General features: G+C 38.4%; 7 protein-coding genes across 11 annotated transcripts; 5 read left to right on the forward strand and 2 right to left on the reverse strand.

Moving 5' to 3' along the window:
- Positions 1-9,349: 9,349 nt before the first annotated feature.
- On the forward strand, positions 9,350-33,258 carry LOC105496094 (glycine-N-acyltransferase). Of its 2 annotated transcripts, none has more exons than XM_011766166.3 (6): positions 9,350-9,512; positions 17,661-17,756; positions 26,881-26,988; positions 29,432-29,558; positions 31,552-31,723; positions 32,145-33,258. In XM_011766166.3, the coding sequence occupies exons 2-6, from the start codon at positions 17,676-17,678 to the stop codon at positions 32,545-32,547; spliced, it is 891 nt and encodes a 296-aa protein (XP_011764468.1). In that variant the 5' UTR covers positions 9,350-9,512; positions 17,661-17,675; the 3' UTR covers positions 32,548-33,258. The 2 variants fall into 2 exon arrangements, with proteins under 2 accessions (XP_011764468.1, XP_011764469.1); XM_011766167.3 differs by lacking the exon at positions 9,350-9,512 and adding an exon at positions 11,229-11,376.
- Positions 33,259-41,720: 8,462 nt separating this feature from the next.
- Positions 41,721-92,530, reverse strand: LOC105496093 (ciliary neurotrophic factor). 2 transcript variants are annotated; one of them, XR_011610551.1, is made up of 4 exons: positions 90,727-92,530; positions 89,369-89,561; positions 82,392-83,874; positions 41,721-42,657 (listed from the first exon to the last, which is right to left on the reverse strand). XR_011610551.1 is itself a non-coding variant. In XM_011766162.2 (2 exons), the coding sequence occupies exons 1-2, from the start codon at positions 90,838-90,840 to the stop codon at positions 89,073-89,075; spliced, it is 603 nt and encodes a 200-aa protein (XP_011764464.1). In that variant the 5' UTR covers positions 90,841-92,530; the 3' UTR covers positions 84,950-89,072. The 2 variants fall into 2 exon arrangements, 1 of the variants encoding a protein (XP_011764464.1); XM_011766162.2 differs by lacking the exons at positions 41,721-42,657; positions 82,392-83,874 and having other exon boundaries at positions 84,950-89,561.
- Positions 92,531-92,650: 120 nt separating this feature from the next.
- Positions 92,651-135,140, reverse strand: LOC105496091 (ZFP91 zinc finger protein, atypical E3 ubiquitin ligase). 2 transcript variants are annotated; one of them, XM_011766160.2, is made up of 11 exons: positions 134,571-135,140; positions 129,321-129,349; positions 104,330-104,539; positions 104,037-104,073; positions 103,318-103,419; positions 102,642-102,776; positions 102,003-102,053; positions 101,496-101,574; positions 99,622-99,736; positions 96,783-96,882; positions 92,651-96,420 (listed from the first exon to the last, which is right to left on the reverse strand). In XM_011766160.2, the coding sequence occupies exons 1-11, from the start codon at positions 134,918-134,920 to the stop codon at positions 95,910-95,912; spliced, it is 1,719 nt and encodes a 572-aa protein (XP_011764462.1). In that variant the 5' UTR covers positions 134,921-135,140; the 3' UTR covers positions 92,651-95,909. The 2 variants fall into 2 exon arrangements, with proteins under 2 accessions (XP_011764462.1, XP_011764461.1); XM_011766159.2 differs by having other exon boundaries at positions 103,318-103,422.
- Positions 135,141-138,326: 3,186 nt separating this feature from the next.
- Positions 138,327-183,668, forward strand: LOC105496092 (leupaxin). The gene is made up of 9 exons (XM_011766161.2): positions 138,327-138,475; positions 143,486-143,643; positions 149,918-149,964; positions 159,521-159,620; positions 163,179-163,346; positions 164,259-164,432; positions 164,537-164,618; positions 182,776-182,924; positions 183,254-183,668. The coding sequence occupies exons 1-9, from the start codon at positions 138,463-138,465 to the stop codon at positions 183,521-183,523; spliced, it is 1,161 nt and encodes a 386-aa protein (XP_011764463.2). The 5' UTR covers positions 138,327-138,462; the 3' UTR covers positions 183,524-183,668.
- Positions 183,669-196,667: 12,999 nt separating this feature from the next.
- LOC105496509 (olfactory receptor 5B12) lies at positions 196,668-247,307 on the forward strand. 2 transcript variants are annotated; one of them, XM_071074569.1, is made up of 3 exons: positions 196,668-196,719; positions 199,420-199,482; positions 246,061-247,307. In XM_071074569.1, exon 3 carries the CDS (start codon positions 246,080-246,082, stop codon positions 247,064-247,066), a length of 987 nt encoding a protein of 328 aa, XP_070930670.1. In that variant the 5' UTR covers positions 196,668-196,719; positions 199,420-199,482; positions 246,061-246,079; the 3' UTR covers positions 247,067-247,307. The 2 variants fall into 2 exon arrangements, with proteins under 2 accessions (XP_070930670.1, XP_011765314.2); XM_011767012.3 differs by lacking the exons at positions 196,668-196,719; positions 199,420-199,482 and adding an exon at positions 243,375-243,458.
- Positions 199,901-204,800, forward strand: LOC105496084 (olfactory receptor family 5 subfamily B member 21). Its single transcript, XM_011766149.3, has one exon. The coding sequence runs from the start codon at positions 203,492-203,494 to the stop codon at positions 204,422-204,424; it is 933 nt and encodes a 310-aa protein (XP_011764451.2). The 5' UTR covers positions 199,901-203,491; the 3' UTR covers positions 204,425-204,800.
- A 6,719-nt stretch (positions 247,308-254,026) lies between the features above and the next one.
- LOC105496085 (olfactory receptor family 5 subfamily B member 2) lies at positions 254,027-268,625 on the forward strand. The gene is made up of 2 exons (XM_011766150.2): positions 254,027-260,864; positions 264,211-268,625. The coding sequence occupies exon 2, from the start codon at positions 264,238-264,240 to the stop codon at positions 265,165-265,167; it is 930 nt and encodes a 309-aa protein (XP_011764452.2). The 5' UTR covers positions 254,027-260,864; positions 264,211-264,237; the 3' UTR covers positions 265,168-268,625.
- Positions 268,626-270,860: the final 2,235 nt, after the last annotated feature.

Raw genomic sequence — 270,860 nt, forward strand, 5'->3', positions numbered from 1 at the left:
TTACTTTAAAACAAAAAGGGGGAGATGGGCGAGATTCCCCAAAGCATCAAATTCTGAAAGCCATTTTTACTTTAAATTTTCTCAACCATTGGCGCCAATTACAGCAGTCTGCAGCGGTGAAACATTTTCAACAGCCTTTAGAAAAGCCGCAAAACAGTAATCTGTGGGTGTATTATCCTTCATTACAAGGGAAATATTTAAAAGGAAAAGTTTTACAATGGGGCCGAGGCTATGCTCTTGTCCATACAGGTGCCGGAGATGAGTAGTTTCCACCTCCACGATTGAAACAGTGCCATGGCGAAGAGGAGCTGATCTGAAGAGTTCCTGAACGAATTCCAGGAGCTAAATCTGAGTGCTCAGAGAACATTCACCTTCGGAACTCGACGTGCGGAGCCCCGGACATGGGGACAACTGAAAAAGTTAACTCAAGAAGCTGAAGGGGTTGTTCAACAAGCTGGGCAGCTCAAAACCCCACTGACTTTATTCCTGGCTATGCTGGCCATAGTAAATTGTCAGGTAACAGCTGGAGAATTTACATACTGGGCTTATATTCCTTTTCCACCCTTATATCAAGGTGGGGCCTGGGGAGACAGAGAAGTCCCAGTATTTACTAATGATACTGCTTGGATGCCATAGCATTTTTAAAACCAGGATCCTGAATTAGACACTGGCACAGTAAATAGTTCATATCAATTTGGGGTTGAAGGGTTACCTATATGTCTTGGGGGTAGTCCACATTGTCTGCATCTTTCTCATGAGGCATGGATGTCGCATGCACATTCAGCAGACATGGCCATGTGCCCCAGCTAGAAGGGAAGTGGGACAGGAAGCTGCCATTTACCAGTCCTTCCCATGTGCATCTGCAGCCATTGGGGTTGGGGTAGAACGCTCCCAATATTGTAAAAGATAGATGCCATTAAAGTCCTGAAAAAAAGAGAAAGAAAATGCCTAGAAAAGACTAGGTTGCACTGAGGCCAACATTCCTGAACCCTGAGAGTGACAGGTTGGGGTGGGGGCAGTTTCTCCTGCCCTCAGAAAAAGTCTGATGACAAGAAAGCTCAGAAAACAAAGTGAAAGAGATTTTTGGGTTTGCATTTTTTTCACCCTTCTGATGTGTTCCTGTACTGGCCACAAAAATGTTGCAGGATTTTTGCTCATTTGTTCAGCTAAAATCAAGTTCCTGTCTCATGACTAGGAAAAATTAGGCATGTGGACACATTGAAAGGTGAGGAGGGTAGAATTTATTAAGTGAAAGGAAAGCTCTCAGCAAAGAGAGGGGTCCTGTATGCAGGTTTCCACCTCACAAATTGAATACCAGGCTACCACACACCAGCTGGAGCCAGGTTCCTCCTCTGCATAAGGTGTGAATTTCTGATGGCTCCAACCCATTCCCCCACTGCATGTGGACCTCCTGTCCTTTGTGGGAATGTTCAGGCAAGACCCTGTGCAGGTTCCCTTATCTGCACAAAAACATCTTGTGTAAATACTTCTGGGGCAGGTTGGAGATTCTCTGTGCAACCCTCCTTATCTGCCTAGGCATTTGTCTGCCTCCTGCCTCTATCACTATCCTGTAGATCACGCAGTTTCTTTAAAACTGCTCTTTTGAATTCTTGGTCAAAGAGTTCACAAATCACTGTTTTTCTTAGAGTCAGTCACTGGATTTTTGCTCTGCCCTTTTGGGAAAGTCATGATTCCTTGTTTGCTGTCATTTATTGTGGCTGTAAGTCTATGTCTTTGCATTGAATGATTAGTAATTTGTTAGTTTTTCTCTGTCTAGTTTGGTTTGGTTTTTATTGAATATATTTGTTTAGAGAATCTCCACTACTAGGTCTCTGCCTCCTTTTCAACTCTACATAGTGCCTTAAGTCCAGGTTTACCTCAGCCTTAAAATTAATAACTGGCCCAAGCACTGCCTGTCCCAAATAGAAGACCTTCCAAAGGGATTATCTGGCAGTATGGGAAGGCTGGCTAGGCCTTCGCTCTCAGGAGACTTGTGGAAAAAAGCTCCTACAGCCACTCTGATTTGGCACCTCCTTTGGCTGAGTTACAGGTCAGAGTTTCCAGGGCCAGACAACCCCTGTTCATCTCTGCCTGTCCTCATGGATATTTCTCCCTTAAGGAAGTTATGGTGCCACTTGTTGGTTAAAACCAAGGACATGTCTGCTGCCAGGGAATCCAAGAAGGACATGTCTGCTGCCAGGGAATCCAAGAAGCTGGTTTACCATCTCAGTTTTAATCTTTCCAGTGTTGAAACCATGAGTTGGTAGGAGATTTTCTGCATGCCTGGCAGAATGGTGGGGACGGGCATTGTAGATGTGCAAGTCTGATTCTCCTAGCATCTTCTCAAAGTTTTTCTACTTCTCTGTTGCCCCAGGAATGGTCTCATCCTCATACTTGAGCTCTAGGTTGTTGCTAGTGTAGTTCCTGGTGCTGTATATTTGTGTGTGCGTGTGTGTGTAGGGTAGAGAAGTCAGCTTGCCTCTACATTGCAATTTTGGAACTAGGAGTTTTCAGAAGTTCTCCATTTTCTTATTAATCTTCTGTCTGGATGTTCTATTTATTATTGATAGTGGGATATTGAAATCCCCCATTATTATTGTTTAGCTATTTATTTCTCCCTTTAGTTCTGTCAGTGTTTACTTCACATATTTGGGTGTTATGACATTGGGTACCCATGGGGTTGGGGACACAGGCATCCTATTCTGCTATCTTGCTAACTCTGACCGTTACTAAGATTTTCCTTTTATCTCTGGTTTTTAGAAATAATTAAACATGCCAATTAAAGCATATTTCTAGGTTTATGTTTATTCTGATGAAGATTTATTGATATCTTGGGATCTGTATGTTGATATTAATTAAATAATTTCACGTGTTGCTAGGGGTCTATTATTATTTTATTTAGAATTCTCGAATATTAGAACAGGAATTAAACTATCAGACATTTGTAAATTTCCTTGACCTAAACTACTACCTTTAGCTCTATGGCGCTTCATTACTGTCTTTCACAAAGTCACATAGTATCAACCTATTAGTCGCCAGAAACCAATTTATCTAGAAATATCTTTAACCATACTTAATTCCCATGACATAAACTGATGTAAGATAACTAGTCCAATATACTCAGCCCCAACATCAACAGGTATGAGATGGATTTTCTTGTTAACCATTTATTTAGCCCTGACATCACCTGAAACCAGGTGGAAAATGCATTAGAAAAAGACTGCCCTTGAGCTTTGATGGAAGTGGCCTTATCAGGGTAATTTTTTCTGTAAGTATGGCTGTTAAACTGCAATTAAATAATCCCTAAATACATGTTTCTCAACTAAAATGACATTATCCTCAATGAAAAATAATTGGAAAGTTACATCAACTAGAAATCTTAATATAAGGTTCTCCACAGAATCTCTGAAAGAGGATAGTTCATAGAAATTTATGTAGACCCAAGATTTCCAACAACAGAAAGACACCTTCATTGAAACTGACAGATTTCACCCAGAACCAGATGATCCCAGTTGTGCAGAACCACTGATTGTCACACTCTCCTTTGTATACTTTGTTGTTGCTTTTTTTTAAATTTTTGAGTTTTTTAAACTTTTTACTGATTTGAAGTCATACAATTTTCATTTTTTGTACAATGTTACACATACTAATATTAATAACTTCAATATGACCAGAGTATAATTTAGACATTCCAAACTATTGCAAATACAGCCAATTTAGAAAATTATTCAATAGGACAACAATGGGAAAAAACAATTAATGGCCATACTTGCCATTAATGTTTCTAAAATAAATTTTGATTAAGAATATTCTAATCAAAAATTGCCCTAATATAACTAGAGATAAACATCTAGGGTATTTTGCTACAACTCTATTTATGCAAATTACATGACTTGACCTCATCATATGAATCACTTCAACCTCAATAGAAATTTTTCCTTTTATCAGTTTTTCATGATATTTTCTTTTAGAGATACTGTAAGTCAAATAATGAAGAAACTCACACATATGAACCATTAATAACTTTTAACAAAATAAACAGAAGTGAAACATATTAAGCATACAAAAACCCTGAGAATGAAATAATGGCTGTTATGGACTGAATATTTGTTTTTCTTAAAATTTATATGTTGTAATCCTAAACCCCAATAAGTTGGTATAAGGAGGTGGGACTTCTAGGAGGTAATTAGGTCATGAAGGTGGAGTCCTTGTGAATGGAATTAGTGGACTTATTAAAGAGACCCCAGAGGTCTCTCTCTCTCATTCTTTCTGCCAAGGGAGAACACATCAAGAGGATGGCAGTCTATGAACCAGGAAGCAAGCCCTTACCAGACACTCAATATTTTGGCCTTTTGATTTTCAGCTTTTCAGTTTCCAGAACTATGAGAAACAAAAGTTTGCTGTCTAAGCCACCCAGTTTATAGTATTTTTGTGATAGCAGCCTGAACAGACTATGACAATAGTATATTACACTAATCTTACCAACAATGTACCTTTTGTAACCAATATAAGTACATGAAATGTCCTTGTGCTAGAAAATGAGATACAAATATTCCTGGGATATAACAGAGTGTTTGTCATATCAAAACCCAGAGAACATGATCTTGCAGCTCCACTGAAGTTGATTAGTCTCTTGTGAAGCATCTGAGATCTTCTTTACGATCATGGGACTCTGGCTCTTCTGTGCCAATCATGGATAATGACTACTTGTCCTCTGAGCATCTCAGACCATTCTGAGTGTTTGGCTGTTCAATATCCTTAATAGATTTTTTTTCTCCTTACAAAGAACCGGAAGTGAAAAACCTTTAGGTATGCAGTATACCTAGCAGAACGGATTCATGATAAAGAATGATCCTACACATAGAAAGCGTCCATGTAGGATGGTCATGCAATTTTATCCTTTAATTTAGTTCACAAAATAAATAACTAAGACCATAACCCATCTTACCCATCAGAATAATCAGTGTAAATTATATAGTCCAACCAGTTATGAGTAATTGAACAATATTTTCTAATCGTTGCTAACCCTTCATGTCATACCTGGATTAATGGCACAAGTAAGATGGAAGAATGCATATCTCAATTAAGAAAATACAGCCTTAATACTGTTTCCTCCTAGGATTTAAAAGCTGGAAAAAGCATTGTTTTCACCCTAATGATAAGACAAGGCTAGACAAACTACAAAAACCACACATATTCTGAAACTCTTTAGGGATATGAAGGTACAGGGTAACCAAGTTTCTAAATTAAAAAAAAAAAAGGCAGGAATTTCTGAGGTAAGAAAGGATACATGTACTTTCTCAACTGTGGTAGAGTACAAGAAGAAGGTGGCTTCCATGCAATTTAATTTTAAAAATTAGTTAAAATTTTATTCAATTGCTGAAAGCCAAATCTTAGCTACCATGACAATACAGAACTTCTGGGAGCCTCAGACACAAGAGCAATTCCACCTACTCATGTGTTTTTGCATGGACCTTCCCCCAGGTGCCAACGTTAAATATTAGAGACAAGCAGAAAACCAGAAAGTGCCTCCCTTGGTTCTGGAGGGGATGTCATGAGGAAAAGACATGAAGTCCAACTCCTGCCTGGATTCTCTTCTCCTATAAAGTAAAACCCTTAATCTGCTGGTGAATGGGCCACAAACCCTGCCACTTTCAAGGCACAAGTAAACACCCAGTATTGTTAGAGATGGGTAAAATAAATAAAGGTTTTCTACCTCTATAGGGGCAGGAAATTGTCCTCAGCTCAGGATCCTATTCTAACATTAGTAAGTGTATGCTACCGCTGGGGGTATGGTAGTGTCTTAGACCATTTGCATTGCTATTAAGGAGTGCTGGAGGCTGGATAATTTAGGAATAAAAGATATTTGTTTGTCTCATGGTTATGCAGGCTGTACAAGAAGTATGGTGCGAGCACCTTTTTTCTGGTGAGGGCATCAGTCTACTTCCACACATGGCATAAGATGAAAGGGAACTGGTGTGTGCAGAGATCACATGGGAGTGAGGAAGCAAGAGAGAGATGGGGGAGGTGCCAGGCTCTTTTCAACAATCAGTTCTGTGGGAACTAATAGAGTGAGAACTCACCTGTTACCCCAAAAATGGCACCAAGCCATTCATGAAGGATCAGCTCCACGATCAAACACCTCCCACCAGGCCCCACCTCCAACACTGGGGATCAGATTTCAATGTGAGATTTGGAGGGAACAAACAAAGCGTATCTAGTCCATAGTATTCCTCTTCTGGCCTCCCAAGTCAAATGTCCTTTTCACATTGCAAAATATAATCATTCCATCCCAATAGTTTCCAAAAGTCCTAACTTGTTCCAGAACCAACTCTAAAGTCTAAAGATCTAAAGTCTTATCTGAGATTCAAAGCAAGCTATTTCCATTTGTAAACTTTTGAAACAAAAAACAAATTATTTAGTTCAAGAGGCAATGGTTATACAAGCATTGTGTAAATGGGTAAATAACACACTATTATGTGATATCTGCCATAGAGACAAGGCTGAGATTGGTTTTCATGAGGATGAGAAATAGGGATGCTTAGAAAGACCCACCTCAAGCATATAGGGCCTGTTTAACCAGGACAAGAGAGAATTTTCCCTTCTTTCACACCACCAGCCTGAAAAGCACTAAGTAATATGCTTCTCTTTTAGGTACTAAGTTGTAGTCACTTCCTTCAATAAGTCTTCAAAAAATAATGTGTTTTGGGATTGTTGTTATTTTCACAGTTTAGAATTCTTTCTCTCCAGTGTAAGAGGGGTACAACTTTTGAACATTTTGAAGTAAGTCTGGTGGGGTTTTCTCATCTCTTGAAACTTCCACGTTGATTATCGGCCCATACAACAGAAGTTCTTTTTTTACACTCCAAAATCAGCTCCTGAGAAGATGGAGGTGATTTGCTTCAATTCCTTTGATCAGTTATCAAGTTATGTGTTAGTATTTGGCTATGTGGCTATATGTTTATTTTTTTATTTTTACAGACAGGGTCTTGCTATGTTGCCCAGCCTGGTCTCAAACTCCCAGGCTCAAGCAATCCTTCTGCCTACTATATTGAGTAGCTGGGACTAACAGGCATGTCCCACCGTACCATGCCTGGTTCATTTGACTATATTTTAATATAGTGTTATCAGGTATAATTTCTGAGTGACAGATGTTCCAGATGGAGGCAAACTTTATCCGACACTGTGGTGCAAGTATGTGTGCACTAATATATAGAATAAACCAGTCTGAAAAGTCCAAAATTGATTTTTGGCATGTAATGAATTAAGGGAGTTATTAAGAGTCTTTTTGCAAGGGGCAGTGGGGCAGTGTACATATATTTCTGCAATAGAAATTTTTCTCTCCATTGTGTCGTGAGTCTTATGAAAACTGACTTGACCTAGAACCTTAGGGAAAAAATATTTACTAAGTATTTCATGCACACATGTGTATATGCATAATGCACTGCATTAGATAATTCTTTATTAAATAAAGCATTTCTATGTGCTTACCATGTATTGGGAAGTTGTCTAAGCAATTATAACTATACATATCTAAATTAAGAAAAGACAGTCTTAGTTCTGATTCTACTTAGGATTTATAAAGCTGGAAAAAGCATTGCTCCCACACTAGTGATGAGAAAAATCTGAATAAACTACAAAATCATTCATGTTCTGAAATTCATTAGGGATCTGAGGGCATGGATAATCAAGTATCCTGAATTCCAATTAAGTATAGGCCCTGCTTAGGTAAGAAAGGACACAGGAGGACGACTTAATTTTTCTTCAAGACCCTATGAAGATTCCTAAGGGGAATTATTTAATTACCTTTATTGATATAGAAATGGAGGCAAGAAAAGGTGAAATCATTTGATCAAGGTCACACAATAGGTAAATCATACAGTCAAGATGTCAGCCTGTTAGTTTGGAGCAGTCATCCTTGCTGCAAGCCACTCTGCTATGCTACCTCTGTCATCATTGCTAGCACTTCAATTCAGACCCCGGAGGAAAACCACTTAGAATACTAAGACCGATGCTGGAGCTCCCGAACTTTTTCCCTTGTATCTGATCCCAAAGTGTGTGAGGTTTATGTCTGTTATCACATATAACATAGTAAGAATAAGAACCCCAGAGTCAAAGAAAAGCAAGAAAAATCCTTGGTTACCTAGTACAACACACTTTTTACAGCTAGGGCAACAGCCCAGGGAGGTTAAGAGACTCTGGTCAAAGATTTGAGGGTGAGAGACACCATTGAATCCTAGTCTATTGCCTGACTGTGTGAGTGTAGGAGCTAAAGGAGACAGAATAGGAGGGGTCTGGTTTCTGGGCTTGGGATAAAGGAGTGTTTTGTTGCAGTTAGATATATCCTTTGTGAGACATGAACCCTACTGGAGTCAAGAGATCCACTGGGTTCATAAATGATAGAACTATCTCAGTGGCCTTGAAGACTATAATGACTTCAACCCCAGGAGAAAAGATGGAGAATTAATGTTCTAAGAGTTGCAGGGCTCCTAGACAGTACAGAGAAAAATACGTGCAAACTTGCTCTGTGCTGATCCATTGAGTGAAGAAACACACACGATTTTCGTCCCTCTATCTCAACCTTGCCTCTTGTGTCCCTGCTCCTCTGATTAGCGTGTATGTTCCTCCCTTTACAATAAAGATATTGACTAACCTGGGAATGAGGTGATGAGAACAAGGACCTGGAGAGTGTCAAACTCCCCATGTTGGCTGTTTTACACAGTGGAGTTGATACTCAAATTATCTTTGCTATGAACCCTCCCTTGTTTCCTGAGCAAGTGGAAAGTATAGTAGTGAGGACTTCAGAGTGAAAAAGCTCTGGGCTTAACATCTAACCAGTTCAACCATGCTGAGCTCAATGTCCTTCTCTGTAAGACTAAGAAGTGTCTACATTGAATCATTGTCAGAATGTTTTGCTGCAGCTTCAAAATGGGCATAGGAGGGGACACAGCTTGTCTTTCAAAACGAAGATTCTAAAAGCTTTCGTCACTTCATGCAAGTAATTTGCTCTTTTATTGCATTCTGCAAATCAGACCTCATTCATATCTTTCCCACTGCCTTGCTTCTATTACAGACACTTGAATGAGAAAGAGGTGAGGATAGTGCCTACATAATCTGACCCTCCTTCCAGTATCTGGCCTGTTGGTTTCACACAGCTTTGGTTTTCATAGTAATTCCATGACCTGTGAGGACAAAAAGCATTGTATGTTTTAAAAAGAGAAGCTCAGGGGCGTACAGCCAGCTTCTCAACCATGCAGAGCCAATTCCTTCAACATGGGCCTTTGAGGTGCAGGGCTGAATTCCACTAGAATTGACACTAGATTTTTTTTGCCAGCCTAGTACAAGGTCCACATTACAAACCAAAGCTCGGAAATTTCTGGAGGAGGTATATCAAAACTTACTCTGCCAGACTCTGCTGAACCGACTGCATCAGGGAGAAATTTCATCTCCCAGAAGGGTGCGTGTGGCTCATCATTTCTTCCTGGAAACATCTGCAGAGACTTGCTTTTCAGGTAAGGACTCATTACAAAGTATCAGGTACATAGGATGAACAAGTCTAGAGAGCTAATGTACAGCACGAGAACTATAGTTAATAGAATTGCATTGTATATGGGATTCAGGCTACATGAGTGGAGTTATAGCTGCTCTTGCCACAAAAACAACAACAAAAAATAAGTAACTATGTGAGGTAATAGATATATCGATTTGCTTCACAATGGTAACATTTTCACTACCTATATGCTCTCATAACATCATATTACATACCTTAAATATCCACAATAAAATTTATTTTTAATGTAATTATTGCTTTGTGACACCTCTTTCACTGAAATGAGTCAAATTAAAGTGCGCATATTGTGCTATGTTCAGAATACGCAGGCAACTATGCTCAAGGAAAAGGAGTAACTTCCATTTAAGAAACACATATCTGACACCTATTTTGTATACGGCAGTTTGATAGCTACCATGAAAATCCTTAGAAGTTTGTGCTCTGAACTACTAAATGAATAAAGATTTGAGAGCTTCTTGGAAGCAGGTGGATGAATAGAATACTGAGTGTGTGGAGACACTGGAAACATTACTGTATTTAATCCTGGTCACATTATAAGGGAGGCAGTGTTTTCCTTACACTACTGATAAGAAGGTTGCTGCCCTGAAAGTGAGAGAGGAAATAAGTAGATCAATAAGACAAGAATACAGACAAGATTTATTGTTTATTTAAATTATACAGAAAACAAATTTTACTTTAAAGATTTAATCTACAATCATACTACCACCATTTACTTATTTATTCCTATTTGCCTTTGTTCTCTCTTAAATTTGAACTTTATGTGTTGTATGTGAACTGTTTTGTGTCCTACATTTTCTCATTTTATTTGAACACTCTCCCATGTGTCTAGAAGTATTATATATTATGTCTGTATGCATTATGTTAATGCCTTAGGGTTGCATCACTCTGTTGGATCATATTTTATGCTATCTTCCCCTATTGAGGCAGATAGAGATTTTGTTCAGGACTTGCTTATGTTTGTGTGACTTTATAAAATTCTGTTTAGAGTTTCTGTTTTGTTTTGTATTTAGAAACACTCTGTTACCCAGACTGGAGTGCAGTGGTATGAACATAACTCATTGTAACACTGAAATTGCTGTGGGCTCAACTGAGTCCAGGGTTGGATTCCGCTGGAACTGACATCAGAATTTTTTGCCAACTTAGTACAAAGTCTGCATTACAAGCTACAACTCAGAAATTTCTGGAAGAGTTGTACCAAAACTCACCCTGTGAGACTGCGGTCAGATTATGTAGGCAATACTCTCTTACTCTCCTTCCCATTCAAGTACCTGCAGTAAAAGCAAGGTAGTGGGAAAGATCTGAATGAGGTATGATTTGCAGAACACATTTTTTTTCCTACTTACACAAAACAGCAAATTACTTCCATGAAGTGATGAAAGCTGTTAGAATCTTCCCACCTTAGCCTCCTGAGTAGCTAAGGGCTACAGGTGTGTGCCACCATACCCAACTAATTTTTATTTTTGTAGAGATTGTGGTCTTGCTGTGTTCACCAAGCTGGTCTCAAACTTTTGCCCTCAATTAATCCTCCCTCCTTGGCCTCTGAAAGTGCTAGGATTACAGGTATAAGCCACCATGCTCAGTCTAGAGTTGTTTTCTTCTTTTTAAATTGTTTTCTTTGGATGAATTTCCACTTCTGTAATAACTGGACCAGGATCAAAGGTTCTGGAGTTTACAACCAGGGATGCTACTCATTGCCCAGTGCTGCCAGCTGCAGTGATTGTGTCAGATTTCCTGGAAGAACCTCAGCCTCAGTAGCTTTCAGTTTACCCCAACCAAGCATGAGAGCCACACTTGGTTGGTAGTTTGTAAGTATATCCTTAGAGGGCGGTTCCAAACTTCACTCTTCAGAAAATACTGTAATATCACACCCCACAGACTTGACATTAAACTCTATGTTAACTCTACTTTATAACTTCCTTATGAGTTGCCTCTAGAGAAAAGACAAGATTAGCCTTTAGGAATGTTATACTTTTATCATCCTAAGACCCTTAGATATGAGATACGGTCTGGAGTTTTCTTTAAGATATAATGTAGTACAAAATAGTTGGAAACTTTTCTCATGTCCAGGATATATTATGCATTTAATACGTATATGTTTATTGAATGAATATATTAATGTCTCTATACTTTTGGAAAGTGGAGTGATTAGACAGACAAATTAATACAAGCATTTCATGTTTCAATCATTTGTTACTTATGTATTGAAGGCCTACTATGTGCCAAATACTGTGATAAGAATTATTGATAAGAGAATAAGTAATATGAGCTTCCTGCCTCAGAAGAATTCAACATCTAGAAAAGAAAATGAAATTTGACTTTAAAACATCACATTGAACAGCATAAATATATACGATATTTGTCAATTGAAAGAAGACAACTTTAACCCAAATAACAAGTTATATAATTGAAATATGCATAAACACTTATGAGAGTACAGAAAAGGGAGTGACTTATTCAGCCAGACATAAGAGACAGTGAAAAGAGCACTAAGGATAATAGGCTGTACAGGTAAACTTGAAGGGGTAAGTGGAAGCTTAATGTAGAAGGCAGAGCTGAAGTAGGAAATTTCAAACTGAGAATAAATGTAGAACGACCAGAGGAGCTAAGCAGACACTGTGTTGAAGAAATGCACTGTGGTCCTATGTGGTGGACAGTAGCAACAGAAAAGGCTAGAAGGGTAGACTAGAGTCAGACAATAAAGGGAGAATCCATGGGCTAAGGTATTAAGGTCGTTTCTTTTTATATATGCTCAGATTGGTAATTAGCCAGACTCCAGGGACTTTTCTTTTCTTTCTTTTCTTTTCTTCTCTCTTTCCTTCCTTCCTTCCTTTTTCTTTCTTGTTTTCTCTTTCTTTCCTTTTTTTTTTCTTTCTTGCTCTTTGTCTCTCTCATCTGTTTACTCTCTCAATGAAGCTCCACATTGGCCTCCTTAAGCTCCAAAACCTCAGTAAGCTCAATCAGTGAGAGTCCTTGTGCTCTGATTAGATTCCATCTCCTAAACTTCAACCTGAAAACTGCCATCAGGTAATAAGCTGGTGCAATTCTAGCAATCACCTTTTCTGTTTTCCTTTTCTCAGAGATCATAGTTCTTTCTGCATGTCCTGATGTTCAACATATGAAAATTGTTATTGTTTTAGGTGGACAGGTAAATTCAAGTTCTGTTGTCCTCTCTTGGCTGGAAGCAATGTTACTGGTAGTGAATTCTTATAGGTCTGCAGCAACCTCAATTCTCTCCTTAGAAGAAAGAATTCAACTGAGGCGCATAAGGTGGAAGGAGAGACTAAGGCAAGTTTTAGAGCCAGAGTGAACGTTTTTTAAAAAGCTTTAGCCGGGCGCGGTGGCTCACGTCTGTAATCCCAGCACTTTGTGAGGCCGAGGTGGGCAGATAGCAAGGTCAGGGGTTCCAGACCAGCCTGACAAACATGGTGAAACCCCATCTCTACTAAAAATACAAAAATTAGCTGGGTGTGGTGTTGCGTGCCTGTAATCCCAGCTACTCAGGAGTCTGAGGCAGGAAAATTGCTTGAACCTGGGAGGTGGAGGTTGCAGTGAGCCAAGATTGCACCACTGCACTCCAGTATGCGTGACAGAGTGAGACTCCATCTCAAAAAAAAAAAAAAAAAAAAAGAAGAAGAAGAAAAAAAAAAGCTTTAGAGCAAGAAGGAAAAGAACTAAAGTGCACTTGGAAGAGGGCAAAGTGGGTGACCTGAGAGATCAGGTGAGTAGTTTGAACTTTTGCCTTGGGGTTTTATATGTTGGTATATTTCTGGGCTCTTATGTCCATTCTCCCCTGATTCTTCCCATGTGGTGGGTTGTCCACATGTGCAGTGGCCTGCTAGCACTTGCGAGGTGAGCATGTGCAGTGTGTTTACTGGAATTGTATGCGTCCTCACTTAAGGTGTTCTTCTCGTACCAATCAAATGTCCCTAGAAGGTCACATACAAATTAAACTTCACCATTTTATCCCTGAATGCACTTGCTTGAGTCCACTCGCCCAACTCCTGAGATCTTATCAGGAAGCTGCTGATCACCAGTTTTAGGTTCTCTATTGAGAGACTACCTTTGGCTGGCACTAGCTGTAACCAATTATTATTTTAGAAAGTCAATTAACAACCACCTGATCATCATCTGATGGTTGCCTGACATTTCTTGGGGTGAGTGGAGCCCTCATGACTTGGATACATTATGCTGCTAACATACTTTGGTGCTGCATGACTTGGATATGTTCACCAGTGGTAAGACACCTCTACACCTCGCCTTCTTCTGAATGAGACATTTAACCCCTGTACGTAATTGTCTTCTCCCTTTTCACTCTCCTGCTTACCAACCAATCCCAGGAACAATTCCTGTCAGCCACAAGTGGCTCTGCTCCCCGTGATTGATCTCTTGGTTCACCCTGATAGGTGGCTCGTGGGAGTGGGAAGGACCTTTGGGCCTGCACTTAGTAGAAGGAACTAATGGACCTCCTGAACAGGAGGTTTGTGGGAGTGATAGGGCTAAAGCCTAAAAGTGCAATGCCTGGGATTTCCTCTGCTTTTTCAACTAAAAATGACTCTTTCACAAGAAGCTGCACCCTCTATCTCCTGTTTTCTCTGTGTGATCTGAAATTATCTTGCACACCTACCAAACTGTCTGGCTTGAAGACAAGTCTGCCTCTTCTTTTACTTCACATGCCACATGACTTCTTAAACACACACTTCCTGTTATTCATGCACCCATGGCTCTTACTGCATTTGTGCAGCAGTAAAGGTATGAGCTCTCTTGCAGATCTCCCCTGAAATTTATACGTTTTTATCCTACGAGCTCAGATGACCTCCAACCCGCTCCCTATCTGTTGGCACATTGCCACACAAAAAAAGACACTAATTGAAACCCCAGCTCTGCCAGTGCCTTATGACTTAACATATGCTTTTTGTTCCTGTTACAACCCAGAGCTAAGTTTTTCTGGTGTTTTGAAACAGTTTGCCCTCCTGCATAGGGCTGACACTTTAAGGATCTCACCTATTTCCTTTTTTTTTTTTTTTTAAGTCAGCGCCTCTTTAGGGGAGGGGAAATTCTTCCTTTATCATTTGCAAGTTCTTGCCCTAAGTCCCAAGTCCTCCAGAGGTTCTTCCTTTATGTTGAGGGCAACTAAATATTGCCCTCTCAAATCCAAGGGTTGCTGTTTCTGTAAGCCTATGAAGGCTTTTCATGAGTGTTCTTCTTGCTTCCTCCTACTTCCTCCTGTAGTCTCCATTTCTCTAATCACTCCTACTCCCTTCTCAATATGCATCAAGACCTTCAAGGTCATATTTAAAGGGAGGGAAGTCCAGCCCTCTTATGGCAGTTAACTGAAAAGCAGGCTTCTCTTCTACTTAAGGAACATACAAAATGAGAATCTGAGAAAAGAGATAATCATTTTTATTTTTTGCTTGAATGCTTTGAGCAAGAATCACTATAAAGTCATGGAGACAAGGATATAGGCCAGCCCAGCAGGTGCAAGAGACCCATAGGACAGAGATGAAGGTTGGTCCCAGGCTAACAGATTACTATTAGAACAGAGATAAAGATAAGGTTAGAGGTACAGGGTAACACCAGTTTATTCCGGAACCCCAAGGATGAACAGGAGGCCTACTGTTCACTCCAGTATCTCCTGTGTTCTCAAGTGGGCAATCGTAATGAGATAGGACAAAGGGTAAGGGTACATGGTAAGACCAGTTAATCTGGAACCTTAAGGATGATGGGGATGCCCCTTTCAGGATGACAGGAAAGTAAGAAGGGACACATTCTTTTCCTTTTTCTTTTTCTCCTCTGTTTTCTCTTCATAGATGGGTAATCATATCTCCATAAAACAGGTTATGACACACAGATATATACCCCCAAACTAGGAAAAGTCTGAGTCCCCAAAACCTTAAAACAAAACAAAACAAAAAAAACTAGTTTTTCTTTGTAATACTTGGCCTAAAAATGAAATGAGAGAAAATTACAAAAGTCGATCTTGGAACCCAGTGCCCTTATGCAGGAAATTCTCAAATTAGCCTTCTCAGTCTTTTATAACCAAGAATAGAATAAGGAGGACAGGGCTAAGAAAAAGAAGAAATGCAGGGACCAGAGGCAAGGATATTGTCCTCTCAATATTCAAGATTCACCCTTCTACAGGGGACCCCTAGGCTGCCCATCAGTGAGACATGACAGAATCGAAATCCTGCCCCTGTCCCTCTTGAACCTGGCTGGATACTACTGCCCTGACGGCTAGCAAGAGGCCAAATCCACAGAACAACCACTGCTACCGCTCTGTCAGCAGGAAGCAGTTACAGAAGACTGACTTTTGTCTATTTTTCCCAAAGAATTGGGGTCTTGAACTCATGGTGGGGGAAATGTTACACAAGGTAGCTAGTCAGGCATACATAGGGCAGGAGAAAGCTCCACACCCCACACCCAGATATGTCAGGCAACCATCAGGTGATGGTCCAGTGGTTGTTAACTGTCTCTCTAAAATAAAAATTGGTCACAGCAAGTGCCAGCCAAAGTCAGTCTCCATATACATAGAAAAAACCTGAAAATGGTGATCAGCAGCTTCCTGACAAGACCTCAGGAGTTGGGCAAGTGGGCTTAAGCATGTGCATTCAGAGGCAAAATGGCAGAGTTTTACTATGATATGACCTTCTAGGGACATTCAACTGCTAAGGGAGAATGTCTCAAGTTAGTATGCATACAACTCCATGCTCACACTACACATGCTCACCTTTCACATGCTAGCAGGCCGCTGCACATGTGCATAGCCCACCCCCATGGGAAGAATCAGGGGAGAATGGACACAAGACTCCAGAAGTATGCCTACATATAAAACCCAGTCAAAAGGTCCAACTGCACACTTGATCTCTCAGGTCATCCACTTGGCCCCTTCGAAATGCACTTTAATTATTTTCCTTCCTGCTCTCATGCATTTTAATAAACATTTACTCCTGCTCCAAAACTTGCCTTGGTCTCTCTTTCTGCCTTCTGCCCCTCGGTCAAATTCTTTCTGTTGAGGAGACAAGAATTGAGGTTGCTGCAGACCTATACAGATGCACCACCAGTAACAGCAGCAGTCTTTTCACTGATGTTCTAAAATCATGAGGTTACCTAATTATAGAATCTCGCACCAGACCAGTTTTAATGCAACACCCTCTCATAGCCCTACCTTCACTTAGAATTTACTTTGCTCTCTTCCAAATATCGCAGTTCTAAAACAGAACACAGTGACACAGCATCTTTCTTCATTTTTCAGGTAGTTGTGATGTTCTGGAATATCTAGGTAATCCCAATTTGACGCAGCTAGTCAAATATGTAAAAATGCTATTTTTATATTACCTAGTAATTTCTACAAAATGTACCACAGATCCTAGTTGAAGGCTTAGAGATGGAATTAGCTTCAAAGTGTGAGGCTTGGTGAGAGTACAAGTTTTGAATATGACCCAGTAATAATTTTTGAAAGGTTCATTGTTTATATTTAGACCATGTCAGAATGCCCTTTATTAAAATGCCCATATAAAAACATCATGCAATATATAGGACTTTGGTTGAAGTGGAGAGAAAGAAGAAAAGGAAGAGGAGGAAAAGAGGAGTGGTGGTAGTAATCGAATAAATAACAAATGTTCAGTGCTTACTGTAAGACCGACACTCTACTAAGCACATTGCAGGTATTCATTCCTTTAATCCTCACAAAAATTCTGATATAGTGCTATTATCCCATCTACCTTTGAGGAAACCAAAGTACAGAGAGACTAAATAACTTTCCCAAGTTTACACAACACATTCTCAGAGGAGTCAGGAGAATCACTGACAGCAACTACAATTCAAAAGATATTATGTGTATTTAAAAATGTGCTTTTTAACCTAAAATGAAACTAACGGCTAGAATTCATCAAAGGGTAAGAAAAAAGACCTGAATAACTCAGAGAAAGATCCTTGAGTTTTCCACCAGTCTCATCTTCTCTTGGATTTGCTGAGGACCGCAGTTAAAAGGCACTAAAGGAAAACCTGGTCATTAATACAGAACTTGCTACTCTTGTTTCAGAATCTCCTCTAGCTCTTCTCACTCCTGTATGTTTCTTGGTTGTCTTTCTAGGCTAAGGTATTCTCCATGATGTTACCATTACAAGGTGCCCAGATGCTGCAGATGCTGGAGAAATCCTTGAGGAAGAGCCTCCCAGCATCCTTAAAGGTGATAATGGAAAATTCTGAGTAAAGAAGACAAACTTGCTGTGAAACAGGAGGGAAAGGGATTGACATTTATGATGCACCTATTTTGAGCCAGGCACATTTCATGTTTTCTCTCATTTAGTTTGCCTTACCTCTCTATAAGATGTTTACTATCATGTCCATGTTGCTGATAAGAAAATGAAGACTCAGTTAATTCATTTTCTCAGTATACCACAAATACTGAGTTGCAATGCTATGATATGAACATAGTTATGCCTTAGTCTAAACACTACCTTTTGCTCTGTGCTGACTCAAAAAATTACTTCCTTGCTCCTTTCCAAGAAGCATTTTATAATAACACTTGAAATTTGCCCAGAGTTCTACAAAGTTGGCTGAGGCTGCATATTAATGTTTAACTTGTTTATTACAAAAGGACACTTGCCAGTGAGAGGTTAACCAGAATGAGTCTTCTTTGAAATTAATAACAGATCAATTTATATTTTAATGTATTTCCCAATTGCTCTGAATTTAAGGCATGTCGAGTTACTTTAGGGCTAGCTCCCAGTATCTCTCTTAACTGGTATTAATAATTAGAGGTCTCAGAATTAAATAAAACACATATATATATGTTATATATATATGCTTTACATATATATCTTATATGTTTTATATTATGTTTTACATATATATATTTTTTATATATATGTAAATGCCTACATCCAGAACTATGCAAGAGCAGTTCCAATGACAAAGTCAGATTCTTGTCTGTATATATATATATATTTAGCAACCAAATGGATATGGCTCACTCCAATGGAACTCCAGTACAATTGTTCATGTGTATGTGTGTGTGTATCTCTTTAGTGGACAATTATTTTTACATTTGTATTGTTTTGGAAGACATTCCTATATAGTGCATACATTTCAGATAAATACATTCAAATTACCCATTCCCTAAATGATTTGCTATTCCCTTCTTTCAGTATAAAGGAGAAAATATTAGCATTCTTTTATTTGTGATTATATAGTTTTATTTTCATTCATTAGAGATGAATTAATGAGACAACAAGCTTTATTCTTTATTAACAACACAATATGGCTTCAAGTAAACTAATCCAAATCTAAAGTTACCCACCTTTCAGCTCCTATTAACATTAATCAAAATTACCTAATATTTAAGTGCCTTCACACAACGATCTTTACGATCCAAACAACTCCCAGAGAGACAGAACATTTTTCTTGGAAGGCATATTAGTTAGACACTGTATGTATACTTACTTGAGGTATTTTTATGATTAGTGGCTACTTTTAAAAATTCTCTAGGCTAAACATTTTTTTCAATACTCTGTGATGTAGAATTTTCCGCCTTAAATTTCTCCTTATTCCTTGTGTTAAGTGGATCCTAAACATTTTGAGAAAACTCTAGATGTTTCCCAGTGATTCCTTCTTGGAGCCCCTCTGTGGTGAGATAAGGAAACCCTCAGAGGAAATAGCATTCTTCCTCTTTGGTTGCATACTAAAAGACATACACTTTCCCCTAATGGAACTCTAAAATTTTTTATACCCCTTGCTTTTGATGGGGGTGTATAACCTAGAATTCACTATTACTCAACAATTAATTGAGGCCTAGTTAAGAAAATGTCCATCCATTCTTCTGAGTGTTAGATATAAAATGCATAAAGATGTCCACTACAACTGATTCAACTGATAACAGCTGCCTCACTATGTTCTGTTCACTAGTGTGAAAGGAAAATATCTTGGGCCACCAAAATCACAAAAGAAAACTCAAGCTGGAAACTGCTTAGGGCAAACTTGCCTCCCATTCTATTTATTCAAAGTTGCTAAGATAGATGCATATCTGATTGCCTCTCTGGAAAGGCTAATCAGAAACTCAAAAGAATGAACTGTTTGTGCCTCATATATCTGTGACCTGAAAGCTTTCTCCCTGCTTCAAGTCTTCCTGCCATTGCTTCAAAATGTCCCTTGTTTCAATATGTCTCACCTTTCCAAACTGAACCAATGTACTTCTTACATGTATTGATTGAGGTCTCATATCTCCCTAAAATATATAAAACCAAGTTGTGCCCTGACCTCCTTGGGCACATGTCATCAGGACTTCCTGAGGCTGTGTCAGGGGCACATCCTCAACCTTGGCAAAATAAACTTTCCAAATTAACTGAGACCTGTCACTGGTTTTCGGGGTTCAGATTTTGGTAACCATGGGGAAGATTCTGAGTGGAGATGCCCTGACCTTTGACAAATCTCCTATCGGTCCTTGGTACCAGTATGGCTACCTTTATGGCTCAAACTAATAGGCCAATTTGCTGAGGTCTGCAAGCACCCCCTCCAGAGAATCCCTTATCTCCCCTGATCTGGTAAAATTATAAAGTTTATTTATTCCTAATTAGATGGGGAGGAAGGTCTCTTTGAAGAGGAACCTCTACTTTACTTTTTACACAACTAAAGTTAGCATTTAACAACTACCTAGTGTTAATTTCTGCTTACACTTACAGTGCTCAGAAATCATATAATTTGTGTGATCATTGTTAGTTTTGCTTAACATTTTTGTTCTTTGTATTTTTCTTGGTCAAATCGAAAGGAGAACCCTAAATTATGAGGAATAAGACCTCTGATGTGGGAGGAAAATGGCTAGCAAAAGAAAAAAAAAAGATTTTGAATTTTAACTATTAAAGCAGCTTTATTTACATTATAAGGCCACCTTTTTGCCAGCCAGACTAAACTGAAAGAGCAATGGCTATACTTCTGAAAAAGCAGCATTTTGTCTTAACTGAAATATTGTAAGAAGATTTTTTTAAAAAAATTAAGGAGCTCAATTGTTAAAAGTCAGCTTAATTAAAAAGCTAACATCCAAGATGTATGTGTGTATGTGTTCACGTGTGCATGTTTGTATTTGGAAGGCCTTCATGCTTTTATTTTTTGTTTATTTTTCTCTCCTAAGACCTTGTCTATTTTTGTCCAAAAGTTTTTTTTTTTTCTTCTCAGTTGACTGAATTCTGTTTTCACCTGATTTTTTTTTTTTTCTTCTCCGTTGACTGAATTCTGTTTTCACCTGATTTTTTTAAACTAAAATAGTTATTGCAACAAAGGCTACTTGGGTATTTAAGAAAAAAAATGAAGTTTAATTTTATTTTTAATTTAGCTAAAAGAAAAATAAAAACAACTTCTTCTAGCATCACCAGACTTTTTCTCTCTGAACCTTATGATGAAAATTTTACTATTTGATTTTCACCTGAGTTGTTTCCTTTAATGTGCAAATTTAAGGCTGTTTATCTGACAGCTTCCTAGGATTTTGAAACAGGTTGCCAAGAATCTGAAATTCCAAAAAAAAAAAAGGGGGGGGGGTGGGGGTCTTTATAAATCTATAAAATGTACTTCTATCAGCATGTCTAATTCATCTTTATATGTATTTATGTGTTGTGTACAAAATATTTCACTACTGAAAATATATAAAAGAGCTCTAATTAATCAACTTAAAGAAAAAATAAAAGTGCTTAAATTAGATACTAAAAGAGAAAAGACTAGTCAAATGCTTTTTCAAGTTTATGTAACTTAAATAAAAATCTTTAATAAATAAGCTAGCTTTAAAATTTTTGGTAAAGTAATAGTAGAAATGTCTTAAGAATTCCCAGCATAAATTTTGTTTACATTTATTAATCAAGCAAATTTCATACTTATCCCTGCCAAATACTGTAAGGTGTCAATGTTTGGCATAGAGGTTACATAACTATGAACCCAGACTCAAACAGGATTATCATTGCTTGCATAATTTTTAATAAATAAGACATTGATATGGGTTTAATGAAAATAGCTGCATCTTTAATTTAGTAAGATTACCATAACTTCTAATCCTGTGGGTTTAGGCAGTCTGGTCCACAGTCAATAAGGAGGTTTGTTTGGGGAAAAGACTGTTATTCTCTTTGTTTCAAAGCTAAACTATAAACCAAGTTTCTCCCAAAGTTAATTAGGCCTACGTCCAGGAATGAATGAGGACAGCTTGGAGGTTAAAAGCAAGATGGAGTCAATTAGGTCAAATCTGTTTTCACTGTCTCAGTTATGATTTTGCAATGGTAGTTTTATAATTTTAAATCATGAATATCACAGTTTTCATAAATAATCCAGGAAAATAATTAAAATAATTGGGGTAATGTAATGGGATAAATATTTGTAAGCAAACTGTCATAATTTAGCATATGAAATTATATTAAATTAAATAATAGACATTTCCTTAGTTGGGCATCTTCCCATAAAAGTATATTGTAGGAAAATATTCTTGCTAAAATCAAACAAAAAAAAGTGCCTTTTTTTTTTAAAGAGGTGAACAAGTTTTTTCCAATTCAAAGGTTATTTAAAGTTTATATATAAAACAAGGTAAAAGGGACTAGGACTAAAAAAAGATATAAAAAAGCTATTTTTAAAAGAAGGTTTTTTTTAGGTAAAAAAAAAGCTTAAAGAGAGATAATTTTATGTAAGACAGAATCTTGTGTGGTAAATTTAATCCTAAAATAAAATAAGTAGTTGTTTAAAAAGGAGGGATGTTCAGGACAAACCAGAAAGTCCAAGCATGTCATGAACAATCGGTGTAAGTCACAATAAGAGGATTTATGTATTTAAAAAGTTTATATAATCAGGCCAGGCGTGGTGGCTCAAGCCTGTAATCCCAGCACTTTGGGAGGCCAAGACAGGCGGATCACGAGGTCAGGAGATCGAGACCATCCTGGCTAACACGGTGAAACCCCGTCTCTACTAAACAATAAAAAAAACTAGCCGGGCGAGGCGGCGGGCGCCTGTAGTCCCAGCTACTCGGGAGGCTGAGGCAGGAGAATGGTGTGAACCCGGGAGGCGGAGCTTGCAGTGAGCTGAGATCCGGCCACTGCACTCCAGGCTGGGCAACAGAGAGAGACTCCGTCTCAAAAAAAAAAAAAATAGTTTATATAATCAAGTTGTCATATTATTAAGTTTTCATTTGCTTAGAAAAAAAGTGAGATAAAATTTTTTAAATTAAGATTATTACATCCACGTATCTCCCTGTATATGCTTTTAAAGTCCTTGTAACATTGAATCACAGAATTTTAACTCCTGTGTCTATTAAGAATACCAAGTCCTGCTAAATTTTAAACACTGATAGCGATTAAAGCATCATCTTCAGGCCCTGTAGAAAATGCCAATAAAAATAAACTGCATTCCTGAGACACTGGGCAATAAATTAAAGCTATTCAACTCCTCAAGGCCCAGGGACTATTGTGGAGGAGTTGGGCATGTAAGAGTGTAATGGCTGATTTTGAAAGACAAAATAAGTTTATATATAAGTTTAGTTTCTGTATAAATTAATCATTAATGTCAAAGGAACATTGATGAAAAACCATATGGACCCCTGTGTCAGATTAACAAGGTTTTCTTGAAGCATTAACTGACTCCTTAATAAAGGTTATAAGAGGTTCAAGGAAGTTACATTTTATAATCCAGATTAAATTTTATAGACTGTTTACAGATTTTGAAAAACAAATGTAATTGGCTTCATGCTGTTTTCATTAGGGCGTCTTATTAAGAAAATTAAATTTCTTCTCTCAAAACATGAAGGTTTTCACTGTTTTTTGAAGTCTTTGACTTTCACTTTGGTTAAATAAATGACTTTACAATGACCTGTAATCCTATTTTGTAATTTCAAGTGTTTTAAACTTATATTTGACAAACTTTCCAAAATTGAATTATAAATTATGTCTTTTTCTGACCTAATTCTTTAAGATAGTAGGTTCCCCTAAGTCCAAAAATGACACAATTTGGCTTATTTGGTATAAAAATTATACAGAAGGCATTGCCAAATATGAAATGGTGTTTGGTTTTCTTTGGGTTGTATTTGTACAAATATGTTATTGGTATGTGTTCCAAAATTATGGGAAACTCCTGTAATTATAATATAATTTAGTATACATTATCAGTAACAATCATATTGTGTGCCACAGGGGTAACAAATTTTCTCGTCAGTTGTGTCTTTTGACTATGTCTTTTTTTATCCATGGAAAACTGTTGTCTTGTTTTGGTGCTCTTTAGAAGGTAGTTTTATAATCAGCTATAAAACTCCAACAGGGGCTCTTAAATGCAGGTTTCTGATAACTTTGGAGATTGCAACATCAGAATAGAGAAAAAACTTTCAGGACTCATAGAGAGATAAAATGTTAATGAGTATCAAACAAAATAGGAATTAACTACATGGACTGAACCAATCTTTTTAACATTTTATTTAAAATGTTTGCTGATCCTTTGTTTATCAGAGTCTTAAAACTTTTCTTTTGAGCTATTGACAGCTTTTAACAATTTAGTATACTTCTATGAACAAACTTTGGAGCATATTTGTTTCTCGCTACCAGATTTCTCCAGAATTTGGAAATTGTGAGTATTCTTAACTTATGGCAATACATTTATTTGCATAAGTGCAATAAATCTGTTTTCATTTCTAACAGGAAACAATTGGAGAAATTGGTTATTTTATGAAGGCTTTAACTGCTTTCCTTTAAAAAATCAAACTTGACTTACAGAGTTAATAAAGCCCTTGAGAAAAAAATGGCCTTATATTTTGTGTACGCAGTCCCTATACAGGGTTTCTGAGTGTGGTAAGTAAAGAATGTCACTTTCTGACAGGCACAGAAGCCCTAGGTTTAATGTGGAACCTCAAGAGGAGAGGAAATTCATTCAACTCATAGGTATTTGATGGCACAAATTCACGACTAGACTTTGCTTTAAAAAAGTCTGGTCTGAGATTCCTCCTATGGAACAAAGTTTCATCAAAGCCAATTTAAAAACCTATATAAAAATAATTATTCTTGCTGCACTGTACACAAATAATTAGGCCAATTATAATAAAGCAAACTAGTCCTACCATAATTTGTTTTTAGTAAAAATGGGAAACTGGAGACAGAAAAAAATCTATATTTCAAAACTATAGTACACCTGTTGTTAGATTCTAGTTTTGCCTAATGTTATTTTTCAATTTTTATTATTTTCTACAATTTGAAATGAATTCTATTTTTCTTGGCTACAAGTCTTCAAAATAATGTTTTAAATTTATTTTTCTTCTTTTTTTTTTTCATTTCTACTAATTTGAAGTCACTGAAAACTAAGCTGTGCTTTCTTAAAACCCTGCAAACTGAAGCCAAACAACTTAAACTTCAGAAAAAAATAACAGCAACCTATTTACATATATAAGCCACTTTCAAAGATGCCTATTAATGTATGAATTTTAGAGTAATGTGGCCTATATCTATTTTTCCAGAATTGTTCTTTTGTTTGTTGTTGTTTTTTCTCCCTTTCACTGCTATTTTCTCTTCACAGGACATGAGACTTCACAATCTGCTAAAAATGAGCTTTTGGGACCTACCCATCTAGAAATAAACTGTCCTAGCCATAAGACATTAAATGAAACCTGAGACCAGAGGCTCATTTTATTGTAAAATGCTTTCTCCAAAAGACTTTACAAAAAAAGGGTGGGGGGATATGAAAGGAAAATATCTTGGGCCCCCCAACCCCTAAAGAAAACCCAACCTGGAACTGCTTAGGGCAAACTTGTCTCCCATTCTATTCAAAGTTACTAAGATAGATGCATATCTAATTGCCTCCTTTGGAAAGGCTAATCAGGAACTCAAAAGAATGCAACATTTGTGTCTCACCTATCTGTGACCTGAAAGCTTCTTCCTTGTTTCAAGTATTCGTGTCCTTGCTTCAAGATGTCCCACTTTTCCAAACTGAACCAGTGTATTTCTTATATATAATGATGGAGGTATCATACCTCCCTAAAATGTATAAAACCAAGCTGTGCCCCAGTCACCTTGGGCATGTGTCATCAGGACTTCCCAAGGCTGTTTCACGGGTGTGTACTCAATCTTGGCAAAATAAACTTTCTAAATTAACTGAGACTTGTCTTAGATTGTCTGGGTTCACACTAGGATTGGGGTTCAGTAGGACTACAAAGGAGTTTTAATAAATTAGGCCACAACAATAAGAAAAAAATAACAGTTTCACATATTTTCATATTTTGCAATGGATAATATTGTAGTGTAAATACATTTTAACAGGCCCCAGGTACAAATGTGTAAAAATGTAACCATTATATTTTGCCAAAACTGTACTAAATTTCTATATTAAGCCTCCACCCATAGCTGAAAACAGAATTAATTCAGATAAACTCAGACTTAGTCAATTTAGAAATGTTTTCGCCTTCATTCTCTAGTCTGACATCAGTATTTCATGTGGGATAGGGGGCAGCAGGAGGGAAATATACTGGTATAGTTCTATCATCTATCCTTGATGGAAAGCATTCAAGTGCACAGCACCTTTTTGGTGTATTTCCATGCTGGTATCAGCTGAAGCTTCATGTTCACAATGGTCATGAGATCTATGCTGACATCCACTACTGCATACCACAACCCCAAAATCATAAGGACACTTACTGTCTGTGGGGTTTACTCTCACTCATTCTCACATCCTACCCTCTCTTGCACCCCTCTCTCTCATTAGGTTGTCCAACAGGGCAGGGGTGGGGATCTAAGACTGGATCTAGGCTAGGGTTCCCCAAGCTTATTCTCTTGAGCAATAGGCTATAGTCTCTGCTGACTGATGAGAATTCAGTTAAGCTCTCCAGAGAGTTATATGGAAACAATGCTAAAGAGTTTTAAACATGTATATAGCCTTTAAACCAGCAATTACTCTTCTGGATATTTTAAGAAAATGTTAGGTATGCATGCAAAGATTCCTGTGAAAGAACATTCTATAAAGAATTATTTATTTAAGTGAAAAGTTGAAAACAGTATGTTTCTGAATAGAGAAATAGGTACGCAATATGTTCAGTGATGAAAAATAGCAAATATCAGTAATTTTATTATTGAACAAAAATATGTTTAATCTAAAGGCTCTGGTGGACAAGTGTCCTGATTTTAATACAGTGGTTGTCTGCCCTCTGTGTGTACAGATTAAAAAATAGCACACAGAGACTGTTTGACCTAGATTCTCCATTTGGCTACTTTGTATCATAAAATGTCATGATTTTATAGAAATAATTATTGTCCTAATCAAGCAAGAAACTTTGCTGTCTTTTTCTAATAAACCAACCCTCTCAATTTCTTGGGATCCCACAGGTTTATGGAACCGTCTTTCACATAAACCATGGAAATCCGTTCAATCTGAAGGCTGTGGTGGACAAGTGGCCTGATTTTAATACAGTGGTTGTCTGCCCTCAGGAGCAGGTAAGGTTTCATGTATGAATATTCTTCTACATTTATATTAGCTGTGTGCCTATTACATTCTTAGCAATATGGTAAAGGCAGGGCATACAGAAGTAAATCATAGTGATAGTCAACAAGTCCCCATCCTCAAGAAGCTCAGAGTCTGGAAGACAAGATAGATCAACAGATAAATTAAAATTCAGTGTGAACTATACAAAAACAGAAGATAAACAGGATACAGAAATAGGCCAAGTAAAACCTGATTAAATTATGGAAGTCAAAGATGGGGCTACCAGATAAGTTCAACAGACTTCTTGGTGGAGATGTCATCTGAACTGGATTTTGTAGGAAAAATATGTTTTTTGTCAGGATTACAAGGAAAAGTGGACATTCTAACCAGAGAAAACAGCAAGGGCACAGACATGAAGTTGTAAAAAAGGGCAGTGAGTTAGAGTGACTATTGTATTAGTCCGTTCTCATGCTACTAATAAAGGCATATCAGAGACAGGGTAATTTATAAAGGAAAGAGATTTAATTGACTCACGGTACAGCATGTCTGGGAAGGCCTCAGGAAACTTACAGTCCTGACAGAAGGGGAAGCAAACACGACCTTCTTCACATGGTGGCAGGAGAAAGAATGACAGCTGAGAAAATGGTGAAGCCCTTTATAAAACCATCAGATCTCATGAAAACTTACTATCACAAAGACAGGATGGGGGAAACCACCCCCATGATTCAATTATCTCCATCTGGTCCCTCCAATTACATGTGGGGATTATAAGAACTATAATTAAAGTTGAGGTTTGGGTGGGGACACAGCCAAACCCTATCAACTATAAAAAGCAAAACTATAATGCTAGAACTTCTATACACATTTGAGGAAACACTTAAAAATTATTGAAACTAAACAATTAACACATTTCAAGATAAAAATGCATAAGCTTATTTCAAAACATCAGAAAACACAAATATACTTTTAATATTAATAAAGTTATTTAAAAATCACTTTGTTGTGGGAACACTTAAAATCTACTTTCTTAGCAATTTTAAAGAATACAATACATTGTTATTAACTAGAGTTACCGAGTTGTACAATATATCTCTTGAACTTATTCCTCCTATTATAACTGAAATTTCATTATCTTTTGACTAACAATTTCCCAATTCCTCTACTTTCCCCCACCTTACCTGCTGATAACTACCATTCTACTCTCTACTTCTATGAGTTCAACTTTTTTACATTCTACATACAAAGGAGATCATGAGGTACCTGCCTTTCTGTGTTTGGCTTATTTCACTTAGTATAATGTTCTCCAGGTTCAACATATGTGAAGCAATACATATGCTAATTACCCTGACTTAGCCATTTCAAAATGTATACATATTTCAACACAACATATTGTTCATAAATATATACTTTTATTTGCCAATCAAAATTTAAAAATAAATAGTATATGAAATGAATAAATTTATGGTATGAAAACTAAACCAAAATAAAATTATTTGATATTTTAAATGTAGTCTTAAGCAACAAAATGTGTCAGTGGTATCACTGGTGACTTGTGAGTATGTTTTTTGTGCAACATTTTCCAACTTTTAAAAAAGTTTTTTAATTCCATACTAGTTGTGGTAATATTTTCATCCGCCTTCTTCCTGTAAATAATTGTATCTGTCATTCACTAATTTGAGGAGCTCTTTCTGAGTAAGTGGATTGTTTGTTTCTCTGGAACTGCAATTGGTTTAACCGTTATATTTTTCAAAGAAGGCATTTCGAATTGGTTTTTAATCTTCTTTGGTATCAATATCAAGATTCATACTGCCATCGTCATAGTTTGTGTATTCTGCAAGTATTTGAACTGTAGTAAAATTTATTCTTTCAACATAAGCTTTCCCTTGTCAATTGCCTCTCTCTTCTTCCTGTTGAGGATGATGGTGGTAAGAGGAATGTTTTCTAAATGATTATGTCTTTTATTTGAAATTTTAACGTGTTATATGGATAATGAATAGTATTGTTCTGGAATTTTCCAATATAAACTGAATAGTTGAATCTTTGATCTTTATCTCATTATTTAAATAATTCAGAAATAATTATATGCATATAAACCCATAGTTAGATAAAGGAAATAAGTTCTAATGTTTGACATAGGGTGACTATAGTTAACAGCAATGTATTGTATATTTCAAAGTAGATTGAAGGAGGACTTGAAATGTTCTCAACACATGGAAATAATAAATATTCTGGGTGATGAAAACTGTGACTTGATCATTAAACATTCTATTCACATAACAGAATATTACACATACCCCGTAAATTTTTACAAATATTATGTATCAATAAAAAAGAAATAATTGTGATGCACCAAAATTACCAATATTTTATTACTTAGAAATATCACAGTATAAAATTATATGTAATCATAAAATATAAGAATGTGTTTTATTTCCTTTTTCCTAATGATAACAGGATATGACAGATGACCTTGATCACTATACCAATACTTACCAAATCTACTCCAAAGACCTCCAAAACTGTCAGGAATTCCTTGGATCACCAGAACTCATCAATTGGAAACAGCATTTACAGATTCAAAGTAAGTAAGAGGAATGGGATGTGTGCTGACTCACTTATGTGTCCTGAGCAAGTTTTCATGTGACTTATACCTCCTTCCTCCAAGCTCCAGACTCCCAGCCTGCTGTCAATTTTGTTACTGTGTGGTAACTATACCTGTAAATGGTGGTGAACAGTGTGGGAAACCCTAAAATTTGCAAAGAATGGGCTTCATAAAGGGAACCACAGTATAATTCCTTGGTACCAAGGATTTATGACATATTTTGCAGCTGTATCCAGACCTTTTAGGGTGATTGGATGCTGAAGAAGAGCCTTCCCTCTGGCCTTCTATTCTGGTAATAAGAATGACAGCTTATTTGGCCATAGAATACTTCCCAGGTCACCAAGAACAACTGTCATGGTTCCAGCTATGCTCTCTGGACATTCCCTAGGATGGCATTTGACTGTTACTTGCAGTGTAATCTTACTAAGTGATTTAACCCCTCTGAGATTATGTTCGTCATATATAAAAATGAGGATAATAATGTTACCTAACACACAAGGCACTGAAAAGATTCAATGAAGGTGACTAGGAAATGCTTAGCACAATACTTGGACATGTTAGTAACGTTTACTGCATGGCAAAACTAATAATTCTGTGAATCAACCATTGGGCTGAACTTTGCAAGGCAGTTCTTCCACTGGTCTCATCTGGGTTTACTTGTGTAGCTGTAGTCGATGGGTGGACCATGGCTGATTGCTCTTACGTGGCCTCACTCACATGCCTGAATGAGAGTTCTGTTGTCAGTTCATGACAGCTGGTGACTGTGGTGATAGCATGATGGCAGCATGTATCTTTAGCAGACTGGCCCAGGCCTATCTTAATGGTATTGGTCTTAATGTAATTGGTCTTAACCAGGAGCAAAAACAAAGGGAAAGCCCCAATGGGGCAGGCACTTTTAAGCCTCTCCTTGCATTAAATTTGCTCTTTCTATCGATGAAAGTCAGTCAATGTGGCCAAGGTAAGTTGCAGTGGAGGAGGGGACTATCCTGGGGAATAGATACCAGGAGATATGGGCAAATCGTGGGTCATTGCCTCATATTATTACACTAGGAATGTAGCTTAGTAGATGTTACCTACCATTTTTTAAATTTATCTAGTAGGATTATCAAAACTACACAATTACACAGCCCAAAAAATGTGGTTCCAGTGCAGATACTGCTGTTAATAACACAATCGTAATTGAATCCATCCCTAAGCATGTTTTCACTTAGGTAAAACAGAAAAAATTACACAAATCCTTACTGTTTGAAATGCTTGTTCCCTGGTGCTGTAAAGAAATAGCACTTGAACATAAATTTAATTTCCTCAGCAAGGTCATTTTTACTTTCTGCAGAAAGGGTACACTCACCAGCAATTTTGCCATGAGAGTACACTGAACAAAGGAGACAGGGTTATTTATAATCTGACATGTCCACCCTACTGCTGTGTCTGGTTTCCATTGGCTGGAATGGGACCTCACATTCTGCATTTGTCCCAATTGGCTAGCAACTTAAAACCTTTTAAAAGAGGTAAAGGTAGAGGAGAATGAAGGAAGCAGAAAGTAACCTGTGGAATGCTGAGAAAGGTAAAAACATCTCCAAATAAGGAAGAGGAACAGGCTATGACCTAATGCTTGCTTGGACCAGTATAAGCATGCCAGGGTAAATATTTAGGCTAAACTGTGGGAGCTAAGAACACAAAGTACATTGATTTCTTTATTATCTTCTGGCAGATATCTAAGAATGCTAGCACAGGTCTTTGAATAAAGTTTGCTTCTAAGAGAAGTTACTATTTATTCTTAGATGGGGAGGGAAGTCTTTTTGAAGAGGAATCTTCACTTTTTACATTACTATGTGACATGGGTCATAGTGGTAGCACCAAGCCCAGAACCAAGATTTTATGATACTAAATCCCAGACACTTCTTACTCCACTGCAGAACTTCACTCTAGAATATACCTAAGCCATTACATCTCTGTTTATCCTACCATCTAGGTTCACAGCCTAGCCTGAATGAGACTATACAAAATCTTGCAGCCATTAAGTCCTTCAAAGTCAAACACACACAATGCATTCTCTATATGGCATCCGAAACAGCCAAGGAGCTGGCTCCTTTCCTGCTGGAATCAAAGACATTATCTCCGAGTGGTGGCAAACCCAAGGCCATGTGAGTTTGATAAAATCCACTGTATACCACTCACAGCTCTCAAGCAACCTCCCAACTTCTCTCCCTGCATTCACTCTGGCCTTCCTACAATCAATGTTGTACAAAGAAATCAGAATTATATTTTTAAAAAATTTAACTCAGAACATGTTTCTCCCCTGCTTAAAAGACTCCACCATCTCCCTTCTCATCTAGAATAAATCAGGTCTCTGGCTACCACTTGGACCTTTATTGCCCTTCCTGCTTTCTTTCTCCAACAACTCTGACCTTCACTCTGTTCCTCTTTCATCACAAGCTCATCTATATTCCAGGACTTCACATTTGTTATTTCTTCTGTCTACTCTGTCTCTCAAGACAATAGAGGTCACAGCAAATACAAACCTTTATACTAATGGATTTTGTTTTCTTCTTGGACCCTCCATAGCAACCAAGAGATGTTTAAACTCTCATCCATGGATGTTAACTATGCTCACTTGGTGAATAAATTCTGGTATTTTGGTGGTAATGAGAGGAGCCAGAGATTCATTGAGCGCTGCATTCAGACCTTTCCCACCAGCTGTCTCTTGGGGCCTGAGGGAACCCCTGTGTGCTGGAATCTAATGGACCACACTGGAGAGATGAGAATGGCAGGCACCTTGCCTGAATACCGGTTCCAGGGTCTTGTGACTTATGTCATCTATCACCACGCCCAGAATTTGGCCAAACTTGGCTTTCCTGTCTATTCTCATGTAGACTACAGCAATGAAGCTATGCAAAAAATGAGTTACCAACTGCAACATGTTCCCATTCCCAGAAGCTGGAACCAGTGGAACTGTGTGCCTCTGTGATGCCAATCCTGAACATAAGACAGTGTTGGGCAGGTCTGGGCATGTAATTGGAGGAGTGGATGGTGGATAAAAAGAAAGAATAAATTGTAATCAGCAGTAAAGGAGTGGGCACTGTTTGGGCTCTGGGGAAGCAGTGTGATGTTCAACAGGATTGCCATGGTCCCTGCATTCACAGGTTTCTCAGTGGGAAGGAGGCCCAGGTCCTCTTACATTTAACCTATGCAATTTAGCTCCCCACATTTCCAGGACCTCTATGACACTTCATCAGATGCATATTGCTCCAAATTATTTCTCCTGGAATCCCTGGTTCCTCGGTTGCAAGACCCTTGCCAGTTTTTCTGGGAGCTAGGAAAAGGTGAATAGTATTTTCTGAGCACTGTGATTTATTTCTTTCCCTTTCTAAAGTCTTTCCCTTGTGATCAACAAGTGGACTCTCCTTAATAGGTCTTTAGAGATTATCCTCTCCTGTTATTGCTACTTTATAGGTACATTAAATATACTAGACACAAATATATATGGGATATTAGGCTAAATACAGTATACATGATATAGCAGGGAATGTTACTAGAAGAAATACCAACTGATGATATCCTATCCTCTCCCAGCTCCTATTATAGGAAAAAAGATCCAATGTTATTTCTAAGGATGAGCTTCCGAAACCCACCACAACTCTTAAATAATAAAGAAAGTTTTGTGTTTGATTGTATACAATTTTTTTATTGTGTTTGTTCAAGCTAAGTGGTTCATCATGGTAAGAGCATGAAAGGAATGAGTGTATGAAAAGGGGAAGGTGGGAGCACCTTTACCCAGGGATGTGATTGTTTATTGAGGAGAGATAGGAGTTGAAGGGAGAGAAGACAGCATGAATACCTGCTTGTCCAATTAACCTCAGCACATTACTAATCTTAGTTTGTTCCTGCTGTAACAAAATACCTGAGACTGGGTAATTTATAAATAACAGTGTCTGAAATTATGTATTTAAAATAATCATAAAATAATTACAAATTTATTTATCACAGTTCTGGAGGCAGGAAGTCTAAAAGCATGGTGTCAGCAGATTTGGTGTCTCGTGAGAATCCAGTCCCTGCTTCCAAAGTGGCATATTATTGCTGTGTTCTTTGTAGGGGATGAACACTGTGTCCTCACATGGCAGAAAGACAGAAGAGCCAAAAGGAGCCTAGCTAATTTCCTCCAGTCCTTTTTCCTTCAGTCACAAATCGCATCCATAAGGGTGGAAGTCCTTGTGGCCTAATTACTTCTTAAAGACTCTATCTCTTAATACTGTTGCATTGAGGATTAAGTTTCAACATGAATTTTGGAGGAAACACAAACATTCCGATTATAGCATTACTTCAGAATGCCTGAACTCTATAAAGTTTAGATAATTGTCTCATACAAGAGTCTGTTGAGGGGGAACAGGAGAGATAATCTTTCAGGTTGCAACAGGTTAGGACATTTTTCTTTTTCTTTTTCTTTTTCTTTTTGAGACACAGTTTTGTGCTGTCACCCAGGCTGCAGTGCAGTGGCATGATCTTGGCTCACTGCAGCTTCTATCTCTCAGGTTCCAGCGATTCTCCTGTTTCAGCCTCCCAGGTAGCTGGGATTACAGGCATGTGCTACTGCACCCAAGCTATTTTTTGTATTTTTAGTAGAGATGAGATTTAACCATGTTGGTCAGTCTGGTCTAGAACTCCTGTGAAAGGGGAACAATAAAAGTTAATCTCCTACAGACTGTGTTTGCTCCAGGCTTTCAGCATTGTGCTTGCACTGAATACAAGCAAGCAGCTCCAGCTTCTCAGGGCTGCACTCTGGCCACTTGAGCCAGGCAGTCACCTACCTGCTCTTACATTGCATACCTGTGTCTAAGTACTTATTTCATCCATCGGTTGGCCAGGGTATGCAGGACAGACCCAGCAAGTGGTGCCTCATGTGAGGAACACTGCAATGGACACAATGGAACCCTAAAAAATGTAAGTGAAGTGACTGTGCAGTAAGTAATTGGTGCCCCCTGGGGATTTCCAAGTTCAAGGGGATTTTCAAGCTAGGGTTCTATCATGGGACAACAGTTATCAGCTCAACAGCAACAGCATATAAAAATATTGAAACAGCTGCTTAAAGCTACTGGAACCTCGGTCTTGGAGGCTCAATTAAGGGACCTAATTCAAACTGTTGTTTTCCATAACCCATGGTTCCCAGAAGAAGGCACACTAGACAGAGCTCTGAGAACAAGTGGGAAGAAATCTTAAATGACATCATGCACAAGGGCAATGGGTCCCAGTAACATCTTTAACCACTCTACATAGAAAAGCCTAAAAAGGGAAGGGAGGAAGAAACATCATCTACCTTACCACCTCCTCCTCCTCCCTCAGCCCTGCCATTACCAGGTAAAGGTGCCACAGAGGAGACAAAGATTTTCCCTGAGCCCCCTCCCCCAATGAATTGGAAAAAAGACAAGGAATACACTACAATTATAGGACCGTGTCTTAGACAAGTGGAATTAGAAGGGGAGCTCTTGGCCTGCCCAGTAATACAAGATCGATGAGGCAATCACGTACATGAACCGATTACTTTCAACACTTACAAAGAAATAAGAAAAAGCATTAGAGAAAATGGAGCTGTTAGCCCATTTACAAAAAGATTAATTTAGGCCATAGCAGATAACTTCCATATGACCTCATGGCACTGGTCAGTGCTAGCTAAAACAACTTTAGAGGCAAGTTAACACCTTCTCTGGAGGGCAGAATATGATGAGTTGTACAAAAAACAAGCCAACCAGAATCAATTGGCCGGGCAAAACATAACAGCTGTTATGTTCCAGGGGAGGGGTCCCTATGTCAATGTACAACAACAATTAAATTTTATCCCCCAAGCCTATGCACAAGTGTCCTTATGCACCTGCAGGGCTTGTGACCAAATTCCTGAAGGTGAAGTTCAACAGGGATCTTTTGTAAATGTTCAACAAGGGCCTCAGGAGTCATTTGCTGAATTTATCAATTGGTTAACACAGGCAATTAAGAGACAAATTAGTCATTTCCAGGCTGCTGGTATCTTATTGTTGCAGTTGGCTTATGAAAATACTAACGTAGACTGCCAGCAGGCAATCAGAAGAAAGGCAGCCTATACGAGCGTGTCCGTTGGTGGGGACTGAAACACACAAAGCCAGAATATTGGCTATGGCATTAAAGCCTCCTAAAGTGAAAAAGGAGAAAAGCCCAAATTGTTTTCTATGTGGAGAGCCAGGTCATATGAAGTGGGAATGCCCCAATAGTAAACACCAAAGTAACTCTGGAAAAGAATTCCCTTTATATGCCCGATATAAAAAGGGGGAAAAATTGGGCAAATCAATGCAAGTCCAATTTTGATAAAAATGTCAACCCCCTAAGTAATCACGCAGGAAACTTCATGAGGGGTCGGCCCCAGGCCCCATTCCAAACTGGAGCAATGCCAGTGGCTTTCCTTGGTCATATGGAAAGCCCACAGTCCTCCCTCTCAGAGCAGCTTCCTCTGGAAGCACAGGACTGGACTTACTCTGCCCCAACAAATTACTGCTAAAAGAAGGAGAAGACCCTAGAAAGGTTGCAACAGGGATCTGGGGCCCACTGCCTCCCGGAACAGTGGGACTGGTCCTAGGGCAATCAAGCCTATCCAGTAAGAGAATCAATGTGTTCAGTGGGATAATTGATAGTGATTATCAAGATGAGATATTAGTTATGATGGAATGTAAGTTTCTGCATATTCTTCCCCCTGGATCAAAGAGAGCTCAGTTACTGCTTTTACCATACTGGATCCCCAATGCCCAGGGAAAGGAAAGGGGACAAGGAGGTTTTGGAAGCACAGGAGCCACAGGAGTATATTGGAACCAATTAATCACTAATCAGAGACCCATGATTACCTCAAAAATTGAAAATAAAAATTTTAGTGGCCTGTTGGACACAGGGGCAGACATTTCAATCATTAGTGATCAAAACTGGCCAGAACCTTGACATTGGGTCACTCTGAAACGAAAAATTATCAGCATCAGGGAAGCACACACGCAGCCAAGCCAAGTGTGCACGCCTAACATTTCGTGATTCAGAGGAAAGAAAAACAGTTATACAACCTGTAATTATGCCCATTCCTGTTAATCTTTGGGGATGGGACCTATTAGCCCAAGGGGGGATCACCCTGCATACCCCTTTCTAATAATAGCCACTGTTGTAATTCCTCCCCTACCCCTGACATGGCACTCTCAAGATCCAATTTGGGTAGAACAGTGGCCTTTAAAGGGAGATAAATTACAAAGAGCCCATGAATTAGTTGAAGAACAGTTAAAAGCCGGCCATACAGAACCATCAAATATCCCCTGGAATTCTCCGATTTTCGTCATTCCCCAAAAGTCTGGTAACTGGAGACTTTTGCATGACTTACGTGCTATGAATGCTAATTTGCAACCTATGGGGCCCCCTCAACAGGGGTTCCCTTCTCCTGCAGTGATTCCTTGAGGTTGGCCTATAGTCATTATTAACTTAAAAGGCTGCTTTTATACGATTCCCATTGCAGAACAGGACAGAGAAAAATTTGTGTTCACAATACCAGTTATCAATAATGAAAGGCCAGCTCGCCAATTTCATTGGAAAGTCCTTCCTCAAGGAATGCTGAACAGTCCTACCATGTGTCAGTATCAGGTAAATCAGTCTTTGCTCCCCAGTAGAAAAGAATTTCCTAATTGCAAGATCATCCATTATGTGAATAACATCTTACTGGCAGCCCCAACGGAGCCAATACTTTTGAGTTCATATTCCTCTGTCAAAAGGAATACACAGTTAAAAGGTTTAATCATAGCACCTGAAAAGGTACGGAAGTCCTCCACTTGGAAATATCTTAGATACATACTAACTTCCTGGTCAGTAAGATCTCAAAAGGTTTAATTGAATACTAACAACTTACACATCTTAAATGGCTATCAAAAATTACTGTATGATATTAACTGGCTTTGCCCCACCTTGGGCATAACTACTGATAAATTACAGAACGTGTTCTCTATCCTAAAGGGCAATGCAGCTCTGGACTCCCCCAGGTATTTAACCCCCACTGCAAAAAGGGAAATTGAGGAAATAGAGCAAGCTATTTCTCAGAGGCAACTAGATCGCATAGACCCACTATATTCAGTCCAATTATTTGTATTTCCTACTCAACATTCCCCAACAGGATTAATAGGACAGATAGCCCAAGGGCTGCACTTCCTAGAATGGGTTTTTTGCTCACATATTGGGAATAAAACACCATCCCCCTATGTCGAGCTAATTGGTAGTTATCTATATAGGCTGAAAACAATGCAATCAATTGCAAAGTTATGATCCTTTTATCATGAGAATTCCTTTGAGTAAAAAACAATTTGAAAAAGGCCTTCCCTTTATCTCTAGACCTAAAGATAGCACTCTCTGATTATGCAGGCCATATATGCCCTTCCTGCTGACAAACTACTTTAGTTCTTATCTCATACTCCTGCAGTTATGCCTATAAAGGTAGTTCACTCCACCATATCTAACACTTTAACGCTTTTCACTGATGGCTTTGGTAAAAAATGGAAAAGCAGCTATCTGGTGGGAACTGCGTAACTCCCTCACTTGATCTGAATTTACTAGTACTCAGAGAGCTGAGGTTGGAGCCCTAATATTGGCCCTGGAAACCTTTTCTGTTCAGCCCATCAATATTGTTAGTGACTCTGCTTACTCTGTTTATTTGTTGTGAAACCTTGAAACAGCTCTCATTAAGTCCACTCTTGAGCCCACCCTGTGTACCCTTTTCCTTCAACTTCTGCAATTGCTTGATCATTGAACACATCCTGTTTTTATCACACACATTCAGGCCCACAACTCACTGCCAGAACCACTGGCTCATGAAGAAAATGACCCTGCAGGACCCGCAACCCTGGAAGATGTGGCTTTCTCAGGTGACACAGGCCCCAGACATCACCTAGGGGATGCTAAAGAAGACAACTCAGGAGGCCAAGTGAATCCTGCTCCAGACGCAGAGGCCATTCACTCGAGATAATTTGTTCCTTGCTATGCTTTCTGTTGTACATCGCAACTCTTGTAGGTATTAACCTTTTTCATTCTCTCACTTTGCCTGCTACCTGTACCTGCTACACTCTGTTTGGCCCATCTTCTAGATCTGCCTTTTTTTCCACCCTGTTACTTGGGCAGACATCCCCTTCCAAGCCTCTAATAACGTGACTGATTGGCTGGCAGGGATTGACATACCCCAGGTGGGGTCCCTCAGTAATGGCACACATTGGACTGAGGTGCCAAGTCTCCTTGATTGGAAAAAGAATAATACTGATTATATTCATGTTTGCCTTATGTTATTTACTGATTCTAGGATGCAAAGCTGGAACACGAGCTATAACTGCTGTACCAGTCAAACCTGTCACTGCACACATCTGTACTCTTCAATCAACATAACCTGATACAAAAAACAGAAAAGGGGCTGGGCATGGTGGCTCATGCCTGTAATCCCAGCACTCTGGGAGGCTGAGGCAGGCAAATCACGAGGTCAGAAGTTCAAGACCAGCCCAACCAACATGATGAAACCCCATATCTACTAAAAAAAAAATACAAAAAATTAGCTGGGCATAGTGGTGGGTGCCTGTAGTCCCAGCTACTCGGGAGGCTGAGGCAGGAGAATGGCATGAACCCAGGAGGCGGAGCTTGCAGTGAGCCGAGATTGCGCCACTGCACTCCAGCCTGGGCAACAGAGCGAGACTCTGTCTCAAAAAAAAAAAAAAAAAAAGCAATAGAAGAAAGATAATTCTTTATTATAAATCTATACATACCTACATCTATGTCTTTATTTATATCATCATAAAGATATAGATGTAGGTATGTATAGATTCATAATAAAGAATTGGCTCATGTAACTATGGAAGTTGAAAAGTCCCAAGATCTGCAGTTAGCAAGCTGGAAACAGGAAAGCCAAACAAGGAAAGCCAATGGTGTAAGTTCCAATCCAAGGTCCTGGGAAGACTGATGCCCCAGCTCAAGCTGTGAGGCAGGAGAAGTTTCCCTCCTATTTAGCCCTTTTTGCTCTACTCAGGTGTTCAGTTGACTGAATGAGGTCCACCCACATTCGGGAGAGCATTCCACTTTACTCAGTCTGCTGATTAAAATGTCAATCTCATCCAGAAGCACCTTCACAGACACATCCAGAATGTTTCACTGAACATCTAGGCATCCTGTGATCCAGTCAAGCTGACATATAAAATTAACTATCTCTGCTACTGATGGGCATTTTGGATGTTTCCAGGTGTTCAACTCCACTTTATCTGCCCTTTATGCTTGCTCATTCCTCGTGCCTTTATTCAAGCTAGTCCCCTGCTCCAAATATCTTTTGTTTACTCTGCAGTATCTTACCCTTTCCCACTGTTCAAGGTTTATCTAAGAGCTGTCTCTTAAAAAAAAAAACAAAAAAAACAAAAAAAAAACTTCTTAGATTTAGATGTCCCCAGCTGGACATTGAAAGCACCAGTTCCTGAATAGAAACATCCACTTCCCTCTGATCTCCTCCAGTGAAGAGCATTCCATTGATGCATGTCTTTTATGATCATGGCCTCTTTAGGTAAGACTTAGAAGGGACAACAGCTATACAATAGTCAGAAGAATTTGAGGTGTAGATTACCAGTAGGTTAAATATTTATTTACTTATTTATTTTTGAGACGGAGTCTTGCTCTGTCATCCAGGTTGGAGTGCAGTCGTGCGATCTCAGCTCACTGCAACCTCTGCCTCCTGGGTTCAAGCAAGTCTCCCACTTCAGTCTCCTGAGTAGCTAGGACTACAAGCGAGCACCAACACGGCCAATTTTTGTATTTTTAGTAGAGATGGCGTTCACCATGTTGGCCAGGCTGGTCTCGAACTCCTGACTTCAAGTGATCCAACCACCTTGGCCTCCCAAAGTGTTGGGATTGCAGGCATGAGCCACTGCTCCCAGCCGCCAGTAGATTAAATATTCTGCCTACGGAGGTGAAAACTGTTGTTCTTGAAGGGAACTTTAACTTTTAGTTTCTAAAATTACCCAGCTTGACGTCTTCTGAGAGTTTACATTAAAGAGACTGGCATCATGAGGGTATATGAAGATGTAACTACAAAGGAAAATGTATGAAAAAAAGAGTTTTTCAACATCCTTGGTTTATGTTGTGACTTTTGACAAAGTTGTCACTCCCATGAAAATGCTTTCTGTGTGGTTCTCTAGAAGGGAAAATAAAATAAAAAGGTCCCCTGGTTAGGAGAGAGTCATTTTTTTAAGAAATGAGCAAAGCTCCTTTTTGAGTTTCTTTACCCTCTAAGTGGTAAGAGATCCCCATCTGTTGTGCTCTCTATTCTGGAATGTCTGAGTGACATGCACAGAGAAACATTCCTAGAGTGACTGTTGGTAAGAATGAATGACTATGTTTGGCTTTTACATAATACATAAAGTGTACAGGTTTGTTTTTATTTGCTTAGACTGTCTCCTGGTACGTTACGTCCACCATTTTTGCAGCTAAGTTTGCTGTCTCTCTTCAATTCCTGCTTACACCAGCCACATATATGCATCTTCCTTAGGGTTGTCTGCTCAATAAATGGAGTTAATTTAATTTTAAGGAAGTGGCAGGAAAGTGACAAACTCAATCATTGACCAGAATCCCTGTGAAGGGCACTTAGGCCATATGGTCTGAGAGCCATAGTGATGTTCATACTCCCCTGGCAACCCAGAGAGCCTAGGTCTTGGAACCCAGTACAAGAAATTATTTAAAGAGAAAAAAGTCTCCACTTAGAAAAAATTTAGGGCAGCACTAATTTGTAACAGGAAAGAGCTATAAAATAACATCTAAGATTAGAGAATGGCTAAGAACACTATAGTGTCTTCTGTAAATGAAGCTTGCACGTTGTTTTATATATCTTCAGATGCATTGTGAAGTGATTGTGGCATGGGTTTCAGAAAGAAGAGGAACACAGAATCTGTGCATATCTTTTAACTTCAGTAACATGAAATAAGCAGTTAAAAACGGTTTGTTTCCCTGGGTAGTAGCCCAGTTCTAAGCCAGGGACTTTGGGATCCTCATAGAATGATGGCCCCAGGACTTGCCTGCTTACCCAGTGGTAGATGGATTCTGCCTGGATCCGGAAAACCCAGATTAAGTGACTTCAAATCTCAGAGATTTACAGCCACGATTTATTTTTCTTGCTCACCGGTCTGTGGGTTCACTCTGTTTCAGGCTGTGAGCTGAGTCTATATCTATTCCACAGTCTCCTCATTCTGACATGTATCCACATTCATTACATAGTGGATGGTGGAAGCACAGGAGTAGTAGATAGCCTCTGCTTAGAGCTGGCATACTGTCACTTCTGCCCATATTTCCATTGGCCAAAACAAATACCCAATATGAATGAGGTTAGGAAGTGGGAGTATTCCTGCTCAAGTGGAAGGCACAGAGAAGTCACATGGCAGAGAGCATGAATATTTAATTTCATTACAGGGAAATGAGAAAATGGGTAATAAAATCCCAATCTACCAAGCAACTTGAGATCTTGAAAGAACAAATAAATAAACCTATGAACGTACCACTTAAAGTTTTTATCCAAGAAAATCAAGGTGTTTAGTACTCTCCAGACTGAGCTCATCTGCCCCAATTTCCTCCTGTCCTTACAAGTAGCTACAACCTCAAAGACACACTTACCATCTCAGAGGAAGCATCTGTTGGCTCACAGTTCCATTGGTTCCAGGTGCGGGGTATATGCACATAGTTCATGCACAACACTGTCTTTATCATGATTTGGTTAATTTTTTCCAAATGGAGGTATAGGAGCAGGTTGAAATTTTTTATATTATGAGTGTGTGTATAAAAGACATAGGTCATTAGTCCCTTCCCCCCGTACTTGGCTCCAGTGCCTGCCATTCTTGATTCTCCTGTTTGATCCATCAAGACCCAGGACACAAGCTTCCCCACTGGGCCCAGCAGACAAATGTTAGAAAAGTTCTGGATACAGCGGTGGATGAATTTCAGGCTTCTTTCCATCCCACCAAATTTCCAACTCTGATTCACCAATTCAGCATGGCCGATGTCCAGGGAAGATTCTTTAAACATTTCTTGGTTGCTACAGGGAACAAGGAAAAGGCAAAGTGAATCAAATGGCACTGAGTTGTTTTCAATGAGAAGTTAACTCTATGTTATTTGATCTTTAAAAACAAAACAAACAACAACAACAACAAACCCTGAAAAGATCTTGTGATTCACAATGATGCTGGCAGTCATTATGCTAAGTGAAATAAGCCAGGCACAGAAAGACAAATAAATACTGCATCATCTCTCTTATATGTGGAATCTTAAAAAGTCAAACTGACAGAAGTAGAGAGTAGAATGGTGGTTACTGTTGGTTGGGGAGCAGCTTTGGGAGGGACTGGGGAGATGCTGGCTAAAGGATACAATGTTTAATTACGCAGGAGGAATAAACTTAGGAGATTTATTGTACAACATAGTCACTAGAGTTAATAACAATTATGTACTTGAAATTTGCTAAGAGAGTAGATTTTAAGTGCTCTCAACACTTAAAATTAGATTTTAAAATAAGATTAAAAGTAAATTGTAAGTGTTCTCGACACAAAAAAAATGATAAGTATGGGAGGCAATGCGTATGTTAATTAGCTGGATGTAGCCATTACATAGTGTACACATATTTCAAAACATAATCTTATTACAATAAATGTATATAATTCTTGTTGATTAAACAAATTTAAAAATAAAAATCAATCTTAAAATTCGAAAAAAAACACTTTGGGAGGCCGAGGCGGGCGGATCACAAGGTCAGAAGATCGAGACCACGGTGAAACCCCGTCTCTACTAAAAATACAAAAAATTAGCCGGGCGCGGTTGTGGGCGCCTGTAGTCCCAGCTACTCGGGAGGCTGAGGCAGGAGAATGGCGTGAACCCGGGAGGCGGAGCTTGCAGTGAGCTGAGATCGCGCCACTGCACTCCAGCCTGGGCGACAGAGCGAGACTCCGTCTCAAAAAAAAAAAAAAAAAAAAAAAAAAAAATTCGAAAAAAAAAACCCTCTGAGGTAGGTAGGACAGAAATTTTGTACCAATTTTTATAAATAAGGAAGTCAAGAATATAGCTTTCATCTATTAAAGAGCATAGTTGGAACTTTGGAGTCCATCTTTTAGAGCTCAAAATGGGCCTTGAGATCACCCAAGCCAATGGATTCATTTTTCATGGGGAAGCTGAAGTCCACAGAAGTCAAATGACTTGGAAATCCTTTCACAAGTTAGCTTGAAGCACAGGCGAAACTAGCGCACCCTTCTCCATACCCTATACTAGTTCTCTGCCCTTTGTCCTCTGATTTTCATAAATACACTGAGATTTTCCAGTTAAACCAAATACGGTCAAGGGGGTCTCATAAATAGAGCTGTCATTATATATCTTAAACATAAGATCCAAAATATATTTTATAATGAATGAGAATGTGACCCCAAGTTTTAGTAGAAGAAAAGGTTCAGTGCATACAAAGGACCTTGCTGAAATGCTTGCTGTATGTAATTTTTAAAGCCTGGAGCTAACCTGATGTATGAAAAGGGGTTTGAGTAATGAGACAGTACAGAAGAATCTCAGCATGTCCGATTAGAAGCATGAGCTTACAGGCCGGCTGACTTGAATTTACATCCAAAGCTCTATCCTTTACCCACTGAGTAACGTTTGCCAGATTAATTCCTAGATCTGAGCTTCTATTTTTGACTCAATAAAGTTAATGGGTATGAAATGCTTTGGAATGTGTAGCGTTTTGGACAAATAATAAGTAGGGCACACAAAAGGATAAAAGCACTTTCAATTATATAAACCAAAAACAGTCCCTGGAGTGACAGACACCAGTGAAACTTACCTACAAATAAATAAAATGGGGCTTAAAATCTAGCGCCCTAGAAGCAGATGAACATGACTTCAACTCTAGCCCTACTTTGTGCTTGCTTTGTAACCTCACGCAAGTTCCTCTTGCTCTCTGAGGCCCATTCTGCTCACCTGAGTAATCCTCAGGTTTGTGAGGATAGACAAAGATTATCTGCTTAATCAAAATTTAGTCATGTTCCTGAACATTCTCCTAGGCCCATCTGTGTGCTTCCTCATAAAATCCAGTTTTATTAAACAACCTTGCTAAGTCAGTTTAGCAAGAATCCACCACCCTCAATATTTCATCCTCCACCATCCCCCAGGTGATGTCTCATCAGCTCGGCCTGTCTTCAGCAAAAATTCTGTTAGTTCAATTTAGCCAAAATTCCGTTTACTCCTGATATTTCTTCCGAGTCATTTTCCATCCACTGACTTCCACCCTGCTCCTCGGCTGTAAAAATTTCTACTTGCCCATGCTGTATTCAGTTAACCCCAATCTCTCTTCCCTATGGCAGTCTCATTGCAGTGGTCCCTATACCATTGCAATAGTCCTGAGTGAAGTCTTCCTTACTAAGCTTTGCAAGTATCATTGAATATTTTTTCTTTGACAGGATGAAAAGAGACAATGTATGCACAGCACAGGAACAGAGTGTGTGTTCAGTAAATAATTATGTTCCCTATGATTAACCAGTTGGATGGGGATCTTCTCATATGATAAACTGAACGAGCAGGCAAATGGAATTATCTTTACAGCAACTCTCTTGACTGCCAGCTCCACTAGGACACATCTGATGTTTAAATTGCAGAATGTGTGTGTGTATGTGTGTGTGTATGTGCACATGCACATTTGAAGTAGCTTTTATGTCACTCACATGTCACTGCGTTTAGCAACATGTGATGCCATTTTCTTTTCATCAAGCAGAGAAGGAAGCAGTTTCTTCACTGTTTCCAGACATAAAAGTGAGTCATTCTGATCATGAGACAGTGAGAGACTTGGCAGCTGCCACATTCTTAATTACTTCATTTAAGCTGGACTGAGTAGCTATAAGGGAAACAAAAGAGAATGAGTACTCCCAGAGAGAACTCAGGGGAAGTCTGTAGGTAGAATGTACACATTCCACAAATATTTGCTGAGTACAATGTTAGGCACTATGATCAATGCACAGGAGGAATATGAGTGGTCAACAAACATATGCAAACTTATGTATGATCATCAATCTTATGAGAAATTGTTAATTTCTATTAAATGAGATTTTAAAAGAAAGAAAGAATTATAGAGCCTGCTCTCTGACACTGGCCCTTGAACTAAGCAGGCAGTTTTACTTCTCCCTGCTCAGAGGAAGGTAATACCTAAGACCTTTGGCCTCGATCTTGTCCAAAGACTCCCCCACTGATGCCCACAAGTTTATAAATTTGTATAAACCTCTTTGCCCCTATCATTGATTGACTAGAATAAATACCATACACAAGCCAGCCTAGTGCCAAATTTTATGCCCCCACCTTGGTTCCCAAAGGTTGTGCCCACACTAGGCCTATCTCTTTCCCACAAATGGCACCCAGCATTCCTTCAACTTGAGTCTGTGAATGTTGTTTCCAGTTAATGATACCTCTGGTAAATCCTCTGCATTCTTGGAATAGATGTGGTATGTGTTGGTGCAGTGATCAAGGGCATCTGTCATCTCCTGGATGGCTCCAAAAAAGAAAAAGAATGGACTTTGAAACACTAGATAACCTATGCAGATAGAAAAGTTGTTCATCCCAACTCTGACACAAATATCACCAAAAAATGAGCTCATGTCCCAGTTAGAGAACAGTCACTCCTACCTGCTCTTGTGACCAGATGAGAACTGTGTTGAAATTAGGCACCTGTCTACTCGTACCTGAAGCTTGAATGCATTCCTCTGCTTTATATGGAAAACAGTACCACAAACCTGTAGCAGCCCAAAGAATAGGAAGAGTCAAGACCCTGGGAAAAGCAACAAAGCATTCTTCAATAAATTTACAGACGCTTAGGGCTGCCAGTGTTGGAGTCTGTATATAGCATATTCACCAACTGATGTCTGCTTGAAGAGCTTGAGTTACAGGGAATTTGTACTTTCAAAGGCAACCGGATATGCCCTTGTTCAGTTCTAACAACTTTTAAAAACATTTGTCATTTTTAACTGGTATTCTGTCTCTTTCATTTTTCTTTTTAATCACAGTCTGGGACCATGGAGAATCATCATTCATTTTCACCCTATGGAACTTGACGTGGTTGAAAGCCACTGCCTTAGTAATAATTATGATTCTTTAAGGAAGCACATCTTATATGCCAGCCACTGTCCTAGGCACTTTACTTGCATTATTTAATTCTTTTTTTAAAAATATACTTTAAGTTCTGGGGTACCTGTACAGAACGTGCAGGTTTGTTACACAGGTAAACATGTGCCATGGTGGTTTGCTGTACCCATCAAAAAGTCATCTACATTAGGTATTTCTCCTAATGCTATCCTTCCCCTAGCCTCCCACTCCCCGACAGGCCCCAGTGTGTGATGTTCCCCTCCCTGTTTCCATGCATTCTCATTGTTCAGCTCCCACTTATGAGTGAGAACATGCAGTGTTTGGTTTTCTGTTCCTGTGTTAGTTTGCTGAGAATGATGGCATCCAGCTTCATCCATGTCCCTGCTTATCCTTGTTTATAGCTGCATAGTATTCCATGATGTATATGTGCCTCATTTTCTGTATCCAGTCTATCATTGATGAGCATTTGTGTTGGTTCCAAGTCTTTGCTATTGTGAATAGTGCTGCAAAGGGATGGCTGGGTCAAATGGTATTTCTGGTTCTAGATCCTTGAGGAATCACCACATTGTCTTCCACAATGGTTGAACTAATTCACACTCCCACCAACCGTGTAGAAGCATTCATATTTCTCCACATCCTCTCCAGCATCTGTTGTTTACTGACGCTTTTTAATGATCACCATTCTAACTGACAGGAAATGGTATCTCATTGTGGTTTTGATTTGCATTTCTCTAATGACCAGTGATGAAAAGCTTGTTTTCGTATGTTTTTTGGCCACATAAATGTCTTCTTGTGAGAAGGGTCTGTTCATAACCTTTACCCAATTTTGATGGGGTTGTTTTTTTTCTTGTAAATTTGTTTAGGTTCCTTGTAGATTCTGGATATTAGCCCTTTGTCAGATAGATAGATTGCAAAAAAATTTCTCCCATTCTGTAGGTTGCCTCTTTACTCTGATGATAGTTTCTTTTGCTGTGCAGAAGCTCTTTAATTAGATCCCATTTGACAATTCTGGCTTTTGCTGCCATTGCTTTTGGGGTTTTAGTCATAAAGTCTTTGCCCATGACTATGTCCTGAATAGCATTGCCTAGGTTTTCTTCTAGGGTTTTTTTTTTTTTTCTTTTTTTTATGGCTTTAGGCCTTATGTTTAAGTCTTTAATCCATCTTGAGTTAATTTTTGCATAAGGTGTGAGGAAGGGGTCCAGTTTCAATTTTCTATATATTGCTAGCCAGTTTTCCCAACACCATTTATTAAGTAGGGAATCTTTTCCCCATTCCTTGTTTTTGTCAGGTTTGTCAAAGAGCAGATGGTTGTAGATGTGACATTATCTCTGAGGACTCTGTTCTGTTCCATTGGTCTATATATTTGTTTTGGTGCCAGTGCCATGCTGCTTTGGTTACTGTAGCCTTGTAGTGTAGTTTAAAGTAAGGTGGCATTATGCCTCCAGCTTTGTTCTTTTTGCTTAGGATTGTCTTGGCTATACGAGCTCTTTTTTGGTTTCATGTGAAATATAAAGTAGTTTTTTCCAATTCTGTGAAGAAAGTCAATGGTAGCTTGATGGGGATAGCACTGAATCTATAAATTACTTTGGGCAGTATGGCCATTTTCACGATATTGATCTTTCCTATCCATGCGCATGGAATGCTTTTCCATTTGTTTGTGTCCTCTCTTATTTTGTTGAGCAGTGGCTTGTAGTTCTCTTTGAAGAGGCCCCTCACACATCCCTTGTAAGTTGTACTCCTAGGTATTTTATTCTCTTTGTAGCAACTGTGAATGGGAGTTCACTCGTGATTTGGCTCTGTTTGTCTATTATTGGTGTATAGGCATGCTTGCGATTTTCATATATTGATTTTGTATCCTGAGACTTTGCTGACATTGCTTATCAGCTTAAGGAGATTTTGGGCTGAGATGATGGGTTTTCTAAATATACAATCGTGTCATCTGCAAACAGAGAGAATTTGACTTCCTCTCTTCCTATTTGAATACGCTTTATTTCTTTCGCTTATCTGATTGCCCTGGCCAGAACTTCCAATACTATGTTGAGTAGGAGTGGTGAGAGAGGGCATCATCGTCTAGTGCCGGTTTTCAAAGGGAATGCTTCCAGCTTTTTCCCATTCAGTATGATACTGGCTGTGGGTTTGTCATAAATAGCTCTTATTATTTTGACATACATTCCATCAAGACCTAGTTTATTGAGAGTTTTTAGCATGAAGGGGTGTTGAATTTTATCAAAGGTCTTTCCTGCATCTGTTGAGATAATCATGTGATTTTTGTCATTGGTTTGGTTTGTGTGCTGGATTACGTTTATTGATTTGCATATGTTGAACCAGCCTTGCATCCCAGGGAAGAAGCTGACTTGGTGGATAAGCTTTTTGATGTGCTGCTGAATTCGGTTTGCCAGTATTTTACTGAGGATTTTTGCACTGAGGTTCATCAGGGATATTGGCCTGAAATTTTCTGTTTTTGTTGCGTCTCTGCCAGGTTTTGGTATCAGGATGATGCTGGTCTCATAAAATGAGTTAGGGAGGAGTACCTCTTTTTGTATTGTTTGGAATAGTTTCAGAAGGAAAGGTACCAGCTCCTCTTTGTACATCTGGTAAAATTCAGCTGTGAATCCATCTGGTTTTGGGCTTTTGGGGGTAGGTAGGCTATTAATTACTGCCTCAATTTCAGTCTGCTTGGTCCAGAGCTGAGTTCAAGTCCTGAATATCCTTGTTAATTTTCTGTCTCATTGATCTGTCTAATATATACAGTGGGGTGTTAAAGTCTCACAACATTATTGTGTGGGAGTCTAAGTCTCTTAGTAGGTCTCTAAGAACTTGCTTTATGAATCTGGGTGCTCCTGCATTGGGTGCATATATATTTAGGACAGTTAGCTCTTCTTGTTGCATTGATCCTTTTACCATTATGTAATGTCCTTCTTTGTCCTTTTTAATCTTTGTTGGTTTAAAGTCTCTTTTATACAGACTAGAATTGAAACCCCTGCTTTTTTCCTTTTCTCTCTCTTTTTTTTTTCTTTCCATTTGCTTAGTAAACTTTCCTCCATCCCTTTATTTTGAGCTAATGTATATTTTTGCATGTGACCACTATTCTGTGTAGTGACTGTTCTGTGTAGTGACTGCACTGTGCTGGTGGTCCACATCAGACCTCCTTGACCTTTTACTCTGCAGAGCCTGGAGGCAGCAAAAGCAAAGACTGCAAAAGGGCAAAGATGGCAGCCTGCCCCACTCTCTGGGGGCTCTGTCTCAGGGAGCTATAGAGCCCTTGCTGTCCCCAAAACCCTGGTAGAGGTGGCTGAAGTCCATGGTTGGGAGGTCCTGCTCAGTAAGGAGAAATGGGATCAGGGAACTGTGTAAAACAGTCTGGCTGCTTTTCCACAGCGCAGCTGCACTGTGCTAGAGATCTGCTCCAGTCCCTAGTCTCCTCAGACTCCCCAAAGCCCAAAGGCAGCAGCTGCAAAGGCTGCAAAACAGCAAAGATGGCAGGCTGTTTCTCCCTCTGGGAGCTCCATCTCAGGGAGGTGAAGAGCCCTCGCTGGCCCAAAAACCCTGGTGGAGATGGCTGGAGTCCCTGGTTGGGAGGTCCTGCCCAGTGAGGGGAAACAGGTGACCCATGTAAAGAGCAGTCTGACTGCTTTTCCAAAGGATAGCTAGGCAGTGCTGGGAATCTGCTCCAGTCTGCTCCAGTCTCTAGTTACCTTGGACTCCCCAGAGCCTGATAGCAGCAGCAGTGATGGCTGCAAGACAGCAAAGATAGTGGCCTTCCCCACTCTCTGGGAGCTCTGTTTCATGGTGTGGAACTGCTACTGGCTGAGAACACCACTGGGGGTTGGCTGAAGTCCCTGGTCAGGAGGACTCACACAGTGAGGAGAAACAGGATCCGAGACCCATGCAAACCATAGTCTGGCCACTTCTCCATAGGGCAGCCATGGTGTGCTGGCCTCAGTCACCTCAGACTCTTTAGAGCCCAAAGGCAGCAGCAGCCAAGTCCAGGAAACAGCAAACACAGCAGCCTGTCCCTCCCTCTGTCTCAAATTGAAAATAAAAAGAAATATGGGATTATGTAATGTGACCAAATGAATGAATTATTGACATTTCTAAGAGAGAAGAAGAAGTCAACAACCTGGAAAGCATATTTGAGCAAAAAAAATTAAGAAGATTTCTCTATTCTTGGTAGAAGTAGACATTCACATACAAGAAATCCAGAGACCAACTGTGAGATACTATACAAAATCAACATCATCAAGGCATATAGTCCCTAGACCGTCCAAGGTTAATGCTAAAGAAAAAAAAAAATCTTAAAGGCTGCTAGAGAAAAAGGTCAAATCACATACAAAGGGAACCCCATCAGGCTCACAGTGAACTTCTCAGCAGAAACCTCACAAGTCAGGAGAGATTGGGGGTATATTTTCAGCATTCTTAAAGAAATTTCAACCAAGAATTTCATATCCTGCCAAACTAAGCCGCATAAACTAAGGAAAAATAAAAATTTTCCAGCTAAGCAAGCATTAAGGGAATTAGTTACCACTAGACCAGCCTTACAAGAGATCCTTAAGAAGGTTGTAAACATGAAAATGAAAAAACAATACCTGCTACCACAGAACCACACTTAAATACATAGCCCAGAGACCCTATAAAGCAACCATAGAATCAAAACTGCAAAGCAACCAGCTAACAACTTCACAATGTGAACAAAACTTCATGTATCAAAATTAATATTAAATATCAATGGTCTAAACTCTCCACTTTAAAAAGCACACTATTGCCAGTTGAATAAAAACAAAAACCAAGATTCATCCATCTTCTGCCTTGAAGAGACACATCTCACACATAATGACACCCACAGGCTCAAAGTAAAGGATCGGAGAAAGATCTGTCACACACATGGAAAACAAAAAAGAGCAGGGTTCACTATTTTTATACCAGATAAAACAGACTTTAAACCAGCAACAGTAAAAAAAAAAAAAAAAAAAGAAAAAGAAAAAGGACAAAGAAGATCATTACATTGTGATCAAGAGTTCAATTCTACAAGAAAACTTAACTTTTCTAAATACATATGTACCTGACAGCAGAGAACCCAGATTCATAAAACTACTACTTCTTGACCCACAGAAACACTTATACAGACATACAATAATAATGGGGGACTTTAACATCCCATTGACAGCATTAGACAGATCATTGAGGCAGAAAACTAACAAAAAATCTGGACTTAAATTCAGGACTTGACCAATTGGAACTAATAGACATCTACAGAACAGTCCATTCAATTGTAAAATATACATTCCTATATACATTCCTCTCATCTGAACACGGAATATATTCCAAGATCAACCACATGCTCAGCCATCATGCATGGCTTAATAAATTTTTTTAAAAAGCTCAAAGCATACCAACTACACTCTCAGACTACAGTGGGATAAAAATAGAAACTGATACCAAGAAGATCTCCCAAAACCACACAATTACAGGGAAATTAAACAGCTTGTTCCAGAATGATTTTTGGGTAAACAATAAAATTAAGGCAGAAATTACAGCAGAAACTGGGTATCCACCCAAACAAAAAGAGACTGTCATATCAAAAAGCCACTTGCAGTATGTTTATAGCAGCAGTATTCACAATAGCAAAGTCATGGAATCAACCTAGGTGCCCATCAGTGGTGGATTGGATAAATAAAATGTGGCACATATTCACCATGGAATACTCTGCAGCCACAAAAAGAAAAAAAGCATGCATGCCCTTTGCAGCAAAATGGATAGAGCTTCAGGCCACTTTCCTGAGTGAATTAATGTAAAAACAGAAAATCAAATAGCACGTTTCCGCTTATAAATGGGAGCTAAACAATGGGTATACACGGACATAAAGATGGAAACAATAGGCACTGGGGACTCCAAAATGGGGGAGGGAAGGGAGTAAGGGCTGAAAAACCACCTGTTGGGTCTGATGTTCACTATTTGGGTGATGGGTTCAATGGAAGCCCAAACTTCAGCAATATACAGTATATCTATGTAACAAAGCTGTACATGTACCCCCTGATTATATAAAAAAAAAAAAATGTCAGGAGTGGTGGCATTTACCTGTAGTCCTAGCTACTTGGGAGGCAGGCAGGAGGATCACTTGAGCCCAGAAGCTGCAGTGAGCTATGACCATTCCACTGCACTCCAGCTAGGTGACAGAGCAAGATCCTGTGCCTAAAAACACAGAAAAGAATAGATGGATAGTCAGATAGATAGATAGATAGAGAGATAGATAGATAGATAGATAGATAATGATAGGTAAATGATAGATGATAGATAATAGATGATAGATGATAGATAGATAATGATAGGTAAATGATAGATGATAGATAATAGATAGATAGATAGATAGATGATAGATATATAGACAGATAATGATAGGTAAATGATAGATGATAGATATAGATAGATGATAGACAGATAATGATAGGTAAATGATAGATGATAGATAGATGATAGATAGAAGATAGATAATAGATAGATAATAGATAGATAGATAGATAGATTCATTGGTTGAATTTGATTCCCTTCTTTACTGGTAAAATCTTTGGTAATTCCTGATTTCCTTTTTATCTTTGAGTTTGGAAATTCCTATTCATACTTAACAAAATGACTGTTGCATGGACCTGGTATTCTGAGGGATGGAATAGAATATGTTCCAAATTGTGGCAATTATTTGCCGTTGATGTGTGAGTCCCTCCCCTCATCCAAGGGTCAGTAGTCCTTGTTACTTCTTCAACTGTCTAATAGTTCAACTGGCAGTCATCCCACTTGCAAAATGCTTAGCTAAAATCAAAATGCAGTCAAGGGTCAACCCGCCAAGTTATGCACAAACTAGCTCTGATAAATAACAGCCCTGAGTGAAATTTGTTCCAACTTGTACATCTGTTGATTCTAAGCTGGTCCTGCTCTTCTTGCTTTCAAACACACCATTCACTCGTGTATTACAAGTAGTGATGGGTTTAATGGAAGCCCAAACCTCAGCAATACACAATATGTCTATGTAACAAAGCTGCACATGTACCCCCTGATTATATAAAAAGAAAAAAAAAGTCAGGAGTGGTGGCATTTGCCTGTGGTCCTAGCTACTTGGGAGGCAGGCAGGAGGACACTTGAGCCCAGAAGCTGCAGTGAGCTGTGATCGTTCCACTGCACTGCAGCTGGGTGACAGAGCGAGATTCTGTGCCTAAAAACACAGAAAAAAAATAGATAGATAGATATGAGAGAGAGAGAGAGAGAGAGAGAGAGAGAGAGAGAGAGATTCATTACTTGAATTTGATTCCCTAATTTACTCTTTCCTGGTAAAATCATCTTTGGTGATTCCTGATTTCCTTTTTATCTTTGAGTTTGGAAATTCCTATTCATACTTAACAAAATGACTGTTGCATGGCCCTGGTATTCTGAGGGATGGAATAGAATATGTTCCAAATTGTGGCAATTATTTGCCGTTGATGTGTGAGTCCCTCCCCTCATCCAAGGGTCAGTAGTCCTTGTTACTTCGTCAACTGCCTGATAGTTCAACTGGCAGTCATCCCACTTGCAAAATGCTTAGCAAAAATCAAAATGGAATCAAGGGTCAACCCACCAAGTTATGCATAAACTAGCTCTGATAAATAACAGCCCTGAGTGAAATTGGTTCCAACTTGTACATCTGTTGATTCTAAGCTAGTCCTGCTCTTCTTGCCTTTCAAACATACCTTTCACTCGTGTATTACAGGTGGTGATTTTCTGCAGTTTTATTTATTCACATACCTGATTCTTTTCACCTCCCAGTTTATAAAAATTTCTCAATATATCTCGACCACTAATAAAATTCTTTTTTTTTTTTTTCGTTTCCCTGGATCTTATTGGTGTTAATTTAGTCATGTAATAAGGCAATAGGCAAGTGATAGCACACGGGCTATGCTCTATCTGCCATCTTGAGCCAGTTCTCTAACTTGCATTTTTGCAGTTTGTATACCTACTTTTAGGAACGCATGTATTTCTATCTGCATTTTAAAACTTGGACCTAAAATCTGTGACTTGTTAACTATCACCCACTGAGTAGTGGAGGCACACTCAGAAACACTCTTGAACCCAAGTCTTATGTTTTTACCACATCACCCAGATTTCCAGACTTAAGACATATTAACTATATTCTTTAGTTATACAACCCATAGGAGTTTTAAGGCACTTTCACATGCATTGTGTTATCGTTTTCTCACTAAAGCCCTTGATCTAGCATTATTATTTGCTATAGACAGGAAACCCGGAAATTAAAAAAAGATGACTGGTCTATTTTAGGTAAACTCAGAAAACAGGGATTTCAAGTCTCTGGATGGCATAAGCATCAATGTCAGGGCATCCTAGGAATTTTTCTTCCACCTACCACAAACAGTAAGGTAATTGGCATGCTGAAAGGATCCCTAAATTAACTCACCAAAGACTGCAAAGTCTTGTTTTTCATAAAATATTTTATCTTCATCTTTAAGGGCACTGGATTGCTCCTTATAAAGAACTTCCTCTTATCTTTATCATCTATGAGTTTCACAAGATGAGCAACTTGGCTGAGAGACAAGTTCAAAGAAGAATAAAAGATAACAAAGACGTGAGAAGAGTTGAGAGGGAAGTAAAGAATGAATGCTTTGGATGAATGCCCTGAACCTTCTCTAAAGCCACTTAATTAACCATAGATCAACAAATTCCTCACCAATTATAGAAGAAAGATTAGGATAATCAGAAAATCCATTACATATTTTTCCATTTTAGTGGCAATAATCATGATAAGTAACAATGATCATTTACTGTAACTAGACACTATGTACTATAATGGATACAAATTATCTCAGTCATTTTGACTATTCAATGTAGTAGGTTGTACTATTTTTCTCATTCCATTTAGGAAAATCTTAAGTCACAGACATCCTAGTCTCTAATACGATTTCTTTTTCAAGAAAAGTAACCAAAACATTTTGAAGAAGTGATTGATTTCGTGTTTCCTGCAAGGAGATATAAAGTAAATTTGAGTCATTTTATGTGTCAGAAAGCCAGAAAGCTTTCAAAAAATAACAAGGTTGGGTCCAAAGAACTTAGTGCCCAACTAAATAGAGGGTTCTATCGGACGAAGTTGCAGCAATAGAAAGTTATGATTGTAGTTGAAATATATTCAATCCATGAGGAGCCCTGAGTCTGTAGTGACACCCAGACAGATCTTCAGAGGAATAAAATAATCTCAAAAAAGACAATGTGGCATTATTGACTCACTTATTGGGTAATTGAAAAAACCTAAAAATTACTTCTAAGCCTAACAGCTTGAAGTTTCCTTTGTTATTGAAAACTTTATTTTAAAAAAAAACTACAAACAGAAAAATTACAACAATACATTAAACACGTTTATACTTTTCACCTAGAATCACCAATTATAGTCTGCCACATTTCCTTTGTGCATACCTATATAGCAATTAAATTCTTTTGTAGGTTGCAGAAACTATGATTATTTGCCACAAATATTTCAGTATGTATCATCAAAGTGCAAGGACACTGTCTGACATAACCACAATACAACAGATTCAGAAATTTTTAACATTGCTAAACTTCCAGTAACTAATAGAGATCATGTTCAAATTTTCTCAGTAATAGCAATAATATCTCTCAGTATTTATTGTCTAATTTAGTATCCAATCAAGAACCTCAAATTCCTTTTAGCTGTCATTTTGAGGTTCATTTTTCCTAGAAAGTTCTTCAAACTTTCTTATTTTTATATTTACAATTTTTATGTGTACATATCAGTTGGATTATAGAATGCCCTTCAATTTGGTAATAGTCATTTAATTGGGTGAAATGATATCTCAGTGTGGCTTTAATTTGCATTTGTATTATGATTGGCGATGTTAAGCATTTTTTTACATGTCTATTGGCCATTTGTCTTCTTTTAAGAAATGCCTAGCCAGATCTTCCAGTTTATTTTTTCTGTGTGTGTCTGTGTAGGTGCGCGTGTGCGCACGTGTGTGTGTTTGCTATTGTCAAAGGAATAGTTTGGAAATATTTTCTCCCACTCTGTGGGTTGTTTCTTCATGTTGTTCATTGTTTCCTTTGCTATATAGTAGCTTTTACCTTGATATAATTACAATTCTATTTATTTACTTTTGCTTTTGTCGCCTATGCTTTTGAGGTCCTACTCAAGAAATCTTTGCCCACACCAATGTCCTAAAGTATCTCCCCAATGTTTTCTTCTAGTAGTTGCATAGTTTCAGATCTTACATTTAAGTATTTAATCCATTTTCATTTGAATTTTGTAAATGGTGAGGGATAGGAGTCTTGTTTCACTCTTCCGCTATGGTTATTCAGTTGTCCCAGCACCACTTATTGAAGAGGCTGTCATCTTCTCAATGTATCTTCTTGGTGCCTTTGTTAAAAATAAGTTGACTGTAAATGCATGGATATATTTCTGGGTTTTTTATTCTGCTTCATTGGCCTTTGTGTCTGTTTTTATGCCAATATCATGCTGTTTTGCTTACTGTGGACTTGTAGTATATTTTGAAGTCAGAGAGTGTGATGTCTCCAGCTTTGATCTTTTTGCTTTGGATTGCTTTGGTCACTCAGAACCTTTTGCAGTTCCATACAAATTTTAAGTTTTTTTTTTTTAATTTTTGTGAAAAATGTCATTGGTATTTTGATGGGAATTGCATTGAATCTATAGATCACTTTGGGTAGTATGGACATTTTAACAATATTTTTTTGAGGAGATATCTTTCCATTTTTTCATGTCATCTTCAATTATTTTGATCAGTGTTTTATGTAAGTTTATCTTGTAGAGATCTTTCACTTCTGTGGTTAAATTTATTCCTAGGTGGGTTTTTATTTTTGGAGCTATTGTAAATGGAATTACTTTCCTGATGTTGTTTTCATATTGTTTTCTGTCAGTGTATGGAAATGCAACTGATTTTTAATGTTGATTTTGTATATTGCAACTCTACTGAATTTATCAGTTCTAACAGTTTTTTTGTGGAGCCTTTACGTTTTTCTAAATATAAGATCATGTAGTCTGCAAACAAAGACAATTTGATTTCTCCCTTTTCAATTAGGATGCTCATTATTTCCTTCTCCTAATTGCTCTAAGATTTCCAGTACTATGTTAAATAAAAGTGGTGAAAGTGGGTATCTCTGTCTCATTCCTGATATTAAAGTCTTTAACTTTTCTCCATTCAGTAGGATGCTAGCTGTGGGTTTGTCATTTATAAACTTTGTTGCTTTAAGATATGTTCCTTTTATATCCAGTTGTTGAGTTTTAAATCATAATATTAAATTTCATTAAATTCTTTTTCACCATCTTTGAAAGTGATCATATGGTTTTTCATTTTAAATCTGTTGATAGGCTGTATTGATTGATTTGCATATGTTAAACCATCCTTGCATCCTTGGGATGAATCCCATTTAGTCATGATGAGAGATCTTTTCAATGTGTTGTTGAATTTGCTTTGCTACCATTTTATTGAGGATCTTTGCATCTATGTTCATCAGGGATATTGGCCTGCGCTTTCTTTTCGATTGTATCTTATCTGGTTTCAGTATCATGGAAATACTGTCCCCATAAAATGAATTTGTTGTTAACCTTTGAGAATTGATACATGCCTTGGGGTTGTGTTATTTGGGTGAAGTAGGCTTGGTGATCTGTGATCTTCTTGTACCCGAATATGCATATTTTCTCTAGTCTTGGAAAGTTCTCTGTTATTGTTTCTTTGAATAAACTTTCTACCTCAATCTCTTTCTCTATTCCCTCCTTAAGTACAACGACTGTTATATTTTCCCTTTAGAGACTGGATGTCACTCTGCTACTTTTTAGCATTTGATGGAAATAAGAGAAGCCTAAGATTTATCAAGCTCTATATTAAATCTCCAGCTTCTGTGCTGAGACATGATGGAAATCACATGATCTGGATCCCAATGGATCAGACTAGAGTTGTGACCAGTATTGTACCTGAGTATCACGGACAGCATCTTATCTTCTATATCTTCTACTCCCAGATCCAGGCTCTCAACAAACAGAACTTCCCCATGTATACTCACATAGACCAAGATAATCCAGTTATGCAGAAAGTGTTCCCAAGTCTACACCAGGTTGTCATGTCTTATAGGTGGTACCAGTGGAATTCTGTGCTCCTTAGAAGTTGCTCCAAGGAAAGACAATGTCAAACAAGGGCCTGCAAGTGCAACTTAATGGGTGAGTGTGTAGTCCTGTTCAGTCACTGAGATTTGAGGAATTATTTGATACTGCAGCATAGACTAGACCATTGTGACTGATACACTCATATTGTTAGCAGGAAAGCAGATTTATTTTAGGGTTCAGGCAAGATTATCTGTAGGTTTACTATAATCTTTTTTTTAAAAAAAAAAAACTGGTACTTTTATGTGAGTCCATTTCTTAACTCTGCCTTTGTGTTGAGTAAGGTGGAGTAATATCTACATCCAATCAGTTACCTAACCCAAGGTATAAAAAAAAAATTAGTTGGATCTATTATTCATTCACATATTCTATGACAATTTATTGAGCACCAACTCAATATATGCCAGGCACTGGGGAATCAGTAGTGAAAAAGAAGACAAAAATTCTTATGCTCTTAGAGCTTATATTCTAGTGAGGGAATGAGACATTAAAAAGTAAGTAAGTCATAAAGTATATCTGCTTCTCATAAGTGCTGAGAAGAAAAATAAGACAAAGAGAGCTAAAAGGTATAATGAGGAGAGGCTTTACCATTTAAAATAAGATTATTGGAAGTCCTCACTGAAAAGATGACATTAGAGGCAAATCCTTAAGGAGACCATCATGTGGCACCAGTCTGGATGGAACCCCAACTCTACGACTTACTAGCAAGTTACTTATTGCCTCTCAGCCTCAGTTTCATCAATTCTAAAATAAGAATAGGACCTGCATCAACAGGTAGTTTTAAAGATTAAACTGTATAATATCTTAAATGTCTAGCACAGTATTTGACATCGAATGGGCTGGTTGAAGTATAATAATAATTATTGTGTAGCAATAATTGGTTGAATATTACTCAACAACTTGAAGCTCTGTCAGGTGAAAATAAAAGGTAGAATTGTTCACTATGGCTCCAAAACTGAGAATGAAACATGAGATCACCAGGGAGATTCATTTCTACTAAGCAGAAAGCAAATCTTTCTATCAGTCAGAGAAGATCGAGGGCAGACTGGGTTGCCTTTGAAGGTGGTAAGTTCCCTGTAACTAAACCTGTTCAAGCAGATACTACTTAGTGAACATGCTGTATGCAGACCCCAATCCTGCCATCCCTGAGAGCCTATGAATTTATGTCAAGATTTATCCACACCCATACAATGATCTGGTGCCCTCTCCTAGTGTTCTGACTTTCCCTATTCATGCTGCTATAGGTTTACTGTACAATCTTCCACATAAACAAGAGGAACCCTTCCAGCTCCAGGTGTTGGTGGACAGGTGGCTCAAATTTAACACAATTGTCATCTGGCCACACGAATGGGTAGAAGTGACTGTTCTCTTTTGGGACCTGAGTTCATTCCCCAGTGATATTTACACCAAAACTGAGAGGAACAGGTTTTCTGTCCGTTTAGATTCTCCAGTGTTTAAAGTCCATCACTTTTTTTTTTTTTCTTCTTTTTTTTACCAACCCCTCCAGGAGATGACAGATGACTTTGATCATGACACCAACACTTACCTGAGTAAGAATCCAGAGGATTTACAAAAGATTTTTGGCTTGCCAGGGCTCATCAACCAGAAACAGCATTTTCAGATTCAAGGTGAGGTCACATTTAGGACCATTCGTGGAAAGGAGATGGATCCACCAGGAGCACGTTCCTTGGTAACCAAGGGAGAGGAGTGACATTCTGCTTCTAGTCTGGCTTATGAATAATTCCTCTGCTAGAACACTCTGCTATCTCTCTTAGTCTGCATAAGTTCTGTTCATCCTTCAAGTTTTAGCTGGAAGTTATCTTTCTGAGAAAGACCCCTTCAGTCCCCTAGAGGCAGCCTGGGGAGAGTACAGACTTGGCCCAAATGCCATCCCACATGGGCAGCCCCTGGGCACTGCCAAAGAACTACACTCCTCACAGCATTTCTCACTTGCAGGGAGATGTGTACATCTGCATCTGCACCGCCCTCTGCCGGTCAGTGATGCTGACACAGCGAGGAGTTCCAGGCTTCCAGAATAAAATCAACTGCTCGCCCCTAAGGAAGACTTGTATTTTATTGGCTTTTAAAACAGGCAGAAAGTATGATCACGGGTAAAAATTTAGTCAAAAACCTGCACTATAAACCAAGAAGTTCGAATATCATGTCCTCTGTATCAGTCCATTCTCACACTGCTATAAAGACACTACGTGAGACTAGGTAATTGATGAAGAAAAGAGATTCAATTGACTCACACTTCTGCTCAGGAAACTTAAACACTCATGGCGGAAGGCAAAGGGGAAGCAAGACACATCTTACATGGTGTCAGGAGAGAGACAGAAGAGTATAGGGGAAACTGCTAAACACTTTTTAGAACCACCAGATGTTGGAAGAATTCACTCACTATGCATGAGAACAGCATGGGGGAACTGCCCCCATAGTCCAATCACTTCCCACTAGATCCCTCCCTCAACACCTGAGGATTACAATTCGAGATGAGATTTGAGTGGGGACACAGAGCCAAACCATATCATCTCCCTCCACTTTTTTCTTTATACCTGTTCCTGGGGTTATATGTCTATATTTCCTTAATATGGTAGTTATCCCTGTCTCTAGTAGATAAACTGTAAACTGGGTAACTTTAAAAATCAAAAGCTATGATTCCCTCCCTAGATAGTAGTTTTATCTCTGTAGGAACCACATTTGATCTGCTGGGGGTAACTGTATATTACAAATTTTTCTAACCCTTAACAGTTTTTCCTAAATTGCTAGTCTCACCTAAAAAGGCCCACTGATTACAAAATATGCTGAATTTATGGAATGCACTTTGGGGAGGCCAAGACAAGATGGAAGGTTCCATTCAGGAAGCTAAATATCTTCTGTTTCACTACACTAGGGAACTATGTGATTCCCACTTCCAGCTGTGGAGTGGGACAATAGTGGGATAGTGACATACTTACTAAAGGAGTGGCTTTTGAGAAAGGCCTTGAAAGTAGTGTTTGATTTTCTATTGCTGTATAACAAACCACCACAAAACTGGGTAGTTTAAAACAACAGTCCTTTTTCCCTCACTATTCTGTGGTTTCACTGGGCTCAGCAGGACACCACTTGTGTTTCATGGTACACTGGCCAGGAGCTCAGTTAGGTCTGACTGTCCAACATGGTTCAGCTACATATCCAGCACCTACATGAAAATAGCATGAAGGCTGAGCCAGGACGCTGACAGAGCTAGAATAGCTGGTTGGTTTGGGTTCCTAGATATGCAAGCTCCCAGGCCTTCTAGGTGTAGGGACAGCTTCATGTCTGGGATATTTAATTAAAGTGAGTCACAGGACCAGCACAGATTCACTGTAGAACAGGACTTCCAAGTGGGATGAATCCTGGGATGGGTGGTTAATTTGGAACTGCCTTTGGAGACCAGTTACAACACAGGTAAGAAAAAGATGCTGAGATGTAGGAAGATTAGCACAGCCTAAAGCATGAATAAAAACAAGAAGCTGATAAAATACAAGAATACAGGCTAGTAAAAAGTGTAGAGTTTATTTCTGGTTCCAGGAATGGTGGCATAGAAGCAAGCTAGTTTTACCTCTCATTGTCCTAGAAAACCAGAAAAAAATATACAGCACCAGGATTATCACCAGCAATGTCCCAGAACTCAAATATGAGGAGAAGATAGTTCCCAGAGCCACAGAGAGATGCTGAGGAAAAGCTCTGAGCAGACGATAAGAGAATCAGACATCCATATCAGCAATGCTTCTCCCTGAAATCTGCTCAGCACCAAGTATGTGAAAACTTCCTCCTCAAATCACAGTTTCTCCACTGTAAAAGTGAGATCCAGGATGACAAACAGCATCCAGGTTGGGTTTCCTGATAGGAGACATATCTCTGCCTCAACCCAAGAGAACCACTGGAAGTGCCTGAAGGAAGACATATCTCTGAGGACAGCCAGAGACAAATGGGGGAGGTGAGACTATCATCTCCAGCCCTGGAAAGTCTATTCTGTAAGTCAGCCAAAGGAGATGTCAAATCAAGAGTGGTTGCTCAGCAGCACCACACTATAGGAGGTTTGTTCCACAGGGCTTCAGGGCACAAACCCCTATCTGGCCTTCCCCTATTATCCTCTTTGAGGCCATCCCATTCCAGACAGGAGGGACTCTGATTGTTTAGAGGCAGACCTAGGCTTAAGTTGTCATCTAGAGCTGAAAAGGAGACAACAACCTAGCAGAAAAGAAAGAGAGAGAGAGAGAGAGAGAGAGCGCGTACGAGAGAGAGAGAAGAAAGAAAGAAAATAAAAGAAAGAAAGAAAGAAAGAAAACAAAAGAATGAAAGAAAGAAAAGACAATCAACAGGTAAATTACAAAGAATCTCTAAGCAAACATATATAGTAAAAGCCAAAATAAGCCAGACAGAGAAGACTGAAATAAATAACTAATATTTCAATGCAAAGACAAGGATATACATCCAGAAGAAACAACATCTAGAGAGAACTATGACCTCCCCAAATGGGCAAAGCAAAACACAAGTGACTAACCCTAATGAGACAGGGATATGTGAACTCTGATGAATAATTCAAAATAGCAGTTTTAAGGAAACTCAGAGATCTCCAAGATAACACAAAAAATAATTTAGAAATTTATCAGAGGGCCGGGCGCGGTGGCTCAAGCCTGTAATCCCAGCACTTTGGGAGGCCGAGATGGGTGGATCACAAGGTCAGGAGATCGAGACCATCCTGGCTAACACGGTGAAACCCCGTCTCTACTAAAAAAATACAAAAAAAAAAAACTAGCTGGGCGAGGTGGCGGGCGCCTGTAGTCCCAGCTACTCGGGAGGCTGAGGCAGGAGAATGGCGTGAACCCCAGAGGCGGAGCTTGCAGTGAGCTGAGATCCCGCCACTGCACTCCAGCCTGGGCGACAGAGCAAGACTCCGTCTCAAAAAAAAAAAAAAAAAAAAAGAAATTTATCAGAGAAATTTAACAAGATCAAAATAATTGAAAAAGACCAAATCTAAGAATTATTGGAGTTTAAAAGGGAATTCAGCAAGAGGTAGAAAGCATATTCAAAGAAATAATAACAAAAAGATGTTCTAAAACTTAAAAAAGAGATAAATATCCAGGTATAGGAAGATCAGAGAACCAAACAGATTTAATCCAAGTAAGACTACACCAAAACGTTTAATAGTAAAACTCTCAAATATCAAAGACAGAGATGATCCTAAAAGCAGCAGATAAAAGATCCAAATGACATATAAAAGAGCTCCAATTCATCTGGCAACAGATTTCTCAAAGAGAAGAAGGACTGAAGAGATGAGTACATTTTCAATGTCTTGAAAGAAAAAAACCTACAATCCAAGAATACTGTATCCAAATAGTTATCTTTCAAATGTGAAGATATAAAGTTTTCCCTGGACAAACAAAAGCTGAGATAATTCACCACCACCAGACCTGTCTTGCAGGAAATCCCAGCTGGAGGTCTTCAATCAGAAATAGAAAAAGGAAAAACACTGACATGCAAAAAGAAAATATTCAAAGGTATAGAATCCATTGTGGTGGCTCATGCCTGTAATCCCAGCACTTTGGGAGGCTAAGGTGGGTGAATTGCTTGAGATGAGATGTTCGAGACCAGCCTGGTAAACATGGCAAAACCCTGTCTCTACTAAAATACAAAAATTAGCTGAGCATGGTGGCAGGTGCCTGTAATCCCAGCTACTTGGGAGGCTGAGGCAGGAGAATCACTTAAACCCAGGAGGTGGAGGTTGCAGTGAGCTGGGATTGTGCCACTACACTCTAGCCTTGGTGACAGAGCAAGACTCCATCTCAAAAAGAAAAGAAAAAAAAAAGAACTCACTCCTGAAAATAAGTATATAAACAAACCTAGAATACTCTATCACTGTAACTGTGGTATGTAATCCACTCTTAGTCTAATATGAAGCCCAAAAGACAAATCTATCAAAAACAGTAATAGTTATTGATATAGCTAACATTGTTAACCTGTTAAGCGATGGAAAGTAAAAAAAAAAAAAAAAATGTAAATTGAGACAACACAAAGTCAAAATATGGGGGCAATGTAGTTAAAGTGTAGAGGTTTTCTTTCATTTTTTACTTGTTTTTATTTTTTCCTGGTAATCTAAAATAAGTTGTCATCTTTTCAAAATACTTTTTTTCAAAAGAGAGTCTTACTCTGTCACCCAGGCTGGATTGCAATGGCATAATCATAGCTCACCACAGTCTTAACCTCTTGGGCTCAAGCAATCCTCCTGCCTCAAACTCCCAAGTAGCTGGGACTACAGGCACAGGCCACCATGCCTGGCTAATTTTAAAAAATTATAGAGACAAGTTCTCATAGGGCTCACTTTGCTGGCCAGGCTGGTCTTAAACTCCTGGCTTCAAGTAGTCCCCTTGTTTTGGGATCCCAAAGTGCTGAGATTACAGGTGTGAGTGACTATGCCCAGCCTAAAATAACTTGTTATACCTATCTATAAGATGTTCTTTGTGAGCCTCATGTAACCACATGCAAATACTTATAATAAATTTACTAAAAATAGAAAGCAACAAATTAAAACTATCAGAGAAAATAATTTACTCACAAACGAAAGCAATAAAGAAAGAAAACAGTAAGAGAGGAGTCTCAAAACAACCAAAAAAGAAGCCAAAGAAAAGGCAATGGAAAGTTCTTACTTATCAATAATAACATTAAATGTAAATGAGCTCAATGCTCCAATTAAAAGGCAGACCGTAGCTAGATGGATAGAGAAATAGACCCAATTATATGCTGCCTACAAGAAACCCATATCACCTATAAAGACTCACATAGACTAAAAGCGAAGGAGTGGAAAAAGATATTTCATGCATCTGGAAACCAAAAAAGAATATGAGTAGCTATATTTATATCAGATAAAATAGACTGCAAGTCAAAGACTAATAAGAGACAAAGAAGACCACTATATAATGATAAAGAGGTCAACCCAGCAAGAGAATATAACAACTGTAAATATGCATGCACTCAACATTGGCACTCATGAGTATATAAATCAAACACTAATAATTCTAAAATAAGAGATAAGTGGCAACACAATAATAGTAGTGGAGTTTAACACCTCACTGTCAGTAATGTACAGATCACCCAAACAGAAAATCAACAAATAATCAATGAAGTTAAAGTGCATACTAGACCAAATAGGTAGGCCTGACATTTACAGAACATTTCACCCAAATGCTGCAAAATGCACATTCTTATTATCAGCACATGCAACATTCTCTAGGATAGGCCATATCTGAAGCCACAGAATAGTCTCAATAAATTAAAAAATGTAGAAATCATGTAAAATATCTTTTCCGATCACAATGAGATAACACTAGAATCAATAACAAGAAAAACCTTGAAGAATACACAAACACATGGAAATTAAACAACAGATTCCTGAATGACAAATAGGTCAATACAAACATTAAGAAAGAAATTTAAAAAACTTTTTAAACAAATGAAAACAGAAACACAACATACCCAAATCTATGGGATACAGCCAAAGAAGTACTAAGAGGGAATTTTATAGCAACAAATATCTACATCAGAAAATAAAAAGAATTCAAACAGTCTAATAATGCACCTCAAGAAGCTAGAAAAGCAAGAACAAATGAAACCCAAAATTAGCAGAAGGAAAGAAATAACAAAAATCAGAGTAGAAATAAATAAAATTGAAACTAAATAAATCCAGAAGATTAATGAAACAGAAAATAGGTTTTTTGAAAAGGTAAACAAAATCAACAAACCTTTAGCTATACTAACCAAGAAAAAAGAGAGAAGGCCCCCAATAAAGAACATCAAACACAAAAAAAGGAGACATAAGCACTGAGACCACAGAAATACAAAAAAAAATCATTACAAACTATTATGAACAAATATACATCAAAACTTTGGAGCACCTAAAAGAAATGCATAAATTCATGGATGCGTACACCTACCAAGACTGAATCATGAAACAATGGAAAACCTAAACTTACCAACAAGTAACAAGCAACAGGGTCAAAGCCATAATAAAAAGTCTCCCATCAAAGAAAAGTCCAGGACTTAGTATCTTCACTGCTGCATTCTGCCAAACATTTAAAGAAAAGCTAATACCCATTTCACTCGAACTATTCAAAAAATTACAGATAAAAGAATACTTCCAAACTCATTCTATGAGACCAGCATTACCTTGATACCAAAATCAGACAAGGACACAACAAAAAGACCACTGCAAGCCAACATCTCTGATGAATTTAGATATGAAAAAATACTAGCAAACCAAATTCAGCAACACATTAAAAAGACCATTCCCAACTCAAGCTGGAAAAAAAAAAGGCAGATAGGAGGCAGGAACAACTTGTAGCTCCCACTCTGACAGGCAGAACAGCATGTGGAGACTCACATTGTGAACTGTTGCTTCAAGAACTACCACAGGAGCACACCGGAAAAACCAAAAGAATTCACAGACCCTTTGAAAGAAGTAGCTTGCTGCTGCAAACACCATAAGACAGTTAAAAAACTGTGAATGCCCAAACGGTGAGAGGGGGAAAGTCTACCTCTGAACACACACCCTCACTGGGGAACCTGAAAATCCAGATCATGTAAGAAGAATTTAACCTTATCGAGAGCGGAAACAAATTTAGAGAGCCAAGTGAAATATAAAAGTAGAAGCAGTAGCAGAAAGAGCTGTATAGACACTCCTGACCCCCAAGGAAGCCCAGGGAAGCCATTTCCGACTTTATCTCACAGGGGTCCTTGGAGAGGGCTGCCAGTGGAATTGAGGAAGAACCACAGTGAGAAGAAAACTTCCAGCTGAACTTTGAAATAATTTCTGCCAAACATGAATTTTCCTGGGCAGAATCTGGGGGATAGGGAGTGAACAGGAAGTGCAGATATGAGTACAGAAGCCACGGCAGGTGGTAAGGGGTAAAAAGCATGAAAGCCATATCTGCTTTCTCAGTGGGGAGGCTTGCAGCCTAGGGCAAGATCTCAGCCCTGCTCGCTGGCTGCCTGGTGCTGCTGGTAGGGCATAGTGGGAGTGAGACTGGCCTTTTTGGCTGTATGTAAGCAGTGTGAGGCCTGTCACTGCTGGCTTTCCCCCATTTCCCTGGTGACCTGTATGATGCAGCAGAGGCAGCCATAATCCCCCTGGGAACATAACCACATTGGCCTGAGAACCACACCTCCATCCCGCACAGCAGCTGCAGCAATCCCCAGCCAAAGAGAGTCTGAGCTCAGACAGGCCTAACCCTGCCCCAACCTGATGGTCTTTCTCTAACCATCCTGGTAGCTAAAGACAAAAGTCATAATCTTTTGGGAGCTCTATGGCCCACCCATCACCCAAGAAATCTGAATACCTTAGGGCAAGCTTGTATTCCCCCTATACTACTGGAGCTGAGGCTCTCTTGAAAGCACCACCTCCTGGTTGGAGGCCAACAAACTCAAGCCATTATAGAAACTCAAAAAAGAACAACCTGCACTAAGAAAGGAGAAAACAACAGCTAATTCCACCAACTGTAACACCCTGGCTAACCAGAGGTCCTGAGTCTGTCCATGTGACAACTTCACTACTACATTAACCAGTATTTCAAAAAAAAAAACAGTGCACTAAACAAAACTACAATCAAGGTCCCTCACTCCCCAACTACCTTCACCAGAGCAGGTGCTGGTATCCACAGCTGAGAGACTTGAAGACAGATCACATCACACGACAAGTTGTAGACACTCCCCAGTACCAGCCTGAAGCCCAGTAGCTCTTCTAGGTGGCCAGGCCCAGAATAACAATAACGATCACTGCAGTCCACTTCTCAGGAAGCCCCTTCCCTAGTGGAAGGGCTTCAAGGGATCACCCCTTGGGACAAAAGAATCTGAAGAGTATCCTTGAGCCCCACAGCATTCCTCTGACATAGTCTACCCAAATGAGAAAGAATCAGAAAAACAATTCTGGTTATATGACAGGGCAAGGTTCTTTAACATCCGCAAAAGATAATGCTAGCTCACCAGCAATGGATCCAAACCAAGAAGAAATCTCTGAATTGCCAGAGAAAGAAATCAGAACATTGATTATGAAGCTAATCAAAGAGGTACCAGAGAAAGAAGAAATTTCTAAGCAGCAAAGCATTCAAGAGGTGACTTGGTTATTCTTAAAAGCATTGAGTTTTATTCATTCACAGAGACATGGTTTGAAATTGAAACTTGTGTTTTAAAGGGAAGCTGAGCACAAAAGTTTGGGAAATTTGCAGCCTGACAATGTGATAGAAAAGAAAAACTCATTTTCTGAGGAGAAATTCAAGCTGGCTGCAGAAATTTGCATAAGTATCAAGGAGTCAAATGTTAATTGCCAAGACAATGGGGAAAATGTCTCCAGGGTATGTCAGAGGTCTTCATGGCAACCCCTCCCATCACAGACCTGGAGACCTAGGAGGAAAAAATGATCTTGTGTGCTAAGCCCTGGGCCCTTCTGCTTTGTACAGTCTCAGGACTTGGTGCTCTGTGTCCCATCTGTGACTAAAAGAGCCAATGTACAGCTCAAGCCATTGCTTCAGAGGGTGCAAGCCCCAAGCCTTGGTAGCTTACACGTGGTGTTAACCCTGTGGTTGCACAGAAGTTAAGAACTGAGGTTTGGGAACCTCTCCCTAGATTTCAGGGGATGTATGAACATGCCTGAATGTCCAAGCAGAGGTTTGCTTCTCCATGAGGCAGAGCCCTCATGGAGAGCCTCTACTAGGGTAGTGCAGAAAGTGAATGTGGGGTTGGAGGCCCCACACAGAGTCCCTACTGGAGCACTCCCTAGTAGACCTGTGAGAAGAGGGCCACCATCCTTCTCCAGATCCCAGAATGGTAGATCCACTGACAGCTTGCACTGTGCACCTAGAAAAGCTGCAGACACTCCATGCCAGCCTGTGAAAGCAGCCAGGATCAGGGGGCTATACTCTGCAAAGCCACAGGGGTGGAGTGGCCCAAGGCCATGGGAGCCTACTTCTTGCATCAGTGCAATCTGGCAGTGAGACATGTAGTCAAAGGAGATTATTTTGGAACTTTAAAGTTTAATGACTCCCCTATTGGATTTCAAAATTGCATAGGGCCTGTGGCCCCTTTGTTTTGGCCAATTTCTCCCATTTGGAATGGGTATATTTACCCAATGCCTGTACCCCAGTGTATCTAGAAAGTCACTGACTTGCTTTTGATTTTACAGGCTCATAAGTGGAAGGGACTTGCCTTGTCTCAGATGAGACTTTGGATTATGGACTTTTGAGTCAATGCTGAAATGAGTTAAGACTTCAGGGGACTGTTGAGAAGGCATGATTGGTGTTGAAATGTGAGGACATGAGATTTGGAAGGGGCCAGTGGTGGAATGATATGGTTTGGCTGTGTCCCCACCCAAATCTCATCGTGAATTGTAGCTCCCATAATCTGCATGTGTCATGGGAGGAACCCAGTGAGAGGTAACTAAATCATGGGGTCAGGTTTTTCCTGTGCTGTTCTCATGATAGTGAATAAGTCTCATGATAGTGAATAAGCCAGCTTGAATTTCTCCCCACCATGTGGAACTGTGAGTCTATTAAACCCCTTTTTCTTTATAAATTACCCAGTCTCTGGTATTTCTTCATAGCAGTATGAAAATGGACTAATACAGTAAATTGGTACTGGTAAAGTGGAGTACTGCTATTAAGATACCCAAAAATGTGAAAGCAACTTTGGAACTGGGTAACAGGAAGAGATTGGAATAGTTTGGAGGGCTCAGAAGAAGATAGGAAGATGTGGGAAAGTTTGGAACTTCCTAGAGGCTTGTTGAATAATTTTGACCAAAATGCTGATAGTGATATAAACAACAAAGTCCAGGCTGAGATGGTCTCAGATGGAGATGAGCAACTTATTGGAAATCGGAACAAAGGTGATTCTTGCTGTGCTTTAGCAAAGAGACTGGCAGCATTTTGCTCCTGCCCTAGAGATCCGTGCTATTCACAATAGCAAAAATATGGACTCAACCTGAGATCCCATCAATGGATGAATGGATAAAGAAAATGTGGTATATATAGAGAGAGAATGGAATATTATTCATCTATAAAAAAGAATAAAATTCTGTCATTTGCAGCCACATGAATGGAACTAGAGGTCATTATGTTAAATGAAATAAGTCAAACATAGAAAGATAAATACCACATATTCTTATCCATATGTGGGAGCTAAAAAAAAAAAGTGGCTCTCATGAAGATAGGGAGTAGATTGGTGTTTAGCACATGCTGGGAAGACGAGCAGGGAGGGAAAATGAAGAGAGGTTGATTAATGGGTACAAATATTCAGTTTGATAGAAGAAATAAGACCTAGTGCTTGATACATCAGAGAAGTGACTATACAATAATATAGTCTTTATTTCAAAATAGTGAGAAAAGAATAATTCAAATGTTTCTAGCATAAAGAAATATTTAAGGTAATAGATATCCTGATTACACTAATTTGATCTTCACAGGTTATTTGAATATATTAAATTATCACACACACCCTGAAAATATGTATATCTATTATGCATCGTGAAAAATAAAATTAGAAAACAAAAAATATAGTGTAGGTTTTGTAAGCATAAAGTGTAATAAAGAGAGGGGAAAGAGATTAATTGGACATTTGATTTGAAACCAAGACAATAGTCAGACTGCTGGGGACCTTGAACATTAGACTCAAGAATTAGGACTTAATTTTGTCAAGGAATTCTCAAATCTAACTGTGCCACAAAATTTTCTAGGGACTGTCAAATGCCATTTCCCCAAATATCACCAATACAAACTGTTGATGAGATAGGGAAAACATTTCAGCAGAGATTCGGCAGTATCTCAGAGAGCAACGTTAGAATTTATTGAGAATTTAAGTTTCATTTAAGCCATTTCCCTCCATGGAGAGAGCTGGGGAGGTCTTGATTTGAAATGGGCAAAAATCACAACATGGAAGTCTAAGATTGGTGGGAAAAGCAAGGTAAGGCAAGAGATTCAAAGGTAAAAACTGTCTGTTGATACTTTTCATTGAAGAGTTGATGGATATTTTGGAAAATTCCTATAATGAATAATCAAGTCATTTTTCCAGGTAAGAGTCACTGGAATGGTAAAGTTATGCTAGTGAAGACAGTGGAATAGTAATGTCACGTTGATGTAGAAGCTCTGTAGGGTGTAGTTTTCGTTCTCAGAACTCATCTTCTAAAGTTCCATATATTGAAACCCAAAACCTCTCTTTTTAACTGGCCTTATTGGGAGCCAATGCTATAAACAATGAGCCACTGCAGGTTTTTGTCTTAGAGTGTGCCATGATCCCAGCTCTCCTTCAGGAGATGGGGACACTCGTTGGAAGGTTGCAACAGTTACCTACAGAACATATAACGATGGTATGAATTATGAGTCTCGAGGACATGGTTAATTTAGTGATGCTAGTTATGGCTTTTCTGTCTCTGTCTCTCCCTCCTAGCTCTCTGCATCTCTTTCATGAGTCTGGGTCTTCTCCAAGCTAAATACTGAGAGTATATATATCCATTGTCAAGTGAGGCAGACCCATGAGAAATCCTTAAGAAAAAGTATCACGGCCGGGCACGGTGGCTCACGCCTGTAATCCCAGCACTTTGAGAGGCCGAGGCAGGCGGATCACGAGGTCAGGAGATCGAGACCATCCTGGCTAACATGGTGAAACCTCGTCTCTACTAAAAAAAAACTACAAAAAATTAGCTGGGCGTGGTGGCAGGCACCTGTAGTCCCAGCTACTTGGGAGGCTGAGGCAGGAGAATGGTGTGAACCCGGGAGGCAGAGCTTACAGTGAGCGGAGATCACGCCACTGCACTCTAGCCTGGCCAACAGAGTGAGACTCCGTCTCAAAAAACAAACAAACAAACAAACAAAAAAAACAACAAGAAAAAGTATCACAAGAAAGACAGGAAGACTGCAGGAAGTGAGGGTTTGCCAGGTGCCTGGTAGTTTCTTCAAACTACAAGTTGAATGGTTAGGTGATCTTTTCCTGTGTGTACTAGGGTAGAGACGAGGTGCATATGGAGAGAATAGAAGTTACTTGGAGGTTTAACTCAGAATTGCCCTCAGATTGAATCGAGGATGAGAAAGACCTCAAGACCCTATATGGGATTGAGAACTAAAATTAAAATCTTAAGCGCCCACCCCAACCAGTTGAACAGATCTCCTCTTGGCCAAGGAGACCTCAGAAAAACCTTAAAAATGGAGTTCCTGGCCATAAGGAGACAAGAGATCAGACACGCCTCATTATATCCTCTCCCTTTTGCATATAGGCACACCAACTGATGGGCATGAATTTTAAAATAGAGATCATAAGACTGACAGAACAGACTCTTTGTGGCAGTAAGATCTCAAATTATAAACAGGACCTATGCCCATGCCAGGCAAAGGTGAAGTCACACACCCCTATGCTTAAAGAATAAACTTTAACTGCCACAAGGTTTTTCTTTCTCTAAGCAGCTCAACAAGCACTGGCCTCAAGGAAAGTAATATTAAAATAACTGCAGCTCATCCATCACCATGTGCTGACTAACTGACCCCCTGTTCCACAAGCCATAACTACAGCTTTGATGAGACAACAAAGAGATTTCAGTAACTGTCCTGGTAAAAGCCCACTGCCTATGGACTGGTTCTGGTCGGTTTTATAGAGGCTTTGCACTTGAGAGCCTTCATGTCCCTGTTTTACCTTCTGAAATATAGAGAGCCTAATTGTAATAGATTTAAATGTTAAGTACCCTCTCAAATATGAACATAGATCATTTGTAGCATGCATGTTTATTCAGTATGCATGCATTAGAAATCACTTGGAGAATATTCATAGCTTCTCCTGTAACTTGTTGAATATGTATATTTAGCCAACCTATGTAGCATAAAGCTCCTGCCTCAACCCCTCCTTCTTCAAAGTACCTGCCTTTCGGTCTCTGTTGAAGGTGTGCTTCTCACCCTGTCAGGATGGCCACTGGCAGGCTATAACCCCTTTATAAGAAATAAAGTCTCTTTTCCAAATCTGCATAATCTCATGATTTTTCTGTTGGTAAAATTCAGGATCCCTGGACTACCCTTGACATTAAATTATAAGCCCACTAGACTAAAAGTCTCTCAGACCCCTCAGCCTATCTGGCCCTTAATTAGTATAATCGGGGTTAATTTACTTTTTGTGCCTCTCCTCTTCATATTCACAGATGTTTACAGAAAAAAAAAAAAGGCAAGGAGATTAAGTCACTTGCCCAAGGTCTCAGAGCCACTAAGTGCAGAGCCATATTCTCAAGTCCAGTTCTGTTGAACTCCAATAAACATCTCCTTTCTACTTCCTTGCTTTTCCATTATTGCCTCTTCCCCTTTCACAGGGCCCTGATTGTAAAAATATATAGGCAGATAACACTGCAGTTGATAACATTACACTTCTATTGAAAGACGTTTTTCTTCCTTTCCGGTATTATTTCAGATCACTTTCCATCCTCATTTATTCATTCACGGATTCCTTCCCAGTCATCTGTGGAGAGATATGTAGGGTATGAAATGAGACTCCTACATGCAGGGCCAGTATTTAGCCAGTAACCTCAGGAAGGTCATTTGCAGCCACTGTTAGTTCTGATTGGCTGGGCCTGAAACTTGCAGAGTGGTAAATATTTTGACTATTGCCCTTGGCTATTTGCCAGAATAACCGTCTGCATTTGTATCCCCTATGGTGCTCAATTAGAATGCGCACAGTCCAAGAGAGTGAGGCAGGGTAGGAGGTGGTCTGAGCCTGGGAATACAGGCAAGAGACACAGGGTCAGGGCCATCTCTGCTCTAATCTGTCCTTGTGTGACCTTGTGCACATCACTTCCTTTCTCTGGGAATCAGCTTCTCCATAGGCAAAGTACACATGGCCTGGCACTATTATATTTTTGTAAAAGAAAGTAGTATGTGCCTATGTGCCTGGGTCCATGCGTGCACGCACGGAAACATGTCTGGAAGGTGACACACCCACCTATTCACAGTGGTTATCTCGGGTGAGCACAACTGGATGAAGAAGGTCTTTTTTACCTTATATAACCTCTTGACACTTTTAATTTTCCACAAGCATGTGCTGTAATTTTTTTAAGTGAACACCTAAAAAGTCCTGTTTGCTCCTGTTTTACAGAAAGTCGCACTTCTTTTCTGAGATCACTTGGGGCCCTGGCAACTGACTCTGAAGACTCTCTTGCCTCTGCATGGTCCTTATGCTGCCTCTGAACAACTGGGGGATGTGAGTACTGGGCACCAAATGATGCCTCCTAATCTCCCAGCTCAGCAAATGCTGCCCAGGGCTGGAAATAAAACATCCTCAGAGAGTTTTCCTTGTCCTCCTCCTGTTGGTATCTTGTTCTTGTCAGGAAATGATTCACCACCATTCAGCAAAAGCATGATTATTTTCACTTGTATCTACAGCTATGAAATACCCACAGACTGGCGCCAGGTTCTGGGAAAGAGCTGTAACTAAACATGCTGAATTCCCAGACTCCTTTGAATTTATGCCATGAAGTGCTTGTTCCCGGGTCAGGAGGCTAGGGGACTGAGCAGCATGATTACTTATCCCTGTCCTGGGAAGAAACAAGAGGGAAAAAAAGATTTGTTTTCCCAGAGGACAGCCATCTCTCCAGCAAATAATCCAGTCCCAGGTTCCCTTATGATAAATCAATCACACTTTTTAATAATAAAAGAATGTAAACATAGAGATGGGAAAGAAGCATTGCATGGAAAGAGCACTGGGCTTTGGATTCAGACAAACCTGGATGCAAACCCAGACCTTGAACAAGCCATTTAACCCACTCCCCTGAAAGAACACCTTATTTTGTGCCAGGCACTCTGCTGGGCATTTTATATCCAACAGCTCAAGCTTGAAGAGATTTTTATTGTTCTCATTCTGTAACAGATGAAGGAAGTGGGACTCAGGGAAGAAAGCCGTGAGAGTGGGAGGGCTCAGTTGATGAAATGACAAAGCTCATACGTGGTGGAGAGAAAAGACTTCTGCTCCAAGCACACTGTTAGAACCAGCCAGAACCCGGAGCAATCCCACACTCCTTTCCATGAGCCTTCTTTAATTGCAAGTGCCCTAGGAGGGATAAAAATCAAGACCCTGATACTGAATAGAAAGGAGAAACACTACACATAGATCAGTGAATGGAAATTGTGCTTTGGCATCAAAGGAACCTGGATTCAAATGTTAGCTCTGTTGTGTACTGTGACCTTAGGCATTTTACCTGACTTCTGTGGGTCTTAGTTTGCTAATGTGCAAAAGTAGAATGGTGAGAGGGTGAATGAGATTTTAAAGCACCTAGCCCAGAGGCTCATTTAGAGCAGTAGCTAGTCTCAGAAAAAGGAGGAGCCCCTAGAAGGCTCAAATGATGAGGCATGTGGGGATGCTGGGGTCCCAAGGCTGCAAGCAGGCACTGAACATGCCGCTGCGAGGAGAACTGCTGGACAGCGGCTGGGAAAATCTAAGTAATGCAGAGCTCAGGCTGGCATTGCAGCAAGTAACCACCTCTTTCCAGACCACGTGCACATGGCACCAGGAGAGAGGATCGTAGAAACCTAGGCAGAGCTCATTGACCACTGGCTCAACTACACCGGCGCCTGGGTGGCTCCATCAATGCTAAGCTCCCCTTCCTCCCCAGCCTTAATGGTAACTTCTCAGCCAAGTGCCAGAACGTCAAGGGGTACAACCCGGGGTACCATCAGGTTGTAGGTCACAGCCAGAGTGCAGGTCCACCACAGCATCTACTCTGTGAAAGTCCCGGAGACCCCTGACATTCAGCCCCGCTTCTCGCAGCATGTGTGGACCCTCAGCAACCACCTGGAGAACCACCCAGACCCAGGAGGCCAAGTACCTGGCAGAGATGCTTGTGCTCAGGTATGACAAGCATGTCCTCACCCGCATGGAGGCAAATACTCATCACTGGCAAGTTTTTTGTGCCTCACTTTGGTTCTCTTTAAAATGGAGTTAGTGTGTCAAATTCTTAGGTTACTTGAGAGGATTAAATGAGCTAATGGAAGCAAAGCACTTTGGAACAGTGTCTGGCCTTTCTAAACGTGAAAATTCACGTCTATGACAATTCGCTGCTGCTTTAGGATTGGAATCCCAGAGTCAGATCACACAGACCGAGGCTCAAGTCCCAGCACAGCTGCTTACTACCTCAGTGACCCTGGGCTATTGTTCCATCATTCTGGGAATTAATCTCTTAAGTTGGGATAATATTAAAATTGATGTCATAAAATTACTGTGATGATTAAATGAGATACTGCAAGGAAATCCCTCACCATAGTATCTGGCCTGTCACCTTGAGCTGTCATGATGCCATGATGTGGAATTGACCATGATGATCATTCCGATGGTGATGTGAGGAGGTGAGTAGCAGAGTTCTAGGTACCATGAAGAACACAAAGATGTCCAACCAGGGCTCATGGTTGAGTGGGGCAGATATACCTAATATATAAATTACTCATTGTGAAATGTGATACAGCTTTAAACACTTTCTATGGGAAAATGAAGGAGGGATACAAATTCTGAGAGACATCTGATAAGGCTTCTGGAAGAGGATGGAATTTCTCCTGCATCTTGGAAGATTAGATGTGAGAAAGAAAAGAAGGACTTCCCACAAAGAAACAGAGTTTGATCCAGGGCTGGGAGTAGGAGCATCAGAACTCCTTCTGGCCTCAGCCAGGCACACATAGATTTGTTCAGTTCTCCTGGTCTGGGAGAATCCTTTCAACAGCAACTGGAAGCTCCATTCTGATGGCCTCGGTTCATTTCTTGGAAAATCCCCCTAGGCTCCAGAAACTGAGCTCCCCAACTGAAAAAAGTGAGGTAGAGGCCAAGGCAGAATAGAAGGTTTTGGCCTGAGATTTAAAAAAAAGAAGTGGAAGAGAGAATGGATTATCTTATAAGTAGAGTCATATAATTTATCATCCAAATCTGCACTCCAGTTCAGGCTTTTTTTTAAAAAAAAAAAAAAAAGGTGCTTTAATTATATGGGACAATGGTCATAAACTGGAACATATGCCAGTCCACCTTGATGTGACTGTTTGCCATTGGGCCCCGACCTCCCTTGTCATCCTGATCTCTAGCTAGCCCTCAGGATCCCCCTCCCATGACGCACTCCCAATATGCTCCACACACTGATCCCCCAATGTGTCATGGCGATTCTTGGCTGTGCCTTTGCCTGATGAAGTCTAACTCATTAATCAAGAGTGGGTTCCGATGTCAGCTCCCTTGAGAATATGTCCTTACCTGCCCCTCCCCCTCACGCACACATACTCCTTCAATCTCCCAGGAAGAAAGCATCTCTTACTCCTCTTGACGACCACCCAACCTTAGCAGTATGTTTATATGAGCATGTCACTTGGCATGAGTTCTTTTCCCAATTTGACTAAGAGCTCTTTTAGTGTGGGGAGGGTTGGTGTTGTGCTTATTAGAGTTACTTCCAGGGTTCAGCCTCAGAGCATCAGGCAGAACTCTGAGATAGGTGCTCTAAATTTAGAGGTATGTGCTCTAAAAGTTAGCTGAATGAATGAGAGAAAACCAGAAAAAGGTCAGGTGATAGGAACCAGCTATCAAATTCTTTTAAATGACCCACCCCTCTTGGACTCTTAAGTGTATTATTATTTCATTCATAAACCAGTTTTGAGCCCCATTTTTGTCCATTGTAAGTGCTATAATAAATACAAACATGAATAAAACTTAGTTTTCACTGCCTCAAAATATTCTGTGCAAGTTGACCAAAAAATAATAAACAAAAGAAATGGGAAAGGGGGAGGTGGTAGCATGTGTAACCATAGGGTCTCCAAGTTCCTTTGAGAACCTTGGGTAACCGGGTGGAGGGGCTGCAGTAATTCCACCCCAGCTGATGATAGCATGGAGACTGCTGGGCTCCTGGCCTAGAGCTGTTCCTTGGACGTTACACATTGTCTTCTCTGGAACAAGCTCCTCTTGGACAATTGGGTTGTTGCTCTCTATTGGATACTGGAAGTTATGTAAAATGAAGAGGTCTTCTGCCTTATTTTGACTTCTAGAAAGCTTAGAACCAAATTTTGGTCATTTCCACAACACTTTTGCTGCTAAACTCAATCTTAGTTCCAACTTTTCTTTTTTGTCCTTACATTCCCTCTTGAATAACTCATTTTTCAAATTTGTATATGATATGTATTTACATAAAACACTATATATATATTTTATTATTTTTTGAGACAGTCTCGCTCTGTCGCCCAGGCTGGAGTGCAGAGGTGCAATCTGGCCTTACTGCAAGCTCCGCCTCCCGGGTTCACACCATTCTCCTGCCTCAGCCTCCTGAGTAGCTGGGACTACAGGTGCCCTGCCACCAAGCCCGGCTAATTTTTTTTGTATTTTTAGTAGAGACGGGGTTTCACTGTGTTAGCCAGGATGGTCTCGATCTCCTGACCTTGTGATCCGCCCACCTCGGCCTCCCAAAGTGCTGGGATTACAGGCGTGAGCCACTGCGCCCAGCCTATATTTTTAAAAATAAAGAGAAATGAGTACAGAGCTGAGTAGCTGTGGAGGGAGACCCGGTAAACCTCTGAAACCCACCTCCCAGGCCCATTCCTTATTTCAACCCCAGTCTCATTCCTCTAGCCTTTCTCTTGGTCCAAATTCCATCCTGCCTGGTGATAGTTTGCTTTACCTCATAGAGATGGGCTGTCATAAACTAGATAATTTCCAGCAGTTCCTTTTTGCAGTGTTGATGCAGTTTAGCCCAAACCACTGGGACAATGTCCATAGTTAGACAAAATTGGGTTTACTGGCTTGTTGTAACGAGGGAGAGAGGGCACACGATGGGAGACTTTGGAGCACCCCCGTGAGAAAGTGTTAGGAGGGATTTGCTGTAGGATTTGGAGTAGGGTTAGTTAATTCTGGGAATGAATTAATGATGCGTGGCTTTGCTCTGGATTGAGTACTGTCGAAGAGCAATTCTAACACTGCATATCTTGGTTTTGTTTTTTAAATCTAAGAGCTGCTCTTTGTTATCCAGGTGGCAATACTAATCACACACTGACCTGTTGTCTGTGCTCAGCTGTTAGAATAAAATCCAGATCTCTTTCTGTACATAAGCTTGTCACTAATGAGGAGGGAAAAAATGTACCCTTGATGTCCAAAACTGATCTGTTTACAGCTTGACTGCAATATTATTAGAAGCTGGTCTGAGGCTCACAGCCCAGTGAGCCTAAAAAATCTAAACAGTATTATAGAATAACAACCTCACACAAAGTTACTCGGAAACCATGACAAAATGAAACAAAACAAGGTCACCTCATAATTTTGTCTTGTCTAAGCACAGATAAAAACAAGGTCACTGCATGCACAACTCACAAAATACCCATAGAATTGCCCCCACTTTCTGACAGCATCCAATCCAGAGCAAACCTCTGCTTCCTTAGAACCACCCCCGAATCACCCAAACCCTAAATCCCATAATAGGTTCTAACACAGTCTTAATGAGACACCTCAGTGTTCCCCAAGGTATACATTTCTCCTCTTTGCAACAATAAACCCAGCTGTTTAATAGCTGGTGTATTTTTCATAATCTTTGGCTCAAGGGCCTTGGCACAGGCATTGTTCCCCTGCTCACCTGACTAACCTGGCTTCAACCAACTTGGCCTTCCTTCAGTTCCTTGAAGATAGGAAGTTCATTCCTGCCTTGGGGCTCTGTACTTAACATTATCTTTCTCCTACTAAGGTCCACTCATGGCTAGCTCCTTCTCATCAGGGGAAATGTAAACTCTTAAGAATTAAAGAAAAGGAAAATGGTAAAGCTTTCTTAAAAATGGCAGAGTAATAATGAAAGGCATACACCAACAATGCCTACAGAACAGGCTATGCTTGTATTACAGTCTCTCACACTGGCTGTTGCTAAGGCTTTACCAACGAGAACACCATAGAAAATTAAATCTCCCAGTCCAAGTTTTGCTCCCCTTTCGCCTAGATCTTTACTAGCTGGGACATTGCTGGGAAGTTCCTGAGCAGCTCCTGATTTGAGTGTAGACCCATGAGGCCCTAGACAACTGTCCCTGTGGGTTCTCCACTCTTTGCCTTAATGGCCACTATTTTCAATAATTCTCTACCACCTTTTTCATTTCCTATATAATTCTTATCACCTTCTGAATTGCTCTATTGTGTGTCGCTGGCCTTCCTCTACCAGAATGCACATTTTAAGAGGTCAGGGACTATGTGTGCTCATCTTTGTCTCCTATTGCCTCTACCATTTCCACGAATAACTAAAACATTTTTTACCTTGAGCATTACAACATCTTAATGGGTTCCTCTGCCTCCAGTCACTCTCACCTCCCATACAGACATAAATGAATTGCCTTTCTGAAACAAAGTGTAGATGCTGGCCCTCCCCATTCCAAAACCTTTCATAGATTCTCTCCTCAGGGTGTTGTCACCTCACTCATCTCAACCTGTCTTCTACCATAGCTGAGAGCTCTGAACTTTAGTCATGCTGAATGGTCCCAGAGGTGCCACATGCTTTTCAGCAGCCAAGCCTTGACAAGTGCAGCGCTGCTTCTTTTATCTAAAAGATTCTTGCCCACTCCTCTCTATTTTTTCCTGAGGGCAAAGTCCTAGTCACCCTTCAAGTCCTCATTCCCAAATTGCCCCTTTTGAGAGGTCCCCTCTTTGATCTTTCCTTCTTCTGTCCCTCCACAGCTTGTTGTTGCCCACATGACACTACCGACTGCACAGACTTCTGTCGCAGTTAATTGTACATCTGCTTCCCCGAGACCGCATTTCAAGGGCAGAGACCTATCCGCTCTCTGGGCCTTGGTTTCTTAATTTGTAAATCAAAGTACTTTGTACCTACATCATCGGGTTCTTGTGAGGCGTAAATGAGTTAATGCATGCAATTGGAACAATGACTGGAACATAGTAAACACCATATAAATATTTGCTACTATTATTATTAATTTCTGCACTCTTAGTACTGGCCTAAAGCAGACGTCAATATGTATTGCTAAATTTGGTTGGAGTAGGGCAGGAAACTTTCAAAAGACTGAGCTTTAGAACTTAGAACCCGGCCGGGCGCGGTGGCTCAAGCCTGTAATCCCAGCACTTTGGGAGGCCGAGACCGGCGGATCACGAGGTCAGGAGATCGAGACCATCCTGGCTAACCCAGTGAAACCCCGTCTCTACTAAAAAATACAAAAAAAAAACTAGCCGGGCGAGGCGGCGGGCGCCTGTAGTCCCAGCTACTCGGGAGGCTGAGGCAGGAGAATGGCGTGAACCCGGGAGGCGGAGCTTGCAGTGAGCTGAGATCCGGCCACTGCACTCCAGCCTGGGCGACAGACCGAGACTCCGTCTCAAAAAAAAAAAAAAAAAAAAAAAAAAAAAAAAAAAAAAAGAACCTGGCTGGGAATATTGGCCTTTTTTTTTTTTTTTCCAGTGTCTTTTCAAGTTATTTGTTGTACTAGTCTGTTCTCACACTGCTAAAAAGACATACCAGAGAATGGGTAATTCATGAAGAAGTTTAATTGACTCACAGTTCCGTATGGCTGGGGAGGTCTCAGGAAACTTACAATCATGGCGGAAGGTGAAACAGAAGCAGGCACCTTCTTCACAAGGCAGCAGAAAGGAGAATGAACGCAGGAGAAACTACCACACACTTATAAAGCCATCAGATCTCGCGAGAACTCACTATCACGAGAACAGCATGGGCTGGCATGATTCAATTACCTCCACCTGGTCTCTCCCTTGAAACGTGGAGATTGGCCGGGCGCAGGGGCTCACGCCTGTAATCCCAGCACTTTGGGAGGCCGAGACGGGCGGATCACGAGGTCAGGAGATGGAGACCATCCTGGCTAACACGGTGAAACCCCGTCTCTACTAAAAAATACAAAAAATTAGCCGGGCGAGGTAGCGGGCTCCTGTAGTCGCAGCTACTCGGGAGGCTGAGGCAAGAGAATGGCGTAAACCCGGGAGGCGGAGCTTGCAGTGAGCTGAGATCAGGCCACTGCACTCCAGCCTGGGCGACAGAGCGAGACTTCCATCTCAACAAACAAACAAACAAAAAAAAAACCAAAAAAAACTGTGAAGATTATGGGGATTACAATTCAAGATGAGATTTTGGGTAGGGACACAGCCAAACTGTATCGTTTGTGTAACCTCCAATCCTACCTCCATCCCAAGCTTTGGAGACAGGAGTCAGGCATTTAGAGAAATTAGTCCTAAGCCTTTACCTTACCTGTGGAAGAAGGGTTGATCTGACATGAAGACACCTGCTTCAGAATTTTATTTTATTTTATTTATTTTTGAGATCGAGTCTTGTTCTGTCACCCAGGCTGGAGTGCAAATGGCACGATCTCGGCTCACTGCAACCTCCACCTCCCAGGTTCAAGCAATTCTCCTGCCTCAGCTTCCTGAGTAGCTGGGATTACAGGTGCACACCACCACACCCGGCTAATTTTTGTATTTTTAGTAGAGACAGGGTTTCACCATGTTGGTCAGGCTGGTCTCAAACTCCTGACCTCGTGATCCACCCACTTTGGCCTCCCAAAGTGCTGGGATTACAGGTGTGAGCCACCGTGCCCAGACCAGAATATTATTTTTAAAAAGTTCCTGTGAGTGCCTTGTTCAAATAACTGTTACCCTGAAAGGAGTAACATATTTAGCCATTACCTCAGAATGCATTCCTCAGAATGGGCCACATCTTTCCCCCATCATATCAGGGGAGGGATGAAATATAACACCCTCAAATTATAGCAGAGGTGGCAGTTGGAGTGGCAAAAGAAGTCTGGATCATGAGGTGCTGTTCCTACAGCTCCTAGAGGATTATTAGAGGTGAGGGAGCTAGAGGGCGCTGCATACAAGAGAGCAAGAAAGACTTACCACGTTTCCTAAAATGAGGTTGCTTTGATGGAGAAGCAGGAAAGTGCAGTGGGGGGATCCATGGACTGTAGGTCTCATTCTGCCACTTTCTAGCTGGGATGCCAGGGCAAATTGCTGAACCTCTTTGGCTTCTTCTTGCTGTGTTTAATGAAGAGATTGAACTAAATGAAGTTTGAGCTCCTTCTGGTATTAACAGGAGGGTGTAGGCATATGGTGGGATGATTCTAAGTCTAAATGCATGCTTTAATGTATCCTGGGCAGCTCCTTAGTCTGCATGTTTCCTTGGCTCCCTCTGGAGCCTACCAGGCTTCTCCAGAACTTCTCTGACCCCGCCTACTGTGAAAGCTGCCTCCTGGGTGAACAGCCTGGGTTGTAACTCTCCAGGGAGGTGGATGATTCCTGGAGGCTGTGAATGAGACTGGGTCGACCTCCAGTGGCCAAAAGCCAATAGGCACAATAGGGTGAAGTCGAGGCTGTGGCCAGATCATTCCTGGTAAGCAGGTAGTGTTCTCTGAGATACAGAGCTTGCTCCTCAATCCACTCTGTGAATCCAAGCTACCTGAGGCATTAAATATACTTGGTGATGTCTGTATGTCAGTTACAAGTAATTTCAGATACTCAATTTGTCTATAACAACTATGAAGTTACTTAGCTATTTTTCATCATTTTCATTTCATAAATGAGGAAGCTCAGAAAAAGAGTGACTTGTCTCAAAGTTTAGAAATTTATATAGACTTTGTTACAGAACAAAATTCGGTGCAAGCCTGTATTGGCTTTAACCAAGGAGAGTGGATTAGAGACAGAGAATGGATTTCAGAATAAGAGAATTTCTATTACTAGATGTCCTATGGCACAAGGTGTAGTGAAGTCAGTTTTAGAGTCAGAATTAAGACTCCAGCGCTGTCAGATGCTAGAAGAGGAAATTTGGGCAAGTTAATTTTCATTCTCATTTTCCTCATCTAAGAGATAATATGTCAGAGGATTAAATAATATAAAATAGTGCAGAGCTGCTTGACATGTTACATTATTCCCTTTCATACAATCCTATATATGTAGATAGAAATACAGAATCTCTCAGTAACTGTTTCATATTTTCCTCTATGTGATTTTCAATAATTTGGTTTCTACCTCCAACCTGACTAAAAATGGGCTAGTCAGGATTCTTCTCTTGAAGTCAAAAGCTTAATTGTGGGAGGTGGGGGGGGGGGGGGGGGGCGTCAATTAAGCCATGTAAAAGGAAATCTTTTTCATCTGCAGTCTAGCGGTTAGGACTACATATTCAGAGGGCAAAGCATTGGCCTGGTGATATAGGGGCAATCTACCTATTCTAGGCTGAATGGCCCTGGGAGTTTTGCCCAGTGTGAGTGGCCTGGCATCATGGAGATTTACTCAGCACGCTTGACTGAGCCTGGCCCTGGCTGGGAGGATTATGTTTCATCCAATGCTGAAGTCACTTAAAATTCCCCTCATTCATCCAAAGATACAGAAAAGAAGTAACTCATGGTATTGCTAAGAAAAGAACTTTATTGTTAGCTATTCTTGCATCTTTTGTTTTCTATGTGTTCAAACCAGATTGATCCAAACAATCTTTTATGTTAAGAATCACAAGCACATAGATTTTATCTCACACCCTGACATTTCATCAAACTATCAAATTATCTTATTCTGTCTTTATCTGTAGTTCTCAGAGTGCTACAGAAGCCAAGAAATGAAGTTTTTATCATTTTTCGGTTTTTGAACGTACCCACATTCAGAGAGCTCATTCTTGGATGGGTCTGATGCTTGCAGTGGAGGTGGGATGAGGCAGGAGGCCAAACCATTCTTTTAAAGAAATGTCCTGACCTAAAAACTACATTAGGAACCACACACACACACACACACACACACACACACACACACACACACACACAGAATCAACTGAAGTGAAATCCAAATTCTACTCCCTCCCCATCCCCTTCCTCTTTACCAATCCCCTTTGCATCCCGGAGGAGGTCTCTCTGCTTCTTGTGTCTCTATTTCACCCCTTAACAGAGATGCTCAGGTACCACATGAGGAGCTGAGGATTCACAAACAAAATTCAATCTAAATAACTTTTCAGATACGTCTTCCTGAAACATTTACTAGTCCTCTCCCTGTCTGACAAGTGATCACAACAATGAGTCATCCTTTGGGCATTAATCCATAGCAGCCTGAAATAACAGCAATACCAGAGCTATGACTTTACATTTTCCATTTTTATTAAAACTCTCACTTCACTTAAACCTGATTATCTTAAGGCTAATTTTATTCCATGTTTGGCCTTCAAATTTGTGCTAATTTGCAAGCCTTTTCCAAATCACCTCTTACATGAATACAAGAAAAATTCTCATCCATGAAATTACTTGACTCAGGAAAACGGATCTCTTTACCCACAGAGGACTTTTCAGAAGGTACTTTCTGAAAAGGAGGCAGAAGAAATTGTTTTTACAAAATGAGTTAGGGCTAGAAACTAAATCTATGTACCTTAAACTATAATTCGATCTATATAGTTATGCCATGTATGATTTCCCAGAGATCTTGTCCGTATCAGATCAAGAGAATAAAACCTAATGAACAAAATCTTCTTGGGGTTCCATATCCCTAAAAAAACATAATTCCATAGTGTCATCATTATCCTCTTCTTTACTATAAGACACACACCTAGAACACTAATCCATTGTCAGTCCCTTTTTCTATTTATTCATTTCAAATAAACATGATGCAATGTCTACACATTCAGATCTCATACATGTTGCTTTTTGTGGCATGGCCTACTGATCATTTCCCCTGTATTGTTTTCTAAGATTAGCTTTCCCCACACTTCTTTTGGGTGCGTATTGTATGCTTCTTGAAAGACAAATACACAGCGTTTTGCAGAGTGCTGAAAACGCACTTGGTAAAGACTTGGTGATTCTGCGCCTTAATTGTGACTTACACATTTTTCTATCTCCTCCCATTCAATGGTTAGTACTTGTACCTTTTGTGGACCCTCTGCCACTTCAAGTCCACCTCTTATACATACATATTCCTTTATATGCAACTCATGAGAGCTTAAGCCAAGCTCCACTGAGTTCTGAAACTTCTACAGATGTCTGCTGCTATACCTGTTGAGCATAAAAACACTTGGAGAGGGGACACTCATTTTTTAAAAACTTTTTTTTTGGTGGAGGGAGTATGAGGACAACATCTTATATTAATAAGCAGAAACTTCATTATTTGAGAATGCTGCTGTTGAGCAGAAGAAATGATTAAGACAAAGTTTGAATGGAATAAGACTACACATTCAGTGCCAAAATTACAAATGACCACCTCTTCCCTTCTCTCGTGACTTCTATTTTGTACTCAACCAGTACAGAGTATTTTGTAGTTTTGTATTAAGACACAACTCCTACTTCCTCCAGGAAACTACTTTGGGGCCCTGTTGATCTCCTTCCTTTAGCTTCCTAACAAACCTAGGACTTATAATTTCGACTGTGTGTATGTGCGTGTGTGTTTGTGTGTGTGTTTACAGAATCTCTGGTATCTCCAGTGAGAACAGAGTGAGCCTCACCCTTTCCTCATGACTAAGTCCAGAGAATGTGAGGTGAAGGAGTTCTGTGACTTTTTAACTTTAGTATTCCACTCACTGTCCACAAGGCTTGGGTTACACTGTCTGCATCACTGATTACAGTAACAGTGTGTGTGTGTGTGTGTGTGTATACACACAAACAACCATATTGCCACAAATGCATACTAGAAAGCAGGGCCTTACCTTCTCTGAACTGTTACAATGCCTAGCCCAGAGTACTCTGGTAATAGTGACTTCATGGAGTTTTGTACACACACCCATGTGAGAAAGGATACAAGCTAAGCTACTCATCCACACCTCATGAAACCTATGGGAGCTAGTCCTGACTCATGGTTCATTTATGAATACAGAAGCCCCAATTAATTAAATTAACTTGGTCTCCCAATCCATGATCTTGAGTTTTAATTGATAAGTATAAAATAGACACACTTGAAAATTTTTGCATTCACATCGCACCACCAGTACATGGCCTTTTCCATTAATGTCCACATTGACCAACCTTTCATACTATGTGTGCTTCTTACAAGAAATTAAAAGCAGAGCCTGCCCCTTTGTTACGCAGCACAGAAGCTTTCCTGTATAGTTTCAGAGTCTCTGGTATCTCCAGTAGGAACAGAGTGGGCCTCACCCTTTCCTCATGACTAAGTCCAGATAATTTGAGGTGAAAGTTTGATGACTTTTTAACTTTAGTATTCCACTCATTGTTCACAAATGCTTAGGTTACACTGCCTGCCTCACTAATTAAAAGTGAGGTAACCTGGTATAAGCTGTGCCCAACCCAATATTCGAGAACATTTAGTGAGCATTTTAAAATCAGGCTGTATTACTAAACATCCCCAGCTTCCAAAGTTCAGAAGTGTGGTGGGCCTAATCATTTTCCAAAATGGAATCTTAAGATCTCCAGCTGCCCTCCTCACTGCCAAGTATGAAAAACAAATCCTGACTTTAACGCTAAAATTCGCAACTGACTTCTGAGGACATCTAATGGCAGCTGTTTTCCAGCGACGGGAACAGATTACATGGATGCATCTTCCAACACCCTGTGACAAAGAGGTGCAGTGATTCATCACCAAGCCTCTAAAGTGCAAGGCACATAGGCTTTACAAGAATGATCTGTGTTCAAACTCTGTGTGCCACTTGTTAGTTGTGTGAGCTTAACCAAATCTCTGTGAGCCTGTTTTCTCATCTACTGAATGGGAGCACCACCACCTTGTTCACAAGGTTGTAAAAGCTGTACATAATATACATAAAGACCCTTGGCATATTGCCTCAATATAGTAGATAATAAAAGTTAGCCATTATTATTTTTATTCTCTTAAGAGTTTAAATCGACTAAAGAGTCTGATTTTAAATTGAATCTTCTCAGACCGAGTCATCCAGAACTAGAATTAACATATGTATATTCTGTCTGTAAGGCTGTTAAATGCCTGTAGAGGTTACTTAGAGGGTTAGAAAGATTAGAACCCTGAAGTGGAAGGACGTTGTCCCTGCTCCCACTCTTACACCTGTAGCACGTGCACGCGTGCACACAATCACACCCCCCAGGCTAAACTTGTATGCCCATTTGTGTATGTCTCCAATGTTACTTGATGAAAATGCCCGTAGTCCTTCAACAGGCTGCAGGTGGTCAGAGAAGAAAGAAAGAAAGTGCCTGTAGTCTTAATCGTTTTCAGAAATTTAAGATGCGAAAGCGAGGCCCCAGGTAACTATCTATATTCCATTAGAAGAGAAAGCAAGGGAGAAGGGGCTGCTACACATTCTTGTTGTTAGCAATATAATGGCTCCCACGTGCTGGGATCCCAGTCTGATGAGAAGAAATGACACGAAGGTCATGGATGGACCTCACTGTCCACTGTGAAAGCTCCTGTAGCACCTTTAGGCCCCACAGCTTCTTCTCAAAGAGACCACCATCTCCAAAACTAAAAGGCATCCCATCAGCCTCATTGCGGGGAATCTTGTATTCCAGGAGTATCATTAACTCCTCTATCTGGTATGCAAAGGCAGCAACTTGGAGAAGAAGGGTATGTATAGCTTGATGGAAGTCACCTTTGGTTGGGGTAAAATGCACCTGCTGGTCTTCTAAAAGCCTGGCCAACAAAACATGGAAGGTACGATAAGCTTGAAGGTTCTCTTGGAGTCGCTCTGCCTCGGTCAGCTCACTCCACTGATCAGTGCTTGCCACTGGCACCCCATCCACAGAATCCAGGTTGATGTTCTCATTCAGGCCCTGATGCTTCACCTGGCCGAGGATACAGGAAAACACCACATCTTCTGTAATCACCCCAATGTCCTTAAATCACTCCTAAATTTCATACAAAATCTCACCCACCTCTCTGGCCAAGGATCCAAGCTGTAAAGTAAATAATAGGTCTACAGTAGGAACTCTTCATTTGAGCTCCATGACTGCGCTTTAGAAAGACCCAGTACTCCCTGAAATTGAGTACCTATGGATTTTTCTTGGAAGAATGTTCAGATTTCATTGAGTTCTAAAGTTTGAAAACTGATTTAGAAGAATTTCTCCTTCTCACTTCAAACTTTCTAACTGGAATATTTTAATCATATTAAAGTTTAAGTATTTTTAAACATACTTGTAGACACTAGCCACAACTAGGAAGCCCTGGAATATAGCCATTGTAGAATTTCTCTAACTTCCCTCTCCCCATTGAGCACTCCGAGAGAGTCTGAATTCTGTCTGGTGAGGCTGTACAAAGATAAATCAGTTCTCAGAGAGCCTAAATTCAAAACTCTCCACAGGGGCTGGAGTATTTCCACAGCATATCTTAGGTGGAAATTGATGGGGATCCCCCGGCTATTAGAAGACAAATCTGTAACTCCACAGTTAACTCAAGAATTCGACACTTCCACAAGTCTCCAATGAATCTTCTAGGAGATCCTTTTGATAGCTTACCTTTTTCTTTAGACGTACTCTACTTTTGATGCAGAATACTAAAAGGTGGGTGGCTAATGCTATATAAGAGAAATTGGTAGGATTTGCAAATTCCTCCCACGTTCATAGTACTCTATCCCATAAACCTTTCATTTACATAGCTGAAAAATTCAGAACAATGGCTATGAAGAACCCAGAGAGTCCATGGCTAATCTGTTCTAGTAGTATTCAGGATATATGCAAACCAATTTGGAGTAGCCTCCAAGACATATAAGCCAATCCTATCTAGAACCCCATATATATTTTCTCATTCAAGTAACATATCTCCTAAACAGCCTGAAGGAAGAAAATAAGGTCACATGGGTTTCCTCAAGGGAAGGGCCCATGTCAAATAACCTATATGAATGACTATATGATTAGAGCTTTCACAATTGGTAATGGAGCTGATGCATGATGGTAAGTTGCTGGATCAGAAAAGATGAAGGGAAAACAGATAACAGCAAAATAGGCAACTTACATAAGATTCCGTAAGAGCAGTCAGGTCTGAACGAATCTTCCTTGCTAGCCAGATAGAGCGGCTACAGAGGTCCCGACGGTGAGGCGTCAGCGGTGAATGCTCTGCGAAAGCCATCCCTTAACTGTCCCAGGAAACAAGTGAGCTGGGTTTACTCCTGTCTACACTGGTCCAAATAAGAAATGTGACTCTCACAGACTAAACCCACTGCACATTCTCTACTAATGGGATTGTGCACCCCACCCCCACCCCCTGCCTGACTCAGAGGTGGTAGCAAATTCCTGGCTGTGGATTTTTGTGCCTGTGGAATGAAAGGGCCCTTTTTAATCAGACTTTTTTTTTCCCTTGCAGCGTCTGCCTCCATCTCTCTCCTCCACTCAGTACTTAGCACACTTGTTTCTACGTCATTGTTTTGCTTTTGCACTTAGCAACAAGGTCACTATCATACTAATCCTCATGGCACCCCTGCCTAATGTAATCTATCTCACACACACTTAGAATCAGTTCATTTTATTATCACTCTCCCTTATGCTTCCCATGTCTTTTTTCTCATAGGCTGGCGAAATGTTTATTCGATGAAATTATTATTGATACAGCTGCCATTTATTAAGCAACTACCATGGGTCAGACAGTGAGCTAAATACTTTAAAGCAATTCCATTTGATCTTCAGAATAATTCTGAGGTAAATGTTATTTCTCCCATATAATAAACTGAAACTTCAAGAAATAACATTCACAAAATCAAGTAACAAGGCTTGAATTTAAATAGAAGTCTGATTCTACAGTTGTTTCTCCCACTGACTTTCCAATTTCATTTTCTGTTTAGCTAGTTTACATTTTGTTCAAGAAACAAAGGTTGCGTCAAGGAAGTCCTTTAAAAACATAGCATTTTTTCACTCCCATCCTTAAGTACTTTTAAAGATAATTTAATTTAAACGTAAAAATCAAGCAAGGGAGCATCTCTTATTTCAATCATGGTGCCTTCCTGGTAGCTACAGAGGAGGAGGAAGGTACTATTTAGGCCTGTTCTCTTCCAAAGAACAGGAAACACCCAATGCTAACTTGGTAACATTTCTAAAGCAGTCTCACTCAAGTGACAACATGCTTTCCTTTTTTTCTCCCCTACCCAGTCATACCACATGCTTCTTAAAATAAGAGAATGAGCTGGACTTTGAAATGACAGTATAAGAGTTAAAAGGTACTTGGAGAGTTGTCATTCTATTGCATTTAACTTAGAGAATGATGCTTATTGGGTAAGGGCTAAAGATTTCATCCCTAAATGAAAGAATTAGCTTTCATTATTTATATCACAGATACTGCCAATAAGCTGAAACACATACTATCTTAGAAGCAAATTTATAAAAGTAAACAATAAATGGGAGATGTAAGAGAGCAGCCTGGGGCAGCTACAACAGTATGGCTTTTAAGAAGGCAGAAGGATTGTAGTTTTCTCTTTTTCAAAACAAAAACCAGTACTTGATACAAATATTCGATTTTGAGAAGAAGTATTGATATTAAACGCTATCAAGGTTTTGTCATTATCAGGGTAAAATTAACCTCACATAATCCTTATGTTCCATCTACTAGGTTAATATGGCCAGTTTTCCTAGGAAGAATTTGTCAAAACATCAAGATTTCCAAGTTTGCTGAATAACAGAATCATGTCATTTCAGCATTAGAAATCAAGAACTAAACAGTCAAAAATCAACCACCTGATTCTCAACAAAAGCAAACAACAATATGCCCCACACAACACCTGTTCTGAGAGCATCTGATTTGCTTAGCAGCATCACATGTTTCACCCCTAGGATAACTGTAACTCAGTACAATCAAGGAAGACAAGTTGCTTCCATGAAGACAACTTTTATTTTTCTTCTTTACATATTTATTTTTAATATGCCTTACCTAGATTAAGAGAAAACAAAGATTTGAAAAGCAAAGTATCCCTTTTATTATAATTTCTTTTTACATAACCTTTTCAACCTATATTCAGGTAACTACCTGTCTCTCCCATGAAAGGAGAAGGGTCCTGCACATTACAACAGGCAAAAAAGGCTTTTAGGAAATAAAATATTTTAAATTGATCCATTACATTTGTTCAATTTTCGAGTACACTGGAAAGTGGGAAAAACACAAAAGGAGAAAAAAATGGCATTTCAAACAACCAGACTATAATAATCTTATTTAGATTGGTAGTACACTCTTTATATTTTTTCCCCAAACAGGTACAAAGGAGGTTCAAGTGCTCTATGTGGATGCTAGTCTATACCTTAATATTTTTATTTTACTCCCAGTACTCCCACGGCCATGGCCAGCATTTGCCTAAACTCTCTGAAGCATTATCAAGGAGTCTCAATTATGCAAAATAATCTTAGGCAACCACAAAGAAGAGGGATGCACATCTCCCAGAAATATTCAATAGTTGTATCTCAACTACAGTTTCAGAATTTAGAACCACCAATTCAAGATGGAAATATGCAGTGGGAAGAGTTATTAAAAAGGTAACAGAATTTGACTAAGAGTATGAAATGTAGAACTTTAAGATTAAAAGAGCTCCCTGGAAGGACAATGAGGCATATGGAGCAGAAAGGAAAGCAGGGAAAGGGCTGAGATAGTTTAATTATACCAACTCTTTACTATGCAGCATCCCTTTATCGAAAGGAAAAATATAAAGTCCATAAAAAATATTTTGGTATTGCAAACTGCTGCAATAATTTATTGTAGGCAAATGATAGCTATGAAGAGGGCCGTTGATCCCTAAAAGAAAAAGTACAGCAAGTTTCTAATTAGTAAAACTAACTGGTTGTTTTTTTTGTGGGTAGAGTGGTATCAGGAGAATACACTTTCTCCCATCTCAGAAAGATTTTTAAAAATGCAGTTTGCTTTTGTGTAGGAGGCTAAAATATCTGATGACTAACCACTGCAAATGAAATTTATGGAAACAAAGGATAAGTGTGACGAAAAAGCTAAGTGTGGAATATAGATGATAGCTAGTCAGAAAGTATAAAAGGGACCTGAGAGTAGGACAACTTTTTTGTAGACTCATCCAATCAATCTTGTATTTTCAAATCTACTCAATATACCAAAGTCAACTCCAAACCATGTTGGCAGGAAAGCATATTCTACATTCCTTCTATCTTTATGCCATTTTCTATCCCCATATTATGGAGAAATGGCAAATCCGCAACACTCTGAAAAGAAACAATAGCACATTTGAGACTGGTGATTGTAGGTGTCTCACTCCCTATTCCCTGGCATCTCAAATGCTAACAGTAGTGGGTATAAAGTAAGCCTCTTTCAGAAATGACATTTTGTTACTCTTCTTTTTGGGAAAAAAGAATTAAAAAAAAAAAATTGATAAACCATGTTTGTGAAAAACAAACTTTTTTTTTTCCCAGCAAAACGTCATTCTTTGCAATAGCCATCACGCATTTCTGACAATAAACAATGAATAGCGTAAGCCTTCGATTCTAGCTTTTGAGGCACACAGGATAGGAATTACTCTTTACCTGAAGATGAGCCAAAACAGGATTTGGGGCTTTTGGCGATATGACCTTGTACAAAAACACTACCTCTTCTCTCCAGTGAACAGCAATAAGCAGTCCATGCCCCAACACAATCTCTATCCCTAGGAAATTGTGATTCCCAGAATTTTAGGTGAAAGTCAAAGCAATTATTATATAGGATTATTAACTTTGGCTATTGAAGTTTTTCCTCTTCTGAAGTGTTACTAAAGGGGAAAGAGAGTTTAATTTGACTTAAAATTTTAGGACTCATAGACTTTGTTCCTTCACTAACAGCAGTGTCCTTCACTAACAGGGAGCTGGAATGAACTGATGATAAAAAGCAAAGCAAAAAACAAAAAGCGAGGAGCCAGAGATGGGCCCCAAGGGAAATGTAAGGAAATGGTAGGGGCAAAAAAGAGAAAAGAAATAAATTCACAAGAAACAATCTTCTATCTATAACTTAGATTCTGAACAACCCTCCTCATCCTCTCAAAATTCCTAAGTCTCAACGCTCTAAAAATCTCAAAGAGCATACTAGTTACCACGAACCTAACATTCTTCCCTAAAAAGGCTTCCAAAAAAGCACTAGGCTATTGTAGTGATTTTGTTAGTGCTGAGGACCAGCTTTCTTTAAAGGCCACTAGAGAGCTATGATTTCAGAGGCTGGCTGTGCTTCTTCAACCCTATGTCTTGCCTTCAAAGTACCTGTTATGGAAGGGATCCCATGTCAAAATAATCTAATCTCTCTCTCCCAGCCCCACAAAATATAGCAACAAAGACTCCAAAAAGAAAAAAAAAAAAAATCAGACTTTGTTAATAAATAAGGAATCTCAGGTTCCACAACACAAAAACACACATGTTCAAAGTGCAAATTTCTGCCATTAGCCTGGGACTTTTCTCGTCGCCTCACTGATACAGAGCCCTGTCTTACAGTCGAAGAGACTGTGTAGAGGGCAGCCCTCTCCCTATTGGGAGCCTGCTTCCAAGCAAGTGAGCACCATTGAGAGCCATATGGAGGTTTGGGAGGGGGACTGAGATGCTGGGATCAAAGAGGAGGGAGGTGGTCCCCATATATCCTTCCTTTCTGAAACCCAGTGGGGAATAAAGGAAGAGGGGATGAGAGATGTGTGCTGTTTTAACAGCTCACCCTGCTAAGGGGCCCTAAAGTGCCAAGTCAAGCTGCCAGCCTCCAGAGATTAGAATTCTATGGTATTTGAAGATAAGTGTGCCACAGGGGGTAGGAGCCAGAACCATAGGGCAGCAGTAGAGGAGGAGAAGGGATTTAGAAGACAGTAATATACTATTAAAAGTTAAAAGCTGATCCAGAGCACATCAGAGTTACAGGTTGGAAAGGAGGATGTGCCGATGAGCAGGAAGTCTGCTGATGGCTGGAACCCAGTATGAGAATAACCCTCACTTTAAAAGCTGCTGCTGCTTCTTTTTTGTCTACCTTTCTGGTAAAGACAACATCAATTTTATAAGGGGAGCAATAGAGGGAGAACAGGGGATGGGAATCGGAAGGGGGTGTGTGTATGTATGTGTGTGCTGTGATCCACAATGGAAAGAGCAGGCCCTTCAGTTATTTCACTCGATTTTAAATGCTTTAGATTTTTTTTTTTGTCCTTTTTAACCTTTAAATACAAAGTCTGAGCTGTCCCATGCCCCAAGTCTTCCTGTCCACTAAGGTCCGGTAGAGTCTGAATCTTCAATCAGAACCTCTGTGGTAGCACCGAGTATATCTGAGTTCATAACCAGCCCTTCAGTGCCTCCACTGCTGCCGCTTCCCACAAAGATCTTCCCATCAGCCATCAGGCTCACCCGTTCTGTCCCACTGCAGTATGACTTTGACATCCCTTCAGCTTCTAGCAGTAGGCACTCTCCAGAGGTTGAGTTTCCCAAGGGCTCAGGAAGAAGAGGAAGACCCTGACCATCTGAAGGCTGCGTCAGGGACTCTGGGTTAGTGCCCAAGATATCTGTGCTGGTGATGAGGGCGCCTGCATTGGCAGCCAGAGCTTCTGCAATCAGCACCTCAGGGTGGCTTTTTGCCTTGTGTGCCACCACGCTGTCCTTCTTCTCAAATTTTTTGCCACAGATATTGCAAGAAAACTGGTAGAAGGAGTCTGCATCATGTTTCTTCATGTGCCAATTAAGAGATGCCTTTTGTCGACAAGTAAATCCACAGATCTCACATCTAAGGAGAGGAGAAAAGGAAATGGCTGATCCAACAGAGAAATAAAGAGTGCTCTTATTCAGGGTCAGGGTTAGAATTCAGAGCTCACATATATACATACATGCACAATAATCAGTAACACACTTCTTTTGAAGGATTGGGAAATGTTACTAGATGGAAAACTTATCTGATTTTCTTCTGTTTGCTTGAAAAACAGAGGGAAACTAAGAAAAAGGCCACTAACTAATGCTCCCAATCAACATCCACTCATTTATTTGATGAAAGTAAACAGCAGTGGAAACTAAAATGTTTGTAAAGTGGCAAACCTTCAAGTAGGGCATATATCCTTCTCACCCAGATGTTCACCAGTAAATAATACTCACTGTAATGGCTTCTCGCCAGTGTGAATCATCCGGTGCACTGCCAGATTGTGGGAACTCTTGAAGGCCCGAGCACAATATTCACAGATATAATCCCTTTGATCTACGAAGAAAAATACTGTGGTTAGTGTTCTATTTAGACACCCTGTAAAATACGTATTTTCCCTCCCTTACAGTAAGTAAGCAGATGATGGGGCAGGTAATTTAGAGTAAAAGCAATGCTATTTTCAATGTATAAACACTTTCGGTAAACAAAATTTAAAAAGGAAAAATATTGCTTTAAGAAAACATCCAAACACACAGTAGCATAAGGACCTGTTTAAACAACAACAACAACAACAAAAAACACAAACAAACAGAAAAACTAGATAAAAATATAAGAACTGGAATCCTCATCTCAATTTTACCACTAATCCAGGTCTTGGATACCAAATGTTTAGCAAGTAAACAACTATATTTTCCGTATATTTTATTCCTTAAAACAATTTTTTTCACAGACAATGAAAACTGAATGCTTACACAGAAAGAACTGGCATTCAAACAAAACAAAAACAAAACACAAGAACTTGGCACTATATAAAAGAAAACTGATCCAGAGGTAATCATATCCTGTTTCAGGTTTAAAAAATGTTACCTAAGATAAACAAACTTTTCTCAAGACTGGAGTTGCTGCTATGAAATGTATGTAAACAATACCTGTACTACTTTACCTTATTTTCCTACCCATCTTCTGCACCTTTCAACTACCTCCCTTTGTCACTCACAACACCCTCCACCACACTACGCAGGATTTCTGATGAATGTGGTAACATGGTGTTCAATCTACGAGGTAAAGGAACATTGTACTTATTCATTTCTTTACCACGTGTTCGGGAAGCCTGCGCCCAAAGAAGTGCTCAATATATATATATTTGTTGAATTAATGACCACTACATTTTCTACTCCTTTTGCTTCAAATTACTAGAATTAATCAGAATGAAAACATGAATTTAAGTTAAAAGGTGAACAACATTCAGCCGGGCGCGGTGGCTCACGCCTGTAATGCCAGCACTTTGGGAGGCCGAGGCGGGTGGATCACGAGGTCGGGAGATCGAGACCATCCTGGCTAACACGGTGAAACCCCATCTCTACTAAAAATACAAAAAATCAGCCGGGCGTGGTGGCGGGCACCTGCAGTCCCAGCTACTCAGGAGGCTGAGGCAGGAGAACGGCGGCGTGAACCTGGGAGGCGGAGCTTGCAGTGAGCCGAGATCACGCCACTGTACTCCAGCCTGGGTGACAGAGCAAGACTCCGTCTCAAAAAAAAAAAAGAAAAAAAAAGGTGAACAACATTCAATTTAATCCTATACTCCTTTCTAAACAGCTTACAGATCACCTGGATAGCTTATTAAATGTATATGCTGATTCAGCAGGTCTGAAGCAGGGCCTGAGATTCTGTATCTCTAATAAGAACCCAAGTGACGTCAATGCTGGTTGGCCTGTGTTCCATACTTTATATAGCAAGGTCTAAAAATGCACAGTTTTAACTTAGGAAACTCTTAGTATCTCCCAGGTCATGTCCACATTTCCAGTTCCATAGCAGGACAAACCTGTGTGGGGCATCTATTTGCTAAATAAATTAATTTGCAAAAAAAAGTCTGTATACACTAATTTGCAAAAGGAGAACTAACACCATAAATTGTATTAACCAAATATAAATATTTGAAATGTACTGAATTTATAAAACAGTTTTTCATAGGCTTGTGATATTTAACTAAAACAATCTAAAGTGCTTGTCAGAAATGACTTTTCTATGGCAAAAAACAGTATTAACAGGGAGCAGAAGGAAGACAGAAATTGCAGTACCTATCAAGAAACAGAAATAACTGTTACTTGTGGAAATAACTCTGAAGAAACATGGTAAAAGAAAACTGTAGACTTTGGAGTGGTCAAGTTCAATCCTGGTATTGTGAAAAAGTCTACCATGTGCCAGGCTCTGTGTAGTCAATAGCATTTTATGTTATCTCATTTCATCCTTACAATAACTGATATTGGTATCCTTAATACACAGAGAAGGAAAAGTGAAAAGAGAAGTGAAGTAACTTGCCTACAGTAAATGAAGGAGATAATACATCTATCAGTATGACCTTGGGCAGGAGACATAATTCCACAACTAGAATTCCTAGACTTACTCTCCAAGATTGTTGAGAAGGTAATGTGTAATTATCAAGTGTCTGGCACATACTCAGTGGTATGCACCTAATTTGTTCCTATTAGGTACACTGCACTGAGATGGTCAGTGGTTACAAATAAATTGAATTTGAGTCTATTCTATAATACATATTGCAGACACTCAGCATCTCTTTTTGACAGTTCCTATGGGAGGTTACATGCAAATTCAACAGCTAGCTTTCACAGTTTCAATAGCAGCAGAGTATTATGCTTCTAAAAACTAGCTATGTGACCATGGGCAGGTTACTTAATCCTGCAAAGCTTCTAGTTCCTTAGCTGTAAAAGAAGATCAATATAAACAAATTTAGTGGTGTTGAACAGACTGATTAGCAATAATATACATAAAGTATTTAGTCCACAGTTGATACAGAATGCTCAGTAAAAGATCATTATCCTGGTCATAGAAATTCAAGAAGTCAAAGGATAAAAATTCAAAAGTCCTAGTTTTTCCATCCCTTGGAAAATTTGTCTTACTACATTTTATTTTCACACCTTTTCCCCACACACTTGACTATAGAATCTTTTAAGATTTATGTTAGAAAAACGTTATCATTACCAACATGCAAAAAAAAAAAAAAAAAAAAACACAGTGCAATTAATTACCTACTTGATAAACACATTTTAAAAGTACCTGTATGATGTTTGGCATGTCGCAGAAGTTGCTTCTGGAGCCTGAAGAGTCGTCCACAAGAGGGATGGGGACATACGTATTTCTTCTTCAGCAAATGCTGGTATTTAATGTGGTGCTAAAACAAGAGAAAGTGAAAGGGGAGAAAAAAATAAATAAATCAAGGCTTCCTGAAAGTACTGAAAGAAAACCAAATACTTAGATTTCGCACATGGATAGTGAGGGAGTATAATAAAATGGCGGCCGGGCGCGGTGGCTCAAGCCTGTAATCCCAGCACTTTGGGAGGCCGAGACGGGCGGATCACGAGGTCAGGAGATTGAGACCATCCTGGCTAACACGGTGAAACCCCATCTCTACTAAAAAAATACAAAAAACTAGCCGCGCGAAGTGGCGGGCGCCTGTGGTCCCAGTTACTCGGGAGGCTGAGGCAGGAGAATGGCGTAAACCCGGGAGGCGGAGCTTGCAGTGAGCTGAGATCCGGCCACTGCACTCCAGCCTGGGCGACAGAGCCAGACTCAGTCTCAAAAAAAAAATAAATAAATAAATAAATAAATAAAATGGCTAAGAACACAGGCTATGGAAATATACAGACCTGGTTTCCAATCTGGGTCTGTCATTCACCAGCCTTTGTAATCTTAGGAGATAAATATTTCAAGCTCCAGTTCCCATTTGTAAAATGGAGATAACAATAACCATCTCAAAGTGTTGTTATGGGGTAAGAGATTTATATATTGTACCGTGCTTTAGAGCAGCAAATGGCACACAGCAGAGGAGGAGCAGCTATTGTTATAACTGAACCACAATCCATAAGTAAGGCCTTAGTGTCAAGTTATATTTGTTGCTAAAGATCAAACAGGTATTTCCTAAGCAGTATTTCACTTTCATGTTTCCTGCCGGACCCAAATGTAAGTGGTACCTTTACTCATCAAAAATAATAATCTACTCAAAAAAAATAAAAACAAAACCTGAATTAAAAGTCTTTTATTCATTCTACACAGTATCCAAGAAATCAGAGGTTTGAGTTCTAATTTTACTTTTTTTCTAAATCGTTGTAAAATAAAATCTGTTACTCTGTGTCTTGGAATGTTGTTACCGTCATCTCATATCAGAAGCATTTACACCACATTGGGAATTACTGTAATATTGAAAGATTCCAAGGAAAGGCCTCTATTTGGGTTCAGATTCTTAGTCACCATTTTTCATTTTTTGTTTTTTTTAAGAGAAGATGCTATGAGTTTGGATGTGTTCACCACAGTTCATGTGTTGGAAACTTAATCCCCAATGTGATAGTGTTGGAAGGCAGGACCTAATGGGAGGTGCTTAGGTCTTAAGGCCTCTACCCTTATATAAATGGGTTGATATTATCATTGGAGTGGATTTGTTACAAAAGCAAGTTCAACCTATTCTTGCCCTTCCTTAACTTCCATAACTTAACCATGGGCTGACACAGTTAAAAGGCCCTTGTGAGATGTGGGCACCATGCTCTTGGACTTTCCAGTCTCCAGAACCACAAGATAATAAATAAATGTATGTTCTCTGTAAATTACCCAGTCTCAGGTACTCTATTATAGCAGCACAAATGGACTAATAATGATTAACCCATTTATGCCAAAGGTTGCAAATGTTTTTTGCGAAAAATCAGACCTTGGTGATGACCTTGAGCAGTAGGATATAAATAACTTGCCCAAGCTTAGCATTCTAATAATGGAACACTAGGCATAAATGGGTTAAAGTCATTTTATATTTAAAGAAAGACTTTTCTTGACATTATATGTCAACGATAAAGCCTACACAAGCCAATAAATTAAAATCTCGTGGTGCAAGAACAAGTAATGGAACACAACCGGAAAGGCTCTTATATAACAACTTCACTGACCTGCAAATAGCGAGGGTGGGCAAGGACAGTTCCACATCCTTCCATCTCACAACGGACATACTGGATTGGAGGCTTTTTTCTATTATCAAAACGCAGAAGAAAAGTTAGCAAAACAAAAGTGGCACTCTGCACAGTGGCCTTTGACTCAAACTGTGCTATAGAGAATAGCTATTTTACAGTAGGAAGAATTAAAATCTCTTTACTACTATATAGATTACACAGAATTTGTATTAGAAGTAGCCAAGAATTACCAAATATTTGACGGAATTAAAAAGTAACACAAATAAACTAATAACACCCCAAAAGGTAAAGTATTAAGATTGTTGGAAATTTCAAGATCTTACAATGAAAATAAGATAATACCTGTGCATCTAGGATATTAGTGAAGTTGCTTTCGTGAAATTTTTGAATGGCCATTCCTGCAGGATTATCATGAAGTCTAAATATGTAAGTAAAGTGCCTGGTATTGGAATAAGGTGCAAAACAGTAGGGGTAAAAATTCCTCACCTCCTTTTGGGTAAACGTGGACTTTTGTCATCTTTTCGTCTTCTTCCTCTCCTATAATTGAAGACAGGGTAACAGTAGACACATTCTGAATCAAAACTTACAGAGTGAAGGCTGGCTGAAGACAGACAGACACACACACACACACACACACACACACACACACACACACACACACACACACACACACACAGTCAAAGAACAAGTGGCAAAGGATAACCAAGAATACATAAAGTCAAAGACATATCTGGCAAATCAAGCAAGATTTTACTCTGACGTAATTTCACTTTCAAATCAGTCTGTAAGACAGATTAAATATATACCTCCATAAACCATGCAATACTATGAAAGACTTAGATAAATCTCAATGTGTTACTTTTAGAGTTGCTACCATGTATCATCTAAAAGCCCTGAGAATAAAACATACTTTCTCCTTGCAATAGAACTAAAAAATCTAAACATTTTTTACCAAGAGTCTCTCCAGTGAAATTCGGCTGCTTGAGGCCAAATTTTTTTAAGTTAAAAAATACATATTTTGAAGCATGTGTATGTCAACATCCTTCCTCACACTCCCACTCTATTTTCCACTAGTGGTTTCAAAATCTGTTAGATTTCCATTTTTAATAATAATTGTCTACTCACTTCCTCGGAGGTTCCTCATCCTCTCTAATTTCATTCTCCTCTTCTTTCACCTCCACCTCTACTTCCACTTTAATTTCCTTTTTCTCCTTCTCTTCTTTTACCTTCCCTGATTTTCTCCGTGGCTTTGGGGTTTCCCTGAAAACACAAATGCATTTCAACACTAGGCAAAAGATCTTTTCAAAGAAGACTATGACAACAAATTAAAGCTTAGAGTTATCACTGATTTGTTATAAAACTACTCTCCTCAGTTCATGAAATGTGATTTACCAATCATCCTCACATGCGTAGTAATGATCTAAATATATGTATAAGATGTTCATGGACTGAACCCTCCCCAGACTAAAGATGACTGTAAATCAAATCTCACTATAGTTGTAAAGAGAAATGAGACAATAAGTTAAAAAAATTCTAAGTATTCAGGCTACTCATGACACCTTGTTGAGATAAAACATGCAGACTCATAAAAACTTATATATAATCAAAATAAAGTTCTACAAATGGGAGAGACGATTATATCAGGGTATGGTAAGATGTTAGACTTACAACAGAAGTGCATAATTACTCATTTAAAATTAATTCTACACTCATTAGTTTGGCAATAACAAAATAAAAGCATTCAACAATGTTTTCCTACTTATATTTCATTGACATGTCTGGAGTAAAATCTGAGACATGCCTTTCTAAGTGGGGTTTGTAGGTCTCATCTCTTGGGTCATCTTTGAATGGTATCTCCTCTTCACTGATTAACATCTCTTCTTCCTCCTCCTCTTCCTCTTCACTACTAAAAATAAGTAAATAGAAATGAGACATTCTGGTTTTAAGGATCATGTCTGAGGAGATTTAATTTGGTAATTTATTAAGAGGTAGCCAAAAACTGATAAAATCACCCAGCATTTTCAGCCTAATGACCTAATTGGACTGAAATCTAGTGGCTTTATCACAAAGAATAATAATTGAAACTAAAAACACATAAATCCTAGATAAAGACAGGGTGATGACAACTCAATGGCATTAAAAGTTAAGAAACAACTGACTTTGTAATACTGTCTGGTGATCTGCTGTATTGAAAGACTTATTAACAGATAAATCACAACACACAAGATTCCAATGAAATCTCAAATCCTTGGCCAAAACACCCATATTTCACATTAGTTCCTACCATGGAATAAGTCCAAACACATAAGGTACTCAAGACATGATTTCTAAGTTATGTAAGCAGATTACATGGTTTAAGTTCTAATTAAGCTCAACATGGAATCTAAATGCAGTATCAAAACTGACGTTAATTTCTCTTACAGCTCAAAATTGTTTCAAATGGAAGCAACTTCTGAATCATTTAATGTCACTATGTTATTTCCCCAAAGGTTTAAAAATGAAATATTAACATTTTTTTACCTAATGCCACCTGGAGACTGATGCTCTTCTCCAACATCTAGAAAAACAAAGACAAAACAAAATTTTATTAGTGTAGATATAAGATATTTTCTCTCTGCAGTCAAGAAATGCAAATCAAATTACTGCATGGCGTAATTACACAAAAGCAGAGTATCTGCAAATTGTTCAAAGAAATATTACCTACACCATCACACCTGCCCCTGACAGTTAAGCTGTTAAGGCAAATGTTCAACATTACATTTAAAATATAACAGCAACTAGTTAGTAAACACCATATTCTAGCTGCACTGTACCATAATCAAGTTGGTCTGTATTTGGTTCTGACTTGCAAATGAGTTGCAATGAACCAGTCTTGGACCGAGAGCTTCGGGTGTTCTCTGTATCACGATGGCGAGAAACAGATGTCCTACTACTACGCCAGCCCCGGCTAGGTCTAGATGCAGCAATGGAAACTTCCTGAGGGAGGGCAGAATCGTCTTCTTCCTCTTTTTCTTCCTTGGGATCTAAATAAAAAGACATACCATTCTCTTTTAAGTTTACGGTTAACCAATAAGCATCCCTGTATGTCTACTAATTGTAAATACAGTTACTTGAGGATAAATTAAGTATTTTCAAAGGAAAAAGAACCTAAGACTTTTATTGAAATAATAAAAAAGAAGAAAATTAGATAACTTACCCTTAATGTCACTATGCTAAATAAATTATTTCATATTGCAAAGTAGTAATTTTATACTGCCTTATCTTCTAAAAAATGCAATGTTAACTATGCAAAATACACTTAATTGGATTCATGAAATTCTACCTTTTAGATCTAAGTTAAAAGAAACTAAATTAATTGGTCCCAAAAAGATGACCAGAACTACAGAGGCACCAAAAAGAACGAACCATAGATCTAGATGTTATTTACAATCAAACAAGTCTATAACAAATTACTGAAGAGGAATTCCTAACAGGAGTACTTTTCACTCTAATCAAGAGTTTTTCCTAAAACCACACTGTAAATTTGAACTAATCTATAAAGCAATTGAATGGTAAAGTCCAGCTCTGGTGCTATTCTGTTTCAGTTGTCCTATAAGACACTGTGTACAGGAGAACACACAAAATCTGTTATTGTTATCCTATATTTTGTCATGTTTTAAGGGGTGAATGAAGTATGGTAGGTCATCCTCTCTTGAGCCGTAAGTAATAAAAAGTTAACCTCAGAAACTGGCTTTCATACCTGCAGTAGCGAATTACTTAGACCTATATAAAAAAAAAAGTACATTAGAAGTGAGCCCATTTTAACAATAGAAGATTATTTAATAAACTTAGAATGGGAAAGGGCCAATAATAAAACACAATTTCAAGTCATAAGATACACATAAAAACAATTTTCACACCATACACAAAGTCTAACAACCCAATAGAAAAATAGGAACTAACAGGCTGGGCACAGTGGCTCATGCCTGTAATCCTAGCACTTTGGGTGGCCGAGGCAGGCAGATCACAAGGTCAGGAGTTCATGACCAGCCTGGCCAACATGGTGAAACCCCGTCCCTACCAAAGATAGAAAAATTAGCCAGGCATGGTGGTGCACACCTGTAATCCCAGCTTCTGGGGAGGCTGAGGCAGGAGAATTGCTTGAACCCGGGAGGCAGAAGTTGCAGTGAGCTGAGATTGCGCCACTGCACTCCAGCCTCGGCAAAACAGCAAGACTCCGTCAAAAAAAAAAAAAAAAAAAAAAAGGAAAGGAAAAAAAGAAAAGAAAAATAGGAACGAAAAACAAAAACAAAAGCTCAATCCACTCAGAACAAGAGAGACTCAAATGAAAACAATAGCAAGACACCATTTTTCATGTATCATACTGGGGATGATCATATTTGACAATATACTGTATTTGACAACATACTCTAACACACAGATGATAATGTATTAGCAAAACCTCCATGCAGAACAATTTGACAATATACATCAAAATTATAAATGTATACACCTTTCCACATGATGTTCAACTACTAGAAATTTATCCTAAAAAATTACAATCATACTTATAAATGACTAATGTATAGCACTGTTTTTAAGTAGTAGAAGAGTAGAAAACTAAACTTTCAAAGAGGGATTGGTTTCACAAATAATTGTGTATATATGTAAGAGATATATATGTAAGATATATACAAATATATAACTTATGAAACCAATCCCCCTTTGAACGTTTAGTTTTCTACTCTTCTACTACTTAAAAACAGTGCTATACATTAGTCATTACAGTATGTGTGAGTGTGTGTGTGTGTGTATATATATCTTACATACTACAACATTTCTGGAAGGAGATACAAGAAATTCACAAGTACTGGTTACTTCCAGAGAAGGTCCAAAAATATGGTAGTAATTTCACCTTTAAGTATATGTCCTAGAAATATAAACTACCACATGGAGGTTAACTGTAGCATGTTTATAATAGCAAAGAACAGAAACAACCTAACCCTCTGTCGAAGATAAAGTGCTTAAATAAACCATGATACCTTCCTACGATGGAATACTAAATAGAGGTAGGTTTCTGTTAAAAATGACATGGAATTATCAGCAAAAATATTGTTAAATGTATAAAAAAGACACAAAACTATATATACAGTATGGCAACATTTTTGCTTAACATTAAAAAATAGTTTACTATGGAGCAATGTGGTGACTATAGGCTACTTTAGCTTTAACTATACTGAAAGTTTTATGAGAATATACTGAAGTAATGAAATTAGTTTGAAACACAGAGATACATAGCAGTGTGAACAGTTCTAAACAACCATCAAAATCAGTTGTGCATTTCCTTTTAGCTGCCTTTTCCATTCATTATTGCATCACCCTCCTATCTGAGCTATTTTAATAGAAAAAATAAAAAAAAAATTAATAGAGGTGAAAATACCTCAAACGCCATTCAGTCTAAGCACAATCCATTAAGTTTTACCCATAAAGTATCTAGAAGACCAAAGAAGAAGCTTATTCAAAATCACAAGGTTAGCTAAGGACACCTAGATTTAGAAATCATATTTTGAAATTAATAATGAAGGACTTTTACATGTAGGTCATGACTACTTTTAAAACAATTTCATCAAAGAGAACAATTCAACACCATCTATGAAGTATTACAACATTTAATAATAGAAACATCTTTTTTTTCCTTAACACAACTGTACTGAGTTGGACTTTGAACCCACTCCATAACCTCCTGTCCTCAAGAAAGCTCTTTTCTTATTCATGATGAAAGGATGGTATTCCCACAACTTCCTATACTGTGGATTTTATACTCATTGGATAAATGATGCCAATTTGATAACAATAGCTTACCATTATAAATAAAGCATAATAGCCTATCTTATTCTTATTGAATACTACTGCCCCCATCACCTAAAAATCTAGTCTTTAAAAAAAAAAACCACTCTGTCAGAGATGACAGCAAAAATGTCCCTCCACAGAAATAAACACGTACCATGAACAAAAACTGTCAGAATCAACTTTGTGGAAACTATGGACAATAGTTAAAGGTTATAAAAGCCCAGGGAGCACTGAATCAAGAAAAACGTGAGTGAAGACGTTTAGGGAAATCTGTCAAGTCGCTCGATGAATATAAGCTAAAGGACCAGAGCCTTCAGAGACCACAGAGACCGAAGTAGGAGCTAAACTTTAGGTACTCATGGACATAAAGATGGCAACAACAGAAACTGGAGATTACTGGGGGGGAGGTTGAAAAACTATTGGGTACTATGCTCAGTACCTGTGTGATGGGATCATTTGTACCCCAAATCTCGTATCATACAATATGCCCCAGTAACAAACCTGCACATGTACCCCCGAATCTAAAATAAAAGTTGTAAAAAAAAAAATGTTTAAAGAACTAAAGAAAATCAGAGCTAAAGAAAAGCATTAACAAAGTACTAAAGGAAATCAGAAGAATTATGTCTCAATGAAAACAGAATATCAATAAAAAGATAACTATAAAAAGAAACCAAGAGAGGCCAGGTACAGTGGCTCACACCTGTAATCCCAGCACTCTGGGAGGCCAAGGCAGGCGGATCACCTGAGGTCAGGGGTTCGAGATCAACCTGGACAACATGGTGAAACCCTGCCTCTACCAAAAACACAAAAATTAGCTGGGTATAGCAGCGTGTCCCTGCAATCCCAGCTACTTGGGAGGCTGAGGTAGGAGAATCACTTGAACCCAGGAGGTGGAGGTTGCAGTGAGCCAAGATAATACCACTGCACTCCAGCATGGGCAACAAGAGCGAAACTCCATCTCAAAAAAAAAAAAAAAAAAAGGGAAAGTAACTAAGGGAAAAAAATTCTGGAGCTGAGAAGTATAATAACTGAAATCAAAAATTCACTGCAGACTTGAAAAAGAAGAATCAGTGAACTTTAAGCTAGGCCAACAGAGATGATCCAGTATGAATATAAAGAAAAAAAGAATAAAGAAAAATAAAGCCCAGCAGATCGTTTAGACAACCATTAAGCATGTCAAGAGATGCATAATAAGATCTGTAGAAGGAGAGGAGAAAATGAACAGAAAGAATATTTGAAAAACTACTGGGGAAAAAAAGTCTATACAAACAAGAACTTTACCTAACTCCTGGGAGGATAAATGAAAGAGATCCGCCCCCAGACACATTATTATCAATTGGTAGAAAGACAAATACAAAGAACCATAAAAACAGCAAGAAGTAACTCATCAGCAACAACGAATGCTCAACAAGACTAACAGCCTATTTCTCATCAGAAATCGTGGAAGTTAGAGGGCAGTGTGGTAACAAAGTGACGAAAAGAAAAAAAAAATCGTCAAGCAAGAATTCTATAGCTGCCGGAACTATTCTTTAAAAACGAAGTTCATGAAATTAAGACATTACCAGAAAATAAAAAACAGCTTATCACTAGTAGATCTGCCCTATAAAAAATGCCACCAGGAATCCTCTAAGATGAAATTAAAGGACACTAGAGAGCACTGAAAGCCATAAATTAAAACACTGGCAAAGGTAATTACGGAGGCAAAAATACGGCATTATACTTTTGATTTGTAACTCCTTTTTCTCCCTACATGATTTGAAAGACAAATGTATAAAATAACAATTATAAATTTATGTTAATGGGCATTTGACATCAAAACATACACTTTGCAACAATAACATAAATGGTGAGGCACAGAATGGTACAGAGCAGAGATACGTTCCCTACTGAAGCTAAATTGGCATTAAACTAGATAAAGTTTGAAGTACTAAATGCAATCCCCAGGTAACCACTAAGAAAATAAAAATACACAGAAAATGAAAAGAGACAATGGCACACTGCTACGTATCTGCAACACAAAGAAGGAAATACAAAGAAAATAAAGATCAAAATAAAAGATATTAAGACAGGTAGAAAACACAAAGCAAAATGGTAGGCCATTCTTAGCAGTAATTTAAATATATATAAACTGTGGAATTAAAAGGTACATATTAGCAGACTGGATAAACAAAAAAATACAACCAATCTACAGTCTGTCTACAAGAAACTCAGGTTAGACCTGGGTGTCCAATCTTTTGGCTTCTCTGGGCCACATTGGAAGAAGATGACATGTCATGGGCCACACATAAAATACACTAATGATAGCTGATAAGATAAAAAAATTTTAAAAAGATCTCATAATGTGTAAGACAGTTTACAATTTTGTGTTGGGACACATTCAAAGCCCTCCTGAGCCACATTCAGACTGCGGGATACAGATTAGATAAGTTTGCTTTAGATCCAAAGACACAAACAGGTTCAAAGTAAAAGAATGGATTAAGATATTACACGCGAAAAGTAAGAAAGAGAGAGCTGAAATAATGTATTAGTCTACCAGAGCTGCTCTACCAAATCACAACAAACTGGGATGTCTTAACAGAAATCTATTCTCCCATACCTCTGGAGGATAAAAGTCCAAAATCAACACAGTAACAGACCACATTCCCTCTGAGACTCTGGGAAGAATCATTCCTTGCCTCTTCCTAGCTTTTGGTGGTGGTCAACAACTTGGCTTATAGCTGCTAACTTCAATTCTATCTCCATCATCACATGGTGCTTCCTCCTGTCCCATGTGTCTCGCTTATTCTTATAAGGACATCAGTCATAGTGGATTAGGGTCCATTCTAATACAGAATAACTCCATCATAACTTGATTACATCTGCAAAGATTCTATTTCCAAGTAAGTTCATATTCACAGGTACTAAGGGCTAGGACCTCAACACATTTTTGGGGGGATAAAATTCAACCCATAGTGGTCTGCACCTTCTGGTTCCCTAAAATTTATGTCCTTCCAACGTGCAAAAGACATTCACCTAATCCCAACCTCCCAGAATCTTAACCCATTCCAGTATCGTCTCTAAATCCAAAACAATCCCTAAAAATCATCAACTCAAAAGGGATCAAATCTCATCCAGATTAGCTATGAATGAGACTCGGGGTATGGTCCACTCTAGAGCAAAATTCTTCTCCCTCTATGGAGCTGATTCCAAAAAACAATGGTGGGACAGTTATAGATTAGGTATCTCCATATTAAAAGGAAGAAAAGAGAAGGGGGGAAAAAAGGATCAGGGGTCCCAGCTTAGTCCAAAACCTAGCAAACAGCATTAGACTTTTAGGCCTAAGAATAAGCTTTTGTGGATAATGATTTGTACTCTGAGCCCACTGGGGAAACAGCCCCGCCATTGTGGCTCCAGGAAGTCTAATACATACAGGACCCAGCATTTGCAGCTCTACCCTCAGCATCATTCTTCTTTAATTCCATTTTGTCTCTGTCCCATTCAGTCCAGCCTGGCAGTGTTTCTGCTGTTACAACATTCTCAAAAACTTTGTCAGTCTTTCATGAAATTCAGGGGGTCGAAGCCATCAAATGAGGGTCCTCCACAGATCTTTCCTGAAAAATTGCATGTCTATTCTGGCAATTGCTGAGATGGCTGATTTGATCCACAAGTTATATACCAAGTCTCTTTAGAGAATAGCTGTCCAGTTACAGCCTTGGTCCTGTACCACAATACACTATCTGGACGACTAAAAAGTTTCCAAATTATCAAGTGCTGACTCCTTTTTGCTAAACAATTCATTCCTCAATTTATATCTTTCCTCTCACATACTAGTATACAAACAAGAAGAAACAAAGTTTTATCTTCTACACATTGCCTGTAAATCTCAGCTAAATATCCAAGTTCATTGCTTAACCAATGATAGAACACAATTCAGTCAAGTTCTCTGCAACTTTATAACAAGGATCACCTTTTCTCCACTGTACAACAACATGTTAATCATTTCCTTCTAAGGCCTCATCAGACTGTCTTTAATGCTCATATTTCTGTTGACCATCTCTTCAAGGCAATCTAGACTCTCCTCTTTTCTTTTTGAGACAGAGTTTCACTCTTGCTGCCCAGGTTGGAGTGCAACAGCGCAATCTTGGCTCACCGCAACCATCGCTTCCCAGGTTCAAGCAATTCTCCTGCCTCAGCCTTCCCAGTATAGCTGGGATTACAGGCATGCGCCACACCTCAAAATACTCCAAGACAATATCCAATCCCAAAGCTATGCCAACATTTTTAGGTACTTTTTTACAGCCCACTTCCAAAACCAAAATGTGTTAGTTTCCTAGGACTGCCATAACAAATTACCACAAAAGGCTATTTACTACAGAGACCCTATTTCTCAACGTTCCATTCACAGGTACCTGAGTTAAGACTTCAACATTTTTTGAGGAAAGCAATTTAACTCATAAGGGTGGCCCTACTAATATCAGGCAAAATGCACTTCAACAACTGTTACAAAACACAAAGAACATTATACATTAATGAGAGGGTCAATCAATCGAGAAAATAAATATAAACCTATACATAGCTAACAAAGGCCCCCTCTCCCTCTCAAGATGTATCAACACATAAGATATATACCAAAGATGTACAGAATTGAAGAGAAACAAGTAATACCACAATCACAAAAATGGAGACATCAGTACCCCACTTTCAATAACAGAACCAAACACCAGTCAAAAGAAGTTTGATAAGGAAATACAGATCTCAAGCAATATTAAAAAATCAGACATATAAGAACTAGACATAATATTAAAAAACAAACATTGGGCTAGGCACAGTGGCTCACACCTGTAATCCTAACACTTTGGGAGGCTGAGGCAGGCAGATCACCTGAGGTCGGGAGTTCAAGACTAGCCTGGCCAACATGGCGAAACCCTGTCTCTACTAAGAATACAAAAATTAGCCGGGCGTGGTGGCGTGTGCCTGTAGTCCCAGCTACTCGAGGAGGCTGAGGCAGGAGAATTGCTTGAACCCAGGAGGTGGAGGTTGCAGTGAGCCAAGATCACATCGCTGCACTCCAGCCTGGGTGACAGAGCAAAACTCCATCTCGGGGGCGGGGCAGGGGGAATCAGACATATTGAAAAGTCTCAATAACTTTCAAAAATGACTGCAGTCATATAAAGTACGTTCTCTGACCACAATGGAATGAAACTAGAACTCAATATCAGAAGGAAAACTAGAAAACTCATACTTAGAGATGACTGAAAATGAAAACAAAATATCCCAAAACCTAGGGGATGCAGTGAAAGCAGTTCTCCAGAGGAAAATTTCTAGATATAAATGCCTACATTAAAATAGAAAAAGAAAATCGCATGCCTGAGTCAATAACCTAACATCATCCTCATAAGAGCTAGGAAAAAAGGAGCAGAGTAAACCCAAAGCTAGCAGAATAAAGTAAATAAGTTAGTTATTTGACAAGTTAACAAAATCAACAAACTTTTGGTTAATAAGACCCAAATTACTAAAACCAGAAATGAAAATAGGACACTACCACTGAAATAAACAAGAAAACACAATGAACAATTGTATGCCAACAAATGACATAGATAAAAGCAACAACTTCTTAGGCACACACAAGTTACCAAAAACAATTGAACAAGAAATGGAAAAGACGAACATACCTTTAACAAGTAGACAACTGAGTCAGTAAACAAAAAGCTCCCAATAAAAAGGCCAGAGGCCTCTAGATGGTTTCATTGTTGGATTCTACCACACATTTAAAGAATTAACTCCAGTCTTTCTCAAACTCTTTTAAAAAATAGAAGATGGAACACTTCCCAACTCATCCTATAAACACACCATTATTCTGACACCAAAGCCAGACAAAGACACCACAAAAAACCATAAGCCAATAACCCCTGCAAACCAAATATAGCATCATTATTAAGAAGATTAAACACTATTATCAGTTGAGACAGGTCCCAGGATTATGAAGGTGGTTCGACATACAAAAATATATGTAATGTGCCACATTAATAGAATAAAGGGAGGAAAAAACACACCATCATCTCAACTGATGTAGGAAAAAAATCCGACAAAATTAAACTTTCCTGATAAGAACACAAAAAAAAACTGGGAATAGAATTGAACTTCCTCAACTTGACAAAGAACACCTACAAAACCCCCAGAGCTCACATCATTCACAGTGGCAAGAGACAAAGCTCTCCTGCTAAGGTCAGGAACAAGACAAAGATGCCCTCATTCTTCACTTCCATTCAACATTGTACTGGAAGTTTCAGCCAAGCAATTAGTCAAGGAAAAAAAAAAAAAAAAAAAAAAGCAACCAAAGTGAAAAGGAAGAAGTAAAACTGTATCTCTATTTGCAGATGAAAAGACCTTACATATAGAAAATTCTAAAGAATTTTCACAAAAGAAAACTGTTAAAGGTAATACACAAATTCAAAGTGCCAGAATATAAGACCAATACATAACATTCATTGTTTTAAGTATATGAGCAAGGAACAAAAAGGAAATTAAGAAAATGTTACCTTTACAATAGAATAAAAAGGAATAAAATACTGAAATATTGTTAAGACGACAATACTCTGAAAATAAACCCATAGATTAAATGTAATTCTTATCAAAACCCCAGCTTCCTTTTCAGTAGAAATTGACAACCCAATCCTAAAGTTCACAGGCAAATGCAAGGGATCTACACTAGCCATCTTGAAAACAAACTGAGTTAAAGATGCACTTTGTTCTTCTCAATTTCAAAACTTACTATAAAGCTTCAGTAATCAATACAATGTATTACTGGCATAAGACTAATAAGTAAATCAACTAACTGAATTAAAGGTCCAGATATAAATCTACACATCTGGTCAACTGATTTTTAAGAAGGTGGCTAAGACCATTCAGTAGGGGAAAGCACAGTCTCTTCAAGAAATGGTGCTAAGATAAATGGATATCCACATGCAAAAAATAAAGTTGTACTCCTACCTTACACCACATATAAAAATTAACTCAAAATGGATCAAAGACCTAAACATAAGAGATAGAACTAAAAAATGCTTACAAGTGAAAACAACCTACAGAATGGGAGAATATATTTGCAAGTCATATATCTGGTAAAAGAATAATATCCAAAATATATAAAGTTTTTGTATTTAACAACAAAAAGAGAAACAACCCAATTAAAACATGGGCAAAGAACTTGAACAGATTATTTCTCCAGAGATATACGAATGGCCAAAAGGTACTTGAAAAGATATGGAACATCAGTCATTAACGAAATACAAATCAAAATCACATGAGATTACCATTTCCCACATACTACAATGGCTAATAAAAATAAAAAAAGAAAATAAGAAGTGTTGGTGAGAATGCAGAGAAATTGGAACCACTGTTTATTGCTGGTGGACATGTAAAATGAGGCAGCTAATGAGGAAAACAGTGTTATGGAAAACCTAAGAAAACATTGTTAAGAAAAATGTTACAAAAACTTAAGACACAGAATTACCATATGATCCAGCAATTCCTCTTCTAGGTACATACACCAAAAATTGAAAACAGCTTTTCAAAGAAATACTTATTCCATATGAATATTCATAGAAGCACAATTCTCAATACCCAAATTGTGGAAACAACCCAAATATCTGCTAACCAGTGAATGGATAAACAAAATGTCATATATACACACAAAGAAAATTTTTATCCAGTCATAAAAAGGAATGAAGTCTTAACACGTTACAATATGAATGAACCTTAAAAATACGCTATATGATAGATGCTAGAAACAAAAGTCTCATATTGTATGATTCCAATTATATATAATATCCACAATAGGTAAACCCATAGAGACAGAAAGCGGATTAATGTTTGCTGCAGCTAAATGGAGGAAAGGGGAATAACTGCTTTTAATGGGTACAGGGGACTCCTTTGTTGGTGGTGATGAAAATGTCTGGAACTAGAGAGAAGTGATAGTTGTACAACACTGTATATGTACTAAATGTCACTGAATTGTATGCTTTCAATTATTTTTTACTACTATTTTATGTAAATTTCACCTCAAAACACACACACACACACACACACACACACACGCACAAAAGTACTGCCAGGTTTCTGGAATAGAAACTGATAACTGAAGGGCAATCCATACATTAGCATAAACAATCATAAACAGATAGGAAACAAGCCAAGTTTCTTCTGTGTGGTACTTCAAAGACAATTTCCAGTTGTTTCTTATAATAGCAGCTAACCTTGAGGAGGTTCCTTGATACATAAATAATAAGAGAAAAAAGCCATACTAGCTTGGGTAAAGGAATACATCATGCTAGTCACTGCATGAGCAACATGCAGGCACAGTGAATATAACTACAGTTAATTAACCCTTGAACAACATAGCTTTGAACTGCATAGATCCACTCATACGCAGGTTTTCTTAAATATATGAGAAAAATTTTTGGAGATTTGTGACAATTTGAAAAAACTTGCAGACAAACTGTGTAGCCTAGAAATATTGAAAAAATTAAGGTATCTCATGAATGCATAAACTATACATAAACTATAGATACTACTCTATTTGATGACATTACTGTAAAATATACACAAATACATTACAAAAAGTTAAAATTCAACAAAACTTACACTCACAAAGTCTTAGACTACACATGGCATCATCCAAATTCCAGAGAAATGTAAAGAAACGTAAAGATGTTGTATTGAATAACTGCATAAAATTAACTCAGTACATAATAATTTCATAGTTATCTCCTGTTGCTATTGCAGCAAGCTCAGCTGTTTCAGGTATCTGCTTAAAATGGCGTGAGGATAATCATCACCACCTGAGTGAATTTACTGTCACAGTAAAAGGGATCTCTCTCAGTTAACTCATTTTTCACTATGTTTAGAGCAATACCTGAAACCTTGAATAACACTATGGGACCCAGAAGAGTTGCCACTAGTGATACTGGAAGTGCTTCCAAGAAGCAGAGAAAAATCATGGTATTACAAGAAAAAGTTGAATTGCTTGATAAGCATAGAAGGTTGAGGTGTGTAGCTGCAGCTGCTTACCACTTTAAGATAAATGAATCCAACATAAAAAGTACTGAAGAAAAGGAAATTTGTGAAGCCATCGCTGCACCTGCAGTAGCACGTGCAAAAATCTTGCAGTATTTGCAAAATACTTCTATCTCACATTCAAGATGCAGCTTTTATGTGGGTACAGAATTGCTATAAGAAAGGCACACCTACAGACTCTAAGTAAAGTCATTATATGACAACTTAAAGCAAAAGAAAAGTGAAGAATTTAATGCCAGCGAAGAATGGTTTGATAATTTCATAAAGAGACTTGGCTTTAAAAATGTCAAGATATGGGCGCCTGTAGTCCCAGCTACTCGGGAGAGGCTGAGGCAGGAGAATGGCATGAACCCAGGAGGTGGAGCTTGCAGAGAGCCAAGATTGCGCCACTGCACTCCAGTCTGGGCAACAGAGCGAGACTCTGCCTCAAAAAAAAAAAAGTCAAGTTAATAGGAGAAACAGCTTCTACTGACCAACAGGCAGCAGACAAGTTCCCAGGCACTGTTAAGAAAACAGGTGAGGAAGGATATCTGCCTAAGTTTTTAACGCAAACTACCCCAGTGTGGAAAAAAATGCTACAAAGGACATTTATTAGTAAGAAGGAGAAGTAAGCAACAGGATTTAAAGCAGGAAAAGATAGGCTAACTCCACTGTTTTATGTAAAAGCAGTTACGTTTATGATCAGGGCTGCCCTCATCTATAAAGCTACTAACTCCTGAGCCTTGAAGAGAAAAACCAACAATCTTTTGGTTATACGACAAAAAGTCCAGGAAAACAAGAACTAATTTTCTAGATTGGTTCCACTGATGTATTGCCCCTGAAGTGAGGAAGTACCTTGTCAGTTAGGGACTGTCTTTTACGGTTCTTTTGATATTGGACAATGCCCCTGGCTGCCTCATGAGTTTAATTAACATCAAAGGTGTTGAAGTGGTCTACTTGACCCCCAAATACAACGTCTCTAATTCACCTTCCCAATCAGGGGTCATAAGAATCTTTAAGTCTCATTACACGATATTCTATGGAAAAGGACTGTTTATGTAAGAAAATCCCAATAGAGAGAACATCATGAAAGTCAGGAAGGATTACACCACTGAAGATGTCATCGTTACAGAAAATCCCTGCTGGAGAAAACTGTGTCCAGATGTTGTGCATGACTTCACAGGATTTACAGCAGAGCCAATCAAGCAAATCATGAAAGAGATTGTGAATATGGCCAAAAAAAAAGGTGGTGGTGGGCTGGTGATGGTGAAGAGTTTAAAAATAAGCATCTTGGATAAATTCAAGTGCAAACAGACACCACACAAGACGAATTAACAAGATGACATGATGAAGATGAGTGCTTTTGATCAGGTGCCAGACTATGAAAAAGACAACATATAAGAAGCAATGCCGGAAAACAAACTAACATTAAAAACTTATAAAGGTTCCAATTATTCAAGACTGCTTCTGACTTCCTTTTATGACAGGAACCCTTCTATGATACCTGCCCTGAAACTAAAGCAAATGGTTAAAGTGTAGAAACATTTGCAGAGAAACAAAAATGCAAAAAAGAAGTCAGGCAGAAATTGTATTTCTGTAAATGTTCCTGCCACTCCTTCTATCTCTGTCACTCCCTGAGATAAGATTAATGACTCTTCTTCTTCCTCCTCCTTAGCTTACTCAATGTGAAGAAGAGGATGAAGACCTTATAATGATCACTTACACTTAATGAATAGTAAATATATTCTCTTCCGTATGGTTTTTTAAATAACATTTTATCTAGATTATTTTACTGTAAGAATACAGGATATAATACACATAAAAAATATGAATTAGTTGATTTTATGTTATTGATAAAGCTTCTGGTCAATAGTAGGCTATTAGTAAAGTTTCTGGGAAGTTAAATGCAGGTTTTTGTTTGTGAGGGGGAGTTGGTGCCCCAACCCTACCACGTTGTTCAAGGGCCAACTGTACATTCTTGAAAGAAGAAGGTCTGAAGTAAGAGTGGTTTATACTATGACTTGAGACAAACTAATGCTAGGCCAGGCGTGCTAGCTCAAGCCTATACCCGGCACTTTGGGAGGCGGAGGTGGGTTAGGTCACTTGAGGTCAGGAGTTTCAGACCAGCCTCACCAACATGGTGAAACCCTGTCTCTATTAAAAATACAAACATTAGCCAGGCCCATGGTGGTGCACACCAGTCCCAGCTACTCAGGAGGCCAAGAAAAGAGAACTGCTTGAACCCAGGAGGCAGAGGTTGCAGTGAGTTGAGATCGCACCACTGCATTCCAGCCTGGGCAACAGAGTACAACTCCGTCTCCAAACCAAAAAAAAGAAAAAAAGAGATTGATACTACTGGCAGGAATGTTTTCTTCTAGATAGCAAACAATGAAATGTGATTTATCTCAATCTTACAGCCAGAGATAACTAATATAGCAAGTCAAACCATCAAATTCCAAAAGATGAGAGCCACTTTGTCATGAAAGAATACTTTAAGTTAGAAGGGCCATTCTAACATAATCAATGCTATTACTTTATTGTAGAAACAGGGTGTGGTTAGTTGATAAGCTGGGAAGATACTAAATGTAAAGGTCTTCAAATCTCTAAGTATTTAAATTTCTTCTGGGCAACTAACAAATCTTAAGTATTAACTGCCAGGTAATATATTTATTTTTTCATTTCTCAAAAATCAGTTATAACCCTGTCAAGTATTTATTATTCTTATCTTCACAGATGAAGAAACCAAATAACTGACTTTCCCACATATTAAAAGTTGTGGAGGGAACTGAACACAGGTATATCTAAGTCCAAAGTCTATATTCTTTCTACTGTACCACACCTAACCATATAAATGAGGAACAGGAAAGTGCCAGTGCAAGGGCTCAATCCAGATTTGGCTCATTTCCACCCAGCCTTGGACTAAAGTGCCAAAAGAGGGCCCCATTTATATAATATACTAACGTGAAACACCTATAAGAATTATTCCATGAGTGAATTTTTAACCTAAAGCCACATGCTGTATTTCCTTATGTTTCAAAACAGAACTAGAGAAATTTTATTGTGATTAAAAACCAAAAAACAAATGAGATTTTAAAATTGTATTTAAGAAATTAAGAATGTTTACATTCCAAAACGGTTTACTCATTTTTAAATCAACACTGTGTATTAATACCTAGATTTTTCTTTCTTATTCTAGTTATCTGTTTACTCCATCTACATATAATTTTTCCTGGCTTACCGATTTCAAAGCCAGACATCAGTCACTGGTGCACTGATAGAAAGGATAAAAAATATTAGGCTTTCACAGAATTTCTGCAGATATTAAAAGTTTGGAGCAAAAAAAAAAAAAAAAATAGAATCACAAAGTAATGTCATCAGCGTTCAAAGTATAGACATTAGGTGAGTTAGTCCTTCCTAAAATCATTAAGACTTTGCGCAGACATAAGTTTGAGAAGGTGAAAGGATGGTTTCTCTGAAAGCACAGCTCTTAAAACTAGTGCTCATTAACTTAATGATCTCTATAGCTAAGAATTAGCTCAACATTTAAGTTTAAATAAATATGGTGAACTCTGAAGACTAAGTAAGTGGTACCTAGCTGATAAACAAGGGGAAGGAGAAACAGGAGTACATGTATATGTCTTGAGAACTGAAAAAAAGATAAATATGACTGGAGCAGAGAAAACATAACAAAACCCATCATTTATCACGCTGAGGAGGCATGAAAAAGTTTAACAAGGGCCTTCTAGGAATTTGGATCTTATCCTAATAGCCACAGACAGTTTAAACAGAGAGGTGACATGATCAGATTTTCATTTTTAATGTTCATGTTCGTTGCAGATTAGACAATGAGCTAGGTAGGGGCAAGAGTAGATGCTAGGTGACCAGCTAAAAACCTGCAATAGGCCAGGCAACAGATAGTTATGGCTTTAAAGAGGGTAATACCATTGAATATGGAAAGAATTAGAGATACAAGAAATACTTAGGAAACAGAAGAGCTAGGACTAGAGAATGACTTAACAGGGATAGAGGGAGATGCCAAGGATTTGGGATTCTAGATTTCTGACTTGAACAATTGGACTGATGATGAAAACAAAGAAAAAAATCAGGGTTTTTTGTTTCTTGAAGAGACACTAGAGAGAATATATGTTCTGCTTTGACCAAGTCTAAGATTATTGCTGAGTAAAACATCAACAGGCCTTAAGTTCAAAGGACAGAGTGGGCTACAAACATAAAATTGGGAATTGTCAGCACATAAAAACAACTATTACCGTCTAGATTTAGCTTGGTTCATATAAAATGGATCATTTTCAATATTCACGAAATGTGTTGTTTTTGGCTATCCCCAATATCTGGCTTATTCATTGATTTCTCTCTTCCAGCAGCAGTTCTGCATATATTAAAAACAACCACAGTACAACCTTGTTCTGTTCATATTGCTTTTTCTGGGGTATGAAAGACATATACAAGTGTAGCACTAAGGTTGAGGACACGTTTAAGAAAAGGAAAGAGCAGAGAAAAATATTTGCGTATAAATTTATTGTAGCCTAAGTACACAGTGTTGATAAAGGGACCCATGCAGTTGCATCACCTGCTGGTGCTCTCTGTCTGAGCATCTGGTGGCTGCTGGGGACAGATGGAAAAACTTAATAAGAGTTTCATTCAAAACAATAGAACGTATCAACTTACCAACTTATCAACTGTGAAATACGTAATACATTATTATTAACTGTGGTCATCATGCAGTGTGATATAGTTTGGATGTTTGTCCTCTCCAAATCTCATGTTGAAATGTGATCCCCAATATTGGATGTGGGAGGTGTTTGTATAATGCGGGTGGATCCCTCATGAATGGCTTGGTGCCATCCCTGTGGTAATAGGTGAGTTCTCTATGGCTTCATGTGAGACCTGGTTGTTTAAAAGAGCCTAGCCCCTCCTCCCCTCTCTCTCGCTCTGGCTCTGTGACACACCTGCTCCACCTCCACCTTCCACCATGAGCGAAAGCTTCCAGAGGCCTCACCAGAAGTCTAGCTGATGCTGGAACAATGCCTGGACAGCCTGCAGAACCACGAGTCAGATAAAACTCTTTTCTTTACAAATCATTCGGTCTCACATATTCCTTTCTAGCAACTCAAAAGGGACTAATACACAATGCAATAGATCATTAAAACCTACCCTCCCAATTTAACTGAAAGTCTGTATGTACCTTTTCATCTCCATCTCCCCTTTTCTCATTCCACCTCCTTACCCCCTAGCCTCCGGTAACTACGTTTCTATGAGATACTTATTTAGATGACACATGTAAGCGAGATCATACAGTATTACCTTTCTGTGCTTGGCTCATTTTACTTAGCATAATGTCTTCTGGTTCCACCCATGTTGTCATGAATGACAGAAGTTCCTTCCTTTTATAGATCATGTATTTGATACCTTAGAACATTCTGGTCAAAGTAATGATATAATGAAATTAGCTGGCTGCTCCTAATTAGAAAACACAAAGTGGATAAAGAAAAGGATGTGCAGACTGGACACAACATGGCGAAACTCCGTCTCTATTAAAAAAATACAAAAAATTAGGCAGGTGTGGTGGCACGCACCTGTAATCCCAGCTAATCAGGAGGCTGAGGCAGGACAATCACTTGAACCCAGGGGGTGGAGGCTGCAGTGAGCCGAGATCACATCACATCACTGCACTCCAGTCTGGGCAAGAGTGAAATTCCGTCTCAAAAAAAAAAAAAAGAAAAGAAAAGAAAAGATGTGCTCAGGGGTTCAAATTCCCAGCTCAAGCACCACAAAAATGACCTCAAAGTTTCTGTGTCTTTCCTGAAAACAATACTTACCTACTACAGCTGCAAAACTGAGATTGCTGAAAACCAAACCCAGAGTGAGTTGTACCAAGGCTGACCTGGCTATAGCCACTGCTAATTGCCCAATGTACCAGCAGCAGAGACCAACACCGAGTCCCTGATATGGGATCACTGGGGTGATCAGCCAGCTCACCTGATGCAAGGTTCGCTACATTGGACCACTTCCATGATGGAAGTGCTTTGTTCTTACTGGAATACACTCTAGGTATAAATTTGTCTTGCCTGCATGCAATGCTTCCTGTATACAAACACAAATTGTATGTCTGAGTCCATTTACACAAAATGTCCAAAAAAAAAAACAAATCTATACAGACAGAAAGTAGATTAATGGTTGCCTAGGGTTGGGGGTGAGAAAATGGATTAAGTATAAACAGGCATGAAGGATATTATTAGGATGAAGAAAAAGTTCTAAAACTGTATTGTGATGATAGGTGTGCAATTCACAAAATGTACCAAGATCCCTAAATTGTACATTTGAAATGGGTGAATTTTATGATATGTAAATTATAATCCCAATAACACTGTATTTCAAAAATACACATCATAGTACTAGTCATAAAGACTAGAAAACTGCCCAAACATCCATCAACAGTAAAACAGTTAAACTGTGGTTATATTCCCACAATGGGACACTATACAGCAACTAAAATAAACCATCTATGACAAACACAGCACTTGTCACAAATGAAGAGCAAAATAAGTCAGATACAAATACAGTGCCTACTGTATTATTCCACTTATGTAAAATTCAAAAATTGGCAAAACCAATTTCTGCTATTTAAAGTCAAAATGGTAGTTACACTTGGGGACGCCTGACTTGAAGGAGCATAAAGGAGTTTCCAAAACACCGATCATGTTTTATTCAGTTGTGTAATGCTTACATGATTGGGCTCACCCTGGGAATATTCAAAAATCTGCCCACTTATAAAATAATATAATATAAAATGAAGAAGGGAGAGGAGAAACAAGAGTACATGTATATGTCTTAAAATATGTGCATTTCTATATACATATGGAACATTTTAATAGAATTTCTCTAAAAATCACCTGTAATCTCAGGGAAAAAAAACTCAGAAATATCAAATGTCCTGCAGTTAGGTAATGGTTAAATAATAGAATATAAATATATAGTAGCCATGGCTGGATATCCACAAACCATCTAGGCACCTCTTCTTTCTTAAAGAATCAATCCCACTCTTAAAACACAGTGGGAATCCCGATTAAGCTAACAGCATCAAAAAATATGAAATACTGGGGGATAAATGGGATAAAAAATTTGAAAGACCTATACACTGAAAAGCGCAAAACATTGCTGAGTGAAATTAAAGACCTAAGTAAATGGAGCAGTATATCTTGTTTATAGAGTTGTAAATACTAATATAAATTTTATTTTTTGATTTTATGATTTCAATTTTCTATTTTTTGTTGCTGATATACAGAAACACAACTGATTGATTATACTGTGGGGGTGGTTTCAAGACACCTTGCAGTTACTGTCTTCAGGATTTTGGAACACTGCGCTGCAACCACCATAATATAAAACAAGTCTGAACTGAATGACCAATGACGAGGGGGTAATGGTCCAACCAGTAAGTAATAAATTGCTGTGTTTTAAGCCATTAAGTTTTTAGACGGTTTTGTTATGAAGCTAAAGAAGCCTTTGCCCGGATAGCATTAGATTATTCTGCCTGGTTTTAATTCAGAGGAACTTCTTCCTTCCTGAACTTAAGAGTCAGGGGGCAATTCCTTTTTGTCAGAGATTATTATCCACTAAGGCTCATCTCAAAATGAGGGTAAGTTATGCCCTCATGTACAGATAAGTCTCTCTTAAAGGTTTTGGATTTGTACAGGCTGAATATGGGTTTCCCCAAATAAGGATTTTAAGTTTCCTCTGCTTCAATTTTCTTCTATCAGGGCATTCTGCTTTAACTCTCAAGTAGTCTTGGCAGGAAAAGGGATCTCAATGTAAAATAATATATATAACAGAATAAACTTATAACTGTGTCGAAGATGGCAATAAGTTGAATTGTAACAGGCAAATTATTATAAAGTTAAGACTCATTTACCTGATAGGTAATCCCGTAACTGAAATAAGCTGATGATCAAGGCTTTTTCAGCCTGCATTGCAATTCACATATATGGTAAGTGACATATATCTTTATTTGTAGGAAATTAATAATAGAAAAGAAGAACCAAAGGAGGTCTGGATGTCTGAACTGGAAATACGGATTAAAGGATCTGGGCCACACCCAACATGGAACAAGATGTCTGAGTAAATTATTCTCATACTAAGAAAAATAATAGTTACTGCTACCTTAAAAGATTAGGAAGGAAGGACAAACAAAAATGCCTATCTAATGTATTTAGCCTTTGAGGCTTCAACATTATAATATTGTCAGAAACTTGAGTTTCTGAAACCTAACTGAACTACTCTGTGTATTTTTATCATTACGTGCACTTTGTTTTCCACAAATAATTAAAGTTTGCTTTGAAATATTAGGCAATCTCAATAGTATTAAGAGAAGCCAGGGAAAGAGGCTTTTGTTGTTGTTACTGTTTTTAACTTACATTTAAATTTAGAGCAGTATCATTTAATTGGTAAAGGAGAATATTTCAGTTAAAACTAACAGGCTGGGTGTAGTGGCTCATGCCTATAAATTTCAGCACTTTGGGAGGCCAAGGCAAGAGGACTGCTTGAGCCCAGGAGTTCCAGACCAGCCTAGGCAACACAGTGAGACCCTGTCTCTACAAAAAAAATCAACAGCAATTAGCTGGAAATGGTGGCACACTTCTGTGGTCCCAGCTACTTGGGAGGCTGAGGCAGGAGGATGGCTTGAGCCCAGGAGATTACCACTGCAGTGAACCATGATCACACCATTGCACTCCAGCCTGGGCAATAAAGTGAGACCCTGTCTCAAAAACAAACAAAAAAACCCTTAAAAGCCTATCTGAGTGTTAAGACTGGGCTTATACGCGCCCTTTCTCACCTACGGATTTTCCTTTCAGAACTCTTTTCTATTCAAAACCTACAAGGTTTTATTTTGACTAGGAAAACTAGGTCATTAGCAAGGAGATTCGAAATCTTTCAAGAGAGCATTGTGAAAACGATGTTCCCAGTATCTTCTCCCCAGTATCTTCTCGATTCTTCCTTTTGTATACAAACTCAAATGGTAAGAATTACAAAAGTTAAGATTTTTCTCACTGGAATGGGAAAAAAAAGCATGAAAATGTGTCTTCTGTATTTTTAGAAATAATAAAAATATTCTTTAAATATACTAGAAAGGAAGAAAAACCAACAAAAAAGTATACTATAAAAGAGATGCATCTGTGAAGGAAGTAGAAACAGTCAATGTTACGTTGAGGTTGCAAGTTGACAAGAGGCCAAGATGAATGGGATACAAGAGACTGATTTGAGAGGATAAGATAATCAAAGATATTTCAATACAGGAAAAATAAAACTCTGTTGAAATCTATGAAAACCGTTAATAACAAATTAATTCTAATTTAACAAAATGCAGCTATAAATTAGACTGTATCAACATAAGAAAAAAGCTGAGGATGTCATCCAGACAGGAGGAAAAATAATGAAAATAAACTAATACTTTAGTAATAATTAGATAGTATGCTGATTATGATAAACTAGATAATGTAAATACTTAACAATTAAGCTCCAAATAATCTAAATGCTGAGATCTGTTATGAATTTGATGACTGACTTTTTTTTCCCTGACTCCACAAGTCAGAGACACACAGTAACCACTGTCAAACATCACTATTTCATAACAGCACTGAAGAGAGTAAAATGCTTTTGAATAAAAGGTTGAGATTCAGAATTTTACATAATCAAATTTTCAAGCATGCAGTGTTTCCAAGTATGGTTTACTGTAAAAACTCCAGTTTTACAAAATGTTGTTTAAAAAGGGGGTCTTATAAGTCAAATAGGTTAGGTAATCGCTGCAAAATTTTGGTATTTACACTACACATTACTCAAAAAACGAAGTTTCTGAAAAGTTCTGCAATAAATAACCTATCATTAATAACTCAAGCACTGCCCACATCTACTTGATTCTACAGTATTTATTATCATTCCATTAAACACTTAAAACATACTTTAATAAACATTAAGGTATTCCAGTCTTCATTTTTATATTTTATCTTGATAGGCAGTTTTACCTATTATTCATCACTAAGGACCTAACAGATGGGAGAAAAAACAATTAGCCTTCAAAACATATCTAGTTAGAGGTTAGAAAGTGAAATAAATTAAAATGCACACCGGGATAACTAAAAATTACATGTAGGTAAACCATTCTTTTACTTTATAATCATAAGTACAACACTGGTTCTAAACAGAGAAACAATGAAAACATAAAGCCAAGTTAAAAAGGAACTAGGTCTCCATCCCTTAAGATTTCTGCTAACACTCTTGGAAACTCCACAATGATGAAGATAATTCTCTCCCAGCGGTAAACTAAGCTTTCAAGTTTGAAGCATTTTATCCTTTTTAACTTCTGTGTGGAATGTTCCTTGTCCAAATTAACTATCTGCATATATTCAGGTGTAATCTCAAGTGTCACCTCCACCAAAAGGTCTTCCCTTATCATTTCATCTAAACTCAGCTTTCCCAACTCCAACTTCACCAAACATTATTACACTGTTTTGACTTCTTGATTTATTTGATTACCAATACAATCCAGTGCCTAGAATAGTGCCAGACACATAGTGGATGCTCAACAATTACTTGTTGAATGAATTAACACTATTTTAGCATAGTAGCTTTCCATTTGTTTTATATACCAATCACAGCTAAAAAAGGGTAGCAAAAACAGGTTTCTTTATTATTTCAGTTTGAAAAAAATGAAAGTAACACTTTGCAACTTAATTTAAAAAACATGGAAAGTTGCCTACTCTGTGTGTGCAATATTGTTTATGTGTATGTCAAAGGTTCTTCTCTTCAACGCAAAGAAGGCATACAATTTCTAGATGGTTTGAGCAAGTAAGAGTAAAAACAATCTTGAAGACATCTTTTCAGCATTAATACAACAGAGGGCCAGTCTTACCTCTAAAAAGTAAAACCTGTTTAAAGTTTTGAAAAACCTTTAACTTCTGATATCAACATGAGTTATTTCAGTTAAAATTTAGCAGACTGAACATAAGGACTATTTCAGAGTAACAGAATAACTGAGAAGTTAAATGACCAGAAGAAAAGTAATTAAGGTGAATTCTAAACATGAAACACAACAGTAAAAAGCGACTACCCAAGCCTCCATTTCTTTATTCATACATCTTGTATGAATGTTATAGTTCTTATATACCTATCTACTGTTCATACAGTTGAACAGCTACCTTAATAGGTAAACTAATAGATATGAAGATTGACATTTGAGAATATCTAGAACCAGGGCCTTTAAACAGTAGATTAACGTGGGATTGATCTTTGGATCAAATTATCCAGAAGGTAGTTTTAATCTCTCCACAGCTGCACAACCACAAAACATGCCAATACGCCAACTTCTAGTTTAAGACATCTACACACGAGGCAGGTGGATCACTTGAGGCCAGCAGTTCGAAACCAGCCTGGCTAAACCCTGTGGCTACTTAACAAACAAAAAAAGTCTACCCAAAGGTCATCTACTTTTCTCTCCAAAAGGGGCTCCAAATTTCCACCTTTCTTCAAGTTCGCCTCAAGGCAACCCATAGTGATTTCTCTGGACATGTAAGGTAATTTCAGCTCTGACAAAGGCAGGTTGCTTTTCGTTTTAATCAGAATGCTCTAGACTTGTTACCTGTCTACATTTTCTCCACATCATAAAATCTCCAAATTGATCTCTGAATAAGAAATGTGAGACCTTCCATTTTTGGCAGACATAACTTATTTTCTAAGTAACAACAACAGGAACAAAAAACTTGTTAGACAAAATAATCATGCAAAGGTTTCTACATAAAAAAAAAAAATGACAGGTATGAAAAACTTCTGCCTGGTATACTATGAAATATTAGCCTCAGATTCCAAAATTCAGAGAAACAAGAAACCTCAGCATTGAAATCTAATTATTTACAAAGCAGCCACCACCAACTCAAGTTATTGGTTCTTAATTACACTGTCATTCTTCCATATGGCACAAAATCCAGGCTTTAAACTTGCCTTGTATGTTCTCGAAGAATTCTTTATCAAGAACAGAAAAACCTTAAGATTCTCATGTACATGTAATACATACACTGATATATAAAATGCATATACATATATTCTTTTATAGAAATAGAAGCAGGCTATAAGTAGACCTTAAAAACTAATCGACTCTCAGATCCTAGGTGGATTCCAGGAGTTTGGAAAATGGCTGTTAAGACTGGGTCAAGGTCACACACAATAAATTAAATGTGCCTAAAAGTATATTTGTTCCAGTTTTAAGGAGAATGCTGTGTGTTTGAATTTAACATCAAGGAACACAGCCAAAAACTAGAAAAAAAAAAATGAAACGAATAAGCAACTGGTCCAACATGTTAGGGAAATTTTAATAACCTAATCTGTAAAGCCAGAATAAAGTATTTTAAAAGGTATTGAAAAAGTGAACATTAGCTTCCTGTCATAATCCAGGAAAACAGAAAACTATATTTAATACATACATCTGGTGTGCGAACACTCAAATTTAAAGGAAAATGACCTAATATTGACCTAATTTAATTATTCACCAGGCTGAATTCTTTTAACACAAAGCATTCTTCGCCCTTTAATTTTAATCTGTATCTCCACTAGCATAAAGATTTTCGCCTTCACTTCATTCTGTATACTGTGTATCATTCCAGTCTGTTACTTCATTTAAAAATAAAAGGCTTAAAAAAATTACTATAAATTACCATCAAACAATTTGATTTGCCATTATTAGGTTTCTAAATAATGCTGAAATACTCTATTATCCAAACCTGCTGTCATCTAAATAGATTCTATTCTAACAACTCCAGTAATTTTTTACCAAATAAAAATTACTTTTAAATGGGGAACAATTTGAATGATGAGGCTTTCTAACAGATTGTAAGATAATCAATGTAATGTACATTAGAGGTAAGGATGACCAAGTCTTACCTTTATCAGTTGTTACTTTTTCTATGCATCTGAAAGAAATAAGAATCAAACATTAATGAACAATCTAGCACATTTTCTGAAAATATATTTATCTCTTTCAGGTTCACCTGCAGAGTGATAAAGAAAGCATCTAGACCAGTGTTGTCCAATAGAATCTTCAGCAGTGATGGAAACATATATGCACTGTCCAATATGGCAGTCGCATGTGGCTACTGAGCACTTGAAACATTCAGTAATTGTGAAACTGAATTTTTAACTTTGATTAATGTAAATTTAAATAGCCACATGTGGCTACCACAACTGACAGCATAGAGCTAGAATATCATTCAAAACAGCTGTTTTTAACTAAGATATTGATACAAAGAAAATATTACTCATTTTGTTATATTGTGATTATATAAGAAAATGTTTTCATTTTATATAAATGTACTAACTAGAGATGAAATGAAAATGTTTTGGATGTGTTCTAAAGTACTTCTGCCAAAACAGGGAGGACAGACATAGTAAGCATAGCAAAATCTCAGCGAGGTGATCAATACTGCGGTTTCATTATACTATTTTCCCTATTTTGTGTATATTTAATAATTTTCATAATAAAAACTTAATGAACTGTTAAAAAGACCCAAAATTGTTTGTTAAAACCAAATCAAAATGTACTTGTGAAAAGGCAATAATAGATGGACCTCACAAGTAAATGTAACTTGCTCTTTACAAATTAAAAAGCAACAGTAAAGAACTTAAAAATTGTTACAGCCTGAAGACTTTCTAAAAATCCCAAAAAACACCAAAAATCAGATATATCCCCAGGTTTTTAATTCAGAAAAATTTCTCTCATACATAACTGGTGAGGACAGTATAATGAACTTCCTATACTTACTACTAAAATTTAAAAGTCAACAGGCTCTGAACGTTTATCATATAGATACCACAGAGTATCTCTGAACAGTACAAAGTTTTTTTGTTGTTGCTCCTCCCAAAATACAGTGAAGACTCCCTATATATAGTAAAAACTCTATTATGTTACAACGTTATAAATAAATAAAAACACAAAAATCTATTCTACTTAGAAATAATAGTTATCATTGTTTATTCCGTACTTTTTTTAAAAGACTGGTATTATAATTTTATTTTAAATCACATTACCAATGTCCCAATTAACACACCATAACTGCTAATCATCCTATCTTTAAATAAAAACTGTAAAAATAATTGCTAAATTTTTGAGAAATTATATAACAAATTTCCCCAAAAACCTTTAAAGTTGGTTCAATGTTTCTATCATCATATTGATTAAGATCCTGATCACTCAGGATTTCAGTCTTGTACAGCTGAAGGCTTCTCCAAAGAACTGTAAGTTTTTTCAATTCAGAATATTACTTCATCCTCACTATCCATGACCTTTAAAAGGGAAACAGCAAGAAACGTCACCTAAAGGTTTATTACTGTTTTAATTTTACCAAGAAAATACACCAAAAATGGAATTTCATATACCAGAAAATACTTTCCTTAATCGGAATCTGAAGGAAGATATCTAAAAATACTCAGTATTAACTAATATGGTTACTCCACAGTGAAGTTAGAATTTTTAAAAAGTATTTGTCCCTAAAGTTTTGAGTTCTGAAATGTACAGGATAAACAAACGGCTACTATATGTAAGAATGAAAAGAAGCCTTATATATTTTAACCTAGTCTTAATTTGACAATTTCATTCCCTATTAACAGAACACATGGATGAATCAGAAAAAAATCTTAGGCAAAAACTACTATACTAATGCTACTAGATATTTTGTGGAGTGTATTTATTTCAAAAATTAAAGAGAGTATATAAACGTGCACTTGAAATAACTGCAATTTACTGGCTAACATACAGCAAATGATCAGTCTTACTCTTAGTATGGATACATAAACTTTCTTCAAATTTGGTTTATTTTTCCTACTATCTTTCTATGCTTCAATTTATCATGATTCTAGCATTTAACTCTGCGCCTTTCTCTTGAGCACATATAATGAAAAATTTTTATTTCCCCTTAATCCACAAATATTTCCTCTTCCCAATAACTCCTAAATATTTCATTGTGAAAAGAAGTTAAAAACATCAGATGATAAAAACTGTAAGCTAAATATGGAACTATAAAGCTCATCTCACAAATCTATAAAATATCAATTATAAATGAAGCAGATCTAAAGAGGTTAAGTGACTTGCTCAAGGCCACTTACTGCATAATACAAAGCTGGAACATAAAACTTTCTGACTAAAGTCCAATGCTTTATCCACTCTATTATTTTGTCTTCCAATGGGAACAGAGGTTTCAACTAATCCAAATCTATCTATTTCTTGACCTTTTAAACTATGGTATACTTTACTATCACTTTAATTAAGAGAATCAAATTAGGTTCAACAGCTGTTTACTAAGATTGTATAGAGGGAAATGCTGGGATATGGAAAAAGGACTAGAGCAAACAAGTAATACAGAATAAACCTTTCTTTTTAAAATTGTCAAAATGTCATTTGGAAAATAGAAATGATTCAAAGTCAAAAGATACTAGACCAGGGTTTGAACTCAAAACCTCTTGAAATATCTTAAAGGATTAAATTATGTAGAAAAAAACTAAGTCTTAAAATGTATTTTATGACTGAAAATCTGTATACCATACACACATGTGACATATCTCCACTAATCAACGCATCTTTCCCTTACACCCCAAGGTCCTTGAAGATGAGGGCCATGTGTCATTTTACTTTCTACCACCTAGTTCAGCATACTACCAGGCCCAGTTACTGATCAAACAAGTTTGCCAAGCTAAAATGCTTTAGCATTCCTTTGATTTCCAGATTATGGAATAAGGTAAAAATGTGTAACAAAAACTCTATTGTGATGAAAATTTGCTTAACCTGATCAAAAACACAGTCAAGAGATAATGTGTGGGCTGAAAGAAGAATACCATTGTCACTACTATCTTTTATTATATTGGATGGCCGGGGGTGGGAGGGTGGCGCTAAGAATTCAGACTTATTTCTTCCTCCCCACAAGGAACATTGTGCAGAAAAAAGGAAGGAATTTAATTAAGTCATCTTCATCCATATACAACAGTAACATTTATATGGAATTAAAGCACCACTAGTACTTTGTTGCCAAGAGTTAGGGCAAAAATAAATCATAACAGCAGGTAAAATTACTATTTTAGATAAAAATTGTTTATTTTCCTTCAAAAATTAAACAGCAGGCCGGGCGCAGTGGCTCACTCCTATAATCCTAGCACTTTGGGAGGCTGAGGCAGGTAGATCACCTGAGTTCAAGAGTTGGAGACCAACCTGGCCAACATGGTGAAACCTTGTCTCTACTAAAATTACAAAATTTAGCCGGGATTGGTGGCGGGAGCCTGTAATGCCAGCTACTCGGGATGCTGAGGCAGAAGAATCACTTGAAGCCAGGAGGCGGAGGTTGCAGTGAGCAGAGATCATCATGCCACCGCTCCACCCTGGACAACAGAGCAAAAACTCCGTCTCAAAAAAAAAAAAAAAAAAATCAAACAGCAGGTACCATTTTAGACATAGTTATCTTAAGAGATATAGGTATATTTAACTTTAACTTTCAAGTGGTAGGTGAGAATAAAAGGAAATTTTTAAAATATTATATTACCTTCTCTACGTATTAAAAAGTGAAAAAATCATATTTTGAATAATTTACATGAAAAACAGCACTACAGACCACTCATGGCTCTACCATCCCACCATTACTGAAAACGGCAACTTGCACTTAGTATTTATTATGTAACAGGCATTCTGTCTAGCGCTTCACATGCTGTATTTAATTCTCACAAACTCAGGTGATAGAGATTACCGTCTATAGGTGAGGAAACTAACGCATGGGTAGGTTAAGGATTTGCCCAAGGAATTCAGATCCAAATGAGGTCAATGATATACATGTATCTTTTCAAATGTATGACATTAAACAATATAGAACTATAAAATTTTTATATGAAATGCATCTACAGCAATTAGAATTCTAATTGCAGCTGAATCTGTAAGTACAGATTTTTGCTGTCGACAGAACTGCAGTTCTTACAATAAATTCTCTAAATTATGTTAACTTAGCTGACATTCAAAAATTTGAAAGCATATCTAATACCACAATATGATTATCTCTGAATTTTATTCCTCTGAGAGGCTTCTAAGGCAAGCATGCCAAGACACAGGCTAAACTTAATTTTGGACAAAGTCTGTTTCAAGTTTTAAATCTATTAGGTCTGCTGTTAGTCAAACCTTGCCACTATCTCTACTGGAGGAAAGGGAACACTTAAAACTGACTCCCCCTCACTTCAATTTTCTCTGTTTTTACTAATTTGTTTTCATTCAAAAGTCAAAGGTCACTAACGATGTTTTCAGTCATGAATTGACTAATGTGATTAATTTCTAGAATTTACAAACTTGTGTGCTTCAGTGTTAACACATGAGTATTATTTTGACGAACAATTTAAAACAATGCTCCTGGCCACCTGTTCATGTTTCCTCTACTACTTCTAGGTAATTCCTCTCAGATGATTCTAATTTTAAGGATGCAGTTCCTACATTTAAAAATATAAAACACAAAAATAAAACATATGCTACTTAGTAAAAACAAACATTAAAGAATGCTCATATAATTTTATATGAAAGACTCCATATTAAAAATCGTAGCAGTGGGTTTTTACCCTGACCATAGTAACTGGCAGATTTCTCAAAAGAATGAGAAGTGGTGTGAAAATTCAGAAAAGTGAAAAAAAAAAAAAAAAAAAAAGCTACATAAACATACTAGCACAGCTGGCTCTTGAGCTAACGCGAAGAGGGGGGCGAACACATTTATGAAGGCTATAATCGGGCTGTGGATTCCCTAAAGGGCATGTGATGTAATACTGGAGAGTCGCCTAAAGGAAAGGGATAGGTTGACAAAGGGGGTGCGGATGCCAGAGAGAGGGATGAGCCTGCGGGTGGCAGGGAGGAGGTGGATCACTAGCTAGTGCAGGGGTGTGTCAAAAGATTATTTCGGGGAGTGGGAAAGTAGCCCGACAGGCGAGGGTACGAGAGAGAAGTGAGGGTGGCGCAGACAGGAGGCAGGGAGGCTCCCGGGGAAACGGTGTGACATCTGGCGTGCGGAGCCGGCAGGGGGCAGAGCAAGCAGGATGTCACGTGGAGCAGGCGCTACGGGAGCCGAGAGGGTTGCGTACGGACAGAGGGGGGTCTTTCCCACCGCCTGAAAGACTGTTACTCACAGGAGTCGCGGACTCTTCTTGCCCTGAACTGGAGACGGGGACTTCGCGGCCTGGGGCTGCTGCCCGGGGACGTCGGGAGGCCTGGCGCTGGGGCTGCTCCTCCGCCGGCGGGGATACTCGGCCTTCCTCCGGCGGGACACAGCTGCAGCGGCGGCGGCGGCGGCGGCCGCAGCGGCCCGGCCACGATCCCGACCTCCCCTCAGCACGCGGCTGCTAGTGGTCCCTGCAGGCGCCGCCGCGGCCGCCTCAGGGGGCCGTTGTTGGGGCTCCTCCGGAGCCGCCTTGGCCGCCTCTCCCCCTTCCTGGTCCTGCTGCTCCGGGGGTCTCGGCTCTTCCGTCTCCCCCGGCATCGGGGCTCGTCCGTCCCCCACCCCCTAGTCCCAGGCGGCGGAGGCGGAGGCGGCGGCCTCGGCGCTGCTCCCCCCGCCCCCTCGCCTCCAGAAGCCTGCGGCTCACTCTCACCCTGCGCTCCTCTTTCCCCCCTCCCCTCCGCCCGGCTCCGAGGGCGCCCCCCCCACCCCCTGCCACTCAAGGTTTGCTACCGCTGGCGGCGCGCGCGCGCCCGCCACAGACGCTCAGCGGGCCAATCGGAGAGGAGGACAGTCTTCCTCACCCCGCCCCTCGCGGTCTTACACGCAGCGACGTTCCAGGTTCCCTCCCCCACCCCTTCCTTCAGCCAATCAGGAAACGACTAAAAGGGAGCGCGCGAGGTTTCCTTCCCCGCGCACCCGTTCTCACCGTTAAACGGCTGTCTCGCGACAATCCCAAAGTGACCTTTTCCCCCCCTCCAGAGTTCAATGCGCGCTAGGGGCAGTACGAAGGGGCAGGTCTCGCGAGGGAGGCGGGTGAAAAGAAATCGCACCTCTTTCCCCGCCTCACGCGCACCCTAGAGTGGCTGCGCGCGCACCTGCCTCCCTAAGGAGCCACTGATGCCGCAAGGGCTCTTTCTATTCTTCTTTAGGCCGCAGAGGTAGCCTGGGCGTTCTTCCTCCTCCACCCTACCCCACTTTCCTGTCTTTGGCCTTTCTGTCCCCAGCGCCGCCAGATCTTGCGCGGAGAAGGGGGTAGTATTTTGAGCTGTCGCTTCTCCTTTAAGAAAAAAAGCCCCGTCGGTTGCCGGATGAAAGTCTCTGAAAAAATGGCGGCGGCAAAACGGAGGCGGGGTTGTGGGTCAACGAGGGCCCGCCTCCTGGCGCATGTGCACCGTTAACTTAACCAAGGGCATTCTGGGAGATGAAGTCTTATTTCGCCTAGGCTTTAGGAAAAAAATAGATGGGAAACCAGAGACAGAGAGGATGCTGGGAGGTTCTGACTGATTCACGACGGGAAAGGTAGTTTACTTTCCGCAGCCTAGCTTTTACTTTTTTTTCGGGAGGCAGTGTTTCCGGGTTAGGTCGGGAAACGCGTGCCGTACATCCGGGCTCAAACGTTGAGCCAATTGCTGGTCTGATGGGAGGGTTTTTCCTATTTTTTGTTACTTTTTATCTGGGCGTTGGCGTACCTTTCTCGGGGTGTCTGCGTAATTGCCCCGACTTACCTTGGTTTGGTCAGATGACACCTCCTCTGGAACTGGCTAGCCAGCGTTCATGTCTACATTATTGATCTCGTCTTCCCCTGTGTGAGTCACTCACCTGTGAGCTCCTAGAGGTCAGGGAATGAATGTGGTTCCGTGGGGTCATCTGGCCCTCGGAACGCTAGTACAAGGCCCACTACTCAGTTGGCTCTTAATAAAATCTGTGAAACGAATTATAAAGTTGTTTTCTACTAGACCTTGTTGGGACACCAAGAAGCCTTCGTCGGTAGCTTAACTTGGCTGCGGTGCCCAACCTGGAGGAAGGCGAAAGGGTTGTTAGCGTGACCAGACTCTGGTGACCTACACTGAGAAGCTGAAGGGTCTCTTAAGCTCTGCGGCCGGAAGCCATGTGCTTCTGCGGTTTATACAATAGCAACTTTATCAGAAGTTACTTTTCTGCACACTAGCGTGTGACGTTAATTTGTCTTCCTGATTCATCAAAGGGAGTTTCCGTTGCAGTTGGTGATGCCGTGGGCCTCTCGCATTTCTTTTTTCCTTTCATCCATAACAATCAAGGAACGATTTGCAAGAACACCCTTTACCCCTGGAAAATAAAGCATCCAGGGCTAAAAGCCCCAGAAGAAAGAAGCTGGAAACAAGATCTGGGGATTCAATTTTAAATTTCACATTAATCATTCAGTTAAACTGTAGACAAGTGCTGAAGTACATTTTTCCTTCCAGTACTTTGACTCAGATAGCACTTCATATTAGACAAATGTTTTATGTTCTCTACTGAGTATTTTACATTTTCATAGGGCTAATGTCATTTTCAGTTGTAACAATCGATTGGCATAGTGTCAATGGAAATTTTTTCAGATTGAGTTTGCAGTGAGCAGACTTTTGGAAGGAACAGTGCTGACATCCAATGGATGCTCAAAGTAATACAGAGGAGAAATCTTTCAAAAAAAAATGTACAGACAGTGGAATGAAGAATGAATTGTTCCTTTAAAAAAAAAAAAAAAGCCACTGTGGGCTGGATGTGGTAGTCCACCCCCGGAATCCCAGCGCTTTTGGATGCCAAAGTGGGAGGATCCCTTGAGCCCACAACTTCCAGACCAGCCTGGGCAACATAGGGAGACCGCCCTCTACACAAAAAATAAAAAACAAAAATAAATAAAAATAAAGTTTTTAAGCCAACTTAGTGGCGGGATGGCATGCACCTCTGGTCCTAGCTACTCCCGAAACTGAGAAGGGCAGATCGCCTGAGTCCAGGAGTTCCAGTTGGAGGTTACACTGAGCTATGCTAGTACCATTGCACACCAGCCTGGGTGACAGAGAGCTTGTCTCTTAAAAAATTAAAAAGACTACTGTGTTGTAGAGGAAAGATCGCAGACTTTGAAGTCTTCTATTATAGTAAGTAGCAAAACTACCAATTAATTATAGCAAGTTGCTATTCCATGAACCTATTTCACCATTGGTAAAAAGGGAGGGGGAAATCTACTTCACAGGGCCATAATTACAGTTCCTTACATATTGCCTTTTTATAGTAGGCCTTTTGTAAATGTTTCATTCAAGGTGAATAAATCACAGTGGTTAAAAAAAGTGAAGAGTTAACCTCAGTGTCACTTTCCAGAGAAATTGCTATAGGCAGTGTATCTAGACAGGGATTATGCTTAACTGAGATGCACACAGTTTAACATCCGGTGCCAAACCTCGCTTCCTTCTTTGTGACCCCCCTATAGGTGTTTGCTTTTTGGACCACTAAGTAAGCCAGGCCCTGAGAATCCAAGCATGAATCCACTTCTGCCCTACTTTTAAGGATTTATAATCCATGCAGGAAAGCAGATAGGCATAATTTCTGAATAAATACAACAAAATGAAATGGATGCTGGTCAACTCTGATGGAAATTTTAAGAAAGAGACTATGCCTCTGTGGTTCCCCAGCTTCACAGAAAGAAAAAAAAAAAGGAAGGTAGATGCTCAGTTAGAGTGGGGTACCTACACTTGGAAAAAACGCAAGTGTAAGTCTGCCATTCCCGTGAATCCAAGATGAATCCTGGCACAGAGTAGGTCCTCAGTTTTTGCAAAATTAATTTTGAATCTTTATCACCCTGGCCAATGCACTACCATAACTCAAATCTCACTATCTACCTTTCTATGTCAATTCCATTTTTAAAACTGTATAATCTATAGAGAAAAAAAAAAAAAAAAGCTCACCAAATCAAAAGAGAGGAAGTGCTAAGCAAATACAGGAACCAAAAAGGGTTATAGAGGCTGCCTTATGCTGTCTCATCCAGTTCCTTTGCGGTCCTCTTCTTCAGCACATGCCAAAGCTGTTCCTCACGGCCTGTGAGACAAGAGCATCTTGGATGTAGGACAATGGAAGAATTAGGTGAGTGAGGAGCTTCTTGGAGGAGAAACTCTGAGGGAGTGAAGACTTGGCTGCCATCTCCGTGTGTGGTGGGGTATACTTCTGGTTAGACTGAGGGTAGTAATGGAAGATTTTATTTTCACTTCTCTCCTGTCCTCAGCCCTGCCAAGAGTGAAGCATGAGGAACTATGATTGTTTTGGGGAGCTATGGGCTCACTGTTTGCAGTGGCAAAATAGATGGAGAGTTTGGTGCTAACCGCAAATACTTTTGGCAAATACTTTTGGACTGGATTGTGATTGAAATTGCTGTTTTATTATGGGCATTTTGCCCTTTGGAGTTCACTGGAGATCATAGGATGGCCACATAGCAAGACAATGCAGAGATGTGATTTGAGGAGGAAAAGAAAGAGCAAAAAAGGAGTTGGGGTGTTATGAGGAAGAAAAAATGGACTAAAAGTTTAGGGATGAGGGATCTGTAGAGGTTGGAAAAAGGACAGAGTGGTTTCATTTGTTCCATGTTTTAGTCTTAAATCAAGAAGGCATAGCACTCTAACTCTAGTGATGTTGTTGCTAAGCTTTTTATTCAGAAGAATTCTGAAGGAAGAGATTATTATGGCCTGAAAATATGACACGTCCTTCCACTCCAAGGCAATTAAAACCAGCAGTGGAACTATTAGCCACATTATCCAGAGAGATCCTGGATTTCAAACCTTTGGAGTAATGTAAGGTTTGTCATTCTTGGGACTCATTCCATAGCCTTTGCCAACACTGTTGCCAGCATCTAACTAACATTGAGTCACTCAACTTTACCCAATTTCCAAGCTGTATTAATTCCACAGTGTCCTGGTTTGGGGTGTGGTTGGGGATGGGATATGTCAAAAGTGCAAAAAACAACAACAAAAAATATCTTGCACATTGTTACATTGTCTTTAAAAAAAATGGCGTGTGATTTCAAAGCTGGAGAAACAGGAAAAGTAAAGGGCAAATTACCAGGAGGCAAGAGATGTCAATGAAGTGAAAAAGGTAGTGTTTAATAACTATCAAACTGCTTTGGCGGTAAAGTCTATTTTGATACTGGGCCAGACTCTTTTTTGGACTTCCGGTAGAATCCAAATTCTTATCCTGCGTAAGTGCTGGAAGAATGTGAATTTCTGCTTGAGTTCCACTAGGGCTAGGGCCTTTTTTCTTTTTCATTTTTTTCTTTCTTTCTTTTTTTTTTTTTTTTGGCGGGGAGGACACCGAATGGCTTTCATGGCAAATAATTCAAAAGGAAACTAATACTTATTTAGTGAGTTAAGCAAAAACTAGACATTTTTACATATGTTAATGATTTTAGTGTCTGCAGCAACCCTCTGAAATAGGTATTATCCACTTCTTTTTCAGATGAGAAAACTAAGAAAAAGAAAATAACTTTTTCAGTGTCATTGTCGGGAACACCTGACACCAAAACTAAGCAACAAGGTGCTCTCCTATTTTAGAAGTTTGTTGGTTCTGGTGTTCTGGCCAATGAAGCAACCCAGATTTAACAGAAATTTATGTTGTTTTGCATTTCGTGGGCAGGCTAGATGTTAGGTAAATCTTGTTCTGGAATACAGAAAGTACCAAGTAGCCTGGAAGCTAGCATTTGTGCAGATTATCCAGTTGGCTACATCTCCACAGGCTGTTGATGGCTACACTTCAACAGTTTCTTCAAATTGTCATCAGCCCAGTAACTACCCTTGAGACTTGGTGTGGATCTTTCTTCCTGCTGGCAGAGAAATTGCATCGAGGACAGGTTGGCTCAAGTGAGCAAATATTTCCTGTCTGCAGTAGTGCCTCAGAGGCTAGCAGCTTGTATCCACCCAGAAGGTTTTACCTAAACCCTCATTACATAGGCATTAGGCATGATAAAGAGGAACCAGGAGCAGATTCTGCCTCCGAATGAAATCCATGCAACCCATAGAGACTCCCAAGAGACCTCACTTTATTCCTTTCATGTTAATATTGATATTATTTCATCTCCACAGTAAAAGACTACAGAGAAGAATTATAGAGTCTTCAGTCTTGTACCCGCTTCCCCCGCCCCCACCCTCCAGGAATCCCATATTTATCATACTGAAATTAGTCATCTTCAAATTACAAAATCTGGCAAAAGGCATAATAACCTCAGAGTGTTGGTGATATGCAGACTCATGAAACAGGAAGCGAAAAGCCTATAACTCATGACCCAGAAAGAAGAGTTTTGATAACTTTGGTTAGTTGGTGCTTCTGAGGGCGACTTCCTGCTCTTAGTGGTATGTTTTCCTCTCTCTTATAATCTTTATTTTAATTTTGAGCTCAAGAGGATCTTTAGCTTCTAGTTAGAGCAAAGCTTAGAAAATTGAAAAGAAAGAGGTTCTAGCTTAATTGAAAGATGCAGAACAAAAATTAAAAATTCTCAAATTTGGTGTGGGGTCTGGCTAATAAAAATCTGAGGCAAAAAGTTTTCTTTCTCTTTCTACCTTAGTTATCCTTTCTTCTGACTCTTTTTTTTTTTTTTTTTGAGATGGAGTTTTGCTCTTGTTGCCCAGGCTGGAGTACAATGGCACGGTCTCGGCTCACCGCAACCTCCACTTCCCAGGTTCAAAATATTCGCCTGCCTCAGCCTTCCCGAGTAGCTGGGATTACAGGCATGTGCCACCTTGCCTGGCTAATTTTGTGTTTTTAGTAGAGACCAGATTTCTCCATGTTGGTCAGGCTGGTCTTGAACTCCTGACCTCAGGCGATCTGCCCGCCTTGGCCTCCCAAAGTGCTGGAATTGCAGGCGTGAGCCACTGCTCCCAGCCTATTTGTACTTCTTTTTAAAAACCTTCTATTATAAAGACATTTAAATATGCAAAGGTAGAGAAAATAGTTTAATGAATTCTGATATACCCATCAACCAGTTTAAACAGTTTTTCATCAGTCTTATTTCATATATAGGCCCACCCATTCCTTTCACCGCTATAATTATGTTAAAACAATTTTAGATGTCATTTTATCTGTAAATATTTTAGCACTAACCTCTAAAATAAATAAATATGTTTATACATATAACTGTAATGCCATTGCCATAACCACAACAGCCTTAATAGTAATTCCTTAATATTGTGAAATACCATTATCACACCTAAAAACTTAACAGAATTACTTAATATTATCACATATCATTATTACACTTAAACAGTACTTACTTGATATTGTTTAATGTCCAGTGAGTGTTCAATAGTCTTGATTGTTTCATTTTTAAGTAGATTTAACGATCCAAATAAAGTTCATACACTGAAATTAATTATAAGTCTCTCGACTTTTTAATGCTATAGGTTCCCCCTCATCTCTTTTTTCCCGTTACAGTTATTCATTTGCCCTAAAGTTTAGTTCAGTTTGCTTATCTCTAAAATGGTACATAAAAGTCAACATTTTTGAGAAATGAATGATTATGAAAGCTCTGTAGATTTCATTTGTTTTTAAAAAAAAGGATTAGATCTCTTCTAATGCCATTAAGAAATATTCATTCCTCCAAAATCTAAAATAAATGAAAAATCTGGGTTTTTTTAAATGACCTGTGAAGTTTATTTTCCTTATGTGAGAACTTCAGATGTAGACAGGTCCTTAGATATAATATAATTCTGTGTTTAAAGTTCGAAAACTATAACGTGTGGTAAGAAATCCGCTAGAGATCCACTAATGGGTATTGAGCCATAATTTGAAAAATACTGTTCTAATCCAATTGCCTTGTTATGTAGATGAGGAAACTGCATCAGAGAAGGACATGACATGCTCAAGATAACCCAGGAATACGTCTAAGACAGGAGACTGGAACTTCTAACTTTCAGTTAGTGCAGGGGCTAGGGATCAGATAGCCCAGATTAAAGTCCTGGTTCTGCACTCATGAGCTTAAGCAAATTATTTTTGTCTCTTTCTTGTGATCTACCAAATAAAGACAATAATATCATCTGCCTCAAAGTGTTAGGATGATTAAATGAAATGTGTACACTCTTGAGCACAGTGCCTGGCATGTGTTACTTTTTATTATTATTTATTTCATTATAACAGATAGGTACTAGTAAAAAAAAAAAAAAAAAAACTACGAGAGTAACAAATCCCAACTATTTAAATTGCAACATCTTACTTGATTTTGTAATATCTCAATTTTCTCCCCATTTTTTCTCTCCACACCCTAAAAGACAGAATACTTATACCTTGCTTTGAGAATTTTGTTATGTGCTCAGGATAATTGTTAAGATTTAAGAAAAAATATCATTAGGATTAAGAATAAGTGTTATTTCCCTTGTATGTTTTGAAAAATGATGATATAATTGCTTGTATTTTTCTGATGGAAAAAAGCATTTAGGATTTTTTTCTTTCTTTCTTCTTTCTTTTTTTGTCTGTTTTTTTTCTTCTTCTGCTTTTTTGGAGACAGTGTATCACTCCTTTGGCCCAGGCTGCTGAAGTGTGGTGGTGTGATCTTGACTCAACGCAGGCTCACCTAGGCTCAGGTGATCCTCCCACCTCAGCCTCCCGAGTAGCTGGGACCACAGGTGCACGCCACCATGCTGGGCTGACTTTTTCGTATTTTAATACAGACTGGATTTTGCTATGTTCTGGAACTCCTGGGCTCAAGGGATTCTCCACCTCAGCCTTCCAAAGTGCTGAGATTACGGGCATGAGCCACTATACCCAGCCCAGTTTTATTTTTTCTAATTAGGGATATTTGTGGGCAGTCTACCCTAAATGAATGATGAAAATTAATACCTGTAGTATAAAAAATGAAATTATAGCATGAGACTATGAAATTGAATGCAACCGTAGAAAATAAGAAAAAAACCACAATTTATGGAGGCATTAAACATTTCTTGATAGAATTCACCACATTCTTGAAGTGAAATAAGGAATAAGGGAAAGTATTTGAAAATAGCCATAACTGAAGAAAAGAAGGAGATGAATGTGGGCACAGTGAAGATACTTAAGGAGAAAATGACTTTAGAGACTTAAATATTCTCTGTCATGATTCTCTTACTTCTTATGGTGTAGATGCCTTATTGGAGGAACTGGAACGCTCCACCCTTCAGGACAGTGATGAATATTCCAACCCAGCTCCTCTTCCCCTGGATCAGCATTCCAGAAAGGAGAGTAACCTTGACGAGACTTCAGAGATCCTTTCTGTTCAGGATAACACAAGTCCCTTGCCGGTAACTTTTCATTTATTATAGTCCTTAAACATGGATGTTTGAATGCATTTCTGAAAATTAATTGTATCCCACATAAAATGACATGAAAGAAGAATAATATATCCAAGAAAGAGAAAAAATAATGCCTCAATGTTCATCTAAAGATGTTTTTGGAAAGAGGAGGAGAATTGAGAAAATCATCACAGAGGAATGAGTTTGAGCTTTTGAGAACTAATTTTTTTTTTTTTTTTTTTTTTTTTGAGACAGTCACACTCCATCTCGAAAGCTGGAGTGCAGTGGCATGATCTTGGCTCACTGTAACCTTCACCTCCCAGGTTCAAGTGATTCTCCTGCTTCAGCCTCCCAAGTAGCTAGGATTACAGGCATGCACCACCACGCCTGGCTAATTTTTGTATTTTTAGTAGAGATGGGTTTCGTCGTGTTGGCCAGGCTGGTCTCGAACTCCTGACCTGAAGTGATCTGCCCGCCTCGGCCTCCCAAAGTGCTGGGATTACAGGCATGAGCCATCGTGCCCGGCCAAGAACTAAATTTTTTCTAATGAGCGCATGGTGACAGGCAGAGTATTGTCTGATTCACTGGGGATATTCTGTTACTGTGGGGGCATCAGAGATGCATGTTGCTGTTTGACTGGAATGGTACTCAGGCCAGAGATCACCGAGGAAGGCCAGGTGGCAGCTTAGACAAGTCTTCTCAGGGTGACTTTTTAGGGTCACCACTTCCCAGGTCTTATTTTCTGCTGAATAGATTAGGAAATTCAATTATTAGTTTACACGGAGATGATGAAGCTCTAGGGAACCAACTGAAGCTAACCAAACTGACAAGTGATTATATATATATTTTAAAAACCTAGGGCAGGTGCAGTGGCTCAGGCCTGTAATTTCAGCAGCTTGGAAGGCTGAGGCGGGAGGATCACTTGAGGCCGGGAATTTGAGACCAGCCTGGGCCATATGGTGAGACCCCCATCTCTACGAAAAATTAAAAAATGAGCAGGGTGTGGTGACACGTGCTTGTGGTCCCCGCCACTCAGGTGGCTGAAACAGGAGGATCGCTTAAGCCCAGGTGGTCGAGGCTGCAGTGAGCTATGATTGCACCACTCCATCCCAGCCTGGGTGACAGAATGAGAGCTTGTCTCAAAAAACAAACAAAAAACAAAAACACAGAACTTAGAAATCAAATTTATTAATTTATGGTTACAGTTAAAGCAGTCAAGCAAAGCAGCTGTATTTACTCATATATGCATTCTCTTCCTATGGATAAGTCTATATGGACGTACGTTATAATTAAAAGGTTGCTTGATGAGAATGGAATTAGTGTAAGATGAATTAAGTAGATGCTCTTCATAGCTGGTAATTTTGTACTATGATGTGTTGATTCGTCATTGTTCCCTATATGAAATAACCAGAAGCACAGACCTGAAATTTGAGCTCAGGGGTGGTTTACCCCCTAACTATTCTTTTCTCCAAACACATACACAGTTTTAAGGATATGAATTTGTCTCTCTACTAGGGAACCATTGTCTTTGTTCTCAATGTTAGATTATAGCTGTAGGCTCCTAAGTGGTCTCCTGCCCTTTCCCCCGCTACAGTCTGTTCTCAAGCAGCCAGGGTCACCTTTAAAAACTAAAGTCAGACCCAGTCATTCTTCTACTCAAAACCCCACAATGACTCCCTATCTCATTTGGAGTAAAAGCCATAGTCTTACGTCGATCTTTCTGGGGTGACCATAAATCCTGGTTTACCTGAGACAGTCCTGGGTTTATGCTTGTTTTTGTCACATCCTATTAACTTTACTTTTTACCCCAGATTTGCAATTTTATTTAAAGTTTTCTTATCAGTATTTGCATTAAGTAAGCCAGTATGGCTTAACAGACCTCCTTCCAGCTTCTTCCATGGTCTCCTCTAGCAGTGTATAGAACACATATTCAGTGAACAGTGCTCTTTTTTTTTTTTTCCCCCGAGATGGAGTCTCTTTCTGTCGCCCAGGCTGGAGTGCAGTGGCGCAATCTTGGCTCACTGTCATTGCTGCCTCCCAGGTTCAAGTGTTTCTCCTGCCTCAGCCTCCTGAGTATCTGGGACTACAGGCATGCACCACCATGCCCAGCTAATTTTTGTATTTTTATTAGAGACAGTGTTTCACCATGTTGACTAGGCTGGTGTTAAACTCTTGACCCCAGGTGATTTGCCTGCCTCAGCTTCCCAAAGTGCTGAGATTACAAGCATGAGCCATTGTGCCCAGCCAAATTCTGATTTAATTTTGGTTGAATGCGAAAGATGGCTAGTGATAACTTGTCTTTTTTCTTGATTCCGTTCAGATGAAACCTAGCTAGCATCAACCGTTCAAGAATTATATGCAGGTGCTGGCTGTTAAAGCTAAGAGCTCAAGCACGAGTAGTCAGAGGTAGCTAACTCTTCTGATCTTCGGTGGTAGCAGAAACATTTCTGAGGCTTTTCCCCCTGCTGGCCACTTGGCAAACCACCACTCGTGCCCTCCCATGGTCGTGTGGTGGGTGGCCTGTGAGATGCATGGAACCTCCTCAGAGTCAGTAGAAAATGGGAGAAATTGTGGCTTAATGTCATACAAATTTTAGGAAATAGAGGCTAAGTAATTTTGCCATAGAGTATAGTGTAACCTAATTGTTTTATTAAAGCAGTTTTGTTATTATTTGTATATGTGAAGCTCTATTTGTTTCATTATATGATAATGCCATTTTCATTTTACAATTTTACAATAAACCCTTTCAGCAGTTAGCTGAAAACAAAACCAAAACAAAACGCACATGTTTAATTGTCTCAAGAAAGCTGATAACGAATATGCAACATGTGGAAAATATTTGTCAATATTTACCATGCACCATACAGGCTCACTATTCCTTTGAAAACCAGAAGGTACAAATATGGTGAAGAAGCTTTGGCATCTATTTCCAAAGTTAATAATTTAAGAAGAACATGCCTTAAAATGACTTCAACATGGCAGCTGCTGGAGGCCTATGTATATATCATTGTGAAGCACACTTTCGCATTAGTATCAAATAATTCACAAATTAATTTTGCTCATCTTCAATTCCACATTTTCTTGTCCTTGTAAGTAAGCTGGTAATAATTAATGAGTGATTTTCCTTTGCAAACCTTCAAATAATGTTTTTTATAATAGTGTCATTAAAGGTCTCAGTTCAAAAATGTATTAATTCCGAAATGTTTCAATTTTGTTTTTTATCTAATTCAAATAATCAAAATAAAATATGTGAGAATTTATTTCCTAGTCAAAAAGTGAAACATCTGACATTGTTAATGCCACTGTAAATTTAGTTGTAAAGCTCAACATTGAAGATAAACTGTTGTTTTGTTGTAAGAATAGGAATACAAATGTTAATAGAGCATGCATTGCGATAAAATATTCTTACCAAGTTAACAAGCTATGGAGCAGAAATGTACTTGGAATTGGTTGTAATGTGCACAAAATTTGTGACTGCATTCAAACAAGCTGCGGTATTCTGTCAGTCAAAATAGAAACTAAAATTGTCAAAATTTATAAATATAAATAAATACACACACACAGATTATATAACTGATCTACAAAACTTTTCTGACGGAAGCTGATATCAAATACTACCATGCAAGGAAACATTTCAGAATTACTATATGTATATTCCTGTCTGTGTTGCATGTCGTCAATTGGATTTCGGGAATGCCTGAGCCTTTGAAAAACCACTTTGTAAAGCAACCCAAATTTAGATTGCATTATGTTCAAGACCAGTTGAAAATTTATGATCGATTACTCAATGAATGTAGCATGAAAATTCAGCCTTTGAAGCTTTTAGCAAGTTACAATTATGTAAAATAAGGCTTGCAAAGGAAGAAGCTCAAATTTCCCCCTACAAAAGCCAAGAAGGAATTGAACAAATCAAAAGATGAAAGCAGATATGGTTTAATTATCTAATTTGACAATTGTGCTTCAGAAAAATCTTTGATGTATTTTGAGTTCTAATTTTATCTGCATAAATTTTTATTCTCCACCAAAATGGAGAAAAATTGTGAAAGTCTATGATTTTGCAATATCTAGATTTGGCAAAATGTTAAAACAATCACAGATATAGACAACTTGAAAGTTTTATCTTGTAAGAAAATTATTGAACAAAAGTGCTTTGAATGAAGGTAGAAAGACAGCATCTATGATGACATTGGCCTGAAATATTTACATATTTTAATATAAAAAATGAAAAGATTCTTCATTTAGCAGAACTTACAGGTTCATCAGTATCTAGAGAAGAAATGTGTTCTCTGTTAAAAACATTACAGTCTACAGTGAAGCATCAATTAAAGTTGTCCACAATTTCAAATATATTAACCATAAAATGAAATTTTAAAAAAAGATTGCAGTTTTGTAAAAATAATAACTGGGTTTTTTTAAAAAATGGAAAAAAACGCATGTTCCTGAAAAATGTCCACATCACAATGCTAGGGACAATAATATCTAAATAACCAATTAAGGTATGTGAATACATATCAAGAATAATTATCTGTACCATTTAAAAATATTCAGATAATCTTTTTTTTTTTTTTGAGACAGAGTGTCACTCTGTTGCCCAGGTTGGGGTGCTGTGGCGCAATCTCAGCTCACTGCAACCTCTGCCTCCTGGGTTCAAGCAATTCTCCTGTCTCAGCCTCCTGAGTAGCTGGGACTACAGGCACCCATCACCATACCCAGCAAATTTTTTTGTATTTTTAGTAGAGACGGGGTTTCACTATGTCTGGTCACTTAAGATGAGACAGGTCACTATCTCTGGTCTCAAACTCTCCTGACCTCTAATGATGTGCCTGCCTCGGCCTCCCAAAGTACTGGGATGGTAGGCGTTAGCCACCATGCCTGGCCAATATTTTTTTAAAGTTGCTTGAATGTTCACAAGTTTGTATCACTTTAAGATATTTCAGGAAATTTTTATTTTGAAAATAAATTTTGGATAGAATTATCTTATAGCTCCACTAATATAATAAGACCAAATTCAGGTCAATAAATGTATTTTTTTTTTTTTTGAGATGGAGTCTCACCCTGTCACCCAGGCTGGATGGAGTTCAGTGGTGCGATCTTGGCTCACTGCAACCTCTGCCTCCCGGGTTCAAGTGATTCCCCAAGCCTCAGCCTCCTGAGTAGCTGAGATTACAGGTGCACACCACCACTCCCAGCTAAATTTTTGTATTTTTAGTAGAGACGGGGTTTCACCGTGTTAGCCGGGATGATCTCGATCTCCCGACCTCATGATCTGCCTGCCTCAGGTGCCCAAAGTACTGGGATTACGGGCGTGAGCCACCGTGCCCGGCCAATAAACACATATTTTAAAAATGATATAATATGACTACTTTTGGAACCCCTTTTCTTTCTAAAAAATATCCCAGTCTGAGCATTTGGTGACGTGGCCACCTCATCTGCATGATTTGGCCCCTTCACTTGCTGCCCCTGTGTCCCTGGTTCACTCTGCTCAGGCCACACTGTCCTTCTCGTGTGTGGTTCCACAGAAGCTCCAGGTGCTTTTCCTGATGGCCTTTCCACCTGGATCATGTGACCCCAGATATTTGCTTTCTTTCCTCACCTCCTATATATAAGTCCTTGCTCAAGCGTCCTCTTCTCAGTGAGTCCTTCCCTGGTCAGTATATTTATAATTGCTGTCTCCCCCCACTTCCCATCTTCTATCCAAAAGATTAATTTTGCATATTAATTTCTTTATTATCTGTTTTGCACCACCGGAATGTAAACTGCAGGGCTTACAGTTTTGATTTGATTGTTTTGCTTTTTGACTGCTACATCCTCAGTCCTGGCACATGACAGGCCCTCAATACATATTTGTTCAATAAATAAATGAATTGCCGGCCAACCACCTTTTAGATTCACATGTTATTTCTTTTCATATGTCAAGTTTAATAACATTATAGTGTCCCCCTAGGCACCATCCTGTTTAGTTAAAGGAGCTTAGCTCTGACCCATTTTATTTGTTTTATGGTTCTAATCTAAGGAGGATCAACTACTCTATTTCGGTGGTTTTTAGGCAAGAAGGGGCTGCCAGTGTTTGTTCATATGCCAACTACTCTGTTTAGAATTTGGCTTTTCTTTGTGGGCTGGCTGGTAATTCCCCTGGCTTGTGAAAGAAGAGCTCATAGATATGCCACTTGTCAGTCCCCTTTAAAAGCTACGAACATCTATTAACTATGGGTATTATTAAGCCTCAACATTCTGATAACAAAAATTTATTCTTTGCTCTTCTCTTGTCACTTACATATTTTAGGCGCAGCTCGTGTATACCACCAATATCCAGGAGATCAATGTCTACAGGTATTTTTTTTTCTATTAAATGCTTTCAAAAATTAAAGTTAGTAGATAATTGTTATCAATCTTTGTTTGGGTGATAATTTGTTTTGCAAGTGTTTATTATTAGAACTCCCATATCATCCTCCTCTTTCCGTAGTCTTTGAACATTGGTAGAATTCTGCAAAGCTGACTTGACAACTTCTGAAGGTGCCTGGCTTCTGGAGGGGTTGTCTAGGCTAGTGGGCCCTGCTATGTCCGTTACCACCTAAAAAAGTGTAAATACTCCCAGAGTTACCACAGATGTTTTGTCCACACTATTCCAGATGTTATGCTTCAGTTTCCTGAAAGATAAAACACACCTGAAGAAACGTCAGCAAGATTCTAGCAATGTCAAAGCTAGGATGACGGTTAAACTAAGACAGTGGGTCTCCATGGCCAACTGATGAGTATTTACTTTTTCTTTCCATATTTGCTCAAAATTTATATAATGGGTAGAGGGATTTCCTTTTATGAGAAGTTCCATATTGAAACAGATACACTTACTAAATCATTTCTCCTGGCTAAAGCAGAATTGGCAGTCTGAAAAAATAAAAAGGTTAATTTACTTATTCTCTCCTTAGTTATAGCTTGCAATTTTTAACATCAGACAACTTTCTGGAAAACAAATTAAAGGGCATAAAATATAGATAGTAAAGATTCATGCTTGGGAAAGAGTGCTAGACCACACCTTATTTGGTTTCAGGATTGCAGTCAGTAGTGCACACATGCAAGGCAAAAATAAGGCAAGAACTGTGCTACAAGAAGGTTTCTTAAAACTTCCCTCTTAAAGATGGTTTTTACTTTGGTGAAGGTGAGTTCAATTTATTGATACATATTGCCAGTTTGTTCTAGTTCCAAGGATGTTGCCAGGTGAGAATTCCTCCTAGTCCTTCCCCAGTCCCTGAAACCCCAATGAAAAATAAAAACAAAGCAAAACAATAACAAACAGTGGCTGGCACACAATAGGTTCTCAGTAAATATTTGGTTTCTTAAATCTAGGAAACCGAGACTCCAATAGAAATGCGAGTGAATGCATGAACATATAACATGAAAACTAGCCCAACCAACAGCCTGTATATCTGGCACTGTGATTAATTGATGTTCTGCCAATACTAACTTATTGACACTCTCTTCCTCATAGTATGGGCCTTTCTGGCCTATTTCCCATGATTTCCTCCTTCTCTTGCTCTATATTCCAGGGGAGCTGACCCCTTGGGTTTTCCAGGCTCCAGGATCCGTTGGTCCTCATTGTCTTCAACCAATGGGAGGCACTGTGGAAAGACTGCAGGATAAAAAGCAATGAAATCCAGGGCATTTCCCCGCCAAATCGCTCTATTTCCACAGGATCTCTTGTCAGCAGCTTTATCTTCTTTATGACTTCAGCTGGAGCACAACAGGTCTGCTGTGGTTTCAGCTTCTGCCTGTTGACTTGGGCCCTAGTTCTGGTAACTTTTCCTCTTTTCTTTGTCCCTTTGGCTTAGGGGTAGTAGTGACTTCTGGGTTACTCAGTGTCTTCTGTTTTGCTTCTTAGCTCTCCCCTCACCTATGTAATCAAGTTTCTGGACTAAATTCTTTCTGTGTACTCATGTAGTTTGTGTTTTCCTGACTGGCCTTTGAGGTACTCCCCATTACTGAATGATACTTGCTGTGTAGGCAGGCCTCTGTGGGAGAGTGGCATAAAATCTAGGTGACCTAGTAAATATGTAATAGATAGATGCACATCCCTGAGACTGGTGTCACTCTGAGCTGGCAAGAATACCATATAAATGGGATATTAGACACACAAACTATACTCCTGCATTCTGTTTCTTCTATTTACTCTGGCTTGCTTAAATGAACTAAACATTGCTTTTTAACATACCTTGAAAGTATTTTCAGTATTAGATCTGAATATAACAATGGAATAACATTTCTACTATAGTTACATATCAATAGCAACATGAGCAATAATTTAGAAATGTATCTTTTCCATAAACAAAAATAATTCTGCTAATAATCGAGAGGAACAAGTCATAAAAATATAACAGAGAAATAAGTAGGGGAAAAAAACTCAGCACAGTGAAGCCCCTTGCTTCAGTCTGGATTCTTTGAGATGTATCTTTTGTGATTTGTGTTACTGAAATCTCTGAGCAATGAAGTAAGTTGCTGCTGATGACATAGCCAAGCATCTTTACTATCTTCAAAAGGTCAGGGAACGAATCAAAGGCTCTTCTCTTTTCAGGAATATTTCCTGCAGCAGGCACTTTAATTTGTAATCATTAACTCTTCAAGGTCTCTCATTTCTTATGTAGAATTTTATACTGTTTACTCAATAACTGTTGGAGTATTATAACAATGATCTGTTTCCCTTTCTACACTGCACTAGGACTCTAGTTAAAAACCAGTGGGAATTCTTTGAAAAAGCACAAATTTGCCCCAACTGTGAGATGGGACGGTTTTTAGGAATATACAAGCCCTGCTAAGAAACTGCATTTATTCTACATTTGGGTACAGGGCAGCAGAATGTGTTCACAGTCCTGCTGCCTTTTGTATCCCCAAGCCATTTGCCTGTGGCAGCACCTACCAAGGGATTATGACTGACCGAGCTGTGAGAAGAAGCTCCACTGTACCTTCTTGGAAACATCCAAGATGGATTGAATCAATTACTTGCATACTTGACCATTTTTGCTCTCAGATTAAAATAAAAAATCTTGCATCTAGTAGAGGGCCATGTTGTACCTAAAAGATAAATCTTTTATCTTAAGAGATAATCCATTTTCCTCTTATATTTTCCTTGTTGTTAAATAATCAAAAATAAGTGAACATGAGACATGTCGTATCCAAAAGATAATCTTTTCTTCTTAAGAGAGAAAAGTATCCACTTTTCTTCTACTTTTTTCCTGGCTGGTAAATACATAAAGATAAGTAGTAAGTGTGTGTTTTCATTTTTGAAAGTATATTTAGTGAAAGACAGAATATTTACTTTTATTTACGGCTTTGCATCTTTGTGCAGATGAGAGAGAAAAGGCTTGAGTGGTCGTGAGATAGAGGGTTTTGGTTTGGTGGGTTGTTAGCTAAGCTTTGTTGATTAATGTTGATTACAAACATGATTCCACAGTCAGTTACCTTTTTATACCTTTTGACCCAGTGATTTCACTTCTTAAAATTTACTCTATATAAATGATCAAACATGGGTGCAAATATTTGTTTAGCAGTATTGACTATAATAACGACAGAAAACAATCTAGGTGTCCAACAATAAATTATTGGTTTAATAAATTGTATAATACATTATATATTTGAAAACCATATAGCCTTTAAACATTATTTTGGCAGGTAATTCAGGACAGACAGCACAAACTTTGCAGTTTGCAGGCCCAAGCTCTTTGTTACTTGCCAACTGTATTATGTACAAAAAAGTTTTTAACTTCTCTAAGCCCCAATTTTTTCATTTGGAGGTGACAATACCTAGCTCTTAAGGTTGTCATTATAAAAGATTTAAAGAGAACCTGTGTAAAGCTCTGCATGGAGTGTCAGGCATAGTGTAGACAGACATTCAATAAATGCTATCTATTATGGTTGCCGAAGATAGAAAAATGTTTGCATAAGAGTAGGAAAAATGTATAATTTGAGTTTTCTAAAATTACACACAATCATAGTTAAGTGTAATGGTATCAGCCAAAACGTCCAGAGTAATTGCCTCCTGAAAAGGGGATTACATGTGTTTAAAATTTTTTCTTTATATTTCTCTGTATTTTTCAAATGTTCTACACTTAACATGTATTAATTTCATATTTTAAAACAATTTTAAATAGAAACCTCTACACCATGACTGTATTTGTGTACTTTACTGAAGGTTGTTTGTAGAACCATTGTGTGTGTGTGTGTGTATATAACTGAGATATACAGGTGAATTGCACTACTGATGTCTCATCTGACACCTCCACTACTTCATCTGTTGACCATGTGTATTAGCTATTTTCCTAGTATAGATGACCTGTGTTTTGTTTTATTTTAAAAATATAACTTAAGATACAAAACTATTTCATAAACTCATGTGCATAAACAGTCGCAGATTTTGGAAATGTATACATAGGGTGAAAAGTGAGACCACCCCGCTTAGAGTCTTTCCTCTCACCAACTCGTTACCAGCTCCACGGGTAACTGCTGTCAGGTTCTTCTCCTTACAGACTTATGTGTGTGCATATTCACACTTATGTACATGGGCTTATAAATTTACATAAATGAAAGTATATTTTTTCTTTCTTTTTTTCTTTAATTTGAGACAGGGTCTCTCTCTATTGCCCAGGATGGAGTGCAGTGGTGTTATTTTGGCTCACTGCAGCCTTGACCTCCTGGGCTCCAGTTATCTTCTCATCTCAGCCTCCCAAGTAGCTGGGACCATAGGCACGTGCCACCACACCCAGCTAATTTTGAAATTTTTCATAGAGATGGAGTCTTCCTGTGTTTCCCCGGCTGGTCTTGAACTCCTGGGCTCAAGCAGTCCTCCTACCTCAGCCTCCTGAAGTGCTGGGATTACAGATGTGAGTGACTGCACCAGACTGGAAGTGTAATTTTCATATTGATCTGGGCTTTTGTTTTTTTACGTTAACAATGTATGTTGAAAATCTTTCTTTTTTTTTTTTTTTTTTTTTTTTTTTTTTTTGAGATGGAGTCTCACGCTGTTGCCCAGGCTGGAGTGCAGTGGCGCGATCTCGGCTCACTGCAAGCTCCGCCTCCTGGGTTCACGCCATTCTCCTGCCTCAGCCTCCTGAGTAGCTAGGACTACAGGCGCCCGCCACCGCGCCCGGCTAATTTTTTGTATTTTTAGTAGAGACGGGGTTTCACTGTGGTCTCGATCTCCTGACCTTGTGATCCGCCCGCCTCGGCCTCCCAAAGTGCTGGGATTACAGGCTTGAGCCACCGCGCCCGGCCTTGAAAATCTTTCTTAGTTCACATAAATCTATGGCTGCTTAGCAGTTGCATGTTATTCTACAGCATGGATGAGCCATAGTTTATTTTCCTTTAGCTCTGTTGGTTTATTTCCAATTTGCTCATAGAAACTGTACCCTAATAAATGTCCTTGCATATATATTTATATATATATGTCCAATTTTTCTGTAGGATAGATTCTTAGTAGCAAAATCGCTGAATCAAGTGGTATATGCATCTGAAATGTTGATAGACACTGCCTTGCAAAAGTGTTTATAAATTTACTTAACCACCTATGGTATATATAAATGTGTATGTGTATATATATATAAAATTCATATTTTGCCAACACTGCATATTATCCCTCTTTTAAAATTTCAACTGATAGGTAAATATTGGCATCTCATTGCTTTAAATTGCCAATTTAAAGATTAATGAGGTTGACGTATTTTTATATAGTAATAAACATTTGAGTTTCTTTTTCTGAAACCTGCTTTTTAAAAGAATCCTTAGCTCAGGTTTCTATTTTTCGAAATTATTTATAGATTTCTTTAAAATCTTGAATGTTATGTTTTAAATATTTGTTTATATTTAAGTTTTGTGAACTTAGCTGTATCAGTTTGTTTTTTCATTTTTGACATGACTTCAGAATATTGTGTCCGTCTTAGGAAAGCCTTCATTACCCCAAATTGTAAAATATATTCTTCATTTTTTTATTATCATTACATTTAAAAATATTTGTATCTATCTTTAATTTGTCTCAAATGTATTCATGTATATGGTGTGTTGGGGATCCATATTTATTTTGTCCCAAATAGGTTGTTATTCATTGAGTGGAGTAGTCTGTTTTGGATGATTTGAAATGCCACATTGATCATATAGGAAGTTCTTTTAGGTGCAGGAGCCTGTTTCTGGGTTTTCTAATCTACTCCTTTGACCTATTTGGTTTTTATCTTTATCTTTTTCTTTTTCTTTTTCTTTTTCTTCTTCCTTTCCTTTCCTTTCTTTTCTTTCTTCTCTTTTTTTTTTTTTTGTTTGTTTTTTTGACAGGGTCTCATTCTGCTTCTGTTGTCCAGGCTGGCATGCAGTAGTGTGATCACAACTCACTGCAGCCTTGGCCTCCTGGGCCAAAGTGATCCTCCTGCCCCGGCGTCCTGAGTAGCTGAGACGACAGGTGTGTGCCACTATATCTGACTGATTTTTAAATTTTGGTAGAGACAGGGTCTCCCTATATTGCCCAGGCTGGTCTTAAACTCCTGGGCTCAAGCAGTCCTCCTGCCTCAGCTTCCCAGAGGGATCACAGGTATGAACGATCACACCCAGCACTATCTATTTTTTTTTTTTACCAACATCATACAAATTTAATTATTGTTACTCTATAAGACACCACATCTATCAAGACAAATATTCCCTCCTGTTTTTTTTTTCTTTAAAACTTTTAATTTTTATAGAGACCAGGTGTCTCTCATGTTTCCTAGGTTGTTCTCAATCTCCAGGTCCCAAGTGATTCTCTTACCTGGACCTCCCAAAGTGCTGGGACCACAGGTGTGAGACACCACACACCCCTCCTATTTTTTTTTTTTTTCAAAATTGTCTTGAGTGTTCTATCCCATAAATGTTAACATCACCTTACTAATTAGCTTCAATAATTATGTCAGAATTTTTATGTGAATTACATTGAATTTACAATTTAATTAGGGGAAACTGACGTAATATTTATCTTCATTTATGTAGGCCTTTTCTAAAAATACATTTTATTGTGCATATTTAAGGTGTACAATATTATGGGAATGAATAGTTAGTAAAATGGTTACTATAGTGAGGCAAATTAACATAGTTATTATCTCACACCGTTACACATTTTTGTTTGTTTGTTTTTGTGGCAAGAACAGCCAAAATCTACTCATTCAGCAGGAATCCTAAATACAACAATTTCATTACCGATAGTTCTTATGTTGTACATTAGATCTCTAGGCTTGTTCATCTTACATATCTGCTACTTCATATTCTCCAGCCTACATGTCCCCATTTTCACTCCCTTTCCTGGCCCTCATCACCGATATATCTGCATATTTGACCTTTTTAAATAACAAAAACAATTCCACCTATAGGTGAGATCATGCAATATTTTCCTTTCTTATTTAACTTAGTATAATGTTCTTCCAATTCATCAGTACTATGACAAATAGCAGGATCTCCTTTTTTTTAAGGCTGAATAATATTCTGCTGTGTTTGTGTGCATATTTCACAATGTCTTTATTCCATTGGTGTCCATTCACTGATGGACGCTTAAGTTGTTTCCACCTCTTGGCTATTGTGAATAATGCTGCAATGAACATAAGAGTGCAGATATCTTTACGAAGTGGTAATTTCATTTATTTTGTGTGTGCCCAGAAGAAGGATTCCTGTGTCAAGTGGTATTTCTATTTTTAATTTCTTTAGAAACCTCCATATTATTTTCTATAATGGCTGTATCAATCTACATTCCCACCAACAGTGTATAAGTGTTCTTTTTTCGCCATACCCTGGCCAACATTTGCCATCTTTTGACTTTTTGAGAATAGCTATCTGTTTGTGAGTGGTATCTCATAATAGTTTGATTTGCATTTCCCTGATGATTAATGGTGTTGAATACCTTTTCATATACCTTTTGGCCATTTTTATTTCTTCTTTGGAGAAACATCTATTCAGGTCCTTTGCTCATTGGTTAATTGGATATGTGGATCTTCCTTTATGTCTGCCAATGGTTTTTCTTCATAGAATTCTTACACATTTTTTGTTAAATATATTATTGATATTTTATAACTTTTGTTAGAATTGTGAACAGGTTCTTTTTTTCTCATTGGATTTTCAAACTGCTTATTGATGATCAGTAGGAAAGAGACTGCTTCATTTTATTCTTGTATCTAATCACCACCCTGATCTTTTTTATTCATTCCAATGGTTGTTCAGTCGTTTATCTTACATTTTCCTGGGAAGTTATTATACCATCTATTTTAAAAGAAAGAATGAGGATGTGCTGCCTTTTTTCAACTATATAATCCTCTTATTTTACTTTTAAATGTGTTTGATAATGTATTCTAGAATAATGTTGAAGATTGCCAATGATAATAGGATCTATGTCCAACTTACCTCTTAATTAGAAATCTGCTTAATATTTGACTATCAATTATGAGGCTTGCTGTAGATTTCTTATGGAAACATTTTATCAGTTTATAGACTTTTTTTCTTATTTTTCTTGATATTCAACAACAGGAAGTGTTGTTAAATTTGTCTTCCACTGCTTTTTCAGCACATATCATTGTGTTTATAAAGCTTTTCTCCTATTTGTTAATGAATTATATTAATCTTTTTCCTAATTTTGAACTATTTTTGGATGACCATTATAAACACCACCTAGCCATGACTTTTTAAAATTTTTTATGTCTTTTTAAAAAAACACGTTTCAACTAATTTTATTTAACCTTCTCTCTCTCACGCATGCACATCATTTTTTTTATTTTAAAAAGTTTCTGGGCTATATATAGAATGAAATAATGTTCTATATTTTTCTATGTATTTGGAAATTTTATACAACGATACCCCCAAAACTGTCAGTTTTTTTTAATTTCTTGTTTTCTATTTCATTAATTTATGTGTTTATTCCTTCTGTTCAATTATTTTAGATTTTTCTGAGACTCTTGATTTGGAAGTTTTGTTTATTTCTGATCTTCCTCATTTTTTAATATCACACTTAAGGCTATTTATATATTTTCTTCTCAATAATATTTAGCTTTCAACTCCCAAAGATGTGTGTGTGCGTGTATGTGAGTGTGTGTGTGTGTGTGTGTGTTTTCATTGCTATTTCTATCTGGTTTGAAATTCAGTTTAATTTTTTTTATCCCAAGAATTATTTAGAAGTGCTTTGTTTTTTCTTAAGTGGATAGTTTTTATGATTAATTCGTACTTCTATTCACTCCAATCTAAGAATATGGTCTATATGATGTACTTTAAAAAATTTATTGAGCTTTACTTTGTTTCCTCACATATGGTTAATTTTACTAACGATTATGCAGATACTTGAATAGAATCCGTAATCTGTTTATTGGGTACAAAGTTTTATTTATTTATAATTTACTTACAATTATATGAATATGAAATCATCATCATATATATTATCTAAACTTTCTGCACCAGAGATTTGCAAACTTGTTCTGTAAAGAGGCAGATGGTAAGTTTGTTAGGCTTCATGGACTATGAAGTCTTTGTAGCAACTACCTAACTGTGCAGAAAAGCAACTATAGACAGTAACTAAATGAATGGTCATGGCCAGATTTGATTCAAGGACTTTATTTGTTGATGCCTGCTCTATATTCTGGTTTATTTTTATTTTTTGACAATAACTGACAGGAGATATAATACTTTTTATAACTTAGATGGCCAGGGAGAAATAGAGACAAAAGGCAGAGAGAACTTGTTTAGATTTTCAGTCAATACATATTAATGTATATTTTTAAATACCTCCATCTCTGATTTTAGATTCATATCCAGGGGATTCATTATTACAATTGCATTTCCAGTACTTTATGTGTGGTTTAACATTATTTGAGTTTTGATTTGTTCATATGACTTTTTTGTTTTCCCTCTGTAGTGAAGCCCAAGAGCCAAAGGTATCACCACCACCTTCTAAAACGCCAGCAGCTGCTCAGTTAGATGAGCTCATGGCTCACCTGACTGAGATGCAGGCCAAGGTGAGTGCAGTCCAGATGATAAACAGGGCCCATGGGGTCACCAGTTTATCTTTGTGGAACTCAGCTCTGCATTCTCCCACTTAGGAATTTTCCTAAGTTGTCATTGCTTTTTCCAGACTAAATTTAATTCCATGAGTTAACCCATCTTTGTACTATGTGTTATTTGGACACAAAAATTAATATATAATACAGAGTTTGATCTCAAGGAGCTGGAGTGTGCTTGGCAAAATGAGGCATAAGTTTTTTTTAACATTTATAGAATAAAAGCCAGGTGGTTTGCAAACATATGTAGAGCAAACGTTACGGATATAGAGAGATTTTGGAGATTTAATCAGATAGTTGAAACTTGGGATGGACTCTGAAGAACTGGCAGAGTTTGGACATAGAGAGATGGGAAGAAAGGTGGTGTTAGTTGCAACGAGTCCTGAGGGCAGAGGTATCTAAGACTTGATAATGTGAAAGGATTTTCTTTTTTTTTTTTTGAGACAGAGTCTTGCTCTGTGACCCAGGCTAGAGTCAGGTGGTGCAATCTTGGCTCACTGCAACCTCTGCCTCCCGGGTTCAAGTGATCCTCCTGCCTCAGCCTCCCGAGTGAGTAGCTTAGATTACAGGTGCCCGCCACTGTGCACAGCTAATTTTTGTTGTATTTTTAGTAGAGATGGGGTGTCACCATCTTGGCCAGGCTGGTCTCGAACTCCTGACTTCGTGGTCCACCTGCCTAGGCCTCCCAAAGTCCTCGGATTACTGGCGCGAGCCACTGCACCTGGCCGAAAGGACTGTTAAAGAGACCTGACTAAGCAGGACAGAGGATATCAGTGAGCAAGCTGAGACACAGCAGGGGAGATCAAAGCATAGCTCTGACAGTAGGAAGGGTGAGAAGTCCCAAGCCCCTATTGAGATAAAATCTGCCTCTTTGTTCTAGGCTCTAGAACACCTCTAAAGTGGTGAGCTCACATGGTCTGGTATGGAATGAAAATCTCAGATAAATGGGCTTAAAGATTTATTTAGGAAATATAATCCAGAATCCTTAAGGCAGAGAATCCAACCATTTTAAATCTGGTTGGAGGATTTGATATATACTCATGAGGTGACTATGAAGTAATCTCAAAGCGGTACATAAAAACGTGTGTGATTGGAGAGGGCAGGAACCTTATCTTTAGAGCTCACCTTGGGACTCCCATTGCTCAACACAGGGCCTGATACATTGTGAGCAACACATATTTATTAGAGAGATGAATAAATAAACATTACAAACAAGTTTTCCTTAATGACTTACATCCTTTGATGGGCCAGTGTCTACAATAAAGCTGGGTAGATTGGCTCATTATGCTGTATATCTGAAAATACTAGAAAAAAATGTACATTAGATTTAATTGTGTTGTGTTTCTAATTGATTTAGCATGTATCTTGGTTTATTTAAATTCTTAATTTACAACGCCATCTTTTTTTTTGAGACGAATTCTTACTCGGTTACCCAGGCTGGAGTGCAGTGGCATGATCTCGGCTCACTGCAACCTCCACCTTCTGGGTTCAAGCGATTCTAGTGCCTCAGCCTCCTGAGTAGCTGGGATTACAGGCATGCGCCACCATGCCCAGCTAATTTTTGTATTTTTAGTAGACGAGGTTTTGCTATGTTGCCCAGGCTGGCCTCAAACTTCTAAGCTCAGGTGACCTGTCTGCCTTGGCCTCTCAAAGTACTAGGATTACGGGCATGAGCCACTGTTCCTGGCGCCGTTTATCTTTTGAATAAGCTTCACCTTCACATTGTACAAAAAACGAAAGTACAAAAAGCTTGCACTGAGCTGTTTCCTTCTCAGCTCTGCAGCCTAGCTGTCCAGTTCTGCCCCACTGGAGATAGGCAGAATTTCCTGTCTCTTTTATATCTGTTCAGAAGTATTCTGGAAGGTACCAGTGAAGAGATAGAGATGTAGGTGTAGATGTAGTTATATTGTATTTTTACTTATTTTTCATAATTAATGTCAGTCACCCCTTCAGACCTTTCAGACACTAACCTTCTGAACACTAACCTCTTGAATATTAACTAACATATATTAGAGGAGGAAGGATGTCTGTCAGATGATCAAAATGTCTTGAAGGAAAATGAGCATTTTGATTGGTGACAATGTGATGTTTAACAGGCAGTAAAAGTAGGATAAGTAGAGGTCTTAAGGCAGACAGTAACAGATCACATTCAGGAGACTGAAGAGCCCAGCTGGCCTAAACAATGGAGGCCTTTTACAACATAGTATTAATAAAAGATGAGATTGGGAAAGATAAAAAGGGAGGACAGTAGATGGGAGGCTTTGAATGTCTGTCTGATAAGTGCAGACTTGATGTGGAGGCAATGGACAGCCATTGTAGTTTTCTGATGAGTGAAGTATTTGGTAGATAGATGGTAGCAGTCGCCCAGCTAGAGAGAGCCAGAATCAGGATATGAGGTTATGAAGGGTCAGTTAGCCCCCCCTCCCCACTTTTTTTTAAAGTAAGGATCTTTCTTTGAATGGTTTATAATAATTTTGGACTTTGCTTAAATAATTCCAATCCATCAACAAGTCTTACCTGATGACTTCTCACCACCTTCTCCTATAACACTGATCTAAGTCATTATCTGATAATCTCCCTATGTTCACTCTTGCTTGTCAACACTTAATTGTCCACTCAGCTACCACAGGGATCCTCCAGATTCCTTCACTCCTGTGCTTGAAATCCTGCAATGGCTCCCGTCACCTTGGAATAAAACCCAAGTGTTTACCATGAGGTTCCTATGTGATCTTTGCCTCTCTTTCTCGATCACCTTCTCCTGCTGTGTTCAATCTCACTCCCTCTGCTTTAGCCCCACTGACCTCTTTGACTTTTCTTCTAATGTGCCAAGTTGTTTTCTTCCTCAGGGCCTTCCCTCCCCCTAGAATGCTTTTCCCATAAATGCCAATATTTCTGAGTCCCAAGTATCTACTCAAATATTACTTCCTTAGAGGGGCCTTCTTTGATTATTACCTCCATGTAAATCAATTATTCTTACCATCTTCGTGTGTCATTTCTGTCTCTCTATATAACATCTCTATCTGACATTGTAACATATATTTATTTGTTTAATTGTTTATTGTCTATCACCCACAGAATTCCATGAGACCAGACACTTGGTCTGTCTTATCCTTGCTTTAATCCAAGTGCTTAGAGCAATGATTGGCACAAACCAGGTATTCAACAAATACTGCCAAATAAGTGAGTAAAATGGAGATGTGACTAGTTTTTGAACTAGGGTCATCCTAAGATCTTCAAAGGGTATCATTTTCATGTACTAAAATTCCTATGTTAAGAAAAGATTTACAAACAGAAGATTAGTCAGATTTCATTTGGCCTGAGGAGTTTAGGGTGAAAGGGAGATGACAATATTTTTATTGGTGTTGAAATTTTAGATTCTTCCAATGCCTTGGAGGAAGGCTGGGGAAAGGCTAAGAGATCAGTCAGTAAAGGTGAATTTATAGAGTCATTAGAAGATGCCAGTGAGAATAGAAATACGTGAGACTGATTCTGTTCTTGGTTCTTCCCTTGGACCAGGTTGCAGTGAGAGCAGATGCTGGCAAGAAACACTTACCAGACAAGCAGGATCACAAGGCCTCCCTGGACTCAATGCTTGGGGGTCTGGAGCAGGAATTGCAGGACCTTGGCATTGCCACAGTGCCCAAGGGCCATTGTGCATCCTGCCGGAAACCGATTGCTGGGAAGGTAAGATGGGCTGAAATTTTGGTCCTACAGCCTTCTGTGTCTTTCTCTGTCCCATCAAGGATTGCTGTTTCTCCTTATAATTTGAGCTATTTTAGTTATCATGAATAATTACTAATCACAGTGCTCTGGCCACTGAGCTAAGTGCTTTACAAGTATTTCCTCATTTAATGGTCACATCGGCCCTTCAAGAAGCATGGTTGCTCCCTTTGTAAAGATAAGGAAACTAAGGGCTCAGAGACATTAATGGACATATCTAAGGCCTAGTAAGAAGTAGAGATAAGATCTGAAACCAGTAGACTCTCTCCCAAGTGAGTTCTTAACCATTTTTCTGTACTGCCTTTACTGAGATGACCTTTCTCACTGCTCCCTTTGTTCAGACATTCCCAGTCTAAATTGATTGATTACAATCTTCAGCTGAACTCAGCTCCAAGTCACAGCTGCAGACCCCTGTTCTGCATCATCCTTCACCAAAGCTATGATAAAAGGCTTTGAGACCTGACTGCATAGGGCATGGAATAAAGTGTTCAAACTAGAGGAATAAAAACTGTCATTTGGCCTTTTCGTTTTCCAGGGGTCCCTTCCACGCCAAGGCTACAGTTACAACTTGTCTGTCATTAATGTGCTCTGTGTTGTTTCGGCCACCCCCTGTGGCAGTGGAGTGGTTGTGAACATTTACAGGCTTTCATCACAGTGATCAGTCAGGGAAGTGGGCATCCTTTTATTATCAATCCATAAAGCACAGACAACAGATGGCCTTAGGTGGAACCTAGGTCTAGGCCTCAGTGTTGTGTAATTCCACAGGGTGTTGTCTACAAGGGGTACAGTGTGAAGAGTGCTCCCTAGAGTTGTGCAACCTATAGGCTATAGAGCACTCAACTGGGCTCCTGTGTCAGGCTTCATTTCACTCCACAGGTGATCCATGCTCTAGGGCAATCATGGCATCCTGAACATTTTGTCTGTACTCATTGCAAAGAAGAGATTGGCTCCAGTCCCTTCTTTGAGCGGAATGGCTTGGCCTACTGCCCCAACGACTACCACCAACTTTTTTCTCCACGCTGCGCTTACTGTGCTGCTCCCATCCTGGATGTAAGTAAATTCCCACTCCTCTCCAACTTTCAATCACTCGTTTAGAACCAGAGTCATGCTTTACAACTCTGCATCATTGTAATATCTGTGTGTTCCCTTTTCAGAAAGTGCTGACAGCAATGAACCAGACCTGGCACCCAGAACACTTCTTCTGCTCTCACTGTGGAGAGGTGTTTGGTGCAGAAGGTATGACCCGACTTGAGAGGTTGTATCCCACACCCCAGTGGGTAGTTATAAGACCAGCAACACCTTTCCTGGTAGTCACGGGAGTCCTGGTTCCTATCACTACTATTGAAGCGCCCATTTCAGTACTAGATACCATCCCTCTCTACCTTTCTCCAACATTTATAAGTTCCCTTTAAATTGACTTTTTAAATCACAGAAACACAAATGCGTAGTTTAAAACCTCAAATATTACTTCAAGGGTAACATTGAAAAAGACTTTTCTTGTTGAATATTGAAAAAGTCTCTTTCTCATCCCCAAATCTAGTTCTCCTCTCCAAATTATTTTAGCTATTTCTTCTGTTATTTACTTATTTGTTGTTGTTGTTGTTGTTGTTGTGTGTTTTTTGGATGGAGTCTTGCTCTGTTGCCCAGGCTGGAGTGCAGTGGTGCGATCTCTGGTGCGATCTCGGCCCACTGCAACCTCCACCTCCTGGGTTCAAACGATTCTTCTGCCTCAGCCTCCCGAGTAGCTGGGACTACAAGCACTTGCCACCACGCCCAGCTAAGTTTTGTATTTTTAGTAGAGATGGGGTTTCACCATATTGGCCAGGCTGGTCTTGGACTTCTCATCTCATGATCTGCCTGCCTCGGCCTCCCAAAGTGCTGGGATTAGGCATGAACTACCGTGCCTGGCCTGCTTATGTGTTTTAAATAATAACTTATCTTGTTATAGGTTGTTTTATTTTTCCAGTTTCAACCATTATGTATTGACTGTCTAGGAGGGAAGATGAGATTTAGAAATGTTGTTATTACCCCACTCAGTCCCAACATATTTCCCCTCCCCTGTTTTTTCAATGTATAATTATATCATAATTACAGATTAGATCAGTATTCAGTGTGTATATGTTGACAATCATAAAATACTGCTCACAAGTAAGCCATGTAGCAAACTGACTACACTAGAGTCTGGATTTTAGAGTCAGACTTCCCGGTTCAAATCTGGGTTGTGGTATTTATTAACTGTATGATGTTGTTCAAGTCATTTAACATCTCTGTACCTCACTTTCCTCATCAGTAAAATAGTCCTAATGAAATTGCCTACTTTATAGGGTTGTTATGAGGATTTAGAGACAATACAAGCATAGTATTTAGAACAGTGCCAAGCACATGGAGGTATAGTAATGTTAATATTATCACAGTGTCTTTTTTGTATAAATTCATTTTTTTCTTAAGTTAACATTTGAATCCTTTATGAAATTAGCTTTGTTTTCATTGTACTTATCACTAAGTTATGTAACAGAACTGTGAAATTCTTTTCAAAATGGTCAACTACATCTGGCAATAAGTCAGTTTCTTTTCTTTTCTTTTCTTTTCTTTTTTTTTTTTTTTTTTTGCTGGAGATATCCCTCCAGGAGACTTTCTTCCTCCTGATTCAACATGAAATGATTTCTTCCTGCTGAGTAACAGTCATTCTGGTTCAGTAACTTAGAATTATATCTAGTAATTACTCTTAGAAATTCCTTTTATTACTTTTCTCTTTGGATGCTCTGTTTCCTGGGTCCCATGTCTATGTTTTAGACATGTTACCACCTTTATTTTAGTGGGGAAAATCCCCTAGTAGCTTTCTGAGAAAGAATTTTTGAGAACTTGAATATCTGAAAATATTTTTATTCTGTCATTTCCCTTAAGTTGCCTGGGCATAGAATTCTAAGTGGAAACTATTTTCCTTCATAATTCTGAAAACATTGCTTCACTGTCTTCTACCTTCCATGGTTGGCAAGTTTTTATTAAAATTTTTTTATCCTTGATCCTTTCTACATGACCCATTCTTCCCCCTTTGTATGTTTGTTTCATGTGTTTTCTGAATTGTCTTTTTAAAAAAAATTTCTTCTTTTTATGTTTGTTTTGAGCAAACATGGAATCAGAAAGCTGCTTTACTTTGTTTTTTTTTTCCTGTCCTTTTAGAATGAACTCAGTGGGGAAGGATTTCTCCTCTCTTACAAATAAAAGCTGGTGCAGTCCTCTGTCTTTTCTGATTACTCTTAAAAAACAGTTATAAATATAAAATCAATTTAAGAAACAAAACACAAAAACTAAGCCCATAGGTAATTCGGTCTGTGTAATAGTTAAGGCTTACAGCACTTTAAAAGTGACAGCCACCCCCTCTCTTTTTAGGACCTTCAAGCTGCAGGAGGTGAGGACAGGGGTATGGCCTTTCATTTCTCCGGACCCCACTTTGTTATCTACCACCCTCACCCTTATTGCCAGCATTGACACCTGCCTGCTGTAGGCTTGAAACACTAGGGAGGATGGAGATGAGAATGGAAGGCAGGACGGTCTAACTTGTCTGGGATTGTTGTTAAATTGGCTGTATGCTCTCCAGACCTGGCCAGTGTTTAGCTCTGACTTTTTTCCCTGAATTCTTTTTGGGATTAAGACAGGTCCAACAGTGAACTCTTGATTGCCCTTTACGTGTCTTGACTGGCTGTTCTGTCCTTGTCATGTTTCTTTGAGGATTTGTTTTGTAAAGATTCTTTTTTTCAAGGGGCTTTCATTGTTCCCCCCTAGTGAACCCTTAGAAATTATTAACATGGTTCCAGATCATCTATTCCACTCAAATTTTCATAGAAGGACCATGGATAACTTACTCTTTTCTCTGACAGCCAGTGGAGTTACAATTAATTTTTAGCTGCATGTTTCTATTCAGCTGCCATAGACTCTTTCAGCCAGACTCACCTATGGACTTTTTCCAGGGATAACTCTGATACCACTAACTGCATCTCACTAATGCCAAGGCACACATATCCACCTCTCTGAGTGGTCCCACTGAAGTCCCTCTTTTAACCTGAGTGATAACCTCAGGTTATCTTGATAACAGAACTATACCTCATCTTTCTTGGTGGTGATGAGGCACTCATAGCACAGTTTTCTTCAAAGAAATCCTTCTCTCAGTTTTCCTTTTTCTTTACCTGTTTTCTCCTGAACGTGAGTGAGGAATTCCAGAATTGTACAAATAGTCTTTGGCTACCTGTTTGGAGGGATGTTTTGCAGTTCAATTTGGAATTTGATATATATTACATTTTGGTGCCTTACATTTGTTTACACTGGTCTTTGCAAATACTGCTGATCCATGGTTGTCTGTTACTGTTTAAGAATGAGACACTAAAATGCTAATTTCAAACTCCATGGATATAGACAGAAATTGTTGACTGGTGGACTTGACTATACGGCACTCAGGTAAGATGCTCTGGCCATTTTGTTGAGTGACTCCTGAATATGACAATCTTAGGTCTTTTCTGTTGAGCCAATTATGCTAAAGAGATGTTCTCTTTGCCAGCATTCTGAGATTGAAAAAGGGGATGGGGGAATGGACTTTCACCATTTAGCATGTCAACTTTTACTTAATTCCCATTTTTCAGTAGAGAGCTTGACTCATTTCCTCATGGTGTCCAACATTCCTGATCATTGAGACTCTCTTGTTCAATATTTACAGAAATAATCACTGCATCTTACCATAAGATAAGGCATCTAACCTTCTAATCGTTCTTTAGACTTTCAACCAGTCCTGTTTCTAGCCTGGAAGAGTACCTCATGCATTCAATTCCTGAGCCCCTCTGATATTATCGTATTCAAGATGGCTTGATTTTTATTGGCCTCTCCCATCTGTGGAGACATAAGTTCCAGTTTTCTTATTTATGTTAAGCCAGTTGCCACTCTTATAACCTACTTTAAAATCTTGAAAATTTAGTTAATATCTCACCTGGTGGCATATCCTTTACTTTTTTATCTTTCCTTATGGCTCTTTATAATTTACATTATTCCTTAACTGTCATGTTAATGATGTTTCAGGAGGGAGTAAAGAAAATCCCATGTGTTTAGACCCTTTGCTAATATGGAGACTTTCCCAAATATCAGGCATATTATTATGTATGTGGTTAAAAATAATTTATTTGATGCCACCGCAGTCTTGTGAGAGCAAGTTTATTCCACATTTTACCTAGTTATAGATAAAAATAGTGAGTCTCAGGTAGGTAAAGGATTTTCTTAAAGTCACACCGTTAGAAAGTTGAAGAGGCAAGATTTCAACTTGGGTATCATTTCTGCAAGTTCTATGTTTTTCATAAAACATCACAACTGCCTTTTGACTGAAACTCAATTCCTCTTCTGCTGTTGCATCTCTTTACTTTTGTGGTACCAACACAATATGCTTTATTTGACAATAGACCCAGATACAGTGGCGCTGACAGATTCCACAAGCAAAGTGCCCTGTAGTAATTTGCTTGTTCACTGGAGCTTGCTCAATGCTTTTTCACAAATCATTAGGTATTTCATTTCTAGATGGTATTTTACCTAAGCAGCATTTTTCATTGACACTTAATACAAATCGTATTAAAATGTGTTACGGTAATTTATATTGTACTGGTAGCCATAAAAGTCTGAGAATTAGTTGAGTAGAACCGTCAGCAAGTGAATACTGCCCTGTGGATCATTATGATGGAGAAGTTGCCTGAAAGCAGAACAATAGGACATAGGCACATTTCAAGTAGAGACATGAGTTAGATACTCATACACAAAAATATCCAATCCATAGGATGACCAGAAAGCACCATGAAGGTAGCTAGTTCTCATTTTCTTGACTCAGGCCCCTTCTAGACAGACAGGGCTGATGGGGTCATTTATGGCTTTATATAAACAGGAAACAACACTTAAAACATATTTATACATAGAGTCACATGACAAAAAGGGACATTTATTAATCAGAAGCTCCACTTGGGTTGTATTTTCCTTTTTATACCTGGCTTTCTGTAAAAAGGTCTCCTGCCATATGGTCAGTCCATTAATTAGGTGACATCCTGCCTCACCCCAAGTTACATAGTCACAAAGAGTTTCTATAATGACAGTTTAACCGCTGAGCCTCCTGGGAAATTAAATTCATCTGTATTTTTTCATCAGTTCAGAGAATTCCTCTTTAAGGCTCAAGCCATTGGGCCTTAGCCTCCTCCCACAGGGATGAGCTCTTCAGTGTCTACCTGTGTTTCTTTTTAATTGCTCATTATCCAGGCCATGTAGGTGCTCCCTAATTTCCCCTGTGGCTAAGAGCCTCACCAGAGTGTAAACACTCTCCCTCTTTTTGTGGCACTTTTAATTGTCGGTATTTCTCATTCTTCCTCATGAGGTAATTGGTCCCAGAGAGATCCTCCAAGAAAGCAAGAGCTGAAACTTTCTTAATTTATTAGATTATGAAATGCAGGGGTATCACAGCAAGTTTGGCTGATTGCTTTTGATTCCCTTCCTGAGATCTACCCGAGTTGAAACAGAGGCTGTTACTCCCTTGTTATCCCACTCTCGAAACCAGCTGTCCAGCAGATGCCTAGATGAGGATCATTTCTCAGATAGTTGGCATGTCTTACAGTTTTCTCAAGTAATACCTACCTATAGGCAAGCTCAGTTTTGTGTCATTTGCTTTATGCAGCACCAGCATCACCTGGGGACTTGTTAGAAATGTGAAATCTTGGGCCCCATCCCAGACCTATTGAATTGAAAACTCAGGGTGGAAGACCCAGCAATCTGCATTTTATCAAGTTCCCAGATAAATAATGCACACTAAAGTTTGAGAAACACTATTACACTACACAAAATGAGACAGGTGGTTGCAGGTATTTGTTTTTCTTACATAGTAGGACTTAACGGTATTCAGGTTTCCTTGAATAGACTCTAGACATCATTTGACAGTGTAAGTAAAAAGTAAAGTGAGCTCTTCTGTGTCTCAGGCGTTTAGAAGAAGAACACAGGACAGCATATAAAATTAGTAGTTTAGATTCAGATCTGTAGGCCTCAGAATTCTGCTAAACTGTCTGCTTTTTAAAGAAAGCAAGGCTGAACAAAGCAAGGCATGTGAAAAAGTGTTGAGGTAGTGGAAAAACTGCAGCCATATGGTTTGGGCCCCAACACCTAGCTGTTTCTATTGCCATGTTGTGATCTGGCTGCTGCTATCAAAGCTGATTTCTAGAAATAGTGTTTTCTAGGTAGTCTGCTTTACAGAACACTGTGCATACTTTGCTTACATGCTGTTTTAGTGGAGAAGAGGTAGAACTCTCATATTTACAAAATTATTTGTGCTCAGCTGATATTGTCAGTTCCCACAGAGAGGTCAAAGTCAGGATGCATTTAAGTTAGAGGTATGACATTGAAGTTAGGCTTTGAAGTTAGGCCTAGATTTGAATCTCAGTTCCTCTCCTGACTAGTCAGGTGTAAATTCTCTAAGCTGTCTTTTCTCATTTGTTAAATGGGGCTAAAGCCTACTTCAGAAGGTTGCTCTGAAAAAATCTCATTTTAATTTAGTACTATAGACAGAGCCTTCAGTGGAACCAGTACAATGCAGATGCTCCATAAATGGGATTGCTGCTAATATAGTCTTCATTTTAGGTGTCTCTCTAAGTAAATACTAAGGAGGGTTTCTTACATAAAAGTTAATCCATCTATACATATTCTGGTCAATGCTGAAGTGAGACTCTAAACTGCCATATACTCTGGAGCAGATGATCTCAAGTATGCTATTTTAATATTGTTCTTATGTCTGCTCATTCAATATGTATTTATTGAGCAACTACTATATATGTGTCAGGCATTATTCTAAGTACTAGGGATATAGTGACAAAAAGGAAAGTTCTTGCCCTCACGATTAATGTATTCTGGTGGAGGAGACAAACAGTAATCAATCTAGTCAACTAACTACTACCTATTCTGCATGGTTAGAGAGAGAGTGATTAGATACTATTTGAGACACAGTGGTTGAGTCACTTTTTCTCTTAAGCAGACCCCTGAGGTAAGCAAAGGATTAAGCCATTTGGGTATCTCAGGGAAGTGCGTTTCAAAACAGAGCAAATGTATCATTGGAATAAGTGCTTAAGGATTAATTAGTTAATTTTTTTTAAGTGTAAAGACAATAAAAACACCTTGCAGAAACTTTTGTTTTTAACTTATTACCCTGTTAACCTCAAGCAATACAAAAAACTTTTTCCTTCCAGTGTTCTTCTACATTTTTCATACATGGGCACACATAAGTTATTGTGTGCCTAAAATTGTTTTTTTATACTTAAGCATTTCTCCATGTTGTTTCATCATGATTTCATAATACTTTTATAATAATTTTAACATTATCAATTATTCCATTAGGGATTTTTATAAATAAAAAATAAAATACTATATGCCTAAAGATTTTCACTGAAGCATTATTATAGTTCTAAACATTGGAAACAACTAAATGTATTAACAATAGTATCATATTTAGATTACTTCTGGTGTTTAGTAGTACTGTAATGAATATCATTAAACATAATGTTTTCTTCTTTTGAATTATTTGTATTAATTAATTCCCAGGACTTAGATGTCTATACCTTTGTTTAAAAAACCTTGATATAGATTATCAAGTGACTTTCCAAAAGAATAATACAGTTAATATTATTACCAGGAATATATGAATATATGGATCATTCCATATATCTTTTAGCATTGAGTATATTTATTTAACACTGTTTTTACTACTTAGCTAAAATTAGAAAATCAACTACTGATTAGCAAAAATTATGAATTCATTGTTTTCTTTTGAGTTTCCTGACTTATTCATAATGTCCAACATATTATTATTAAAAGTATCTATTTTGGGGCTATTTGTTGATTTGTGAGGTGCACTTGTTTTAAAAGGTTTTAAAAAACATTCACTATGAGTTTCTCATTCTCGGTGTAGCTCCATTACCTGGACATGGGATCAGGAAGACTCAAGCCAAGAATTTTCTAATACGTGTCTAACAGTGACAGATTGGATTAAGAAAATGTGGCACATATACACCATGGAATACTATGCAGCCATAAAAAAGGATGAGTTTGTGTCCTTTGTAGGGACATGGATGCAGCTGGAAACCATCATTCTTAGCAAACTATCACAAGAACAGAAAACCAAACACCGCATGTTCTCACTCATAGGTGGGAACTGAACAATGAGATCACTTGGACTCAGGAAGGGGAACATCACACACCGGGGCCTATCATGGGGAGGGGGGAGGGGGGAGGGGGAAGGGATTGCATTGGGAGTTATACCTGATGTAAATGACGAGTTGATGGGTGCAGCACACCAACAAGGCACAAGTATACATATGTAACAAACCTGCACGTTATGCACATGTACCCTACAACTTAAAGTATAATAATAATAAATAAATTAAAAAAAAAAAAGAAAATTTCATGTATTAACGAGAAAGTTCTTATACCTCAACAAATTGCTTTTTAAATGTTTTTATTATAGTACAGTCTTAAACATTAAAGTACTTCCTTACCTAGCTTCAATAAGTATAAGTGTTTTGCCAAATGGATTCCTCTATTAACTTTCACCCATCCATCCATATTTTTTCTTGCTGGAATATTGAGAAGCAAGTTTAGAAGTCATGTAATCTCATCAAGAATAGGTTTCAGGTGGTTGGTGCAGTATACTTCTTGTTGAATCACATCAGGAGGTATATAATGACTGGTTGACCACTTTTATTGATAACTAACATTGACCACTAGATTTAAGCAGTGTCATCCTGATCCATTTTAAAGTTCCCCATTGATGACTATTGCCTAAATCCAATGGAATAGGTGGTAAAATGCTGAATTTTCTATTATTCCTTCTATATTTATTAGCTGAGTTCTACAAAAACTTTCTATCATCAATTATTGGATTATCTTGAAATATATCTCATACAGGAAAGGTGAGATAAGTGTTTGACACTTTCTGTTAATAAGAGTAATTATAAGGATAATAAATGGGTTCATTAACAATGTCCAATGGAAATCAATAAATTTTTATTTTTTAAAAATCATTATGCACTCATGGAGTTACATATACTTGGTATAATTTGATCTATTGAAGTAGTATTTTTTAATGCTCACGTTTTTTTGTCTGAGGTCAGAGGTAGCCCCTTCGATATGGTTACTGTATCTTTCTGATATGATCCCAGTAATCATCCTATTTCCTTGGCACAGCAAGATACATCAGGCCTATCTTGTCAACTCTGCCACATACTTGGAATCATCCATTTCTCCAAAAAGACTGCTTCAGTGAGGGTATTTAAAAATTAAGAGTGTTCATTATTTCTGGGATGTCATTTCTTCTAGGTTTTTCCGTGGACAGAGCTTCAGATCTACTTTCTAAGGTTTTTAAATTTTATAGAGACAGGGTCTCATGCTGTCTCCCAGGCTGGAGTGCAGAGGTGCTGTCATAGCTTGCTGCAGCCTTCAACTCCTGGACTCAAGCAATTCTCCCACATCAGCCTTCTGAGTAGCTGGGACTACAGATGTGTACCACCAGGTCGGGCTAATTTTTAAAAATTTTTTGTAGAGAGTGGGTCCGACTATGTTGCCCAGGGCTCATCTCAAACTCCAGGCTTCAACCAGTCCTCCTGCCTCAGCCTCTCAAAGTTCTGAGAGTACAGGCAGGAGCCACTGCACCCCGATAGAATCTGTTCTTTTTTTTTTTTTTTTAAAGAAAAGTAAGTCATGGGTTCATACTAATATATCTGATATAGTGTAAGAATACAGTTTTTTGTTTGATTTGTTTGATTACTTGTGTCTTTTTTAATGCTGGAAATCTTGCTTTCCAAAGGCATTAATATAATTATTTGCTTTATTATACAATCTACCTATAATAATTTCAAAAAATACATAAATATTATAAATGAACTAATTATTTTTATTGTGTGTACAGACATGCAATGTATATATAGTATTGTATTATTTTATTGTATATTTTAAGGTACACAACATGATATTTTGATATACACAGTGAAATATTTACTACAGTTAGGCAAATTAACATACCCATCCTCACTCATAGTAACCCTTTTCATGTTTATGTGGTAAGAGCATCAGAATCTCCTCTCAGCACATTTCTAGTATATATAAAAACAGTTTAAGATTTCTTTTTAGCTCATTTTGTCTTTAGAATGCATCATTAGGACTGTACACTCTCAACACTATCATTTAAAGTTACTTGTATGAACTATTTCTTTTTTATTATTATACTTTAAGTTCTGGGGCACATGTGCAGAATGTGCAGGTTTGTTACATAGGTATACACGGGCCATGGTGGTTTGCTGCACCCATCAATCCGTCATCTACATTAAGTATTTCTCCTATGTTATCCCTCCCCTAGCCCCCAGCTCCCCATCAGGCCCCAGTGGATGTTCCCCTCCCTGTGTCCATGTGTTCTCATTGTTCAACTCCCACTTATGAGTGAGAACATGTGTTTGGTTTTCTGTTTTTGTGTTAGTTTGCAGAGAATGATGGTTTCCAGCTTCATCCATGTCCCTGCAAAGGACATGAACTCATCTTTTTTTATGGCTGCATAGTATTCCATGGTGTATATATGCCACATTTTCTTTATCCAGACTATCATTGATGGGCATTTGGGTTGATTCCAAGTCTTTGCTTTTGTGAATAGTGCCGCAATAAACATATGTGTGCATGTGTCTTTATGGTAGAATGATTTATAATCCTCTGGGTATATACCCAGTAATGGAATTGCTGGGTCAAATGCTATTTCTGGATCTAGATCCTTGAGGAATTGCCACACAGTCTTCTACAATGGTTGAACTAATTTACACTCCCACCAACAGTGTAAAATCATTCCTATTTCTCCATATTCTCTCCAGCATCCGTTGTTTTCTGACTTTTTAATGATCACCATTCTAACTGGCATGAGATGGTATCTCATTGTGGTTTTGATTTGCATTTCTCTAATGACAAGTGATGATGAGCTTTTTTTTTTTTTTCATATGTTTGTTGGCTACATAAATGTCTTCTTTTGAGAAGTGTTTGTTCATGTCCTTTACTCACTTTTTGATGGGGTTGTTTTTTTCTTGTAAATTTGTTTAAGTTCATTGTAGATTCTGGATATTAGTCCTTTGTCAGATGGACAGATTGCAAAAATTTTCTCCCATTTTGTAGGTTGCCTGTTCACTCTGATGATAGTTTCTTTTGCTGTGCAGAAGCTCTTTAGTTTAATTGGATCCCATTTGTCTATTTTGGCTTTTGTTGCCATTGCTTTTGGTGTTTTAGTCATGAAGTCTTTGCCTATGTCCTGAATGGTATTGCCTAGGTTTTCTTCTAGGTATTTTATGGTTTTAGGTCTTACGTTTAAGTCTTTAATCCATCTTGAGTTAATTTTTGTATAAGGTGTAAGGAAGGGGTCCAGTTTCAGTTATCTGCATATGGTTAGCCAGTTTTCCCAACACTATTTGTTAAATAAGGAATCCTTTCCCCATTGCTTGGTTTTGTCATGTTTGTCAAAGATCAGATGGTTGTAGATATGTGGTGTTATTTCTGAGGCCTTTGTTCTGTTCCATTGATCTATGTATCTGTTTTGGTACCAGTACCATGCTGTTTTTGTTACTGTAGCCTTGTAGCGTAGTATGAAGTCAGATAGCATGATGCTTCCAGCTTTGTTATTTTTGCTTAGGATTGTCTTGGCTATGTGGGCTATTTTTTGGTTCCATATGAAATTTAAAGTAGTTTTTTCTAATTCTATGAAGAAAATCAATGGTAGCTTGATGCGGATAGCATTGAATGTATAAATTAGTTTGGTCAGTATGGCCATTTTCATGATATTGAGTTTTCCTATCCATAAGCATGGAATATTTTTCCATTTGATTGTGTCCTGTGTTATTTCCTTGAACAGTGGTTTGTAGTTCTCCTTGAAGAGGTCATTCATATCCCTTGTAGATTGTAGTCCAAGCTATTTAATTCTCTTTATAGCAATTGTGAATGAGTTTCACTCATGATTTTTCTATTATTGGTGTATAGGAATGCTTGTGATTTTTGCACATTGATTTTGTATCCTGAGACTTTGCTGAAGTTGCTTATCATCTTTAGGAGATTTTAGGCTAAGATGATGGGGTTTTCTAAATATACAATCATGTCATCTGCAAACAGAGATAATTTGACTTCCTGTTTTCCTATGTGAATACTCTTTATTTCTTTCTCTTGCCTGATTGCCCTGGCCAGAACTTCCAACACTACGTTGAATAGGAGTGGTGAGAGACAGCATCCTTGTCTTGTGCCGATTTTCACAGGGAATGGTTCCAGTTTTTGCCCATTCAGTATGATATTGGCTGTGAGTTTGTCATAAATAGCTCTTATTATTTTGAGATACATTCCATCAATACCTAGTTTATTGAGAGATTTTATCATGAAGAGGTGTTAAATTTTGCCAAAGGCCTTTTCTGCATCGATTGAGATAATCATGGTTTTTGTCATTGGTTCTGTTTATGTGATGGATTACATTTATTGATTTATGTATGTCGAACCAGCTTTGCATCCCAGGTATGAAACCAACTTGATCGTGGTGGATAAGCTTTTTGATGTGCTGCTGGATTCAGTTGGCCAATATTTTATTGAGGATTTTCGCAATGATGTTCATCAGGGATATTGGCCTGAAGTTTTCTTTTTTTGTGGTGTCTCTGCCATGTTTTGGTATTAGGATGATGCTGGCCTCATAAAATGAGTTAGGGAGGATTCCCCCTCTTTCTATTGTTTGGTATAGTTTCAGCAATGCTATCAACTCCTTTTTGTACCTATGGTAGAATTCTGTGTGAATCCACCTGGTCCCAGACTTTCTTTGGTTGGTAGGCTATTAATTACTGCCTCAATTTCAGAACTTGTTATTGGTCTATCCAGGCATCTGACTTCTTCCTGGTTTAGACTTGGGAGGATGTACGTGTCCAGGAATTTATCAATTTCTTCTAGATTTTCTAGTTTATTTGCATAGAGGTGTTTACAGTATTCTCTGACGGTAGTTTGTATTTCTGTGGGATCAGTGGTGATATCCCCTTTATCATTTTTTTGTGTCTATTTGATTCTTCTCTCTTTTCTTCTTTATTAGTCTGACTAGCAGTCTATTTATTTTGTTGATCTTTTCAAAAAACCGGCTCCTGGATTCATTGATTGTTTGAAGGGTTTTTCATGTCTCTATCTCCTTCAGTTCTGCTCTGATCTTAGTTATTTCTTGTCTCCTGCTAGCTTTTGAATTTGTTTGCTCTTGCTTCTCTAGTTCTTTTAATGTAATTTTAGGGTGTCGATTTTAGATCCTTCCTGCTTTCTCTTGTGGGCATTTAGTGCTATAAATTTCCCTCTACACACTGCTTTAAATGTGTCCCAGAGATTGTGGTACATTGTGTCTTTGTTTTCATTGGTTTCAAATAACTTATTTATTTCTGCCTTAATTTTGTTATTTACCCAGTAGTCATTCAGGAGCAGGTTTTCAGTTTCCATGTAGTTGTACGGTTTTGAGTGAGTTTCTTAATCCTAAGTTCTAATTTGATTGCACTGTGGTGTGAGAGACTGTTTGTTATGATTTCTCTTCTTTTGCATTTGCTGAGGAGTGTTTTACTTACAATTTTGTAGCTGATTTTAGAATAAATGCGATGTGATGCTGACAAGAATGTATATTCTGTTGATTTCGGGTGGAGGGTTGTATAGATGTCTATTAGGTCTGCTTGGTCCAGAGCTAAGTTCAAGTCCTGAATATCCTTGTTAATTTTTTGTTTCATTAATCTGTCTAATATTGACAGGGGGGCGTTAAAGTCTCTCACTATTATTGTGTGGGAGTCTAAGAATCTGGGTCTTTGTAGGTCTCTAAGAACTTGCTTTACAAATCTGAGTGCTCCTGTATTGGGTGCATATATAATTAGGATAGTTAGTTCTTATTGCGTTAATCCCTTTACCATTATGTAATGCCCATCTTTGTCTCTTTTGATCTTTGTTGTTTTAAAGTCTTTTTTTTTATCAGAGACTAGGATTGCAACCCCTGCTTTTTTTTTTTCTTTCTTTCCATTTGCTTGGTAAATATTCCTCCATCCCTTTTTTTTGAGCCTATGTGTGTCTTTGCACGTGAGATGGGGCTCCTGAATACAGCACACTGATGGGTCTTTACTCTTTATCCAATTTGCCAGTCTGTGTCTCTTAATTGGGGCATTTAGCCCATTTACATTTAAGGTTAATCTTGTTATGTGAGAATTTGATCTGGTCATTATGATGCTAGTTGGTTATTTTGCTTGTTAGTTGATGCAGTTTCTTCATAGCATCTATGGTCTTTACAATTTGGTATGTTTTTGCAGTGGCTGGTACCAGTTATACCTTTCTGTGTTTAGTGCTTCCTTTAGGAGCTCTTGTAAGGCAGGCCTGGTGGTGACAAAATCTCTCAGCATTTGCTTGTCTGTAAAGAATTTTCTCTTTTGTTTATGAAGCTTAGTTTGGTTGGATATGAAATTCTGGGTTGAAAATTCTTTTCTTTAAGAATGTTGAATATTGGCCCCCACTCTCTTCTGACTTGTAGGGTTTCTACCAAGAGATCCGCTGTTAGTCTGATGGGCTTCCCTTTGTGGGTTACCCGGCCTTTCTGTCTGGCTGCACTTAACAATTTTTCCTTCATTTCAACCTTGGTGAATCTGATGATTATGTGTCTTGGGGGTGCTCTTCTCAAGGAGTATCTTTGTGGTGGTCTCTGTATTTCCTGAATTTGAATGTTGCTAGGTTGGAGAAGTTCTCCTGGATAATATCCTGAAGAGTGTTTTTCTACTTGGTTCCATTCTCCCCATCACTTTCAGGTATACACCAGTCAAATGTAGATTTGGTTTTTTCACATAGTCCCATGTTTCTTGGAGTCCCATTTCTTTTCATTATTTTTTCTCTAATCTTGTCCGCTTGCTTTATTTCATTAAGTTGACCTGCAATCTCTGATATCCCTTCTTCTGCTTGATCGTTTCGGCTATTGATACCTGTGTTTGCTTCACAAAGTTCTTGTGCTGTGTTTTTCAGCTCCATCAGGTCATGTATGTTCTTCTCTAAACTGGTTATTCTAGTTAGCAATTCATCTAACCTTTTTTCAAGGTTCTTAGCTTCCTTGCATTGGGTTAGAACATGCTCCTTTGGCTCGGAGGAGTTTGTTATTACCCACCTTCTGAAGCCTACTTCTGTCAATTCGTCAAACTCATTCTCCATCCAGTTTTGTTCCCTTGCTGGTGAGGAGTTGTGATCCTTTGGTGAAGAGGCATTCTGGTTTTTGGAATTTTCAGCCTTTTTGCGTTGGTTTCTCCCCATCTTCTTGGATGTTTCTACCTTTGGTCTTTGAACTTGGTGACCTTCAGATGGAGTGTCTGAGTGGATGTCCTTTTTGTTGATGTTGATGCTATTCCTTTCTGTTTGTTAGTCTTCCTTCTAGCAGTCAGGCTCCTCTGCTACAGATCTGCTGGAGTTTGCTGGAGGTAGACTCCAGCCCCTGTTTGCCCGGGTATCACCAGCAGAGGCTACAGAACAGCAAAGATTGCTGCCTGTTCCTTCCTTTGGAAGCTTCATCCCAGAGTGGTGCCTGCCAGATGCCAGCCAGAGCTCTCCTGTATGAGGTGTCAGTCAGCCCCCACTGGGAGGTGTCACTCAATCGTGAGACATGGGGACCATGGACCCACTCAAGGAGGCAGTCTGACCCTTAGCAGAGCTCAAACCCTGTCCTGGGAGATCCACTGCTCTCTACAGAGCTGTCAGGCAGGGATGTTTAAGTCTGCTGAAGCTGAGCCCACAGCCACCCCTTCCCCTGGGTGCTCTGTCCCAGGGATTTGGGGGTTTTATCTATAAACCCCTTACTGGGGCTGCTGCCTTTTTTTTTCAGAGATGCTCTGCCCAGAAAGGAGGAATCTAGAGAGGCAGTCTAGCCACAGCAGCCTTGCTGAGCTGCAGTTGGCTCCACCCAGTTTGATCTTCTGAGTGGCTTTGTTTACACTGTGAGGGTAAAACCACCTACTCAAGCCTCAGTAATGGTGGACGCTCCTCCCCACACCAAGCTCTGGCATCCCAGGTCGAGCTCAGACTGCTGTGCTGGCAGCGAGAATTTCAAGCTAGTGGATCTTAGCTTGCTGGACTCCATGGGGGTGGGACCTGCCAAGCCAGACCACTTGGCTCCCTGGCTTAAGCCGCCTTTCCAGGGAAGTGAACAGTTCTGTCTTGCTGGCATTCCAGGCACCCCTGGGATATGAAAAAACAAACAAATAAACAAAAAACTCCTGCAGCTAGCTCAGTGTCTGCCCAAACAGCGACCTAGTTTTGTGCTTGAAACCCAGGGTCCTGGTGGCGTAGGCACAAGAGGGAATCTCCTGGTCTGCAGTTGTGAAGACTGTGGGAAAAGTACAGTATCTGGGCCAGAGTGCACTGTTCCTCACAGCACAGTTTCTAATGGCTTCCCTTTGCCAGGAGAGGGAGTTCCCTGACCCCTTGCACTTCCCAGGTGAGGCGACGCCCCACCCTGCTTCGGCTCACCCTCCATGGGCTACACCCACTGTCCGGTCAGTGTCAATGAGATGAACCGGTTACCTCAGTTGGAAATGCAGAAATCACCTGCCTTGTGCATCAACCTCGCTGGGAACTGCAGGCCAGAGCTGTTCCTATTGGGCCATCCTGCCAGCAATCTCCGAATTAGTTCTTTTATTGCTTGTGTCATCAGTTTGATGTACAGTTAATTTGCTTCAATTTGATTGAATTTTTTAGGGATTGTGTTTTTCTATTTTAATTTTTTCACTTTTTAATTTTATACAACAATAATTGAAACCATACATATACTTAGGAGCTCTTTGTATTAGCTATGTTTTTCTGGAATATAATCAGCAAATATTTTCTTCAGATTGTTCTTTGTCTTTGTTTATGGTGCTTTTTTGACATGTGTAAGTCATTCGGATTTTTTTTATGTAGCTAAATGTATTAATATTTAACTTGCTTTTGGAATTTGGGCCCTATTTATGACAGTTTTTCTATTTCCAGATTAAAGAGGAATACATCACTAATGACAAGATATGAAATGCAAATGCACACATTAAAAAAACCCTGGCCGGGCGCGGTGGCTCACGCCTGTAATCCCAGCACTTTGGGAGGCCGAGGTGAGTGAATCACGAGGTCAGGAGATCGAGACCATCCTGGCTATAATAGTGAAACTCCGTCTCTACTAAAAATACAAAAAAATGAGCCGGCCGTGGTGGCGGGCACTAGTAGTCCCAGCTCCTTGGGAGGCTGAGGCAGGAGAATGGCATGAACCTGGGAGGCAGAGCTTGCAGTGAGCCGAAGTCTTGCCACTGCACTCCAGCCTGAGTGACAGAGCGAGACTCTGTCTAAAAAACAAAACAAAACAAACAACAACAACAACAACAAAAAAAAAACCCTAAGTATCATTAGCCGTTTGGGAAATACAAATCAAAACTACCATGAGATAACATTGTATAGATAGATAACATCCATTTGATTGATTAAACAGGAAATATCTGGATATATCAAGTGATATAAAGACTGAGGAAGAACTGGGATTTTCATACACTGCTGGTAAACAATCAAAATATACCCACACAAAAAAATAAAAAAAAGAGGAATACATCTATTTTTAATTTAAATATGTGATATGAGTCATCGTGTCTAGATCTTGCATCCATTTGGAAATTATTATTTACTAGTATTTTATTTTAAAATATTAGACACTTTTTTTTCTTCCCAGATGCTGTTTTAGATACTGGAGATATAATGGTGACAAGATCAACAATATCTAGTTTCTCTCAGAGCTAATGTTCCTGTAAGGAGAGACAGATCACAAAGATGATTTTAGATAATGGTAAATGCTATAAAGACAGTGAAAGAAGATGATGTGACAAGGAGTGACTGAAGAGGTGCCTCTCTGATAAGATGATATTTGAGTGATTCCTGCATCACATGAAGAGGGCAACTATATCAGGCTCTGGGACAGAACTATCCAAGCCAAGGGAATACTTAGTACAAAGGCACTGAGGAGCAATAGCCCCTAACACTTATTAAATGTTTACTATGAACCAGACACAATGGCAAAATACTTCACCTGCAGTATCTCATTTATTTCTTACAACTACCCTTTGAATTAGGTAACAATAATCATCCTATTTTGAATACAAGGACACTGAGATTGCCAAACACTTCACCTGCATTATCTCATTTATTTCTCACAACTACCCTTTGAATTAGGTAACAATAATCATCCTATTTTGAATACAAGACACTGAGATTGAAAGGGCCTCCTCTCAGTCTCCAGTGTAGCTTTCAGGGCTCAACCTGCAACAGTGAATTCCTGATTTTCTCTCTCCAGGCTTTCATGAGAAGGACAAGAAGCCATATTGCCGAAAGGATTTCTTAGCCATGTTCTCACCCAAGTGTGGTGGCTGCAATCGTCCAGTGTTGGAAAACTACCTTTCAGCCATGGACACTGTCTGGCACCCAGAATGCTTTGTTTGTGGGGTCTGTATAATCACTTTTCTTCTGGACTTAGGGAAAGTCAAGGGTTCTCCTCTCTGAGAGGAAGAGCTGCAGTTAGTGAAAGGATTCGCAGTCCTGAATGAGGAATGGATGTGGGCATCCTAAAGGAGAAACGAGATACAAATCCATTGTGGGCATTTGCTTGTCTGTTTTGCAAGCAGACAATCTAGCCTCCATTTGTCAAGAATCTGAGGGAAATTCCTGTAGCTGGCAGGTCACTGGCAGGAATTTCAAGGCTGAAAATTTTACGTTGCTGACATTTTACCTCTTGACATTTGCATTCCTTTTCTCTCTCTTCTCTCTACCCCTAGGACTGCTTCACCAGTTTTTCTACTGGTTCCTTCTTTGAACTGGATGGACGTCCATTCTGTGAGCTCCATTACCATCACCGCCGGGGAACGCTCTGCCATGGATGTGGACAGCCCATCACTGGCCGTTGTATCAGTGCCATGGGGCACAAGTTCCATCCTGAGCACTTTGTGTGTGCTTTCTGCCTGACACAGTTGTCGAAGGGCATTTTCAGGGAGCAGAATGACAAGACCTATTGTCAACCTTGCTTCAATAAGCTCTTCCCACTGTAATGCCAACTGATCCACAGCCTCTTCAGGTTCCTTATACAATTTAAACCAAGAGAGGAGAGGAAAGGGTAACTTTGCTGTTCTGACCTTCTGCTTAATAGTCTTATAGAAAAAGGTGATGAGCAAATAAACGAACTTCTAGACTTTACATGACTAGGCTGATAATCTTATTTTTGAGGCTTCTATACAGTTAATTCTATACATTCTCTTTCTCTCTTCTCCAATCAAGTACTTGGAGTTAGATTTAGGTCCTTCTATCTAGTCCCTCTACAGATGTATTTTCCACTTGCATAATTCATACCAACACTGGTTTCCTTAGGTTTCTCCATTTTCACCTCTACTGATGGCCCTACTCAGATCTTCTCTAATTTGGTCCTGATACTTGTCTCTTTTCAAGTTTTCCCATGTCCCTGTGGCTCGCTGTCTTACAATCACTGCTGTGAAATCATGATACCACTCCTACCTCTTTGCATCTTCCTTCAGTGTATTTTTGTTTTTCAAGAGGAAGTATATTTTAACTGGACAACTTTAAGTACTGACATCATTGATAAATAAACCAGCTTGTGGTTTCAATAACTCATTGTCATATTTGTTTGGGAGATAAACTTTGTGCTTCCTGTGTTATATACTAGGCACTATGTACAGTTATGATTATATCAACTCTCTTGTTTCCTTCCATCCAATGCACACTTTAAAAATTTTAATTGGAAGAAATTAAAAGGAGGGTCTCCTTTTCACTAATTTTTGTTTTTAGTTTGGTCCCATAACCATTTTATTTTCTGGACTTAGATGATTGTATCATTTTTAAAAATGACAAAACTTCTTAAGATTGTTTTTATTACTGTGTTTACAGAAGGAGAAACTCTGGCTCTCCATTAGATACATTACAAATTCATTTCTTTTTTTTTTTCTGAGATGGAGTTTCACTCTTGTTGCCCAGGCCAGAGTGCAATGGTGTGATCTCAGCTGACCACAACTTCCACCTCCCGGGTTCAAGCAATTTTCCTGCCTCAGCCTCCCGAGTAGCTGGAATTACAGGCATGTGCCACCATGCCCGGCTAATTTTTGTATTTTTAGTAGAGATGGGGTTTCTCCATGTTGGTCAGGCTGGTCTCGAACTCCCGACCTCAGGTGATCTGCCTGCCTTAACCTCCCAAAGAGTTGGGATTACAGGTGTGAGCCACCATGCCTGGCCACAAATTCATTTCTAAAGTAAAAAATGAAACACACAATTTTACATTTGCCTCCTGAAGACAAATGAGATGGCTGTTCTTAGAGCATCTCTGAAGAAAAATGCTGTAAAATCTCAAATGATTATCTAGAATTAGGAAAGCCAAGCCTCAAAGAAAAATTCCTCTTAATCATTTGTTCATCTCAAAGTATTATAAGTAAAAGTGTGGAAAAAGCTTGCCAGGTTATCAGAGAATCTGACTTTCTTATGTCCTATCAGTTTACTGTCCTACAGTTTACTTTTTATAAAAGTAAGCTTCACAAGGACTCATCTTTCTGCAAAAGAGATATTGAGAAGATCAGTACAATATATTTCTCACAATGGTCTTAAAAATAATTGTGTGATTATTTGTTATAACAAAAACCAGACTCTTAGAATCCTTGATTCTGAAATAAGTTACTGGCAAAAACGCCTTCACTGGAGGTATTTTTAAAAAGAGGACAAAATTTGGTGTCTTTAGATTGATAGAGGAATAGTACTACTTGGGAGAACTGAAATGGATTAAATGTTTCTTGCCAAACTTTATTATATCTATGTCCTTTGTTGGAATGGATAATAAAGGGGTTTTGAGAGTTATAAGGAATTGGCAACGGTTAATTCTATAAAATAGGAACTCCAAATGCATGTAAGATATGTGGGAGGCCACACAGATATGGAACCATCTGGCCTCTATCCTGTTTGGCTGTCTGAGAGCGCCAGACTATGCAGAATACACATTCAACTTTTAAACATCCTCTTTGCAATGTCTTCAGTCAACGATGTCACACGCAGGTGTTAATATGGCGCTGTTCTTGGTTGCCCTGGCAATTTGACAAAGTAAACTTGGAGTTTTAGCCCTTAAAATGTACAGGTGCTAAAACTTTTTTTTTTTTTTAAAGGATTAGCTATTTTGAGACTTCAATAGAATTTAACTATTTTTAAATGTCAAAGAAAATCCAAAGTTCACTAAGATGCAATAAAGAAGTGAAAACATTTTCTTCCCACATTTAACGGAAGTGGTTTTACATGCTCAAAAAGAGATACTGACTTCAGGACCAGTGTTTTAGCAATAAGGAAACTACTCACAAGTGAAAAGTTCTGCTTTTTAAAAACCCTGGAAATGTCATTACTAAAATTGATCACGTACCTAATTACTTTTGGTTTTGAGTAACTTCTAGGGTGTTTAAAAAATAAAACCCACCCTCACAGGACAGGGGTTTTCCACCAGTGAATATAAACATATAGAAAGGAATATGCTCTAGAGTTGGCACTCTGTTCTCAAAGGGGAGTCCCTCAATTAGTTTGGTCAGTTTTTCTTTGAAGTAAATCTAGTCTCTTCCAAGGTGATACTTTGATAAAGACAATTATTTTTCCATCCGAGTTCTATCATGCACTCTTCTTGGAGTTGTAGTATGGCTGCCAGCGCATGCTTCTTTTTTCACAACCAGTAGGGGGAGCAAGAGTGCTTTTATCGAGCATTTGCAAGGAAAAGTTCCGGGATTCATCCTGACTGGTCTAGCTTAGGTCACATACCAGTAATTTTTGCTGGGGGAATGGATTCCGCAGCTTGGCTTAAACCAGACTGAATTACTTCCAAAGTTAGAAGCAGGACTCAGTTTCCCGAAAGCTTTGTGGAGGAGATGTGAAGAATTCGTATCCGGCCATTGCACTCCAGCCTGGGCGGCAGAGCGAGACTCCGTCTCAAAAAAAAAAAAAAAAAAAAAAAAGGTGAAAATACTGGAGTTTCTGAGTTTCAAGGTAATGTAGAAGGTAAGCAAGTAGGCATTGTCAGTATCCTGAGGGATCATGTCTAAGAACTTTACAGAACCCAAAGGCAGAGGAGAGCCCGGAAATGCTGGTGTCCTGAGGAACATGCAGCAGAGGCACTGCTCTTCTGAGCCCCTAGGGGCGCACCGCTGAGAAACATCAAAAGCCACTTCGGCTTGGCAGTCTGGAAAAGATCTTCCAGCTGAAATCAAGGTGAGAAAGAGTAGCAACTTCCTTTATAGGGGAGTGTCTTAGGCATAAGCAGGTCCTCAATAAGGCAGTGGTGGCAGCCACTGAAATATGACACTGAAAAAGAGACTGCCTGTCCCCAAAATATTGTGGAGGTTGTGTTACCAGGTAAAACTTACTATCAGTGCAGCACGTCAGTGCTGGGAACACAGAGCTCGGTGGGGAAATGGAAATCTACTGGGATCCACAGGATAAAAAGAAAGAAATCTCAGGTAAAAGCTGGTGCTTGGGTTGTACTTGTTGCAAATTTATAACTTTGCCAGAAGGCAGTGGTGTCTCAAATTTATAAGAAAGGAGACAGTTTATGTAGGACATTCTCCTACCCTAGATATAGTCAGTGTATAGTGCCTGAATTGATTTTCCATGGGGGGAAGTCTCCTCACTCTATTTAGGTTCATAGACCATGGATTCTGGACAATTGCACAGACTTCCTGGCATCCTATTGAGAGCCATCCATCTTCCCTTCCTATTTTGGATATCATTAAATCACAATAAATACTGTATTATGGGAATAACATTTTTCCTGGGTTAAGTACCTCAATTCTAGTGAGAGATATCTCAGATCACAGGTGTTACTGGAAAAACTCCTAAAGCTGAAAATGAACAGACCAATAAATCAGAAAGACTTTACTTTCTCTAAACTTTAACTTACAGAATTTGATTTTGGATTTTAATGTTTTTGAACTTGGATATGCTGTGTTGAATAATATTGGATATAATTGAGGACGGGACGTGAAATGAAAGGGGAGTAAATTTCTCAGCTGTTTTCCCCTATAGTCTAGTTTCTCCACAAAGAACTGCATCTCCTATTCTTGGTCCACGTGTTTAGGCGAGGCTGACTTTAACCTCAGCCTCAGAAATGGGTACAGTCCCAGGTCTGACCAATAAAATTCCTTTGCTCTTCTGAAGGAAGGTGATTGGATCAGGGATAGACACGTGACACCCAGCAAAGCCAGTGACCTTTACTAGATTTATTCAGAAAGAACATTCCCATTCTTTGGAATTCCAGTTGTGTGATAATAAAAACCCATTGTTGCTGATAAATATTTTTATCATCACTTAGGGGGAGGCTGTCTGAGAAAGAGGCCAGCACAGAGGAACATAGAACCGAGTAATGGAGAGGCTGTGTTTTCTTTTTTTGAGCCACTCAGTTCTACCATAGCAGCATCTTAATCATAGACTAGGAAAGTATGTGAGCAAATAAACTCTCTTTTTTTGTTTACATTGAACAAATAAACTCAGTGTTGGTATAGAACATATATTGTGTGTCGTCATGGAAAACTAATACACAAAAATAGTGTTTGATCAATTCTTGATGCTTTTTACACCAGAGCACAGTGAAACTCTATAGTTTAAAGTGAAGTCATCCTGTGGATAGCTTGTATATTTAGAGTACAAACTTCTTGCTCCTGTCCAATTTTGCAGTATCTGTCACTATTACAAAGGTGAAGAAAAAGGTTGGGAGGGTGTTGTCATCCTCTTGAGATTTAAAATTGTTTTGGAAATTGTGGTATTCATGCTACTTTGTTTAATTATCACCCAGAGAGAACTATTACATATTTGATATTACTGCAATACTCTTTATAGTGAAAAATAGTTTTAAAACATCCTGATATCCCACTTGCAAACAAAAAAGAAAGAAAAATTAGACAATTATAAGATAAATAAATTTACATTTATCTTGTGTCTTAGTCTGCACAACTGCCATAACAAAATACCATAAATTGGGTGTCTTAAACTGCAGAAATTTATTTTTGCACAGATCTGGAGATGAGAAGTCTCAGATTAAGGTCTGCAAGTTTGGACTTTATTGAGGGCTCTTTTCTTGGCGTGCAGATAGCTGCCTTCTTGCTTTGTCCTCACAGGGTGAAAAGAGGGGACAAAGAGAGGGAGAGAGACAGAGAGACCACAAGAGATCTGGTGTCTCTTCTTGTAAGGACACCAATCTTAACGGATCAAGGCCCCAACACTTATGATTTCATTTAATCCTAATTACCTCTTTACTTCCACATTGGGGTTAGGCCTTCAACATATTTTGGAATGACACATACATTCAGCCCATTACATCCTGAAAGGTGCTACTTAAAGAAAGTTGGGTTTATATGAAGTTAAGGAGGAAAAAGAAGACATTTATAGTGATTCTGAGAGGGGGACCTTAAGGACACTTTTCAGCGCTTTGGAGGTTGGAAGTGGTTATTTTCATTATGTTCAGTAATACTTAGAAAATATGACTTTCTGTCTCTAGGTGCTCTTGCATTTTCAGACACGAGTTAGAAAATATTGGAGTCTCAAAAATAAAATGAAGAACTTGGAGATTTTCCTAAGACAAGCTGAAAATTTTGAAAGGGAGGAAAAGTAGGACTTAAGAAAGTTACAGAATATATAAAAGAATTTGTGAGTTGGGCAAGGTGAAATTTTCAGAGCTTTCAGTAAAGGAGGCAAGATGGGCCGTATAACACACTCTCTGTGAGGAAAAGAAAGACAGGGTGGGGGGAATTGTCACTCAGTCCCTTACACAAACTACCTGATGAAGCTACTACTTATCCTGGATTGTCTCACAGTTTGGGGTTTTTCTAGAAGTGGACGCTGAGACTAGGACATGTGTAGTCTATCTAGGAGGTGATCTCTAGATGTACAGGTAGGAGAGACAGAAGTGAGAAAGAAAAGGCAAGGAGGGGCCAGGTGCGGTGGCTCATGCCTGTAGTCCCAGCACTTTGGGAGGCTGAGGCGGGCAGATCACGAGGTCAGGAGATCGAGACCATCTTGACCAACACAGTAAAACCCCATCTCTACTAAAATACAAAAAATTAGCCGGGCGTGGTGGCACGTGGCCTGCAGTCCCAGCTACTCGGGAGGCTGAGGCAGAGGAATCACTTGAACTCGGGAGGCTGAGGTTGCAGTGAGCCAAGCTAGCACCACTGCACTTCAGCCTGGGCAACAGAGCGAGACTCCACCTGAAAACAAAACAAAATGAAACAAAACAAACCCAAAAACCAAACAAAAAAGAAAAGGCAAGGAGGCCAAATCAGTTTGCATTAATGAACAGGTTACTGTCTTGGGAAGTTGGAATTGAATACTTAGAGAACTTCTGGGATTCATTGTAGAGTACAAGGGGTGGTCCACCAACCCTTACACCCCACTGTGTCTTCCTTGTACTCAAGCTGCATGTACTCTGAGGCCAAAGAAAGCCCTTCTAAGTCACAGGCACTTTGAGTAGGAAGCAGCAGTGCGCACCTAGCAGTAAGTGCCAACAGATAGGAGTGGGGAACTGATGCCATTTGTTGGGTAAAGTTATCGAGGGTTAAGGTTAAAAGGAAGAAAATCGGCTGGGCACGGTGGCTTACGCCTGTAATCCTAGCACTTTGGGAGGCCGAGGCGGGCAGATCACAAGGTCAGGAGATCAAGACCATCCTGGCTAACACAGTGAAACCCCGTCTCTACTAAAAAATACAAAAAACTAGGCGGATGTGGTGGTGGGGGCCTGTAGTTCCAGCTACTCGGGAGGCTGAGGCAGGAGAATGGCGCGAACCCGGGAAGTGTGTGGAGCTTGCAGTGAGCTGAGATCGCACCACTGCACTTCAGCCTGGGGGACAGGGCGAGCCTCCGTCTCAAAAAAAAAAAAAAGGAAGAAAATCATAACAAAGGTCTTCACATTACTGGTAATCACAAGGCTGAATTTGTAGTAAGCCATGTATTTGCAAAGTTTTATAATATTCCCAGCTCTATGAAGCTTAATGTGTTTCATCTAAGGTAGTATTAGTAGAGGAGATAACAGAAGGGAGAAAGTGGGCAAGGATTATTATTTCCATTTACCTGTGGAAGAAGCTGTCGATTATATGAATAGGTCAAGGTGACTTGATTTAGAAACAGAACTAAAGTTTGTTAATTCCTTGTCGGAGATGCTTTATTTTAGGCTGTATATCAACAATGTAAAGTACCCATGAGGTGAATTTTCAAGGGACAAGCAAGGGCACTAGGGCACCAAAGTGATCTACTCTAGGCTACACAGTTTTGGTTATAGTGGCAAGAGTAGCAGCCATGGCATCAGACAAACCAAAATTTAAATGTTGAACTTACCACTTGCAAACTGTAAGTGAATTTACCACTTGTAAACCTTGGTTAAACCACTTATCTTCTCTAAATTTAGGTTTCATAATATGTTAAACATGGGTAATAATACTTCCCACGTGGGTTTGTTGTGGGGATTAACTGAGATAATAAGTGAGAAAGGGCTTTGTAAACTTCCAAGTACCATACATAAAAGGCATTAACAAAATAGTCCAAGAGATGTGTGAAGAAGTCAACACAACATCCATTCCTAGCATTTCCATGGAGACCGAGAAACCATAGCAGGCTTTTAGTTGTTTTTGTATGATTTTAGAAATCTTTTTTAAGGCTCGGGATGAAAGCGGATGGAATTGAAAATGCTGATTAGAAGTGCTTGAGTTTGAGCTCATAATCTTCCTTTGCAGCAGCATATTGACAAAGTAATACTCAAGAGTGAACAATTTCCATGGCACAGGAAATCTATCCAGTTAGCCACTTCCCATAGATAGAAAACAGCTCACCCAGGTCAAGGAAGCATAGCCATGAGAAAAGAGCTCAGGAGTCTTCCAGGGCCAAGATTTTCCACTGCCTGCCATAGGTCTAACTATAATCCAGGGGAAATTTCTAGGAAAGTCTTTGTTATCACTATTACGTAAAATAATTCAGCTTGGCAAAGATATAATTCCATATGCCTTCTGATCAACAGCTAGGTGATGGATGGTACTCTGTTAGCCAATACCAAACCCACTGACAGGAATATTGTGGTCTTTTGGTACATGAATTATTAGAGACTGATGTAGTTGAGTTGCAGTTAAAAGGTGGGGAAGACTTTATGTTGTGGGTCTTGACTTCAGGTTTGAGTTTCCATCCCAGCTCTACCACTTACTAGTTCTGTTCCTTCATAAATATCCTTTGGTTTTTGAGCATTTATTCATTCACTCAGGGAAAAGAAAGTTGAGTTAGAAGTTTAGATCCAAAGATGATCAAAGTTGAGAAGTGATTTTTGGATGTAACTGGACAGAGACCACAGAGATGCAGATATTGGTGATTTAAGAGATGTAAGGTGACATAACTAAACCAGATTCTAAAGGATAGAGATGATATGGAGGCAGGAGCCCAGATGAGAGTTATCCTTAGGAACAAGAGTGTTCCATCTTCCATGTGTTTACATATGCAAGTGTTTTGTAACATAGCAGACAGATATGGTTTCCTTTTCAAAAGTGGGAGCAAGATATATTTCAAGACACCGGTTTAAACTATTTTCATTAGCAAATAGCCCCAGGGTTTATCAGTTTACAAATTTTCCATGTTTGTTCATAATGGCAAGCATACAGTGCTACTTTAAACTATCACATCTAGTGATCTGAAAGCTAGCTTGTTTAGGACAAATACATTTCCCTGAGGTGGGCTCCTAAATTGATACACCTGTGCCTTCTCCAATTTATTAAATAGAGAATCAGATGGGATTTGCATAATTCAGTAGGTCCTGCTGTCAAAAGGCACTGTTCTAGGTTCCAGAAGAAACCTAAGATGAGTAAGACATAGTCTGCCTTCAGAAAATGTACAGCCCAGGAAGGACCCCCACATTCAGTCCCTAATATGAGTTTGTCCATACAAGATAGTTTCTGGACAGGATTGTGTAATAGGTAGGAACATAGGAGTGGGAGAAGCTAAAGTATTGGGTTCTGGGGAAAGAAACAAAAGGAGACATATACAGGAGCAAATAACACAAGGCATTTTGAAAAAAAAGTTATAAATAGGACACACATAATTGTTTAAAACATCAGAGAAAAACTTCACTTTGGAGATGGCATTAATTTGAACCTACAAGTAAAAGTGATTAAAAAAATAAATAAATAAAACTAGGGCATTCCAAACTGAGGTAACAGCATGAAATACATCAAAGGGGGACAGCATACATGGTGTGGTGAGTGAAGGACGGACCCCGTTCATTGAGCATCCATGGTGTGCCAAACACTGAGGCATGGTCACTTTGGGGTCTATGTGGATAGAAAGTAGGATGCTTGGTGGCTATCAAGAGAAATAAAAACTGGAAAAACTATTCAGGGTTAGAGTGCTTTGAATGTCAGGCTTGGGAAGCGGGACATCATCTTGTAGGCAACAGTCATCAACGGTGTTGAATGCAGTGGATTGAGGGGAGAATGGGAGGCAGCAGAATGTGTGACCACGCACGAGCTGGGGTTCCAAGTTTTCTGTGTTTGCTCCATTGTCCCATTGGACTTTACCTACAAAATGCAAATTCAAAGATAACATTTTAAATAATTTGAATATGCCAATCACAAGATGTTAGTCTGCAAGGGTGGGACTTTTCTGAGCACAGAGTCTTGTGCGACTGTACTGTTTTGCACATCTGTGAAGCTAGTCTTGGAGCAACCTTTAAGAATCTTGTTTCAGCTAGACAAGAGAAATAAGTGTTGAGATTTATGGCACATCAGGGTGACTATAGTCAATAATAACATGTCAAAATAACTTACAGAGTAAATTTCAAATGTATCACCACAAAATAATGTCAAAGCTGGCACGGTGGCTCACGCCTGTAATCCCAGCACTTTGGGAGGCCGAGACGGGCGGATCATGAGGTCAGGGATTGAGACCATTTCGGCTAACATGGTGAAACCCTGTCTCTACTAAAAATACAAAAAATTGGCTGGGCGTGGTGGCGGGCGCCTGTAGTCCCAGCTACTAGGGAGGCTAAGGCCTGAGAGTGGCGTGAATCCGGGAGGCGGAGCTTGCAGTGAGCCGAGATCGCGACACTGCACTCCAGCCTGGGCGACAGAGTGAGACTCCATCTCAAAAAATTAAAAAATAAAAAACAAAAAAACGTCAAGAGGTGATGACTATATTAGCTTGATTTAATTACTCCACATTGTATATCCATATCAAAACATCACATCATACTCCATAAATGTAATACAACTATGATTTGTCAATTAAAAATAATATAAATAAACCAAAGAAAAAATATTATTTCAACATAATGGAGTAGAAACAGTTGAAGCTACAATGCAGTGGATTAGGAGAGAATGGAAGATGCTGTGGACCACTTTTGATCATTTCGATGGTAGAAGGAAGGATGCTCGTATAGCACAAGAGTATATTAGGATGGGAGAAAGATTCTTGAGCATTTTGGGGGAAGGGATGGGTAACTTTAGAATGTCTGTGGACAAATGGGGTAGGAATGAGTAAGGGAGGGTGGAGGGACAGGAGTAATTGCCACAGTACAGTCTCACCAAAGTAAGTAGAGATGGATCAATGGCATAGATGAAGGTGGCAGCCTGCTACAGATGAAGGGGAAATTCTGAGGTAGGAAGGCAGAGCAGGATAGGATGGATTTAGATGGAGAGATTGTGGCAAAGTTAATATTAGATGGCCTTGATTTGGTAAAGGAGATGAAGGAAAACACATCCATAGAGAGTGCATTTACCTGAGTGGGGCTGCGGAGTCTGCAGACACTCAGAAAATTCTGAGAAACTGATGGGTAGAAATAAGTCTGAAAGTCATGAAGCATTGAAATTAGGCCAATTAATAAGCCTAACATGGAGTCGAAATGTTCAATAGAAAGGAAGAGTTGCATATCTCTCACTTTAAATCAAAAGCTAGAAATAATTAAACTCAGTGAAGAAGGCATGTCAAAAGCTGAGACAGGGCAAAAGCTAGGCTTCTTGTGTCAAACAATTGGCCCAGTTGAGAAAGCAAATAAAAAGGTTGTTGAAGGAAATTAAAAGTGCTACTCCAGCAAAGACCTGAATGATAATAAAGTGAAATATCCTTATTGCTGATTCAGAGAAAATATTAGATAGAAGATCAAACCAGCCACAACATTTCCTTAAGTCAAAGCCTAATAGAGCAAGGCCCTAACTCTCTTCAATTATGTGAAGGCTGAGAAAGTTAAGGAAGCTGCAGAAGAAAAATTGGAAACTAGCAGAGGTTGGTTCATGAAGTTTAAGAAAAGAAGCCATCTCTAGAACCTAAAAGTGCAAAGTGAAGCAGCAAGTGCTAATGTAGAAACTACACCAAGTTATCCAGAAGATTTAGCTAAGATAACTGATGGAAGTCACTACACTAAACTATATATATATAGAGAGAGAGAGAGATAGAGTCTCCCTCTGTCGCCCAGGCTGGAGTGCCATGGTGAGATCTTGGCTCACTGAAGCCTTCGCCTCCCGGATTCAAGTGATTCTCATGCCTCAGCCTCCTGAGTAGCTGGGATTACAGTTGTAAGCCATCATACCCAGCTAATTTTTCTTTTCTTTTTGCTTTTTTTTTTTTGAAAGGGACAGGATTTCATCATGTTGCCCAGGCTGGTCTCGAACTCCTAACCTCAGGTGACCCACCCACCTCAGCATCCCAAAATACTGGAATTACAGGCATGAGCCACCGTGCCCAGCCTCACAATAAATTGTTAATGCAGACAAAACACCGTTATATTGAAAGAAATGCCATCTAGGACTTTCATAGCTAGAAAGGAGAAATTGATGCCTGACTTCAAAGCTTCCACAAACAGGCTGACTCTGTTGTTAGGGGCTAATGAAGCTGGTGAGTTTAAACTGAAGCCAATGTTCATTTATCATTTTGCAAATTCTAAGACCCTTAAGAATTATGCTAAATATACTCTGCATGTGCTCTATAAATGGAAAAGACTAGATTATAGCATGGTTTATTGAATATTTTAAACTCACTATTGAGACCTACTACTTAGAAAAAAATAATTTTTTTTCAACATATTACTGCTCATTGACAATGTACCTAGTCACCTAAAGCTTTTATGGAGATGGACAAAGAGGTTAATGTGGTTTTCATGCCTGGTAATACAATATCCATTTTGCAGCCCATGGTTCAAGGAGTAATTTTGACTTTCAAGTCTTATTGTTTAGAAAATACATTTTGTAAGGCTATAACTGCAATAGATTGTGATTCCTCTGATGGATCTGGGTGAAGTCCATTGAAAACCTCTGGAAGGATTCACCATTCTAGATACCACTAAGAACATTTGTGACTCATGAGTTCATGTTATTAACATTAACAAGAGTTTGGAAGAAATTGATTTCAACTCTCGTGGATGACTTTGAAGGGTTCAAGACCTCAGTGGAGGGAGTAACTGTGGATGTGGTGGAAATAGCAAGAGAACTAGAATTAGAAGTAAAGCCTGAAGATGTAACTGAATTGCTGCAATCTCATGACAAAACTTGAACAGATGAGGAATTGTTTCTTATGAATGAGAAAATAAAGTGGTTTCTTGAGATAGAATCTACTCTGGGGGAAAAGGCTGTAAACGTTGTTGAAATGACAACAAAGGATTTCAAATATTCCATAAAGTTATTTGATAAAGCACTGACAAGGTTTGAGAGGACTTAATACAATTTTGAAAGAAGTTCTACTATAGATAAAATGCTATCAACAACAGTTCATGCTACAGAGGAATTTTTCATGAAAGAAAGTCAATCAACCAGGCACAATGGCTCACGCTTGTAATCCTAGCACTTTGGGAGGCCGAAGTGGGTGGATCACTTGAGGTCAGGAGTTCCAGACCAGCCTAGCAAACATGGTGAAACCCCGTCTCTACTAAAAATACAAAAACTAGCCAGGCCTGGTGGCGTGTGTCGGTAATCCCAGCTACTCAGGGGGCTAAGGTATGAGAATCACTTGAACCTGGGAGGTGGAGGTTGCAGTGAGTCAAGATCACACCACTGCCCTCCAGTCTGGGCTACAGAGAGAGACTGTCTCAAAAAAAAAAAAAAAAAGAGAAAAGAAAGTCAGTCAATTGATGCAGCAATCTTCATTGTTGTTTTATTTTAGGAGATTGCCACAGCCACCCCAACCTTCAGCAAGCATCATCCTGATGAGTCAGCAGCCATCAAGGCTGCCCACCAGCAAAAGAAAAAATTACAACTTACTGAAGACTCAGGTGATCATCATCATTTTTTAGCAATAAAGTATTTTAAATTATTTACATTTTTTGGACATAATGCTAGTAGACCCAGTATAATGTAAACATAGTTTTTTATATACACTAGGAAGCAAAAAATTTGCGTGACTTGCTCTATTGTGATATTCATTTTATTGGAATAGTCTGAAACCAAACCCCCAGTATCTCCAAAGTTTATTTGTACCTTATGTTTAGATTAACTTGTACCTTATGTAAAGATTAACTTTAATTCTCAACAGTCCCATAATGAGAAAGAGAGGAATGGAGAACCTAAGTGACTTGCAAGAGCCCCTCCAGGAGCTAGAAGGGAGGACTGGGATTTGAACCCGTACATTTGGCTCTAGGACTGTAATTGTCACCTGTGGGCTGTGGTACCTGGTATACCTTAACACCTAGGTGATCTCCAAGGTCCTAAGAGGTGCTAACATTCTATGTGGCCATGAAATTAACCTTTTAAGCAGATGGGTGGTTTCTTGATTCTTCCTGTAATTCCAAAGCATTTTTCCTGTATGAACTTACTGATCATTGCGGCAAGGAAGACAAGTCTTCATTTTCCCAGCCCCACCACTGGGAACGACTCATCAGGTGAAAAGCTTGGGAAGGCCTCAAGGTGGCAGCATTAACTCAAATATGGATGGACAGAGCCTTGTATCTGGCCTTGAACTAATCAAAAATTCAGAATTGGCCCTTTTCTGCCTTTTAGTTTTTCTAAAACCCCAGGGTGTAACTATTTGGAGGTGAAGAGTCAAACTGATCTTGTGAGGAGACTAAACAGTGAAGACGCTGGAGACATCAAAGTGGAAAAGCATAAGTATTTCCCAGGAATTAAGAGTCTTTGGAGGGAAAAGAAAGAGGATATATTTGGTGCCATGAAAAAATGATGAGGTTCAAAAAGATTAATGATTCATCTGTTATCCATTCATAAGTGGCTGATTCTAGGCCTCTTACTTGCCAAAACCCTGAACCACCTCACTTCACCATGTTAATAGTCTTCATTTTTATCTGTTTAATTTTTTAGAATATTAAACACTGATAAAGGAGAGTACTAAATTACTTTATAAAGCCAGATATATAGGCTAGATTGTCTCAGTTGTTAGAGTCTTGATCCTACAGGTGAAGTTTTCTCTTCATTCCTCATCTTCTTCCTCTCCCTCTCTTCCTCTTCTCTTCCCTCCCCTTCCTTCCTTCTTTTCTTTGCTTTCTCTATCTGTCTTCAGCCATTTTTCCCTCTTTCTTTCTCTAGTTTTTTCCTTGGTTGTTATATTGGTCAACTAAATAATGAGGAAGAAACCTAAGTCTTCAGAGTTGGACATGTGGGTTAGGTGATTAGATGCTACAAAATTCCACCAGTGTGCAAAAATATCCTTGGACTCCTATCACCTAGCTTTCCACTTGCTTGGCCACTTTATATGTCTTCTTTTGTTAAAAATAATTTTTCTAACAGGGGGCTTTTTCTTGGAAATGTTTTCATGAGAGCAAAGAAAAAAGTGAGTAAATAAGCTCTACTTTTGTAACTGACTGTAGTGGAACATGCATTTGTGAGAACTTAAGAGAAATATTGTTTCCTAGATTCCGAGAACATCTCTGCTTCTCCACATTTATTCCCAAGAGAAGCAGTAAAGCACAGTGTAAAAATATATAGAATTTGGGTCAGACAGACTTGAGCATTTCCTCACTTTCTGGAACTACAAGATGCTCCAGGCTTCTCTGGTATAATCCCGGCTCCAGTGCTAGAACCAGCCTTTTCTCGAAGGAGCCCTGGTTTCTTTTATTAGAGAATAATATTAGAGAAAGATCTAAGTGCTAGGTATATACAGAAGTTTTCACATCTGTAAATTGAAAAGATAATATATTTCTCATAGAGTTATAAGAACATTAAGTGAAATAACACATACAAATATATACTGAACCAAGGGCTTGAAACATAGGAAGCTATATTATATTTTATATAAATATATTCTATACATATAAATTTATCAGAAGCCGAAATAGAGAAATCCTTTGCTTCTTGTAGGCACCATGTTAAAATTCATTTAAAACCAGGTTGATTGGGAAAACAATTCCTGGAAATGTTTTGATTCACAGAGCTCTTTGAAACTTTGAGTTCTGTAGACAGAGCTGGGTTTGGGAAAATGGAGATTCTGATAAAATTTATCATTTATAATCTGACATTTTGAAAATTTCTCCCCAAAGGGCCAACTTGCAATAATCACAGGAAATCTGTGGGCTGAGTGTGCAGTGGCTGGATCCTCAAGCTCCTTTGAAAGCATTTTTTGACACAATTTGCTCATCAATAATCTTAGCCTGTGACTAGAAGAGCCAGGACTCCCCTGTGTCCCCTAAGGAATCTTAGAGGTGCCTCCATATCATAATGTTTCAGTTCCCTCAGGAAAGTGGTGTTTTGATTGCTTGTTTGTATGTTGCTGAGCCTTGGATTGGAATTGAGACCTTAGGGAACCCCCCTTCAGAGGCTCCCAGATCTACATAGGCACTAGTTTCTAGCTGATCTCAGACTTTTCACACAGTTTGGTATGGCTCACTTACAGTCTCAAGCAAACTGCAGCGGCAGCTGAACTGCCTTTACACTTTTATCACATAGCCTCAGGAAATCTTTTACTATTTGAAATCCAAGGTCCTCAGAGACCAACAGCTCTTCTTTTCTTTTCTTTTCTTTTTCAGACTTCAAAAAGTCCAATGTTGAAGCAGTTCTGAATTGAGATCTCATAATTCCCAAGGACATAGGTATGTTTTCCCCGACCTTTTAAAAAAGCAGTATTCTTCACACTGTAGGTAGAAATAACGGGTTCGTCTAAAAAAAAAAAAAAAGAGGCTCGGAAGTAGGTATATAAAAAGACTCTTCATTCAATTTTCCCCAGCCTCCTCTGCTACATTTCACAAGAATAGAGACAGAAGTTTCCCATAAGTAATTCTGGGTTACCTTTAATTAGACAGCCATTGCCATAGTCATTGCTAGATGGGGTGTTGCTACCAACTGGTGTTAACAAAACCTGGGAAATAACTTCACACGATTGGCCTACAGTTTAATAAAAAGATTGATTAATTAGCTTCTATGGAGCACCTGCTAGAGGTCACACACTGGCTGAATTTTCTTATATTTTATCTTACTTTATCTTTTTTTTTTTTTTTTTTTGAGACGGAGTCTTGCTCTGTCGCCCAGGCTGGGGTGCAGTGGCCGGATCTCAGCTCACTGCAAGCTCCGCCTCCCAGGTTTACGCCATTCTCCTGCCTCAGCCTCCCGAGTAGCTGGGACTACAGGCGCCCGCCACCTCACCCGGCTACTTTTTTGTATTTTTTAGTAGAGACGGGGTTTCACCGTGTTAGCCAGGATGGTCTCGATCTCCTGACCTCGTGATCCGCCCGTCTCGGCCTCCCAAAGTGCTGGGATTACAGGCTTGAGCCACCGCGCCCGGCCGTTATCTTACTTTATCTTCTGTCTATAAAGGAAGATTGACTTGCCTACAGTCCCACAGCAAGTAAGCATTAAAGCTCTTATTCTAACTCAACTGCTGAGATTCTAATTCACTCATCCACTTGACAAATAGTTGAGTCTACTGTGTGGCTGCCTCCAGTGTAGGTAGTGGATAATAATGCACAAAACACTGACAAACAATATAGGCCTTGTCTCTTCCCTTATGGAATTTATTCCATTGAGAATCTTCTTTAGAACTCCCCAAACAGGGCTGTTATGACTGGGGGTGATGCTTCAAACCCCTTTAGAAGCAATTTTGATGGAACTTTTTATTTCCAAGTTATCTTAATGGCTTAGACTTCTCCTTATCTCTTTATAACAATAATAATTTCTTAAATTTTAATGCTTTTTCAGTTTTTGACTTAATATTTCAACCTTAGGTATTTCAGTATTCAACCTTAGATATTTTAAAGATATTTTTTCTCTTTCAAGACTCCTTCTGATATTTATTTTAGGCCCATGCAGAAAAGCCTGGGTTTTGCAGGACTTGAGTGGGAGGAGATATAGCAGCGGCAGTGGCAGGATTTGGATTCAGGCCTTGCAGCCTCCCAGGGTTGGTGCTGGGTAAATGAGGTCTTTTCTCTCGGCACTGACTCCAGATTTCTCCTTGCTGCACTGGGTCTCAACACATTTATTAACAGAGACTGCAATGCGTAATAGAAAGGGTTGCCCATCAAGGGAACACAGAAAGAAGTACCTTGAAGATTAATTGCTGATAGATGAAGATGGCAGTCAGCGGCAGTTCAATATGGTGTGTGGGGGGTGTGTAATGGCTTTTAAAAACTGAACCTACAGCTTAAGTGAATAGACTCCTGTGGTCAATATTAACCAAGGAAATTGATCTAATAAGCATTCGAGAAGATATTTTGGAAAAATATTCAGAATCCACCCCAAGTCAGCTGAATTTTATTCTTGGAGTTTTTCCAGGTTTTCATCCTACCTTGTGTCTAGGAAAAGGTTGGTTTACGATATGGGAGGGTTAATATCTCTTTAGTCAAAGGACCACAGTACTTAGCAAGCAGTTATCCCTTCCTGGGATCCCTCTGCCAATAAGCAGCACTATTTGGCCAGAGTTCTAGACTTTAAACCAGTCGCTTCACCTCACTGAGCCTCAGTTTCTTCATGTCTATATCTGCTGTCTCTCTCTCTCTATCTATCTAGTCATGCAATAATTAAGAAGTGAATGCAAAAAGAGTTTTATAAACTTTAGAACCACTGTTTTTTTATAAACTTGAGAACAGCAGTTCTCAATCAGGGGAATGTTACCCTTCAGGGGACATTTGGCAACATCTGGAGACATTTTTGACTGTTACAAATGGGAGGTAGTGGTGTTACTAGAATCTAATGAGTACAAAGAGGCCAGGGAAACTGCTAAATATCTTACAATGCACAGGACAGCACTCCTTCTTGCCCACCACACCCTGAACCAAAGAACTGTCTAGCTCATAATGTCAGTAGTGCTGAGGCTGAAAAATCAGGCTCTGGAATTGTACAGATTTTACAGTTAAGTAGTTATGTGACCTCGAGGGGCACCACATCCTTCTGTTTCCAAATATGTAAGATCAGAACACTGCCTGTCATAGATTACAGGATACTGTGTCTGCTAAAATTAGAGAGTATACACACATGTCAGAAGTCAAAAGAAAAGTCAAAAAGGCTGGATAAATATAATGGAAAGTGCTACTGGTCAGAAAGTCAATTGGTACATTACTGGATAGTAATGTACCAAGCTGACTGAGCCAGTTCTTATGAAACTAGCCACATCGTGTGTGTGTAATGGTCATCCAGAAATGACAAGCTACCTTATCCCCTTCTTTTTGTGTCACCAATCGAATGGCTGCTGTTACTCTTCAAGGTAAGCTAAAGTCCAGCAGAGTTGAAGCATCTTTCTCCTTTAATTCCTGTTTTCTCCTTTTTCCTCCTCTCTTCTAACATTTTCTCCCTCATTTCTTCTGAGCCTGCTCCCACTCACTCTGCTACTAGGAGTGGGGAAAGCCTGTGAACACCTGAGGTTGAGGAACAAAAATAGGAGAGAAAGAGTGCTCTCAAATGAGGACACAAGCCTGTCTCCAGGCCTGACCATCTGCAAACTCACTGTTACTCCTGAATATTTTTCATACGACAAGTCTAAGCTAATATTTTGGCCCAAAGCACAAGCCTGGTAGACAAGAGGACAATAGGCGGTTTGTTGTGGAATTAAAGAGCGTGAAAAATGTTTCTATACTTTCCTATTGATGTTCCGTTCAATTCACCAAATATTTATATATGTGTGTGGGGGGCCATGATAAGGTGGGTGGACCAGAGAGGATGAAGACAGTTACCGTCCCAAGGGGCTTAGAGCTAGGCGAAGAGTGAGTAGTTGCCCAACTAATTGTACAATAAATAGCTAAGACTCAAGTGCTTTGAGGAGGCAGAGAAAGGAGGACTTAACTGTAATTAGGGTCTACAACAGACTTCTGATAAGGGGTGAAAAAAGACATATGCATATACACAGATACACAAAAACATTTGTATATCTCAAATTTGTAGTTCCATATTAAATATATATATAAATACATCCTCATATTTAAATATACCATACTCCCTTTCAGTTGAACTACTGTTGAGGGATTAACTTATAAAGGCTTCAAAAGTTGTGGTTAAGATCTTTGGATTTAGTATCAAACAGACCTTGAGGGCACCACCACCTTGTCCTGCCAACACCTTGATTTTGGCCCAGTGAAACTGATTTGAGACTTCTGGCCTCCTGAACTTTGAGAGAATAAACTTGTGTTGTTTTAAGGAAAAATAAATTTAGAAAATCTTTAGTGAGGCTATACTATTGGAAGTAGAATGTGGAAGACATTGAGTGATGGATGTTTTTATTTTTAATAATTAAATGCATACAATCATATTCATATCATAATTTGTATTTATATCATGTAAATATGTTAAAGAATTCAAGATGAATGTATGGACTTTGGATTCAGAAATATAAAGGGGTGAACTTTGATTGTGACTGTTAAATAGACTATCTTGCTCAATATTCAGCTCCCTGAGCCTTAACTTTCTTGTCTGTAAGATAGTCATAATAGCACCTATCTCATATGAATTAAAAGCTATAATATAACAGAGGGTTCTAGCATGAGTCTTACACACAGTACGTTCTCTCTATACATTAGTTTTCTCCTTTTTTATCATCCCATCATCCCTTCTCATACTTTCATTTGAATTTGGTTGATGCCTCTTCTTTAATCACCAGGCTAATTCAAGTTGACCACAATGGAGAATAGAACAGAAGTGACAGAGTTTATCCTCTTGGGATTAACGGATGACCCCAATCTTCAGATACCCCTCCTCCTGGCATTTTTATTCATCTACCTCATAACCCTGCTTGGGAATGGAGCAATGATGGTGATCATCCACTCAGACTCCCATCTCCACACTCCAATGTACTTTTTCCTCAGTAACCTCTCCTTTGTAGACTTGGGTTACTCATCAGCTGTAGCCCCCAAAACGGTGGCTGCATTGCAGTCAGGGGACAAGGCCATCTCCTACAATGGATGTGCAGCTCAGTTCTTCTTCTTTGTGGGGTTTGCCACTGTTGAGTGCTACCTCCTGGCCTCCATGGCCTATGACCGCCATGCAGCGGTATGTAGGCCTCTTCATTACACCACCACCATGACAGCAGGTGTGTGTGCTCTCCTTGCTACTGGTTCCTATGTCTCTGGCTTCCTCAATGCCTCTATCCATGCAGCAGGCACCTTCAGACTCTCCTTCTGTGGTTCTAATGAGATTAATCATTTCTTCTGTGACATTCCCCCACTCCTGGCTCTCTCATGCTCTGACACGCGCATCAGCAAGTTGGTGGTCTTCTTTGTGGTGGGCTTCAACGTCTTTTTCACCCTCCTGGTCATCCTCATTTCTTACTTCTTCATATGCATCACCATTCAAAGGATGCGTTCCGCTGAAGGGTGGAAGAAAGTCTTCTCCACCTGTGCTTCCCATCTCACTGCTGTGTCCATCTTCTATGGCACAATCATCTTCATGTACTTACAGCCCAACTCCAGCCAGTCCATGGACACAGACAAAATAGCCTCTGTGTTTTACACAGTGGTGATTCCCATGCTGAATCCCTTGATCTACAGCCTTAGGAACAAAGAAGTGAAAAGTGCTCTCTGGAAAATACTCAACAAACTGTACCCCCAATATTAAGTGTGAATGGGAAGTAGGCAAGCAATTAAGGGATAAACTTTCTCTCACACCTAAATGCCATCATGACTTTTAATGTTTGGCTGGTTTCAGTTCTTTCTTCCCCAAGAACAGCGGTTACTTCTGCTATTAGAAATGTAAAAAGCAGCACGTTGAAAAGTCTTACTTAGAAAGATAATCGTATATTTAGTGAACAGCAGCATGGGACAGTTGAGCTTTTCTTGCTTTAGTTTCTTGATGTGTTTTAAAGCAGAAGATTGAAGGATATAACTGAATGTACTGAATTTTCCTCATCCTATTTTTAATTGTAAGGATTTTTCATTCACTATTAAACTTGGTATAAAGATTTCGCCTTCATTTATAATATTGATCAACTGAACATGCAGTATTGTTTTTTATTCCTTTGTTCTGTGAGTTTGAAAGTTGGACTTCCTAATGTAGACAAAGGATGGTTCAATATTTTAAATGATATTTCAGAGGAAGTTGTAATTTAAAGGACAAGGCACTAGATCGAGTCAGGTGACTGAAGATTACATCTTTCCAACTCTCTACTCTCCCTTCTCTACCCATATTCCTACTCTACTTGCTAGTCATGTGCCTTTGCAATTTCCATTCCCTTTTGCTAAAGCATTGGGGAAACAATACACCTTGTTGTATACGTAAGTATGGAAATGCTTTAATAGATGAATCAGTTAAATTTGAACCTGACTAAATATAACTTCCTTCGGAGAGCCTACACTATCTTCTATGTTTCTTGTCTCTGTCTAACATAATTACCAAAATTTCCAGAAGGTTTAGAGAAAAAAACAATTTTCCCTAGAGCTCTAAAGAAATATATTTGTTTTCTGAATCAAATGCTTGCATTTCTTAGCACCCTTAAGTTTGGCGAATCTATTATGAAGATGCGTAATAGCTTTCTGGATTGTCTTTGCTTTTATTTTTTCAATAATTCAGCTCACCTCTGGGTCTCCATTGCATTCCAGTGTTCTGTAATTAGATGCTACAAGAATAAAAAAGCCTGCCTGGAAATTTACTTCTTAGGAACAGCACGATGACGCACAGTGCTAGTCCACCTTCAGGACTTGTTTCATGTGCTAAATGGTGTGAGCGAATGTGTGTGCGTGGGAGGGGAGTGGTGATTAATTTCACTTTTCACATATCAACTGCTTGATGGTGTTTATAACTGCAATTAATCTAAGTCACCACAATAGGTCATGATTTCAAAATCTCCCCAAAAAAACCCACAAATTAATTTTAACTTTATAGATGAAAACCAGAAATCTTGGTTGGCTAACTCAGTTGGCTTAAAATGCCAATTTAGTTTTGAGATTATTGGGCTCCATTATGTACAGGGCAGCCTCTGTCTGAGGAGGATAAATCATAAGCCTTCCAGGGAAAATTGCAAAGAAGGAGTTATGGAACATGAGAAACACGAGAATATCTTTCTCTAGCACACGGTTGCCATCACCTGAAAAGATCAGGAGCTTCTGAGCCTAAGGCCTGGACAACCTATACTTCCCCCATTCAGCCCCCTCCCTCCCCTCTTCTTTAGCAATGAGGCCCATCCAGCAACACGCAAGGAAGAACAGCCTTTACAGGCCAGGATCCACTGTATATGAGAATCTTTCTCATTGAAAGCTACAGAGCTCAAGAGTATCTGCATTTGGAGAAGAGCCTAGGAAGTAGCTATCCAAGCACTGAGTGCATTCCAATCTCACCTACACATTTTCCCTACTTGATATAATTGACTTTTTTCCCTCCTCTTCCTGCTCCTCCTTCTTTACTTCCTTTTATCCTTCTCCTCTTTTTCCTTCCCAACTTCTTTCTATGCCCAGCCCAAGCAGGAACTTTCCTCACCACTAGGCCATTTAGATCTCTAAAAAAAAATTAAAATCTAGAGTCTATATATGATAACTATTACAGTATATATTAACATGTGTATCTGGGCATGTTTCTTTCTTTTATAATTTTAATTTTTATTTCATTAGATTTGGGGGGTACAGGTTGTTTTTGGTTACAGGCATAAATCATTTAGTGGTGGTTTCTGAGATTTTAGTGTGCCCATCACCCGAGCAGTGTGCCCAATATATAGTCTTTTATTCCTCACCTCTCTCCCAACCTTCCCCCATTGAGACCCCAAAGTCTATTTTATCATTCTCATGGACACATTGCTTTATGCCTTTATACCTCAGTTTAGCAGGAAAATGTGGGTCTCCTAAGAGTTAAGGGCCCAATGTCTACATATTTATATTTTATGTTGAAATCACCTCAAACAAGTGTTCCATCTGACTGTAAATAGGTATAAAAGAGTACTATCAAAAGCTGGATGAAAATTCTAACTGTTCTTATCAGTTGTATGACCTCAAGAAAGTCATTTAGTCTCACCGAACCCAATGTACAGGATAAAGTGTGAGGGTAATATGATATTAAGTATGTGAATGTGCCCATCATAATGAACGTGTATTTCATACCATTGAGATTCCTATACTAGCTCTTTCTTCACTTAGCTGTCCCTGGACTTCTCATGTTGGCTCTTGAGGTGCCTGAGCAAAAATGGGAAGTCCAAGGACAGCCAGGTGAAGCTCGTCCCATCCAAGTCCAAGCTTTTATTTTCATTCCTTGTTTAACTTTCTGCCCTCCAAGTTCCCAGCTCTACATTTCAAACTGACATTACACGGGTATTCATTTATAGAAGCTACTCAGAAGGAGATGTCTTGTCGCCAGCAAGACATCAATTCACAGAGTATACATTACTGTGAGGAGCTCTTCCCTTCCACATAGGAAATCTGTCAAATGGAGAGTAAATGCCCATTTGGTTAATAACAACACCCACTCTCTCCCTGCAGGAGTTGTCTGATGAATGAGAGACCCTGTGTGTAGGGCCTGCCGCCCAATACAGTGCGATAAAGGCACAAGGACTTCCCACCTGAAATGTTCAAAAGAGAATGTGAAAACTCATAAATCAGGGCAGTTATTTATATTAGGATAGATTATTCTTTTAAAAAATGGATTATGATTGAATTATTCTAAATAGGATGTTCCCTTTGTACATTGAGCATTTGTTGAGGTTTATGTATTGGGAATGGAAAATTAAAATATTAGATTCCTTGGCAACTCAAGCTGGAATTGCAGAGTCATAGACTCTTTAGCCAAAGAAAGAATTTAAAAATAATCTAAACCAATCCTCTCATTTTGCAATTAAAAACCCCTATTTTTACAGTTTAACTTGCTTAAACTCACAAAGAACCAAATCTTGTTTGACACTTTTTCATATTTTTTAAAGTACTTGTTGTATAAAAAGACGTTTTATACTTTTACCTTCATTTGTTCACCATGATATAGTTATTTGTGCTTCAGTTTTGCAGTGGAGGAAACCAAAGCTTTGAGAAGTTAACTTACCTGTCTACTGTTAAAAAGAGGAACCGAGGTATGAAACTGAGTTTTTTGCCTTCCCTGACCAAGACTCTGAAAAAATAAGTCACCATGTATGTTAGTAAATTTCAATGGAAGTCTTACTTAATGTGTGACTCGCTTACACTCTTTCATGATGAGTCCTTGCCATGTGGAAGGCACTCTGAAGAATACAAATAAGTAAGACTGTAAGATGTAATTCCTACTTCCACAAAGTAAAGCCCTCTGCATATATGTTTACTGATGTAATGCACCTTGAGGTTAATGACTCAATGTTCCATAACTTTACCAACAGAAATTTTCCCAGTATTCCACAGAGCATGAATGGATCAGGGCATATTTGTTTTCAGTCTGATAGAGTTGGCTGTTTGAGTGCCACAGCCGACAGTGATAGCCAAGCCTCAACCAATGTTAACTAGACACAAGCTGCAGAAAAGGCATGGTGTGAAGTTGATGAAGAAACCAGTTGATATTCAATATTGTTCCTGCTTCAGGAGCAACTTAAAAATAAAGTGGTGGAACAGAGGACATACCTCTAGGTAGATGATAGTTCAAAGGCATTTGTGGCCATTATCAGATGAGTAGTCTAGAAAATAATAATTGGAACTCATCAGGGGCAAAAAAGAATCCTATGGGCAGAGGAAGATCCTCAGAGGATGTGGGACGTGAGCCAAACTCTGAAAAAATAATGTAGATGGAACCCAGAATTCCAAGATTCCAATCTTACTTTCTAGTCACAACTCTGCCAGTTGCCAGTGGTGAAGCTGGTATAAGCCACGTATCTCTGAGCCAATTTTCTTACATTCAAAGTGAAGACAATAGCACCAGCCATACTTTCCTTAGGATGTTTTGCAGGCTAAATGAGATAATGGGTGAGAAAGCATCTTCAAAATTGCTAACTTCTTTTGAACTATAGTGTTGCTGTTGGTAATAATATTATAAGCAGAGCTGAATGGGGAGTTCCTAAGCAACCATCTGAACTCACGTATGGAGGTGGGATTGCAGGTGGCATGTTGGCAGGAGCTTGTAGGAAAGTTGGCCATTCAGATTAGAAGAGTGTGAACCATTAATGCCTCAGTCGGTTACTTCTACAGGCAATTGGAACTTCTTGTCATCAAACAAGGTGAAGAGACTGCGCCTTTGAGAGTAATTGCATCCCTATAGAGAAATCATACTTTTACAGAAAAATTTCTGTAGGATCTCACCAATCGGGTTTCTAGATTCAAGCCCAAGAATTCTGCCTCCCGTTCATAACATGGAATTTCTCAGTTGTTAGTCTGTGATTATTTCACAAAGTGTGTAGGGGGATGGATAGGATATTTGTAGCATATTTAATTAGGAGAAAAAGTTATTGTATATACATATGCTTATACACATGTGTGTGCATATTTATGTGTCTATATATACACATGTGTGTGTATGTGTGTGTATTTTAAACTTTCTAGAAAACAGTAAGAAAAAAACAGATAACCCAATAGAAAATACAAAATTTAATTGTCCAGTCTATTTTTTCATGTTCGTTTATATGGCCTATCTACAGTTTCGGGTAGTGATTAATTATGCTGATGTGAACCTTTTGGTCATGTATCTTGGTGCAAAAATGCATTAATTTTTCTGGGCTAAATATACCTGGAAGTAGAATTGTTGAATTGTAGGGTTTATCCATTTTCAACTTTTGTAAATAATGTGATGCTATTTTCCAAAGTAGTTATACCAGTTTTTACTCCTGTGAACAGTGTGTGAGAGTTCTTACTGCCAGTTCTTGGTATTACTGGAGTTATAAATTTTGCCAGTTTGGTTAGAGAATAGTGTCTTTTATTGTTGTCTTAATTTGTACTATATTGATGACTGCTGAAGTTCAGCACAATTTTGGATTCGTTTGTTTTTTCCAAATCTTTCACCTATTTTTATTTGTGTAAGAATGAACTACAACTAAATACAAGCAGAATACATGGAAATGAATATATGGGGAGTTAATTTGTTCTGTTCCTAACTGGGTGATAGAAATTGGTGTTTGCGTGGTAATTGTTGTCAAACTGAATCTAGAATTTTTTTGATATTTGAAAGAGCTTTTATTTTTAAAATATGCTCATAATAATAAGAATTTAGTGATAATTTTACAGTGTGCAAGCTATGAGGTCTAGTAAAAGAACACTGTGGTCTTTTAAATTGAAAAAGAACTAGGTTTATGTGCTGCTATCATCTACTCTCTGGACCCTCTACAAGCTTCACTTTCCAACGCTATAAAAGGCAACAATAAATTCCCAGAAAGCTATTGGGAGTAATAAATTAGTTAAGGTATATAAAGTTTCTAGCAAAACACATTGACTAAATAAATATCAATTTCCTTTCCTCTTCTTCCAAGCCTCACTTATTTAAACAATATTCATTGAGTGCCCACAGTGGACTATTTCTTTAACATAGGTCACCTATGAATCAAGCAAATATAATAAACATATACTTCAGATCCTAGGTCAAAAATACGTGCTGGCTTTGGAGTGGGGATATACAGTGGAGTGAAATAGAGAGCTCAGAAGCAACTATGTATATATGTGTATATATACATATATGTGTATATATGTATGTGTATATATATGCTGAGGCTGGGCACGGTTGCTCATGCCTGTAATCCCAGCACTTTGCAAGGCAAGGCCAGCAGATCACCTGAGGTCAGGAATTTGAGGCCAGCCTGACAACATGGTGAAACCACATCTCTACTAAAAATACAAAAATTAGTGGGGCATGGTGGCAGGTGCCTGTAATCCCAGCTACTTGGGAGGCTGAGATAGGAGAATTGCTTGAACCCAGGAGGTAGAGGTTGCAGTAGCTGAGATCACACCACCACACTCCAGCCTGGGTGACAGAGCTAGGCTCCATCTCAAAAAAAAAATATGTGTGTGTGTGTATATATACACACATATATATATATAGAGAGAGAGAGAGTGTGTGTGTGTGTGTGTGTATGCTGCATCCTTGGGCCAACATTAGTGACATATATGTATATATATGTATATGTATATATGTATATTCATATATATGTATACATATATGTGTATATATAAGTTGATATATATACATATATATCAACATTAGTGATATATACACATATATGTATATACATATATATGTGTATATATATGTATATTCATATATATGTATACATACATATATGTATATATAAGTTGATATATACACATATATATCAACATTAGTGATATATACACATATATGTATATACATATATATATATGCTGCATCCTTGGGCCAACATTAATGAAGTCCATATCAGTTAAAGGAATTTTTTGGATTTTGCCTGATTGGTTGAACAATTGTGATGACATGGTCAGAAATATCAAAGAAGTGCTAGTTTGATGAAAAAGGTGAGAAGTTTGCCCCATAATATGTTGTATTTTAGATGCTAACATGTCTCCTTTCTGGGGATGTGCCTCAATACTTAAGAAACCTGAACTGGGAGCTCAGAAGAAAGGTGAAAGTTGAGACTAGGTAGATAAGGAAAGCCAAATGAACTTACGTATTTTATGCACCTTTTTTTGCATATCAAATTTTATATATACACACACACATACACCTATATACATGTATGTATAAATAAAAAATAAAATATATTTTTATATATACACACACACCAAAATATATATCATGGTAAAAATGTTAAAAAAAGTAAATCAAACAAAGCTTTTATATTTTATAAAGTGGTATAGCTAAATTTCTGTTATAAACTTTTCTGTATATGTTATATTTCACACTTCAAATGTTTAGAAACAGATAGACCCAACAGAGCTCCTATATTCAAAAAGTTTATTTAAAAAAACTAAAGGGGAGATAAGACCTATACATAAGTAACTTTAATTCTATGTAGAAAATAATAAAAACCAACAAGAGATACATATAAAATGCTATAGTAACAGATGAAGGGTAGATTCTAGGGTGGGGAATTGAGGAAGATAACTTTGCTCTGGACAAGAGAGATACAGTAAAATAGAAGAGAAATCATGCAGATGTATTTCGCAAACAATGTCTGTTTGGCTGGAGTGTAATATCTGTGGGGAGAAGTAATGAAAAATAAGTTTGGAGTGATACGTTGGTGCCCAACAGTAGGGATATTATCTTTCAAATTGAGGTTTTCAAATTTAAGCTATAGATTCAAACTTCACTAAAGAAATTCTGGATATCATGCAGATAGATGTCGGAGATAAGGCAGAATCTCAACTACTGTAGAAGAATATTTAAAACAGCTTTCCTTATGCACCTATGTTAAAGTAAAGCACTTGTTTGCTTCAGAGGAAATTTTCAGCATTTTATGTATGAGCACATATCCACCTAAAACATTATTTGAGCACCCGCTCTAGCAAATATTGGTATTCTGTGTATCCAGAATCCATTCTCCTGCTTAAAATATCGTGACTTTCTAGGAGAATGACCTCTTTCTTGGAGAATAGATTGGTGGGAGAAGAGTGTCTAGTTCCTGTACCCTCGCCACCCACAAGTTTATGGAAACTGAGGCAAGGATAACATTTCCTTCCCTTCCCCCAAAGGAAGAGAAATCTGTACAGAGAGATTCATGAAGGTACACAGAGAGGCAGGCATGAGTCCGAAGCTCAGCCAGCAAAAAGTTCTCACTCCCCTAAATTTGAATCTGCAAGGGATGGAAAGATAGCATCAAGGCTTGGAGCTCATTTGCTATAGCAGGGAAATGCTGGTGGGGCCATTCCAGACATGACATGGTTCTTTGCTTCTGACTTCCGTTCCTCAGCCCTCTGAAATGCTCCTGCATTTTGCCCAGTTTCCTTTTGATTCTGCAAACCTCTTGATATCCTTTCAAATACCTCCTTTTTTCCCTTTAAGTTAGCCTGAACTGGTGTTTGTAATGAAATATAACTGATACCTCTAGCTTGTGAGAGATACTCTTCCATGGACGGTACAGTGAGCAAGAGTGAAGTCACTGACCTCACAAAATGATAAATGTTAAAGAGTATGAGGAATAAAGCACCCTCAATAATAAAAGAGAGGTCTACAACATTTCAATAAAAAGCAAAAAGTTTTATAAAAAATCATCAGGAAAGTGAATAATGCAGAGGACACTGCCCCAAAATTTAACTTAGCAGAAAATGAAGGAATTACCAAGGCATCCATTTTGTAATTATTTTTGTTCTTGCTAACAATGGTAATAAAGATCTGGAATTATTGGCACATAGGATGAAAGAGATCTTAGGGCTGTTTTTGTTCCCCTGTTGCGTGTTACTGACTAAGAAGTTGAGGCCCGGGGAGGAGAAGTGGTCTCTGAATTCTCACATCCAGGAAGTGACAGAGCGAGACTTTGTGCAGTATTCTAACTCTGCATACCACCTCACACACCACAGCTGCTCGGCTGGCGGCCACAACCCCTTTTGTGCGTATGAGCAGCCATTTAGTCTGTCTGCTTAATGTTTTTGATAGAGTCAGACACATTTTTCTTACAAACATGTTTGTCCTTATAAACACATTACTGATTTTCTGTTCAGATAACGGTCACTTTTTATCTGAGTAATATATGAGCCTGGCTAAAGCTGGACAATGTTGTATCCAGGAGCTAGTGTGCTGACTTTCAAGTTAATTCCAACAACCACTTTTTTTTAGGTCACTCGTTGGCTGCTCTTCAGATTTCTCTCTTCAATTCCAAGCACGTCTTATGTAAATAATAGTGTCTCTGATAGTGGATGCCATTGTGCGCTACCTGGATCTCCTAGCTGAAATCCTTCCAAGAATTTCCTTCAGTCAATGGGAGCCACCTCCCCTGAGGTTATGGCTCTAGGTGAAGATTAAACAGCTGTAGAAGTGTCATCCAGCATTGGCCAGTGAGTAGTATGAAGGCCAACTCCCGCTTGTCCTGCTTCCTTGACACAGCTCCCAAGGGCCATCTTAGCTCCCAAGCACCCTGAAGGATTGGCTGAGGCCTTTGTTTCTCCCTCTCTCTGATTCTGCTGCCATCTTCCCTTATAGATGCTGTTCCTGAGAGTCCTTCACGGAGAGCCATCTGCACACAGATCTCAGTGTCAGTCTATTTCCCAATGAATCTAATCTGAGCAATCTCCTTGCTTGCTCTTTTTTTCCCACATGAAATAGGTATTTCGTTTTACTTTATTTTATGAAGTTCAGCAGTACATGTGCAGGTGTGTTATACAGGTAAATTGTGTGTCATGGGGGTTTGGTGTACAAATTATTTTGTCAGCCGGGTAATAAGCATAGTACCTGATAAGTAGTTTTTTAGCCCTCTTCCTTCTTCTCACCCTCCACCCTCAAGTCGGCCCTGGTGCCTTTTGTTCCATTATTTGTGTTCAAATGTTTAGCTCTCACAAGTGAGAACATGTGATATTTGATTTTCTGTTCCTGTGTTAGTTCACTCAGGATAATGACCTCCAGCTCCATCCATGTTGCTGCAAAGAACATGATCTTGTTTCTTTTTATGATTGCATAGTATCCCATAGTGTATATATATCATATTTTCTTTATCCCGTCTACTGTTGATAGGCGTTTAGGTTGATTCCATGTCTTTGCTCTTGTGAATAGTGCTGCAATGAACATATATGTATATGTGTCTTTATGACAGAACTGTTTCCATTCCTCCTGGTATATCCCCAGGATTAGGATTGCTGGGTCAAATGAGAATTCTGTTTTAAGTTATTTGAGAAATTGCCACACTATTTTCCACAATGGCTGAACTAATTTACATTTCCCCCAACAGTGTATAAGCATTCTCTTTTCTCTGCAACTTCACAAGCATCTGTTATTTTTTTGACTTTTTAGTAATAGCCATTCTGACTGGTATGAGATGGTATCTCATTGTGTTTTTGATTTTCATTTCTCTAATGATCAGTGATTTTGAACATCTTTCATATACTTGTTCACTGTATGTCTTCTTTCAAAAACTGTTCATGTCTTTCATCCACTTTTTAATGGGGGTTGTTTGTTTTTTGCTTGTTATTTTAAGTCTCTTATAGATTCTGGATATTAGACCTTTGTTGGATGCAGAGTTTGCAAATATTTTCTCCCATTCTGTAAGTTGCCTTTTTTACTCTATTTGTTTCTTTTGCTGTCCTCACCCACTCCTAATTATATGATCATTTCTGATGGCCAAATAATTTTTTACCTTCTTTAAGATTGTGATTTGTGTTGCTAAGAACATCAGAACTAAAGTCCTAAATCTTTAGACCTGTTTCTTGAAGTAAGCAGAAAACAGTGGCTAGTGTGCACAAAATTCTCATTTTCTAGAGATGTAAAGAGCCTTAGAAGCTATCCCCTCCTCAAATACTTCCTGATGGTTTTGTGTGTGCTGTGAGCTCTGGTGGGCATTGTCACCTTTGTTGTTTCTCATAATTACCCTGTTGACATTTAGGTTATTATCCTAGTTTTATAGTTGATAAATCCAAGGCCCCAAAATGTGAAGCGACTTATTGAGGATGAAACAGATGAAGAAGTGTCATCATTTTCTACTAAATGATAACCTGTGATTTATGAATCAGATTTCCCATTTTACAGATGGTAAAACTGAGGCTCAGATACACAGATACTAAGTAATAGAATCAGGATAACGATTCACTCTTTTGCTGGCTCTACAAGTCTTTTACTCTATTCTTATCTCTCCATCATGCTCCATTTTTTTTCACATGAGAAAACTAAGGCAAAAAAAAAAAAAAAAAAAAAACCCTCAAATGGTTTTTCCCATGTCATATAGCTAGACTGGTGGTGTTGAATCTAGGCTCCAGATTTTCTATCTCCCACTCCACACCACCAGCTAGCTCTCCTGCTCAGCATGCTCAGAATCTGTAGGACTACGGCTGCCTTTTCCAAACATGGTCGGTGCAATGGCATTCTCACTTTGACTGCAAAACTCTTCACCAAATATAAAACTGAAAATGTAGGCCACCTGTCCATGTGATTGTATTTCATAACTTAGAGCTAAAAATAGCTCTCAGCTTGCTTGGCCTGTATATAACATATTAAAAGCTCAAATTCAAATTCACTCGCTTCTTGGATTAATGTTAAGATTATGGCTTTCCAGACTTCTTTCTCTCACATTCTATCTCACCCAGCAGGGAATGGATTGTGCTTGTCCACATTATTTTCTATGTGAATTACTGAGCTCTTATTTTCAAAGATGAATTTCATGACCTTATAGTCTTTTCTGTACCTGCAGAATTCATTTTGGAGGGCACAGGCTCTAGAACCAGACAGCAGGGTAAAGTTGGGTATCTGTGGCCAAGGCACGAAAACTTTGTGTTAATTTCCTCATCTGTGAAACAAAGATGAAATCATATATATTTCCTGAGGTTGTTTTGAGAAGTAAACAAACTAATTCATGGCCAGTGTTTAGCTAAAATCTGGACACACACACAGAGTGGACAAATAGAATAATTATAAACAAAAATCAACAAAATAAAAAATCACCACTACATAGCATGACCAATTTGTCCTAGTTTGCCTGGGACAATCTGTTTTCTCACTGAAAGCCCCAAATCTCAGGAAATTTCTTAATTCTGGGCAAAGTGGAACAGTTGTTTACTCTACTCACCATCAATGAAACAAAAGGTTCTGAGTAATTCATTTATTCAAGAAGTGTTTATTTATAACTAATAAATTCTAGACAGTGTGATGGTATTTTAAAGGTAAACATGTCAAAAATGTAGCCTCATGGAACACTCACGCTAAGGAGAGAGAATTATGAAAATGGGCAAATTGTATATGTGCTCTCCTGAAAACTGGCATGAAATGGACAAAGAGTATAACTCTGAGATGCATTGTATTCAGAGGGACACAATCCAGGAATTTCATGGATTACACACTTCTGTCTAATACTGCTGCTTTTTTTCCCCCTCCAAGCATAAATGCTATGGGGAGTTAACCGGGTTACATAAGAAAAAATTTTCCTTAAGCAGGTAAGTTAAACAGTTTGCTGTTACATTACTACAGGCCTTCTCAGCATCTTTAATAGCCTAATGAACACTTAAATCTCAGATGGGAATGTTTTAAGTATTGTTTCTGAACTTTTAGACTTTTCAACAACATAGAATTTTTTTAAAACTCATGTGATGGTACCAATATTCCATAGGGCTTTGACAGAAGGAAAATCTAAGTGGTATTTGGCATTGAACACAGAAAGCTCAAAGTAGGAAGAAAAGTGCCAAACCCCAACTCCTCATAAATAGAGACAGTAGTCCTGCTTCAGTCATCAGAGCCAGAACTGTGGTTCGTCACTGTTTTTCTTTTGGTTCATGAACCTTGTTTCAGAATTTAATGAGCACATGGATGCATAGAGGATAAGAAGCTTCAATCAAGAGCCTTGAACTTTGCAGAGCATGCTGAAGAGATGCTAAGTCTTCTTAGGAATTGAAAAATCTTCTCTAAGTGAATTTTGATCCTTCCTATCAGCAAAGATGGAAAAACACTGCAGACTGAAATCAATACTAACACAAGAAATAAATTCCAAGCGTGGACTAGCATGGGATAATAGTGTAGAATGCATAGAAGCAGGACTTAGATGAAATATAGTAGTCACTTTCACATACGGAGTGCTTACTATTACATGCTTTATCTTATTTAATCAAGAGATATTTATCCTGGTATTTAGGCTGTGGCTTCTGAAATCAGACTTCTTGGTTTTGAATATGGTTTTGCCATTTACTTGTGATGCAACCTGGAAGAAATTATCAAAATACCTCTAAGTCTTATAATTCCCATCTATAAAGTAGCAATCATAAGACAGTAGTATCTTTTTCAACAGGCTTGTAGAGGTTACATGACATAATTGTTGCAGCCTGATTTCTAACTCATAGTAAAGCTCAGTAAATATCACCTAATGTTTTTCATATTATTATTAGGTGGGTATTATTCTTAGCATTTTCATTTAATGGAAGAGGTAACTGAGAACAGGAGTGATCTATAGCAGACTCTTCCTATCAACCCCATTTAGGGGTTCATTATTGACGAGAAACAGGAAAGCAGTGTCATATATTTCAGCCTCATTTTTTTCTCAGAAGAAATTATATTAATGAAATATGTTCTTGGTCTCTTTCTAAATTATTTTTCTCTGAGTCACCCTTTATGAAAGTGATATTTATATCTTTGTGAATCACACCCACACTTGTGTGGGTTCTCTCCTTGGGTCATATGTACTTTTAGTGTGTCTTTATATTTAGGGGACACTGGGAGATGTTCTTTACAACACATATATAACCTTAAGATACTCTATTCTGATTTAGGAGGGACTTTCATATCCCCAGGCCCTGCTGCAGAAGCCGTTCCTCACAGGTTTCGGTTGCCTCTGGTCTGTCCTCTGTCCCACCTACACAGCAGAAGTAAAAAGGAGAGAGAGAGAGAAGCCACCAAAACAAAAACATTCCGTATTTTAAAGTCAGAAGCAATGTCTTTATTTCCTTTTTCTTTTCTTTTTTTTTTTTTGAGATGCAGTCTTGCCTTGTTGCCCAGGCTGGAGTGCAGTGGCTCCATCTCAGCTCACTACAAGCTCCACCTCCCGGGTTCCTGCCATTCTCCTACCTCAGCCTCCCGAGTAGCTGGGACTACAGGCTCCCGCCACCATGCCCGGCCAACTTTTTTGTATTTTTAGTAGAGACGGGGTTTCACCGTGTTAGCCAGGATGGTCTCGATCTCCTGACCTTGTGATCCGCCCACCTCGGCCTACCAAAGTGCTGGAATTACAGGCGTGAGCCACCGTGCCTGGCCTCCTTTTTCTTTTTTAAATATTTTGATAAGAACACAACATGAAATCTATCCTCTTCATAAATTTGTAAGTGCACAATACAGTATCGTTAACTATAGGTAAAATGTTGTATAGAAGATCTTGCATAACTGAATTTTTTTTTTTTTTTTTTTTTTTTTTTTTTTTTTTGAGGCAGGATCTCACTCTGTCCCCCAGGCTGAAGTGCAGTGGTACTATCATAGCTCACTGTAACCTGGAACTCCTGGGCTAAAGCAATCCTTCCACCTCAGCTTCCCAAAGAACTAGGATTGCAAGTGTGAGCCACTGCAACTGGCCACATAATGGAAACTTTATACCCTTCGAGCAACTCAGCATTGCCCCCCCCCCCCGCCCCTAACAACCACCATTCACTGTATGTTTCTATGATTTTGGCTATTTTAGATACTTTATAAAAATGGAATCAAGTAGTATTTGTCCTTCTGTTATTGGCTTGTTTCACTGAGCGTGGTGTCCTCCAGGTTCATTCATGTTGTTGCATATGGCACAGTTTTCTTCTTCTTAAAGGCAGATAGTATTCTATACAGGTTTGATCTTCTTTTGATTTCTCCTCTGTCCAGCCTATGTGACAGAGCAAGAGAAAGAGAAAGAGAAAGGGAGAGGGAGAGCAAAAGAGAGAGGAGCCAAAGAAACATAAATGTTCTGTGATTATTTTTAAGTCAGGAGTGAATGTTTTTATTTATTTTTAAATAAAACAGAAAAACACCTCTAAGACTCTTGGAAAGTTCATGATTATCTGCCGACCTGTGTTTGTTTCATTCGTGAAGTATTTAACTCAGTCCGCATCCAAGAAAAATATTTAAAGGGCACTGCAGAATGTGTGTAACTCCGCCACGAGAGGGCTAGTTTGACTTGGTCAGACAGCCATTTGAATTCCATCATTCATTGAGTGTTAGGCTTATTATTTCAAAGTACATTTGTGAGGCATCTGCTATAAGCTAGACCCTAGCAAGCATATTGACTGCCTCATAGTATACATACTGGTGGTTGGATATGGAATTGAATTTTATTCTCTAGGCAGTCACAGATGTCATTTTGTCATTTCTGTCTTTCCCTGTACATCCTGCTCTGCCATCTCTCTGGTCCTCCATGCCACAGGAGGCTCACTTTATAAACTAGATCATCTGGACTCCTGTTCCTTGTGGCTTCGTGGATTTGGCCAGTTGGTGATCAAAAGGCAGGAGGAAAGAGATGCTGAGGTCTTTATTCCCTCAATTCCCTGCTTGCTGAGCTGGAGATTGGTAGGATCTATTGAAACTCACACCCCTGCCAGGCTGCCCCTTTCTTATGGCTACCTTTTACTGCATGAGAAATAATGTTATTTCTATATAGATAGTTATAATTATTTGAACTTCTTCTTTTCCTTGATATCCCATAACTTAAAAACAATGATGTAAAATTAACAATAGTTAAATTCTGATGAAGTCAATATATCTTATGTCTCATGATAAGGTAATATGAAAGGAAAGAAAACAAACACAAATATATATTTATAACAAACTAAGAAATACTCATGACAATTACAGTCTTTTTTTTTAACAACTGATAACATGTCATAGCTGGCATTTGTAACTACCTTCTTTTACAGCCTATTCTGTATTCCCTGTGTCTCCAGCAAGTACTTCAGATGTTCATGATTCTTTGCCTGATGAGGTGACCCAAACTTTCATTCCTAGCGGGTCTGGACCATTCATAGTTCTGGCTGAATTGGGTCATTATAGTTTTCCATTGACCTTAATCACAGGGCATGTGCTCTAAATTATGGTCAGGGAGCCAATGTTGAGATTCTGCTAGCTGCTGAGTATGTCTATCCCAACTATGCATTCCAGAATTGGGGAAATGACAACTGGATGTGTTTGGGGACCCACTGGGCCCACTGTGAGACAAAACTGAGCTAAAGCTCCATTGATCACCTGATCTCCATACCCTTTACTCTGACTGATGTGACACAGTGATGTTTTTGTTCTTCCAGAATTAGTACAATTTCACAGTTACCCTGGTAAAAGGAAATAGGTCCCTGTGGGGAAGGCTGGAAGACAGATTAACAGTACACATTTTTGGTCATATATCAGGATTCTTTCTCAAGGGAACCTATCTTCCTCTTCTTTCAACATTTCTAGGCAAGTAAGCTGGATTCAGTCTGGGTATTGATTGAGGGACTATGACTACATTTTTATGATTGAGGTTAGACTTTTGTTCACTTGATCTAGAACTTTTCTGCTTGTAAATATCAAGTAAAACTTAGCAGGATTCCTGTCTATTTCACCTCTAGAAACATCATGAACAACTTTTGTTAACACCATAGATCTATGCATAAGACTATTCTGACTTCTGCTTTGACTCTGCTGTCCATTCTGGTAACCTCACTCACTTTGGCTTTGGTGACTGAGTACCACCACTCGGTACCTGCCATCCAGAATGCAATCATTCCCATTACATTTAGGTTTCTGAATGACTGAAGTTTCCAGTTACAGGTCTAACCTACAGAGAAGAGCAACCATGAAGCTATTCAAGGATGCTGGGGCTCCCCTCCCAAGTTAATTTTCTTTCAATATTGATGAAAGGTGCTAGACCCTTCTAGTGTGGGAGATTAGTTCTTAAATGACAAGTTTATTCTAATACTCCAGTCTCCCTAAGCCTTTGAATCAATCCTGTCTTCTACATTAAACCAAGACAGGTCAGGCATTTCTAATTCACTCACTGTGGTCCCACTTTGGTCCATGTTTTATCCAACCAACCAAAGTGTTATAGTCCTTCTAATTCTTTGAGCTGCAACCTTCTGTAATGCAGAATCTTTGATTAGTGACCCCATATCAATAAATTTGGTATGATTCAACATTATGTTCCTTTCATTATTATGCTACACCCTTAGAATCTATTGCCATATGTGTTTACTGAAGTCTTGTTTGTGTAAATTAGAAAACTCAAGTAGATCTTTGGAGCATCGAACAACTTCTCATAGGTCATACTTTGTACCTCATCTTTAAGAATCTCTTGGGGCTTGAGTCTACTTATAGGTCTAGATGCAAAGGGGCGGGGCTCTGAAAAGAATCAGCATTGTCTTGCATAGCAGTTGCTTCAGGGGAGGTCATTATAGTTTTCTAAGGCAATGCAGTTAATCTCAAAGATGGGCGAAATGGCTGATATCACTGGAAGGAGATAGATGATATCACTGGGGTGGGGATGGCATTACCACTGGGGGCAGACGGGCCCCTTCTACTGGGGATGAGTTGACCTCTTCTTCTAGGAGTAAGGAGACCTCTTCCTTTTTCACTGGCAAGGAAAACGCATCAGAATTTAGGGACTCAGTGTCCCCAGCAGGGACTTCCCATAATGGCCAATCACAATTTACAGGAGCCCGTTCTTTTCCAATATCAGTGTCCTTACATTAACAGTAGACACCTTGAGAGGCTAGGGGTTTAACTTGCATTGTAAGTCACCCAGCCATAGGCTGAGATTCTACATTTAATCTTCAGCAACCTCAACCCTGCAACTACAGAAGAAAAAAATCTCTTTCAGGGTACCGTAGAAGACTCCAGGTCATGTATATGGTGCTTGAGCTGCAAATTTGAATCCCTGAGCTCATTCTTTTCTTTCACCACTTCATCCAGTAGCATTAGGAGCAACCAAGGAATGTCATAATATTTGTTAGCTTTCCAAAACTACTTGGAAGTATATATACAGCACCCAGCTTCCTACTTCTTATAAGTGGTTGGTTAAGAGTATCCACTGTAGGCCAGGCATGGTTGCTCAAGCCTGTAATCCTAGCACTTTGGGAGGCTAAGGTGGGCAGATCACTTGAGCCCAGGAATTGAAGACTAGCCTGGGCAACATGGTAAAATCCCATCTCTTCAAAAAATGCAAAAACATTTAGCTGGGCATGGTGGGGCATGCCTGTAGTTCCAGCTGTTCAGAAGGCTGAGGTAGGAGGATGGCTTGAACCCAGGAGGTGGAGGTTGTAGCGAGTCGAGATTGTGCCACCACATGGCTGCCTGGGTGAAAGAGTGAGACACTATATCAGGAAAAACAAACAAACAAACCAGATTACTCACTGCAAATATTTTGCATATCTCTCTTACCCATATATGCCGTGAACTGTCAGTGCTTTCTTTACTGATAAAAAAAGAGTCATTACCATCTTTAATAAAATTAAAAATGCAATTACAGAAACCCCAAACCAGTTTAGAAAACTCATTCTTAAAATTCTGTTTTTCTATAACCAGTTTTGGCACCAAAATCTGTATTCATAAGGGTTCTCCATAGAAACAGAACCAATAGAATATTGATAGATAGATAGGTATAGATAGATAGACAGATAGACAATTATAAGGCATTGGGTTACACAGTTGTGGAGGTTGAGATGTCCCACAATCTGATGTTTGCAAGCTGGAGACATAGGAAAACCTGTAGTATATAGTTTGAAGCCTAAGAAACAGAAGTGCCAAGGACAGTAGAAGATTGATGTTTAGCTCCAGCAGTCAGGCAGAGTGCAAATTCAACCTTCCCCCACCTTTCTTCTATTTAGGCCCTTAACAGATTGAGTGATTCCTACCTGCACTGGGGAGATCTCTCTTCTTTACTGAGTCTACTGATTCAAATGCTAATCTCCTCTGGGAGCGCCCTCATAGACACACTCAGAAATAATGTTTAACCCGATATTTGGGCACCCCATGGCCCTGTCAAGTTGACACACAAAATTAATCAGCACACTGGATCTGGACATTTCTGCTTCCATTGTTCAGATTTCTTTACTATAATCTCATTCTTTTAATTTCTTTATCTTTTCTTAATGAATCCTGGAAACTTGCTTTAACAGATCTTTGATCTCACTCATTTGTTCTCTGGTCCTACCTACTCTGCTAGTCAACCTATCTTTTCAGTTCTTTATTTCAACTTTTTTATTTTCCATATATATCTCTAAGGGATTGATTTCTATGTTATAATTGCTATTTCAATATCTTGCCTCATTTCTCTTAAGGTATTTATTATGCTTTAAATTCTTATTTTGTCTGTTCCATTAAATATTCTTCCATTTTAAACGTAAGTTTTTATTTTTCATTTTTAATAGTGCTCATACTTTTAAGGTATATCTTTACTTTTTCTATGAGTTCATTTTTTCCCTGTCACTTATAAGCAGCCACAGTTTATGGTGTGTATCTCAAGACAGGAGACACAACCTAACACAGCTTGAGCACAGATTCTCCAGATAAATTTATAAAGTATCTTTATATGTGTATTTATGTGGCAGGTATGTGTGTATCAACATAGGCGGTCTCTATGCTATAATTTAGAGCACTCCTATTATCCTTCCTCCTCTCCAACAGATAACTTTACTTTCCCAGGAAACTCTTAAATACCTCTTTTCTAGGATTTCTTTCTCTTTTTTTAAAAAAAATTGCCTAGCCTACAGTGGTTTGGGGGGAAAAAATGCTCAGAGGGCAACTAGCTTGAGTTCACTTATTTTTATTCGTTGGAGTAAGAATGCTACACTGGGCCACCAGCTTGCGTCCACCTGTTTTTATTTGCTTCTTAGTCCAACAGAGATTTAGAACCACCTAAATGTAAATCTTTAACTCAGCTTGGAACCCCTTATTTCTCAAGGGTGCTGATCTGATGCTATGTTTCTTACTTGGCAATAGTGATGGGGCAAAGATATGTCTAGATGGGGCATTATTATCATTAATCCTGAGTGTCAACTTGATTGGATTAAAGGATACAAAGTATTGTTCCTGAAGTATCTGTGAGGGTGTTGCCAAAGGAGATCAACATTTGATTCAGTGGACTGGGAGAGGCAGACCCACCCTCAATCTAGGTGGACACCATTTAATCAGCTGCAAGCATGGCTAGAATACAGCAGGCAGAAGAAATTGAAAAGACTAGACTTGCTGAGTCTTTCACCCTCCATCTTCCTCCCATGCTGGCTACTTTCTGCCCTCAAACATCAGACTCCAAGTTCTTCAGCTTTTGGACTCTTAGACTTACACTAGTGATCTGCCAGGTGCTCTAGAACCTTCGGCCACAGACTGAAGGCTGCATTGTCTGTTGGCTTCCCTACTTTTGAGGTTTTGGGACTTGAACTGGCTTCCTTGATCCTCAGCTTGCAGACCACCTATTTTGGGACTTCACCTTGTGATTGTGTGAGTCAATACTCCTTAATAAACTCCTGTTCATACATACATCTCTCCTCTTAGTTCTATCTTCCTAGAGAATCCTGACTAACACAGGCATTTAAGAGGCCTAAGTAGAAAACTCAGTATCTTATTAAGGAATCATGGTTCTTGGCCCTCAACTATTCTAGACCACCATTCTCTACCCTTTCCCTTTTGGTCTCAACTACCTTTCATCTCTTCAGAGTTTTCACAGAGTTTTTATATTTTGTTCTAGTATCTATCAATTTCCTTCTCGCTCTTCTAGTATGTCCAGGACTGGTTTTGGGAGAGAGAAGTGGCAGGTACTTGCTGTTTGACTTTTGGCCTTAAGGTATACTTTAATATTTCCGTAATAACTTTATTTTGGGTTGATGAATGGCACAGGGATATTTAAGCACACAAGTTTTGTGAAGTAGAGACTATAAAATGAGAAGCTGTTTTTATTAGGTTAAAAAATATTTGCGTGTAATATATTTATGTTACAGATGTTTCTTATATTTCAAATTGTAAGGTAGGAAAAATTAATTTTCCAATTAGAGAAAAGTGGAGCCCCGTGGGAAGTTCTCTTTGAGCTTGAAAGTGGTCTTGGATAAGTCATTGGGAATTTATGATCATTGGTCAAGACATGTTTGGGAATGCCTTGTTGTTGACAAAAACGTTTTGCAACTTTCAAGGTGAGGCCATTTGAGTCATGCTCAGGACCTAGGAAAAAAACCCTGTTTTTTTCAGAACACAATTTTCTCTATCCAGTTGGAGTAGGAGTTAAGGAAACTTGTTCTCTATTAAGCTGCCATTAAAAGGGATGGCTCCAGACAAATTAAGAAAAGATATCTAGCCAAAGAAGATCAAGGGACAATCAATAAGTGGCTGGAAGGTTTGAAAACAGAATATAGAAGACCAAGTGCCAACTCTATCTGACAGGGCACCAGCCAGTGTTTTAGGGTGGTTATGTTTGATGCAGCCTCCCAATAACTCTGCTATTTAAGACATTGTGCATAGAACTCTTTTCAGGTCTATTAGGACTCTCCCAATAGGATACTCAATTTTCACCACAGAGATAGTGTCAAAATAATTTAACTAACTCAATGATTTTGTTGAGTACTGCTATTAGTTCATTCTCACACTGCTATAAAGACATACCTGAGACTGGGTAATTTATGGAGAAAATAGGTCTAATTAACTCACGATTCCGCAAGCTGTACAGGAGGCAAGGTAGGGGAGGCCTCAGGAAAATTATGATCATGGCAGAAAATGAAGGGGAAGCAGGCAAAACCTTTACATGGCAGAGCAGGAGGAAGAGAGAGCAAAGGGGGAAGTGCTATACACTTTTAAGCAACCAGATCTTGTAAGAACTCATTCACTAGCACAAGAACAGCATGGGGGAATCCACTCCCATGATCCGACCACTTCCCACCAGGCCCCTCCTCCAATATGTGGGGATTACAATTTGACATGAGATTCGAGTGGGGACACAGAGCCAAACTGTATCAAATACTTATTGTATGCACTGTTCAAGGGTGCTGAGAACACCATAGTTGACAAAATCATAAATATACCTGCTCCTATAGAGTTTATGTTCTAGTAGTAGGAGAAAGACAAAACAAATAAAAAATGTTTGTGAGAGTGTTATACATACTATTGAAGTCAATAAAGAAGGAAGGACGGGGGGTTCTCAGTGGTGGTGAATTTTCAATTTCATCTTGAGCATAGTATAACTATAAAACTACATCAACTGATGCTAAAGGGAATGCTTTTAACATTTTAACTTTATGTATAATATTTGCTATAGGATTTTGTAGATACATTTGATCAGATTTAGGATATTTTTCTTTTTTCCCTGTTTAATGCTTTAAAAAAAACACAAATGGATGTTGAATTTTATCCAGTGATTTTTGTTTTCATCTATTGAGTGATCATAATTTTTTTATACTGTTAATGTGGTAAATTATACTGATCGATTTTCTAATGTTAAATCAAGCAAGAGCATTTATGGAAATAGTCCAATGTGTGTGTGGTATATTATCAATTTTTTTATATCGATGGGATTTGTTTGCTAATATTTTATTTAGAATTTTAACCTCTAGTTTAATAAGAGAGATTGACCTGTATTTTTCCTTTCTTATAACATCCTTGCTGGGTCTTCTTTTCAAGGCATGTTGGCCTCATAAAATTAGTTGAGAAATATTTACTCATTTTTATTCACTAAAATATTTTTTATAAAATTGGCATTATTTCTTTTCATATGAGCTTTACTGAGATATGCTTCACATATCACACAATTTATCTTTTTAAAGTGGGCAGTTCAATTTTTCAGTATATTCATAAAGCTGTACAATAACCACCACAATTTTAAAACATTTTCATCATATTCTAATGAAAAGAAACCCTATACTTTTAAGCTATCATCCTATCCCCACTCCTCACATCATCCCCCTACTCCTACCCCTAGGCAACCACTAATCTACCTTCTCTATATATTTGCCTATTCTGGAGATTTCCTGTGAATGGTATCACATAACATATGGTCTTTTGTTACTGACTTATTTGCTTAACATAACTTTTTAAAGGTTCACCCATGCTGTAGCATGTGCCAGTACTTCCTTTTATGGCTGAATAATATTCCATTACATAGATAGATGTACTACATTTTGTTTACACCATTCATAAACTGATGGAAATTTGGGCTATTTGTACTTTTGGGTTTTTACGAATAATAATACTATAAACATTTGTGTGCAGGTTTTTAATGTGTATATAGATTTTTATTTCTCCTGAGTTATATACCTAGAAATAGAATCTATCATCACATGACAACTCCATGGGTAACTTTCTGAAAAACTGCTAGAATACTTTCCAAAGTGGTTGCACAATTTCACATTTCCACAAGCAATTTATGAGGTTTCCAGTTCTTTACATTCTCACCAACAATTGTAATTATGTCTTTTTTTTTTTTTTTTTTTTTTTTTTGAGACGGAGTCTCACGCTGTTGCCCAGGCTGGAGTGCAGTGGTGCGATCTCGGCTCACTGCAAGCTCCGCCTCCTGGGTTCACGCCATTCTCCTGCCTCAGCCTCCTGAGTAGCTAGGACTACAGGCGCTTTTAACTTTAGCCATTCTAGTAGGTTTGAAGTGGGTATCTAATTGTGGTTTTTATTTGAATGTTATGAATCACCAATGATCATGAGTATCTTTCTTGTACTAATTGGACATTAGTGTATCTTTGCATAAATGTCTATTCAGATAATTTGTACATTTTTAATTAGGATGTTTGTCTTTTTGTTACTGAGTTAAAGAGTACTTCATATATTCTGTCTTTTTATGTTTCGGGTATCAGAGTAACACTGGCCTCATAGACTAAGTTGGGAAGTAAAGAAGGAAATTCTTCCACATGCAACAACGTGGATGGATCTGGAGGAGGTTACGCTAAGTGAAATAATTGTCACAGAAAGACAATACTGCATGATTCCACTTACATGTGGTATCCAAAATAGTCAAACTCATGAAAACAAAAAGTAGAATGGCGATATCTAAGGGTTGGAGCTGGTAAAATTGGAAGTTGCTGTTCAATGGGTATAAAGTTTTAGTTATACAAGATAAATACGTTCTAATGAGATAGCATCTCACATCATTAAAAATGGCTATTATTAATAATTCAAAAAATAGCAGAGAAAAAAGGAACACATATACTATTGATGGGAATGTAAATTAATTCAGTCACTGTGGAAAGCAGTTTGGAGATTTATCAGAGAACTTAAAACAGAATTACCATCTGACCTAGCAATCCCATTACTGGGTATATACCCAAGGGAAAATAAATAATTTTACTAAACAGACTCATGTATTCATATGTTCATTACATCACTATTCATAATAGTAGACATGGAGTCAACCTAAATATCCACCAATGGTGGCCTTGATAAAGAAAGTGTGGTATATATATGTCATGAAATACTACACAGTCATAAAAAAGAATGAAATCATGTCCTTTGGAGCATAAGGGGTGCAGCTGGAGGCCATTGTTCTAAGCTAATTAACACAGGCACAGAACAGCAAATACCACATGTTAAGTGAGAGCTAAATATTGAGTACACACAGACACAAAGATGGGAACAATAGACACTGGGGACTACTAGAGGAGAGAGGGTGGGAGACAGGCAAGGGCTGAAAAACTAACTATTGGGTACTGTTGTCACTACCTGGGTGATGGGATCATTTGTACCCCAAACCCCAGTGACATGCAATGTCCCCATGTAACAAACTTGCACATGTACACCCTGAACCTAAAATAAAAGTTGGAAAAATAAAATAATTCCCTCTGAAAAAGAAAGAACATGAAGAGTGCAAAGAGAATGCTTGTCTTTTTAAAGATTCAGAATTATAAAAGTCCATTATTAAAAGACCTGTTGCACAACATTGTTCGTGTAGTTAACAGTGCCGCATTGTATACTTAAAAATTTGTTAAGCAGGTGAATCTCATGTTAAGTGTTCCATTCACAGTAAAAAAGTTGGAAAGTGGACCCTGTTATATTTTTTTGGAAGAGTTTATTAGTAACTTATATATTTTTTCACTGTTTTCTAGAATTTACCAGTGAAGTCATTTTGGCTTGGTTTTTCTGTGTGTGTAGTTGTTGGATTACTAATTCAACCTCTACTTATTATAGTTCTATTTGTATTTTCTATTTTTTCTTGAGCCATTTAAAAATAATTTATACCTTTCTAGGAATTTGTCCATTTTATCTAGATATTTATTATATTGGCATACAATTGTTCATACTATTTGTTTATAATCCTTTTTATTTCTGTAAGGTCAGTAGTAATGTCTTGTTTCATTTCTGATTTTACTAATTTGAGTCTTCCTTTTTTCTTAGTCTAACTAAAGGTTTGTCAATTTTATTGGTGATTTCAAAGAACCACTTTTGGTTTTATTGTTTTGTGTCTACTTTCTATTCTCTATTTTATTAATTCCCCCACCCCATTTTTATTATTTTCTCTCTCTGGTTGTTTTAGGTAGTTTAATCTTTTTTTCTCAATGTCTTAACACGCAAGGCTGGATTATGGATTTGACAACTTTCTTATTTTTAGTATAGGCACTTACAACTATATTACCCCATTGTGACCAGAGAGCATACCTTGTCTTATTTCAATTCCTTTAAATTTATTGAAGTTGGTTTTATGGTCTAGCATCTGGTCTGTTCTGGTCCATGTGAATTTTAGAATTCATATTCTGCAGCTGTTGGGTTATATAAATATCCATTAGATCTAGTGGTTTGTAGTGTTATTCAAGTCTTCTGTTTCTTAATTGATCTTTTGTCTAAATGTTCTATCCATTATTGAAATTGTGGTATTGAGACTGGGCACAGTGGCTCATGCCTGTAATCCCAGCACTTTGGGAGGCTGAGGAGGGTGGATCACTTGAGGTCGGGAGTTTGAGACCAGCCTGGCCAACATGGTGAAACCACGTCTCTACTAAAAATACAAAAATTAGTTGAAGAGCATCTGTATTTCCTTAATGGTTTCTTTAGGGCTCACCTCATACATCTTAATCTCCCAGGATCTACTGTAGCTTTATATTAACTTAATTCCAGTGGAATAAAGAAACATTACTCATATACACCTCTATATCCTTTCCCCATTTTGTGCTATTGTTATATAGATTATATATCAATGTGTTATAAACTCAACAATATGTTGTTATAATTTTGTTTTTTAAAAAGCTGAGAGAAGAAAAAAATAGCAAGAACATATTAATAACTTTTATTATTTTACCTTCTTAATGTATTGCCTGGCATCATATCTTAATCCAGTATAACTTCACGTCCTCTCACCCTTTTAATGATATTATTAATAAAGATAGTAAATTCATATATGTAGTCTCAACAATTATATATGTATATATATGTATACTCCCCTACACACACACATACACACACATACACACACACACATACACACATACATATACAAACTTCATACAATTGCTTTATAAATCAGGACAGAGAAGAAGGGAGGAGCAATATGCATTTATATTGTCTTGTTATATTTGCCTAATTATCTTTATAGATGCTGTTTTTTGTGTTTAATAGTATTGCTGTCTGGAGTTATTTGGTTTCAGTTCAATGAATTTCCTTTGTAATATTATAATAAGTGTTGGGTCTCCCAACATTGAATTCAGTTTTTGTTTATCTGGGAATGCCTTTATTTCCGTTTCATTTCTGAAAGATAGTTTTGCTGGTTATAAGATTCTTGATTGACTGTACTTTTCTGTGGGCACTTTGCATATGCTATCCACTGCTTTCTGGCCTTCATTGTTTCTCATAAGAAGTCAGCTGTTAATCTTCTTGGAGTTTTTTTTTTTTTTTTTTTTAAGTGATAAGTCATTTTTCTCTTGCTGATTTCAAGATTTTTCTTTTTTCTTTGGATTTTTGTATATTTGTGGTGGTATTTCTATGTGTGTATCCTATTAGGAGTTCATTGAGCTTCTTGGATATACAGATTTATGCTTTTCTTCTAACTGGGAAGTTTTCAGTCATTTTTGGGGGGAGTATCTTTCTACTGCATTCTTTTTCTTCTCTCTCTCTCTAGGACTCCCATCATGTATAGGTTGGTATGCTTTATGGTATTGCATTTTGATGATACTCTGTTCATTTTTCTTTAGTTTTTGTTCTCTGTGTTCTTCAGATTGTATAGTTTCTAATGATTTAAGTTTACTAATTCTTTCTTCTGAAAGTTCAAATCTATTCATTTATTATGATTTTCAACACCAGAATTTCCATTAGGTTCTTTTTCAAGTAATTTATATTTATTGATAGTCTCTATTTGGACAAGGCATTGCCATTATGCCTTCCTTTACTTATTTAAGCATAGTTTACTTTAGGTCTTTGAGCATATTTATAATTGCTACTTTAAAGTATTTGGCTTATCTCACAAGCAGTTTCTATAATCTGCTTTTTTTCTATCTGTGAATCAGCCTTTTCTTTCTTTTCTTTCTTTCTTCCTTTCTTTCTTTTTCTTTCTTCCTTCCTTTCTTTCTTTTTTTCTTTCCTTCTTTCTTTCTTTTTCTTTCTTTCCTTCCTTCCTTCCTGCCTGCCTGCCTGCCTGCCTGCCTGCCTTCCTTCCTGCCTTCCTTCCTTCCTTCCTTCTTTTTTTAGATGGAGTCTTGCTCTGTTGGCAGGCTGGAGTGCAGTGGCATGATCTTGGCTCACTGCAACCTCTGCCTCCCAGGTTCAAGTGATTCTCCTGCCTCAGCCTCCCAAGTAGCTGGGACCACAGGCATGCACCACCACACCCAGCTAAGTTTTGTAATTTTAGTAGAGAGAGGGTTTCACCACGTTGGCCAGGATGGTCTTGATCTCTTGACCTCGTGATCTGTCTGCCTCAGCCTCCCAAAGAATCAGCCTTTTGTATTTCACCTTGTGTTTCAATTTTTTTGTTGTTGCTGCTGAAGTCTGGACATTTTAGATTATATATCGTAGCAACTGTGGTTACTGGTTCCCCCATTTCAGGGCTAGTTATTGTTACTAGTCTATTTGTTTAGTCACTGTTCACCACTGGTTGGACTATTTTAGTGAAGTCTATTTCCTCTGCAGTGTAAAGTCTCTGATGTTTCTCCTTAGGAGGCACATTTTCGGGCACATGCACAGTCAGTCTGGGATTACCATAGTTTTGACAGGCTAGATTTGACTCTCTTTCTACAATAATATCCATGTGTTAAGCTCAAATACTGTTGTATGATTACTGTTTCCTACAATGTTCTGTGCCATATATTTCTCCACAGACTGATCTGATTAAATTTGGTCTCTTTTAAAGGGATAGTTTTTGATATCAGTATTTGAGAATTCTTCTTACCTAAGGAGAGCTCTTCTTAATTGCCACTTTCCCAATTCTTCATGATCTATAGCTGGCCTATGGTTTAACTTACATGTCTTACAAAGCCATGAGTCTCCTCTTAATTGCCTTCCATTAAAACTTCCTCATGTTTAAGAGTTCTCTTGGGATTGAACTTCCCAATACTCTGTCTCAAATAAGGACATTTGTTTTGGGGAGAGCTTTGTATATCCATTATTTTTAACTGCCTCTTCCCCTAGTCTAAAGATTTAAGCTATGGCTCTGGAGCTGCTGGTGAAGACAGTGGCACATTTCTTTATAACTCATATTCTGCTTAAGAGCAGGAAACTGAGCAAAGAGCGTTGTTATCTAGTCTTCACAGTTTGGTTCTCCTAGAAATAAACCTCTGCATTATAAGAAATTCAGGACAAAGGTGAATGAGGTCTCAGTATTCCCAGAATACCATGCCTTAGGTAGAAGGTCCATGAAACAAGTAAAGGTTGGGAAAAAAGGAACTCTTTACCTCTTCAGCACATTTGTTTGGAATGTAGCTTCTACCACAGATAACTTGGAGGCCATATGAGAATTGCTGGTATTCTTTTCCTCACAGAAAGATACTATTGCTCTTAACTAGAAGCTGGGGGAGAGGAACCTGTATGTTCTTGGCTACATGTTTCTGGAGTGGAGTTTTCATTACACTGGCCTGATAGTGAAAGGAAAGAAATATGATGTGATTAAAATGCTACAGATTCTGTGATGGTTAATACTGAGTGCCAACCTGATTGTACTGAAGGATGCAAAGTATTGTTCCTGTGTGTGTCTGAGGGTGTTGCCAAAGGAGATTAACATTTGAGTCTGTGGACAGGGAGTCAGTCCCAGCCTCAGTCTGGGTAGGTACCATCTAATCAGTTGCCAGTGTGGCTAGGATAAAAGCAGGCAGAGGAGCATGGAAGGACTAGACTGGCTGAGTCTTCTGTCCTCCGTCTTTCTCCTGTGCTCGATGCTTCCTGCCCTTGAGCATCAGACTCCCAGTTCTTCAGCTTTTGGACTTTTGGTTTGCCAGGAGCTCTCAGGCTTTCAGCCACAGACTGAAGGCTGCACTGTCAGCTTCCCTATTTTTGAGGTTTTGGGACTTGGACTGGCTTCCTTGCTCCTCAGCTTGCAGATGACCTATTGTGGGACTTCACCTCGTAATTGTTTGAGTCAGTACTCCTGAATAAACTCCCTTTCATATTTACATCTATCCTATTAGTTCTGTCCCTCTAGAGAACACTGACTATACAGATTCTTTCTGTTTTTAAGAAATTTTTAATAGATTGTCTGAAATGAGTGTTTCTTCATTTTCTGTATATCCTTAGGACTATGTACAGAGGCTTCAGATGATTGGTTTTTGTTTGTTTGTAGAGGTGGAGTCTCACCATGTTGCCCAGGCTGGCTTCAAACTCCTGGCTTCAAGCAGTTCTTCTGCCTCAGCCTCCCAAAGTGCTAGGAATATAGGTATGAGCCTGACTGATTGTTTAAAATTTTTTTTTTACTAGCATCATCGAGGAAATGCCTACAGAGCTCCTCACATTGTCATTCAAAGGCAGAACTGCTATTTCTTTCTTAAATGTTTGATACTATTTAGAGGTGAAACCATTTAGACATTGTATATATATTTGTCAAAAAGATTTTAATTATATATTTAATTTTTAAATAGATACTGGAATTACTCAGCTTCTGGTAAGTTGTGCTTTATCTAGGATTGTGTATGTTTTATCTGAATTTTCCATTTTATTACTTTATAATTCACTCTGGATCTTTTAATACCTATGATCTGTAGTGATGTGTTTATTTTTCGTATCTGTTCATTGGTTATCTGTTTAATCTCTTTTGCTCTAATTTTCTGATTTTTTCTTCACTAGCAGTGTTGTTCTTATGTAATAGTCCAGAAGCAAGCAGTCCAAGAGTGCTATCCTTAACATGGCTTCAGTATTTGTTTTGGTACCCATCATCTGTTATCCAATAGGAAAGAAAAAAAACAGTGTCCAAGAGAGTGCTTGCCCAACTATTTGCGCTTAGGGATCAGAAGTGGCACCCATCATTTCTTCTCATTTAGTCACTTCAACATATCTAGCTGCAAAGGGGTCTTGGAAATGTAGTTTTACCTGCATAGTCATATGTCTTCCTAAAACTCTATTACTATGGAATAAAGAAAAATGTGACATTGTGAGATAACTAGCACTTTGATTTATTTTTTGATTTTTTTTTATTTATTTTGTCTCTATGGTCCCCAAATATGTTTAAACTTTCTTTATCCATTACCTAGAACATAGTCACATCCAAGGAGGATCAAAGATAAAAAAAAAAAATACTATCTCTACAGACAGACTTCTTTATCAGGACTGACTTCTCATGGTCTCACATATATTTCCCTCCTACACACCAAATATAGAATGGTGGGATAGAAATAGGATAACTGAAAAAAAAAGATTCAGAACAAGGAACAAGTAAAGACAAGATGGTAATTATACTTATAACCATTATTATGTAATGGGACAAGAATTTCCAAGGCTCAAAACTTTTTTAGTTAAATCATGTGCTGAGGTCCGATTGTTTGTGACCCACAAATTCATGTTAAACTCTAATTACCAATGTAGTAATATCATTGTGTAGTTTCTGAGACTAGGTCATTTGGGGTTTTGTTTTGTTTGAGATAGGGTCTCGCTTTGTCACCCAGGCTACAGTTCAGTGATGTGGTCTTGGCTCACTGCAGCCTTGATCTCCTGGGCTCAAGTGATTGTCCCACCTCAGTCTCCTGAGTAGCTGGTATTACAGGTGTGAGCCAACATGCCTGGCTAATTTTTTCGATTTTGCATAAAGACAGGAGTTTGCCATGTTGCCGTAGCTGATCTCAAACTCCTGAGCTTAAGTGATCCACCATTCTCAGCCTACCAAATACTGGGATTACAGGTGGGTGCCACCGTGCGCATCTGCGAAGCTAGGTCTTAGAAGGCAATATAGCTTTTGCTTGGGTCTTTGTCTTAGAACATGCATTATGGGAGTTTTGGGTGAGTGTATAAGAAGTCCTATTCTGAAGCCACCATGCTAGAGAGAACAAAGTAGAGAGAATACAGAGATAGTTAAAGAGACACTTTAGGAATTTCATCTATACCAGTTCCCAGCTGTTTGATTTTTTCTGACTCAGGTAGGTGAGCCTTCTGATGATTATAGTGTTCAGGCTTTGAGGTGCTCCAGCCCCTGCTGCATACAGCAGAGATGGGTTGTCCCTACAAAGCTGTACTCAGACTGAAGACTAATGATTAAAGTACATGTTTTAAGGCATTACATTTTGAAGTGGTTCGTTACACAACAAAAGATAACTGGAACCATGCTATTCTTGGGAGCTGTACATCTTTTGTCACCTACTCGTTGTTTGCTTTTAGGAGCAAGCAATCATAATAGAAGCGATTTGATATTTTCTTAGATAAAACACTGTATTTGTAAAACATGGCTAAGCCTTCTCTTCTTCTTTCTAGACAAATGGACTCCAAATGGAACTTGGGAACTAATAAGAGTTAACAAAGATGTGGTAAAAGAAATAGACAACATGATTGTGGCACAATGGTGGAACAGGAGTTGTGAGTTGACTCTAAAGTCATTTAAAATTAAAATTTAATTTTTTTTGAGACAAAGTCTAACTGTGCCACCCAGGCTGGAGTGCAGTGGTGCAATCACCACTCACTGTAGCCTCGACTTCTTGGGCCCAGGTGATTCTTCTTCCTCAGCCTCCTCAGTAGCTGCGACTACAGGCATGTAAGAAAGTTGGATTTCTTAGTCACTACGTGGAAATTAACCATAAGAAAAGCCACACAATTTACCTGTAGTTGTTATAAGTCCAAGATATAAAATTTCATATAAAGTTGTGCAACTTACAGTACAGGAAAGAGAACAAAGATTAATATTCAGAGTATAAAGTGGGAGTACCAGCCATGTGCCAGATTTTAGTATCGGTCAGGTGATGGCTTCAGGAGTCAAGAGGCACAATCAACACACAAAATGTTTATTTGCAAAAAGAAAAAAGTCCCACTTGACATGGAAATTATGTTGTCTAAAGTCTTTGTGACTAGTTGAAAGTTCCAGACTGTGTTCCTTTCACTGTCCTGGTGACCACATCCATTGCTGCCAAGAAAATTAAGTCTCTTTTTCTTTATTTTTGAGAACCAATAGGCATATTGGAGAAGAAATAAAAATTCACCTACCCATGACTTTCCTTAGCAAATTCCTTTAGAACTTGGTCCCTACAGGCAAAATTTAAATTAAAATATTCAGTACATGAGACATAGAGCTGTAGATGCATTCCCAGGAGAAATTGTCCTCTGAGATCTCCATGTCAGTATAATCCCCTTCAAGACATCAGTCACTAGACCCTTAAATCTCGATCTGGCTTTATTCAAGCTCACTGTAGTGGGAACAACCTGCTGTCTGGGCAATCTTGTTTACTTGATTTGCTTTTATTTTAATGAGGTCTTCAAGGACCCCCTTACTGGGGGCCCTTGCTCTCATAGTGACACTGCTGCCTTCCTTTAGTCAGAATGATCTCAGCTAATACTCTCTGATAACAAAAGTGATATTTTTAAATAGGTTGAGTGCTTCGCCAAATATTGAATGTCCTTTGTCTTATTTCATTCCCAAGCTACAGGACTACATATTACTAATTTAATTAAAAAGATATGGAAAATGAGGCTAAGAGAAGTAAAGGAGCTCATTCATTTTTTTCAAATCTGAAACAGAAACCTAGAATTTAGACTTTTGAGACTGGGCACGGAATGCCAAGGAATCCCTTGTGGACAGAATGGTATATTCAAAGGGATGAAATAAGATTCTTCTAGATCCAGAACAAAGGGGAAGCCACAACTTGCTTCTCCTAGTAAGTCTCCCTCCGACCTCACCCCATAAGGATGCTGGTGGTTACGGTGCTGAAACCGGAGAAGGAAAACTGGTACACAGAGAATTGGGATTGCCTTCCCCCGGGAAGCCTTAAAAAGTGTTGGATTTGGTTGGGTGCGGTGGCTCACCCCTGTAATCCCAGCACTTCGGGAGGCCAAGGTGGGCGGATCACGAGGTTAAGAGATCCAGACCATCCTGGCCAGTATAGTGAAACCCTGTCTCTACTAAAAATACGAAAATTAGCTGGGCGCAGTGGTGCAGGCCTGTAGTCCCAGCTACTTGGGAGGCGGAAGCAGGAGAATCACTTGAACCAGGAAGGTGGAGGTTGCAGTGAGCTGAGATTGTGCCACTGCACTCCAGCCGGGTGACAGAGCAAGATTCTGTCTAAAACAAAAACAAAAACAACACAAAACAAAACAAAAACAACAATAAAAAAAGTGTTGGATTTACTTAGCATATCTTAAGGCGAGGCAGAAGTCATCCAGTCATTTTTTTACAATTAAAAACCAGTTGGTTTATATTACCAAATATGTGATACCTAAAGGGAATATATACATAGTATCTATTAAGTCGTGAAGCATAACAACGCTCATGAAACAAATCAAAGAATAGAGCATTAACAATGATATTACAGAACAAGGCAGAGAAACAAAAAGAGCCAGCATTCACAAGAGGCTCTGTATTTGTGGAAAACTCTGTGGTAGCATTAAATATGGGACTCAAAATGGTCATTCCTGAAAAGTTGGTATGTGGAAAAGTGACACATGCCACATATACCCCCCCAGACACACACCCTTGCCGATGTATGTGCAAAATCCTGGGACCATACATTCCCCACTTTTTCTACTCTAGATTAATTATAAACATTCTTCATGTTTAAATGAATATTGGACAGGGTTTCTAGTCCAACATAAGTAGTAATGTAAAGTTCTGAGGTACTTTGAAAGATAAGTTCCGAGGTACTAGAAACAGGAAGCTTGTTTCTAGTGCCTCACTTCTTTAGGATCAGGACTATTACATTTCACCTTTTTTTGACTTATATGTAGTATCATACATCAGTGGGTTGCAATAGTGTAAGTTGCTTCCCTTCGCCACTGGATTTTCAGATGTTTGATTTTGAAATTCTGTCACAAAACATATTTCAGGTGTTGCTAATGTTTTCAAATGAAGCAATACTTTTGAAATTATGCAGTTAGCAGTGGAGCTAAGTCTTCAAACTAAGTCATTCTACTCCACCTCTAATACTGTTTCCATTAGCTCAGTAATACTGGTGTACAATTTTTCAGCTAGGATTGGATTTTGTTTAATAGCAATGAAAATGCTAGTGGTTTAAGTAAGATAAGATTATTTCTCTTTTACATAGAAGAAAGTCTGATCTGTCTGGTCTTTATCTTGGGTTTCTGGCATGGAGTATCCGAAACCCTTTGAATTTCCCAAATGATAAGAGTGTCTTTGTTATTCATGAGCCCTTTGGATCCATTTCACTTTATGTTAATGAGATAATTGAAGATGAGGGCTGGTCACCAGAAAGACCACCCATGTGATTAGAAGGTTAGGGCCTTCAGCCAGACTGCCTCCAGTGAGAGAAGTGGGACTGGAAATTGAGCTTAATTGTGTGGCTGAAATATAATCAATTGTGCCTATACCATAAAACCTCAATAAAAACTTAGGATGCCAAAGCTCAGTGGAGCACCCTGGTTGGTGAACACACTCATGTGCTGGAGTGTGCCATGAGAAGAAGCTCTATGTTTGGAACCGTCTCAGACCTCACACTTCGTATCTCTTCCTTTGGCTCGTCCTGATCTATATTCTTTATAATAAAACTGTAATTATAAGCACAGTACTTTCTTGAGTTCCATGAGTCATTCTAGCGAATTATTAAACTTTAGAGGGTGGTGGAAACCCCTGTATTTATAGCCAGTCAAAAGTGTGAGTGATCTGGGGTGACCTGAAGTGCCTCTGGCATCTGAAGTGAGGGCAGTCTTGTGGAGGATTGAGCCCCTAACTTGTGGTATCTGTACTAACTCCAGATTGGATCTGCACTAACTCCAGGATTGAAGTACACCAGTTGGTGACAGAATATATGGCATTTTCAAGAAAAAATTAAGGACTGAATTTCTTTTTAGGTCTCTGCCCTACAGCTTTAAGTGTGTTTTTCATCCTATGGTTCAAAATGGTTGCTATTGCTCCAGCTAATAGATCAACATTCCAAAATAAATTTTAAAATGAGTAACTTCTCCCTTTTGAAAATAATTTTTGAACCCAGAATTTAATAGGCTTTCTGAAGTCAGAGTGTTTGGAATTGGGTTGTCATTAAACTGTAAAAGTGTAAGAACACTTTTTAAGTTTACACCAGTAACTGTAAACTTTACAGAGATAAACTTTTGATTAGCTGACTTTCAGAACCACAGTCACTGCAATAAAGCTCTCAGTATTTGTCTGGATTTTAGAGTGGGAACTGTAACTGATGAGGTGTCCTTAGGAGATGTATTTTTCATTAATTGGGTTACTGCACATTAGTGATTCTGTGTCCAGATTCTCCATTCTGTTTAATTGTTCTATATACTTCTTGTGTCAATACACAATAATGTTTTTGCTTTATAGAAAGTTTTGATATATGGTTGTATATTTCTTTCAGCCTTCTTTATTTTTTCAAAGTTATCTTGACTATTTTTTCTTCATATTTTCATATAAATTTTAGAATCAATTTGTAAAATACATGTTAAGATTTGGATTGCACTGCATTGGTAGATTAATATTGGGAGAAAGGACTTTTTCTTTTTAAACTCACAATATTAGGTCTTTTGATCCATGAATATGGTATATCCTTCCATCTACCATAGCCTCTTTATTTTCTGTCAGTAATGTTTTGTAGCTTTTGTGTGCAGAAGTCTTGTACAACTACATTTTTGAGATTTATTTATATATATTTGGTCATTTTGATGCCAGTGTGAGGTGCTGTTTATTTATTTTATTTTCTATTTGTTGTTGGTATATAGAAATATAATTACATTAGTATATTGATCCTGTAACCACTGTCCTTGTTAAATTCACTTATTAATGTTAATATTTTGTCTTTAAGTTATCTCAGAATGTAAACACTATGTTGACCTAAAAAAATAACTTGAAAAGTTTTCTTCTTTTTCTATTTTTTGCCAGGCCTTGGTAATTTTGATATTATTTTTAAATGAAATGACTAGGTTTCATCATTGAAAATATATGTGCCTTGGGGTATCTTTTTATCTTAGAGAGAAGGTTTAAAAAATTTTTATACTTAGGCCGGGTACAGTGGCTGACGCCTGTAATCCCAGCACTTTGGGAGGCCAAGGCGGGTGGATCACGAGGTCAGGAGATCGAAACCATCCTGGCTAACACAGTGAAACCCGGTCTCTACTAAAAATACAAAAAAACTGGCCAGGCGTGGTGGCGGGCACCTGTAGTCCCAGTTACTCAGGAGGCTGAAGCAGGAGAATGGCGTGAACCCAGGAGGCAGAGCTTGCAGTGAGCCGAGATTGCACCACTGCACTCCAGCCTAGGAGACAGAGCAAGACTCCATCCCCCCAAAATAAATAAATAAATAAATAAATAAATCTATACTTAGATCTAAGTTTTCTATATAAATAGAAGACTGTTAAATTTTTTCTTGATTCTTGTGTTAGTTTTAGTACGTTTTCTTCTAGGAATTTGTAAATTTTATATACATTAAAAAATTGGTGGCTTTAAGTAATTCATAACAGTCTCAGATTAAGTTTTTAATAATACCTTTTTCATTCCAGATATTGGTAATTTGTGCCTTTTCTATTTATTGATAAGTTTCATTAGGGATTAATAAACTTAATTAGTATTTTTAAAATACCAACTTTTGACTTTGGTTTTTAGAAGTTATATGATTTTTATTATTTCATTAGTATACAATTTAACTTTTATTATTTTCTTCTATTACCTTTAGTTTAATTTTCTCTTCTTTTTTATCTTCTTGATCTGGATGCTGAAATAATTGATTTTCAGTCTTTATTTTTTTCTAGGAATTTCTCCCTAAGCATAACTTTAGATAATTTAATAAAGTTTTCATTTTGTACACTTATGAGTATTCAGTGAAAACATTTTTAACTTATTTTTAATTGGTTGACTAAATAATACATATTTATTGTGTACAACATAATTTTTTGAAATATATATACATTCTAGAATGGCTAAAGCTAGCTAATTAACATACGCATTACCTCAAAAAGTTATCATTTTGAGGGTGAGAACATTTAGACTCTATCCTTTTAACATTTTTCAAGAACACAGTATCTTGTTTTTAAATATATGGATCATGTTGTACAGTAGGTTTTATGAATCTATTCCTCCTTTCTAACAGAAATTTTGTATCCTTTGATACAAAGCGTGGCCATGCACAGAGGCAAAATCACTCTGGAGTCTGAAGTGCTGATGACATGAATGCCTTGGTTGTAGATGCCCCACTGCTGCATTGATCACTCTGTGTGGGGCACAGATGCTTGTGAAGCAGCTGAGAAGCTGGGGGCCAAAGTCCATGCATGTGCAGAGATATAGTGGCTCTAGGGTCCAGAGTGTAGGTTTGCTCAAAGCTACAGTGGCTCTGGACTCTGGGCCTCAGGCTGGTCAATATTGTAGCGGACTTAGTGCATGTAGTGTGTATGCACACACAGCAACTGGGGCTCTAAGGTGTGGGGTGTGGCTAACCTATAACAGTAGTGGCTCCCGTGTTTGAGGCAGGTGCAAAGTTGGAAAGAATGGTGGCTTTGGCCATGGGGCAACAAAACAGTTGCCCCTTCTGGAAGCATTGGTGCAGCAGTGTTTCATTTTCTGGGGGCTCCATGGTGGGGATGGCTGTTGATTATCTTGGTAGTGAAAGATGGCAGTGTTCTCTGTACAGCAGGTTGCTGGGAACAATGGTGGCACTCATAACATGGTTGATAATGCTGGAACCTGCTTTTCTTTGTTCCTAGACATCTCTAGACATCTCAGGTATATACAAATCTCCAACAGTCTTTTCTATGTGGTTATTCCTCTCCCACCTTTTTTGTTTCACTATGTTGCTACAGGTTTTTAAATGGTCCCTTGAGTCCTACTAAGGCTATTATCATTCATGGATAATTATTGGTTGATTTTTTGTGTGAGGGGAAGAGGATTATATCTCCTATTCTGCCATCTTGTTTATGTGTCACTCTGTTTATTTTGTTTGTCAAGGTTTCTTTGGTGGAGGATGCTGAAACAGAAATTGACAAGGAAGAAGTCTAGTTATGAAGAAAACATTCTGGCTTCTTTTAGATTCTGTTAACTTTCTTGAAACTTGGGTCCTTTACCACATATATTTCATTTTGCTTGGAATTGATCTTTTCCATACTGGTTCTTTGTCATTTTTAAACTTGGCTGAAATCTTAATTTTCCAGAGAAAACATTCTGACCAAACAATATAAAGTAGATTTATTTTTTATCTCATTTTTATGTATAGTTATATGCTTATTCCATATGTACATATGTATTTATATATGTATATATGCATATTTATGCATGTTTCTTAGGGAGTTTATTTGCTTACTGTCTATCTTCTCCATTAGATTTAAACACCATGGGCACAAGAATGATGTTTATTTTGCATGGGTCTGTGTTCTTAAATCTCATCACTATGGCTAAAATCCACTTGCAATAAATAAACAGTTGATGAATTAATATTTCTTCTCAATGGTTCAAACATTTAAGGCGAATTAAAAGAAACACTAATCCCTCAAGTCCACATCCCTTATTTAATGATAAAATGTGTGTCTCTGTCTCTTAGTATTTATGTCAAATTACAGTCTTGAAGGACATGCTGTGGCTTAATTTGTGCATTACCCAAGAGAATAACTGAAAGTAACATAAATACACTCATGATCTCCCACAACAAGCAGAGCTGGATCCCCACAGATTCTTTAATCACCTGATTTCCAGGTATGTTGGATAAAGTGTTTTGTAGCCCTCATAGAGTATGTGTCCCCTGAGAGCTCTGTGACCATATAATTACCTCCTGGTTCCCACTTTTCAACCGATCGAGTACCTATATGATTCCATTTGGCTTCATATTAGAAGGAGCAGCCCCAGAACCAGAGTCACTTTGACCATTTATTTATTCATCTGATTGTCAATAGTCATCTAGTAGTAGTTATGACCTTCTCCAAAACGGATATATAGCAAAAAGCCTGCAACAATGTTTATAAAAAACCCCAGTAATAATTATGTTAATTGAGGTTATGATTATCACCGCTTACTGAGTATAAGAAATTATAGGTTTCCTATTCTTTTCTTACCATAGCAGCAGTTTTCAGGCTGGATGTTGTTGGGGCTATCTTTTATTATTTCCTTTTTTATAGATTCAGCTATTGATATACAAATGAGTTAAGAGTCTTATGTACAAAGGAGGAGCAGTAAATACGGGAGTAGAGCTCTTGTTAGCTGATTCCAAAGCCAATAGCATTTTTCTTTCAATTTCCCCCTGCCTCTAAAGAACTTTAAGCCTTTTGGCCAAACACTAAAGAGAAATCTTCAAAAAGTTGTTTTCCTTCTTTAAAGAACTTAATTTCTGATGTGACATTCTTATATATGAACGTGCTGGACCCGAATTTTGTATTTCTCAGGGAGAAGGGTAAGTCTCTGGATCAAATCTATTGTCTGCACAAAGTTGCAGGGGCAGAGGTAGCTAGAAAAATGCATCAAGGTACCCATTTCTCCTTTGGTTTAATCCGAGATTTGGCTCTAAATTTTGAATATTTCTTTTATTCATATTCAACATATATAGCCACATCCAGAGGCTATATATGTTGAATATTCCTCATCTAAAATATTTGGGAATGTGTTTTGGATTGTGGATTTTTTTGAATTTTGGAGTATTCGCATGTTTATAATGAGATATATTGGTGATAAAACCCAAATTTAAACACAAAATTCATTTATGTTTTATATACATATTATATCCATAGCCTAAGTAATTTTAGGTAATATTTTAAATAATCTTGGTGCATGAAACAAAGTTTGTGCTACATACTTATGTGTGGAATTTTCCATTTGTAGCATCATGTTGGTGCTCAAATAGTTTTGGATTTAGAAGCATTTTGGACTTTGGATTTTTGGATTAGGGATTCTCAACTTGTATTTCTAATGAGTTTCTATTAGAATATGTATACTTATCATGTGACATAAAGAAAAAGCACAAGAAGGCCTCGAGTCCCTGCTTTACAAAGAATAAGATTATATTACTTTGAACAAGTTATTTAAACTATTTATTTCTCAATTTTCTTTTTCAGGAAATATGATAATATTAGTTCTCCTAATTCTAGAGTTGTTGAGATAATCAAATGGAATGTCAACATAAAATTTTACTGTAATCTGGAAGCCCATACTAATATTTTTTTAAAAAAAGAAAGACAGAAGGAATGGTGATTAATAAATGAGGAAGAAATCAGGCTTAGAAGCCAGTTATAAAATGCACTGAAATAGAGATGTGCAAAATTACATAAGGCACAACTAACTAGTGGAATGAGGAGACCTAATTTCATGTTCTAATTCTGCCCACTAAAACCATCTGGTCATTGGACACAATTTATTAACTACATTATGGCCTGACTGATGGTCTGCAGTGTAGATGCGATTAACATCTATCACACAGTTCTGAGCAAATGAGAAAACACTTCTCTCTCCTTGGGAATAGAGAATAAGAATATTCTGAACTTAAACATGATATTTAACAATTTAGATATCTATCTGGTCAGGGAATGTATCTCGTGCATTAGTGTAAACCTGGCAATTAGCACGCAACATGGTGCTCCATTTGAAATTAGTGCTTGTAGAGAGAATGAGGAAATGAACACATCCAGAAATTTATGTTGATTGGTCAATTGGTTGGTATTACTGAATAGTCATGTTCCTTTTTAACTTTTTGAAGATTTTTTAAGGGTTGGAAGAGGTTATAAACATTTGTGGATGCAGTTATTATCATTTAACTGAGATCTAGAAATGTAGGTTATTTGCATAAAGCCAAGAAAACTGGTAAGTATATTTGATTCCTAATTTCATGCTATTCCATTCTTCACATTGACTTACAATGATAGATTTAATTGCTCCATCAGGCAGTCAGTTCGTCAATTAAATAAATTACTATCTTGTGCCCAGTTTAGGTTGAATGTAAAAGATTTAAAGGAATTTTTCTTTATGATAAAGAGTTAAGGCTTGAATTCAAAGTGATTTGGTTTATATTTTGCCTGTTCCAATTAATTAGTCTTATGATCTTGTATGAATCTTTCCTTTTCTGTACCTTAGTTCAGTAATCTATGAAATTAGGAGTTTGGGATGGATTATCTCCAAAATCATTTTATTAAGAATGCTCTATGAATTATTGTAATTTAAAATTGCATTTTGTTGTCATGGGCATGTTTTAGATCCAGGACTGCTGGAAACAAGTAATTAAAATACTGGAATAAAGCACAAAATGGGCATACTGACTGATCTCAGTAGTCCTCCCTCCATTTATCATTCTGATTCTGTCTTTTCATTTCTACAGGGCAGCTACATAATTCCCAATGGAGAACAACACAGAGGTGACCGAATTCATTCTTGTGGGATTAACTGATGACCCAGAACAGCAGATCCCACTCTTCATAGTCTTCCTTTTTGTCTACCTCATCACTCTGGTTGGGAACCTGGGGATGATTGAATTGATTATATTGGCCTCCTGTCTCCATACCCCCATGTACTTCTTCCTCACTAACCTCTCCCTGGTGGACTTTGGTTATTCCTCAGCTGTCACTCCCAAGGTGATGGTGGGGTTCCTCACAGGAGACAAATTCATATTATACAATGCCTGTGCCACACAATTCTTCTTCTTTGTAGCCTTTATCACTGTAGAAAATTCCCTCCTGGCATCAATGGCCTATGACCGCTATGCAGCAGTGTGTAAACCCCTGCATTACACCACCACCATGACAACAAATGTATGTGCTTGCCTGGCCATAGTCTCCTGTGTCTGTGGTTTCCTGAATGCATCCATTCATACTGGGAACACTTTCAGGCTCTCCTTCTGCAGATCCAATGTAGTTGAACACTTTTTCTGTGATGCTCCTCCTCTCTTGGCTGTCTCATGTTCAGACAACTACATCAGTGAGATGGTTATTTTTTTTGTGGTGGGATTCAATGACTTCTTTTCTATCCTGGTAATCTTGATCTCCTACTTATTTATATTTATCACCATCCTGAAGATGCGCTCATCTGAAGGACACCAGAAGGCCTTTTCCACCTGTGCTTCCCATCTTACTGCAGTTTCCATCTTTTTTTTTTTTTTTTTTTGGGAGACGAAGTCTCGCTCTGTCGCCCAGGCTGGAGTGCAGTGGCCGGATCTCAGCTCACTGCAAGCTCCGCCTCCCGGGTCTACGCCATTCTCCTGCCTCAGCCTCCTGAGTAGCTGGGACTACAGGCACCAGCCACCTCGCCCGGCTAGTTTTTTGTATTTTTTAGTAGAGATGGGGTTTCACTGTGTTAGCCAGGATGGTCTCGATCTCCTGACCTCGTGATCCGCCCGTCTCGGCCTCCCAAAGTGCTGGGATTACAGGCTTGAGGCACCGCGCCCGGCCAAGCAGTTTCCATCTTTTATGGGACAGGCATCTATGTATTTATGACCTAGCTCCAGCCATTTCATGGGCATGGACAAAATGGCATCTGTGTTCTATGCCATAGTCATTCCCATGTTGAATCCACTGGTCTACAGCCTGAGGAACAAAGAGGTTAAGAGTGCCTTTAAAAAGACTGTAGGGAAGGCAAAGTCCTCTATATGATTCATATTTTAATTATAAAGAATTCACAATAAGATAATTTCCTCCACCTCATATTAATCTTTGTCTACTAAGTCCAATATTTGGGTTTCCTTATGGACAGTTTCTATTGACTGTTTTCTTAAACATATGAATTGGCCATGCTTTCCTCATTCTTTAAGTGACACTTTTTTTGTTAAAACCTGGATATTTTAAATAATAAAAATATAGCGCATTCTAAAAAGCATCTCTCTCCTCCCATCTAGGCTTTGTTTTTGTTGGTGGTACTTTTGTTTGTTTAGTGATTTTCCTGAGTTACTTATGTTAATTCTGCATTTCTTGTTGTGTGTGGCCACTGAAATTTCTACTTAGTTAGCGGTCAACTAACAATTGGACAGAGTTTTCTAAGTGCTTTACATGGTTAATTCTCTGAAGCCTTATGCATAGGCTTTGCATGTGTGTACTGGAGCATGTTTTCAGTGCTCCAGCAGTTTAAATTCTGCCTTTAATCTTCATGTCTTTTTTGTGCAGAGCCTCAAGATCAGCCACAAATGAAACATTAGGTCCTCTCAGGTCTTTCCTGTGAATACATAGGGCCTTGCCCATATGCATGACTTTTGTAATCCCCAGGAATATATGGGAGCTTTTCAAAGCCCTCTATGGATTTCTAATGCCCTAATCGATTTTTTTAAGAGTTTGATTAGATTATTGTATGCTCCAACTGATATTTACATTTTCAGGCAATTGCGATGTTAAACAATTGCTGCTCAATGCTTTGACAAACACTCTAGCAATAAAACTTTCTCACTGAGTGAACTGAGTCTGGTGAAATAGAGACAAAATTGTGAATGGGGTTTTCCCAGGAAGCTGCCAAATAGATGAAACAGTGACAATTCTCTGGGAAGCAGGCCCATTAGCAATCTCCAACACATTTTGCTCACTTCAATGGTTGTTAGACCATTTTTTTTCCAGCTAACATAGTTCCATGTGTGCTGGTGTTCAAGGTTACCACAAAGCTGGGGGATAAAGCAAGCTAACGTATCACAAAACTCACTGTTGACCCTGAGATTCAGTCATTGTTTTTTTTTTTTTTTTGAGTCGGAGTCTAGCTCTGTCGCCCAGGCTGGAGTGCAGATCTCAGCTCACTGCAAGCTCCGCCTCCGGGGTTTACGCCATTCTCCTGGCTCAGCCTCCCGAGTAGCTGGGACTACAGGCGCCTGCCACCTCGCCCGGCTAGTTTTTTGTATTTTTTAGTAGAGACGGGGTTTCACCGTGTTAACCAGGATGGTCTCGATCTGCTGACCTTGTGATCCGCCCGTCTCGGCCTCCCAAAGTGCTAGGATTACAGGCTTGAGCCACCACGCCCGGCCCAGTCATTGTTTTTGAATGAATACTCCTTGAATTGTTGCATGTCCTTGGTTAGTTTCGAGAGTTTCAAAACACCGTTTTACCTGTGTTATAATTGCTTTTATGGAACAGCAAATTTTTGGAGGTCCTTGCTTTGCCATTCTGGAAATGTTTATTCTACCCTTTAATTTTTACTTTATTTTATTTTTTATTTTTGATACAGAGTCTCGCTCTGTTGCCCAGGGGAAAGTGCAGTGTCACCATCTCAGCTCACTGCAATCTTTACCTCCTGGCTTCAAGCTATTCTCATGCCTCAGCTGCCTGAGTAGCAGGAATTACAGGCGCACACCACTGTGCCTGGCTAACTTTTTGTATAATATTTTTAGTAGAGACGGGGTTTCACCACGTTGGCCAGGTTGATCTTGAATTCCTGGCCTCAGGTGATCTGCCTGCCTTGGCCTCCCAAAGTGCTAGGATTACAGGTGTGAGCCACCTCGCCTGACCTTATTCTATCCTTTTAAATTTAAGCTTCCTCTATTATAATCCTCTCTGAGAAAAAAAAAAATTTGTTTTCATAATATATAATTTATAATTATGTATTTATCTGTGAGTTTAAGTTTTTAATGTCTCCCCATTAGACCAAAGTCTATTTACGCAGGTACTTTTTTGTTTTGCTCTGTATACTATGGATTTAACAAAATGGCTATCACCTATACGTGTCACATTCAAATTACTGAAAACCAAATATGAGAAGAAAATTATAAATACATTCAGAGGAAAAAAGACACATTACATACAGAGGAACAAAAACAAGATTCACTGCAGATTTCTCATCAGAAGCAGAGCATGCCAGAAAACATCTGTGAAATGCTGAAATAATAAAGAAACCCTGTTAAACCAAGTGAATGTATTCAAAAATAAAAGAGAAATAAAGACATTTTTCAGACACACATGCTGCAAGTTCATTGTCAGCAGCCCTTCACTGCAAGAAATATTGAAGGAATTTCTTCAGACATAAGAAATCTGATGCCAATCAGTAATTTACATTTGTCATATGAAGAGCACTGAAAATGAGTTAAATGAAGACAGATAGACATAAGATCTACTCTTTTTGTATTTTTAATTGTTTAAAAGATGACTGTCTAAATAATAAATAGTAGGAATATACTCTATATTTATGTATAGAATACATACAAGGAAAATGTATAATAATAATATAAAGTATTAGAGTGCATAATTGGCAGTATATGTTTGCGGCATCCTTAAAACAACTCGTAAAATGGCACAGTATTATAAAGAAGCATACTTTCATGAATTCCAGACATATAATGTAAACTTTAGGGCAATAGCTGAAACAATTTTGAAGAGAGGTATTTAATAATAAATCAACAGTGGAGATAAAATGGAACCGAAAGATAGTAAGTAGTTTAAAAAGGAAAAGAAGACAAAAGAAACAAAGAAAAGATGGAAAAAACAGAAAAAAAAAAAAACTAGGAAGATTATAGGGTTTTTTTTTTGTTTTGTTTGCTTGTTTTGTTTTTGTTTTTTGAGACAGAGCCTTACTCTGTCACCCAGGCTGGAATGCAGTGGTGCAAGCTCAGTTCATGGTAACCTTCACCTCCTGAGTTCAAGAGATTCTCCTGCCTCAGCCTCCCAAGTAGCTGGGATTACAGGTGTGTACCACCATGCCTGGTTAATTTTTGCATTTTTAATAGAGACGGGGTTTCACCATGGTGGTCAGGCTGGTCTTGAACTCCTGGCCTCAAGTGATTCATCTGCCTTGGCCTCCCAAAGTGCTGGGATTACCTGTGTGAGCCACCCGTGCCTGGTCTGATGGTAGATTTTAATTCATTGTGTCAATGAGTACATTAAACACAGTATAAACTTAGCAAATTGAAAAAGAACATTAGATTTTAAAAAAGAAAAAAAAAGACCCACCTCATGCCGTCTACAAAAAAATTTACTTTAAATATGAAGGCATAAAATTAGTGTACTTGAAATCAGCCACTGGTATACTTGAGCTTGTTTTTTTGTCATTTTCCAGTATAATAACCTAGTGTTATGAATTGGTATTTAATAAGAAAGCCTGAGAACTGAGCCAAATATGCTCCTCTTTCATGGCTTTTCTTTTTATTTTCTTTCCCAGTGAATTGACTTGGAATTCCTGTACTGAACATAGCTGATAAAACATCATGGCCAGTGCATAAGTAAGTCCAGATAATGTGAGTAAGCAGAGACGCACAAGGATGTCTATTCTCCCCCATATTTAAGACAAGTTTGCTGGCAGCTAAGCTGTGAGCATGGTAAGCAGATTTTCAAAAAGAACTATTCTCATTTATATAGCATCCTCATACAGTTGCACTGTTCTTTGTGTTTTACATAACATAACTCATTTGATCCTGACAACTCCATGGCAAGGTAGGATTGTTATTGTTATCATTTCATTAATGAGGAAAATGTGGCTTAATGACATTAAGACATTTGCCCATGTTCCAGGACAATTTAGGCAGAACCAGGATTTGAATTCATGTCATCCTGAAAACTGTTTTTTTGTTTGTCTCTTTGTTTCTGTTTTTTGTTTGTTTATTTGTTTTGAGATTGGGTCCTGCTCTGTTGCTTAGGTTGGAGTGCAGTTCACTGCAGCCTATGATTCCCAGGTTCAAGCGATTCTCCTGCCTCAGCCTCCTGAGTAGCTGGGACTACAGGCAGGTGCCACACACCTGGCCAATTTTTGTATTTTTAGTAGAGACAAGGTTTCACCATGTTGGCCAGGCTGGTCTTGAACGCCTGACCTCAAGTGATCTGTCCACCTCAGCCTCCCAAAGTGCTAGGATTACAGGCATGAGCCATTGTGCCCAGCTGAACACTGTTATATGGTTTTCCACCAGATTTCACATAGTAGGAAACTATAAAACAGTTCTTAATGTTACACAGTTTTCCACCAAGTTTCACGTAGCAGGAAACTAAAAATTGGAAGAGTTGGGGTAAAGGACTTCCAGAAAAAAAATGTTATATGTCTACTTCTGGTGCCCTTGTTATAGACTATCTCTGCATAAAAACACATCTGGAAAGTTTTTGATGAGTACTGGGGTTGTTCAACTTTATATCTCAGTGGAAAAATTCAGTACACTACAGATAAAAGTGTTTCCCAATTTGCTTTGTCAGCTTAAACAGTGTACATTTTAATTCTCTTCTGTTTTATTTTTAGCTAGTCAATTATTTAAAACAACTCCAACCTCATCATTATGTGGCAAGATATTTGGAATTAACTAGTCATGGCTTTCAGTGCCTCTAAGGGATATATTATGTGTTTTGGAGATAATGAACACTCTTAGAAATGAATGGAGGCTCTTTCACGGAAAAAGGATGACTTTATAATTTATTTTTATAGCTAGTGTGTTTGTTGACAGTTTAGTATGTACCAGACTCTGTTTTAAACACCTTATTAATTTACATGCTCCTACCAACCATATGAATTAAGCATTACCATCATCTTCATTTTATTTTCATTTGTATGAATACAAGTAGAATTCTGTTGTATAGATATATTGTGTAGTGTTGAAGCCTGGGCTTTTGGAGTAACCATCACTTGAATAATGCAATTGTATTTATTAAGACATTTTTCATTTGTCAACCCTCTCTCCTCTCCTCGCTCCCACCTTCCTACCCTTCTGAGTCTGCAATGTCTATTATTTCACACTGTATGTTCACGTGTACACATTATTTCACTTCCTCTCATAAGTAAGAACATGCAGTATTTGACTTTCTGCATTATTTCCCTAAAGACAACAGCCTCAAGTTCCATCCGTGCTGTTGCAAAAGACATGATTTTACTCTTTTTTATGGTTGAGTGGTATTCCATGATGTGTGTATATATATATGTGTGTGTGTGTGTGTGATATGTATCACATTTTCTTTATCCCATCCTCTATTGATGGACACTCATGTTGAGTCCATATCTTGGTTATTGTGAATAGTGCTGTGATAAAAATACAAGTGCAGGTTTATTTTTTATATAAAGATTTTTTTCCTTTGGGTAGATAGCTAGTAGTGGGATTGTGGGATTGAATGGTAGTTCTATTTTTGGTTATCTGGGAAATCTCTGCATCGTTTTCCATAGTGCCTGTACTAATTTACATTCCCACCAACAGTGTATAAGTGTTCTTTTTTCTCTGCAGCCTCACCCCAATCTGTTATTTTTTGACTTTTTAAACAATAGCAATTCTGCCTGGTATAAAATGATATCTCATTGTGATTTTAATTTGCATTTCTATGAAGATTAGTGATGTTGAATATTTTTCATGTGCTCGTGGGCGATTTCTATGTCTTCTTTTGAAAAATATCTCTTCATGTCCTTTGTCCACTTTTTAATGCTTTTTCTTACTGTTCTTGTTATTGATTAGTTATTTGAGTCCTTTATGGTTTCTAGATTAAAATTAGTCCCTTCTTGGATGCAGAGTTTGAAAATATTTTCTCTCATTGTGCAGGTTTTCTATTCATTCTATTCAGCTGTGCAGAAGCTTTTCAGTTTAATCAAGTCATATTTGTCTATTTTTATTTTAGTTGCCTGTGCTTTTGAGGTTTTCATGAATCCTTTGCCTAGCCCAATGTCTAGAAGAGTTTTCCCTAGGTTTTATTCTAGTATTTCTGCAATTTCAGGTCTTACAGTTAAGTCTTTAATCCAACTTGAGTTGATTTTTGTATATGGTGAGAGATAGGAGTCAGTTTCATTCTTCTGCAAAGGAAAATTCTATTTTCCCAGCATTTATTGAAAAGTGTATCCTTTCTCAAATGCATGTTTTGTCAACATTGTCAAAGATCAGTTGGCTGTAGGTGTGTAGCTTTATTTTTTGGTCCTATATTCTGTTCTATTCATCTATGTGTCTATTAAAAACCAGTATCATGCTGTTTTGGTTTCTACAGCCTTACAGTATAACTTCAAGTCAGATAATGTGATGAAACCAGCTTTGTTCTTTCAGTTTAGCATTATTTTGACCACTTGAGCTCCTTTTTTTATTCCATGTGAATCTTATGACTGTATTTTTCTAACTCTGTGAAAAATAACATTAGTATTTTGGTAGAAAATGCATTGAATCTCTAGATTCCTTTGGACAATATGGTCATTTTTGTGATATTGATTCTTCCAATTCAGGAGCATGGAATGTTTTTCTATTTGTTTGTGTCATCTATGATTTCTTTCATCAATGTTTTGTAGTTTACATTGTAGAGGTGTTTTACCTCTTTGGTTAAATATATTTCTAGGTATTCTTTTGCACATATTGTAAATTGATTGATGTCTAGATGTGATTATCAGCTCAATTCAAGTGGAGAATCAAGTTTTTTTTTTTTGTTTTTTTTTTTTTTTTTTTGAGACAGAGTCTCGCTCTGTCGCCCAGGCTGGAGTGCAGTGGCCGGATCTCAGCTCACTGCAAGCTCCGCCTCCCGGGTTTACGCCATTCTCCTGCCTCAGCCTCCCTAGTAGCTGGGACTACAGGCGCCCGCCACCTCGCCTGGCTAGTTTTTTGTATTTTTTAGTAGAGACGGGGTTTCACCGTGTTAGCCAGGATGGTCTCGATCTCCTGAGCTCGTGATCCGCCCGTCTCGGCCTCCCAAAGTGCTGGGATTACAGGCTTGAGCCACCGTGCCCGGCCGAGAATCAAGTTTTAAATGAATTAAGTAATGTTTAAGGTTATATAATCAACATACAAAATTCAGTAGCATTTCTATACAAATGCTACTCATTTTGAAATGCTACTGAATTTTATATGTTGATTATATAGAAATGCTATGAATTTTGTACGTTGATTATATAACCCTAAACTTTTCTTAATTAATTTATCAGATCTAAGAATTATTTGGAGAAGTCTGTGAGATTTTTTACACATAAATCATATCATCAGCAAACAGAGGTAATTTGACTTTCTCTTTTCTAGTTTGAATGCATTTAATATTTGTTCTTGCTTGATTGCTCTGGCTATGACTTCCAGGGTTATGTTTAATTGGAGTGATGAAAATAGTCATCCTTGTCTTGTTCCAATTCTCAGGGAGAATGATTTCAAGTTTTCTCCATTCAGTATGCTGTTGGCTATGTGTTTTTCATGTATAGCTTTTATTATTTTGAGGCATGTTCCTTCTATGTCCAATTTTTTGAAAGTTCTTATCAGAAAAGGATGCTGAATTTTATCAAATGCCTTTTCTGTCTTTATTTATAGGATCATATGGCTTTTGTTTTTAAATTCTGCTTATGTAATTAATCACATCTATTGATTTGTGTGTGTTGAACCATCCTTGCATCCCTGAATAAAACCTATTTGATTGTGGTATATTATCTTTTTGATATGCTGTTATACATATACCTCAATATATGTGCAAAATCTTCACATAGAAAGTCCTTAACAAAATGCTAGCAAATCATGTATATTTTTGAGGATTTTTGCATCTATGTTTATCAGGGATTGGTCTGTAGTATTCCATTTTTATGTCCTTGCCAGCTTTGGTATCAGACTCATATCAGCTTTGGAGAATGAGTTAGGGAAGATTCTCTCCTCTCTGATTTTTCGGAAGAGTTTCAAAAGATTGCTATTATTTCTTTTTACCTTGTGAATTTATCCAGTCCTGAGCTTTTTTGTTGGTGGTGTTGGGAAGTTTTTTTATTACTGATTTAATCACTCATTATTGCTCTGTTCAAGATTTTTCTCTCCCATTCAATCTTAGGAGCTTATTTGTTTCCAGGAATTTATTCATGTTCTCTAGGTTTTCTAGTTTGCGAATGCATAGTTGTTCACAGCAGCCTCTGATGATCTTTTGTATTTCTGTGGTATTAGCTATAATGTATTCCTTTTTATTTTGGATTACGTTTATATGGATCTCTTCTCATGTTTTTCTTAGGTAGTTTAGCTAGTGATTTGTCTATTTTATTTGTTTTTGTCCCAATTTCATTTAGTTCTACCCTGATCTCTGTTATTTGTTTTCTCCTGGTAGCTTTGGGTTTTGTTTGTTCTTGTTTTACTAGTTCCTTGAGGTACAATGTTATGTTGTTAATTTGTGATCTTTCTATTTTTTGATGTAGGCATTTAATACTATAAACTACTCTCTTAGCACTGCTTTTGCTGTTTTCAATATGTTTTGGTATGTTTTGTTTCCATTTTTATTTATTTCAAAAATTTTTAATGTATAACTTAATTTGGTAAACAACCTAAATATTGTTTAGGAATATATTGTTTACTTCCCAGGTATTTGCTTATAGTTTCCAGAGTTCCCCTTGGTGTTGGATTTCTAGTTTTATTTGGCTATGCTCTGAGAAGATAATTGGTATAACTTCAACTTTTAAAAATATATTGAGACTTGTTTTGTGACATATCTTGGAGAATGTACCATGTGCCCATGAAAACACTATATTCTACTTTTGTTTGTTAGACTGATCTGTAAATGTTTGTGACGTCCATTTGGTCAAAAATTTAAATCCAATGTTTCTTTGTTAATTTTATGTTTTGATAACCTGTCTAGTGCTCTCAGTGGGGTGTTAAGTCCCCCATTATTATTGCATTTCTGTATGTTTCTTTCTGTTTTTATTATTATACTTTAAGTTCTAGGGTACACGTGTACAACGTGCAGATTTGTTACGTATGTATACATGTGCCAGGTTGGTGTGCTGTACCCATTAACTCGTCATTTACATTAGGTGTATCTCCTAATGCTATCCTTCCTCCCTCCCCCTACCCGACTACAGGCCCTGGTGTGTGGTGTTCCCCACCCTGTGTCCAAGTGTTCACATTGTTCAGTTGCCACCTGTGAGAACATGTGGTGTTTGGTTTTCTGTCCTTGCGACAGTTTGCTCAGAATGATGGTTTCTGGCTTCATCCTTTTTTATGGCTGCATAGTATTCCATGGTGTATATATGCCACATTTTCTTAATCCAGTCTATCATTGATGGACATTGGGTTGGTTCCAAGTCTTTGCTATTGTGAATAGTGCCACAACAGACATAAGTGTGCATGTGTCTTTATAGCAGCATGATTTATAATCCTTTGGGTATATACCCACTAATGGGATGGCTGGGTCAAATGGTATTTCTAGTTCAAGATCCTTGAGGAATTGCCACACTGCCTTCCACGATGGTTGAATTAGTTTACAGTCCCACCAACAGTGTAAAAGCGTTCCCATTTCTCCACATCCTCTCCAACACCTGTTGTTTCCTGACTTTTTAGTGATCGCCATTCTAACTGGTGTGAGATGGTATCTCACTGTGGTTTTGATTTGCATTTCTCTGATGGCCAGTGATAATGAGCATTTTTTCATGTGTCTGTTGGCTGCATAAATGTCTTCTTTTGAGAAGTGTCTGTTCATATCCTTTGCCCACTTTTTGATGGGGTTGTTTGATTTTTTCTTGTAAATTTGTTTCAGTTTTTTGTAGATTCTGGATATTAGCCCTTTGTCAGATGGGTAGATTGCAAAAATTTTCTCCCATTCTGTAGGTTGCCTGTTCACTATGATGGTGTTTCTTTTGCTGTGCAGAAGTTCTTTAGTTTAATTAGATTCCATTTCTCAATTTTGGCTTTTGTTGCCATTGCTTTTGGTGTTTTAGACATGAAGTCCTTGCCCATGCCTATGTCCTGAATGTTATTGCCTAGGTTTTCTTCTAGGGTTTCTTTCTTTATGTCTAGTATTTTTTTATGAGTCTGGGTGCTGTTCCATTTTGGGGTGCACATATATTTAGAATTTTATATGTTCTTGCTGATTTGATCTCTTTATCATCGTATAATGACCTTATTTGTATTTTTTTATCATTGTTTATTGTAAGTCTGTTTTTCCCAATATAAATGTAACTACTACTACTCACTTTTGGTTTTCATCTGTGTGGAGTATCTTTTCCACCTGCTTAACTTCTGTCTATAACTGTCTGCCAACCAGTAAGGTGAGTTTCTTTTAAGTAGCATGTAGTAGGTTCATGTTTTTATCTATGTCATCAATGTATACCTTTTAAGTGGAAAATTTTAATTCATTTATTGTTAAGGTTAATATTGACATGTGAGCTTTTGTTTCTGACATAATGTAAATTGTAATCTAGCTGTTTGGTAGATTCTTTGTTTCTTTTTTTCCTTTGTCTTTGTGGTTTAGTGGAGTTCGGAGTTCTGTCGTGTAGTCGTTGTCTTTTTTTTTCTTTTTGTAATTTTGTGTTTATATGATGGTGAATATTGACATTTTGTATTCACATTTAGAACTCCTGGAGAATTTCTTATAGGACCAGTCTAGTGGTAATGAATTCCCTCAGCATTTGGTTGTCTGAGAACTTTATTTCTCCTTCATTTATTAAGCTTATTCTGAATAGGATTTAAAATTTGTGGTTGACAGAGTTTTTTTTTTCCTTTAAGTACTTTAAAAATAGAATATTTTTTCTAGCTTGTAAGGTTTCCGCTTTTAGTCCACTATTAGTCTGATGGGATTTTCTTTATAGATGACTAGACACTTTTCTCATGCTGATTTTAGGATTTTTCTTTCATGTTGACTTTAGACAATCTGATGACTATATGTCATGTTGAGGTCCTTTTTGCAATGTATTTTTCTGTAGTTCGTTGGGCTTCTTGTATCTGGATGTGTAAATCTCTTCCCAAACTAGGAAAACTTTTTGTCAATTATTTCCTTAAATAGGGTTTCTATGCTTTTTGCTTTTTCTCCTCCCTTGGAAATACTTATACTTCATATGTTTGGTTGCTTTATGTAGTACCATACCTCTCAAAGGCTTTGTTTGTTCTTCTTTATTCTCCTTTCTTTATTTTTGTCTGATTGAATTAATTCAAAACAACTGTCTTCAAATTTTGAGATTCTGTTCTCTGCTCATTCTAGTCTATTGTTAAGGCTTTCAACTGTTCTTCATAATTCTTTCACTGAAATTTTCATTTCCAGAAGTTGTTTGGTTGTTTAAGATCTCTACCTCCTTGGTAAATTTCTAGCTCATATCATGAATTGATTTTCTGATGTCTTTGCATGGTATTCAGATTTCTTTTATGTCTTACAGAACTTCTTTAAAATCAGTATTTTGCATTCTTTGTCTGACATTTTGAAGATTTCTTATTGGTTCAAATTCATTGCTAGAGAATTACTGTGCTCCTTTGGAGGTGTTATAGCACTTTGTTTTTTCATACTTCCAGTATTATTATCCTGATTTCTTTGCATCTGGAGAATTAGTTACTTCTATTATTGAATTTACTTTCATCGGGGTGTGACTTACTTTTCTTGAGAATGTGACTATGATGTATGCTGAATAGGGTTATTTGGCTTTGTTTCTGGGTGTCTAAACTGGTGGTTCCATGCTTTGTGTCCAAGGCAAGAAGGCAAGGCTGAGCAGTGTGGGGTTGTGCAAGTCTGCACTTGAACCCCACAATGGCATGTACAAGTGCTGGCCCTTACAGGGTTCAGAGAGAAATCCTCAGGCCTCTGAAGAAACACTCCAGCAAGAGGCAGAGCAACTGCTGCTGTGCCAATGACCCCATGAGGGAAAGAGTGCATCTTAGGCTCCATGGTCTATCAAGGGGTAGTAAGACCCAATTTGCTCTCACTCAACCCATCATGGCTCCTTCCCACGGCTGGACACTAGCAGTGAATTGGGACAGTTAGCCAACTCAAATGCAGTTTGCCTTTAGACTGTGAAAATGTCCCAGGCTGCAAAACTTTCTACCCTGGCCAATACCACTCATCTCAGACTCAAACCCTCCTGATCTGGTCCTGCAAGGTGGGTTCCCAGTTCCATTGTCCGCAGCTGAAGCCCATGCTATTCTTGCCTCTCCATTCTGGCTATGTGGATTCTTCCTCCAATCAAGTTAAGATCATAAATCCCTAACTAATGACTCTACAAACCAGTGACTGCCACCAATGCTAGCTGGCAGGTTTCTGTGCAACCCGCTATGAGTTAGCATCAGGAATGACCTCCTTCCATTGGTCCTTAAGCCTGGGAGTGCATGTGGGGTACTTCCCAGTGCTCTTCCTTCTCACAGTCCCTTGACTGTTCCCCAAGTCTGATCCAGGTTTTGGGAAGCTCAAAAGTTCCCGATGGTCTAGATTTCCTGGCTTCCTGGTGGAAATGTGTATTGTGGAGCACTCCCCCTCTCACATGTGGAGGGATTGATTCACAGATTTCCATTTGGGCTGCTGTCTGTCTTGTTTTCAGCAGTATCCAAAGTCTTCTTTCACTTTTATGTTGAACAATCATGTTTCTTCTTGGATACAAGTTCACAGTGTGAATCTCTACACACTACTTGCTATTTCCAAGTGGGCAAGGATTCTGGCAAAGCATCCATTCTACTATCTCAGAAAAAAAGGTACTCATCTCTATTTTATTAATGAGAGAATTCAAGTGCATAAGTGTTTATATAACCTATAATCTCAATATGAATTTTGGGAAGTTATGCTGCCATGGGCCAACACGACTTACATAATACTTTAGCCTAGTTTCTGTTATGCCGCTCATGATTCTGTCTAATTTCTGCCAGAAAAGTTAATGATGAATCTTCTCTGAAGATGTTTGCACTACCAAGAAGAAATAACTCCGAGTAAAGTAAATATACTAGTGTTCTTCCTAAGAAAACAGAACCAGGCTTCCGTGCACAGTTTAGTTGTTGCTTCTCTCGATGATTGGAGTGAGAGACTCTGGTTATTCTCATGGGTAACTTGTCCCCTGAGAACTTTATGTATGTTCAAATTCCTCAATTATTGTTAGTTCCCAGTCGTTGGTCACTAACATCCCAACATGACTCTATTTACCATCATGTTAGAGGTTCCACCCTGTGTGTCACCTTTTGGTGATCATTTATTGATCTCAGTGTAAAAGGTTGTCCATTGTACTAAGTGGCCTTATTTCACACAGGTATATTACTCTGAGTCTGCAACAATGGCCAAGGATAAAACCCCCAGCTAAAAATGATGTTCATTGTGGATATGATGATCCCTTCTTAGAGCTCTTTAGCACTTTACAAAATGCATTCAGAGACTTCTATTTTTCCTCACAGCAGCAGTCCTGTGTGACAAGTTGGAGAATATTTTCTAATCTCCACCTAATCATCACTTTTTCCTTAAATCTCCCTCCCTCTAGAGAACTTCAATATTTGTGACTAGACATTAAATAACAACTTCTTAAATAGGAGCTTTTCTTTCTTCTTTGAGTAGGACTTGCAATTTGAAGATACCAACTGAAAGTGTGTCATTTTCCTTGAAGAGCAAGGTAAGTTTCTAGCTCAGTTCTATGGTCTGTTTAGGTTGTGGTAATAGAATATGTGCTATATAAAAGTTCAAGGGCAAACATTTTCCCATTGAATACATCCAGAGTTTAGTATCCAGTTTTAAATATTTTCATGCTCTCACGCTATTTAGCCACAGTCCAGGTGTTACAACAATCTCCATTAATTAGAAAAATGGTGATTTTATTCAAATAATAGAAGATGGTACTATTCTCATCATTTAAAATTCATATGCTTAGAGGGCAACAGGCATTGGGGCCTATCGAAGGGTGGAGGGTAGGAGGAGGGAGAGGATCAGAAAAAATAACTAATGGGTCCCAGGCTTAATACCTGGGTGATGAAATAATATGTACAACAAACCCTCATGATGCAAACATACCTATGTAACAAGCCTGTATATGTATCCCTGAACTTAAAAGTAAAAAACAAAAAATAAAATAACCTTATACACACAAAAAATCCATGTGCTTAGAAGAGCATTTAGAAAATGAAGGGCACTCTAAATATTTGTTGAGGCAATGAATGAATATATCTAAATGAATAAATGAATAAATAAATGAGTGAGCAAATGATCAATGAGCACATTAAAAAATACATGGTTCTGTGTTACTGAAGCACAGTCTCATGCCTAACTTTGCACAGGCTATTCAGAGGCTCTTGATTGAAAGCTTTAGATTTTTAAAAATAAGGAATCCACATGATTTACATTGTGACCCATAATGGGTGACCGCATGCATATGTACACACACACATACACACACAGCAAAATCAAAGCTTACATGGAATCCTATTTTTCACCTACAATACACCTTTACTTTCTACTTTTTTGAGCTAATGTATGCAAAATACATAAAAGAGAATCTGCACATAGTGAATGCTTTATGTGTTAGAGCTCATTCCTAACAATAGCAGTTATATTTAGTTTAGTTTATTGATGTTAGTGTTTTTTTATTCTGTCTTTCCTTGCCGTAGAGAACTTGGAGCCTTTTGACCACTACCTGAGACAGATTATTTTTCTAATGGTATTTATACATTATTCCATGACTGAATTTCCAACTTTAGACTTAGTATTCAGGATAGACTATCTCTTTTTTTCCAGGCACAAGGTAAGCTTCTATGTTCCACATATACATTTAGTAAAACAGGGAATTCGTGCAAAAGCAATGGGACAGCTATAGATACTATATTATTTTAGAACAGGAGTAGATGCTTTAAATTTCTTTTTATAAAAACATATGCTGAGGCTGGAGTATAGAGATGTCAAAACTTCCATTGGTAGGGTGTTCAGTGATACTTGTGAAATATCATACTGCTTCCCTAAAGAAGATGAAAAAAATAAGATAGATGATGTGCTGATTAAGTAGGTGGTAATTTCATCTTACTCACTATCAGGCTTCTACTGGAAGTAAAACAAACAAAAATAACAGAAGTGTGAATTGACAGCTCTTCGGACTATAAAAGGAACTAAATAAGTTAGCAAGATGCATAAAGAATTGTAACCTTTCCCTCATAATCTCATCCTTATTATGACTAGCACATCTAATGCTCGTTGTGAAGTAGCTAAAAGCACAAATTTTGATTAGGTTGGAACTTGGTTTCAGTTGTGAATCTTGACTATTCTCCATACTAGTTGTATAATTGTAGAATATCACAAAACTTTTCAAATATCAAATTCTCGTAATGGTAAAATAGTAATAACAATAATACTTATCACACACAAACACACATGTAAACATTTATATAAAAAGTTCTTAACATCTGTTGTAGAACGTAGTATATTCTAAAAGTGGTTATGTGAGTTGAGTTTGGCAAACATAAGGCTTTCATGGGCTAAACTTACGCAGTGTGGAAAGACAGTAGGCAATAGTAGTTAGCAGATGAATAGTAGTTAGAGGATGAATGCCCTTTCTAATTTAAAACACTATTCATATGCAAGAACTGATCTAAATAATAATTTTACAACTCAGAACCTGCCACCAAAACAGATCTGCAGATCTGCAGACTAAAGCAAACCCACGAACGATGCATTTTAAACTATAAGGGTCTGCATTCAACTAAGAGATGGCAAAAATGAAAGAAAAGAATGTGTTTAAGTAAAGGAGATGCTGCGAAACCGAGCTAAAATGTAAGTTTCAAGGAAGAAATTAAACAGAAGAATGGTTCACATGGAATTGCTGGAGCAGTCAATCATTTGTGTGAAAAAAAGACAGAATGAGAATTATTGGGAGGCACAGAAAATCTCAGTAGCCCTAGTATGCGAGGAAAGACAAATTGAAGAAGGGGCTACAAGACTTCAAAATTTACCAACACACAAAGCCCTGCCATCCTCCTTTATGAAACTAACAGAGATCATCATTCCATTCTAACAATAACATTATAGCTAGTTCTCATCAGACTGTGCTAAACATTTAACATTTTGTTTATTGTTGTAAAAATGTATTATTTCATTGAATTTCCAAAATAATGCCTTGAGGTTGATCTCATTAATATTTTCATTCTGCAGGTAAAATAAACAAGGTTCAGGGAAGTTAGTCTGGGACCGATGCTGCCTAAGTAGTAAATGGTAGGGCTGATATGCACCTCTTCCCAATCCCAAGCTCTATATCTGATGCTGCCTTCCCCTCAGAATTGCCTTTGCTGGTTGTACATTTCTCTACTTCTCCAGCTGTCCTGAGACCGTTAATGTGCATTTTCCTCTCAGTTACCTCACTGTGAAACCTGCCTAAGTTTGCCCCAACAAAGACAATGAGTAATTGTAAATTGCTTCACATTCAATTTGATTTAGATTCAATTTAGACCATTGAACTTGAGAACAACTCTCCTGAGCCAGAAGATAGGCTTGACTATTAACACTTGTGTATATATGAATAAATGACTTAATCTTGTGAGCCTCACAAATTAAATAAATGCAATAACTAATCAACCTCATTATATTGTTGAGAGGAATCAATATACATACAAATTGCCTAGAGCAGTTCCCAGTATGTGAGCAACATAAATATATAAGTTTTACTGGATTAGGGAAAACGGAATTGGCAGAAAAATTAGTTCCAGATGCGTCATCTTGGACACATCATTAAATATACTACATAGCAGTTTATAAATTTATAAAATGGAAACATTGGGATATTATTTATAAAGATCCCCTGGATTCAACAGATTGCAACTGTGTAGATAATTCATTAAAGATTGTTATTAAGCCTATGCTTTAGATCTATAGAATTTTGAAGTATGAATTGTTGCTCTAATTACATAATGCATATAGTATTTATACATTTCTAAATCTCTTTTTTGTTTATCAATCTATTGCTTTATTTCTTATTGCTACAGGACATCTTATGCTTCCTGATAATACCGATGGAGAATTGTACAGAAATGACAAAGTTCATACTTCTAGGACTAACTAATGCCCCAGAACTACAGGTCCCCCTCTTTATCTTGTTCACCTTCGTCTACCTCCTCACTCTGTGTGGGAACGTGGGAATGATGATGCTGATCCTGATGGACTCTTATCTCCACACCCCCATGTACTTTTTCCTCAGTAACCTGTCTCTGGTGGATTTTGGATACTCCTTAACTGTCACTCCCAAGGTCATGGCTGGGTTCCTTAGAGGAGACAAGGTCATCTCCTACAATGCATGTGCTGTTCAGATGTTCTTCTTTGTAGCCTTGGCCACTGTGGAAAATTACTTGTTGGCCTCAATGGCCTATGACCGCTATGCAGCAGTGTGCAAACCCCTACACTACACCACCACCATGACGGCCAGTGTATGTGCTCGTCTGGCCCTAGGCTCATATGTCTGTGGCTTCCTAAATGCCTCATTCCACATTGGGGGCATATTCAGTCTCTCTTTCTGTAAGTCCAATGAAGTCCATCACTTTTTCTGTGATGTTCCAGCAGTCATGGCTCTGTCTTGCTCTGATAAACACATTAGTGAGGCGATTCTGGTTTTTATGTCAAGCTTTAATATCTTTTTTGCTCTTCTAGTTATCTTTATCTCCTACTTGTTCATATTCATCACCATCTTGAAGAGGCATTCAGCTAAGGGACACCAAAAAGCATTATCCACCTGTGCCTCTCATTTCACTGCAGTCTCCATCTTCTATGGGACAGTCATCTTCATGTACTTGCAGCCCAGCTCCAGCCACTCCATGGACACAGACAAAATGGCATCCGTGTTCTACGCTATGATCATCCCCATGCTGAACCCTGTGGTCTACAGCCTGAGGAACAGAGAAGTCAAGAATGCATTCAAGAAAGTGTTGAGAAGGCAAAAATTTCTATAAGATTGGAATTTTAACACTGTGGTATACACAAAAATGTTTCACTCATCTCAGACCTTCCTCACGCAATGAGTTACACTTGAAACCCCACAATACATTTAAGTTCATGAGGTGATATTCTTACCTCTTTAGAAGTCAATTATGTAATAAAAATAAAACGTTCTCAGAAATGTAACACCTGAACGAGGAAGGCTAAAGGGAAATGTTAGGATTTTTGGAACTTGCTGGTCAAACCTTACTAATGACATTTGGTTCACTCACTTGTTCCACTTGCATTTTCTCTACCACATTCCAATGCAAACATACTTGTTAAACAGGGACACCAACAAGCCCACAAAAATATACATGTTTATGCCCTTGTGGGCACATAGGCATTAGAAGGAGAAATTTACTCAGAAGTAAGTGGAGTGTGGCTAGTTTTTATATAAAGGACTTAAGTAATTAATTTAGTATTATAGTATAAATTTATTTTTGAATAGACTTTTTAAGAATAGTTTTATGTTCACATTAAAATGGAGAAGTAAGTACAGAGATTTCCCATATACCTTCTGCCCCCACATACGTATACCCTCCCTCATTGTCGATATCCTCCAACAGAGTGCTACATTTTTTTACAGTTGATGAACCTACATTGACACATCATTATCATCCTAAGACCATAGTTTACATTAGGATTCACTCTTGCTGTTGTCCCTTCTATGGATTTGGACAAATGTATGATGACATGTATTTATCATTATAGTATCATATTGAGTAGTTTCACTGCTCTAAAGCTCTTCTATGCTCTACTTATTCATTCTTCCTTCTTCCCTTACCCCTGACAACTACTGATCTTTTTCTGTCTCCACAGTTTTGCTTTCTCCAGAATGTCAGATAGTTGAAATCATATGGTATGTAACCTTTCCATATTGGCTTTTTTCACATAGTAATATGCATCTCTTTTCTCCATATCTTTTCATGGCTTGATAGCTCATTTCATTTTAGCACTGAATATTGTCTATTGTCAAGTGGTATCACACTTTATTCATCTACCTACTGAAGGATATTTTGGTTGCTTCCCGAGTGTTGGCAGTTATGAATAAAGCTGCTATAAACACGTGTGGTTTAACTGGTATTTTCTTTCTCCAACTTTGCTGCATGTTCTGCTGGTTTTCCTTGTGGGCTTTTTATCTTGTATTCATACTCTGATTATAGGTGTTCTTTAATGCGCCATCCTGAGATGCTTATATTTCCAGGTTTTTATTAAACTTCTCACTGACGTCTCAAAAATAACATGTATAAAACTAAAATCTTGCTTTTATGCCCCAAATCTAGATTCTGATTGTACTTAGAGTAAATTTTCTAACTGTGGCCTACAAAAGTTGCTTAACCTCTCTGCTGCCACTTCTTTCATTTTCTTCCAAATTTCTCCTTGCTCTCTATGACCCAGCAAATTAATCTTTGTTTATTTCTTGAACACAAGAAGCACATTCACACCGCAGAATGCTGTCCATCTTGGCCTCTTTGCCTACCATGTTCTTTCCTTATATGTCATTTTAAATATTATATACTCAGAGAGCCCAATTTAACTCTGCATCTAAAATTATTATCTCCCATGTCCATTAGTCTTTATTTCAACATCATGGCTTTTTTTCTTTTAATTGTGATAAGAACACTTATTATAAGATCTACTCTTTTAACAATTTTTAAGTGTACAATATAGTATTATTAATTATAGGCACTCTGTTGTAAGCAGGTCTCTAAAACGTATTCATTTTTTATAACTGAAACTTATACCCATTTAACCGTAACTCAGCCCCCTATTTCCCCCACTCCCACCACAGCCCCTGACAGCCACTATTCTACTCTCTTTTTCTGTAAGTCTATTTTAGATACCTTATGTAAGTTGAATCATGCAGTATTTTGTCCTTCTATGACTCGCTTATTTCACTTAGCATATTGTCCTCCAGGATCATCCATCTTGTCAAATACAGCAGGATATTCTTCCTTTTATTGAAACATAATAATTGTACATATTTATGGGGCACAATGTGGTATTTTGACAAATGTATACATTGTACGTTGATGAAAATTAGCATATGAATCACCTTAAACATTTATCATTTCTTTGTTGTAAGAATGTTCAAAATCCCCTCTTTTAGATATTTGAAAATATATAATGCATTTTTGTTAGCTAGACTCACCCTACTGCACAATAGAGTACCAGAACTAATTCTTATCTAATTGTAAGATTGTACCTGCTGACAAACCTTTCACCATCTCTTCCTCTCCACTATTCTCCCAAGTTGCTGCTAACCAGTATTCTACTTTCAACTTCTCTGGGATCAGCTTTTTTAGATTCTATATATAAGTGCGATGGCGCAGTATTTGTCTTTCTGTGCCCAACATTTCGCTTAATATAATGTACTCCAGATTCATCCATGTTATTGAAAATGACAAGATTTCATCTTTTATAAGGCTGAATAGTGTTCTATTGTTTATGTATATGGCAGTATCTTTATCCATGCATCTGTTGATGGGCATTTAGGTTGATTCCATATGTTGTCTATTATAAATAGTGCTGCAATAAACACTGGAGTTCAGATTTTTTTTAACACACTGATTTGATTTCCTTTGGATATATGCCCAGTAGTTGGATTGCTGGGTCATGTAGTAGTTCTATTTTTAATTTTTTGAGGAACCTCCGTACTGTTTTCCATAATGACTCTACTAGCTTATATTCCCACCAACAGTAAGAGTTCCCCTTTCTCCACATCTTTGCCACATTTGTTATATTTAATCTTTTTGTTAATAGCTATTTTAAAACTGGGGCAAGGTGATATCTCATTGTGGTTTTGATTTACATTTCTCTGGATATCAACTTCTTGTTGAATGTGTACTTTTCAAATATTTTTTCTCATTCTGTATGTTGTCTCTTTTCTCTGCTGATTGTTTCCTTTGCTGTGCCAAAGCTTTTTAGTTTGATGTGGTCCCATTTATTTATTTTTGCTTTTGTTGTTGCTGCTTTTGGGGTCTTCTCTAAAAAAATCCTTGTGTGGACCAATGTCATGAAACATTTTCCTATGTTTTCTTCTAGTAGTTTTATAATTTTGGGTATTACATTGAAGTCCTGAATTCATTTAGTTAATTTTTGTATATGGTGAGAGATAGTCTAGTTTTATTGTTTTTCATGTGGATATCTAGTTTTCCCAGTACCAATTATTGAAGAAGCTGTTTTTACCCCATTAAGTGCTCTTGATTCCTTTATTGAAAATCAATTGGCTGTAAATTCCTGCATTTATTTTTGGGCTCTCTATTTTGTTCTGTTGGTCTGTGTGTCTGTTTTTATACCAATACCATGCTGTTTTGGTTACTATAGCTTTATAGCACATTTCAAGGTCAGATAGTGTAAAGCCTCCAGCTTTTTCTTTTTTTGCATAAGATTGATTTGGCTATTTAGGGTATTTTGTGGTTCCATATGAATTTTTGAATTGCTTTTTTCTAACTCTGAAAAATAACATTGGTGTTTTGATAGGGATTGCATTGAAACTGTAGACTGCTCTGAGCACTATAATCATTTTAATAGATGATATTAATTTTTTCAACCCATAAGCATGGTGTGTTTTTTCCATTTGTGTTAGCTACAATTTCTCTTATCACTGTTTTGTAGTTTTCCTTGTAGATATACTTTACCTCCTTGGATAAATTTATTGCTAGGTATTTTATTATTTTTTGTAGCTATTGTAAGTGGGATTGCTTTCTTTATTTCTCTCAGACAGTTTGATATTGATGTATGGAAACATTACTAATTTTTGTATGTTGTCTTTTTATCTTGCAATTTTACTGTATTTGTTTATTAGTTCTAACAGTTTTTTGGTGGAGTCTTTAGGATTTCCTGCATATAAGATAATGTCATCTGCATACAGGAACAATTTGACTACCTCCTTTCTAATTTCACTACATTTTGTCCTTTCTCCTACCTAATTATTCTTGCTAAAACTTCCAGTACTATGCTGAATGGTGGTGGTGAAAGTGGGCATCCTTGTCTTGTTTGAGAATTTAGAGGAAGAGCTTTCAACTCTTTCTCATTCAATACAATGTTGGCTGTGGATTTATTGTATATTGCCTTTATTATATGAAGGTTATAGTCCTTCTATACCTGATTTGTTGAGGTTTTATCATGAAGGGATTGAATTTTGTCAAATGCTTTTTCTGCATATATTGAAATAGTCATGTTTTTATCCTTTCTTTGTTAATGTGATGTATCACATTTATTGATTTGCATGTGTTAAACCATCCTTGCATCCCTGGTATAAATCCCACTTGATCATGGTGAATGATCTTTTTAATGTGCTGTTGAGTTTCAATTGCTAGCATTTTGTTGACTATTTTTGCATCTGCACTCATCAGGAATATTGGCCTGTAGCTCTCTTTCTTTCGGTGTCTTGGTCTGGTTTTGGTTATAGGGTAATTATCACCTCGTAGCATGAGTTTGGAGGTGTTCCATTCTTTTCAATTATTTTCTATAGTTTGTGAAAAATTCTAAAGAACTTAATTTTTTTTTGTAGAATTCAGCAGTGAAGCCATGAGGTCCAGCACTTTTCTTTGATTAAAGACTTTATTACTGACTCAGTTTGAAATACTTGTTGTTGGTCTGTTCAGATATTCTGGGTTTTTTTTTGTTGTTGTTGTTGTTTTTTATTTTTTATTTTTTTATTTTTTTAATTTATTTGTTATTATTATACATAAGTTCTAGGGTACATGTGCATAACGTGCAGGTTTGTTACATATGTATACTTGTGCCATGTTGCTGTGCTGCACCCATCAACTCGTCAGCACCCATCAACTCGTCATTTACATCAGGTATAACTCCCAATGCAATCCCTCCCCCCTCCCCCCTCCCCATGATAGGCCCCGGTGTGTGATGTTCCCCTTCCCGAGTCCAAGTGATCTCATTGTTCAGTTCCCACCTATGAGTGAGAACATGCAGTGTTTGGTTTTCTGTTCTTGTGATAGTTTGCTAAGAATGATGGATTCCAGCTGCATCCAAGTCCCTACAAAGGACTCAAACTCATCCTTTTTTATGGCTGCATAGTATTCCATGGTGTATATGTGCCACATTTTCTTAATCCAATCTGTCACTGATGGACATTTGGGTTGATTCCAAGTCGTTGCTATTGTGAATAGTGCCGCAATAAACATACGTGTGAATGTGTCTTTATAGCAGCATAATTTATAATCCTTTGGGTATATACCCAGTAATGGGATGGCTGGGTCATATGGTACATCTAGTTCTAGATCCTTGAGGAATCGCCATACTGTTTTCCATAATGGTTGAACTAGTTTACAATCCCACCAACAGTGTAAAAGTGTTCCTATTTCTCCACATCCTCTCCAGCACCTGTTGTTTCCTGACTTTTTAATGATTGCCATTCTAACTGGTGTGAGATGGTATCTCATTGTGGTTTTGATTTGCATTTCTCTGATGGCCAGTGATGATGAGCATTTAAAAATGATAAAGGGGATATCACCACCGATCCCACAGAAATACAAACTACCATCAGAGAATACTATAAACACCTCTACGCAAATAAACTGGAAAATCTAGAAGAAATGGATAATTTCCTGGACACTTACACTCTTCCAAGACTAAACCAGGAAGAAGTTGAATCCCTGAATAGACCAATAGCAGGCTCTGAAATTGAGGCAACAATTAA

The sequence above is a fragment of the Macaca nemestrina genome, chromosome 12, assembly GCF_043159975.1.
Source record: "Macaca nemestrina isolate mMacNem1 chromosome 12, mMacNem.hap1, whole genome shotgun sequence".
NCBI lineage: Eukaryota > Metazoa > Chordata > Mammalia > Primates > Cercopithecidae > Macaca > Macaca nemestrina.

Excerpts from the sequence above, each read along its gene's own strand:
- LOC105496094 (XM_011766166.3), top strand. The coding sequence starts at position 17,676 with ATGATGTTACCATTACAAGGTGCCCAGATGCTGCAGATGCTGGAGAAA. Across the intron at positions 17,757-26,880 it reads GCCTCCCAGCATCCTTAAAG|GTTTATGGAACCGTCTTTCA; the intron begins GTGATAATGGAA and ends GGGATCCCACAG. Across the intron at positions 29,559-31,551 it reads ACAGCATTTACAGATTCAAA|GTTCACAGCCTAGCCTGAAT; the intron begins GTAAGTAAGAGG and ends CCTACCATCTAG.
- LOC105496093 (XM_011766162.2), bottom strand. The coding sequence starts at position 90,840 with ATGGCTTTCGCAGAGCATTCACCGCTGACGCCTCACCGTCGGGACCTC. Across the intron at positions 89,562-90,726 it reads CTGCTCTTACGGAATCTTAT|GTGAAGCATCAGGGCCTGAA; the intron begins GTAAGTTGCCTA and ends ATCCTCGGCCAG.
- LOC105496091 (XM_011766159.2), bottom strand. The coding sequence starts at position 134,920 with ATGCCGGGGGAGACGGAAGAGCCGAGACCCCCGGAGCAGCAGGACCAG. Across the intron at positions 96,883-99,621 it reads ACATGCCAAACATCATACAG|ATCAAAGGGATTATATCTGT; the intron begins GTACTTTTAAAA and ends TTTTCTTCGTAG. Across the intron at positions 96,421-96,782 it reads ACTGGCGAGAAGCCATTACA|ATGTGAGATCTGTGGATTTA; the intron begins GTGAGTATTATT and ends TCCTCTCCTTAG.
- LOC105496092 (XM_011766161.2), top strand. Across the intron at positions 143,644-149,917 it reads ATAACACAAGTCCCTTGCCG|GCGCAGCTCGTGTATACCAC; the intron begins GTAACTTTTCAT and ends TACATATTTTAG. Across the intron at positions 149,965-159,520 it reads CAGGAGATCAATGTCTACAG|TGAAGCCCAAGAGCCAAAGG; the intron begins GTATTTTTTTTT and ends TTCCCTCTGTAG.
- LOC105496084 (XM_011766149.3), top strand. The coding sequence starts at position 203,492 with ATGGAGAATAGAACAGAAGTGACAGAGTTTATCCTCTTGGGATTAACG.
- LOC105496509 (XM_071074569.1), top strand. The coding sequence starts at position 246,080 with ATGGAGAACAACACAGAGGTGACCGAATTCATTCTTGTGGGATTAACT.
- LOC105496085 (XM_011766150.2), top strand. The coding sequence starts at position 264,238 with ATGGAGAATTGTACAGAAATGACAAAGTTCATACTTCTAGGACTAACT.